The 284825-nt window shown below is 41.3% G+C and overlaps 19 protein-coding genes and 3 long non-coding RNA genes across 42 annotated transcripts in view; 7 read left to right on the top strand and 15 right to left on the bottom strand.

The window, feature by feature from the left end:
• mib2 (MIB E3 ubiquitin protein ligase 2) overlaps positions 1-19602 on the top strand; it is a 28095-nt gene extending 8493 nt beyond the window's left edge. For 3 of the 5 annotated variants that reach the window (XM_058084539.2, XM_058084540.2, XM_058084538.2), the window contains exons 2-19: positions 1061-1456; positions 2542-2713; positions 7664-7770; positions 8677-8871; positions 8966-9108; positions 9220-9327; positions 9432-9536; positions 9701-9863; positions 10329-10462; positions 11754-11902; positions 12550-12706; positions 13352-13506; positions 14868-14994; positions 15100-15366; positions 16561-16739; positions 16822-17015; positions 18452-18517; positions 18596-19602. In XM_058084539.2, the coding sequence (XP_057940522.1) occupies positions 1234-1456; positions 2542-2713; positions 7664-7770; positions 8677-8871; positions 8966-9108; positions 9220-9327; positions 9432-9536; positions 9701-9863; positions 10329-10462; positions 11754-11902; positions 12550-12706; positions 13352-13506; positions 14868-14994; positions 15100-15366; positions 16561-16739; positions 16822-17015; positions 18452-18517; positions 18596-18837 (2886 nt within the window). In that variant the 5' untranslated portion in view covers positions 1061-1233 and the 3' untranslated portion in view covers positions 18838-19602. Of the gene's footprint in view, positions 1-1060; positions 1457-2541; positions 2714-5969; positions 7204-7663; positions 7771-8676; positions 8872-8965; positions 9109-9219; positions 9328-9431; positions 9537-9700; positions 9864-10328; positions 10463-11753; positions 11903-12549; positions 12707-13351; positions 13507-14867; positions 14995-15099; positions 15367-16560; positions 16740-16821; positions 17016-18451; positions 18518-18595 lie in introns of those variants that run through there. The other 2 variants (XM_058084542.2, XM_058084543.2) reach the window with 2 other exon arrangements.
• Positions 19603-50852: 31250 nt separating this feature from the next.
• Positions 50853-60168, top strand: ttll10 (tubulin tyrosine ligase-like family, member 10). Its single transcript, XM_078798005.1, has 10 exons — positions 50853-51007; positions 51213-51331; positions 51420-51540; positions 53223-53308; positions 54780-54963; positions 57167-57338; positions 57440-57580; positions 59115-59231; positions 59293-59386; positions 59454-60168. Exons 1-10 carry the CDS (start codon positions 50853-50855, stop codon positions 59900-59902), a joined length of 1638 nt encoding a protein of 545 aa, XP_078654131.1. The 3' UTR covers positions 59903-60168.
• Positions 60169-60595: 427 nt separating this feature from the next.
• LOC131137373 (rho guanine nucleotide exchange factor 7) lies at positions 60596-67001 on the top strand. 2 transcript variants are annotated; one of them, XR_013630163.1, is made up of 12 exons: positions 60596-61082; positions 62150-62252; positions 62641-62787; positions 63532-63618; positions 63695-63782; positions 63965-64101; positions 64173-64319; positions 64414-64500; positions 65238-65313; positions 65396-65472; positions 66066-66192; positions 66531-67001. XR_013630163.1 is itself a non-coding variant. In XM_058085249.2 (11 exons), exons 1-11 carry the CDS (start codon positions 60985-60987, stop codon positions 66102-66104), a joined length of 1086 nt encoding a protein of 361 aa, XP_057941232.2. In that variant the 5' UTR covers positions 60597-60984; the 3' UTR covers positions 66105-67001. The 2 variants fall into 2 exon arrangements, 1 of the variants encoding a protein (XP_057941232.2); XM_058085249.2 differs by having other exon boundaries at positions 60597-61082; positions 66066-67001.
• Positions 66507-80836, bottom strand: arhgef19 (Rho guanine nucleotide exchange factor (GEF) 19). Of its 3 annotated transcripts, none has more exons than XM_058085245.2 (16): positions 80497-80836; positions 73206-73875; positions 72648-73124; positions 71812-71944; positions 71432-71517; positions 71097-71353; positions 70855-71015; positions 70607-70759; positions 69355-69484; positions 69173-69247; positions 69016-69105; positions 68783-68946; positions 68555-68713; positions 68396-68475; positions 68212-68316; positions 66507-67620 (listed from the first exon to the last, which is right to left on the bottom strand). In XM_058085245.2, exons 2-16 carry the CDS (start codon positions 73852-73854, stop codon positions 67463-67465), a joined length of 2877 nt encoding a protein of 958 aa, XP_057941228.2. In that variant the 5' UTR covers positions 73855-73875; positions 80497-80836; the 3' UTR covers positions 66507-67462. The 3 variants fall into 3 exon arrangements, with proteins under 3 accessions (XP_057941228.2, XP_057941227.2, XP_078654096.1); XM_058085244.2 differs by lacking the exon at positions 80497-80836 and adding an exon at positions 79902-80039; XM_078797970.1 differs by lacking the exon at positions 80497-80836 and having other exon boundaries at positions 73206-73901.
• Positions 80837-81703: 867 nt separating this feature from the next.
• plekhm2 (pleckstrin homology domain containing, family M (with RUN domain) member 2) lies at positions 81704-93281 on the bottom strand. Of its 4 annotated transcripts, none has more exons than XM_058085451.2 (20): positions 92789-93281; positions 91921-92027; positions 91723-91832; positions 91543-91642; positions 91255-91342; positions 90998-91172; positions 90540-90599; positions 88514-88790; positions 87660-88445; positions 87522-87591; positions 87251-87341; positions 86963-87027; positions 86600-86688; positions 86341-86473; positions 86070-86260; positions 85227-85292; positions 84991-85150; positions 84713-84892; positions 84417-84533; positions 81704-83887 (listed from the first exon to the last, which is right to left on the bottom strand). In XM_058085451.2, the coding sequence occupies exons 1-20, from the start codon at positions 92846-92848 to the stop codon at positions 83750-83752; spliced, it is 3063 nt and encodes a 1020-aa protein (XP_057941434.2). In that variant the 5' UTR covers positions 92849-93281; the 3' UTR covers positions 81704-83749. The 4 variants fall into 4 exon arrangements, with proteins under 4 accessions (XP_057941434.2, XP_057941435.2, XP_057941436.2 ...); XM_058085452.2 differs by having other exon boundaries at positions 88514-88787; XM_058085453.2 differs by lacking the exon at positions 90540-90599.
• A 252-nt stretch (positions 93282-93533) lies between these two features.
• ddost (dolichyl-diphosphooligosaccharide--protein glycosyltransferase subunit (non-catalytic)) lies at positions 93534-97588 on the bottom strand. The gene is made up of 11 exons (XM_058084706.2): positions 97334-97588; positions 96855-96965; positions 96690-96776; positions 96515-96618; positions 96344-96438; positions 96054-96147; positions 95783-95931; positions 94998-95145; positions 94803-94923; positions 94602-94708; positions 93534-94046 (listed from the first exon to the last, which is right to left on the bottom strand). Exons 1-11 carry the CDS (start codon positions 97551-97553, stop codon positions 93897-93899), a joined length of 1386 nt encoding a protein of 461 aa, XP_057940689.1. The 5' UTR covers positions 97554-97588; the 3' UTR covers positions 93534-93896.
• A 492-nt stretch (positions 97589-98080) lies between these two features.
• Positions 98081-105042, bottom strand: zbtb17 (zinc finger and BTB domain containing 17). 4 transcript variants are annotated; one of them, XM_058085047.2, is made up of 15 exons: positions 104834-105042; positions 103633-103871; positions 103376-103552; positions 102557-102850; positions 102373-102462; positions 101503-101726; positions 101238-101380; positions 100664-100964; positions 100473-100560; positions 100013-100129; positions 99808-99928; positions 99593-99723; positions 99258-99518; positions 98995-99084; positions 98081-98796 (listed from the first exon to the last, which is right to left on the bottom strand). In XM_058085047.2, exons 2-15 carry the CDS (start codon positions 103835-103837, stop codon positions 98396-98398), a joined length of 2643 nt encoding a protein of 880 aa, XP_057941030.2. In that variant the 5' UTR covers positions 103838-103871; positions 104834-105042; the 3' UTR covers positions 98081-98395. The 4 variants fall into 4 exon arrangements, with proteins under 4 accessions (XP_057941030.2, XP_057941026.2, XP_078654186.1 ...); XM_058085043.2 differs by having other exon boundaries at positions 101503-101729; positions 104834-105041; XM_078798060.1 differs by lacking the exon at positions 104834-105042 and adding an exon at positions 104761-104825 and having other exon boundaries at positions 101503-101729.
• A 1578-nt stretch (positions 105043-106620) lies between these two features.
• LOC144901963 (uncharacterized) lies at positions 106621-111718 on the bottom strand. The gene is made up of 4 exons (XR_013630167.1): positions 111205-111718; positions 109897-109995; positions 107848-108021; positions 106621-106813 (listed from the first exon to the last, which is right to left on the bottom strand). It is a non-coding gene; the product is annotated as an uncharacterized LOC144901963 (long non-coding RNA).
• Positions 106636-111781, top strand: fam131c (family with sequence similarity 131 member C). The gene is made up of 6 exons (XM_058085056.2): positions 106636-106830; positions 108129-108184; positions 108276-108360; positions 109829-110062; positions 110423-110512; positions 111231-111781. The coding sequence occupies exons 1-6, from the start codon at positions 106800-106802 to the stop codon at positions 111512-111514; spliced, it is 780 nt and encodes a 259-aa protein (XP_057941039.2). The 5' UTR covers positions 106636-106799; the 3' UTR covers positions 111515-111781.
• Positions 111782-112085: 304 nt separating this feature from the next.
• Positions 112086-126067, bottom strand: clcnk (chloride channel K). The gene is made up of 18 exons (XM_078797879.1): positions 125919-126067; positions 124946-125077; positions 124484-124612; positions 123885-124024; positions 123713-123790; positions 122794-122869; positions 122050-122175; positions 119713-119797; positions 119371-119472; positions 117905-117989; positions 117662-117820; positions 117116-117185; positions 116398-116508; positions 114765-114981; positions 114557-114690; positions 113770-113843; positions 113279-113359; positions 112086-112327 (listed from the first exon to the last, which is right to left on the bottom strand). The coding sequence occupies exons 1-18, from the start codon at positions 126064-126066 to the stop codon at positions 112139-112141; spliced, it is 2136 nt and encodes a 711-aa protein (XP_078654005.1). The 5' UTR covers position 126067; the 3' UTR covers positions 112086-112138.
• A 95-nt stretch (positions 126068-126162) lies between these two features.
• LOC144901985 (uncharacterized) lies at positions 126163-132170 on the bottom strand. The gene is made up of 5 exons (XR_013630192.1): positions 132015-132170; positions 130308-130432; positions 129989-130167; positions 129277-129417; positions 126163-126212 (listed from the first exon to the last, which is right to left on the bottom strand). It is a non-coding gene; the product is annotated as an uncharacterized LOC144901985 (long non-coding RNA).
• hspb7 (heat shock protein family, member 7 (cardiovascular)) lies at positions 129797-133573 on the top strand. Its single transcript, XM_058085060.2, has 3 exons — positions 129797-130121; positions 131977-132101; positions 133063-133573. The coding sequence occupies exons 1-3, from the start codon at positions 129962-129964 to the stop codon at positions 133240-133242; spliced, it is 465 nt and encodes a 154-aa protein (XP_057941043.1). The 5' UTR covers positions 129797-129961; the 3' UTR covers positions 133243-133573.
• A 7419-nt stretch (positions 133574-140992) lies between these two features.
• On the bottom strand, positions 140993-169710 carry epha2b (eph receptor A2 b). 2 transcript variants are annotated; one of them, XM_078798317.1, is made up of 17 exons: positions 169510-169710; positions 168669-168748; positions 166099-166747; positions 152151-152306; positions 151038-151397; positions 150840-150970; positions 149758-149929; positions 149574-149673; positions 148617-148672; positions 148425-148550; positions 147719-147904; positions 147574-147635; positions 146965-147174; positions 146198-146347; positions 145913-146133; positions 144557-144712; positions 140993-142495 (listed from the first exon to the last, which is right to left on the bottom strand). In XM_078798317.1, the coding sequence occupies exons 1-17, from the start codon at positions 169592-169594 to the stop codon at positions 142387-142389; spliced, it is 3009 nt and encodes a 1002-aa protein (XP_078654443.1). In that variant the 5' UTR covers positions 169595-169710; the 3' UTR covers positions 140993-142386. The 2 variants fall into 2 exon arrangements, with proteins under 2 accessions (XP_078654443.1, XP_057940519.2); XM_058084536.2 differs by having other exon boundaries at positions 145913-146106.
• An 18808-nt stretch (positions 169711-188518) lies between these two features.
• On the top strand, positions 188519-194839 carry LOC131136910 (uncharacterized). The gene is made up of 3 exons (XR_013630239.1): positions 188519-188652; positions 194392-194496; positions 194582-194839. It is a non-coding gene; the product is annotated as an uncharacterized LOC131136910 (long non-coding RNA).
• spen (spen family transcriptional repressor) lies at positions 194512-219845 on the bottom strand. Of its 2 annotated transcripts, XM_078798331.1 has the most exons (16): positions 219443-219845; positions 215827-216147; positions 212431-213036; positions 208487-208644; positions 208194-208394; positions 207721-207872; positions 207431-207556; positions 207200-207313; positions 207005-207118; positions 206828-206928; positions 201645-206605; positions 198925-201566; positions 198514-198840; positions 197284-197478; positions 197028-197186; positions 194512-196485 (listed from the first exon to the last, which is right to left on the bottom strand). In XM_078798331.1, exons 1-16 carry the CDS (start codon positions 219523-219525, stop codon positions 196354-196356), a joined length of 10392 nt encoding a protein of 3463 aa, XP_078654457.1. In that variant the 5' UTR covers positions 219526-219845; the 3' UTR covers positions 194512-196353. The 2 variants fall into 2 exon arrangements, with proteins under 2 accessions (XP_078654457.1, XP_057940233.2); XM_058084250.2 differs by having other exon boundaries at positions 198925-206605.
• A 2982-nt stretch (positions 219846-222827) lies between these two features.
• Positions 222828-225194, top strand: smim1 (small integral membrane protein 1). 2 transcript variants are annotated; one of them, XM_058085629.2, is made up of 3 exons: positions 222828-223503; positions 224650-224772; positions 224853-225194. In XM_058085629.2, exons 2-3 carry the CDS (start codon positions 224678-224680, stop codon positions 224974-224976), a joined length of 219 nt encoding a protein of 72 aa, XP_057941612.2. In that variant the 5' UTR covers positions 222828-223503; positions 224650-224677; the 3' UTR covers positions 224977-225194. The 2 variants fall into 2 exon arrangements, with proteins under 2 accessions (XP_057941612.2, XP_078654181.1); XM_078798055.1 differs by lacking the exon at positions 222828-223503 and adding an exon at positions 223515-224582.
• tmem82 (transmembrane protein 82) lies at positions 222830-223526 on the bottom strand. Its single transcript, XM_078798056.1, is given in 4 exon segments — positions 222830-223089; positions 223092-223177; positions 223236-223326; positions 223329-223526. Coding segments are annotated over 4 exon segments (456 nt in total). The 5' UTR covers positions 223459-223526; the 3' UTR covers positions 222830-222940.
• A 207-nt stretch (positions 225195-225401) lies between the features above and the next one.
• Positions 225402-229114, bottom strand: mad2l2 (mitotic arrest deficient 2 like 2). Its single transcript, XM_058085628.2, has 8 exons — positions 228837-229114; positions 228232-228350; positions 228069-228140; positions 227868-227968; positions 227289-227383; positions 226913-226986; positions 226431-226523; positions 225402-226110 (listed from the first exon to the last, which is right to left on the bottom strand). Exons 1-8 carry the CDS (start codon positions 228877-228879, stop codon positions 226066-226068), a joined length of 642 nt encoding a protein of 213 aa, XP_057941611.2. The 5' UTR covers positions 228880-229114; the 3' UTR covers positions 225402-226065.
• Positions 229115-239478: 10364 nt separating this feature from the next.
• LOC131137544 (uncharacterized) lies at positions 239479-241002 on the bottom strand. Its single transcript, XM_058085642.2, has 2 exons — positions 240394-241002; positions 239479-240160 (listed from the first exon to the last, which is right to left on the bottom strand). The coding sequence occupies exons 1-2, from the start codon at positions 240581-240583 to the stop codon at positions 239481-239483; spliced, it is 870 nt and encodes a 289-aa protein (XP_057941625.2). The 5' UTR covers positions 240584-241002; the 3' UTR covers positions 239479-239480.
• Positions 241003-241804: 802 nt separating this feature from the next.
• On the bottom strand, positions 241805-247731 carry LOC131137543 (solute carrier family 35 member E2A). 2 transcript variants are annotated; one of them, XM_058085640.2, is made up of 9 exons: positions 247448-247731; positions 246773-247173; positions 246519-246654; positions 245966-246093; positions 244595-244715; positions 244347-244400; positions 244183-244279; positions 243746-243891; positions 241805-242529 (listed from the first exon to the last, which is right to left on the bottom strand). In XM_058085640.2, exons 2-9 carry the CDS (start codon positions 247053-247055, stop codon positions 242298-242300), a joined length of 1197 nt encoding a protein of 398 aa, XP_057941623.2. In that variant the 5' UTR covers positions 247056-247173; positions 247448-247731; the 3' UTR covers positions 241805-242297. The 2 variants fall into 2 exon arrangements, with proteins under 2 accessions (XP_057941623.2, XP_057941624.2); XM_058085641.2 differs by having other exon boundaries at positions 244207-244279.
• A 1050-nt stretch (positions 247732-248781) lies between these two features.
• On the bottom strand, positions 248782-261130 carry nadka (NAD kinase a). 2 transcript variants are annotated; one of them, XM_058083672.2, is made up of 12 exons: positions 260968-261130; positions 259054-259215; positions 257577-257660; positions 253225-253354; positions 253048-253156; positions 252868-252953; positions 252684-252786; positions 252494-252612; positions 251104-251203; positions 250315-250472; positions 250023-250105; positions 248782-249811 (listed from the first exon to the last, which is right to left on the bottom strand). In XM_058083672.2, exons 2-12 carry the CDS (start codon positions 259203-259205, stop codon positions 249667-249669), a joined length of 1269 nt encoding a protein of 422 aa, XP_057939655.2. In that variant the 5' UTR covers positions 259206-259215; positions 260968-261130; the 3' UTR covers positions 248782-249666. The 2 variants fall into 2 exon arrangements, with proteins under 2 accessions (XP_057939655.2, XP_057939656.2); XM_058083673.2 differs by lacking the exons at positions 257577-257660; positions 259054-259215; positions 260968-261130 and adding an exon at positions 255467-256181.
• A 455-nt stretch (positions 261131-261585) lies between these two features.
• On the bottom strand, positions 261586-282018 carry gnb1a (guanine nucleotide binding protein (G protein), beta polypeptide 1a). Of its 3 annotated transcripts, none has more exons than XM_058083676.2 (11): positions 281647-282018; positions 271471-271577; positions 271262-271300; positions 271040-271146; positions 267302-267365; positions 266792-266954; positions 265160-265226; positions 264761-264962; positions 263841-264057; positions 263614-263729; positions 261586-263485 (listed from the first exon to the last, which is right to left on the bottom strand). In XM_058083676.2, exons 2-10 carry the CDS (start codon positions 271525-271527, stop codon positions 263623-263625), a joined length of 1023 nt encoding a protein of 340 aa, XP_057939659.1. In that variant the 5' UTR covers positions 271528-271577; positions 281647-282018; the 3' UTR covers positions 261586-263485; positions 263614-263622. The 3 variants fall into 3 exon arrangements, with proteins under 3 accessions (XP_057939659.1, XP_057939660.1, XP_057939658.1); XM_058083677.2 differs by lacking the exon at positions 281647-282018 and adding an exon at positions 272484-272543; XM_058083675.2 differs by lacking the exon at positions 281647-282018 and adding an exon at positions 271967-272131.
• Positions 282019-284825: the final 2807 nt, after the last annotated feature.

Below are 284825 nucleotides of genomic sequence, written 5' to 3'. Positions count from 1 at the left end.
TGTGTGGCTTATCTGCGTGTCAGTGCCAGTCCCAGCCTGTTTATCTTTTTATGTGCATGGCGGCTATTCTCCTTCTTCTGCACGTACACAGAACCCACAGTGGTGAAGCTTCACAGTAGGTGGCCTTTGTAAAGTGTGGGTGGGTGTGTGGTGGGTAAAAAATCTGTAAGTCCCTTGTCCAACAAAACTTCTTAAATGCTAAATGCTAAAAAACTAGGTTATTCTTCATCCTTGTGAGTCTACTTGATTGGTAATATGCTTGTAATATACACAGTGTGACAGTAGAATTAATGGAGATTTGATATTGTTGTAATGATCCATGTCTTTATCCATGCACAGCTTTTCTGCATACTGAAATGTTATATGACTCTTGCATATAATTACTGTGAATAAAATGACAGTAAGCTGTCGTTTTGGACAGAAAATGTATAAGTAGCCCCCAACCCCCAGTGGGACATGTAGACTAAAACGGGAGGGAACGTCAACTAATGCATGTAGGATATTGAATGGAAACTAAAATAAAAAATGTGTACTGAATGGGTGCTGCCTAAACTCAGCATGCTTTTATCCACTGATCGGCTCTACCTCGGCAAAGGTCAGAATGTCAGCCACTGTCCTCTTTTGCTCTGCCAGACTGACAGGTAGCAATCAAGCTTAGGCTACAGCTAAAGCTAAAGCTTAATGGAAGAAGGAGCCAAATAACGACCCGCTTATGAGCAATGAAAATGATCGTTTTTGCATCTCCCAGATGATGTATGACAAGGTATTTTTGATGTTTTTTTTTATCTAACCACTTCAGACTGTGATTAGCAAGATGTAGCAGTCATATCTGCCTCCTTTCTCTAGAAATGAACAATAACAAGCATACAGTGAATCATCCACCATCAAAGACCAAACCATAATCATTTGAATGAATGAAGGTCCCTCCTGGATGGTGCTTGTCAGTCTTGTAGTCAGACAACACACGACACTTGTTTTACTGTCACAAGTACTGCTGTGGAAACACATTGTAAATAGGTGTAGTTCTTTAAGGCTTGACCTGTGCATTTCTTTCTTCTAGTCACCCCTGATCTGCTCCCGGAAAGCCCCCCGGTGCCGTCCCTGTCTGCACTATCATCAACACGGGCCAGCGCCGCAACAGGCAAGGCCCAGAGGCGCACCAGCAGAAGCGACAGCGCTGCTAGGCCTCGGCCTTTGAGCGCGGCCTCCAGGCTGAGCCCCGGCAGTGGCAGCATGGAGGTGGGTATGCGTGTAGTGCGTGGTTTGGACTGGAAATGGGGAAACCAGGATGACGGCGAGGGCCATGTGGGGACTGTGGTGGAGATCGGGCGGCAGGGCAGCACCACCACGCCAGATAAGACGGTGGTGGTTCAGTGGGACAGTGGCACAAGGACCAACTACCGTACTGGATACCAGGGTGCCTACGACTTGCTGCTGTATGACAATGCGCAGATTGGTAAGCAATTCAAGCCGCTTTCATTTTGTAAAAGTAGCTCTCACAAGAAAAAACCTTGGTGATGCCTAATATAGCCAGTAGTGCATTTAAATATTTGCTATTATTATGTATATGATTGGTATCAGTGTCGGTCAATTTCACTCATGGATTATCAGGATCGGTATCGACAGCATAAAATCCTGATGGGAACATCCCTAATAAATATATATTTTTCGAAATAGTTGTATCCCAAGGCTTCACGGCGGTCAAGTGGTTAGTGCGCAGACCTCACAGCTAGGAGACCAGAGTTCAATTCCACCCTCGGCCATCTCTGTGTGGAGTTTGCATGTTCTCCCCGTGCATGCGTGGGTTTTCTCCGGGTACTCCGGTTTCCTCCCACATTCCAAAAACATGCTAGGTTAATTGGCGACCCCAATACTTGTGAATTGTTAATTGGTGACGCCAAATTGTCCATAGGTATGAATGTGAGTGTGAATGGTTGTTTGTCTATATGTGCCCTGTGATTGGCTGGCGACCAGTCCAGGGTGTACCCCGCCTCTCACCCGAAGACAGCTGGGATAGGCTCCAGCACCTCCCGCGACCCTCGTGAGGAAAAGCGGTAGAAAATGAATTAATGAGTTGTATCCCAATGACAGCATTGTAAGCTAGCTAAAATTAACTTGTTTTCTTGTGTTAAGGATTGTGAATGATGGGGAAAATTCATCAAAAGTGTGATTCATATTTTTTGCTGCATTTTTTATTCTATTGTATTATATATGTATTTTTTTTATGTTCTTTCTAACGGTGGTAATGGTAACATATGCTAGTGGGCGGTGGTCTTACATTTTTTTCTGTGACATACACAAGCTTACAATGCATGTTTTAGTACGCATGGTCCAGGAAAAGGTCATTGCTCTCAGAATGCTCCATTTTAAATGTTGCTCTCCTGCCCTTCAATTAATGAACTCGGAGAGGAGGAGGAGGGAAAACCATTGCAGAGCTCATGGTCGTTTTTTGTGCTTGCGTTTCAGTTCTTTCACATCTCATGACATATTCAATAGTTATGCATTGTTCACACTGTTTCATTTTTCATCCTTAACTAATAGGGGTGCGCCACTCCAACATCATATGCGACAGCTGCAAGAAGCACGGCATCATGGGAATGCGATGGAAGTGCAAGGTGTGCTTTGACTATGACCTGTGCACACAGTGTTATATGAACAACAAACATGACCTGAGCCACGCATTCGAGCGCTACGAGACGGCACACTCTCAGCCGTGAGTATTGCACACACCCACCAGGATTCTACACTCTCTGTTTGCTTGGTGTTATTGAGTTCTGACATCCTGGGGGTCAAAGGTTACGTGCTCCCACCAATGAGCTTTTATTAACTTTGTGATACATAAAGACGACTGTTTCTCTCCCATTATATAATTCTTATATTCATACGGTTGTGTGAAAAAGTGTTTGCTCCCTTCCGTCCCTTTGCACGCTTGTCACGCTCCAATCTGTCAGATCATCAAACAAATTAAAATACTAGTCAAAGACACCACAATTGAACACAAAGCAGCGTTTTTACTGTAAACGGGAAAAAAAATACAGACATACATTGAGTGTGTTTAGCCATCCACGGCTTTTACAACTCTCATCCAAATTCCCAATCTTCATTTTCTGTTGCTCTGGCACTGTTTAATCTAAGTATACAACATTGTAGCAACATTCATAGGTCAGAAAAGTTGAAAAAGCATAATACGTCCACTTTAAGCTTCGTCTCAATTTTGCCAGAAAGCATCTTGATGATCCCCAAGATGTTTGAGAGAATGCTCTGTGGTCTCATGAGACACAAGTTGAACTTTTTGTAAGGTGTGTCTCCCATCTGGAGTAAAAGTAATGCCGCATTTCAGAAAAAAACATCATACCAACAGTAAAATATGGTGGTGGTGGTAGTGTAATGGTCTGGAGCTGTTTTGCTCTGTTTGTAACTGCAAGCTGAAACTAACTTGGGTTCTGCAGCAGGACAATGAGTCCACCTGGCTGAAGAAAAACAAAATGAAGACTTTGGGGTGGTCTAGTCCTTACCTGAATTTCACCACACTACACACACTTTTGATAAGCCTTTGATCTGCCTTGCTGGAATTTGTGCATGTGATTAGATACACGACACGTCTTGTTTTGACTTTGACTTTGTCAATCGATGACAGCTTGTCACATGTGAAGTCTATTTATCTATGCTAGCGTGCGTAATCGCTCACGTTTCAATCTCAGTCCACTTCCTGGCATTTGTGTTTACATGCCTACCTTGCGGCATCTGGGTAGCTCATTGGTAAGTAGGTAGCCCTACGATAGTTTTCGCTCATTTACAGGACTACACTGAGGTTACACAATGCTTCATGTAGTCCTTTATTGGCATTTTCTACAGAGGAGACACCTTGTGTCCATTACAAAGGTAATGCTGTTATTTATTATTACACTTAATAAAAATAGAAATTGTCATGAAGCTTCAGCAAAACCTGCGTCACCACAGTTGATGATGAAAAGAACGTGCTGATGTTTCGTGTTTTGCTTCACCAAACCACACAAGGCCCGCTCTATATAAACACTTATTGACCTGAATTTCAAGTGTCCTGTGTATCCAAATTTACTGGCATGATTTCTCCCTTCAGAATGCAGTCTTCTGCATCAGTTCACCGTAACGCTCCAAACAGCTGTGGGCACTGTCTGAATGTCAGCTGGATGGCCCGTGTTCATGATGTTAATGAGGTGATATGTATGACCCGGATTTTCTCATAGTTTAGTGAGAATGGTCCAATTCCAAATTCACACTGTTTGTTTTCTGTGCTTGACATCTGGTAAACAGCATGACTCATGACTTAAGACTATGTAGCTGCAGATTGACTTCATTGTTTATTTTATGACTCTCTATTTATGTTGTGCTTCTAAAAATGTTTCAGTGATCAGCTAAAAGATTGTAACCAGTGCGCCGTCGTGCATCGTCTCCTCTCAAGTCTTGGGTGTCTTGAGACACCCCTAGTCGTCAGTCTATAGCTCCAATTGAAATATAGATTTACTATCCTCTAAAAATAAGTCACGACACAGCCTTATATCTAGCACTGCCGTGAGCCTCTTGGACATGGAACCACCACCAAGCCTTTATATCTATAAATCAAACAGATCAGCTCAATCGGTTATTTATGTCATTAACCCGGCTTCTTTTAGCCAAACAGTGGACCTGGAGTGTGTTCTTCTCCAAGGGCATCACATGAAAGTCACTTTATTTCTCATTAGATCGATGAAAGACGTTTTGCATAGTGTGATTCTTTTTTTCCCCCCAAATCAGATTGTCTTGTATTCCCCCTGCAGCAACTCGGAATGGTACAATCATGGGACCCCTTGGTATTTATGTGAATGGATCTCTTTGTGGTATCGGCATTCAATAATATGAGTACCCCAGACATGAAGAATAGTTTCATATAAAGGCACGTTTGATACTTTTATTGGCAGTTTAAGCATACTAGATCAATTTGTGGTTCCCAGAAAACCATGTAATATTTATTTGAGGCCCGAGGCATCATATAGTTTATCTGCGATTTGACAGAAACAAGACGTTTTTTTACTTTTCTTTTTGTTGTAATTAGCATACCTAATGGCTCACTGTGGCATTGCAATGTGTGTGTGTGTGTGTGCGCTTATGCATGCTGGCAGTGTTCACGGCAACATATGTGTGTGCCATATGTTTATGAGATGGTCGCTGTGCAGTCAGCTAATCGTCTCTCCAACACACAAACAAGGCGCACGCAGTTTCCGGGAACTTATTAGGTCATCTTGCCGGTTAATCCTTCGCTTGCATATCAAGCTGCCTTCAAACTGCTGCCCCGCCCACAGTCATGATTACAACACATCCAGCTGCAGTCCTGTTTGTGTGTCAAGACAATATTAGCTGAAGGTTGTTCCTAAGACCTCAGTGACTTATTTATTTTGCTTAAATTCCTGTTAGTGGAAAAACTGTAGCTAAGATGGACACTTATACTTCCCTCCATAAATGTGGAAAGATGTATTGTCCCACGTTCACCCAGGTCTTCCCAATCTCCTGACTGTGTTGTTTATTGTATATGTCAATTACCTTTTTCACATTATTATTGTTGAGTGTGTGTGCTCCTCTTTCGTTCTCGCTCCATCGAGTAAAGCTAACCCTTGGCTGCCTTGTTGACAAGGACATTTGTAGCTCTTCTGCTCTTATCCCGTCTGGTCACAGACGAGACATTTGCTCTTTCAGGATTAGAAATGTTGATCCCTGTAAAGAGCTGTTGTCTTTCTCAGAATGGCTGCTGCTAGATTATGTCCAAAATACTATGAAATAAACAAATGCCGGTCAGTCAAATCAGGCCAGTGGGAATGTATTGCGTTTTGATAGAATATGTACTATGCTGTAGCCCAATAATGATATACTGTACAGTTGATTCTTTGAAAAGCAATGTTATGTACTGTATGAATGAGGTCTGCAGCTATCGAATATAATATTATTATTTTTTTATTTTTATTTTTAATATTATATTTTTTGACTCAGTGCTTTCACACTGGGATGTCATTATTTCCGCACAGCGGCGACGTTGAATCCGCAGGGGACCGCTATTGTGGTATGTAAGCGCCGCGTCAAGACAGATACATGTCATAGTGTTCAACATTAGCCACATTTTGTTTTCCTTCTTGTTCATTGCCTTGTCGCTTTCTCTAGCCTCTTCAATCTTCCCGTGTTCTCAACCACCCACTTCCTTCTTCGTCCTGTGTGTGGGTGATGCATGCATGCTGGTGACGTAAGGGACACCTCAAAGTAGAAAAAATATAAATGATTTATTCATTAATTATTCAAATAACTATTGCAGCCCAGTTACTAATGATCAACCGGACATGTAGCCACGTTCTTACGCTGCTTTGCCACTGCAGAGTTCCGGCTCAGGTGAAGGTCAGGTGAATGAACCATCGTTATGCACAAGAGTCGTTCACGGGCGACAGCAACCCGTAGTGACCATCCTCGGGGGACACAGCCACCAGAGAATAGTACAGTCATCCATTGTTACTTGATTCCAGAATTTCCATGAAGTAGGAATAGATAGCGTGGACAGGCCGACCTGAACACATAGTTGAAACGATAAGGAAATAATCGAAACAGATCAAAATGGAGCAATTGAAACTGCATAATTTGAAGGTGTGGCAAGGACTGATTCCTGCTTTTGACAAAGGAAATGTGGCAATGTAAAGTGTAACTCGGGTCACGGTAAGGGAGTCCCAACCGGAATAAACAAATACATGTGACTTGTGATGCCTGACATAACCTTGCGCCCACTTAAGAGTGTAAGACGACGCCAACGCATCACTCCAAGCTGGCCTGCTCTCTTAAATCTCTGCTTTCAAGGATTAGCCTCCAAGCATCTGTTTTCAGGTGCACACAACTCTTTCCAACCTCAGTCGTACAAAGAGAGTTAGTGCTCATTTCCTCTGACAGAGGAGTGGACTGCCGTCTTCGGCAGTGGATTCCGATTCTACATCAAGACAAGAAATGATATTAGCATTTTTCTAGCACCGAGTGTTTGTGCAACACCCGAGTGAGATCGAGCAGCACAGACTCTCTACTTGGGACCACACTGGATTTCAAATAAGTCTGGCTGAAATGTTATCTGGCTGAAATGAAAGTCAGCATCTGATCTTGTCAAGAAAATATGGGAATAGGCAGTTCCTTTGCACCAAGATCTGATCAAATCTTTACCATAAGGTATGTTTGCTTTAGAGGTTCTGCATGTGTTTGGAGTATAGGGTGTGGATATTGTCGCCCGTAGCAACATGTTTTTTTTTACTCTCTCCATCTATTTCTTTGGTCCGTTTGATGTCCTGTTTTTCTAGCTGTCATTCTAGCTAACATAGATAACAGTACAATAGCCCCACAATACATATTTTCTATGATATTACAGTTTTTTAGTTTTAAGGGACCTGAGAAGGATGTGGACAGTTCATATTCTGTCAAATCTAATAGCTGAGGATGGGACTGCAAACGCAATGTGCAATGTGCTCGTAAACAGGCCTTTTATCATTTGCATTCCTATTTTACTGGATTGGCACTAAATGTTTAGGGAAATGGCTGCATGGCAATGGTTTTACCACCACTGTCAATTACTGTCAATCATATTATTATTAAAAGTTGTTTGCTCAGCTGTCTCTCCATGCTTTCATCACAGAGTAAGCTTGGCACCAAGGCAGAACCTTCCGCGCATCATCCTCAAAGGAATCTTCCAGGGGGTTAAGGTGGTTCGTGGACCTGACTGGGACTGGGGCAACCAAGACGGTGAGTGGTGTGTGTTTGTGTGTGATGGGTGGCAGTTTTCTCGGCTGCCCCTTCACTCCCACCAATGTATTGCACTGGGGGTAACACTGCCTCTTCAAAGCCTATCTTCATCCATAACCCATAATAACCTCTGCTCTCATGAACCTCATGGTAGTTGTCTGCATGTGTTCTAATTTTCTCATCTGTGTCTTTCTTTATTACGTCTTTGTGTCCATGCATGTCCACAGCTGTGTTTATTGTGGGACAAACCACAAAATATGCCCTTTCAGATACACGAAACAACCTTCTGTTGATGTTTGCTCATCAAAAATGACACCTATTGGGACCGTATACATTCATGTTTCCTGCTGCTGTTATCGCTGAGAATAGCAACCCTCTTCTCATTTCTGGGCCAGAGTGAATGAGTCAAAATGTCCTTTTGGTGTCTTTGAGATCAACACCCTGGGGTTATGTTAAGTCACTCATCTGGTTAAAATGCTGTATGTGCATACAGGATGCTGTGAGGATGCTCAGTAACCTCCAGCCCACCATGTGTAGCATTTCAGGTCACTGCTTTAATGTGGTGTGTTTGGGCACAGAGGCAGCCTGATGAGGAGGTGTTCCTAGAACCTAATATATGGAAGCGGTTACCATTCTGTGGCTAATCGTGATCATCGTCTTGACAATTTGTCTTTTTGTCACTTTTCTCACCCACGTGTCTGGAATGTCATTTCCTCATGGCTTATACTCTCCGCCTTCTATTTTCACCAGCATGTTTACTTCCACTATCATGTATTACAGTACTGACTTTTTCCTCCTTCCTTTCCAAATGTCTCATGTAACAGCATGACTTCTCTTGAAAGAGGGTTGATCCTCTTTATTTGTTTACCAACACCCTGATTATCTCTTGCAAATGTGTGTGTGTAGGCGGGGAGGGTAAGGTTGGGAAGGTAGTGGATATTCGTGGCTGGGATACAGAGTCCGGTCGCAGTGTGGCTAGTGTGACCTGGACGAACGGCACCACCAATGTCTACCGAATGGGGCATAAAGGCAAAGTTGACCTCAAGTATGTGTCAGACGGCCAGGGAGGCTTCTACTACAAAGACCACTTGCCAAAGCTTGGTAAGACCATTCCTGTATGAAGTATTAATTCCTATAAGTTATAATTGGAGAATTAGAAATAACAGACTTGTGTTTTCCCTGGCCAACCGTTTAGGAGAACATGCAGAGCTGCAGCGCCAGGAGAGTGCTGATGGCCACTCCTTCCAGCAGGGTGACAAGGTCAAATGTCTCTTGGAGGTGGACATTCTACGACAGATGCAGGATGGCCACGGGGGTTGGAATCCCAAAATGGCAGAGGTATTTTAGCATTGTAGTGTACAACCAATCCTGCGTTCTGTCTGATCACACCATGATGCCTTAATGCCATGCACCCAGGCCCAGGGCCTAACTGCCTATTTGTATTTGCAGTACATTTGCCGGATTGGGTCAGTTCATAGAATCACTGACCGGGGGGACGTCAGAGTCCAGTACAGCAATAACATCCGCTGGACTTTTCATCCTGGGGCCCTTACCAAGGTACTGAATTACAATTTCAAACCTAGGAAGGGTTTTTGTGTTGAATCAAGGGGTTTCTCCAAAAATATATACATTTAATTTGGTTGTTGTCTTTATTGTTTTAGGTGAACACGTTTGGAGTTGGCGAACTAGTGCGAGTGTTGGAGGACATAGATAGTGTCAAGCGGCTACAGGCCGGCCACGGCGAATGGACAGACAGCATGGCTCCTGTACGCGCTCCTGTTCATGCTACACCAGCATTCATTTTCACTCTAGTCAAATGACCTGGAATTACTTGATATTCCCTAAAAGACTGCGTGAGAACACCATCAACATGAGAGATCAGTGAGAATGAAGCTGGACTCATCGGCATTACCTGATATGTTTCCACCAGGTGCTTGGCCAGGTTGGCAAGGTGCTGAAAGTCTATGCAGATGGTGACCTACGTGTGGCGTTCGGCGGCCAGACATGGACGTTCAACCCAGCATGCCTTTCTGCACAGCCTGTGGAGATGGACGCTAACCTCATGACGACCGAGAACCCCAACGAATCTGGAAGTAAGGCCTCTGCCAGGACCAAGGGGCTTAACGCGAGCATTCCAGCTTATCTTCTCCCTCTGCTTTGTTCATTCATCCTCTCACCTGTTCTGTCCTTACTGTGCATGTGCTCATTAATTCATTCGGGGCATTTCTTTCTGTTTCCTTTCAGTTTGTGTACTTTGGGTTTATTTATTGAAATGCTTGTCTCCATTGAATGAAATGATCTTGCAAGTTAACATGACACTCGTGTTCTTTTTTTGTGCATTGTGCATGTTTTTGCCTCAATTGTGTCGTGTGTGTGTCAGCATGGTGGGGCATTTTGACTCATTCCCACACTTTGTCATTACAGATGCTAATAACCGCTCTTTCTTTGTGTGCTGCTGTTTAGGCCTCTGAGTGATACCATTTCCAAAGCATATTGTTAACGTGGCACTTTTAAACTAAATGAGTCCCCCTCCCCCACCCTCCTCTGTCACTGTGCAGGTACAGTCATTTCTGTGCTGGAGAAACTGCTGTCTCAGTCCACGGAGCAGGACAATCCCAGCCGGCTGGTCATTGAGGCAGCACACGGCAGTGCCAATAAAGTGCGAGAGTTGTTGCAGAAGTATCCTGACAAGGTGAGTGCAGCACTTTTCATTTTCTGCTGCAGTGCGAGAGATTTCAAGGAATGTTCCAAACTTCAGTTAACTGTTGCTTTTCCATGTCGTAAATGTGATATGTAATGCAAGCATGGGTTATTTCCTTGGAGGGATGACAGTGATAATTATCAGCCCGATGTTGGCATTTGAAGGTGAAATCGGAACAATATCGGTGTTGGTTTTTCACAACAATGCAAGCAGATGTTGAGTTTCAGTCAGTATCATGTGATTCTTGCCAACAAACTTCACCATTCCACCGTATGTCAAAGTCACCACCATGTTGGATGTGGCAAGGCTGCACTGTAAGTGGAATATCGACAAAAAAAGCGATCTTGGACATCACTCGTGTTTTGTAAATGTGGGGCACTGTGTCACATCTCACTCTGCCTACATTTTAAGGATAAAGGACATTTCAGGTCTCAATTCATGTGAAAACCATCTATGTCAAAGAGGAACTCTCCTTCGGACCACTCACACACACTTTAACCCATCATCTGCAGGAGGTTACAATGCCTCAGACTCTCCACTCGTCAGATTGAAATGTAGAAGTATTTCACATGATACATGACAATTCAGTCTCACTATAAGATGTTCATACTATATTACTATTATCAAATCTGGGCTATATGTGCAAAATCCTACTGCAGCATCCTGTGATGCTATAATTTGCGCTGAAGTATCAGAATCTTCGTGCTCGTCATCATGTGTTTTTTGCAGAAGCTCCACTCAAAGCAGACACCTAATCTTGTCCTGCTTTTAATAGTATAATTGTTTAGCCTAATAATTGATAAATGCATGCATTAATTTTGATTAATTTAATTTAAATTAATTTTCCAAACAAAGTTTTCAAAGTGTATGTAGTACAGCGAGCCACCCCTCAGAGAACATAATACAGTTGGGGCACCAAAAAACTGTTTTTCCTGCTCATCTCTCAATCTCAGTGTAGCTGCAAAAAATTTATTTTGCCTTTGACGTAGCTGAAGTTAGCATAGCAGTATATTACTTTTCTCAAGCTACTGGTGCCTCACACCACAAATACACAGTATGTATCAGCACTGGTGTGCTTCATCAAATGAGTAGGATGGGTTTACATTCTTCCTGCCAGCGATTATCACTCCACCTATTAGGATTACGTATCACGCACATGAGCAACGTGATTGCCATTCATACTCGGATTATTCCCAGCCGGCCTAAATTCAGTTCATTTGCGCTCATGTTCACTCGGCCTCCACTTGGAATGGATCTTCATCTGCGTTTATGTCCGTGGCAGGTGGATATCAAGAACCAGGGGAAGACTGCACTGCAGGTGGCTGCACATCAAGGTCACATGGAGGTGGTGAAGGCCCTGCTCCAGGCCAATGGCTCCATTGAAGTCAAGGACGAAGATGGAGACACGGCGTTGCACTACACAGCCTTTGGGTGAGGACACAGTTGTTGTTTATTGCCGGGGAAACAAACAGCAATCAATTCATGAGCTGAGATTGATCAAATAATCCACTCAGATGAGACAATATTAAATAAAGTGTAGTCGGCCATTTTCATCTATTTATTCCTCTTCTTCCTACTTCTTATTCCGCATCTTAACAATTCAAACAAATCTACATCCAAATGATCAGGGGGGACAACTGCACAAGTAAATACCAAATACATTTATTTTGGCATGCCCTACTGCTACACCCTTTGTGGCAAATTAGTACAAGTTTGATAGCACAGCCGTTGGATCCAGACCAAGAGATGGTTGGTTCAATTCCTGATTTGAGCTCAAGCTACCAATTGACTCTTACTTTCATTCTATGTTAGAGCGTATTTCCACAGCATTTCAGTCAAGCTTCAGCTTCCGTGTTCATTATAAATTTGGATTTTTGCATCTTTTCAAAGCGTTTCAGTTTCACTGCAGCTTCTCAGAATTCACACGCAATGTCTGCTGTTATTGCATATTCAAGTTAAAAACAATTTTGTTTTGTCTGACAGGATACCTTATTTTTAATACAGTCTCTACTAGGTTCTCATTAGTAGTGTCATAAAGATTGTGTTGATTACTTTCCTGTATCTCTTCCATGATCCAGTAATCAGGCAGAGATTGCGCTGTTGTTATTGAGCAAGGGAGCAAACGTTAATCTCTTGAACAACTCCATGTGCACGGCGCTCCACATCGCTGTCAACAAGGGCTTCACTGATGTCGTGCGGGTGCTCACCGAACATTCAGCCGATGTCAATCTCCAGGTAGGAGGACTTACTATTCCTTCATATTGATGTTGATTGTTCATATGCAATCCATTTTAATGAACCCCCGCTGTACCCCGTGAGGGCTCTGTCATGAATGTCACTAGCATGCTGTTTTTTTTGGAAGAATTTTGGCAATTACGGACATTAATGCTGTTTGACAGTTCCTCTTAAATCACTCATGACAGCAATTGAGTGTTTCTCGTGGGGCATTTTCATACTGTCTCTCTGTCAAGCTGTGTCAGAATTGACTAAAGGAGTCTCCTTCTGCTTGAGCAGTGTTGCTACTCAACTAAATACATGTAAATGGGGGGGGTGCAAGGGCCAAAGAATCAGAATCAGAGTAAGAATCTGGGTAAAGGTGTTTCTGGTGCTATGTTATCAGTACAGCTGTCCCAGTCCCAGAACATAATGGCACTGCCTGTTTGTCATACTCGGTGAACCAGAAACTAGTCTAATCACTGACAAAGATATGGTCACACAAGCACAAATAGCATGTGCCACCAGACTTTTATTACAAATACAAACATATTGGCACTGTCAGAGTGAGAATGTCTCGACTTGGTGACATGCATGGTTGCATTGCTAGGACAATACCCGCAACAATTTACCATTATCTAAACAAGTCCTTTCCCTCCATATCAGGATTCTTATGGAGACACACCGTTGCATGATGCCATTGCTAAAGATTTTCGCAATATCATTGAGATCTTGGTCATGGTGCCCAACATTGACTTCACTCAGCAGAACCACAGAGGATTCAACCTCTTGCACCATGCTGCGCTCAAAGGAAACAAACTGTGAGTAAAAATGTGGATATTATTATTAAACTAAAATTTATAGTATTGTAATACTGTGTGTATTTAGACCTGAATGACTTCTGTGACTTGATATTTTTCACAGTCCACCAAGCCTACTTAACCGTGATGAGGTTTGTGCTTCTGTGTGCTGCTTTTACGATCTCATTTGAACTTTCCTTCCAAATTATAGCAAAACCACAAAGTGGAAAATGGTCCCCGGTTCTTTTTAAAAGACCTGCCATGAAGACAAAAACAAGACCGAATTAGAAACCCCCGCATTCCCCATATACCGTATTCCCTTACTTAATGATGCCACTTCATTCAAGTTTTCCGGTTTGGACTTTGAAAGTGTGTCATATGTAAAATGATGGATACAATCTGGTGAAACTATATGGAAGCATAGACTCCTCTCCCACTGTCGTTAGATTGACTTTTTCGGCTAATTCATCTGCTGCCATCTGTCTCGGTCTCCATTTGTTATAAGTAGCAAAAAATAGCTAATGAAGTGGTGCAAGTTATGTTAACCACCTGTGGTTTTCTGTTTAAAACATCGCTTGGAATCTGATGCAGATATTTTGCAGGGCAAAAAGAGGTTACTGTGTAGTGTGTTCTCATTCAGCCACGGCTCGGACGTAACTTTAGCTCTCTTAATCCTGAAGGGAGCAATCCAGAATATCAGTACGGGTTAAGAAGAAGAAACGCACTCCAGTGTCATTGAAGGCAACAGAAAACTGTGACGCTGTTAGGGCATTGAGGGTCCTCCTGCTGCGCTCTGGAACAGGGGGCTTCTCCACAGAACAATGCAATGAAATAGTGAACAGCACATAGGCAAGGCAAACAAGCCAAATTGATTTAAACATGGCTACTCAAACTCAACACTGAAGCCCAATATTTTGCATTGTAGTAGCACAAAGGAGTCTTTTTATTTCCCATTGCTCTTGTAAGAAGAATTGTTTTGAGAACTGCAGTGTGTTTCTATTAATAGTTCAACTGCTGGTTTCTGTCCAGCTCATGTCATGTGCCTGGAACACGGGCTAATGTTAGCTTTTCATTTTGACAGCTTTATGCTAAGTTCATGCTTCACTATCCGAGGGAACTTTAGAGATGGTCATATGTCAGTTTTGGTCATTTAAAGGGAGTAACATCATCACTTTTGCTGAAGTCATTAGCACAGAGAAGGTGCAATATAGAATTTTTCACACATTTCAAAAGCAACCGTTTGAGGCACCTCTTCTCCAAAAAGTGGATCATCTCACATATGATGTTCATTACAGGCTGTAGGGACACAATACTCATTAAAAACAACATTGTGCATCTAAGGGCGTGTCTTGGCATCATGTGACTCTTGTATGTCATGACAGGGCCACAGAGAAGATTCTAGGCCGAGCACGACAGCTGGTGGATGTTAAGAAGGAGGACGGCTTCTCTGCCCTGCATCTGGCCTCCCTTAATAATCACCATGACGTAGCCGAGATCCTCATTAAAGAGGTGAGCTTCATTCTTGTATACCTACAAAGTAAACATCATTAAAACATTGTATACTTAACCATAAAGGTAAAAACTTTAATGAGGGTGGGCCTCATTTTCCTACAGGGTCGCTGCGACATCAACATCCGCAACAACCGCAACCAGACGGCGCTGCAGCTGGCTGTGACGCAGGGCCACACCAACTTGGTCCTGCTGCTGGTGGCCGAGGGTGCTGATGTAAACTTGGAGGACGAGGACGGCGACACCGCCATGCATGTGGCCCTGCTGCGACCACAGCTGGCCAACGTAATGCTGAGCCCCGCTGTGGGAAGCAGCAGTAGCAGCACAGAGGAGAGCAACGAGGGTTGTGCCTCCACATCACTTTACGGCAGGGTAAGTAGTGGGAGAGTGGAGGAAAGGGGCCATGTTGTGGACCTCTGTGGTAGGAGTAGTGGAATGAATTTTGCACTCAATCCAAGCCATGGAAAAACACAAGAATAGGTCTCCAATAATGGCTGCTGCTTGTTATTAGACGCTCATTTGGTCTATTGGTAATATATTCAAACATTATTTTTATCAGACCCCAGTTCTGCCTTCTGCCCAGCCTGCCTGTGTTCTTTGTTGTCCATTGGCAGTGTAGTGGTTCACATAGTAGATGTTCTTGCAGCTGGCCTGGGATCTGCTGATCAATCCCTGATGTTGTCTGCCTACCCTGAACAGGATAAGCGGTATTGAAAAGGGGCGGACTCTTAATGACAGGCCTAAAGGAATGATAAATGAGGTCTGGTGGTATGACTCCAGATTTTTGGTGTCATTAAAAGGATGAAAACAAGATTCACATCGGGCTGACCTTGGTAAAGTACTGAATCCAGTGAAGTGGTGATAGTAAACAAAAGCCAGGCATGGAATGTTGAGGTGTGACATGAGCAATAAATGAGTTACCGAGATGAAAGCAGTCGGTTTGTCTAACTGCGTAAACACGGCAAGATAAGGGGAGTTTGTCGTTAACAAAGGTGCTAAAACCATTCATATCCAACCTACAGTATATTACAAATAACGACCTCATAGCTTTAATAGTGGAACTACTCGTTTGATTGAGCTATTTTTGAGTAAAAACTGGAGCTTTGAAGATTGTCTGTGCAGCATAAAAAAAAATCACATTGTATCTCCTCAGGGGACGTCTTGATTCCAGAAATCACACTGGATGAATCCATGTGCTATTTTCTATCCTCAGAGGCACAGTGGTACTCTCTGTGGAGCTCAGTGTGATGTGACAATTTGACATTTTAAACAGAAGGCTGTTCTTCTCTGAGAATGTCATGTTGTTTACACAAGGGGTGTTACCGCTATTCATTGGAAGTGCTGTATTAAAAAAAAAAATCTACCTTTTAAAAGATGGATTGCAAACACCATAGCTCCACTCACCATCCTGAGCACCTGTCATAAACCAGACATCCACTTTTCTTGTCAAAATATGACTTATTGGAGTGGTTCATCTGACTACTTCAACATGCAATAATTACACTAAAATGTGAGATTTAAAAAATTTACTTTCCCTCCTTTCCCACACTCATTGTTCCCTCACAGCTCAGTGCTTCAGGTCTTCTCGGGAATACCGAGCTGAGCGTCGGAGCGGCCATTTCTTGTTTCCTAGCGCAAGAAGGGGCTGACATCAGCTATGCCAACCACAAAGGCAAGAGCCCCCTGGACCTGGTGGCAGACAGCGCCATTTCGCAGCTCATCAAGAGCTTCTCGGAGAAGCACAGGTCCTTCTTCTGGAAACGACTCACAATCAGTGCTCTCACTTCTAAGTCGTTGGTGTCATCATAGCTTGTTGTCATCTCCCAGATTGCAGCTCCTGCAGGCTATTACATGCGGCCAGGGCCCGAGCACAGCTAACCTGCGGCGCGTTCACACCACCCCCAATACCATGACCAATCTGGTTTTTCCTACTCCGCCGGGGCCCGGTGAATGCCTCATCTGTTCTGAGCTAGCGCTGCTCGTTCTCTTCTGCCCTTGCCAGCACAGTGTGGCATGTGAAGGTGAGTGTATGGTACTGTAGCCACACATACCGTATTTTCTGGACTATAAGTCGCTCCAGAGTATAAGTCACACAAGGCCAAAAATGCATCATTAGGTAGAAAAAAAACATACATAAGTCGCACTAGAGTATAAATAGCATTTTTTGCGAGTAGTTTATTTTACAAACTACTTGACCCAAACAGACATTACGTCCTCTTGAAAGGCAAGTTCTAACAATAACAAAAGAATAGAGAACAGGCGGAATAGGTGTAAGATATGCTAACACAATGGTTATTCAGATACACAAAAAATAAACATGAACAGAAAAGGTGTCCAGTGTTTATGTAACATAAACAGTTTTTTCATTTATAAGTCGCTCTGGAGTATAAGTCGCAGGAACAGCCAACCTATATAAAAAAAAAAAGTGCGACTTTCCGGAAAATACGGTAATTCCTGTGTGGAAAGGAATAAACATGCATAATCAACACATCATTCCTCTCGGCAGTTAATGATAAGCCGCTGTTGCTTTAAAAACATGAATTAAACCAGGGGTCTCAAACTCAATCTACCTGGGGGCCACCGGAGCTAGGTTCTGGGTGAAGCCGGGCCGCATCAGGTTTTCAAAAAAAAAACAAAAAACGCATTTATTAAAAACTGGAAAAAAAAAACTATAAAAAAACAATTAAAAAAACTATAAAAAACACTATCTTCAATGCTTTTGCTTCTGCTATACCCTACACTTTTTCAGTACTTTGGTTCCGGTTTTCCACACCAAAATATCTGATAAAACATTCCACTGTTCTCAAATATCTTAATTTTTATTTTTCTATACACAAAATAAGATAAAAAAATAATAAATAAACAAATTAAAAATAAAGACAATAAATCAGTCAATCAGTAATAAATAAGTAAAATAATAATAAAACAGCAAATACGAAAAACGTAAGAAACCACATACAGTTGGTAGAGAAATAATTTTTTTCAGATTCAAATGTACAGTATTAACAGTTAATTAACCTTTAATGACCACTAATGAAACGTAATCATTTTACCCAATTAGCAAGTTAGCATCGTACTCAGTTCCGTCAGGAAGCAGCGTCGTAACTTTAACAACATGTTTGATGAGATGCTTTATCTTGACGTGTATTTTCTGTTTTATTCCAAATCATTTCCTGCATTTATTTGTACCCAGCGTCATAAGCCTTTAGCTTCATTGCTAATCCAAAGCAAAACAGGGCAGGGTAACAGGGTAGGGTAACAGTATGGGCGGGGCAAAATCATGTTAATTGTGTCCGGTGTGCACACAGCTTTAAGCTGTCATTTCAACATTAAACTTTGGTATCAAGGTGGGGGCCTCAAACTAGCGTCTCACGGGCCGTGAGTTTGAGACCCCTGAATTAAACATTAGTGTGCGTGTGTACTTCATGTATCATTGACCTTCTTGTTGATTTAACAGAGTGTGCCCATCGAATGAAGAAATGCATTAAATGCCAAGTAACAATCACCAAGAAAATTCGACAAGGTAGGACAAAACTTGTGCAGCCATCAAAATGTACAAATCCCGTCTCCTTAACGCTATGCCGGTGTCTCCGTCCTCCAGACCAGACCGAGGTGGACTGCAGCCCCGGCACGGAGAACTCTGAGCAGCACAACCTGCTGGAGCAGCTGCAGTCGCGCTACCGGCAGATGGAGGAGCGCATCACCTGCCCCATCTGCATCGACAACCACATCAAGCTGGTCTTCCAGTGCGGACACGCCTCCTGCATCGACTGCAGTGCCGCGCTCAAGACCTGCCCCATTTGCCGGCAGACCATCCGCGAACGGATCCAGTTGTTTGTCTGAGCGTCCTGTAGGGTGCAGGGTGGCATCCAAAGAGCAAGTCGGGATACATGGGGAGGGCTATGAAATGATGGAATGACCCACTGGTGATCCTGTTCATCACCCCTCAGCCTCCCATGAGCTTATTCTTTGAGTCTGTCCACCCCTTTCAACGAGACAATCTGTTGCTGCTTTTACATGGATGTCTGTTGCCCATCATCCTCTTTTCTGGCTGGCTGGGCCTCTTCTGTTTACACGGCTGCACAGAATGAGCCACCCACCGCCCACAGCCTGTCGTGTGAATTTTGTCTGTTCTCATTTGGATATTGTAATGATCAGTATTAATCTCTGCAGAGGGCGCTTTAAGTATTTAGTCCCCGACCACTTGCTGCTCGTATGCGAGGGGGAAGTACACACTATACTGTATATGCATGAGAATATGCATATTGTAAAGCTGAGTGATTTGTCGTTTTTATTTCTTTGTGTTACAGGGTTTGTTTATGCGTGAAAGGTGTATTACTGTCTTTTTTCAGTCGCTTAGAGGGAAGAAAAAAAGCATCTACTGAAATACAGCCTATTTTCCTCTTACTCAGGGTATCAAATCTCTTAAAAAGCACTTGTTTGTGATGATATCCATAAAAAAGGTTCCGAGTCGCCATCCCACACAGCCGCTGCGCATCTTGGGGAAGGGAGACCATTGGAAAACGTTGTTCTCATTGGTGAATTCATGAATGTTTCTGTGTTTGCAGATGAGCTTCTGCAACAAAGAGAGCCCAAAAATTGGGGGGGGGGGGAGCACCTGTCCACACTGTTTGTGTATTTACCGCCCATCCCTACAGGGAACACCTACTGTGTCTACTTAGCAACATGTGTTTGTGTTTTGTTATTTATCCAACAAAAGTATTGTCATTTAGAAGGGCCTAAAGAGAAGTGGTTGGTGCGTTACGTTTGTCTACCTTCCTGCTGACCCTCTTTTGTTCTACTTAGGAGCTCTGGATTGTACTTCATCTTTCTTCTGTTTTCTTGAAGGGCTTCTGCATAAGAGTATAAAATTATCTTTATTTAATTTTTTGCTTTTAATATATGTTTTGTTTGGCTTCATTGAATCCCATATTATTGGGAGATGCGGTTGTTTAAATGTGTACATTTTGAATGTCGGGCTAGGGCTGATGATGCTGTCTCACTCTGCCTTTTTTGTTTTGTTTTTTTTTGAAGCGGAAGAAAAGTTGACACTGCGGGTGTTTACTTTCAACAAAGTACGTTTACGTCAGTGCCAAATTGCATGAGGAACGTGCATGGACGATGCACACATGGATTTATGTGGTAGAGCTGCGACATTGAGATTGGCTACGTTGAAAATTAGGAGTTACGTAATTGCAAACTTTCACACGCTGGTAGACAGTGGCGGTCCTGTATTATTTGGTTTAGGGGTTTTCAAAGTGTGGCACAGTCGGTCATTCCTCTGACAATATCATTTGTTCGGGAGCCGACCCCATTTTCCAAGACTTCCTCAGTATGTCCTGTTGCCTTTGCTGTAACTGAAGTTAGCAGTCCAGGGTGTACAGACATCTGGGATAGGCTCCAGCATACTCGCAACCGTACTGGGGATAAGCGGCATAGAAAATAGATGGATAACTGAAGCTAGCAGGTTGGAAAGATATTTTCATTTTTATTTTTCTCAAGCTGTCTCGTGACGCCTGCCACTTTGAAAACCCCTGGTTTTAGAGCTTTCCGAGTACATTTATCTTATCAATCAAGATGAATTATTGAATTATTGTTGGGTTTTGCAGGTGAGGGCAGTAATGTGGAGATGTGAAAAGAAATGGTGAACATATTATTTGTGTCTGTGTGTGTTTTGTTTATGAATTCTCCCAGTGAAGGAGATGGGGATGTATAAAAGTACTATTCAAGCAGCAATGTTATATTCTGTGTTTGTACAGTTCTGCTGTTGGCCTTACTGTCTCTTCCTCTGTTGTATGTTTGCTCACTTTTATTCTGTACAAAAATATTTTGCAATAAACATGGAACACTTTTCTAAGGACATAGCATCAAGGCATGGATTTGTCAGTTTTGGTCTGTATTGTATGTGCAAATGCTTATGTTCATGGCCTGAAGATGATCCACTCAGGTACTGGAGTCACCATAAACGGCCTTCTGCTAAATGCAATAATACCCTAATATTAGACTTGTATTATTTATTCTTTCACCAAGCTGAACCTGTTTCAATGTTTGCTTGCAACTCGTTTAGACAGGCTGTTGTCGGTACAACATCACTGTGCCGCCTGACACCTCTTAGGCCTTAATTGGCTTAAGGCTCGACGGATTTGACATATGACTCAGCATTTTTAGCAGTGAAGTCTCCAGGGGGCCAGGGCAGTTGACCAATCACAAAGCTGCACTGTGTTGTCCTTCATACAGTATACTGCATAATGCGTAGTGGAAATGGAAAGTTTTTGGTTATGTGCATATAGACAGAATAATGAAAAACTAAGTGTTGATCCATCATAAAAAAATATATACAAAACACAAGCAGCATAAAAAAGTGGAAATTTTTTTTTCATTGTAGAGTTTACAGGTAGGTTTATCCATCCATTTTCTGTTTCATATCCTTTTTAGGGTCACGGGGTTTTGTTGGAGCCTATCCCAGCTGACTTTGGGAGAGAGGCGGGGTACACCCTGGACTGGCAGGTAAGTTTGTCTTAACATTATTCACTCTGTCATTACCTAATTACTTAGTAAAGCCTGCCATCTAGCAATAAGGATAGATAGTGCAGCGTCATTCTGCATTTTTTAAATATAATTTTATACATTTTAGATATAGTAGAAATTTTAGAAATATATTGTGCTGCTCGAGGGTTTTGAGGCAGAGACAGGCTTTATACTTGAGGGAAGAAAAACAAAGGTTCACTCTTAACCGCATCACGGCCTGTCCGAAATCACCGTGGGTGATCGCTCAGTGTCGGTCAGTCATGGTGTGACAAAGAGAAAAAACAAAAACATCACACAGCGACCCAACAGATGAATAAAAACAGGCAAGACACTCTTACCGGTTGTGTAGAACAATAACTAACAACTATGTGACTTTAAACCAGCGACTGAATAGCTATTTACATGGACGGTACCGCAAAGCACGCTGGGAACCAGGAAGTGCTCCCAGCGACACCACAATATATATGGCTCTACTGCACTAGCGCTTTCCTCAACAGGTTGTTAAAAAAACAATGTTTTACACTTCCTACAGGGGGCGCCATTGCCTTGTCAATCTCTGAGACTCTTCTACCATCAAAATGCAGCGATGTTTCCTATTACCATATTCGACACTTTTGGACAACTTTGTGATATCAATTTACTCAAATAAAATGTTTCCCTGACTACAATCGGTACCACACAAAAAGCTTTACATATTGATTTTTGTTGTTATATTTTACGGGCTGTAAATGATAAGATGAGCAACAGCTGTGAATGGAATTAATATACGTACGTATGTTTAATGTCATTCATAAATGCTTTGATTAGTAATCTTCAGTGATCCAGACACCAGTGATCTTAACAGAATTACAAGGGTAAGAGTCTTCTTTTTTTAAATTTTAACAAAGCACACAGCCTCCAGAAAACAGTGCTAGCATTGGAATTGATTTCTATCAATCAATCTGCTTCTTGTTGACAGGCTAAACTTTAGCTTTAGCTGACTCTTCCAGTCTTGCTATCCAAAATATCTTTGAAAAAGCAACTTCATCTCATGTTTTGCCCGGTAAAAGTAACATGACCTGCTGCTTTTTTTGTTAATAGTTTATATTCATTTATCTTCCTCTTTCTTATCACTCAGGACTACTACAAAGAGTCACTATTATGTCAAACAAACGTCAGGCTGAGCTATAGATGATGTCTAAATGTAGTTAACAGAAGCATGTTTTCCTGCTTGTTTTGTATGAACCTTTCCCAGAAATGAAGTTTAGTGTCGACTCTGGTGTTTAATACCCCCCCAGCAAAAGAAGATGATGAAGCTTTGTGTACACTATCACTAAACATGTGTTTTTACAACAACAGGCGATGCTGTGGCAGCACGGTGGAGCATGTGGTTAGCACATCTGCCTCACAGCCAGGAATCCGGACTCGGGCCTTCCTCTGTGCACGGAAGGTAGGTGGAGACTCAAGATCAGCGAGAATAATTGTGTCACACTTGTGGTTGTATAAAGTTATGGTGTCTAACAAATGTTTCTGGAACATTCTATTATTGGTGACAATAGAAACTATCAGTCTAATCTAAAATCTAATGGTCTTGTTTTCCTCCCTGTTGTCTCCATCCTCCTAGGCAGCAGGTTGCTATGATGGGATTCCCACTGATGCAATATCAGCCAACCTTGACTCAACTCTCTGGGTGGGTACCGCATCTCAGCATGCACTTCTTTCTTGTTGCCCGTCTGTGTGCTTTAGTGAACCAGGGTCTTATTTTGACTCCCTGAAGGCAAACCCCACCCTACTTAACTCTCCAAAACCGCAAAATTACACCAAGCACACCATCCTGCTCTCATTGTAGTCAGCCTGCTGCTGTTGCTCAGGATTTGTTAAGAAGGTGATCATTAGGGTTCTTATAGGAGAATACAGCCCATACGGACAGGGACTGTGTGGAGCAGATGGGTCAACTATATGAGACGCCAGCTAATTAGAGCTTGATGACACCCTGATAACGAAGGGTTGTTATTAGCAAGAATCAAGTGAAGTCTTAGCAGTATTTATTTGGTTCTCACCATTTTGCCCATAAATACTATACTGAACTTTGAAAAACGCATCATTTTCACACCTGGTATGGCATGTTATGGTATGGTTTATTTGTTTGTCATTATATTTACACAATTCAACATGTCCCAAAACAAGGAACTTGTTTTATATTGCCCATTCATAGCTGCAAAGACAGCTTTAACAAAAATAGCTCACACATGCTTGTCAATAATGGTAATGGTAATGGTTTTATTTCATTTGAACATGCATCAGATTCCAATTGAGTGCATCACATAATCAGTTCACAGTTTCACATGTCCAAAAGGAGTAGGAAGAAGCAAAGCTTATTAAATCCTACCCCTCCATCTGGTACTTTTACAATCAGTAACTGTTACATTTGTTCACTTCCTGCTTTCCTAATATAGTTCAAGTTTCTTTTAAATTGTAATTTTATTTTATAATGATATTACCTCTGTATAATATTTGTCATTATCCTTATTTTTCTCTGGATGATGTCACAGGCGTCCCAAATTCCTGTCAATTTCATGGCCCTATGTTATAAAAAGTAATACACATTCGATCACTTTCCAAAAAAAAGGCCCTATGGTCACTCTAAATTTTAAAATAAGCAAGTGGGAGTTGTGCCAGACTTAACAAAAGTAACAAACAATAGGGATAAAAACCAAAACAGCAACAATTAATGGACAAATATGTTATTTATTTATTTTTTATTATTAACTCACACTAGAGTAGCACCATTTAGCAGCTAGCAGCTTCTGAAAGTAATGTGCAGTAGAAGGTGCCAACACAACTCCGAAGTCCTGTGTTGTATCACACTTTTGTCACATGATCCAAGAATATATGGGAAGCAATTAGTCATGATTAATCACAGCATCTTGTTTGATTTGAACCACAGAGCAGAGGACAATGCCAGTGACACCAGAGAGTCTGTTTGTCTCCTGCAGATGATATTTGCATAGTAAAATACAAGTGCGGTCTTTAGGACAAAGGAGTTTGGCCCTTCAACAGACATCCCCCGCCCCGCCTCTTTGGATGCTGCTTTAAAAAAAAAAAAACACGTATTATCAAATATTGTTGAGACTTCAGAATTACACTCAAATAGAGTTAATAAAACAGGATTCAGAAAGACCTTTTGTGTTCGAAGCATGTACACAAAGCCCCCAACGAGGTACTTTCATTTGCCTCCCATGCAAATAGCAACTGAAGATGCCGTACTTGAAGTGTGTGTATGTCTGTCTGCGGTCAACGTGAATGGAGCGAGGCCTCGTGCAGTCGACAGCTGTCTCTTCTGGAGACAAAAAGCCTTCAAACCGGTGACCTCCTTTCATGCATTCATTCGACGTCGCTTCCTCGCCTCACGATCAGTCCATTCAGCTCCCGGCCTGAGGCTGCTGCAAGTAGTAGTTGTACTTGTTTTGTTTTTTTTTAAATACTTTACAGCAGGGGTCTCAAACTTGCGGGCCAAATGCGGCCCGCGAGACACTAGTTTGAGGCCCCAAAGTTTAATGTTGAAATGACAGCTTAAAGCTGTGTGCACACCGGACACAATTAACATGATTTTGCCCCGCCCATACGGTTACCCTACCCTGTTACCCCGCCCTGTTTTGCTTTGGATTAGCAATGAAGCTAAAGGCTTATGACGCTGGGTACAAATAAATGCAGGAAATGATTTGGAATAAAACAGAAAATACACGTCAAGATAAAGCATCTCATCAAACATGTTGTTAAAGTTACGACGCTGCTCCCAGACGGAACTGAGTACGATGCTAACTTGCTAATTGGGTAAAATTATTACGTTTAATTAATGTTCATGTTAAAGGTTAAATAACTGTTAATACTGTACATTTGAATCTGAAAAAAATAATTTCTCTACCAACTGTATGTGGTCTCTTACTTTTTTCTTATTTGCGGTTTTATTATTATTTTACTTATTTATTACTGATTGATTGATTGATTGATCTTTATTCTTAATTTGTTTATTTATTTTTTTGTATTTTATTTTGTGTATAGAAAAATAAAAATTAAGATATTTGAGAACAGTGGAATGTTTTATCTGATATTTTGGTGTGGAAAACCGGAACCAAAGTACTTAAAAAGTGTAGGGTATAGCAGAAGCAAAAGCATTGAAGATAGTTTTTTTTATTGATTTTTTTTCAGTTTTTAATAAATGCGTTTTGGGTTTTTTTTTTTGAAAACCTGATGTGGCCCGGCTTCACCCAGAACCTAGCTCCGGTGGCCCCCAGGTAAATTGAGTTTGAGACCCCTGCTTTACAGCCTTCAAACTGTGAATGTTTTGGGTGCCTCAAGTGAGAGACAAAATATTTACCAGAGAATACATGACGTTTGTGTATTCCGAGCAGATGATGGTTGATAATCATCTTTTAGGTTTTTAATGTAATGACTGTGGTCTGTCTATCTCAGAAGAATCCGAGAATCATGTTTCTTTTGAACGCAGCTCATCTTAGCTGTAATTACATTCTCGGCACACACAAAACACACTTAAATAAGAGCGCCGTTTGCCCCATGTTTCCATAAACAAAACAAGAGTGTCATAAAAATATCTTCCATATGCAGTTGGAATTGCATGGTTGACTACATCTTCCTTCATCACAAGTAGCAATGTGTGCAATGTGGTATTATATTGTGACTGTATTTCATTATATGGCTTCGGGTTTGTAGCTTTTTGTATAAGACTTTTATATCGTCATATCATGATACATTCCAAAAATATAGTGACATATGCTAAGGTCCAAATCATCAAAATACTGCAACTACTCCATGTTAATGCATGATCATAGCATGTACATCAAACCATGCAACATTGTTTTTACAGGGCTTCATAGTCCAAATCCTATGAACCAGTTTTCTCATGTTATGAGGCACAGAAAAGGGAAAGAAATATGTGTTCATGTTTCACATAAAGATTGTGAATGATGGGCAAAATTCCCAAAAATGTGCACTTCCCCTTTTAAACACATCCTCTCCTCACTATACCTCCTTCACACCTAATGACCTCTTTTGAGGAAATAAAGTCCATACAGTAGATGAAGGCTATAAATAGTAAAGTCATAGTAAGAATGGGGAGTGTTGGTTGTATGATAACCCAGCCGGTCTGTTCTCTCAGTGTCCGACTGCCTCCCATTCACTGAGGATAATTAGAAAGATCCAAGACCTGTTCGTCTTTGTGTGAGTGTGTGTGTGTGCTGAGTGTGTGTTTAACATGTGTGTAAGGAGGCTGAGGCCCAACTGTACCAGGCAAAGGTTTCCACCAGTCTTCTTGCATAACTCTGTGAGTGATAACACTGATGCATTCCTCTCAACACACATCACAGTTGCCAACATCTTTGCCTTGTTTTTTTTTTTTTTTTTTTTTTTTATACCCCTGTAGCTTACATTTCAATAGTGTCTCACTGCTCTCTGTATACGCTGCAGGGACTACGTTGATATTATGCACATTGAAAGACGGCTTAACCGGATGCTTTTCTGTGTTCTGAGGAGAGATGTGGTTGATTTCATCAAGAGGTAGGTCAGCTGGGTTTAAAGCTGAGTTGGTTGCATTTTTATGGAGCATCTATGGAAACAAGCATGATGGTTTAGGTTGTAGTAGCAATGCAAATCATCGTGTTACTCAGCCTATGTATTATACTTAAATGCATGACACAAGTCGCACTTGGCTTACCAGGAAAAAAGAGATCATGCATTTGCTGAGCTTGAGCTGTTTTAACTGCAGCCTTCCTGCATGGCTAACTTCCAGGATGTTGATTCAGAGCCTCTTTAACGGCACTTCCTCAATGATCAAAGATTAGCCTCGGTAAACACACCACTATTTGCAATGCACTGCCCATAAACCATCATGGTCGGTCCCGGCTGGCGTGTACATTTGCACTCCCATGTAGCATTACCTGCTCCTTCAGCGCTTCCTTTTGCATCAGCCAAGTAACAGCTGGTCTCCATGGCTCCTGCTGTCCCATAGGCCCAGGTGTGGTTGTGTTGCATCTCAATGCGTTCACTCCATTGGCTGGCCAGAGTGAGCTTATGAGACAGCCGTCTGGAGACTGCAATGTTGACAGAAGTCGGACAAGTCCAGGAAGGTGTGCTTGGTTGTAAAGGTGGTTCAGAGAAGCTTGGAGAAGTTCCTTGTGTGTTAATGTGTAGCTTTCTCACAAGAGCCACCTTTGTAAAGCGGACAGTGTTTCGGGTTGTGGACTTTGATTTCTGCCTGATTCAAGCAAAAGAATAAAAACTGCTGATCATTGACTAGTATACTAACCCGTTTGATTCTCTCTGGAACAGAGATTTTTTTCAAAGCGTGACACAGTGAGCCTTCCCTCATTAAATATATTACAGTTGTAGCCTACATTACTTGCCTTGCCAAAGTAATTTTGGAGCATATTTTCCAATTCTGTGTCCACTCCAGCATTTGCTTACTTTCATAACCAATGTTATATAACCAACTTAGCTGACAGGAAGCAATACGTACAGCTGCATGTTCATATATTACGTGCGGAGTTCCCCAGGGTCAATACTGGGGCCAAAACTGTTCAACTTGTACATCAATGATATCTCCAAAGTTACGAAAGACTTAAAGCTGGTATTATTCGCGGATGATACCACTGCTTTTTGTTCTGGAGGGAGAACAGATGAAATCATTAGAAAGGTCAGAGAAGAAATGGTCATATAAAAAGATGGTTTGATGATAATAGATTGTTCTTGAACCTAAGTAAAACTAAAATAATGCTGTTTGGTAACAGCAGAAAGGACACGCACCAGCAAATACAAATAGACGGTGTGGACATTGAAAGGGTGAACGAAAACAAATTTCTGGGGATCACAATAGATGAAAATATGAGCTGGAAACCTCATATTACAAATATACAACATAAGGTGGCCAGAAATATTTCAATATTGAACAAAGCAAAATTTGTTCTCAATCAGAAATCACTCCACACTCTTTATTGCTCTCTGGTTCTACCATATCTTACTTATTGTGTGAAAATATGGGATAATAACTCCTTTTGGACATGTGGAACTGTGAACTGATTATGCACTCAATTGTAATCTGATGCATGTTCAAATGAAATAAAACCATTACCATTACCATTACCAATGTTAGGTAAGCAAGTGTGAAAAAGATCCGTTCATCCTTCGCATGTCCTTGTCCGAATCACAAGGAGACTTCCGAGGTATCCCTTGGCCAGCTGTGAGACAAATCCCTGCATTGTGTCCTATGGCTACACCAGGGCCTCCTTATGGCAGAGCATGCCTGGAGCGCCTCACCAAAAAGGTGTCCAAGAGGCATCTGGACCATGTCCCTGAGCCAACTCAACTGGCTCCATCGGTGTGAAGGAGCAGACTGAGATCCTGATTTTTCTCGAATAAAATCCTACAGAATCTTCCCTTAGAGACCCCGACAGGATGAAAAGTACAGAGAATGGCTGTATCAATCACTCCAATAAGGCTGAGTGTAATTTTAATTTAAGGTTATCATTTCCTTGAGAAACGGGTGGGAGCATGTTAAACATCTCCTTATCTCCATGCCCACCTTGCAGCATAGCTCAGACGTATATTTTCACCCTGATCATCATCATGATCATGGCTGCAGATGGGGGATTTATGTTGACTATAAATTTCACTTAATTGCAGTTTTCTTATATAGAACAGCAGTGAATTATTGCCATGAGACAGTAAAGGGAAGTATTGCTTGTCTGGAGAAAGAAGCAATATACTGTATACAGTCTTACTGTAGTCTGTACAGTAAATCTAGAAAAATTGTGCCAGTGGCGTCATTAGGCCTATTTAAAATTTTCATAAGCCCCCCTAAATTGAGATTTTCTTAATTATTTTATTTTATTTTTTTATTATATTTATTTATATTGTTTAAATACATTTTTTTATTTTTATAGATTTTTTTTACAAAAAAATCTCTGACAAATTTTATATAATAGGCAAAAGCAGGCTAATACTAGCCTACTACTACTAGTAGTAGTAGTAATAATCACAGGAAGAAGAATGATGATGATAATAACAATAATGGGGTAATTCATAATATAATAATGATTATTATATAATTGATGACTGTCCACTGGACATCCGAGAGTTAAAGAGAGTGTTTAATCAGTGAGTCTTAATGTCAATTTCTGGTACTTTGAATTCAAAAAGCTCCATACTTTATCTTAGCTCTTAGCACTGCTGAACTGGCGATGCTTCACCTTGGTAACTGGTCCCAGTGGTACACTTCCTGGCTGTGTCTTCATCTGAAAAAAACGCACCCCCAATTCCAGAGAGCATTCAACCACAAACACATCCTGTATCATTAGTGGGACCTGCTGTTACCCTGCAGCCCTGCCTGTTTTGCAGTATGGAATTGATGGTAACCTGTATTAATAGTAAATATTAAACTTGACTATAAGTGACAGACGCATGATATGAATGTGAGTCTTTTTGCAGATGTGTCGTTAAAATTTTTTTAAAGTTTAAAACTAGGGATGTCCAATATTGGCCTTTTTGCCGATAAATGATATGCCGATATTGTCCAACTCTCAATTTCCGATTCCAGTATCAACCAATAAAAAAACGATAAAATTGTTGTAAAGCAGTGTTTGGTAATGGTAATGGTTTTATTTCATTTGAACATGCATCAGATTCCAATTGAGTGCATCCCATAATCAGTTCACAGTTCCACATGTCCAAAAGGAGTAGGAAGAAGCAAAGCTTATTAAATCCTACCCCTCCATCTGGTACAATCAATTTTACAATACTTTTACAACTGTTACATTTGTTCACTTCCTGCTTTCCTAATATAGTTTGTGTTTTTTGTTTGTTTTTTTATATTTATTTATTTATTTATTGTCACATACTGAAGTACGAGGTGATATGACCATCCAATGACATAATGGGTACCATAGTAAGTGTCAATATAGTGATATATATAGCACATCATGACTGGTTCAAGACTCTTCATCCTTGTATTTAGCAAACATCAACTGCTTGTATTGTTTCTTGAATTGGCTCATCGTTGTGCATTGTTTGACTTCCTTACTCAATCCATTCCATAGTTTGATTCCAATACTGAAATGCTATGGCTTTTTAACGTAGTCCTAGCATAGAAGTGTTTCAAATGTACTTCTTCCCTGAGATCATATTTCTCCTCTCTTGTAGAGAAGTATTGGATGACATTTTTAGGGAATTGGTTATTTTTAGCCTTATGCATTATTTTAGCTGTTTGAAGATGAACTATATCAGCAAGTTGAAGTATTTGTGATTTTAGGATAAGGAGTTAGTATGTTCTCTGTAGGCAGAATTATGAATTATCCTTACTGACTTTTTTTGCAGTACATTTAGTGAGTGAAGATTGCTTTTATAGTTACTACTTCATAGTGTTTCTCAATTATTTTCTGTGCATACTGCAACGTATTGAGAGGGGTGTAATATTTTAGCACACTTATTTCAGCCATACATCCTTTTTAGCAAAAATGAGGATGTCACGCTTACATTAAAAACATGACAAAGGCTGTCATGGTGTATAAGAAAGGAACATTACATTATTAGTGACATGCTGACAAACAGAAACAGTCAGGAACATGAATAAACTTCATGTTAGGAACTTAAGAACATCATTGCCATTGGTGGTTAAAACTACTTCCAATTTTATGATTGGATGAATCCACGATGACTAAGTCATTGTTATGCGTACCTTCTTGTGCTTCAGTAAACACATTACGCTGTGAGCTAATTACATGCACCCAAAGGGAAGCCTTTTGGAGGAGCCAGCCTGGCAGGCAGGTGTGTTTGGAGATGGTACACCATCACCGCGCTTAACAATGCCTTCGGACTGAACACATACACACAAACCTTTTAAAAGCCTTACAACACTAAAAGTATGAGGTATAATACATTATAATAACAATAACATGTATAAACAGGCTAAATTGTCATGCTGTTTATATTTTGGCACAATGAATGATGACCTTTGGACACCATTTACACATATTTCCCTAACAAACAGCAGCAGTCTCGCCTGTGAATGAGTGAAACTTGAGACGGGCCGGCAGCTCTTTCAAGAGTGTGGGTTGCTGACGGTTTGTCTGAGTGACTGTAATAAGTCATGCGTTGTCTTTGTTCCCGTTTTAATGCTGAATTCTGAATTCATGTTGAATTTAACCGTGTAAAACAATTAAAGTTGACCTATTATACCTTTTCTGTTGTTAGAATGTAGTATTCTTGTGTTAAACGATAATGATTTCAGATAATGAGGTTCGGGGTGGCTCAAAACGCTCCGTTTCAAAAGACATAGTAAAACTGCCCCTTTGTGATGTCACAGAGGAGCGGACTTCCTTATATGGGCGTGGCTGCAAGCCAGATTAGCTCTCTGCCCTCCCCCAAGCGCTACTCCTCTGTTTACTTGCAAGCAATGGCTCATATTTGTTTACAATTCCTAAAGACGTGTCCTAACTGTGTTTATTTTGTGTAAGTCATGGAGCAAAAGCGCTTGTCGGTGTAGCATTATAGAGTGTGCATTCAGGGAGCAGATTTGCTAATAGCCATTTCCCACCACAATCAGTGGCTCTACCACCGGTAGTCCCGCAATAAATGTGTAAGGACCACATTACATAGCTACTTAGCATTTGAGAGATGTCTTGAGTCGTCTTTTTTTGTTGAAAAACTTTAAACTGGGCTGCACAGTGGTTGTGTGGTTAGCGCGCAGACCTCACAGCTAGGAGACCTGGGTTCAATTCCACCCTCGGCCATCTCTGTGTGGAGTTTGTATGTTCTCCCCGTGCATGCGTGGGTTTTCTCCGGGTACTCCGATTTCCCACATTCCAAAAACATGCTAGTTTAATTGGCCACTCCAAAGGTGGCCAATAGGTATTAATGTGAGTGTGAATGGTTGTTTGTCTATATGTGCCCTGCGATTGGCTGGCGACCAGTCCAGGGTGTACTCCGCCTCTCGCCCGAAGACAGCTGGGATAGGCTCCAGCGGTAGAAAATGATTTTTTGATGATGATGAATTTTTTTTAGTTTGGAACTAATATTTCCATGAAACTCTTTTGAAAAAAGGCTGTGGTTGAATGAGTGGGTTAATTTGAAAACTATGATTAATCTGATTAACATTTTAAATAGTTTGACAACCCTATTTCTAGTACAGCATAGATAGTACCTTGCCACAAAACCATCCTTTTGGAGTCAAACAGGTGTGCTGCTGAATAAGATGCAACAATAATTATGCTTCATCTGTTTTTCTATGGCAACTCCTTCACTCGTGATAGTAGCACAGGACCGCATCTCTCTCTCACACACACACACACACACAGCACAGAGTGTCCAAATCCTTAGGGGCCAATTAGACGATGGCTGGTGGCAGAAGGCATGTCAGGGCAGGGCCGAGGCTGCTAGACCGCTTTGTTACCTCCGCTCCCTTGGTGATTCTCTATCACTGGAATCAGACATGATGCTCACTGTTCAGAATAAAATGTCCAAACTGTGATATGACATACTATATATTCATATGGTCTTCTGTACATGAGTGTTTTTCCTCCTTGTTGACTGCGGTTGACTGATTGTCTGGAGACGAGCGTGCTCATCAGTGTAATGAAGGCCCTTTAAACATCACATCTGTGCAAAGTCCTCCATTTCCACTAAGCCTATGTAAATATCTGTAATTATCCTGCAGTCCTCTGAGGGCGACAGGTGGATAAAACAACAGAGAGCCCTCAGTGGGCAGATCCTGCATATTGAACAATATGGCAGCTCATTTGGGAAAGCCCAACTACTACTCGCCGCTGACTGTTCAGAGGTCATGGAAGGATCAATACACATTATTTAGGACAGCTGAATATATACTTGTATATGATGATCAGTACGCATCCAGCCTGCTCCAATCAAATACTTTTATTCCTTTTCAACACACTTAAATAAATAGTATTTTGATAAGTCAAAATATTTCAAGTAAATATGGCACTTTTTCTGTAAGTTGTATTGCATATTACAGTATTTAACGTACTATGTAGAAACGGTTTACCTGTGAAATGCATCAAGTGGCATCACAGTAAAAGAAGCCTAATGTGTTCATTACACAAGCTGTGACTGCCAATACCGCTATTGATCGCTATCGGTAATGAAGTGCTGGATGGTATCGGTATATCTGGTATCGGTAAAAAGCCAATGTTGAGCATTATTGGTTATTCTTAAGCAACTGCACATCAAAAATTGCTACTGTACGTCATTTGGTAATGGTAATGGTTTTATTTCATTTGAACATGCATCAGATTCCAATTGAGTGCATCCCATAATCAGTTCACAGTTCCACATGTCCAAAAGGAGTAGGAAGAAGCAAAGCTTATTAAATCCTACCCCTCCATCTGGTACTTTTACAATCAGTAACTGTTACATTTGTTCACTTCCTGCTTTATTCTATTCTATAATTTATTTTATTATAGCATTATACAATAAAATCATTTAAATTCATGAACTTTACTTTTACCGAGGTCGCAAATGAATCCAAGCAGAGGGACAGGATCTGCGTCTTTGTGTTGCATTTGAGTTTGTTGCTTCTGACCTGCTGAAGGACTGTCCTCGCATCCTGCCTTGCGTGACCGGCTGGTCAGATAGCCATCAGTATCCAAATAAGGTGAGGTCAGTCTCCTGTGCGACAACCCCCCCACCCCCAGACCTCATTTGCAATGCAAATGAGAAACCCAAACAAAGCAAAGCTTTTTGTGCAAAGCAGTACACTAAACTAAAAGACAAAAAACAAATTAGTTACTTATCATTCTGAAAACTTTTAATTAACATTACCAGTTGATTTAATGTTCACTAAATCAGCCTTTTGTTGACACTTGAACACAATACACAAAACTTTTCATTGTTTGGGGAATGATGTCGCTCATAAAACGTTAGCAGGCAGCATGAATGAGCTCAATTTGCACAGCATTGCGTCCGCCGCCATTGTCCATATGATTGATTAATATCTCCTGTAGTTTTGCGTCAGTGTTGGAGCTGTTTGTTTTACGGCATACAGGCAATCACCTGCTTCCACCCTCATAGTGCCGCTGCAACTTGGACCACACCCCTTGATGAAACAGGATACGGTTCTGGTATTGTGCTCATTGTTCAGAGAATAATCCTGACAATTACACCTCAAGACCGAAAGTGGCTGCCTGGCCCAGCATCCAACCAAACCTCGGTCGGGTTTTTGGATGAGTCCTCTGTTTGCCCCTGGGGGCCCGAGAGCCCCCTCCCCCACGACCTTTTGTTGGTGCTCCTCCACCTCTGGGTGCTCAAACTGACCTCAAAATGCGTGTCTCTCTTTCTCACGTTTTAGTCACCTGCACTTTGCTCACCTGTCGTTCCCACTGGGGTTATTGTTGGGACAAGAAAGGCGTGTGGACACAAAGGGAGACGGAGGCAAGGCATGAGTGCAAAGGGCAGGTATTTCAGGTTGTGGCGGACTTATGGAGCAGAGCTTATCCATGTGAAACCTCATAGAATATATGGCCCTCAGGATGCCTGTCAGTTGGGATGTCCATCTTTTGTGTGTGTTTGGGATAGAGCAGGTTGTTCCCACAGAAGCTTGAGCTGACATCATAAAAAAAAAAAAAACACAACAAGGTACCTGGGGGCCAGCAGGGGCGGAGGGTGGGGCGGTACTAGGTTAGCGAACCGGAGGGCGCAGTGGGGGGAGGTCTTGTCGCAGCTGCTATTGGCTGAAGACATTGCAAGGGACACACCTGTAAGCGCCTGGGGCCAAAGAGATTGGCTGGAACCTGAAAATTACACCTGTGGGGGCGGGGGGGGGCGGCGGGGGAGTTGGACTACATGTAAACCAAGCCCTTTACAAATTCTGCCTCTGTCTTCTTGAGGAGCTTAACAGTTTAACACCACTGAAGAGAACACTCGGAAAGAAAGGTCTTCGGCTTTCGGCGGCGGGAAAGACACCTGATACGCTTTTCTTCCGGGTTCGGTTCTTCCTCTCAGGTCTACCGGAAAAGGATTGGCATCTTCCTCCTTCCTAAGCGCCACGCCAGTGTCCTTCAGCACGAGCAGCAAAGACGAGGACTAGCCAAGGAGGCGTCAAGAGCCCCAACACAATGATGCCTCTTGTCTTGGGTTTCCATCTGGGTGACCGCACCTGGGAAAGGCTGGGTAAATCCACCAACGTCATATCTTCTTTGTCCTCTCTTGAGACGCTGAGCCTGCGGTCAGAACCTGTTGCTCGGCGACGCCGTCGTTCAAACTTTATGGACATTTGTTAGTCGGCTAAAATCATGCAACGTGTGGGAAAAAAAACGATCGCACAATTGTGTGCTGATATAGGACGCTTTGCGGTAGTTTCGAAGGGGAAGCGAAAATAATGCGTATCAAATTCCAGATTCGTTTGAGCGGAAAGAAAGATGAGGAAACAATAGAAGCCAACGATCATTCCTAAACTGGATAGACCAGTTGGGGCAGGCAAAGGCAAACTGCCAGACTTGTCAAAGGACACGAAGACAGACGCTGACTACTTCTTCTTAGAACTTACGACGCTCAACACGAGGAGACGTCCGGCCAAATTGACGGTATGAAACGGTTTTATCGATGACCTCAAAACAAAGGACATTCAGCCTTAGCATGCTAGGGGATCCGATGTTATTATATAACTCATTATGCAACTTTTACCCTGCAACCTGCTCAACTCCGACACAAGTTATCTTTTCAGGTCATCTTACTGACTTTCTTATCTGCTTTTAAAAGAAATCTTGGTCATAACAGCGGCTATTTTATACATTTTGTGTCAAGAAAAAGAAAGGAAGTGGCTGTCTGCTGGGGCTTAAAATGTCTGCTCATCCCTTTTTTTTGCCTGGAAGGTTTGAGTTGAAACAAAGTGTAGGGTTAGAATTCCCATTACTTGGCAGGTTATACAGTAGTTAGTGTCTACCATGTTATACTGAGGAATTGTGGGGTAGGAAATTGGAGGGAAAATGTCAATGTACAGTACACAGTACACAGTACACAGTACACAGTACACAGTACAACGGAGGCTGCGGAATGAGGTGGAGGATTGTGATTGGTAGATAAGGGAGAGAGACATTTCTTCTTTTCTTTTGTACACCTGAAAAGCTGCAGGTCACATCAGTTGGGCCAGGCAGGAAGTAAAGAGAACTTTAGGTTAAGGATGTTTTAGACTAGCTTAGCATTATTTGTAGTAGTTGTACTGTAGTCCTTAACGCAGGTTTAGGCTTTAAAGCTGCAGTTTTCATGGGCACCCCCACAAATACATGATGCTATATGCCATGCTAAAATTTGAATTAATTATTATTCAACTATAATTAAATAATGTAATTGAGCATCTTTAGAAAAACAAACAGTAGAATAGAGATTACAGGAGTATACAATTATGAAATATATGTTGTTTATCCAGAGTTAAGTTGAAAGTGAATATCGATAAAGTAGCAAATCTTCTATTTTGCATTTGGGATGCAAAGCACCATTTAAATAAGATGCTCATACGTGATTTCCGGGTTGTGTGGAGGCCCAGTAAGGTGGTGCCCGGATAAAGTCCACACTTAAGCAAAGTTTTGGGTTTCTCTCCCATTGTTTTCCCCACAAAGCCAGCAACTATTGATTAAGGGCTCGGCCAGTTTACCTATCAGGTTGTTCACTTCACAGTGGAGTCACATTCCAGCACAGGGGGCAGAGTTACCTGATCACGCCTCACTTCCAGCAGGCTAAAAGCGTGGGCAGACACCAGTGGTTAAGACTCCCACCCCCACCCCCCCAGCGGAGCTCTGTTTTATACAATCGGATGCACTTTTTTTTTTAATAACGGGCAGCAAGAAGAGGAAGTATCTGAGCAAATTGAGGACACGGTGAAGGGAAGTAAATGGATGAGGGCGGACTCTTTTGTTGGAAAGGTGTTCCACTTCCACAGGTACTGCTCTAAAACCGCTCTAAACTTTGGCTTCCACTCTTTCTTTCTTCCGTCTCCCTCTTTTTGTCGTCAGAGGGCCTGCGGCGGTGGTTTGTAACGCTGATGATTAACTAAATAAAGTCTGGGAGAGCAGGTCTTCTTGGCTTTCTCATTTCATGGAGCCTGACTGACTGACCGCGAGGAAGACGGGGGGGTGTTCTCAGGCGGCGGGCTGGAAATTCAACTTCTTTCTTCTCTTTCTTTTTCAGCCCCCCCAACCCGGCTTCCAATCATTGCCACTTTCTTTGGTTTGATTGCATTCTTTCCTTGGGGTACCTTTCATGACGGTAAGATTACAGGTTCAGTCTCCATTTTCCTTCTTTCCCTGACCTTCCGCCCCCCTCTCCCCCCCTTCTGCTTTACTTTTGCCTCAGGAAACCAGCCTTCTCTTATCAATCATATAAATAACACTTTTTCTGTACTGAAAAAAAATGCAAATAGTAAATAATTGTCGTAAAACTAATCTCAGTGGAAATCCCCATTGATTAGTCATCTAAATCTAATTTCGGCGCCGTGTTCTTTTTTTTTCACTGAGAGAGTAACGCCTTCTTCCAGAGCGTTTGGCACCGTGCACCTGTGAAGGACCCACGTCATTCACTAAAAGAGCGCCATTTCAGTGACCTTCTGCACACACGGTGCTGGCTCAGGTCGAGCCGAGCAACATTCCATCAGCCTTTCATCACTCCACAAACACAAAGACGACAGCCTTAGAGGTCCGCTAACGGAAAAATACCCCACCAAACGTAGTTCATCTTTAAATGTCAGATGACTTTAACCCAAAGTTGGCGTGTTTTTTTTTTTTAAAGAAATCCAATACACCTGAGCGGGCGATTGAGCAACAACAATGACCAGCTCATCAGAGGCTCACGTACTTTTAACTATGTGGCGCCTGAAGTTGGTAACTACCATGTATTGTGTGAAAAGGCAGCCCTTCCTCTCGTGGTTTGCCGTGCCGTAGCTTTAGACTAGTCAGAACAGGTTTGGGCAATCATTAACAACTTTTGTGGCCCAGTGTTCCGCGACAACCAGTTCATGTTAAAAAAAACCAAAACAACCACAACATAACATGTAGAGTTTGATGTACCGGCCCTTTAATGCAGTTTTTATTTAATGGAGCGTTACGGATCCAGGCTTTGTGAGTATACTTTGGGTGATCATCTCCATCTTACGAGGCAGCATTGGACTACATATCTTTTTCTAATACTGCCTGGTAATGATGATGATAGTCATCTATGAGCAACAGTGTTAGCGTCTGTAGTGTTTTAGCAGCCAACACCGAAAAGATGGCTCTCAGGATCCATCTTACCTGACAGTGCTGGATTCTACTACTGTTGTTCTAACACTGTCTGGTAACGATGTTTTCTGGGTGACCTGAGACCTGCGAGGGGTGGCACAAATGCATAAAAATGCACACCGACTCTACGTATCTCGAGTAAGGTTGTCGGTGAAGGTAGCATCAAAATGGAATGGCTTCTTTACATTGTAGGAAATGAGAACGGTCATGTTTACACGGCAACAAACGATCATTCTTATCCTGACATGGACAAACAATTGGAAACAATGTAATTCATATACTGTTAATGTTCTTTTCAATTGGCCTCCATTGGCATATATTGCTTTTTAACATAAAGCATATGTTGTTTCTGTTCATCCAAAACATGACAACACATATTTTTGTGATTTTTGGAGGGGGTTAAATACTTTTTATTGGACCAAATGTATGAGATATGTGAATATCACAGATTAAAAAAAAACAAAAAACCTATGTATAGTGCCACGTTCCAAAACCAATTAAAAAAAACATTTCCACATTTTTTCAGATTTTACTTTTTTTTTACTCCAAAAACATAAAACATTTTGTTGTTTATGGATACAAATGAAAAGGAAAGTCACAAAATATGGACTTAGGTGGTTTTTATAGGACATTATTTATGTGATACATGAATGAAGACAGAAAATAATAATAATAATAATAATATTAAAGCGCGTCCCCACTGAATTGCATAAACAACTATAATGTGCATGCTAGGCTAGTAGTTAACGATATCATAACCACATTTTTTATTTCATGCAAAACATAAACACATTTTTTGTAATTTATGGCGATAATAATACCGCATCACCATGTGCCGCCATAACTGTTGCGACGTGCCCAGACTGGATAAACACTTGAAGACTTTAAAGCAGTTTTCGGTAATAAGGAGTGTCATGTAAACGGCCCTGGTCCTGTTCTTTACCCCACCCATGTAAAGAATAGTCGTACGTTGACGGTTCCACCGGTCGTGCAAGGCGCCGGTCTTTGTGTGGCGTGGCAGTGATACGGTGCAACGACTGTAGCCTCAGCGGCGTGGTTACATCCTCAATGTGACACGTGAGCTGGTCTCTTGCTAAGTCCCCCTCAGGTCAGTTTAGGTGTAAAATATTGATATACTGTAACAATAAACATGTGAACGTGTCCTTATCTCCATTTGCAATGCATTTCATAGATGTGAAGCGAGCAGAAAGCCTGTGTTTGTGGAAGGAGGGAGAATTACCCCTCATACTAAACACTGAGCCGCACCTTTATTTACCCACGCGGCTCTATTAGCCAAGCCTCAAAAAACACGAAATGTCTCTTTTTGCCTTCAGTTCCTGTCTTTCTTTACGTGACGAACACAGACAGGAAGTTGAGGGGGTTTATTTGATTAACACGTGTTAGCACAGTTTTAATACATCTCATTATTCCAACTGGTTTCTTCTGCACTTCCTCTCCGTCTTCTCTGCACAGGTGAAAGGTCAGAGGTCCTACTTCCAGCCTGTTGATAGGCGTCTTACCAGACATGGTTAGATGTAATGATTGGAGTCTAATACTGTCTGGTAATGCCGTCCATTAAATGGCATTGCCTTCCGCTGTCTTACTTCCGCTCTCTTGCTCTCGTGCGTCCACTAGTGCACATTAGCATACCTGTAGTGGTGGCTCAGGAACTATGACCTTTGCACTGGAAGAAGTGATGCCTATTCTTCCATGTGACTTGAGCCAAAGTTTAACTCCGCTCCACTGGGAATGTCGTCGTTTTTATGCAGGTATGTTCACATGTTGTTGACATTGTGTAACATGAAAGAAACCATCCAATAAATAAAATGGGATTCACATGAAACGTGTCTTTTGTTTTTTTTCTTTTTACCCACCACTAAAGTCTCAGTCTGTTCCCATCTTGTTGCTCCTTTTTTTTTTGCTAACTCTTCCTCCAGTGAGAGCGGAATGCCGAGCCCCAGTAAAGGTGTAGATCAGGTTACCGCTGAACAGAGCTTCTTTTTAAAAGGGTGCAATCCCACCCCGTCCACAGCAGCTAAGCCCTCATTGTTGTGTCCCTCTGTGGGCTAGTCGGAGAAGGGGCACAAGGTGTGTTCTCACTGCTTTTTGCAGGCTGAAATCCAAACATTCTAGTGACAGGACGACAGGAAGTATGTTTGTTGAACACACACACACATATGCAGCAGCCAATAGCGTGGCTGCTGGCCTGATTAGGCTTCAGTTAGCTGGATATATCAGGGGTTTCAAACACGCGGCCTGCGGGCCAAATGTGGCCCGCAGTACACTAGTTTGAGGCCCCCGCCTTGATATGAAAGTTTAATGTTAGTGCGGCCCGCGCAAGTTTGATATGGATGCTGTATGGTATCATGTACCCAGAAAAAAATATTACGTTTGATTAATGTTCATGTTAAAGGTTAAATAACTGTTAATAGTTATCCTCCCTATCCGTGTGGAAGTGGTAAGTTTTTGGCTATTTAAGTTTAAAGGAAATAACTTGAAGGCTACCGTTTAGGTCGCTAGCTCTCTAATTTGCGAGTTAGCATGTGTCTCAAGACCCTGCAGTTGCGCAATATGTTGTAAATAAAAAGAGTATAAATGTGACTATAGTCGTGTTTTGTCATGTCTACAGGGCTCTAATAATGCTTTGTTCATTTTAATCTGAAAAAAATAATTTGTCTACCCACCAACTATATGTGGTTTCTTAAGTTTTTATTATTTGCCGTTTTATTATTATTATTATATTTATTTATTACTGATTGATTGATTTTCTTTATTCTTGATTTGTTTATTTATTTTTCATCTTATTTTGTGTAGAGAAATAAAAAGTAAGATATTTGAGAACAGTGGAATGTTTTATCAGAGGTTTTCTTGTAGAAAATCGGAACCAAAGCAAAGTTTATTCATTTTTCTGTTTTTAATAAATGCGTTTTTTTTTGGAAAACCTGATGCGCCCAGTCTCACCCAGACCCTAGATCCAGTGGCCCCCAATTAAATTGAGTTTGAGACCCCTGGGATATATGCTGCCTTGATTTATCATTTGCAACACAAACGTAGGCCTCAGGCACTGATCTTCTGGCATGTCTTCATCCATCCTTGAATCATTAGGCTTCCGTGGATGAATGAGGAGAAACCGTTTTTTGTATCACCATTTGCTGACCTTTAATTAAAATGTATTGAATTTTTTACATTGTATTTAAATGAAATAAAATAAGAATTACATATCATACTATACTCGCTCTGAGTGATAACATTACAATTTGTTTGTGTACATTTAATCTTGGGTCTTTGACAAGAAGTATTGTACTTGTAACCATGGCAACACATTTTTGGAGCGAGGAGTAAAGAAAGATGAGGAGTGAAGAGTTCTACTTCTTCACGTTGTCGCCTTCCATGAATGAAGAACATGGGACAAATAGTGTCCAGTAATGGTGCTGGAACTCGGTTTAACGCCACAATACAACATGGTAACAACAGAGGGATGGAGGCGTGGGTGCGTTGCGCTGCGCTGCACCGGTCACAAAAATTGCAAAGTGCGCTGTATCTCTTTCAATTCATTCTTATTTTCCAAACATGATTTTATATTTCCAAAATAATGAAGCGAACCTTGAATGTGTGACATCACATCGCTGGATGACATTCCAGACTGGAGGAGCCTGCAGAGGATTCCTGAGCTGGTCTGTGCACGCTTGCTCGGAGCAGACAGACCAGATTCCTGCTGTGGTCTACCGGCTGAGGATGGAGAGCGGAGTACACGGGTAAGACCCTTCATACATCATGTATACATGTACTGTACATATACTATATATGCAGGCTATCATCTTGTCATTTGTTGCACTCGGGAAAAATATTTTTGACTCATTCAATCCTAGCCGTTTTTCGAAAGACGACCCCCGTCAATAACGATTTGGACTGATCTTTCGACAGATATATAAACATCGAACCTACCAAAAAAAGTTTGTTTTCCTTTTACATTTTTTAGTAATCAGCAGGGCGGCATGGTTGTTGTGTGGTTAGCAGCTCGGAGACCAGGGTTCAATTCCACCCTCGGCCATCTCTGTGTGGAGTTTGCATGTTCTCCCCGTGCATGCGTGGGTTTTATCCGGGTACTCCGGTTTCCTCCCACATTCCAAAAACATGCTAGGTTAATTGGCGACTCCAAATTGTCCATAGGTATGAATGTGAGTGTGAATGGTTGTTTGTCTATATGTGCCCTGTGATTGGCTGGCCACCAGTCCAGGGTGTACCCTGCCTCTCGCCCGAAGACAGCTGGGATAGGCTCCAGCGGTAGAAAATGAATGAATGAACTTTAAACTGTCTTTTGACAAAAAGAACATACTGTAAGTAAGTTTCAGGAAAATATCAGCTCCTGACTAAAATAAAGAAAAAAACAGCAATTTGAGAAGATACTGTACATGAAATTATTTGCCTTATTGCCAGAGGTGACAAACACCAGTGAAGAAATTGCTGACAAGGGTGAGGTGGTCACACCATGGAAGTGTTCTTACATCAGAAAGATTGATATGTGATGTCTCGGAAGGCTGTCTTTCCATCCTAACATTTATCACCAGTGGGTGTGGGCCTGGGAATACAACCAATCCTGTGTCTATTGTACTCGTATAGAGAGAGCCTATTGAGACACGCCTCTCTTTAGTTGGTAACTTAACTCCATTCCCTCGACTATATAACACGTTGACAAGGTGGACCCCTGGAAATAATAGTAGGTTGTGTAGGGACACCATTGCTGCAGGCGGCGTCTTGTAATTGGCTAGTACTTCCTGATGCACTTGATATGACGTGGGAATGGGTCAACCTCCAAGGATACACACATTGACACCTTTTTTTCCCAAACAAAAGCTTCATCACTCACAATGAAGGTCTTGAATGAAGGTTCTATGAACTGCTGACACAGAGAACCTAGTCCATGCATTTGTCACGTCTTGCCTTGATTACCGTAATGCGCTGCTTTCTGGTCTTCCCGTGTCTAGTTCAGTCACTGAATGTCAGAACACCAAGAAAGTGACTTGGGGGGTGTTATTTTATTTCTAGAGGGCTCTAATAATGGTAACAATTCTATTTAGAATGTCATAAACAGGTTTTCTATGTTCTAACTACAAAAATATTCTGTTTATTAAATCATACTTCCAGGAAATTCACTTATCGTGGTCGAGATAAAAGAGGAATGCCTGTATAATTAGGGATCATGCATTTTTAAAAGCCAGATACGAGTATGAAACGAGTACATTTCACAATTTTCCGTATCAGTGTTTAAGGAAAATGCTCATTTTGTATTCACTCTTCATGCGCTGTGATTGGCCGGTCACACACAGCGACTGCAGGAAGCAGGAAGAAACAGATTATTATTTAATTTCCATCTATTACTGATAGTTTTTCACTTTTCAAAGGTGAATAGGCGGTAATATAAATTGATCCATGAAAAGTTCTTACATGACAATAATATGAGTATATAAATGAAAATATATTAAGTGTATACCTGTGAATGGGAAGTACATAGAATAAGATAATAGAATAAGGGAGTAAACAGTCATGAATAATACATGTTTCATGAAAATACAATATTGTGTAGGTTTACACAAGTGTTCTCTTGGCAGATGGTGCAGCACGAGAAGCAGAGGTTGTAAACCAAGCCCACTCTCTTTGTCCACCTGCCCTCCTCTTTAACACGGCCTATCTATCAAATGGCGGATCTTTATCAAGGTGTGGCTGCACACAAATCTCTGTTGAAACACCAACACGGGAGGCCGCACGGGTCCTAATGTCTGTTCTTGTGTTTGCTGATGAAGTCATCTCATCTGTTTTTAATTTTAATTTTAATTTTAATTTTAATTTTAATTTTAATTTTAATTTTAATTTTAATTTTAATTTTAATTTTAATTTTAATTTTAATTTTTATATTAATTTTTATTTTTATTTTTATTTTTATTTTTATTTTTATTTTTATTTTTATTTTTATTTTTATTTTTATTTTTATTTTTATTTTTATTTTTATTTTTATTTTTATTTTTATTCTAACGTGGCTGCAAACCGATACAGAAAGGTCATTGTTTTGGATTATTCTGGTGACAGGTAGCTTCTAACTGTAAGACAATTTATAACAAACAGAAGCTCTAATAAGTACCTCTGAATACCACAGTTGAATAAGTAAAGCAGTATAATCACCTTAGAACACACACACACACACACACACACACACACACACACACATCTACATGATGGACTCTCAGTGTTTACTTCACTTGTGTACTTGCCACTGCACTACATCAATATGTACATGTATATGCTGTACAACAATAGATGGAAGTTTTTGCATTATATTTTGCTTGCTTTGCTATCATATTTTTCATATTTTTGCTCTACTGTATTTGCTATTTGTACCTTATTTTATGTGATTATTTTATTTTACTATACTATTTTACATAGTACCATTCCCTTATTTTCTTGAACCCTGCATGCTCCCCGTGTTTCCCAAATCTGTAAGCTGCTGGATCTGTGAATTTCTCTTGGAGATAAATAAAGTGAATAAAAAAAAAGATGAATAAAGTGAATAAAGCATCCATCCATCCAATCAGAGTCCATACTGCCAGAGGTTTGGGGCATATTTGCTGAACTTTCAAGACCCACAGAATATTGAGTATTAGTACTACATAAACATTGACAAAACAGACAAAATTTGTTTGTTTCTAGCCTTTTTGAGTCTTTATAAATCTTCAGTAGAACATAGGGTGGTTTCAGTGAAAACACTTTTTGACCAAAAGTGACCAAAAAAAAGATTTTTTTGATGACATTTATATCTACATATTATGTTCATTGCCACGTTTGCATGAGTCACCAACTCCATACAGAATAAAGTCTCAAGGATCACTTACACACGTATACATAAAGCTGAATAATAAACAATAATGTACAGCTTTAAGACCAGCTTTAAGCCCCGCCCGTTTCGGTTAAGCCACGCCTACTTCCTGTTTATGCCCCGCCCACCCCGAGTATGGCTACACATACAACTCATTTAGATGGTCACCATGAAGACAAATTGAACAATGGAGTTTTAAAAACAAACCGAGCTGTACGGCGGCCTAGTGGTTAGCACAGTCAGTAGATCAAGGGTTTGTGTATGTTTCGTCTTCTCCAAAAATATGCATGCTAATTGGAGATTGTAAATCATCCCCAGGTGTGAATTGTTGAGTGTCTACACGTGGCCTTTGATTGGAATACAAACCCAGATGCTATCTTGAGGATCTTGAGGATCATGGCTGCTGAAGGTGGTCCAAGTGGCATTTGTTGCCAGGGCTCACATTACTGGGCTAACGACTGTTGCTGAGCCACAGTGTGTCAGACAGCCTGATTCACGTCTGTGGTTTTTGCTGGTTGCCTCGGAGGTTGAACGTTCATCATGGTGGAAGAAGCGTTGGTCACTGGGACAGGTAAATCCACTTTGATTCCAAATATGGCCGAGTAAAGTAGAATCATTAAGAGGAAGCTTTTCAAAACTTTATTGTTGTATGCATATAATGTGTTGTTATTGTATTTTGTAAAGTTCATCAGAAAGGCTAAAAAAAAAACTATATCATTAAAATGCATAGAATAAATCTATTAAGAAAGCAATGCATGCTCTTGTGTTGTAAAAAAAAATAAGTCTAGCATAAAATACAATATATAACATGAATGTATGAAGACTGCATTTACCGTATATACAATATGCAACTTGTACAATAATGTGATACATAGTAATATTTTATGGCTTCTAAGCAAATGTCATGAGTTGTGAGCACAAGTCACAAAAGACTATCAAATGCATCAAAGGAATTGAATTAGCATATGTTTTCATCATCATATGTTTGTTAGCAGGATGAGGCAAAAAGTACTCAACCTATTTCCACTAAAGAAGAACCTATGGCATTATACACGTACGTGTTTATTTTCTTCAAATTGGATTTCAGTTCTATATGACTTTAAATATATGTTGGGATTTACAAAAGAAGATGTATGACTCTGGATTTTTTTTTACGTTGAAAAACATGGTTATGATTTGTCCTATAGAATATATTCTGTACATATTTTCCTGTGTCAAATCATGGATGCCCCGCTTGTTCTTCAGGGTGATGTCATCTGAGAGCATGGTGAAGGCCTGCAATGAGGCCCAAAATGGTGTAAAAGACGTGGAGGAATCGTTATCTCCTACTCATGATGTCATACAAACATCAGAAGATGGACTGGTGAAGGTCCAGGAAATGCAGACTGGGTATGGCAAAAGGAGATTTACCAAGAGTCGAGGCAGATGCTTGGGTATGTACAGTATGTGTCACATCATGTACGTATGTATGAATGAATGCAGGTAGGTATGAAAGTATGTATTTATGCATGTATGTAAGCATTCATGCATGCATGTATGCATGTGCATGCTTTTGTACATGCATACATACATAACATATGCATTTTTTTACTAATCCCTTATGATTTTTGTCAAACTCAGCACCCTCAAACACCACCATTTTATGCTGTTTTTTGGGTGCTTCTGGGGCCCCTATTGAGTGTGTGTGAGGTTTCCATTGTGTTTTTGACCAGAAAAGTGCTTTAGAAGGAAGTTGAAAAAAAAAACGACATACTAAAGCTCTCAAACACTGCCATTTTATGCCGTTTTTCGGTGCTTCTGGGGCCCCTGTTGAGTGTGTATGAGGTTTCCTGCTTTTTGTGGACCAGAAAAGTGCATTAGAAGCAAGTAGAAAAAAACAACAAAAAAAATGACATACTAACCCTTTACGTTTTTTGTCAAAAATCACCACCCTCAAACTCTGGCTTTTTATGCTATTTTTGGATGCTTTTGGGGCCCCTGTTGAGTGTGTGTGTGAGGTTTCCCCTGTTTTTTTAACCAGAAAAGTGCATTAGAAGCAAGTTGGAAAAAAAACGGAAAAAAACGACATACTAACACCTTACGTTTTTGTCAAAAATTTACGCCCTAAAATTTTGGCATTTTATTCCATTTTTGGATGCTCCTGGGGCCCCTTTTGAGCATTTGAGAGGTTTTTCCACCAAAAAAGTGCGTTAGGACCAAGTTGAAAACAACTGAAAAAAACGACATACTAACCCCTTACGTTTTTTGTCAAAAATCACAACATTCAAACACTGGCATTTTTGGGTGCTTCTGGGGCCCCTTTTGAACGTATGTGAGGTTTCCCCTGGTTTTTCCACCAGAAAAGTGCGTTCGGAGCAAGTTTAAAAAAACGGAAAAAAAAGACATACGTTTTTTGTCAAAAATTGACGCCCTCAAATTTTGGCATTTTATGCCATGTTTGGATGCTCCTGGGGCCCCTGTTGTGTGTTTGAGGTTTCCTGTTTTTTTAACCAGAAAGTGCATTAGAAGCAACTTGAAAAAAATTGAAAAAAAAACGACTTACTAACCCCTTACGTTTTTTGTCAAAAATCACCAAATTCAAACTCTGGCATTTTATGCCATTTTTGGGCGCTTCTGGAGCCCCTCTTGACCGTGTGTGAGGTTTCCCCTGGTTTTTTGACCAGGAAAGTGCATTAGAAGCGAGTTGAGAAAAATGAAAAAAACGACATACTAACCCCTTATGTTTTTTGTCAAAAATGACCAAATTCAAAAACTGGCATTTTATGCCATTTTTGGGTGCTTCTGGGGCCCCTTTTGAATGTGTGTGAAGTTTTTCCACCAGAAAAGGGCGTTAGGAGCAAGTTGAAAAAAACTGAAAAAAACGACATAAACACAAATCACCAAATTCAAACACTGGCATTTTATGCCGTTTTTGGGCACTTCTTTTTTTAACCAGAAAAGTGCGTTAGAAGCAAGTTGAAAAAAACTGAAAACGACATACTAACACCTTACGTTTTTGTAAAAAAATTGACGCCCTAAAATTTTGGCATTTTATGTCATTTTTGGATGCTTCTGGGGCCCCTGTTGAGTGTGTGTGAGGTTTACCATGTTTTTTTTAACCTGAAAAGTGCATTAGAAGCAAGTTGGGGGGAGGGGGAGCCTTGCCTATAAGGAACAAAACCAAATCCTTTTTGTAGGACCATACTGAATTAAATAAATTGACTTTGCTTTCTTTGCATCATGTTGAATTGCATCATATTGCAAGAAATTGCACCATATCGTATCGCATTGATTTGAACTAAATGATTATCGTATCATATCACATGGTGAAGAGGGTGAATCGTATCAGCAGAAAATTCTATCGTTAAAGTATGGAATCGCTGCCAGTGCACCGAGATGTGTATTGACTCGTCCTCAGTGCTGAGATTAACACCCCAATATGGATGGATGTGTGGGTGTGTGTATACATGTACGTATGTGTGTATATATATATATATATATGTATGTGTGTGTGTATATACAGTGCATCCGGAAAGTATTCACAGCGCTTCACTTTTTCTACATTTTGTCATGTTACAGCCTCATTCCAAACTGAATTAAATTAATCTCTTACCTCAAAATTCTACACAAAATACTCCATTATGACAATGTGAAAAAAGGTTTTTTTGACTTTTTTTGAATTTATTAAAAATAGAAAACAAAAAAATCACATTTACATAAGTATTCACAGCCTTTGCCATGAAGCTCAAAATTGAGCTCAGGTGCATCTTTTTTCCACTGATCATCCTTGAGATCTTTCTACAGCTTAATTGGAGTCCACCTGCAGTAAATTCAGTTGATTGGACATGATTTGGAAATATAATAACTGTCTATATAAGGTCCCACAGTTGACTGTGCATGTCAGAGCACAAACACCAAGCATGAAGTCAAAAGAACTGTCTGTAGACCTGCGAGACAGGACTGTCTTGAGGCACAAATCTGGGGAAGGATACAGAACAATTTCTGCTGCTTTGAAGGTCCCAATGAGCACAGTGGCCTCCATTATTCGTAAATGGAAGACGTTTGGAACCACCAGGACTCTTCCTAGAGCTGGCCGGCCTTCTAAACTGAGCGATCGGGGAAGGTCAGGGAGTGTGACCAAGGCCCCGATGGTCACTCTGTCAGAGCTCCAGCGTTCCTCTGTGGAGAGAGGAGAGCCCTCCAGAAGGACAACCATCTCTGCAGCAATCCACCAATCAGGCCTGTATGGTAGAGTGGCCAGACGAAAGCCACTCCTTAGTAAAAGGAACATGGCAGCCCGTCTGGAATTTGCCAAAAAGCACCTGAATGACTCTCAGACCATGAGAAACAAAATTCTCTGGTCTGATGAGACAAAGATTGAACTCTTTGGTGTGAATGCCGGGCGCCATGTTTGGAGGAAACCAGGCACTGCTCATCACCAGGCCAATACCATCCCTACAGTGAAGCATGGTGGTGGCAGCATCATGTTGTGGGGATGTTTTTCAGCAGCAGGAACTGGCAGACTAGTCAGGATAGAAGGAAAATGAATGCAGCAATATATAGAGATATCATGGATGAAAACCTGCTCCAGAGCGCTCTTGACCTCAGTAGACTGGTCATGTACCTTGACCATATAGACAGTAGACATTAGCACACAGCCAAGATCTCAAAAGATTGGCTTCAGAACCACTCCGTGAATGTCCTGGAGTGGCCCAGCCAGAGTCCAGACTTGAATCCGATTGAACTTCTCTGGAGAGATCTGAAAATGGCTGTGCACAGACGTCTCCCATCCAACCTGATGGAGCTTGAGACTTATTGCAAAGAAGAATGGGCAAAACTGCCTAAAGATAGGTGTGCTAAACTTGTGGGATCATATTGAAAAAGACTTGAGGCTGTAATTGCTGCCAAAGGTGGATCAACAAAGTATTAAGCAAAGGCTGTGAATACTTATGTAAATGTGATTTTTTTGTTTTCTGTTTTTAATAAATTCAAAACATGTCAAAAAAACCTTTTTTCACATAATGGAGTCATAATGGAGTATTTTGTGTAGAATTTTGAGGTAAGAGATTAATTTAATTCAGTTCGGAATGAGGCTGTAACATGACAAAATGTAGAAAAAGTGAAGCGCTGTGAATACTTTCCGGATGCACTGTGTGTGTGTGTGTGTGTATATATATATATATATATATATATATATATATGCTTTTATGAAAATGTCAGGTGCTCGGCCGGTGGATGGAGTCCATAAGTCCATCCCCAGAAACCAACTGTTGTGGTCCTGCAGAGACCAGGAGAGGGAAAAGCATGAAGAGGAGATCCAAGGAGCTGGGCCTTTCTTCTTCATTGGAGGAGCCAATGGTGCTGAGATGTGAGTACAGTAGCTTGATCCACAACATGATCAAAAGTATTGGGTCACATCACCATCTCCCAATAAATTCCATCCAGTATAGCTTCATGAAAGCGCCCATACATCAAAATCCACCATTAGTCGCAGGTTCTTGTCCCCTGAATCCTTCATGTCTTCGATGGAGTGCTTCTTCTATGTGATGTGATGACATTCCTCTTCCCTCTAGAGTGAGCACCTACTGTGAAAAGAGAGGATGGAAGAGGATCTACAACAAGAACAGGGACGACTTCAAACTCAAGTGGTGTGAGACCAAATCGGCGTTCAACTACCTCAACTTCAGAGAAGGTAGTGAGAGAGGCTGAATTTAAGTCATTGTCGGTATCACCGTTCACTTTGTTTTGGATTTGGACTCTTCCACTCACGTTACTCACAGGTGAACAACTGGTGTACCAGATCCCCAACAACAAGGTGCTCACCACCAAGATCGGCCTGCTCAGCAGTCTTAGGGAGTACGAGCGAGTCAGCAGCAAAGTCAACCACGGCCAAGCTCACAGGTCAACCGTCTGCCTGCTTACGTTTTTAAAAAAAAAAAGATCAATGTTCAATCAATCAATCTTCTGCTTGGAAATGGCGTAGAAAATAACTGTAAGAAGTCATATAGAATTATTCATGAAATAGTGGGTGGCCCTGCCATTTTCAGTGGGTGGTGTTCTTTTGTTGTTGTTGTTGTTGACCCAGGCAGAGGGGGTGGTCTGCAGAAGAATGGTCCCATTATTATTATTATTATTATTATTAAACTTACTGAGCGTTGGGGTCAGAGCAACTGGACTTGCTTGATTTTTAACTCCTTTTTTCACTTCTCCTCCTAAATGCTCTGATTCAACTCCTCAGGTATAACATGTACTGAAAACCTTTACACACACTTTTTGTAAAAACTAGCTTCGATTCAACTATAAAATCGCTGAACTTGAGTAAAACTAAAATTTAAACTAAATTAAAAAAGCAAAATTTGTTCTCAATCAGAAATCACTCCACACTCTTTATTGCTCTCTGGTTCTACCATATCTTACTTATTGTGTGGAAATATGGGCTAATAACTATAAAAGCAATCTTCACTCGCTAAATGTACTACAAAAAAGGCCAGTAAGGATAATTCATAATGCCGCCTACAGAGAACATACTAACTCCTTATTTCTAAAATCACAAATACTTCAACTTGCTGATATAGTTCATCTTCAAACAGCTAAAATAATGCATAAGGCTAAAAATAACCAATTCCCTAAAAATGTCATCCAATACTTCTCTACAAGAGAGGAGAAATATGATCTCAGGGAAGAACTACATTTGAAACACTTCTATGCTAGGACTACGTTAAAAAGCCATAGCATTTCAGTATGTGGAATCAAACTATGGAATGGATTGAGTAAGGACCTCAAACAATGCACAACGATGAGCCAATTCAAGAAACAATACAAGCAGTTGATGTTTGCTAAATACAAGGATGAAGAGTCTTGAACCAGTCATGATGTGCTATATATATCACTATATTGACACTTACTATGGTACCCATTATGTCATTGGATGGTCATATCACCTTGTACTTCGGTACGAGGTGCAATATTAAAAAAAAAGAAAAAAAACCTTTAAACTGTATTATGGAAAGCAGGAAGTGAACAAATGTAACAGTTACTGATTGTAAAAGTACCAGATGGAGGGGTAGGATTTAATAAGCTTTGCTTCTTCCTACTCCTTTTGGACATGTGGAACTGTGAACTGATTATGTGATGCACTTAATTGTAATCTGATGCATGTTCAAATGAAATAAAACCATTACCATTACCAAAATAACACTATTTAGTAAGTACAAAAAAGATGCTTAAATACAAATTGATGGAGCACACACGTAATAGTTTAATGTAAAAAATATGAATATAGTCTATTGAAGGGCAAGTCACCCTATATATTGTACTGTATGTTGTATTGTACACCACATAACCAGACTTTTGAGTCTGGTTATGTGCACAAAAGTAAATAGTAAGTCATAGTCATAATCTACACGGCGACTTGTCGCTAGGCAGAGTTTGCACTCCACTTTCGCAGCCTCACTCCTTTCCCTCGGCTGTTTGAATGGTAGACTCGACATTTAGGAATAAACCATTTCCATTGTTATGTTTTACAGCTTTTATGAATTTCTCATTTTGTCTGAAATCTGCTATCACTGTGATGTGCTGTACAGGAGGCTGAAACTTGAGGACTTTATTCCTACAACCTTCCGTATGGATGTAAAAGAAGAGCGGGAGGCTTTTTTTGCCCAGCAGGAAGGTAAAAAAAACAAACAAAAACCTTAATACGCCATCACCCTTAGGCTCCTCGATCAAACAGTAATGACGGTGGAGAAGAGTGGAAAATAATGCACTTGACTGCCCATGTGGCCCTGATAAAATCACCAGGGGAACATGTTGTTGCCATAGCGATGTCAGCAGAGGGCAGGGCTGAGGCACAAACAAGGTGAAAGGCGAACATGTTAACAGGGGAGGTGGTTAGGACGTATGCCCATGTGACATCTTTCCCACAAAGATGTTATTCAGTGCCCAAGCACTCCTTTACACAAGCTGATATTGCCATGTAGGATTAGTACGAGTCCTGATTGGTGGTGGAAATGATCATCTGGTGTTCAACTGCTACAGTACATCTGACTTACTGGTAATATTATTATGGCAACACTCATGCATGTAAAACTACAATTGAAAATGTTTGCGTAAACTGCTGCTGATGTCACAGTTTTGGATGCCATTTTGTTCGGTAGCTAATGGGACGCTAACAAGAAAGGATGTTTTATGATAAATACATTAACAAGACAGTATTAATACAAGACGGGCATCATACTGTACACCAGGGGTCTCAAACACGCGGCCCGCGGGCCTCTAGTTTAGGCCCCCGCCTTGATATGAAAGTTTAATGCTAGTGCGGCCCGCGCAAGTTTGATATGGATGCTGTATGGTATCATGTACCCAGAAAAAAATATGTTTGATTAATGTTCATGTTAAAGGTTAAATAACTTAATAGTTATCCTCCCTATCCGTGTGGAAGTGGTAAGTTTTTGGCTTTTTAAGTTTTAAAGGAAATAACTTGGAGGCTACCGTTTAGGTCGCTAGCTCTCTAGTTTGTGAGTTAGCATGTGTCTCAAGACCCTGCAGTTGTGCAATATGTTGTAAATAAAAAGAGTATAAATGTGACTATAGTCGTGTTTTGTCATGTCTACAGGGCTCTAATAATGCTTTGTTCATTTTAATCTGAAAAAAATAATTTGTCTACCCACCAACTATATGTGGTTTCTTAAGTTTTTATTATTTGCTGTTTTTTTAATTATTATATTTATTTATTACTGATTGATTGATTTGTTTATTTATTTTTCATCTTATCTTGTGCAGAAAAATAAAAATTAAGATATTTGAGAACAGTGGAAATTTTTATCAGAGCTTTTATTGTGGAAATTTTTTTAATAAATGCGTTTTTTTGGGGGGAAAACCTAATGTGGCCCAGCCTCGCCCAGACCCTAGCTCCAGTGGCCCCCAGTAAGTTGAGTTTGAGACCCCTGCTGTACACTAACTGGAGAAGCCATGCAAACTGAGGGAAAAATTTGTGACGTCATTTTTTGTAATTTCCCCCAAAACACGCTAACTGTTGGGGATGCGAACCGTTCCAATTTATATCAACTTTAGGGCATATGTTATACTGTTTTAGAATCCCATCCTTGTAAATATATGTGTAATTTTGCGTATGTGCTGGTTAGGTGTGAGCAACAACTCCGGTCATATGTGGATCTGCAAGCCTACTGGCCTAAACCAGGGCAGAGGGATCTTTCTGCTGAAGAGCCTGGAGGACATTGCTGCATTGAAAGCGAAGCTGCAGTACATTGAAGACCAACACACATTGAAGACGCTTCCATGCCGACCTCACGCTCACGTTGTCCAGCAGTTGAGTACCCATGCTGAGCTCCTAAATCATATTATATATATATATATATATATACCGTATTTTCCGGACTATAAGGCGCACTTTTTTTCATAGTTTGGCTGTTCTGCAACTTATACTCCAGAGCCACTTTCTTTCTTTTCTTTTCCTTTAATTTTCTACCGCTTTTCCTCACGAGGGTCACAGGTGATGCTGGAGCTTATCCCAGCTGTCTTCCGGCGAGAGGCGGGGTACACCCTGGACTGGTGGCCAGCCAATCACAGGGCACATATAGACAAACAACCATTCACACTCACATTCATACCTATGGACAATTTGGAGTGGCCAATTAGCATGTTTTTGAAATGTGGGAGGAAACCGGAGTACCCAGGGAAAACCCACGCATGCACGGGGAGAACATGCAAACTCCACACAGAGATGGCCGAGGGTGGAATTGAACCCTGGTCTCCTAGCTGTAAGGTCCAGAGCCACTTATAAATGAAAATATATATACAATATTTTCTGGACTATAAGTCGCTCCAGAGTATAAGTCACACAAGGCCAAAAATGCATAATTAGGTTGGAAAAAAACATACATAAGTAGCACTGGAGTATAAGTCGCATTTTTTGCGGGTAATTTATTTCACAAACTACTTGACCAAAACAGAGATTACGTCATCTTGGAAGCCAAGTTCTAACAATACTAAAATAATAACAGGCTGAATAGGTGTAAGATATGCTAACACAATGGTTATTCAGATACACAAAAATAAACATGAACAAAAAAGGTGTCCAGTGTTTATGTAACATAAACACTTTTTTCATTTATAAGTCGCTCTGGAGTATAAGTTGCAGGAACAGCCAACTTATGAAAAAAAGTTATATAGTCCGGAAAGTATAGTATATATTATAGTATATGTAATATATTAATATATGATAGTATATGTAATTTGACAGACACCACAAGAGGGCACTCTAGACTGCACCGATATCTCCTACTCTTTAACAAGTGAATATTTAAACAGTAGATGTTGGCTTACAAAGACGAAAAAAAAATTATAAAATAAAAATTAATAAAATAGAGTTAAAAAAAATATATATATTATGAAAGCAGGAAGTGAACAAATGCAACAGTTACTGATTGTAAAAGTACCAGATGGAGGGGTAGGATTTAATAAGCTTTGCTTCTTCCTACTTCTTTTGGACATGTGGAACTGTGAACTGATTATGGGATGCACTCAACTGGAATCTGATGCATGTTCAAATGAAAGAAATAATGAAATTACCATTACCAACTAAGAATGATAGAACACAAATGCCCCCCCAATAGAATGGTCATATTCTGCAGACTACAAACTCCAAGTAGTGAAATTTGCTGCTGAAAACAGGAATCGAGCAGCAGAGAGAAAGTTTGGAGTAAGTGAGAAACTTGTTAGGTACTAGGGTAAAGTGGAGGCTACTCTGACTGCCATAAAGGACACCAAACAGTTGGTGTACTTAAAACAGTTTATGTTACATAAACACCGGACACCGTTTCTGTTCATGTTTATTTTTTAGAACTTGCCTTCCAAGATGACGTAATGTCTGTTTTGGTCAAGTAGTTTGGAAAATAAATTACCTGCAAAAAAATGCGACTTATACTCCAGTGCGACTTATGTATGTTTTTTTCTACCTAATTATGCATTTTTGGCTTTGTGTGACTTATAGTCCAGAAAATACGGTATATTGTCTTGATTTGTGATGAGGCATTGTGGTTTGGACCCCAGATGCTGAGACGGGCAACTTGAGGAGTAGTCTGTTAAGAACAAAGAGTGCAAAAGTTGTTTTCCCAAAAATAATAATAATAAGGCGGTGGTGAAAAACAGAACTGAAAATCTCACCACGGTGACGAGGTCAGGAACTAAAGCTGGCTGGACGGTGAGGAAGTGCTGGGCTAACCTATAACCTATAGCCGGAGACGGATTGCAGAAGGCTTAGAGTAATACAAGCATGGAGTGACGAGCAGGCATCTGAGGCTCGGAACCAGCAGGTCCATCTTTCATGGAAAGATGAGTAACCAACCTCAGGTGTGCCCAGTCTTCCCACCTCCAGCCCGTTCCAGGACATCTGCAAAAAAAAAGGCGAAAACAACCATGCCAGTTGAAGGCAGGGACTCAAACAAAACACAGAGACGGCAACTAAAATGTGCCGCTAGTAAACAAAATGTCGGCGTCTTTTACTGTGCAGTTACATCCAGAGGCCGCTGCTCTTAAAAGGGAAGAAGTTTGATGTGCGTTCCTACCTGATGATCGCCTGCACGTCAAATTACATGGTCTTCTTTCACCATGGATACGTGAGACTCACCTGTGACCTCTACGACCCCAGCTCCAATAACCTCTCAACACACTTGACCAATCAGGTACGCCCTAACAAAGTGTGGTCACCAAAGCATGGTTAGCATCTGTTGCCGACTCCTGGACCAAATGATGTGTTTCTGGTCTCCATGCTGTTCTCCTGCAGTACATGCAAAAGAAGAACCCGAGGTACAGCCAAGTGAAGGAGGACACAGTGTGGTCCATGGAGAGCTTCAACGTGTACGTCAACGACAGGTTTCAGGCTGCCAAGGGTCTACCAAGGGACTGGGTGCTGGGTGCTTTTACCGTGAGTGCTGCTGCTGTCGTATCTCACAGGGGCCAATTAGTAAAATAGTGATTGCTGCTTAATTGACACAGTGAGCCCATTTCTGTCTGAGGACAACCTCTACACCCGATCCCAAATACTCCAACCACAGTACTAATATTTAAATGAATATTACATAGAACCTACAAAATAGGGTTAGACTAATGAAATAAGGAAACCTCATATTACAAATATGCAACATAAGGTGGCCAGAATTATTTCAATATTGAACAAAGCAAAATTTGCTGTCAATCAGAAATCACTCCACACTCTTTATTGCTCTCTGGTTCTACCATATCTTACTTATTGTGTGGAAATATAATAACAATAATAATAATACATTTTATTTGTATGGCGCTTTTCAAAATACTCAGACATTTTACAGAAAAATGGAGTTGAATAAAAACAAGTAAACAGAGTAAAAGATACGTTAAAATATAACATTCATTCGTTTATACACAGTTAAAACATGAGTAAAAGCGGGCGGGGCACAGCAGTCAGGTATAAAAAGTTAGACAATAAAAACAGATTCAAACAGGTGGATTTTTAGTTGTTTTTTGAAACTGAGAATGTCAGGACAAGCACGGAGTGAATGGGGCAAAGAGTTCCAAAGAGTGGGGGCAAATATGGGGTAATTATAAAACCAATCTTCACTCGCTAAATGTATTGTAAAAAAGGTCAGTAAGGATAATTCATAATGCCGCCTACAGAGAACATACTAACTCCTTATTTCTAAAATCACAAATACTTCAACTTGCTGATATAGTTCATCTTCAAACAGCTAAAATAATGCATAAGGCTAAAAATAACCAATTACCCAAAAATGTCATCCAATACTTCTCTACAAGAGAGGAGAAATATGATCTCAGGGAAGAAGTACATTTGAAACACTTATATGCTAGGACTACGTTAAAAAGCCATAGCATTTCAGTATGTGGAATCAAACTATGGAATGGATTGAGTAAGGACCTCAAACAATGCACAACGATGAGCCAATTCAAGAAACAATACAAGCAGTTGATGTTTGCTAAATACAAGGATGAAGAGTCTTGAACCAGTCATGATGTGCTATATATATCACTATATTGACACTTACTATGGTACCCATTATGTCATTGGATGGTCATATCACCTTGTACTTCGGTACAGGACAAAAAATAAAATTAAAAAAATTCAAAAAATATAATTCAAAAAATAAAAAAAATTCAAAATTAAATTAAAAAATAAATACGTTAAAAAATAAAAAAACTTAAGCTATATAATAGATATTTATATATTGAAAAAAAACTTACATTTGTTCACTTCCTGCTTTCTTAATATAATTTAACAGTTACTGATTGTAAAAGTACCAGATGGAGGGGTAGGATTTAATAAGCTCTGCTTCTTCCTACTCCTTTTGGACATGTGGAACTGTGAACTGATTGTGATGCATTCAATTGTAATCTGATGCATGTTCAAATGAAATAAAACCATTACCATTACCATAAGTGATGGCTTCCTTCCTTCCTGTCTTTAGAGGCGCATGCAGCAGATCATGAGACACTGCTTCTTTGCTGTCAAATCCAAGCTGGACCGCAGACTAGGATTGTTTGACCTGATTGGCTGCGACTTCATGGTGGATGAGGACTTCAAGGTGGGCGACGTATTCGTGCATGTGGCTATTTGACAACTAAGCATGCGTGCTCTTTAACAAGGTGTGGCTCCTGGAGATGAACTGTAATCCTGCTCTCCATGTCAACTGTGAGGTGCTGAGGGCCGTCATACCCCCCACTGTGGTAGAGACACTAGGTACGTTCGTTCAAAGCGCCGCTCACGTTTCCCACATTTTGAGATTTCTGTCGTTGTCCCTTTTCAGATGTTACTCTGGAAATCTTCCACAAGTGTCGTCTGAGGCAGCGTATCCTTCCTTTAGCCAGTCTGAGGGACTTTGTGCTCTTGTACGATGGACATGATGGCTCACATTCAGCAGTAGCTTACAGGAAAAGCCACGCAGACGGTAGAAGCGATCGCAAAGTCACTAAAAAGAGCCAACCACAGAGCTCTGTGGGCGGAGCTTCAGATGGCAACACAGTTCCAAACAAAAACAGTTCTCCAGGGGAGCATAAACCGAATACATGCCCTTTGCAGCATCCATCAAAGCATGTAGATGTAATGAAGCAAACACTTACCCAAGAAGCGGCACATCCTGGTCATGTCACCGACTTACCAGGAACGAGTACTCAAGACCGCCGAGATTGTGAGGATGATACAGAGAGTCATTCCAAAGAGCAGAAAGAGAGAGATACACAAACCAATGTTTCATGATGATCTTAAATACCCGCTGTTATTGTGAGTGTACTGGTTTCTAGTACACTAATTACTACGTTTTCCTTCAGTTAGATGTTGACTATATTTGCTATCACATGAATTATTAACACTCATTTGTGTTGTAAAGGCTTGTCCAGTGTATGGAGAATGTATTTAACCATGCCAGAGAAGGTCACATGGTGTCTTTTTCTTCCGATTTGATGAACTAACTTTATTCAATCCCCATTAAATAGATAACTCTCAATTTATCTTTATATTTACTATATTTACTATTTAAGTCCAAGCAGACAGAACAACAACAACAACAAGGCAGCAGTATTCATTGAGTGTGTTTGGGAAATCAACAAAACAGGGCCTGCACGGCGGGCGAGTGGTTAGCACGCAGACCTCACAGATAGGAGAGGGTTCAATTCCACCGTGGGCCATGTCTGTGTGGAGTTTGCATGTTCTCCTTGTGCATGCGTGGGTTTTCTCCTCCCACATTCCAAAAACTTAATTAAGTTAATTGGAGACTCCAAATTGTCCATAGGTATGAATGTGAGTGTGAATGGTTGTTTGTCTATATGTGCCCTATGATTGGCTGGCCACCAATCCAGGGTGTACTTCGCCTCTCACCCGAAGACGGCTTGGATAGGCTCCAGAACCCCCCGCGAACCTCGTGAGGAAAAGCGGTAGAAAAAGAATGAATGAACAAAACAACAACGCATGCCGCCATATTTCCAAAGTCGCTGTGGGACTGCTTCAAGACAGGCGCTGGTTTCAGCTACTTTTGTTCAAAACCGAGTTGAGCGGCAGCTGACAGGAAGGAAGGCACAACCACACTGCATCACCGTTTTTTAACTTCAATTCCTCTTCTGACACCTTTTGCTCTGCCAGGCTGGTTGGAAACTAAAAAAAAAAGGGGGAACTCGAGATTAGTGAAGCTACCCCTCCTCCTCTTCTCCTATTCCCAATATCCTCTTTTGGGGTCTTTTGTGTGTGTGTGTGTTTGATGTGTCTGGTTCGAGTGTGGCAAACACACAGTGGGGATGAGAGTTTGAGAGCAGGAGGACCGGATCGGATAAGAGAGGACCCTGTCCATGATGGGATGCTGCAGTATGACCCAGAGGCACACTGGAGTGGATGAGGTGGGCCCTGATGAGATTGAGCTACTGGGACTTTCTAGGGACTCCTCAGGGTAAGACGGACACACTTGAACACACCGCTGAAAAAGACAAGCGCATCATTTGCTTGATAAATGTACACTTTAATGCTGTGGGGGCCGTCATTGGTGTCATGTTGCCGTCATTGGTGTCATGTTGCCGTCATTGGTGTCATGTTGCCGTCATTGTAAAGCATCTTGCAGCCGCCTCCATCGTTTTGTTGTGTTTACTTGACATGAACTTGGAAGCCCAGTGAAGCAGCACTGACGTGATTAGGAGATTACGACAATACAATGGCAGACCTCCTAAAACCTGGGAGATTAACACAGGCTAACCAGCAACAGCCAGCACGTCTAGCTAAGCGGTTATGGGTTTAATTGGAAGCGCTGATGAAGCATGAAGCTCGTCTTAAGTTATTTCTATTATGTTACAAGACATTCATTGCACACATTGATGTACATTTGCCCTACATCATTCTAATAAATTATAATAAAAGTATACAAATAATTAATAGTTCCAATTATACTATGGTATAAAATACTAATATTAGCTCAGATTGTTTATTATTTCAACTGGAGGTGTCTTTAGAATAGATTAGATTCCGAGAAGCCTGTTTCAACTATCAGTCGTATGAAAATGTGGACAGGATTGTACCATTCTGACTACACGGGGGGGGCTACACTCTACACTTTGTTATAAGTAGTATAAGTATTTTTGATACAAATTCAGCTTTTGTGTCAAAAAAAAAGACCTATACTTGGGCAAGATGGCGGGACGTACACACCGCGATCTCCCCTTTTGAAGTCATGATTTATTTATAATATATAATAAATGTATCTGCCAACATCGTATGGCGTTGAATGGGGCCACAGTTGATGTCAGTTACTCACAAAGACGACGGGGGGCCCAACAGGTGCTTCAGTGTCTCGTCTGACAGTAATCTTATTATGTCTGATGGTTGCTGGGCTGCAGGGGGGGGGGCAGATTATTTTGATGTTTTTTGCATCGAAGTCACGAGAAACCTTTTTGTTCAGCATCACCTACCAGGATTTGTACGTGGTCAAATGGGGGTGTCCAACTGTTTTGTGTGTGGTGTTTTTAGGCTGGGGAGTTTGGGAGAGACCAGACTTCCACTGGCGGTGGGGGGCAGCAGAGACGACAAGCAGCCATTATGCTACACGTCACTACGATACCTGGAGAAACAGGTCACTGATGCTGTGTGTGTGTGTGTGTGTGTGTGTGGTCGGGGGGGGTATTTCCAAAAGACCATGCACAGTTCATAAATACATACAGTACTAACACACACGCAGTAGTGCTCAGTCTGCATTATGATTCAAACTTTCCAGGAAGTTCAGAGGATGGGGAAAAAATAAACAAATAGGGAACTCATTGAACTACTTGAAAATGTTACTTGGGTAATAATAATGATGCAATATTATAATGTAATGTTTTATTCTAATGTATCGGTGGCCGAGTAGTTGGAATGTTTTCTCTTATTTGGAATAATGATTATGTTTCTTGTTACGTCAGTTCATCCAAAAAAAACTTCATTTTCAGCAGGGATATTGTGTGATACGGTACTTGTGCCAGCAGGGGGTGCTGTGGGGCAAAAGCAGAGAGGAGCTGCACCTGAGAATCTACTCTCAGAAGCCAGTCAGAGGCTGGGAGGGTCAACCTGCTCACATGTATGGAGAGATCATTCACTCCTCTGTCGTGTGTCTGCACAGCAAGTACCCTCAGGTTAAATGACGCTACATCACTTAGTACATACTACAAGGCACACTACATCACCTAGTGCGCACTACAAGGCACACTACATCACCTAGTGCACACTACATCACCTAGTGCACACTACAAGGCACACGACGTCACCTAGTGCGCACTACAAGGCACACGACGTCACCTAGTGCGCACTACAAGGCACACGACGTCACCTAGTGCGCACTACAAGGCACACGACGTCACCTAGTGCGTACTACAAGGCACACGACGTCACCTAGTGCGCACTACATCACCTAGTGCGCACTACAAGGCACACGACGTCACCTAGTGCGCACTACAAGGCACACGACGTCACCTAGTGCGCACTACAAGGCACACGACGTCACCTAGTGCGCACTACAAGGCACACGACGTCACCTAGTGCGCACTACAAGGCACACGACGTCACCTAGTGCGCACTACAAGGCACACGACGTCACCTAGTGCGCACTACAAGGCACACGACGTCACCTAGTGCGCACTACAAGGCACACGACGTCACCTAGTGCGCACTACAAGGCACACGACGTCACCTAGTGCGCACTACAAGGCACACGACGTCACCTAGTGCGCACTACAAGGCACACGACGTCACCTAGTGCGCACTACAAGGCACACGACGTCACCTAGTGCGCACTACACCACTTAGCGCGCACTACAAGGCACACTAAACCTGGTGCACACAACAAAGCACATTGTTAACACCTGCATTTCTCCTCACAGGAGAAGTGTGAACATTTCCTGGTTTTATTCTCCTTCCACCTGCTCATCCTCTCCTTGGACCACGCTAAGCAAGACTTCATTTATGAGGTGGTAAAGTGATGTTTGGAATGCTTGACCTGTGTGTGAGGGAGGGTCTGATTTAAATTTTTTTGGCGTGCTCCAGGGACTACTTCCTCTTTCCGGACTCTCCTTCCGCGTCATCCCCATGGAGTGTGACGTCTCACAGTCACCTCACATGTTTGAGATTAGCAGTAAGTCTACAAAATGATCTTTAGGGTATATTTATTAGGGCATCATAGATGTGCCAAAAATGATTGGCATTTAAATACTAATTAATTGATCCACTCCACCAATCAGCTCCACCCCACTGAAGCATCCATCAAATTGCCCCTCAGGGATGAATAAAGGGTTTGATGTTCCTTGTTCTATCCAGGCCGGATGATGGAGCCTAAGGTCTTCATAAGTTCCACTGGTGCAGAGCTGCAGACATGGATGCGGCACCTAGAAGACCGGACATACAAGTCCAAGACGCAGCCCATGAGTCCTTCCCGCTGTGCTCTCTCCTATCTAGTAATGAATATTCACGTGCTCGTCAATGCATATGACAAAGAAGCTGTTAATGAACACATTGTTCTCTGCAGTTACCTTGTGATGAGCACTGGAAAAGAGAGGAGCTGAAGAAGTACTTGATGCACGCTCCAATATGGGAGTGGGAGGGTTGCCCTATACAGCATATGGGACCACCAGCCTACTTGTCAGTTGTCCATATCATCAATACGCACAGACAGGTCAGAGATGGCATCTTCCAGCAGGATGATGGATGCATGCGTCGGGTATTTTAGGACAAAATATGACTGATTGTGGTGGTTTTTGTTGTCACAGGGTCTCCAAGAAAGACTGATGGTTCTCTTCCCTCAAGATGTTCTGCTGCTGTCAGTAGACAACAAGCTGCTCAATATCACATATCAGGTCAGAACCATCAGTCTTTTTTTTTTAATAGACTTTTTATCGGTATGTGTACATGTCATATCATGGAGGAAATGTGCTTGCATACAGGAAGCAAAATATTTTTTTCAATTATGTATTCAAAATTATTTACATTTTATGTGCAATTTACTGTTTATGTTGTACATTGTTGTTCATATTTCATTCATTTTCTACCGCTTTTCCTCACGAGGGTCGCGGGGGTGCTGGAGCTTATCCCAGCTGTCTTTGGGCGAGAGGTGGGGTACACCCTGGACTGGTCGTCAGCCAATCACGGGGCACATATAGACAAACAACCATTCACACTCACATTCATACCTATGGACAATTTGGAGTCGCCAATTAACCTAGCATGTTTTTGGAATGTGGGAGGAAACCGGAGTACCCAGAGAAAACCCACGCATGCACGGGGAGAACATGCAAACTCCACACAGAGATGGCCGAGGGTGGAATTGAACCCTGGTCTCCTAGCTGTGAGGTCTGCACGTTGTTCATACTTGATGTCATCTATTTATTCTAGCCGTTTCCCACCACGATTAGTAGCCACGTTCGGTTACCGATGCTGTAGAAAACCTAAACCTAGAAATCCAGCTGAATAGGTGCAGATTCTGGAAGGACAATAACGTTTTGTGTGCTGCTGCTCTATAGGAGCCCACAACTATATGTATGAGTATAGTTGTGTATGAGTATAATAATGCTTTAATGCAATGGTACATTCATAGGGCAGGCTACCGCGTCAAGGCATCGAAGCCACAGAGAAATCAGCCCAGCCTGGAAGACTCGAGTTTGAGCTGCGAGGTATGCAAAGCATTCAATATACTATATATACAAAGTTTATATGTAAACTATTACAGTATTCAATAGTACTGTTGTGTTGTAGGAGCGCTGGTGGAGCCGCTGCAGGTATCTTGTACCTGCATGGAGGATCATCACAACTGGATCTTTCACTTACAACAGGTATGACTGTTATCTGTTTGTACAAACACTCCAATTGTATTTATATCTAGTACAGAGTACTGATTCAAACTACAAAGGAGGGGCACTTTGGGCGTGTGACCAATCACAGCGGAGTGGGCATGCCTGTGGGTGGAATAAATTGACACTGTGTTGGCACAGGAAGCACAAATCAAATGAAATACAGCTGTAATAGGAGCAGATTCTGCTAAATCTAAAGTTTCCTGTGCGGGGTTATTGTGTGTAGCTGCTCTATCGGAGACCACAACTCAATAAAAAGGGTTGGAAAATGAACATAAGAAGTCCAATAGACAACAGAATGATGCCCCCACTGTAGTGTCTCTCTTGGGGTTTTCCACCTCCCTCGCTGCTCTGACAGTCAACATGCACTGACTTGTTAGAGAGCAACATCCCGGTCTTCCTTTTAATATTTCAAAAAATCTACCTTATGTATAGTTTCTAGTTCTTGTGTTCACAAATTATAAATGAGTATAATTACATTTTATTTCACCCTTTTCTGACACTGTATTTTTGAAGATGTCAAATGTAAAGTTTGCATGGAAAATGTCAAATCGTCTTGTGTGTTTGTGCTCTAGCGAGACAAGAGCAAAGGAGTGGCAAGGAGACCATCATAACAAAAGAAGAAGCACACCCCAATGGATGCAGCTGAGTATGCGGAATAGTGTTTGGACTTAGCTGAAGGGAGGTGTGCATTATGTACAGGTACGATGAGTATGCATAAACATGGAGTGGACATCTTCTCCAACCAACTTTGTCGCATTCTTTAAATCTTTTTGTGACTTTAACACAACAAACTGCTTACAGACAAGATCGAGTGAATATAATCTAGTTTATTTAATGGTTGAAATGTTTAGTACTGTGTAGACTTCCAACCTGTTGTCTGATTAATGCAAACAAAATGTACTGCAGGGGTGTCAAACGTGGCATGGGGGGTAGTTTGGGTGTTTTAGTGCATATTTTGTATATTTTTGGGGAAATAAAATTATTTCAAAATTGATGAGATGCCCCCCACATCCTTAAATTTTTCTGTATGTGGACAGATACTGTACAAGATTTCATTTTGCATTGGGGCTGAGTGGAGCAGTGACCAACCAGAGCCAGCAGATGGCCCTCCACCTACAGGTCGTGAGTGATAATCTAGTACTTGATGCTTTTTTTAATGAAATACAACATGTGACTTTGGCAAGTCCAAATATTATAACTCTTAAACATATATTTATTATATTTTCTATGTATTTAGATGTAGTGGTCTGCTCTCCAAACATGCCACAGTTAGGAATGCTCCGATCAGGGTTGTTTGCTGCCCATTCCAATAGCATCATACATGACACCGATCACATGGATAAAGTTTACATTAACATTTGGATGGATTTGCTTTTACAAATGCAAATACATGGGAAATGAACTGATCACAAAATATTTAGTAGCTCAAGATAACAAAATTAACAGAATAAAATAGGACTAATAAATATGTTTTTAAATATAAATTTGTCCTGCTCAACTTAAAACAGCGTCCAGCTTGCTTTCATCACTATTAGTGCTGTCAACTATTTGGTTTCTTTACGACTGCCAATATTTAAATTGTCAACGATACTCAAAGGTTAGTACGTACAACATGAATGTGACATTCACTTGTGGATTCCCTTCAAAAAGCAAAATGTCATTTGGACTACAAAAACCAGAAGCTAGATAGATCTCACTCACTAGCTGGCACACATGCCGCCAACACACCCATCGGTTTAGGTGATTGGCTTTGAAAGGTGTCTATCGGCTTAGGATATTATGGGATTTTTACGGAAATCGGACGATATTGATCAGTGGCCAATCGATCGGAGCATCCCTAGTTACAATACATAAATGTTACATCAAGGCATCGAACCAGCAATCTTCCTGAGTCACGTCGACTAGTTTTTCAAAATATATATTTGCGTTTGTGTCAAATTAGGATTGTGAGACCACTCCCAGTGTCTCTTCACTCATCCTCGCCTTGCAGTTTCTGTGTGACACATTTAATGCGGATGTTTTCCCGGAGGTTGCGGAGGCGTGCGCTGCGGCTGGTGATTTCCTCAATGTAGGATTTGGGGAACCAGCCCCGTTCCCCATCAGACAACCTGATGCCTTCCACCCAGCCTGGAAAGAACCACAGCAACGATCCTTAGACATTTTAAAAATATTTCATTTTATTATTACCACCCGTCATACAATTTGGCTACTGTTAATATTAGGACGTAAAAACTCTAAATCTTAACTCGGGGATGGATTGGCCATCGGAACTAAACATTTTAATGTCAGAGGTTTTATTTACGTTAATATTTGAATCTGTGTGTTTGGTTTGGAAAACAGAGGCGCCACTGTAATGGTTCACAACACTTGCTTAACGGTTTATGAAGTTTACATAAGAACATGAACGTCTGCTATTTTCACACTTTGTAATCATTTCTACCTATAATGGTATAATCTTGAAGTGGGGAACTGCACTTTTTTGAGAATTTTGCCCATCATTCACAATCAGAACACATTTCTTTTCCTGCCTCTGTGTATTCTCGCACGAGAAAACGAGTTATGAGCTAGCTAACAACGGACGTCCTGGGGAAATACCTATTTTGATGCTATAGCCCTCTTATTGGATTGGTCATCGTTAACATAAACTTACCTTCTGTTTTAACAAGGCTTTGTGTATTTATGTACGGACTGTATTTCCATATGTGAGAGTTTACTTACCGTCACTTGTGATGGTCTTGGCATGAAGAATGTCAGCCTTCTCCAGCGTCAACTCATCATGTTCCTGGGCCTGGTAGCTTCTAATGCACTGCACCTGGGATATGTCTGGGAGGGCAACATGGAGGCATAAATGAGAGATACACAGAACGAGTGTTAATGGTGGTTTTTCCAGCTGTGTACGGACCATCATTCTCACTGGCGTTCTCTATGTCCTCCAGTGGATCTGATGGAAACATGGCAGTGATCCATCGCTGCTTCCCGCTCCTTGGTGCACACATAAGTACCAACATTAAAGCTAAAGAAGCACCTCGTTCATGTATGACAGCAACGAGTGAAGACGCACTCTGTGAGCGATTTGAGCAGGATCTGATGTTTGAGCTGCTGTCCTTCATACAGCTGGAGGTGGAAGATGAAACCCGAGATGCCCTGCAGCTTGTGACTCAGATCCTTCACTTTCAGCTCCCCTATCTTGGCATGCACGAACACCAGGAACTTCCAAGTGCTGCAAGACAACAAATAACACTCATTTGTGCCCAAATACCACAGGAGGCGCACATGAATGCTGACTCACTCTTTCCTCCTGGACAGCAGCAGGCAGTCATTGAACAGGTGTAGATACACTGGCTTGGTGGGCAGCTTGAGCTTGGATCCAGAAATACTCATCGTCTGAGTGTCCACCTCCAGGAGCTCACCGTGCTTCACCAGCCAGCGAGACTGGGAGATAAGAGGAAAGATCTAGAAAGAAAGGAACTAATGTGAGTAAACTACAAACAAGATACTGTAGAGCTGATGAAGTGGTATCACCTTGCCCTCAAAGTCAATCTTCTTATTGAGGTGGATGAGTTCTTCCATTCTCTTCATGGATTGCACACTGCAGTTGCACTCTTTAATCATCTAAGATAAGACAGTCACTCTAGTTATTGCTGCTTATTATTTTTCTTATTAGATTGACAGGAAATACCCTTTTCAACTCATTGAAAGCCTTTGTTGCCGTGTCTTCATCTCGAGAACCCGGTTTCGTCCTCTTTAAGATGTTCTGCAAGGTAAAGGAGAGAGAAGGTGTTTGGCCGGCGCTGTGATGACATTCGCACGGTTGAAGTTGCATTTCATGTTTGCACTTGAAACTCAATTACTGTCATGTACCTCCACCAGCATTTTAAGCCGCGTGATCCTCTGGAATGGCAGGATTAGGAAGGAGGTCAGAGGTAGTCTTTGGCACACGGCGTCCTCCTCCAAACGAGCCAAGATGAAAGGGAAACGGGGGCTCTCCTGCCTGAAAGCAGCAGATTTTAAAAAGGCAAACAATTGTTACAAATGTGATTAAAAACCATTGTACGGCTTGGATGTGGTTCATCTTGCAGCATGTTAGGTCATGCAAGCGTCAGGCAACACCTGAACACCCTTAGCAGCAACATACTGTACATACTTTACATTGTAGACCTAAAGACATATTATAGGCATTTTCTCTGCTCTGTAAAGTTTGACTGTGTGTTACGGTAGTCACGTTAAAGATATGAAACTTATTCCACAAAATGACAAACATTTTAGTATTCCAGCTGTTTTTAAACACGTATTTCTAGCAGAAGGCTCTCACAACAAGATCCATGAATTTGTATCTGCTGTCGCTGTGAGTATGTGTGAAAATGGCGACTTCGCGTGATGGTACTGATGCACTGTCGGTAATTTTTCCCGGTATTATTGTCATTTATTCAGTGGTACTTGGCATACGAGGGTCCCAACTAACTTTTTTTTAGATGCGGGCCGTCTCTTGGGTGTTTTTTTTTTTTTTTGCTTTGAACTGCCAGCTAAAATTTGGGTTGCTAAGAGCTAGCACCGCTAGCATTAGCTAGCATTAGCAGCGCCCTAGCTAGTCATCACCACATCAGTAAAACAAATAGCCATCAAATTCATCTTATTGATTATGTGTTTGGTAAAACATCAAATAAATCTGCCCCAACATTTGTTTTTCAAATAGGTTGTGTACCAAACAAATATGCACATTAACACTCAATAATGTCATCAAACTTACCTTTATGCATTCCCACATATTATCAGTATCTGGGACCAAATATGAGGTGAAAGAAAAAGGGGATACAGTACACTAGTCTATCCGTACAGCATGGGACATAGTTAGAAGGTGCATTCAAGGACCGTCAAACAAGTGGGACAAAACACTGCTCGCATTAAATATGCAAAAGCTGTGGGATTCCTAACTGTATATTATTTTTTATATAAATAATAGCCCATATTTGCAAAATGGATATCCCCTTACATAAAATTTGATGTAGTTATAGTTGTATATCAAATCATTTACCACAAAGAAACATAGTGGCTGTTAACTAATGGGTTAGAACAGCTTATTAAAGATGTGTCATGTGTTTCTGATACTACTCACAGTAGACGCTGATATGTCTGTTCTTGGTAAGCCTGGTTGGTTACATAAGGCAAGTAGACCCTGCGTAGAGCCGGACAGTGATCCAGTACAATGTCACACACGTCAAAACGCAGGATGTCTTCCTCCAACCTGTACTCCAAGTCCTGAAGGAACCTAGAAAAATCATCAAGCGTGATGGATTCACCCTGAGAGGAAGAAGTGGCGAGGGTGGGTGTGTTCAAAGACAGACAAGCGGTTTATTACTTTACCTCTCACTGACATCTTTGACCTCGGGCAGCTTGGAGAAGAGCCATTGCTTGTCCTGAGCTCCGAGACAATCCGAGAGCTCCTGTGAGAGCATGAAGTGATCTACCACAATTGTCAAGCTGCGGATGTATGAGGCCTCAGATGTGACCAGCTCAAACTTGGCCTGGGTGGAGGAGGAACACCACATGAGATATGAAAGCCTGCTTGTGTGGTGAAGACATCCAGTCAGCGACGTTGAAACCACCTCCTGTAACTTCCTTTCCTCGTTGCTGAAGTTGTCCAGCTGACCACTCGTGCGGACATCCGGGATGTCCTGCCACAGGGCGAACACGGAACCTCGCGAGGAACGAAAGGAACTGGACGGAGACAAGTTTGATGGAGACGGTGTTCCGTTGGAACCCTCGTCCCTTAAACGCTCGTCTTCTGCGCCTGGTTCGTTGCCCTGTTGCCTCTGGATCTCTCTGTTGATGGCGACATCGCTGTATTCTTGGTACAGCATGGCTGCAGGAAAAATGGAAACCTGGTTCAATTGCCACTTTAAATACATCAGGTACACAAGTGCTGGAAAAAGTAACTTACAACTTGGTAAGAACCTTGATAAGCGATTGGAAGACCCAATGGTAGTTGGTGTGCACGAGTCCTCTTCTACTGACTTCTTTCGCATTCTGTCGAGATTATTCTTCAGTCAATATTAAATCATTTTGGACAGTGAAGCGATACATAATATCAATATTTAAATTAAGGGTGCTCCGATTGATGGGCCACCGATGGGTATTGGCCGTTATCAGTGAAAAAGGAAGTTGAAACAGGCGTTGATATTGTATCTCCCCTCCGAGCACAGAAAAGGGAGTTGGCTGCATTTACTCTTCAGAAGCCACTCATGAATTATCGGTATCGGCAACATAAAATCTTTATCGGAACATCCCTGATTTAAATATGTCCTTTATGTCCATATTCACCCCAGTTTGGTGCTCCACCAATGTGTAGATAATGCACCGTCGCTGCTGGCCAGTGGTGGTGCGGGTCCTACAGGACTGTGGGGGGCACTATCACTGGAGCCCGAGCTGCAGCTCTTTGAGTTGGACTTGGAATCTAAGACACATTTAAACAGCAGTGCAAATGTCGTAAAATGTGTTGGAAATCGTTTTTTTATCGTCCCATGGCACGTTCTAAAAATACTAAAGGATCAACAAAAATGTATAATGTAAGACGAAAAAGGTTAAATCAATTCATACGTGGGATTACTAGATGGACTTTATGTTGTTATATGTTGATGATCTTGATTAATCATGTCTTGAAGCAACTGAAGCAAAAGGGCCTGTACTACTTGGCTGCAACCAGCAGAGGCGCTGTTGCTCCAGTCTCAACTAGTTTGGTGTCTTAAGAAGTCATGGACAGTTGCAAACAGATTTTTGTTTCATATTATTCTTTAGTGGCTACACGGCGGTCGAGTGGTTAGTGTGCAGACCTCACAGCTAGGAGACCCGAGTTCAATTCCACCCTCGGCCATCTCTGTGTGGAGTTTGCATGTTCTCCCCGTGCATTCCAAAAACATGCTAGGTTAATTGGCGACTCCAAATTGTCCATAGGTATGAATGTGAGTGTGAATGGTTGTTTGTCTATATGTGCCCTGTGATTGGCTGGCCACCAGTCCAGGGTGTATCCCGCCCCTTGCCCAAAGACAGCTGGGATAGGTTCCAGCACCCCCCTCGTGAGGATAAGCGGTAGAAAATGAATGAATGAATTATTCTTTAGTCATGTGACCTTGTCTATTATTTGTCATTTTTTAACTCACTGTCGAGGGTCCAACTGCTAGAACTCTGTCGGTCCCTGGAGGCGACACGGGCCGAGAGTGACTTTCCCAGCTTCAAGGTAAAGGAGTTCTTCCTTTGGGACAGCTGGAGTCTGGAGATCAACTCTGAGGCAGAAAAGCGACGTCGCTCATGGTCTCCCCTGCGTGGTGGAAAACTGCCCCCGGTTGCAATGGATGCATCCAGACTGTCTTTGGCCACCCCGTGCACTGAGTCCTCTAACATCTGCAGCGGTTCTGCAGGTAGATCTAAGATGTCATCCTGAGTAACGTCCTGCAGGTCTGGACCTGGAGCATCGGAAAATGAAGTATTTGTGTTGGCCTCTTGTGAGGACTGTCCACTGATGTCTTCCTCCAGGAAAGAAGTAAAAGGTCCGGGGAAGATGAAGTCTGCATCCAGGATGGGGCTGCTGAGGGATTCATCACTGAGGCTGTCTGAAGAATAAACCTGCATCTTACGGCCTGCAGACATCAAAATGACTTACTGTACACACATAATGAAAAAAATGATCTGTCAAAGAATTATAGCATGAGCACACTCACGGATGGACTTCTCTTTGAGTGAACCCTGAGATGTTCTCCTGTGGAGCTGATAGGAATCCGGGTTATGAAAGTCTGGATCCTCAGTTGGAGATGGGGAGCATGGTGTCTGAAAGTCCCAGGAATCTCTGTCTGTGTAGAGGGAGGAGAGTGGAAAAGGCAGAGGGAGACTAAGAGATGTTTGGAGAGAATGGTACACTGATGTGACACTTTGTGGACCTTCAGTCTGCTCGTGTAAAGACGTCCTCAGACCACTTTGGCTTTCTATGTCAGCCAGAATTGAAGGCAACAGTGTTACATCCTCATTGATTGTTCCGTGGCAGCTTTGTGGCAAGTCAATCAGTTCACTTTGTGAGCATCTCAAGCTGTATTGTCCGTCTAGAACGTCTGTCCTTGGAGAGCTGCGTACGTTTAGTTCAGGGGTCTCTGGTTGCTGACGGTCGATGAAGGTCAAAGTCTCCTGCTGACACACAGCAACATGCTTGTGGTGACACGAGCGGAGGAGCGGTTCGTCGTCTTTTGCCTCGGAGATCACAACCGCAGACTTGCCCGGGTCGGGCATCCACATGCCGGGACCTTCTCCTCTGCAGTGCAAAGCGTGGTGATGCGGCTGAAAATCAGGAAAAGGTTCAAGTCCATAGCCGGGAAGCATGGCTGCTCAACCCCTCTGGAGCTGAGAGAACAGAGGACAGATGTCAGCATTATCCTTGAATGTAAATGGATGGAAAGATTTAGAATTTGTGTGTAAGCCTATGTGAATAGACAGACACATGTCCTTGTATGTGAATGGAGCAACATTCCAACATTCCAATTACATTGGAAGAGGACGTGAACAAGATTCATATCTACTGTATTTTTGGATCATGTGGAACATCATCATTGCATTATTATTATTTATTCATTCATTCATTTTCCACTGCTTTTTCCTCACGAGGGTCGCGGGGGTGCTGGAGCCTATCCCAGCTGCCTTCGGGCGAGAGGCGGGGTACACCCTGAACTGGTGGCCAGCCAATCACAGGGCACATATAGACAAACAACCATTCACACTCACATTCTTACTGATGTTTTTTTAAAATTATATGTGCAATTTACTGTTTACGCTGTACATTGTTGTTCATATTTGATGTCATCTATTCTCCACATTATTATTATTATTATTATTATTATTATGCGGAAGCCAGGCAAAGACATTTCGTTGGCAATTTCACTGCTGTGTTATTGTGCAATGACAGTAAAGGAAGTCTATCTATCTATCTATATGAATGGAGAGGCAGATTTCTACATTGTCCTCATATTTGAATGGATAGACAAAATTTACACTGGATGTGTGAGCGAACAAAAGACATGTCTACATTATGTGTGAATGGACAATTGTTTTTTTATGTTTGTGAATGGAGAAGCAGATTTTAACATTGTACTAGCACACTCTATGCCAGGGGTCGGCAACCTTTACTATGAAAAGAGCCATTTTACCCAATGCCCACTGAAGAAAAATAGCCTGGAGCCGCAAAACATATAGTATGTTTAAAACAACATTGGAGGGAATTTGGGGGTATCAAAGTAGTTCAGATAAGAAAAGACGAGTTGGAGTACTCTTGCTAGTTTTGGAGATAAACTTACATAAATGTATGTGTAAACTACTGTAAACGTAAAAACAAGTTCCCATGCCGCTGTTTTTAAATTATCTCAAATTTATTTTTTAGATTTGTAGGTAAGTATTACTTGTTTTCCTTCATGTACTGAACTGGATAGCAGTCAGAACTCACTCAGGATGCATTCATGGTCTCAGACAAAGTTGGATTTTTTAAAACTCATTACAAAAGACGTGCATTTTCCCCACTCGGGTGTTAAAAATATTCAAGCATCGCAAAGGGAGCCACAATAAAGAGGCTGAAGAGCCACATGCGGCTCTGGAGCCGCAGGTTGCTGACCCCTGCTCTATGCACAATGAGGTACAAATGACGCTTGACAGTATAACTATATAATATTAACCCACACTTCCTCTTCCTGTCTTGTCAATGCAAGCCACACCTGTTCTGGCAAATGTACAAGTCACCGGTTGGATTTTATCTCTCCCCTTACAACACGCACCGTAGCACAATGGTTACCTGTTCCCAGACAAAGGTTGTCTTTATGTGTGTGTGTGTGTGTGTGTGTGTGTGTGTGTGTGTTGTTAGAGGCTTTGCTGTACTGGAGACAGGACAACTGAGAGACTGTGGGAACTGCATACACTGATCCACTCTTACAGTGCCGTCACTAAGGTGCAAAATACGCATACTGCATAATGATACACTAGGATGCATATGATCAGCCACAAACACTGCAACAATAAGCAAATATTCAACTGGTATAATATTAGGATTTTTAAGAGTAATACACACACATACAAACTACAAACGATTCCACCTACACACCCTTCTTAATTATCAAATTACACCATTAGAAATCCAATTCCAGAGACCTTAATCTGCTGTGTCCTAGCAGGCTGTTATTAAAAGGGTCTTACTGTATAATAAGACTCTGCTGAATTAGGTTTCTTGCCCTGTAATTTTGGCTGCTGTAAGGGACTGATGCAGTCTGCATGCATCATGGTCACGTATGTGCATAAATCCACGACTGACTGGTTCACAGCCTGTTGCCTTTTTTCATGGCAAAATGAAAGGCTGGTTTGTCAGGAGAGGAATGAGGGTGTTAAAAGAGATGGATTTACCTTGTACAGACAATTCTCAGTTGACTTACTGCATGTAATGCTGTGATTGTGTTTCATCTGCTTAATAAGTAAACACACTTGCCGTAATTACAGTAGCCAGGAACAACCTTGTTAGATTTATTTCATCATTTTTTTAACAGTGTCATATTATAACACATATGTGTCAACTATGCCGGAACTAGTAATTAGTTTATTAAGTAGTTTACTATTCATGTGACATTTAGGAATTGTAGATGTAGTACAGCAAAGTAGTTTAACTTTAGGTAGAGCCATGGAGAAACAACATGACTATTGTTCCTCATTTGTCCTTTAATGGAACACATTCTCATGCCACCCCCCTACCCACAGCGAGCCAGTTGGTGGGTCAGGGTGTGTGACAGACCGACCGGAGTGTCCTCACAGTATGGTGAGAGTAGTTGTGTGTGTGTGTGAGATGGCACTTAAAGATGCTCACATCAGCACACTAATTGGCAAGCAGTAGACTCCAGAGCCCAAGCATTGTCTGCACACAGCAGACATGACGTCATTCAGCCACACATGTGGAAAAGCAGTCCTTAAACGCACAGATATGCTAAGTTCATTCTTTTGTATTGTGTGGAACAAAATATTTTTTATGTAACTTTCACTAAATGTCAATTGTCAGTTCATATATTATTAAACATAATTGGTTTTCACAATATTTTTTTATTCCAAATTCAATGGTATGATTATTGTTTTTAGCAGAAAATGATGTGGTTCATCGTCACACCCACTTAAGTAACCAAAAATGGCTCCTGTGATTTTAAACCTGATAAGGTCACATAAGTTGACACTTATTTGGCACAGCATTAAAAAGGCAAACAAATGTCCACCATGGTATTTCAATCTGCTCCGATCTAAAAAAGCAAAACTTGAGTTGCAATCTCGCTAAATATACAAGATGTCAAGTTAATGCATTTTTTGTCAGATTAGAGTACAAACATGGATGAGTGATCTCAGGTCAGGAGGGGTTGTAAGCCCCTTCTTGCCCTCGCGAGACAGATGAGGACCCCAGAGGCTACAAGAGGAGGCGGGCAGGAGGCTGGTTTACCTTAATATTTACACATGGCGTTGCTCTTACTATTACAGCCTCGGGAAAAGTACCTACACCACCAAAGCATGTCAGCTGACACACCTGAATCTGTCTCCTTGCAGCAGACAAACAAATCTCTCATTTAGGATAGCCTGAAAGAATGGTCACCATCTCACAGGTAAACGGCAAAGAAGTTTGGACCTTTGACCTGCATCAGTCTACCCCGCCTACAAATCTGTCTCTTCTTCCACCACAAGAGGAGTATTCATGTGTCGCTCTGTACACACACAGGCGATTTTTTTCATCACATTTTAATCTCGCAAGATCTCTGGTAAAGACACTCCCTTACAAAAGAAGCAACCTTTTATAATGCATATCACTGATTCATTGATTAATTATTTACTTAACATGTGTTAAATAGCTAACTAGGATAAAACTGAAGGAATGTAATGCAGCCACACAGTCATTTTACTGTGGACACAAGTTAGAGTGTGTCCTGGCGGGCCCACGATATTACAAACTGCTACAACGTGTGATAATGGAGTCGTCACGGCAACAACAGACAGCCATTGAATCATCATCAAGATGCTGAAGCTACGCATTTAAGAAAGATACCGTAGCTTTAATACTACAGGCTCTAATTTCATGAGTTGCGCAATGTAGCACAGGGTGGTGGAGCGTAGCGCAGTGGTAATTTGGTAGACTGGGCTGTGCTGAGATGGGCATGGCGGCGCACCAGTGGAGGTGTCCACATTTTCAGCTTGGCGCAGTGACAAATCCATGACAAAAGTGCGCGCCAAAGGTGCGCTGAAAGCTTGTCAAATCCGGCCTGGTCTAGTCTTGGCGCAGGCGAAGCGCACCCTGCGCAGTGGTAAATTGTCTGACAGGCACACAGTGCACACACGTCACCAAAACCTCACAGGCAGGTGTCAGGCACATTTTAGTGGAAAAAAGAATGACAGCAAACACTAATGTAACCGTCTGAACCACAGTATAACCATTTTTCACTTTTCTGCTCCACTTGTGAGCGCTAAGAGTGTGGGCTAACCCTGTTTATTATCTGAACAGGTAGAAACACGTACACAGGTAGGTGTGGCTCAGATGGTACAGTGGTCGTCTCACAACCTGAAGGTTGTGGGATGGACCTCCGTCCTGCTGTCATCATGACGAAGTATCCTTGGGCAAGATCCCTAGTTACTCCTGATGATGCCTCACCACTATACATGATTGACTTAAAAAAAAGGGGGGGGGGGGGTAAGCACTTAAAGTGACCATTTAGTGAAAAAGTGACCAAGTATGGCGGCCCAGAATCCACAGTCATGTCAGGTCAAATTAAACACACCTGCTCAGACAAAACATTTGATGCAAAGAAACATTTAATTTCGCATGACTGCAAATGTCAGACAGGTGTGTGCAGTCAGTGGCGTGATGCTCACCACCTCGGGCCTCAAAATTTGCACGGCTGCTTTAACCGGCTGAAATGTGCCAAATATTCTCAGCGGCACAGATTCAGTCAAAAAATAAACATCAAAATGTGGACTGCTGTCTTAAATGACTTCACTTATCACACCCACTTTGCAGTGATTGGCCATGCTCCCAAACTACTTCCTGACTATTGAGTACAACACGTTCTAATGTAGTGGGTATAGGAGTTGATAATAAATGAATAAAGTCTTTGGAGAGCTAATTAAAAAGTGTTTAGGAACTAATGGCTCATATACTTGACAAACGTGTACAGCAGGGGTCTCAAACATGCGGCCCATGGGCCAAATGTGGCCCGCAGGACACTAGTTTGAGGCCCCCGCCTTGATATGAAAGTTTAATGTTAGTGTGGCCCGCGCCACATATGGATGCTGTATGGTATCATGTACCCAGAAAAAATTATTACGTTTGATTAATGTTCATGTTAAAGGTTAAATAACTTATCCTCCCTATCCGTGTGGAAGTGGTAAGTTTTTGGCTATTTAAGTTTAAAGGAAATAACTTGAAGGCTACCGTTTAGGTCGCTAGCTCTCTAGTTTGCGAGTTAGCAAACTCAAGACCCTGCAGTTGTGCAATATGTTGTAAATTGTAAATAAAAAAAAGTATAAATGTGACTATAGTCGTGTTTTGTCCTGTCTACAGGGCTCTTTGTTAATTTTAATCTGAACAAAAATAATTTGTCTACCCACCAACTATATGTGGTTTCTTAAGTTTTTATTATTTGCAGTTTTATTATCATTATTATTATATTTATTTATTACTGATTGATTGATTTTCTTTATTCTTGATTTGTTTATTTTTCATCTTATTTTGTGCAGAAAAATAAAAATTACGATATTTGAGAACAGTGGAATGTTTTATCAGAGCTTTTATTGTAGAAAATCGGAACCAAAGCATTGAAAAAGTTTTTTCTGTTTTTAATAAATGCGTTTTTTTTTTTTTTGAAAACCTGATACGGCCCAGCCTTGCCCAGACCCTAGCTCCAGTGGCCCCCAGGTAAATTGTCGGCTACACTATAGTATATCAGATAATCCATCCGCAACCCTCCACTGACAACAATATTTGCTATTTCAACCAGACCGTCGACACACATATATGCATGAACACACACGCACGTGTTTGACATGACAGCTCATTTAGTCATCAGCATTGTAGACAGTCACCTCAGTCTACCCTCTCTAGGCCAGACTTTAAAAGGAGCTGATGATGAGTCACAATGTTATTTCATTCTACCAAAAAAAAACAACAAAACAATTAGGCTGCCTGTGATGAAAGTGTGTCAACAAACAAACACAACTGCAACACACCCATGCACACATTTCCACATCAAGTCCTTACTTTACAAGCTGATATGTCTCCCCCTGAAGCTGGGTCCTGTGTTAAATATTAGAGCAGCGCTCAGTCATGTACAGTTTTTAACAAGCGCCCATGCAGCATACCCCAGACGTGTGCTTACCTGCCCTACTGGGAACCAACTCATTGGTTTACACTGTAACCATCACGTTGGTGTAGCCATTCTACATAGCCACTGCAAAAATTGACAAGCAACAACTTCTTCCTCCCGTGGAATACATTACTAAAGGGAAGCAAAAGGGCCCCTGGGAAGCCCCACCTGATGTTTAGCCACAATTAGTGCCAGGTGAAGTCACTCTAAACCACTTTAGTGCAAATGCTAAAACCAATCCAATGTAGGACAATATAGAGTATTAGTATGCTAAGACAACAAATTTCTGTAAAAGATAGTAAAGTCATTAATAATATATTAATTTTATTTATACCAATATGCCAAGGGCCAATGAAAAATGAGCTGCGGACAAAAAATGCCCCCCAGGCCGCACTTCGTACACCACTGAGCTCAACACTTGTGTTTTCTGATTATATTCTATGAAAGAGACTGAATATAACTTTAGCAGGTCATCATAGCATTGCTAAAACAACAAATCCAACAAATTCCTGCATCTTCTATCTTTCAGGATAGAGTGATTTCAATGCTTTTGTGTGTCTAATTCATGACATTTGTGTAGCATATTAACAAATGTTGTGTTCAATACCTCATAGGTGTGAGCAGCCTAGTGTGTCTGCTGGATGGAGACCACCAGCACCACCACCAGCATTGGCAGCAGCAGCAGTGTGAAAGTCCACGCCTGCAAAGGCTCGGGCTGAGGAGCCGTATTATCCATTGCCACTTGGTGTTTCTTCCTCACAGCTTCTGTCCTCCTTCTCCTTCTCCTCCCTGCTTGTTATTCTTCTCTTTCTTTCAACTTCCACTCCTCCTTTGGGAAACAACACAGAAAAGAAGTTCAAAAACAGCCAGCAACATATGCACATCTGACTGTCTAAGGTTCCGTCCTTCTCACTCCTTTCCCCTTCTTCCCTCCCTCTCTCTCTCTCTTACTTTCTGCTACTGTTGTCCTTTCATTTTCTCCCCCTCCCACCCTCTAACTCTAATGGTGAAAGTGTCTCACTGCAGCAACTGCATGAGTGACACACACATTTTATCGACATGGTGCATACTGTGTTTTATCTCACAGTCATCGCACAAAGTGACAACACGCATTTTATGACAGGACAGTTGTACTAAAATAACATATGGTGATCGTACCCCACTCTTTATAATACTTCTTAACACTATAACCTACACAGTAAGCTTTCTAGTTCTTCCAGAATCTGCACCTATTCAGCTGTATTTCTTTGGATTTTGTGATTCCCGCGAAAATGGTTTGTTTTAATGTATTCCACCCACGGCCCGCCTCGAGGCATGCCCACTCTGCTGTGGTTGCTCACACTGCGAGTGCATACAAAAACCCACCAATTGTGGTGAAAAAGGGTATTAGCAACTCCAGACATCGGTGACCTTCTAATTTGCACCCCACTCCCTGAATGCACACTCTATCATGCTACACAGACAGTCACTTACTTACACAAAATAAACACAGGTATGACACTTATGTGTAAATGGTTACTCACAGCTTGCTCTTCTGACTCTTGTGAAGTTGGAAAGCCATTAGATTTCAGCAACAGTTTGGGGATAGTCCATCTTCGACCAATGCGCCTTGCTAAAACCGTGAAAAGCTACGACAAAGCTGGCGGGTAGGGGTGGGTGTTTGGTTCAAAATATTTTTGTATCCCTCTTCCTGCTTTTGCGTATTGTAGCTCTACTTAAAACTCCTCTAAGGTCCAAATGTGCAAAGTGCATATTCTAGCAATTTTTCAACAGGTCTGTACGTCATACTTGCATTACAGACAACAATACTTGAATGCACTTATATACTATAGTTTATTGTGGCCACACAGTCAGGAAATCGGGAAGACCTGGGTTCGATTCTCTGCTTGGAATCTCTGTGTGGAGTTTGCATGTTCTCCCCGTGTGTGCGTGGGTTTTCTCCGGGTACTCCGGTTTCCTCCCACATTCCAAAAACATGCTAGGTTAATTGGCGACTCCAAATTGTCCATAGGTATGAATGTGAGTGTGAATGGTTGTTTGTCTATATGTGCCCTGTGATTGGCTAGTGACCAGTCCATGGTGTACCCCGCCTCTCTCCCGAAGTCAGCTGGGATAGGCTCCAGCATACCCATTTGATCAATGTTTCTCATTTCGGTGCCCACTATGTTCTTTGTTCTGCTGGGCCTGATGATTTACAATGAAATACACACAATTGTTGTCCAACCCCTCCTCGCTTTATTCTGTTATGCCTTTTCTTTCACAAGGTTATTTTTCCCCTCAATCATTAGCACAACAAACAATATAAAAAAAAACCTCTGATTGAGAGTGTAAGTTCTATGCTATATTTACAACCAAATAAAACAAAATACACATAAGTATGTTTTTAAAGATGCATTTTTGGATCATGGAAAGGATGTCAAAAATCATTGGCCAGCAATGTGTCGCATACAACACTGACTTATCTACGTACATGACATCTTAGCAAATTACACACCATAAACATGGACTAAAACTTTCAAAGTAAGCCCAACCTACATCTGTACATCCCATACAAGATGATTGATGATTATTATGTTTACTTTTACTTATATCTTTAGAGTCGGTCACAATCTAAAAAAAAAAAGTATCATAGATATTTTTTCTATCATATACATGATAGAAAATAAATCTGAGTCCAATTAATGACATTTAATTAAAGCCAACTGACTATAATTTTAATACAGTATTTTACATTCTTCCTCCTTGCATTGTCTTTATACACAAAATACCCCCATATATTTCACTGCACATACGATGAATATGGACATTAAAATAACGCAACTAAAATGAGCAGCCATTTAAAAAAAGGAAAAAAGTGCTCAATATTGGATGTAAAGTACTGTTTTCACCTGAGATTAGTATTCTTCATAAAAGGGCATCAGAGGTTATCAAGTGGTACTTGGAAAAATTTAAAGCACTTGACAAGAGAGCATGTGTGTCAATAAGTGAAATATATATGAATCGGGTTTGATTTATGCCTGTTGAGAATGAATTGTTTTTCTGATGACCTCAAAGACATGAATTGTGCAGCGTAAGGCATCGACTAAAAAGGAAAGAAGAAACAGTGTTTCATTTCAATGTGACTGGTGGCAAAGGCTATCGCACAAAGGCAACATTGTCACAGCAAAAGAAGCTTAATGTCTACATTGAGCCTCACGGTGACAGCAGCAGTAAGGCCACATGCACACACGCCATACTGTATGATGTAGCGGCCGCTACGGTACACATACAAGAGCACGTCATTCGTACCGCTGCAAAACTATGTGCAAGGCTGCATGGAAGCGTTTACAAGTGAGAGCAAAAGGCGAACATGCTGATATCAGGGTGGTAAAAGGCAGGTTGCGTGAGGAGGAAACATGTAACAAGTGAGTGCAAATGGGCAGCATACAGAGTTGTATCTGCAGCAATTTGTGACGATGCATGGGCAATATTGGTCAACATGAGTATAATATGCTCAGGAAGACTGGAATTGTCTTGAGCGCTTAGGTATCACTTTTTTGTGCAGCAAGCACTAGTAACAGTATCATCTACAATAATGTGGTGTGCCACTCTCCAAAACTGGAGTTTACGTTTGTACGGGGAAAAAAAAAAATCACAAAAGGTAACTGTTGCCTCCATTCACTAGAAAACAGCAGCCAAGCTTCTTTGATGGGACATTTGTGCTGCTACAGACCAACATTCCGGCAGTGAAAGTGAGCAACAGCCCTGTGTCCTCTGATCGTAGTGTTTCAGTGTTAATGCTGTCATTAGCATATCCTGAGCACATATCAGGGTGAGATTACTGACAATAGTGTGCATATGTGTGCGCATGTGTGTACGTGTCAGCACCAAGGATCACGCTGCGCCCGGCCTCGAGCCAAACTGTCTGCCCGCTGCCACGCGCTCTTCATTAAAGCAAGGGCTTCACTGCAGCGCTTCTGTACCGATGGCTCGGACACCTCTTTTTGGGGGAGGGCCACCTGTTGTTGGAGACATGAAGGAACAATTAATTGGACAAAGCTGGAGGGTGTCACAACGGCAGATGTGATGTTATTTTCATTCCAATAGAATTCTCCCATAGACATGTAATTAGGTTGGTGCAACACATAAGTACAAAAGTCTGGGCACATAATCTTAATTAGTAGCATCAGAACGTGTGATTAACTGCTGTATCCCAATTAGGCCGGGCTCTAGTGACAATATGATGACAATGATGACAATGGTAATTTCATGTCTACCAGGCTCTAATAATGCTAACCGAATTAAGAAGGTAATAAACAGGTTTTCTACACTCCAACTATGACAAAATTCCCTTCATGAATCATCACAGAAATTCTGGAACCAATTGCATGCCTTTTCTGCTCTCTACTGGCCAGAGGACAGATACAGTCATGACATCCAATTGTTGCGCTCAAAATGCAGTCAGCACACATGTAATATAGATATACTCAAGATTTTATCATCATTACACAAATGGTTTATAACCATAACCAAAGTCTCTCCCACTACCTGGAATATGCTTCTCCAAGCGCTGTCCAAGACCTGCAGAAGCCGATTTCGCTCTTCACATCCACTGAAGTACAAGACCCACGGTGGAAGGAAGTGATCACGGTCTATGGCAAACTCCTGTTGGTAAAACACAAAGAGTGTCATAGAGGTAAATGCAGGAATCATCTGCAAGTCCTAAATGAACTCAGTATACAGTTAATGGAGTTAATACAGGTAACATGTTGGAAGCATTTTCTATCGAAAGCATTGCATACACCTTCATAGATGTCAATGTTTGAACATCAAAAGCCACCTACAATGACGCAGTACTCCATGTTGGCCTCAATGCTGACGGCTGTGATGTCACAGATATTAGCACTGCCCAGCGAGCGGAAGAAGCTGGTCTGACAGTCTTGATGGCAAGTCAGCAGTTTGTTATCCGTTACAACCAAGCAACATGGGATACATGGGGTTGGAGCCACACCTTGAGGAATGACCTTCAGGGGAGAAGATTACAGTTAGATCCATGTATGGTGCTTTGTAATTGATGTGTCGACCACCATGTTGAATGATGTAAACTATGTTTGATCCTTACTCCTTTAGAGACAGACTGGCAGAGCAGTTGCATCCAGTCAGCCATGTCCTGTTCGTTGTTGGCACTGAGTTCCAGAGGGGGGCGCTCTGTCAGGATGACTTGAAATGCATGGGGACGCTCTGTGCTGTGTGAGCGACGGCAGCCTCCACAGTATTCTCCACTGATGTATTGTTAGAGGACATGACAGTAGCTTGTCAAGTAGTTCATGTAGATTACAAATAGTGCACAAAACTCACCCCATAGTAACAGAGAGCAGAGGCGTCACATCAGTTCTTTCTGAATAGAGATACAGTATGCCATTGCTACAAGAAGGGGAAAAAGCCACAGTAGTTTAAATGTGCAATGTGAACCACTGGAATACCTAGAAAAGCATACTCAGATGTTCATGCTCAGAGCAACCAGCTTAGTTACAGTGGTGTGAAAATGTGTGATTTCATTTTTTTTCACATTTGCATATTTAAGATCAAACATATTTATATATTCGTCAATGAAGCACAACTGAAACCTAGATGCTGTTTTTAAATGAAAAAATGCATTACTATATTAAAAGGGAGGAAAAAAACAAAGAAACCTATAAGGCCCTGTGTGAATATATCCTGTAAAAACATAACTGCAGTTTATCAGACCTGCGTTCAACTAATCTAACCACACCAAGGCCCGATTGTCAAAAATCACTTCCACAGGATCAAGTAGATCAAAAGATCTTCAAATGTTAAGACACTATGCCACCATCTAAAGAAAATGATAAAGAAAGTAATTGAGATTAACCAGTGTGGAAAAGGTTATATAGTCAAAGTTCTGACCTGAATCCTATTAAGTTGCTGTGGCATGACCTTAAAAAGGCTTAAAAAGCGCTTGAAAACCCTCTGCAAAGGGGCCATTCTACACAGGGCCATGTTGGTTTGGATTTTTTCTCCTTTAATACTAAAAGGTTTTGTTGGTCAGTTGTGTTGCATTGACCAATATTTTGATTTATTTGATGATCTGAAACATCAGTGTGACAAACATGCAAAAAAAAAATTAAAAATCAGGAAGGGGGGAGACATTTTTAACAGCACTGTACATATATGAGCCCCTACCTGAGGACAAGGTAGCAGCTTTTCCACAGCTCCTTGCCCAGGTATGTGGATCCTGCCCTGTACTGCACCATCCCTTCCTTCGTGCTGGACGGTAATTTAAAGTTTGGTGTGTCCCCTTGGGGGGACAAGATCACATCCATAGGATCCTCCCAGTGGACCAGTGAATATAAATGTATGGAAACCTCAGAAACCTGGAGGTACAGAGAAACACTCGATAACAACTACTTTAAAAAAACTAAAATAGAGGCCAATAATGAAAGCATGTCTATACCTCACAATGAGATTCTTGGGAGACAAACTTGGTGAGAGCAAGTTTTTCCATGGTGGCATCAGTCAGGATGGAGGGAAATGGGGGCTCTCGACAACCATTCACCATGGCAGACTTTAGAACTGACAAGAACCATCTGGGTGCAAAGAGGTAAGAATTGCGGTGAGTAGGAGATAACCACACATGACGTATGCTGCATTATAACAGACATTTGGAGGATAATGAGGGGATGATTGACAGACATTTGCAGGAAAACACTCACATAGTTAGAGAGGCATCAGCTGTGTCCAACAGGAACTTCCTTCTTCGATTAGTGCAAACGATGGTCACTGTCTGTTGGTCAAGCCCCACCTGCAACAATGAGTGAGATGTCATTGTGGTATTACCTCATTGTTGATTTTGAAATGTAGAGGTGTCTTTAATAGCCTGTAAAGTTTACAAAACTGTGTGTACAGTATAAGTAACTTGTCATGCATGAACATTTCACTTAACGGTTTTAATTCTGAAATTAACCAGCTGCTGTGACTGTGGTTGCACAAAAGTTAGAAAATTGCAACTTAATTTGGTCAGCTAGTTTTACTGGGACAGTCAGGCTAAGAAACGGAAATGTAAACAAAGATCTTACTGAAAGGTAGTCAAGTTCATTGTATGAAACGGCATCTTCCACAGTGTACGGCTTCTCTGCAGCACCTGTGGAGAAGTTTAATCCCAGAAAATTGTGTAACCCTTCTGAGGCAAAGACACAACAGCACATGCATAATGTTTGTTTTGGAACTAGAAGTTCAGTGGTCACACATTTGGTATTACTCAGAGCTTTGGGAGCTTTATTGGGGGTAATTACACAGAAGATGCCTGTAAGTTTATAAGTACTGGCAGCCATGGGTAAAACAAATGTATGGTGACTACGACTGACCTTTCCTAAGCAGGTAGATGTAACAGTCAGTCAGCAACATGTAAAGAGGCTGCAGGTCTCCCTCCATATGGCCTGTACTCATCCTCACCATCTAAAAAAAAAAAAACAATATTAATGGCAGACACAATAGCTGTTGAAAATACAATGGCAATGCATTACATAATAATTACAGTGCTGGCAATAAAAACACCCAGCAATACAAAAAGTCAGAATGACATACTAAGTTTGCAAAACATCCATTAACACGTATCAAAATGGACAAGGTCATTACCCTGAAGAGCTGCTCTTCATTCTCTCTGAATACATGGATCATGAGGAGTAGTAAGTGGTTGTTGTCCACCCTAAAAAACACAAACAGTAAATACATGAACGCCACTCACAATCAGAAAAGAAAACCTGATCCCCTTACTTAAACTCCGCCGGATGATGAATTTCTGAGGGACTAAGCTTCTCCTCTTCAACTTCTGCATCATCACAAGTCACTTTGCCATTTTCTGCACTATCATCATCCCCCTTTTTCATGTTGGATTCCTGTCCTGTTGGTGTCGTTGCCTCTCTTTGATCTTCATAGCCACCTGATAGAGTCTGTGACTGGCTTTGCTCTGTAGCGTCATGGTAGCCACCACCTGTGGGAGCAGAGTCTGCACTGCTGGGGGTAAGGCAGAATAAGTCTTGAGTTGCTGAAGAGAACTGCAGGTTTGGGCTTGGGGCCACAGTGAGATGGAACTGCTCTCCCGATACTGGGTCAGGAGGCTCCCCCCCGGAATCTTCTCGAAAGGGCTGCTGTGCAGGAGGCTCTGATCCCCGATCACCTCCGTGTTTCTCCTCATACTTCGGGTGATCCCAGACCTCGTCTCCATCCAGAGCACCATTAAGTCTGTCCATGACATCCCGCAGGGGTTGGCCAACTGAATCCATGGAGGTGTCTGTCACCTCGGGAAGCCTTAGCAGGGCCTCCACCCCACCGTCATCAAGTTCCTCCCCCGCCACCTCTTTTCCGGCTTTGCCCCTCCCTGTTTCTGTCTCACAGTCAAGGTGGATTATGGTGCCATTCAAAGTATCTACATCCTTTGAGCTCTGGACGGCATTGTCAATTTCTATGTGCTCATATGATAAAGAGTTGTGGATGCTGCTGGCGAGATCTGTAGCGCTCTTCCCACGTCGTTTCTTGCCTGGTTTCCTTCTTGTTGCCATTCTGCAAACCAAGAGGGATTTAACTAGAAGTGGATACAAGTCAACATTAACAAACGGAGTGTACTGTACCGAATGACTTCCAGTTCGTTGTTGGTGCTTTCTGTATCGTCTCCTGCAGTGTTGATGTAACGGCTTGGGACGTGAACTGGTGTCACATCAGCTGAGGTGTTGGCATCTGAGTCCTCATTGAAGGGATTATATCTGGAAGTGGGGCTGTGTGGCGATAGACGAGAGCCAACCTTCACCTTGACATTGCCGGCGTTTGGGACCACTGTGTCGCTGATGACAGTTAAGGGATCGGAGCCACTGGACCTTGGGCAGCTGGCCTGGTCGGTGAGGTCACCTTCTTTCATTGAATATGACACCAAGAAACTGAATTAGGACCCGAAAAAGGCTTACATACAGTAGATCCCTGCTATTCACGAGGTTCAGACCATCCTATTTTTGACACTAATCAACCATGGGCTCTGTCTATGGTGCTACTGGACATAACTAATTTGTTGGAGGAAGTGCTGTCTATTGAATTAGCTTGACATTTACATACTCACACAAAACAAATCAACAGGAGGTCATCAAATAAACTGCCTCATTCACGGTGCAACCAAAAATGGCAACCACATGTGAAAACACACAATATACAGTAACTGCACCACAGATACTACGCAAAACAATACTATTTAATACTACTTAAAAACTTGCAAAGCATGCTGGATACATTCCGGACATGTTTTTCCATATAAGAAATACTTTGATAAAAAATCTGAATTCGCACAGTTCCCGATGCTGAATCGTGAATATGCAGGGATCCACTGTATTTGCTTTTATAGCTGTAGAAATACAAAAGACATTTGGCTGTAGGACAGAAACAAAGTAAAGTTCAGTCGTTTTTGTGGGGAGAGATGTTTCTATTTCACCATTCTCCACATGACAGAAACTTTGTGTCTTTCCACATCACTGTTGCACACAAATATACAGTTAGGTATTGCATTATTGTTGAAGTCCATCGACAGAAAAAACATACAAGACAATAGAGGAAGGCGTTAAGTAGTAAAACAAGAAGCAGTACCAAAGGCCACGTTCAAGCATCAATGCTGTAGTTTGAGCACAGGCTTATGTCATTTAAGGTAAAATTTCAACCAAAAATCCAAATTGAGCATCATACCCTGCAGTGTGAATGTATCCATAGTGTATGACAGGTCGAGTTATTATCCCTCTGGAATAACATTTGTTGAATATAAACCAGCAACAAATCAAATGCAGTAAGGCAGTGCAGCAATAAATAAAATAGTAATTTAAAGTGATATTGATAGTGATTATTATACAAAGGTGTTAAAAAATAAATAGAAGATGTGAAAGCTATTGTTGATAATTGCCTCTGCTCATTCTTCAGTGTCTTGCACCGTCTAGGCCAGTGTCACATACCACACATGAAAAAGATTGACAGGACAAAGACAGACTGGAGTACAAGAGACATTCGCATTTGTCTCACTGTACTAAACAAAAAATGACAAGCATTAGGATGGAGAATCATGCCAAACAAACAGCCCACGCTGAAACCCGACACCTTAATGTGGTGGATAATAATTAAAATAAATACTCTATTTATTCTAATTATTCTAATTCACTCTATTAGTGCCGTATTCATTCTTTTTCTCTGCCACGTCATTATTAGGGTAGCGGGGGTATGCTTGAGCCGAACTCAGCTGACTTTGGGTGGCACTGTCCACTCTGGACTGGTCTGGTCGCCAGTCAATCACAGGGCACATATAGACAAACAATCATTCACACTCACATTCATACCTATGGACAATTTGGAGTTGCCGATTAACCTACAATGCATGTACATTGAGGTACGTGCACACGGAGAGAACATGCAAACTCCATACAAAGATGTCCAAAGGTTCGAACCCAGATCTTCGAAGTTGCTAACCACTGGGCTACCATGGCGCCCTATTAATGCTGTCGTTATTTTTTAATTTAAAATTGTTTCTGATGTAAACAGTACATTTAAAGGGGACCCATTACGTTCCAAACATATATCAAGCACAAACAAAAGCAGGACCATGCCAAAGCTGAGCGTTAACTAATGTCCCACCTTCCCAGTCTGCACTTGGCATTGCCTGCAACACGGGGAAGATGTCACCAAAATCATAATCTAAAAAAAGGAGGAATAACATAAAACATTAGAAAGAGGTGTTGTGAAGTCATCAGAGAGGAGGTTGAGACAGTGATATCAGATAAATTACACATAAAGTATGGTATACAACAAAAGAAAATCAATGGGAAAATGGAGAAACTAAAACACATTGAGAACACTAAACAGTGATGAAGCCACTTGGCTCAGCAGTTGCAATGATCGAGCACTGCATTATCCGAGCCATGCTATTAAACTGATACAGTACACTTTTGTAAGCAGCTGCTTTTTTTACTCAATTTAATTACTCAAAACGTTGTGTAAAGTGGTCATTTCAAGACCCAGAATTGTACAGACGTGAAACTCACACTTGACCGCCAACGGTGTTACAAATAAAGTTAGGGGACAGGGCAGCTCACCTTCACTCGAGGGGGCGATGGCACTGTCATCCCACTCCAGGTTGGTGGAGGTCAGGGAAGTGAAGGAATGCAGGGATAAACTGTCTGAACTGGGCAGCCTTTCCTCAAAGTCCAACAGGTTGTGTGGCTTATAGTAGTCTGGCATGTAAGGGGTCACGTCCAAATATGGCACATCCTGGAGAAGCAGTAGCATCAGTTGAGGTTAGAGATGTGGTGCTATGTGTAAAACTGATGTCAATAATAAAACTGATGCTGACCAGCTCCAGGTCAAATCGAATGAACTCCAGTCCGGCCACCAGCGTGAGGAAGAGTGTCAGGTGGTCGTGACTGCACACTAATGCATTCCTGTGCACAAAAGAAATTGTTGACAGGGTTTCCACTACATGTGATTGATCAGAAGAGGGGCTCGACTGCATTACGATTTTTTACCAGGTCTGTATTACTGTTATAGCATCAAACAAAATATAGTTTTCCTAATATGGGATATTTTAATGTACTGTATCTAATGAACCCATGTCATGCCATGAAATCACTGGAGGACTTACTTGAAGTAATACTTCTGCAGCAGTCCCTGGTTCTCTTGGAAAAGCCGCAGGTAGCTCTCTAAAGAGCTCTCACTCAATGCCAGGTATAACCATGCCCGACCTAGCATCAATGTCAATAAATAAGGCTTACGTTAATTGAATTGTGATTGATCGTTTACGTTCCAAACAAGGAAGACTCACTTCGTCCGAGGTTTGTCGCTATGTGTTGAAGCTCGTCTATCTGGTGCACGGCCTCTCTCCTGGTGAAGTGAAGGACTAGAACCCAGTAGCCTGAGGAAATATCTTGAAGCCTGTCTCACACATACAAAAAAAAGTCATGTGATTTGTAACACATTTTCAAAGGCCATAAAATTAATGTAAATATGCCAACTGTCTTACCCATACAACAGCGCATGATCAAGGTGTTCGCAGAGCCTCTGTAGAACACGGTCATGATTTCGGATGGCTGGAGCCTCATCTTCACACGCTGCAAAGTAACTCTGCAACTGTAGAAAGATATACATTATGCATGTTTACGGAGGACATGTTTAAAACCACAGAGATTCTAAATTGACTTACTTTTTATATGGAGTATTATGTCTGGGAAAATCACATATAGCTTAGAAAGTCCTCATGACAATTTGGTAAATAAAAATAAAAACAATTTCAAACTTGCTAAGATACATTCAGTTATATTTAAATTTGTAGTTGCTACAATGAGAGAGTAACCAAAGCCTGAAGGGAGCAGGAAACACCATAAAATATGCTCCAGAAAAATCAGTCAATGGTTGTTTTATGTGACTGGATGATGGAACATACACTTACACTTAATGGCCAATAAAACTTAACAGTTGGTGGAGCTGTTCCATTGTGAAGGTGTATCTAATGTATCCTAGTTTAGGAACAACACCAAGCATGAAGGCACAGGATAATGTTGTCAACATGAGGATTCCACAACAGAAACATAAACATGGTGCATACATTCGGCAGGTTTGGTTTACAACATGTGCCACAGAGAGACAATATTGAGGCTTTATATCAAAAAACATTGTTGCAATATATGAGAACAGCAGCATAATATCATCTAAGAGGGGTTTCTAATTAGCATGAGTGAGCGTTAACCTTAGCAAAATGGATGTGAATGGGCTAAAGCCCTTTTCCAGACGACACCACACTGAGTGGTGTGTTTGTTGCCCTTCTTTGTCGTTTTCTAAGCCACCAAAACGAATTTAAAAAAGTGACAATGTAATAACAAAGTAAGCGATACCTTCTTGACGGAAAGAGAGATGTTTTCCAAAATGCGGTCCTTGACTTCGAGTTGATCCATCACTGTTGTTGACACTCAAGACTTGTCAGCTGACCCGAGCTGGCGCTTGCAGTGCTAGTTTGGCTAAAGCTAAGGCCTAGCACACATTCGCAACATTAACACCTACAATGTACAAAAGGGACACTGACGTTGTTTGACAAAAGATTAAATCCCCTATCGCACACCCATTCAGTAGCACTGATAGCGCTAATACGATATTGACAGCGTTAGCCACTTAGTGTTAAGATAGCTCGGGTCCAATGATTATTTGCCGTAACGATTTTTTATTTGTTTAACAAGACCGCCGTTTATGAAATTTCAAGTAACTTATTTACATTTAATTTCTATATATATTCCGCATTAAAAGCATTTTTAGTCACAGGTTGCTAACTCCTGCCAACTTTTACTGCGTTACGGCTGTCAGGTCAAATGTACGTCACAGGAAACTACGTCACTCTACGCGACATGGCCTTCAAAATGTTTTGTTGAAATCACAAACTGCTTATTTAGACGTGTAATAGTCCATTTTTAAAAAATCTTGACAAATAATCATAAAAAATAATAAATCGAACAAATCATAACTTGCCCACAAAGGGCATATCATATTATCAGGCATCACTATTTTGGTACTATTGTTTGAGACAGAAACACTTCATGCCTCACATTCAAATGTGTAAAAAAACGTCTTGGTCAGATGTGTCACGTGACAGATGGAATGTCAACTTTATTGTCCAAAACAATTACAGGCAATTTAGCAGTTGGCATAGTTTTGTTCAGTGCATGTGGCTACCACCATGATGGTGAAATGCGGGTCAACCGATACGGGTGGGTGATATTCTTGCTCACGTCACATCATTTTATAAAATGGCTTACCAATCAAGTACGAAACATGGATAGAATTGTTTTCAAATAAAAGTGAAAAGAAAAACAGCACATTATTTTAGTGTCAAGACCCACTTGAGTGCCACGATACCAACCCCACAAAAGAAATTGCAATGCCCCCCCCAATTCAATTTGAAGTTGCTTTCAAAAGTTACATGGTATTTAATTTTTCTGTACCCCCTCAGATTTAGTCAGACTTCTCCTTCTCTTTCATGTGCAGGAAGACAATGCTGAAGACAAAGAGTCCTGACATCATGGAGAAGACGCTGGCATAGTACGGGAACGCTGAGGGGATGAAGCGCTCATACTGGGTGTGCTGCAGGGGACGCACTGACACCTATGGTAAACAAAACAACCGTAGTTAAGAGTTTGGGATGCTGTACAGCCTGCAAAAACCGCAGTAAAAGACGGGCAGGATACAATCAAATCAGGCATGCAGTGTTGAGTCAAGACTCGAGTACAGTTGGAATTTATTCAAGTTGTTGGAATTTTGCGTTAGTCACACCCACAGACTTTGACGGGTGGCTGCGACAAATAAAATTCATGAAGCTGTACACACACACGTCTGAAATGTTTAATTATTTCAATATTTAATTAAGTGATTACATTCATACAATTAAACACTGAAATAATTATATATAGTTTCACATTAAATCAACTGGTATTTAAATTATTTAATGACATTTAATTATTTCAAGATTTATATGGCACATTTAATTAATTGATATTTAAAAGATGTATCCATTTAATAACACATTTCAAGATTTTTTTCATTTTGTACTCCATAACACGCATACTCACATGTCTGACCTCTGCTATGATAAATTAACCAGAGCTATCAAGCTTAGTTGATCCATTCAGTACAACGTTACGATATTGACTGTTGACTAACCTGGGTGGAGGAGTAGAGGTGTGTATATCCCAGTCGGTTGTAGTCCACCTTGAACTGGAAGACTCCATACACGTCTGGCAGCTTAAACTGGACACTATATTTCCCACCTTGCAGCGATTCAAAACAAACAAGTGTATTCAATTTCAAATCTTAACAAAGACGTGTGTCAAATCTAGGCAGTAGTGCACTAAATAACAATACCGTTTTTCTTGAGATAAGTCCTGACGAAGGGGTCAATCCTCACAAATTCCAGCTGAATGTCATCACCATCAAAAGGAACCCAACGGCCCTCAGAGAGCATCTCAATGACAATTTTGTACTCCTGCATGGACAGTATAGTTCTCATCAACTCAGTTCAAATGTATTCAGGGCTTTACAGCTAGTCCATTTACTCACCACAAGATCGGTGATGGTGTAAGCTGCAGGTGGGATAGTCTCACCCACGGGATGATGGGTAACAGCACCCACCCTGAGGACACCAGCCTCTTTGAACACCCAGCGGGAGAGAGCCTCAGCCAGCTCCATGTTGCCAGTCTGCTCGTGTCTACAAGAGACAAAACACACTCAGTTGGACTCAGTACTTGACTTTTACAGTTTGAGGCTGCCCAGTGTGATTATGTTCATATATTGTGTGACAAGTGGCAGTTACATGCTCAGAAAGACACAAGCAAGTGTATCACATGGTGTATGTTTTCATGTGTGGGCTTTCACTGCACTGATTAAAGGCAGATTTAGTCATCTTCGAAAAAAATATATAATGGAGATACAATATATTTCTTAAAGAATCCCCACCACAACAATGTGCGAATATAATGTTCAGACATTAGCATTCAGGGTGTATTACTTTTGCTAAGTACAATGGATTACAGTACCATACTTGGGCTGCAACTATATTATGATTACCATATCAACATGAGGCTAACACCTACAGTTAGTGATTGGGTCCGCAACCTCACCGTTTTCCCAAGTCAGAGCTGATGTGTGTGAATATGTTGTTGGCAAAAATAATACTTTATTTTTTAAAAATAGGCTGAAATGAGAGGATATTTACATATTAAAATTTTTTAAAAAAGATTAATCGATGACCAAAATAGTTGATGAATTGAGTAATCAATTAACTATTGCAGCTGTACACTGTGATAACACACACAAAAAAAGAAATAAGGTGAGCCAGAACTGACCTTTCAGATCCAGGTGTGGCTTTCTGCACTGCAGAGTTGAAAAAGGCGTCACTAAAGAAGTCCAGGGAGCCGCTAAAAACCACTCTGGCGTTGTTCCTGGCCTGAATGCCGGCAATCAGCAGAGTATTTTTGCCAACAGCATGGGGGTACTAAAAAAGAAAAATAAAACATCCATCATTTATTCAGTGCCGTATAGCGACTCCATGAAGAAAATCAGTCTGGACAGCCCTTCAGCATGAACGCTATTATACTGCACAGTCAGTGTACTTACCTGAGAAATAGGTCTGTCAGGAAAAAAGGAGTAGGCTGTAGACGAGCCAGTAAGGATGTCCAGGACCAGAGGGTTGTCAGGATCAGCCACCATGCTGGAAGCCCAATCAATGATATTAGATATGTGGTCCCTCGCTCCATCGCGGTTCAAACATTGCTTCCTCATCTATCACTTTTTCCAAAATGAATAAATGCTTGCTATTTTGCAGTTGACTATAGCTTATTAGTCTAAAAAACATCCATATTTAAGCAACTGTTAAAAATTGCTAAAAATTCCCCATTGCTACTTACGCAACGCCTTTAAACAAAACTGGTTTATTGGTGGGTTTGCCAACAATGGTGGGAGCTTTCAGCATGTTCTCTGGGTCAGCAACAATCAGGGTGTGCTGTAGATAAAAATGACAACTTGTCAGTCAATAATGATGTCAACGGACAGTATGACTAGAGTGAGGCAGACTTTACCTCTCCAGGATCCGACACATCATAGTTGTGATGGTCGATGACGGCGGTCTTTTCCTCATCAAACTCAATGCCACACTCACTGCCCAACTCCCTCAGAGGGTCACCTAAGAAGTATTGTAATTCATTTACGGTGTTTTAAATCATATCAAAGCATGACTAAATGAAGTGAACTGACCAATTTCAGAACTGGCAGCAACCAAGACATTTCCTCCGCCATCGATGAAGGATGTAATGGTCTCCACATTTATATTGCCTCCAAAGTCTGTAAATCACCACAAATAGTTGCTTGTTGTTTCAACATAAAAATAGGTTTATTTAGAATGAAAACTGTTAAATGTACCCTCAACTGATGGTGAGAAGATGATCAGATGGTTGTACGGGAACTGGCCATATTTGATGAGCGACAGTGAGGGGTCATCAGCTGTTTTGAATGTAAGGTCAAAGCCGCGATCTGAAAGAGAAATGGAGATTAATGACCACATAAAATATCTTAGGATCTTAAAAAAAGTACAGCGTGATGTGATTGTAATTGCTAACAGACTGAATTTTAAACAAACGAACTATAGACAGCGGTGTTGTTCCAGGCTACATGACGTTTTGACGGCTACTTTATGTAGCAGCAGTTAATGGCAGTACAGTACATGACAAATAGCTGGACAGAGCGTAACAAAGCTAGGCTAATGTTAGCATCCTTTCCGCCCAGCATAAAGCCAATATCAAAGCTATATATTCCTACTAAGACGTTGTCGTGTACTTGCCATACAATTAAGGAAAACAAAACATACTTAAGACATATTACATATTACATGCTTACTATACCTGCGAGACTACGGAAGAAGATTGAATGGGTGTCTCTGATGTTTAGGTTATCCAGTAAGACCAGAGTTTTACCGTCGGCCAAGGCACAATGCAACAAGGAGGCTAATGAAAGAAAGAAAACAATACTACTGTCCAAACGTTTGTAACTCTTTTGAATTAACGTCCTGGACCGTGTTTTGGCCCGGTGTGTCTGCATGACTGCAATCGAGGCGGCCATCATGCTGTGGAAGTAGACGTCAGCCTTTCTACACCGTTTACCTTTGACCCCGTAAAGCAACCAATCAGAAGCAGGAACACGTCGCCTTTAAGTTCAGGACCACCAATGGGATGAATGCCTCGTTGTGGCCCACCTCTGGCCTGTCATATATTTACCATTTCTGTCCGTATCCTCTTTTCCCCATATAAAATCCAGCTTTATCTCATCTAATATTTATAATACATTATATACTAACACTTTTTCTCAACTTGCTGTCAGTTTTCTCTAAAACTTGTGAAAAAGAACAACATCCGGATCAGCAGCCCCACTATGCGTCGACCCGTATTGGCTGTTGTGACTTTGTGATTGGCAGGCGCCATTTTCGTTTCTTTAGTTTTTTGTTCTGCAATACATTCACACCTATGGGCAATTTAAGGTGTCAAACAACTTAACATACGTATTTTGGGGATGTGGGAGGAAGCGGAAGTAAACATGCTAACCGCGAGGATACCATGTTCTCCTCCACAAGAAACATGTCTGAAACATACAAGCAGTGACTACTGTTTATTCGAGAGATATAAGGATTACGTTGTAACAAACAAGTTAAGACTTTCGGGCACAAAATAAATAATAAAAAAAAGAATAGACATACAATGCGTAACAAATCATGTTAATTTAGGAAAATACGACACAAAATATATAATTTTTTTTAAAGAAAAATGTACATACGTGAGATGAATGCCATGGGGAGAATGATACAGCTTTAGTTGGGTCTAAACGTAAAGATGCTGTAATAATGTACAATTTAGGCTGTATCATTTGTATTGCATCCACTGGAGTATAGTCCAAGTAACTTTTAAACATGACTACACTTGAACTGCACACACAATCAGCTCTGTCTCAGTTTCAGCTTTTTCACCTGCCTGGATATCACCTGCCATTTCCATTTCTCCATCTTCCCCTTTCTTCGTATGAATCACTCCTCTTTCTTCTTGTGGCTTGTCCACAATCCCCTCTTCCGCATCTCCCTCTTGGCCACGAAAGATGAGCCCCTCTTCCTGGATGACATGTTCGGTGGTGGGGGTCCATGCCGTGGCGGTCTCACCCTCAGCAGTGGTGACTGTGGTGTACTGGTAGAAGTCGGAGTCTGCTTGAAACATGACCAAGGCTTGTGCTGTGTGGATGCGTACATGCTGAGCTAGCGAACTGGCATCCAGGAATTTATCACCACATGAATCACAGGCATAAAGTATCTGGGTGTTGGGGTCTGGAAACAGAGGTAGTGTGGAAAATGACAAATGGTTTAACACACACACACATGCTATATACATGTATATATAAAATTATTTTTATTTGTTTGTTTTTGTAGGAAAATACCGTCTATGAATGACTTTCAAGAACCTTTGACATATGCATGGTGATTTATTCTCTAAAATTGCATGTACAGCGAGCTTTGTAAACTTACCTGCTTCTTGCACTTTCTCTACAGCTTTGGTAATTTCTGCTTTCAAAGCTTCCGTTTCATCAGCACACACTGATGCATCCACTGGTACCACTGTAAAATTTCAGCATGACATGGTTAGATATGACATTTGCACCCACAGTCCAAAAATATGTACAGTACTGTATGTTAGGTTCATTGATGACCCTAAAACCCCTAAATGGTTGTCTCAATGTGTTAGCACTGTGATTGTCAAGTAATAGATCCCAACCCTAAAATACTCTGACCTGTTAGCTGAGCTACAGCGCTGCCTGACAGGGTTCCCGCCGCCAGTGTGACAATGTCCTCGCTAACAGTTACTATGTTGATCTCGCTGTCAGACGTAGATGCCTCAGCACAGCCTTCGGCTCCCTCGCCTGTGCTGCTGCCAGCTACAGCCAGCATCTTCATGCCAGCTTTGCCGTGGTGCACGGTCTTGACGTGAGAGCGCAGATTGTCCACGCGGTTAAACCCCCTGCCGCATTTATCACACAGGAATGGTTTCTCGCCTAAAGATGAAGATATATGGAGAAAAACAGCAAATTCAAAAAATATATATTCACACATTTGCCATACTTCTTACCGGTGTGAATGATGATGTGCTTTGAAAGGTCTCCCACATTAACAAAGGCCTTGTTACACATTTGACACTGATGAGGGCGGACATTGTCATGGTGGCGAATGTGATTAGCCAATTGACTGGACTGTACAAATCTGCCAACAGAGAAACAAAAGATGTTATTAGTTATGTTATTAGTTTGCCATAAGATGTTTCAGACACTTTCTTGTCAGGCTGACCTTTTACCACAACGATCACACACAAAGGGTTTCTCTCCAGTGTGCTGGCGGACGTGTGCAATGAGGGAGCTGGCCTGCGTGAAGGCTTTGCCACAGGTGGGACAGACACAAGGTTTCTCCCCTGAAAGACAGGCAGTGTTGCACAGGTGGAGAAATACAGCATGTCATACTAAATGTGACGGGGTTCTTAATGTCATCAACTTACCTGTGTGGATGCGTTCATGTCGTTGCAGAGCCCCTGGGTCACTGAAAGCTCTTTGGCAGTGCACGCAGATGTATGGTTTTTCCCCGCTGTGGACCCGTAAGTGTCGCTTCAGATTTCCTGATGGAAAACACCAACACACATAAAGGTTTGCCTAATTGTTTTAAAACAAAAATATGTGTTGCTGCAATAATCGTCCTGTCATACTCAGATTCAGCAGATGGCGCTGTGGAGTAAAAAGCCTGCTATTTGCTACAACGTTGAGTTGGGAGTCAGCTCATGTTGATCAATAAACTTCTCTCCTTGTATTGTGTGTGTGTGTGTGTGTGTGCGTGTATATTCTTATCATAGTTTAAAGTATGCCATGTTTTTTGCTATTGGGCTTTGTGGAACAATTCTGCCTAGCAACAGGTGGTTGCGCACATTGGTGTCATAGTCAGAACAATGTAAAAACACAACTTACCTGAGGTGGTAAATTGTTTGCCACATTCTCTGCACTTCAGAGGCCCATCTGCGATATGGATTTTTAAGTGAGCCTTCAGATTTCCAATCTAGCAGACCCCACAACAAAACAGGTTAGGGCATCCAATATTAAAAGGATGATCTTACAATAAAATTCTACATGCTATCTACTACCATAACTGACACCATTACCTGATTGAAACGTTTGTCGCAGTGTGGACACTTGTTGGCCTTGTTGGCGTCGTGTGTCTCCAGGTGTCGCATCTTGGCAGTGGGGTCGGAGAAAGCCTTCTCACAGTAGTCGCAATGGTATGGCTTCAAACCGCTGTGCACCAGCCGGTGGCGCTTCAGGTTCCCTGACGTGGTGAAGAGCTTTCCGCACACCTCACAGCTGTACTGTGCCTCTCCGGTGTGCCGCTTGCGGTGCAGGTTGAGCAGGCTGATCTGCCGGTAGCTCTTTCCGCACGTCAAGCAGCTGTATGGCTTGAGTGGGCTGTGGAGGTGGGGGGAGGAACGATGCCACATTAGTTACCCTTGATGAACCGCACCTCCCTTATGCAGGCAAGCTTGTGTTGCCATCTATTTAGACAATGGCTGTGTCATTATCAGTGGATTGTAAACGTATACCATTATACAAGCTATACAATGACTACTTTTAAGCGCATCCGCATTTACTTTCTACAGTATTGTCCCCTACATACTAAAATAAAAATGGTTACTGAAATGCTTGGGGTACATTTAGTATACTGTACAAAATGTAGCTGACCTGTGTGTTTTCTCATGAGCTTTACAAGCCGCTGGGTCAGAAAAAGCCTTGTTGCAGTCTCGACACGTGAAGGGCTTCTCGCCCGTGTGAATACGCATATGTCTTTTGAAATTCCCAGTATGTGTGAATTTCTTGCCACAGTCCTAGAAAAACAAAACATATTGTATTTTTATTGAATTACCTAAAATGAATGTATCAGAAGAGACAAAAAGTGAACATTGCAGTGCTGAATTAAAATAAGCCTTGCATTCTGCACACTTCTTACCTCACATTTGTGTGTCATTGAGCTGTAAGGCTTGGATTCGGATCGGTTGGTGAAACCCGTGGGGTGAACCGGTCTCTCCATCGGATGAGTGGTTTCTTCTTCAGGTGCCATGTCTTCCTCATCTGCCTCATCCTCACATTCATTCTCATGGTCTGGTCTGGTCTGCTCTGTTGAGTCGGTCATCTGCTGGACTTTGTTTTTTGTTCCTTCATCATCTGTGTCGTCTTCTTTCAGCCCATCAATAGAAAAACAACATACCATAAATGCAAGGGGTTTAAGCCGTTCCTTTGTTGTCAAACTTTGATACACTGGTGCAGCTTATATTTAAAAACTACATTTCCCATGATGCTTGGTGCATTCTGGGGACCACTGCCACTGCTGGGACTATTGCTAGGCGAACAAGGAGAGCACACCGAAAGAGAAAGAAACAGACATGTGTGATGAAGAAATTATGACACTGTTCAATTCTGACACGGAAGAGGAAGACTTCAGTGGTTCTAGATCCCAAGAGAACGGCAATCGACAACTTTTATGGTATGGTATTGTTATCCAAATTGTCTTGAAGATGTATAAAGTACATATCTACTGCATCTATGTTTATCTAGTTATGTCACACACTATTTGGCACAGTTTAACTGTCTGGAAGGCACTGCTTGGGGGGTAAAAAGCATTTGTTTTATTAAAAGTTTTTAAAAATGCTTTCTGTCCAGCTTATATATGAACAAATCTGTATTTCCCTCTAAATTTAGTGGGTGCACTGCAATTCACAATATATTGACAACTTAAATCAAATAACTAAAACATTAAAGATTATAACAAAATGGACATGGTGACACTCCATTTGGCACTCAAACAACATCAATTGCTTACCAGGTGGGAAGTTTCTTTGGGGAGGTTTTCGAATCCGTCTACCACGAGAGCTTGTAAAAATGGGGGTGGTGACTGATTTGATAGGTTTATCTGGAAATCAATAGTCAAAAACTGAAATATGACGACGTAGAAATGCACTTTCCTTTTGCCAATACACACTTGCGTTCTCTCATCATGTACTTACGGGGTGTGTAGTCTTTATCAGCAGCGTCGGCCTGCATTGAGGGTGCATCCTGTGCAGCGCCATCCTCCTCCTCCTTTACAAGCATCCTCCTTTGAGCAGCAGTGGTGGTGGTTTTGGCAGGCTTTGTCGTTTGAACGCCGATGTCTTCATTTTCTTCAGTAAGGTCCTGATGTTCTGTGCTCTTGTTACTGTCTTCTCTGGGTGTTCTGGAGGGACTAAGCTCTGCTTGTAACGCCACTTCTGCCAAGTCACAGTCATGCTTCTCTTCTGACTGTTTATCATCTGTTTTTTCTCCTGTAGAAGTAGAGAATAGGTCCCCTATTATGCATAATTGTCTGCTTAGTGATGTTATAAGAGTATTATGTGTCTCTTAAAACTGTTTGAGCATCAAAAGTGAGAAAGGTTCTGGTGTTTTCATGACATCATGAAGGAAAAACCTCTTTCATCATAGATATGATACTGCCCCTGAACCACAAAAGCCAAAGAAATACAGCTGAATAAGTGCAGATTCTGGAAGAACTGGAAAGCTTTATGTGCTGGTTATCGTGTATAGCTGCTCTCCACAACTTAATGCAATGGCCCGAAAAATGAACATAATAGGTCCCCTTTAAAGCTACGGACACACAAAACGCAGTGTCCCCAATTGGGCTTACTAAATGCGCTTTTACTAAAAATTTCTAAATTCCAGCATCAAGGACACATTTTGTACAACGCACTACCACTACACCTCTGCAAACTATTTAAACTGGTGAAAAATAGCACAAAATAAGTGTGTTTTTTTTCCAATATCCCTGCAAACATACACAAAACTGGACTCACCGACAATATCCAATGTGATAAGAGATGGGGCTGGATTTGCCACTGACTGGTACACAGAACAAGCGTTTATAATCTCTTGCATTTGCAGGAAGTTAGCAACCGCCATCACATCCTCTAAATTACCAGGGTTCAAACTCAGCTTGGCTGTGTACATGAATTCCAGGACTTGTCCCAAACCTGCAGTGATAGACAGCATACCAAAAAGTTATGCTAGATATGTATTTAACAAAATAGTTCCAAATCTAGTTATAGTCCACCTGCAGCATTACTGATGTCCAGATGCACTACGTCCTTTTGGTCCAAGAAGAGGGTGCGGAAGTACACGCTGCAGGCCGCCAGCACAGATTTGTGGGCCTTGAAGTCAACTCCATCCACAACAAAGGTGCAGTCACACAGCAGGCCCTGCTTGCGCTGGTGGTTCAGCTGCTCCAGAACCTTCCCACTATGCCAAGGGAACTCCATTGCCCTTCAAGGCTTTTTGACTTCGGCTGTAACTCTGAGGATGGATGAGTGTTTAAAAAAAGGCAGTTGATTAATAATACACCCATTACACACCACACCTCTTCTTTTGGGCCATAGGTGAGCTGGAGTCTACCCCAGGTGAATTTTGGAGCAAGGACGTGGGGTCCACCCTAAATTGGGTGTCAGACACAAATAACACTTCACACTAATGGACAACTTACAGTGTCCAAAATGTTTTGGGGATGTTTCAACCAAATACATAGACATTTGGCTTTCTTGATAAAGGTTAAGTTCTTCCAGTTAGACTTGAAAACTTGAAAGACAGCTATCACTTTGTTACAGGCCATTTATTCTGATAGAGAAGATTCAAGTTGTTTTTACACACCGAGCAAATACCGTAAATATTATTTTAGGCATAATAAAACATGCTGAGTAACCTTTGAATAGTTTGTTGTCTTTGAGTAAATACAATATTTTATAATATAGCAGGTTTCTATCCATACAGAGGAAGCACAATTCGAATGTCCTGGTTTTCGGTAATAAAAATATAATCACTTTAGCGTTGTCATAATGATATAAAGTAAAATATAGCTTATTTAAAAAGACATCGGTTAATAAGCGATTAAACTATAAATATTATTTAGTTTAAGTATTTTGGCAAATGACACAAAACATTAATCCAGTTATCAAACACACCAGTATTACATACAGTGATTAAAGTATAGCCGAATCAAGCTTGAGTCCACAATGTTATCGAACTGCAAATGACATTTTTTGTGGTTAAATTGTAAACTTAGCACATTTTGAGCTTGACAGTACACTAAATCGATTGCAATGCCTATATCCTGGTTGCCTTGCTATCAGGGATTAATTTAGCATGCCTAGCAAGTATGTTGTTTGGAGACAAGATGGTGGACACCGACCTCATCGCCTCTTGTTTTCTAAGCTAGCTCGACCTAAACTCCACGAAGGCTGTTCCATTTTAGGTTCACATACCCACGGAATGTCGTATATATGGTCGCTTCTTCAATGCGATGTGAAATGGCTGGTCTTGGTCGTGTTTTGGAGCGCTTGTCTCGGTTAGACAGAAAATCCCCGATCGAGTTTTTCGGCGATCGATCATGTGATGTTGACTCTCACCGCCATCTTCCTCTCGCTGATCGATTGCAAGGGACGGGTCAGATGTGTTTCTGTGAGCATGCGCGGTGTGAACCACCTGTGGTTCCTACGTTAGACCGCGTGGTGGTGCTCAAACTCTGCTTTGATAAAACGCAGGGCTATTCAACCACTTCTTTGTCGTTTAAGAGCGGGTGCAGACTGGCTGGGTCTGAATCCGGGGTCTGCATCCTAAAAGCTCCTCCAAATGTGTCCTCCTTCTCCATAAGGCCCTTTGTGGCCCATCATGGATGAGCTCCACTGCCATGTCACTAAACTTTTTCAAAGAAAATACTCTAGGTTATGTCAACACAAAAGACCTCCACCATAAACTTTGTAAAGAACACAGTATTAATATACTAAAGATAATCATGATCATGATGGAGGTGCAGGACAGCCGCATGTATGTGGTACCACTATGAAACATCACTGATGGCCTCCAAACTTTCTCCTCCTTTGGCTTCCTGCACCTCATCATTTCAACTGCACTCCAGCTTGATATAGTGCAGGATGCTACTTTGCTGTATTACATCACATCATATATGGCATTAAATAATACATACATTAAAACTCGTGTTGTTGCTGAGTGTTGTACAAATGAACGAAGTAGCCAAAAAGTAATAACCAAATAAAGGAGCTATTAAAATCAGTTACTTTCCGCCCTTATCCAGTAGTCTCCTAACCTTGATATGGAGGCTGAAAAGGCATACAACGCTTTGTCTTGCAGCACAGACTTTATTGTGCATGTGACAACCAACAGTGGGCCGAGAGCATGGCCTTGCCACAGGTTGCCAGACAAGAGAGAGGAGAGCGAGAGCCCTCTGCTAAATCCAGAGGACTACAGCACACAACTCCCACAATGCAATTCCCTATTAAAGAGCCACCTGCCTTAACACTACTACCACTCTGGATGGCAGTTAACCCTTTAGCAACATCCCACCACAACACAAAATAATAGTAAATTGTCCCAAAGGACATAAGTAAAACACTCCCCTCTAGTGGTCAGATTCCCGAATCGCATAAGGCACCTTGTAATAAACGCCGTTGGCAACACATAAAACATGTAGGGTACAAATGTTAAAGGTACTTGCAAACATATGCATACCAAAACATCAGGGATTCGCAAACTATTTTACTATTTTAATCTCTGTAGCCGACTCCTGTCTTTTTGCAATTCTCCAGTCTTTATTTATAATTAATTAATATTAATTTAATATTGTAACATACTTTACATTAAATTAATGTTAGAAACATGTTACAAAAATTTGCAATTTTAGCAAGTTTGCATCCTGGGAGGAGGCAAATATTGTAATATATAATTTAGGACTTGAGATAAGTAAGTAAATGAAAGGTACGTAAATCAATTAAAGTAAAAGCCTATAAAACAGGGTTAGGGTAAAAAACAAACACACACTTTGTTGCTATTGATGTGACAATGATTTTCTTTTCATAGACTGGAAAATAAAAGATTGGGTTGTGTGGCGCACTCACCCCCCCACCCCCCAAGCTTCCCACCACTCCATGTGTGAGCAGAAGGGGGGCAATCGAGATGCAGAGGGGAGGGGATTTGTTGGAGACGTCACCAAACGTGCATTCATACTTTTCCCTCATTTTCTGCCCTTTCTCTCTCTCTCCTGTGTGTCTCCCAGAGTATGCATCAACCCACAGCTCGTGTTTTTTTCACTCCCCCCAATTCATTTCACAGCGTTTGGTCACCTCTCTGCTGACATACTTCATCTCCTGCCTGTCTCTGTGATCCAGCTCCGCGACTATGGGGACCAGATAACCGCCAGGCATTCCAGAGATCATGGGGGGCTGCCTCTGCAAAGATCACAAAGGTCAGTGGCAAGGTGCATGCGTGTCCGTCTATATGTGTGGATGGGCTCTCATTTCGTGGCGCAGTGCAAGGCAAGGTGGCGCAGGGTGGCGGAGCCCAAGCAGTGGTAATTTGGTCCAGTGCACCACTGTATGTAGCCAATTTGGTAATTTGGTAGACTGGACTGTGCCAAGATGGGCGTGGCGGTGCACCAAGGGAGGTGTGCAGGTGCGCCGTGCAATGCGCCCGTTCTACCAAATTAGAGTCCAATGTGTCTGTAAAAGTTTGACTGCTGCTTATCCTTATCATGTATTTGCAACACTAACATTGCTGATATCTCCAATGCACAGCTGAATCATCTGCACCCCCAAATCCATTCTGACTTGATTCTATCATGGGGGGAGTGGGACGCAATCATCCTTAAAATTTCTCCTATTATTCCCCACAGTCTTTGAGACTTAAAGGGCTCATCTTATTTGTATTGACGCTGCTTGAGAAGGCGGTGTTTACTCAACATTCTCCCTCAAGAGCCTCATTCTATTATGAATGAGAGCTGATTCTTTGAGATTTCTTTGGCCTTGCTGCCACACAACATTTAACCTGTAATGCACTCTGAAAGGATTTATATATGTGGGCGAATAACAGATACAACAGATGTGCGTAAAACAGAGAAAAAAGATAGTAGGGTGGGATTTAACCCCACAGGGACCTGACTTGCTAATAGCATTCAATGTGAGTAGAATTACTGTAAATAGTTTGAACAAGTGATTAGTATTCACATTTTTTGCAGAGCTTGGTTTTGCAGCATATTCTCAAATAGAGCATGAGACTAGAGAGGTACAATGAAATAATACAACAATAAAAATGCAACAGGTAATGATAGCTAGATTTAGTCTATGTGAATATGAATTTAATGTGCATATACGACATGGGGTGTATTTGTGGCTGTTTTAAGTAAATACTAGTTGCTGTCGTGTTGCCATAGCAGCAGCCAACTGTCTTGATGCCATTTCTCATGGGAAACCCTGTGTCCACTGACCTTTTAAACGTCAACTTGTCATTCATCTGCGACTCATCCCCATCAGTTCCAAATTAAGTTGACAGCGAGGACCACAGCCAAGATATGCATGCCAAGAGGCTCCAGTTTAATGGGTGTTTGAGGATTCAACGCGCGTCGTCTCATCTAAAGTGGGCCTCGCTTTGACCCCTGGCCCTGAAAATAAATAGAAAGAAAGTGGTTGTTATGAAGGTCCTGAGCTCACACTCAAGCAGCATCGGAAAAACAAATCAAACACCAGTGCTTGTGTATGATTTCCCCAGAGTTCCACTATCCCATGACAGTGCTACACGAAGGTCACCCTGCAGACTCCACCAAGGTCAGTAAAAGAAGTCATCCTTTTTCATTTTAATTTGAGCCTGTTGGGTCACCAGGTTGAAAACACTTCACTGTGGCATCCCCTTGTGCAGGATGGCCAAGCTTCATCAAATGGCACAGCTGCAGATAAAAGCGGGGACTATGGAATTGGCGAGCTGGCCACCTCCTCTCTGTTAGGTGAGACTGCATGCATGCTCACACACACAAAACAAGTTGTGGGAATTATATTGGTAGCCATGGGATTGTCTTCCTTCTTTCCCTCATACACAAACTGCATAATTAGAGACAAGTCTAATGTAATCTAATCCCTGGTGCTTCTTATGTCCATTTCTTCTTGCCTCTTTTCTGTGGGAGGTTCATAAAACTTGTGACCTTTCCACAGTGAAAATATCACTAATGAAGGCCAAGCAGATTGTGCACGGCCTATCGAATAATACACAGAACAAGGGTGATGATAGCAGCTATGCCATTAAGTTAGGCGATGACATTAAACAATCCAAATGAGAGGGTGTCAGATAAAGTATATTTGTCCTTCTTAAATCACAACAATCACTTCTACTGTAATATTTGTTTTATTACAAGGCCCCCATTACGCAAAATTTAGTTTTTAATGATGTAACAGGAATGTGTCCCTGTAACCTGTTTATCAGCACCAAATGTAAATCTACCATATGGTACCCATTATGTCATTGTACGGTCATATCACCTTGTACTTCGGTAAGTGACCAAAAATAAATAAATAAATCTAAAACAAAGACAATAAAGTTACAAAAAAAAGCTAGGATTTCATAAGCTTTGCTTCTTCCTACTCCTTTTGGACATGTGGAACTGTGAACTGATTATTTGATGCACTCAATTGAAATCTGATGCATGTTCAAATGAAATAAAACCATTACCATTACCATTATTTATCTACCTATTTGTCTTTAAATTTATCAATCCTCACCGGTCCTCCATTTTTGTCAAGTTGTCATGACGCCATGAAGGATAGACCTCCTTCCTCATGGACATAATTCCACCTCTGACCTGACCCTAGCTATAGATGAGGCGCCCCACGTAGTACGTATGCCAACCACTTCACAGAGAACAGCTTCTCCTGCTGTACATCCATCTTGCAGTGGATGTGGGTGGGCTGCACGAGCCTCCTACGATGCCCACACATGTACGCCCCCTGGGCAGTGGAACATACCACAACCTTTCATGAAGCGCACCTAAGGCGAGTAACTCTGATTACCCTACTTCCTCTGCATGCCGGCCATGGCCAACACATTTCCCAAAATTGCAGAGCCTGTGTGTGTGGTAATGCGTATGTCGGGATGTAACTCCCGCTTTAAGTTAAGACGTCTCGTTTATACATTTTGGGCTTCTTTCAGGGCTCATTTCCAAATGTCCAAACCTCGATATCTTCATTTATAGATCAGAAAAGTGGAAAAAGCATAATAGGTCCCCTTAAAATCACATTTAGATGAAAAGGTTGTGTCAACCACATGCACATCTTCCCACTCCTGCTTTCCAGCACTCATCTTTCAAGAATTTCCTTCAAATTGACTCCTATTTCCTTCCTCTGCCCGGCTGCCCTTTATTTAATCCATTTTATCAAGATGCATCCCTCTATTTCCTCGTCCACCCTGCTGTTTCTATTTAGGTCTGGTGGCCACGATAAAGGATCACATCACCAAGCCGACAGCCATGGCCCAAGGAAGAGTTGCTCACCTGATCGAGTGGAAAGGCTGGGGAGGAGGAGGTTGGGTAGGAGGAAGAGGTGGCGGCGAGGCTGGAGGAGGCGGAAGCTGGGGGGTGGTGGGTGCCGAGCTGCAGAAAGATGAACAATTTTACTCCCAAATGACGGATGAGATCAAGGAGGCTCGCTTTGCCGCTGGTGAGTCACAGGAGGAATTTAATTAATACAAAAAAAAAACCATTGGACATCAGGCTTCAGTCATCATACGATCGTAATGTTATTACATTTGTTCCTTGGTGTGAGTGTTGTCACCTACGCACACGCACGAGTGTGCAACTACTCATCGTTAGCATTGGTAGCCCCTCGTTTCCCACATAAGGAAAGTTGCTGAGCATTTAAGAAAGTCATAAATCAGTGATGAAGGGGCGGGGGTTGTTCAATCAATAGCTCTTTGTGGGACAATGACGTTCATGTTTTTTCTTTTTCGTTCTCCCTCTTGAGGGATTATCAGTACATTTGGTGAAAAATAAGAGCTGTGTTTGTGTGCCTTCTTTGCAGGAGTGGCAGAGCAGTTTGCCTTGGCTGAGGCTGCTATGAACGTGTGGTCCATGAATGACAGCTTAGAGCAACCTTCCACGAGCTTGCAAGGTTTGTCATCATTTGACAAACAGCAAACAAAATGTTTCTTTTGTTTGTAATGGAACAATGGTTGATTGGTTTCAAAGTTCTGCAATTCTCAAGCAGTATTTTAAAAAATGTTACTGATTATTTTTAGAGGTAATAATCCTGTGATTATTACAAGTGGGTTCAGGGAATGTCTGGGGGACCTGAGAGATGACCTGCTGGCTCACCATATCTGTTCTACATTTTCTAAATATGCTTTGGCTTATCTTCCCCACCATACTCAGCAGGTATAGCATGTAGCGTGCCTTAACTGTCATACAAGTCTAAAAATAACTTAACTGTAACATGTATAATATATACAAGCAACTTTGTCTTTTTCAAAGCCGCTTAAAATCAAAGTAAAAGCATACACGCACGAGCAGATGCACGCCATTTATCTCATTTACTCCCCTCTAATACAGTCGTTTTATTAATTATATGCACATGTTTTTATGTACACCATAATAGAGTACATGTTTGTAATGATCAGTGCTAAGAAATGTGTAAATAAAAGAGCAAAGAGAAAAGAAAGAAACATTTGCATGAAAGATAATCAAGTTTGCAAAGAAGACGGCTTTGGATTTAGGTTTACCAACAGCACAGAAAGTTATTTTTTCCAAAAACTGGTTTTGAAAAAGATGGTTTGTGTCATCTCATATTCGGGTCAATACATTTACCTGGCTCTTTCACTGTCTCTTCTCAGCAGCACAAAACCACTTTTTGTCTCACTTACTGCTGGATGGTGGATGCATGGGCATTCCACAACACCTGTACAGCCTCCATGCCCGGACACACGGCAACAGCCAGCTAACAGATCAGATGGCCCCCACACAACCTCCACCACCAATGGCATCCATTAGTCCAACGTTCATCAGACAGAAGGAGAGGATTTCTACCAGAGAGAACAAATGCACCGTCACTGCAGAGGCCGCCGTGCGACACATCGACAGCAGCTCCTTGTCTGAGGATGATGTTTTTTATAATTAAAGCGGCTTAGCGGTCCAAATATGTGGATTTGGGTTCAGCACCAGCATTGACTGAAAAACCTTCAGAAGAACTCTTTAAATGGCCTTCAGATAAAAGACTTTGAAGAATACGTGTGAATGTATACAGTAGATACGTACAATCAGAAGTGTTACTGTATGATGCTGGTCGTTTTCATTCACTAATCCTTCACCCTGAATCAATGAATAATTGTTAATTGTTAATCTGAGAGTGAAGAGAAAAAGGCTTTGAAATAAAAGCGCTGTTTGAGCAGCTCGTATTTCAAAACGTATGTACCGTCTTGGACAGACATGGTGTTGGTGAAAAGCTCAACAGAAGGCCGTGTGATGATATGCATCATGGAAGTAAAACCTGCACAGTGCACTTCTGAGATGAAGGATGGTCAAATCTCTTCAAAGAGGCCCGGAAGTCGTTCTCCATGGCTTCTTCAAACTCCTCCCATGTCCGAGCTGCCTCGGAAATCCCGCTAGGACTGGGATTGCTACTGACCATTATTAGGAAATATTTTCATGCTAGGGTCGTCAGAAACAGATAACTTTATTAGAGATCAACAAAGTGTTTATTTCTTCCGCTAAATTTCTTTAGCCAAGTCTTCTAATAGTCTCTTCATCTGGAGGAGAAAAGAGAAAAAGACTTTTGACATTCCTCCTCATCCATGAAGACAAATAATGATGATTCCATCTGGATGGGTGTGTGTGTACAAGTTACCCCTGGCCATGTGATAACTCCAAGTAGTCTTCCACCGTCGGTGACAAACACAGACTGAGCTCTGACAAGGCTAAGGATGGTGTACGCCTGCAAGACACATTGTTGTGGACTGACTAAATGGAAAACTCTTCTTTCCTCTACAATACAATACTCTACGCTTTAAGGTTAAATGTTACTGATGCACTGATCGACCTCTAATTTGTATACAATTAATTTAAAGTGAAATAATCTGTTCAAACTTGCCACCAAAAAGCATTATTAACTGGAGGGGTAATATTTTAAAGGGGACCTATTGTGCAAATTTTTCGGCTCCTTGTATTGAGTTGTGGACTCGTATAGAGCAGCTACACATAATAACCAGCATGGAAAGTGTTGTAGTTCTTCCAGAACCTGCACCTATTTGGCAGCATTTCTTTGGATGTGGTGTTCCCTTTCGAGGCATTGCTAGCTAGTAAACACTGGGGGAGGGCAGAGACTTTGCATATAAGGAAGTCCACCTCTGTGACATCACAAAGGGGCAGTTTTACCACACCTTTTCAAAGGTTTGAGCCATCCCAAACTTCTTTCAGGGCTCACTTCCAAATGTGAAAACGTCATGATCTGAAATTTTGGCATGGTTTAACACGAGAATACAACATTGTAACTACATTTACTATAAACTATAATAGGAAAGCAGGAAGTGAACAAATGTAACAGTTACCGATTGTAAGTACCAGATGGAGGGGTAGGATTCCATAAGCTTTGCTTCTTCCTACTCCTTTTGGACATGTGGAACTCTGAACTGATTATGGGCTGCACTCAATTGTAATCCAATACATGTTCAAATTAAATAAAACCATTACCATTTATAAGTCAGAAAAGTGGAAAAAGCATATTAGGTCTCCTTTAAGGACCATTTTAAAATTCTTAACTTTTATACAAGCAGTAAACTTTAATAAATGAATAAATTCTTAATTGTCAAAGTGTAAAAATAAGTTGTAAAAGAGAACATGTTGGTCTTTAGTGTTGAGTCATTAAAATGGACTAGACTGTTCCTACTTCTTGGATGGTGTTGTGAGGCGACAACAAGGCTGGAGCAGAGTGAATACTGCAGACGTCTTCTAGATGTTGGTCCACACTCTGAATGAGGAAAAGCATATGTTATTTTCTGGCAAAAATCAGTTTTGACATGAAAATAAACACAGTGTGTGAATATCAACATAACCGCATTTATGAGAAGGAAATGGTGTCATCATTCTTATGCACTTGACAGCAGCACCATCGTTAAACAAATTCAATCTGATCTATTAAGCACTGCTTAATTTCCTTCGTTCTTTCATAGCGGCAGGTACGAATGAACAGAAAGACAAAGCAAGCAAACAAAACCGGGTAAAGGAGGAATAACTACCATTATAATAATATAAAAAGGAAACTAAGGCAGAAAAAGAGTAACTAAACAAACTGTCAAGCAGGGTACCAAATTGTGACAGGAGGTAGTTCTTTGTTCTTTTTGCTGTCCAATATTGACAATTGGTGAGTGCACTTTTTACCTTGGTAGTTCGGCAGTGACGTAGGAACATCAAAAGCTCTGATCGCACAACAAAGCCCAGCAAAATTGGTGACTCTTGAAAAAAAAGGAGGAGAGGAGACCAAATCAATGTTCTTTCTCTGTCAGGGTGAAGAGTTAGTGCCGCTCCACAGAGAGCTATATACGTGTGATTGCTCCTGAAAGACTCAATCGGCCCACCATTTCTTCTTTAATACAGTCGTCCCTCACAATATTGCATTTAAAGATTATTTCTGCACTAGTTAGCATTTTTTCCCCCAAAAAATTTGATTGGTGTTGCAGGGTTGACTATGGCATATTATTGAAGGGCACGTTATACTGTATGTAGTATTCTTGTCGTTACAGACTGGCTCAGAGCGGAGCCGACATGCGATGGCTGATATCGAATGGAAAAGGGTGTGGAAGTGGTAGTTTTTTGGCTTCTCTGTCCCTTTTCCCACTTTAACCCTAAACACTTTAGAATAAGTCAATTGGAGAGGATAACTAGTTAGGTCAGTGGCTTGTTATGCCAGCAGCAGCCATCTGTGTTTCTGCAGTGATACCACAGCCTGTATAATGTAATGTAAACAAATAATGTATTTAGAAAGTCATAAACAGGTTTCTTTTATTATTGAATCCTACTACGTTGATTTATTGCGGTCGAGTCTAGATAAATGACGGCTGACTGTAGTCTGCTGCTTATTGGTGCACTTTCAGGCCGTTCTTTTGATTTTCATTATCTGGAGTCCTTTTACTATATTGCACACATGACAGAGATTCCCTCAACCCACCATGTGATTCCACCACAGGGATCTGTCTCTCAGTGCTGGTGTTGACAACATGTTGGACTTCCTGTGAGTTTGCTGCTCTCTGAAGCTGCACGGTGTTGACCCCCAAAAGGTGTCCAACATGCATAGATGGAAGCCTGTAGAAGACGTAAAGCAGCCGTGATTACAAGTTTAAAAAAAAAGGACATGCATAAACCTGTAAAACCTGTACTTGGGGTGTGCCAGCATGAGAGAGGGCAGGTGTGGCAGCCTCTTGCTGATGGAGACAGCGTCATAGAAAGATGGGCGGCTCCCAGAGCGAGCAACAGCATTGGCTAAGACTGTGGCGAGGAGGGAGGGGACAACATGGCCGAACTGACCAGTTAACTCTACAGCCAAGAGAGCTGGTGATATGGTGTGTGTTACAGCCCCAGAGAACGCTGCTGCTCCTACACACAACACAGATCACTGTAGAGTTAGACTAGTGCCTTTTGTAGTAATATTCTACTTTGAACAAATACAGTAAAGTCTCGTTATATCGATATCGGTTATAACGAATTACTACTTATTACGATACTATTTTCATTTCCTGGCAAATTTCTAGTCTTTTATGATATAATTAATTCCGTTAGTACGATACCCGGTTATTATGATAATCCGGTTACTACGATGCGCTTTTCATCTCCCGCCAGCCAATTTGGTCTGTTTATATCGATACAAAAGCAGCTTAAATCAATCTTTGCTTAAGGATTTCAATACCAAAAAAGAACACGGCGAATGGCTGCTTCCAGTCAACTTTATTTTTCACACTTCCACCACCAGAGCGCAGCACACACACCGATTCCCGCACTTCCTGGTTCACAGGTCATGCTCAACCCGCCCCACATAGCTGGCCAAACACATGCCTGCAACAGAAGAACCAACTGACATAGCATACACACCTATTCCAAAGAAGACACAAGCGTACAAATACATGTATTTAATTGTGTTGTATTCAGATTCGGCGCAGGATCGGATATATAGATAGTCCGGTTATATCGGTATTTTTTCCGACTCCCGAGAATATCGATATAACGAGACTTTACTGTATCGGACATCCCTAAAAATGCGATATCCATTGATATTGGCATAAAACATTTTCCCGATCATAAAAGCTGATATTAAAAAATGCTGTATACAACACGTCTATCGGTATCTGCTGATGTCCATATCCGAAATTAAGCGTTGGACAATATCGGCATATTGGTTTTCAGCAAAAAAGCCAATATCGGACATCCCCAATAATTATAATATATATACATATCATAACCAATTTGAAAGAATATTTCAATTATGTCTGCTTATCAGCTGCTGTTAAATGAAAAAAAAAAAGAAATTCTGATTTTACAGAAAAGAGTGGCTTAAAGGAGAGGAGAAAGTGAGAGGCAGGGCTAGATGTCAAAATGAGTACCAGGTCTTTGGTATATATATGCTGTATTCATGTCATTTTGATATCTTGTGTCCTTGCTTTATTAATTGAAGAATCCAATGTGACATCTTATCTTATTTCATTAATTATACTGTAACTCTGACACAAGATATCAAAATAACATGAATTCTATTAAGATACACCTTTTGCTGCCACCTGGACACATCATCAGTGATGTTAAAAAAGTAAAAAACAAAACATGCATATGTACTCAAATTTGACAATTTTTTGGCTTGAATTAAGCATTTTCAAGTATAAAATAGCTAAATGAATGAATTTACAGCTATAACAAATGAAGGCGATGCATTCAAATCGTATATTGAACAAGAGACAATATGGGTGGAACAGAAAGTACTTGGGGAGTACAGGACTGAAACTATTTAATCAGCTGTTTTACCTGCAAGTGCATAGCCTCCAGGGTTTATGGAAGACCAATTATGGCCTGATGTTATTGTGGTGGTGGACATGTAAACAAGTCCTTCGGCAAGCAAACGACCAATGGCTGCCCCTGAAAAAAACAATCATTAGTGTTTAGTACTTTCTATTACTGTCTGTTGCTCAAGAGCATTTAGCCCAATTAACATAAATCATGAATGATTCATTCTTCAAGCTCACTATTGAAATAAAATGTTGTATTAACCTAGCAGACACAGCAATATTAATCAATAGAATTGCTTTCGTTTTCTCATAGACAGAATTCACAGGATTTGATGTTCAATTTAAAAGAAAGTACAGCCAGCAGGAACAGGAAATCCGACAGGAACTCAAAACACTGACGACCAATGTACCCCCCGGGCATCCTGTAATTATATATGATGCTGTAAATTTACAGCCAGAGTTCAAGTGATGTTCTTTTTCTGTGGCTGGAAATGACAAAAGAAAGTGGCAAGAGACCGAAGCCGGTCCGAACACCCGCCATCTGTAATTTACTGTACAAACACAGAAATTAAATGACATTGGTTTTACCATTGTCTTTCATTTGGAAGATATTTACATGGTTATATTACACATTAAAGAAAATCTGAAATATCCTCAAGCAAGTGAATAATCATACTACTACGACTACTACTAATGATAATAAATTATAAATAAATCAACATCAGGGCCCAACTCACCATAGATAAAAAGTGGCATGAAGTATCCGGCTGGCAGTGGCAGAGTACAGGCAAGCACCATCATCCACAGCTGAGAAGATACACACACACAGATCTGTGTCTCTAATCTGTCTTTTCTGTGTCTCTAATCTGTCTTTCTTCACCCGTACCAGCTAGCATCGCATGTGTGAGAAAATTCTGTGTGTTTTCAATGCTTTTGCAGTGCGACCGGATAGATAATGGGGATATTGTATTATAAATTAGAAATTTGGGTCACAATTTGTTCCTTACTATTATTGTTATTTCATATTTATGAATGTGCATGGAGTTGTTTTCCATAATTACACACAATAATATGAATGTACACCTTTTCCTTTAATCCTGTAATTGTTTGTCAGTTTTGAAATGTCACATATCAGACGACTGCCTCAAATGTTAAGTAGTCTTTGGCTGGCTGGCTGGCTGACAGTGCTATGAAAATGTCATCCTCTGCATGTTATTAGTGCTCATTGTGTCTCTTGAGAGCAGGTTCATTCAGCTCCTAATAGGCATGCGTATTGTTTCTACCTTCATGAGTAGAAAGACAGCCAGAGACAGGTAGACGGGACACCCAGATGAGCCCCACTCCAACAAAGCCTCTGGATCCAGTTGAACAGATGCATTGTGGGATTGAGACATCCACTGTCTGCCATCTATTAATGAGGTGAGCAGCTGCTTCATGGTGAGCTGTGAAAAGGATGCTGACATCAATGCAATGTTCTGTCACTCTTACAAATAGATACATTTGCTGTAGTTTGATGGAAGCCCCACCTTGGAAGCCATGTATTGACCCACAGAGTGAGGAAATGTCAGGGATGCCAGAAAGAAAGTCACTAAAGCTGAGTACAGACCTTTCCTGTGGAGAGATTCACATGTGCATGAATCATTGCTTCCATTTGGTTTACACTGAGCTCATGTGGGAATGGGTACATTACATGACACTGACATGTGTCCTTTTGTATTCCATTTAGGAGGAAACATATTACAAACACCTCCCAGTAGGATGTAGTGCAAGTCTACGTCCATGGTGCATAACAATCACTGATTTGTTAAGAATTCTGCTATATTGTATGGAATTGAATGGTTGCAACTTGAGGCACCTGATGCAAAATGGCATGCACTACTAGGTGCAACCAGCAGAGGCGCTGTTGGTTCAGATTGTGGTCTAAATCAAACTGGTTTGGCTGCAGGACCCGCTATCCACTATATACTTTTCAATGACAGGCGGCGACACTGTTTCTTCTCCGCTGATGGGATGTCAACAGGTGGAAGATGCACCATCTTGGCTGGGGATAGCTTGTCCCATTACGGAGTTTTTTTGTAAGGACCGGGCCACATCTCCCACAACCCATAAGATTGTGCCATAGATGTTTGCCCGGGTCGCCGCTCCCGTCCTTGCAGCTTCATAATATTTCTTAACCTGAACAACATTAGTATTTTTTTTTTTTTATAAAAAAAGGTGGTACTTTGACCTAGAGTAGGGGTGGGCAAACTACGGCCCGGGGGCCACATCCGGCCCGCCAAGTGTTTGAATACGGCCCGCCCAATCTTTCCAAAGTATTTCATTTACTTTAACTCAACATACAACCTGGCATCATGGCCTGAGCCAACCTTTTGATGGTTTTATCAATTTCGTTTTTTGACATGGTCTGTTGTTTACAAAGTGCTCCTGAAAATAGGGACACAAGCACATAATAATAATAATTATTATTATTATTAGATTATTATTAGATTATTATTAGATTATTATTAGATTATTATTAGATTATTATTAGATTATTATTAGATTATTATAATTATTATTAGAACTATTATGATTATTATAATTATTATATGAATACAAATTATTATATTAATTATATAATATTGTTATATTTGCATATTTTACATAATAATAATATAATAATTATTATTTTAATTTTATTGTAATTGTTATAGTATTTTATTATTTTTAAAATATTTAAATATAAATATCAAATAATAAATAATAATAGCAGATTGCATGACAATTTTACAGATACAATAATACCAGGTGGACTGTTACGTGTAAAATATATAGTCTGCCATCCCCCCCCCCCCGTAAATTTTGTCATATCAATGCGGCCCGCGAGTCAAAAAGTTTGCCCACCCCTGACCTAGAGGGAACCTCCAACCATCCATTTTCTATGCCGCTTTTCCTCACTATGAGCCCAAAGATAGGTGGAGCCTGTCCCAGCTATAAAAACAGTTATTCTTACTCTCTTTTCAGTATCTTCAAAAACCCAGTGTTTTTTGTGGTGAACTGCAGCATGCAGCGATGCAGGAACAGGTACAAGCAGCCCACAGCTCCGCACAGCAGCCTGCTTCCATGACCCACACACACACACACACACACACACACACACGTACGTACAAGACAGCATGTGGGTTTTTTTTTTCAAAATTGAGCAGCTACAGAAGGAAGTCATTACAAGTCATAATGATGCAAATTGGAAGTGCAGCACAACAGCTTATCATTCCCACATTACCTGATCTGAATATGAATATCACCAACAAACTGGAGAATGTAATTTCATATATGAAATGAAAAGTGTACTCACCCCAGGAGACTAAACAGCAGAATCTCCAGTGGGAGGAAAGGTACCGCAGAAGGGAAATGTATTTTAAACAACACTTGAAGAGTCTCTATAGGGATGAAACATGGTCAATGCATTACTCATATTAAGGTGTCCAATGCATATTCATATTACATTCGATGCATCTCCTCTATAAATACTATTTATTTCTATATTTTGTAAAATTGATCGAATGGCTATACCGACTTATATGCATTGAGGTAGAACAGCATTAGATAAATAGAAACTTCCTTTAAATGTCCTTACTGAAATACTGAGTATATAAGTATATTTGGCCTGGCTATGTTAAAAAGTAGTAGAGTAGTGGAATTTCTAATTTAGAATAAAACATCTACAGTGCATCCGGAAAGTATTCACAGCGCTTCACTTTTTCTACATTTTGTCATGTTACAGCCTCATTCCAAACTGAATTAAATTAATCTCTTACCTCAAAATTCTACACAAAATACTCCATTATGACAATGTGAAAAAAGGTTTTTTTGACATGTTTTGAATTTATTAAAAATAGAAAACGAAAAAATCACATTTACATAAGTATTCACAGCCTTTGCCATGAAGCTCAAAATTGAGCTCAGGTGCATCTTTTTTCCACTGGTCATCCTTGAGATCTTTCTACAGCTTAATTGGAGTCCACCTGCAGTAAATTCAGTTGATTGGACATGATTTGGAAATATAATAACTGTCTATATAAGGTCCCACAGTTGACTGTGCATGTCAGAGCACAAACACCAAGCATGAAGTCAAAAGAACGGTCTGTAGACCTGCGAGACAGGATTGTCTTGAGGCACAAATCTGGGGAAGGATACAGAAAAATTTCTGCTGCTTTGAAGGTCCCAATGAGCACAGTGGCCTCCATTATTCGTAAATGGAAGACGTTTGGAACCACCAGGACTCTTCCTAGAGCTGGCCGGCCTTCTAAACTGAGCGATTGGGGAAGGTCAGGCAGTGTGACCAAGGCCCCGATGGTCACTCTGTCAGAGCTCCAGCGTTCCTCTGTGGAGAGAGGAGAGCCTTCCAGAAGGACAACCATCTCTGCAGCAATCCACCAATCAGGCCTGTATGGTAGAGTGGCCAGATGAAAGCCACTCCTTAGTAAAAGGAACATGGCAGCCCGTCTGGAATTTGCCAAAAAGCACCTGAATGACTCTCAGACCATGAGAAACAAAATTCTCTGGTCTGATGAGACAAAGATTGAACTCTTTGGTGTGAATGCCAGGCGCCATGTTTGGAGGAAACCAGGCACTGCTCATCACCAGGCCAATACCATCCCTACAGTGAAGCATGGTGGTGGCAGCATCATGCTGTGGGGATGTTTTTCAGCAGCAGGAACTGGCAGACTAGTCAGGATAGAAGGAAAATGAATGCAGCAATATATAGAGATATCCTGGATGAAAACCTGCTCCAGAGCGCTCTTGACCTCAGTAGACTGGTCATGTACCTTGACCATATAGACAGTAGACATTAGCATACAGCCAAGATCTCAAAAGATTGGCTTCAGAACCACTCCGTGAATGTCCTGGAGTGGCCCAGCCAGAGTCCAGACTTGAATCCGATCGAACTTCTCTGGAGAGATCTGAAAATGGCTGTGCACAGACGTCTCCCATCCAACCTGATGGAGCTTGAGACTTATTGCAAAGAAGAATGGGCAAAACTGCCTAAAGATAGGTGTGCTAAACTTGTGGGATCATATTCAAAAAGACTTGAGGCTGTAATTGCTGCCAAAGGTGGATCAACAAAGTATTAAGCAAAGGCTGTGAATACTTATGTAAATGTGATTTTTTTGTTTTCTATTTTTAATAAATTCAAAACATGTCAAAAAAAAACTTTTTTCACATTGTCATAATGGAGTATTTTGTGTAGAATGTTGAGGTAAGAGATTAATTTAATTCAGTTTGGAATGAGGCTGTAACATGACAAAATGTAGAAAAAGTGAAGCGCTGTGAATACTTTCCGGATGCACTGTATATAGCTGTGAGTGTGGGTTTGAAAATCTGTGTGGATTTTCCCCATTTTTGCACATGCAATGGGATGTAAATATCTCTTTACCCTGTTCAGGGGTTGCAGGCTAGAGCCTATCCCAGCTGACCTTAGAAGAGAGGCTAGGCTGGTCATAAGTCAGTCACAACGATTACCAATAACATTCACAGTTGCAGACACAAAGGCAACTCCATCCCACACTCCCTTCAAGAAAGTCAATATTGTGAATCACTACACTTAAGTCGACATTTTTGTTAGCATGTACTTTAAATATGGTACATCAATGTACCATCAGAAGCCCTTGAGATGTCCTTTTCCATTTACCTTCATCTCCACTCCAAACAGAGAACAAGCGAAAAGTCAATGCCCCGCAGGCCGCTGAGAAAAAACATGGCAAGTAGTTCACCGTGGAGAAGTGAAAGGCCATCACCTCCAAGCTAAATAGCACACCTTACAGGGGTAGACAATGAAGAGGCGGGGTTAAACATAGCATGTGAATGTAAATGTGTGAAAACCAAATTATGATGCTGTTAATATTGACAACAGAGGAGAGAGAGAATGTGATGGAGCAGCACAGGTGTGACCATAACTGCCATAACTCATGCATAAATCCATACAACCGGGTTCACCTATGTATGCAGACATGTACATTTTGTACATACAGTTTAGTATAGTATAAGTTTAGTATATTTTAGGGATGTTACAATGATCCATTAATCAGCCGATACCGATTATATAGGTGAAGTGTAAATGTTGAAATGTACTACTGGCTATATTAAGGGTCACCGAGGACACTGTTGTTCGGGATGCTGCAGTGGGGGCGGATCTGAAAGGCTGAGGGGATTGGCCAATATCAATCTGTGGTCGGTCAATCGATCGGAGTACCCTTTATATACCCTTTAGTATATTTATCTGACATATTTTCAAAATTTCTTTAACTTATTACTGGCCTGTTTTATGTTGCACCACAACAATGGCAATGAAAACTATTCTGATTCTGATTTGGGAAGAGTAAAATAGAGTGTGAAGAAAGACACAAGTTATTTACAAAATAATTTGCATTCTTACCACTTACGGGTGCTCCGAAGCAGCTGGTGACGCCGACAGCAGCGGCTACCACCAACATGTCTCCATTTGCTTTCTTCTGCGCAAAAAAAACTGTAACCAACACGAGGCAATGGCTTGCATTATGGCATCATTGTCATAACTCTTACTAGTTGCACTAGAGCAAAATCCATATATAATGATGCTAAAAATGTGAGGCACCTGTGCACTTGACAAATATATAATCATGAGCTACTATTGTACAGAATTTTCAATTTGGCCCACACAACGACTAAACGGATTAAGTTTTTGTAATTATGGTTTGGAGTTTGGAGTTAGGTCAAATATGCTTTAAAAAGAGTTATTTACTACATTACGTTTTATTAATTATTTGTTTACTTAAATGGACACTACGTGTAAAAAGTTATTTTTATGACCACTTTGGGGCAGTATTGCAGGTCGTGGAAACAGTGTCTTCATGTACAAGAGCTGATCAAAATATATTTTTTAAAAAATGTGAGAATATGTATTCTGCATTATAATACATTAGATTTTGGAAAGATCCTGAGCATTACAGAACAAAAAAGTGGTAGACCCCAAAAATTACACCTGCTCGGAGTCGACGGATCCCACGGAAAGACTTGCATGCCCAAACCAATTTTTGAAGTGATTAAAAAGAATGGTGGAGTTACTCATGACTGAGAATTTTTTGCCCTGGTTTTTAGAGAATGTTGTTGAATTTCCTGAGCAATGGTCATAAACTTCTGATCAGCTAATAAACAGCCTATTTCAGTGGTATTGTTTCTACTCCTTTTGGACATGTGGAATTGATTTATGTCATGTTCAAATTAAATGAAACCATTACCATGACCATCCTTATCTGGCATTTAGAGAGCTTTCCCATCAATACTTGAACCCACTTGGATCACGGTATCTAATGTACCTCTTTTGTAGCTTGTACAAGAGAGCACAGGTTACTGAGGTAGTTTCCCATCATGGTGGAAAGATGCACAAAGGGACCCTGGAAGGAAAGAAAAACCAATACACCAGTCATTTCAGAACTAAGTGAACTGCAGATTTGATATTGACAGCAGATGTATGAAGGAGCCTCTCACCACTTTACCCAGGAAAACAGTGCTACCAGCTGCCAGTGTACAAATAAGGCCCAGGAACTTGGTGAACATGTTGGTGAGGGACAAGTAATTTGGCATTTGAATGCCAGCCAGCATGGTCCTCACCTCTGGTATCCCAGAACCTGAGGAGACACGAGAGTTAAAGCTACTTATAAAAGTGTAAAAACTGGACTCATGAGGAATGTATAATGTGGAGGCAAATAGAGTCACGTTTATTACACTTTATAGGGTGACAGCTATCCCTCAAAATTATATTTGCCAAAATAACAGCATGTGTCGTATGCAAGTCATTACCGTCCTTGTCTGTCTGCTGTGGGCAGATAGTGTGTAATTGCTTTTCAGAGCTTTGTGCACTCAATTGAAATGCTTGACAATGAAAATGATGAGATGAGCCACAACAATAAATATATTCATTTTCTATCCCATTCGGTATCACAGCAGGGGCTGAAGTCAACCCCAGCAAAATAGGACTTGATCCCACACAAGCTGTATGAAACACTCAACTACCAATGACTAGGGTTACTAGGGTTACCGGATAGATAATAGCTACCACACTTGCATGTGTCTTGTGTCAGACAGACCTGTAGAGAAGGGGCAGATATTGTGACAGAGTGAAGATGATAGAGCACAGAGGCATGCAGGGTAAAGTGTCCAGCAGAAGAACTGTAGCAGATTGTTGTCCTCCAGTTTGGTATAAAGCCACTGATGAACTGAAAGTAAACAAACACAGAAACATTATGCTACTAGTGGTTAAGAGTAATGTGATGTAGATTTTTCTTTCAAAATCTACATTTCCACGACAGTCGATGGGTGTCGCAATTACTCTCGCTAGTTTGTTATTTGTGGATGTAACCCCCAATAACAGCAGGTATCTACCCAGCCAAACTCCAACCCAAAATAGCGTTGATGACTAGTATGCATTAGCAGTGATGCTCATGTTGCTTAAAAATAACCCAGTACTAAAACAATATAGTACTTATTTTTGGTGCCAAGTACCACAAACCTTTGATATGATACAGTGCATTGAGCTTTTGTTTGCGTACCTATTAGCAGCTTTGTTACACTCAGGTCCATAACGAAGCTGATAATGGCAGTTAACAAGCCCAGAGCAGCATAGCCATACCACTCCATCCCACACACTCTCTCCAGGCAACATCTGAGTTTCAACAGACAACCTGCAGAAACATTACCACTTTACACAGCCTTATACTTCATTTATTATTCATTTATTTACTTCATAGTCTGTCAAATAGGAGAGAATCTGAGTCAATGTATACACAGTCACGGACTGGAAGGTGACTTACCCCACCATAGAAACATTTCAGGACGATCCGACTAAGTGGAAAAGACGTATGAAAGCTATCATTGTCAACAAGGAGGGGGCAAGACTGGTGGCAAGGTGGCCATGTGGTCCTGTCTGATACCCCAAACCCCCATAACAAATGTAAGGACAATCGGCCATGTAGAAGGTAGTTCCAAAGGTATACATTTCCACCAGTTAGTTATGTGCAATATTAAGGTCTCTAAATACAATATACTAAGTTCTATGTGAAGTATTTCCATAATGCCTCATATTAACTCACTAGCAAGATCTCAGTGTATAGACTGGTCATATATCTCATCTCGTTTCATATTATCTACATACTGTATTGTATATAACTCTGGGAAAAATTGTTGATTTTGTTAATACTTGGGTTGTTTATATTGTTATTTTTCTATATTGTGTATTTTGTACTGCTTAACTGATTCTGTACTCTTGCTGCTGTGCAATGCAAATTTCCCCACTGAGGGACGAATAAAGCCATATCTTATCTTATCTTGGTGCCATTGGAGTCAATATTTTCATATAGTCATGATTAGACCCCAATCCTGAATGTTGCCCTTTACCTTAATGATCATCTATTTAGTCAACACTTCAGTCCTTAATATGACCTGTGGTTCCAAATTGAATAGCTCATATTGTACTGACAGAGTCAGCATTGATCAAAATAAAATAGTTTCTCGCTACTGTCTGACCTTTGGCAAATCGTCGACAGTGTCGATTTGGTTTCCATGGATCAGCAGGGAGACGCGTCATATTATGGAACGTCTCTGATTGATTTCCTCTTTGTTTGTGGGTGCTGCTGTCAGTTTCTCTCCCCGAAGTCTCATCCAGGAGCTTCATTTTACCCCGAAACAGTTCTGTAATTGTGGCATGCAAGCAAGTACTGGCTCACTTAAAATGGTGAAAAAAATTATAGCAGAGGCCGGCAGACCTACTTACTTACCTACCGACTGTGTGCAGGTGTTGTTTGAGAGCACAGGTGACCTCTGTGGAAATATTAGCATAAAAGTGATTGAGTAGTCACACTTGGAAGAACAGTAAAGATTAACTCTTTGGAGGCATGTTGCTAAATGACATTCACATGATAATCTACTGATAAAAACAAGACACAAATAATCTGATATTAAATATTTCAAATACAACAGGAATACAGAGCTGAACAAAATCTTAAGACCACTTGACACATAGCTAGAATTTACATTTTGCACATTTGGGTCTTAATGAGTTTTTAAGTAGAGCTACAATATGCAAACGCAAGTTTGGGATGGAGGCTGCACGGCGGTCGAGTGGTTAGCGCGCAGACCTCACAGCTAGGAGACCCGAGTTCTATCCCATCCTCGGCCATCTCTGTGTGGAGTTTGCATGTTCTCCCCGTGCATGCGTGGGTTTTCTCCGGGTACTCCGGTTTCCTCCCACATTCCAAAACATGCTAGGTTAATTGGCTACTCCAAATTGTCCATAGGTATGAATGTGAGTGTGAATGGTTGTTTGTCTATATGTGCCCTGTGATTGGCTGGCGACCAGTCCAGGGTGTACCCCGCCTCTGGCCCGAAGACAGCTGGGATAGGCTCCAGCACCCCACAACCCTTGTGAGGATAAGCGGTAGAAAATGAATGAATGAATGAATGAAGTTTGGGATGGCTCAAAACACGGGTGGGCCATGGGTGGAATAAATTAAAACACCGTTTTGGCAGGAAGCACAAATTCAAGGAAATACAGCTGAAATAGGTGTGGATTCTGCAAATTATAAAAGGTTTTCTGTGCAGGTTATTGTGTGTAGCTGCTCTATAGGAGACCACAACTCGATACGGGTTAAAAATGAGCATAATAGATCCCTTTAACTGTTGTCCAGGCTTCAGCGAAAGCTGTATGAATACAATACTTTAGTATATAATTCGTGTGAGAATGTGCATTAAGAAATACAATACTTTTGTATATAATTCGTGTGAGAATGTGCATTAAGAATTGCGAGTCTTGTATCTCCTTTCAAAACGTCATGCTTTTGTGTATGAAGTACTATGATAATAGTTGAGTTAAGCCACAAAGCTTATCCAGTAACTTTAACCTTCAAGTCTGACTTTGATATATAATGTGGCGTTAGACCTTACAAGGGTCTGACTCTGAGTCAAAGTCACAGATTTATGGGTTTCATGACCCCGTAACACACAAACGCAACTGCCTTCGGACTTCTCGTTAATATGGTTACTTTTTTATTTTCCACAATTCCATCTGCTCTTCGCGCGTTCAATTAGCACCTGTGCTATTTTAGCGATTTGAGATATGCAAGCTGTGAGCATCAGTCACACTTCTACACATACTGTACATAGAAAGGGGCAGACATAGTTAAACTTGTTTCCATGGCAACGGTCCCCCAATACACCAGGAAGCCCACAAAGGCAACTGGATTTTTTTTTAAATTGCTGACTGGCGGGCAGGACCAGGTCCATACGTACAACACCTGGGGAATCACTGAAGGTGAAGCTAGCAAACACGCTACCAAACACGAGAAATGCCTCATCCTAGGTGGCTGAGGTCGGAGTGCAGTTATAATATTTATTATTATAAATTAGTACATTGATTTTCCAAACCTTTCAACAGTTTAAATACAAAGTATGTGTGTTTCGTCAAAAACATCAATCTGCTTACAATGAGTAAAATGCTAGGTATATTTATACAAAATGTCTGTAAACATGTTAAGGATTTGTTTGGATGAAGTAACAATGTTATATTGTAGCATCTTCAGCTATTTTAATACTTTTTGCTGTATGGCAGTGACAAGAAATGAACAGATTTATGCACAAATGGATGTTTTTCCAGGAATAATGAGACTTTTTACAGGCAATGTGAAGGTCAATGCAGCTCATGAATAAAGTGATGCAATTTTCAGAACTTCATGACTCACTATAAAATATATTAACATGTGATGTGAGATGTCCTTCCAACCTTCCACCATTTATGGTGATAGGATCTATTTGTCTGTCTGCAACATTATGTAACACATAGCAACTGAAACTCACAACCTGTGTGTGTGTGGAGGGTTGAGATTGGGCAGTTAGGAATGTACACAAACAAATACACGGCGGGGGATTCAATGTCACTGGTGAGACAGAACGGATTACTGGATCAGAATGACTCTTATGTAAAATCCTCCCACACCTTTCATTCTTCTAGCTCATGCAGACTGTTATTAGCATTCAATGAATGAATGTTGTATTTTAATTTACTGTTTTTACTCAACTTTATTTCTTTCACTGTAAAGCGTCTTTGAGTACTCTGAAAAGCGCTATACAAATAAAATGTTTTATTATTTATTATAGGGTTTGTCTATATGTGCCCTGTGATTGGCTGGTGACCAGTCCAGGGTGTATCCAGCATCTCGCCTGAAGACAGCTGGGATGGGCTCCAGCACACCCGCGACCCTCGTGAGGATAAGCGGTAGAAAATGAATGAATATATTATATGGTTCTGCTTCTATCAACAAACATAAACCTCAGATGTCTGCAGGTGGCAACCAGCCACCTCTCCATACACTACACAAGTGATACCATGACTAAATGACGACATGTGATGACTGGGATCGTGGCCTGTGGTTGATGGCAGTTTATTGGGTCCAGACCAGACTGTGGTAAGTGAATTTCTACAAAGGAGCTTTAATATTAATCAATTTAATATTTTTGTTGTTAGACCATAGAAAGCATGTTTATGACATTCTAAATTGATTTTTTCCGCCATCATTAGAGACATGTAGACATGTAATAACCGCCCCATTTCACACTTATTCTCATTGGCATTAAAGCGACACACACAGAAATCACTGTGCTCTAAAAGTGTAAATTTCAGCATCAAGGCGAGATATTGGGCAATACACTTCTAATACAAAGATATAATGTATCTAAAATGTACCGAAAATTAGACATATAATGAATTAGTAGACAATAATTCTAATTGTATATAATATAATAATATCTATATAGCTATAGATAGATAGATATAGATATAATATAATATCTTCCAAGCAGATACAGTATTAATAGACACAAAGCATGTCACCATTAGTTCCTGGACTCCCGCTGACAGCTTTGTTTTCCAGAACATTCTTTCCATCTTTGTTTGGCTCACAACTTAACCTCAGAGCTAAGTGGTGTGCTTACAGTTTCCATTTCCAGTTGACAGTCCTCATCTTATCTTGCTCTGTGGGAGAAAATAAGTACTTTGAGACAATCTGGCACTTAATGAACTAGACCATTTGTCCTTTACTGTAAAAACATGCATGTTTTTGGAATGTGGGAGGAAACCAGAGTACCCGGAGAACATGCAAGCAGAGAATCAAACCCAGTTCTTCCCAATCTCTGACTGTGTCTAGTCTCTATGCACACACACATTCTCTGGTTGGAAAACGTCTGGCCACTGAGCTTTCCCTTGTGATAAAAATAGACCATTATCAGCCTCTCCCAATGAGTTGGCACACACGTGCACACCTCCCATCCACGCAAAGGGCCAACGCTGCTTATAAGGTACATGGGGGGAGTGGCTGCTAAAAGCAGAGTATATAAGAAGACCTAAGGTGTGGGTTATTGACCTCATCTAACAAAAATAAGCAATGACTGAATAGATTTAAAAAAGTGCGTGGGTGTGCTTATATTTAAAGCTACTGAAATCTCATATTCACTGAAGGAAGAAGTCCCTTTGCCTTGTCGTCCCTTCACTCTGCTTCACCCAGCAACACCAGCTATCCATGAGTGTGACCAACTCTTCTGCCTACCGATCGGAGCGGAGTTTCCATCAGATGTCATCCTCTTCCTCCAATAATCCATACATGGAGAAGAGTCACGGGCTGTTTGCGGAGGACTTTGGCCCCTTCATGAGGCCTGGGGCAGACACCTTGGGTTTTTCCAGTAAGTGGAGTCCTACATGAACCATTGGTAGTACGCGATAGAGGCTCTGCAAAACAACTATAGATTCTTACGGTGTGGTTAACTTTAGAATGTATTTGTTCATTGGAACAATCCATGTGCATGTTTTACAAATACAGGAAATACTGATGTTCCAGAAAGAATGGCCATTTGTGTGTAGTCATTTACCTAGCAGACTCCATGCACCCAGCATGGGATACATTCCAAGTCAATGTTCCAGTAAACTGATTGATGACCAATCCCGGATGCATGCAGTGTTCACCCAAAGTCATGTGGGATAGGCTCCAGGTCACCTGTGGCCCAAAACAGATCAGAGGTAATGAATGAAGCATCCCTTTTACACTGTCCTTAAAAACTTCCTAGCAGTGGTGTGCGTTCAGGGGCCACTGAGGCCTTCTCTGTTAGCTTAAACACCATCAGAAGCACTGACCAATATTATTTTTTCTTACCAAGGCAGCTTGACTTTATTTTCTGTGTTTGTAGCAAGTTTGTGCTTTCAAAGGAAAATATAATTTCTATCGTACATAATTTTGCAATAAGACTTTTGTCTAAGCACAATCTGACCTTTCTGCCTCAATTAAAATATAAAACCCAATGAATAATACAAGACCTTATATTGCTATTATAAGCACAATCTGGAGGCTTTTGCCTTTCATATAAGCCATTTCTAAATCCAAATGAGCTACTAAAAGTTATTATTTAGCGTTCCTACAGCTTGGATAAGTGACAAGACTTGTCAGGCAATATAAGGATTAATATTTGTATGCTATGTTTATAGCGGGTGGACACAGAAACATGAATGTGTGACATATGCCCTTTAAATGGACTCAAGAATGCGTGTGCTCCATGTGTCAGGGACACAGCACAATCGTTTTGGGAAGCATGACAGGTATCCCAATGATAAGAGCTGCACAGTAGTTGTCAGGGTGCGCTACAATAGACGTGCCCACAAGGGCTGGAGAATGCTGTCCAACCTTCCGTCAGTGTGACTTCACACACAGAGTATCTGGATGACGCTTGCATATGGCATGAACAGATGGTTGCCCAGCTACTGGTGTACACACACACACATGATGTAAGATGGTGAACCTGCACATGTTACATCCAATGTGATGTTGTTGGCATTTGTGTATGAGCTCAGTGTTTCCACATACTGTATAGTTGTGCAGTGAGGTCACATTCACAGCTGTCACTGTCCACACCTCTACCACTGTTGACAAATGGCCAATATGTGACATAAAACTTGTGTTCAATTTCAAGTTTGTTCATACAAACCTTTGTAATGAATGTCACAATGTGAGCTACGCATAGCCTCAATTGTTCAAATCAAATGTACCCATTGTGATGAAGCTCTGATCTTGTGGAGACAAGATATTAACGTTAACAGTTTTGTTCAAAGCAACTTAGACTAGCCTAAAATTCGTCACAATCTAACATCACACATCTGTCTAGTGCGTGTTGATTTTCATTTGTAGTCATTTTGTGCACCCTGTCCTGATTGACGTCTCCACCAAATTTCATGACAACCCATAGCCTTGGCCGTGTATCACCACAGAAGCTCCAACAACAGTGTCTGTCAGTGACAGACAGACCTTTCCCTTCAAATCATTTACACTTTTTTTCCACTGGGAACAATAGCTAGTTTCAACTACCGGTGGTGTCTTTTAGCAAGGAGCATTCATTCATCTATTAAGCCAAGCTGGAGCCTATCCCATCTTGATTATCCATCACTCACAGCACTGCTACAGTCCACCTTGTGTCCAGAAGACATACTGATGAAGATTCTAACCCAAATACTCTGTTTTCTTACAAACGTTCTCCTATTGACTGTTACCAGGTGGAAGTGGGAAGATCAAAACACTCGGTGATTCGTACCAGTTCACAGTGGACGTCCAAGACTTTTGCCCTGAAGATGTCATTGTCACCACATCCAACAACCAAATTGAAGTTCGCGCAGAAAAGGTGAGTGTTCTGTTTAGGGGTGCAACAATTCCTGGAATGATTCAAATCCCTTCAAAAAAAAAAAAAAAAAAAAAAGAGTCAAGGATTATTTTCTGCCTTGAGGAATCACTTACGTCAATAACGCGCTTACATCACCCAAGCTGACAACAAAGAAGGAAGTGGAGATTTGAAGGCGCGGAAGAATGTGCCAAGGCAACGAAGGATATGGAAAACAAAGTGTAAAAAAAAAAAGATGGAAAACGTGGCTGAATGGCAAGTTGAACACCATGCGGTGTATCCGTTGTAACGCGGCACTTGCATACCACAGCAGCACGAGTTGCTGTGCTCCCAAATGGAACAGAAGAGCCGTGATAAGGAAAACCTAACTTGCACAATGCACTATGTGCACGTTAGGTTTTCCTAAGAAATAAAAATGGTTGATTTACTAAAAAAAACACAAACCAATTGGTCGTTCACTATTAAGTGAAAAGTCTTATTTTTTCTGTTGTGTATTAATAATTGGTCTTTAACCAAGCAAAAATATTTTATCTGGTTCCTCGATTAATCTAAGGAATATTCAGTAGGATATTCCATAGCTGCAGCCATCATTCTGTTATTCGATTAGGAACATCCTGTAGACACACCCAGCAGTATAGTTTGTTCAACTATTCTATTCTAAGATGGGTTGTTTTATATTCGCGATCTGGAGATTACGCATGCAAACCAGCAGGTGACGCCAAACAACTTCTTCCCAATCAAGTCAAGAGTTTTTCTTCCAGTCACTCACGCACACGCGCACCCACCAGTGCCCTGTGGCTGTGACACTGAGACTTGCTGGATAAAGTGCGTCAAATAGGAGAAAAAAAGACGAGTTGCCTTATATTCAGGGTCATCTTATATTTGGGTTAATCAGTTAGGGGGGCTTTATTGTGACATGCAGAATATATCTGACATCCTGAATGTTCTTTACATTCATTGACAGTTGGCCCAGGATGGTTCGGTGATGAATACATTTACCCATAAGTGTCAGCTACCCGAGGATGTGGACCCGACCACGGTGACATCATCACTGGGCGCCGAGGGGACGTTAACAGTCCGGGCGCGGCGACACCCGGCCAAACATGAGCACACACAAACCTTCCGCACTGAAATTAAGATTTAAACTCACATAAACTTTACTAAATATTTGTGTGCGTGTTTATTTTAGATGCCAATCTCTCTACTTGCCGTGCACATATTTTAACACTCCAATGCTGTGCTGTGCATGATGACACTCTCACATCTTCGCTCATTGATATTCTGAGGTGGTTCCCTTCGCAGCCATAGATGAAAGACGACACCACGAGGGCTTGTACTGTACATGTATATGTACAAGAAACACAGTCACACACTACATGCAATCACACGCGATTGTAATTATGTATGCACTTGAAATTAATGGTTTTGCCTTTGTCTTATTATTATATTATCATGTATGAATAAACATCTTATGCCTCCAAGTTTGTCATTTAATGCCTTATGGTTTAAATACATACATCTTAAGTTAGGTTTTGGAATACAGCATGCAGGGGAGCTGGTATTTGATTAGCTAGAAGTATACCATACTGTATATGATACACATTATTATACTTAAAAAAATAAAGGGAACACTAAATTAACACATCCCAGATCTGAATGAATGAAATTATTAAAGGGGACCTATTATGCACTGCGGTGTCCGATAGAGCAGCTACACACAATAACCTGCACAGAAAACTTTAGATTTTCCAGAATCTGCACCTATTCTAGCTGTATTTCCTTTGATTTGTGATTTGGGCTTTAACCTAATGTGTCAAAACAGTACCACTGTTTAGTTTCCCAGTTTAAACCTTAGTTCAACTGATGTTTGTGCAGGTCTGTGTCTTTGCTTGGGTGTAGTGAGGCCTACGAATAAAATGGCCGCTTCACTAAAGAAGGGCACAAAATAAAAAGCACATGCACAATAAGTCAATTGGGGTACTTATGAATCCTTATGAGTGGCTAGGGAAACCTTTACATCCAATAGCAAGGGAAGGCAGAGTCACTCAGCGGGCCGGCCCAGAAACATAGCCAAAACACAGCAGTGCAGGGCAGCATCCATCCGGAAAGCCTCATCGCCCTTTAAGCACATAAACTCAATTTAGTTACAATGAAATACTACATCATGTGGAGTTAGCATAGGCTTTAGCTATATACACATCACAATGTTAATCGTGATACAAGGCCTACTCACATTTGTGATGCTAGGCTACTAGAGATTTCTAACTAGCATTACATTTTCATACTTCTACAGCTACAACAAGTAGTCACAGCATGTATTCACCTTTTGCAGTTCCCAAGAAGTTAATATCAGGACCACGAGTAGTCGACCATAGATGATACACTGATGTGTTACTACTTAACGATGCCTTGTTGAGCACTCTCACGAAGATAAAGTCCGTCACCTTCCCGCTACTCTCCGTCTAATTTGCACCTAATCCCGCCCCCAACACTCTGGATTGGCTGCTACATTTCTAGAGACCCAATGACAATACAAGACGCTACTAGCAATTTAGATTGACAAAATACCTGTTGCACATCAACCACACTTTCAACATACGTATAGATAACATATATTGCAAACAACCGGAAAAGGTTATTTATTCAACCATTACACTATAAATAGCTTAACTTATTAAACTGTACATGTGATATTTGTATCTTTTAAGCCATTTAAATATTATGAACGCTGTTTACACCTTAAATAACTGCGTTTATGTACTGTATGCTGAGTAAATTTATACAGGGCTACACCATTATGCTTGACAAATCAGATGTGATTTGTTGTGGATAGTTTATTGTAAATATTTAAAACAGCATTTAACGCAATTTTAAGCTTTACAAATCGACAATGTCGTGACTAATGAGACTGAGTGAAGGTGTTTGGACGCAGACTGACCTCTTGTGGTAGAAAAACTAAATTGCAGCTTTATTGCCAACTACTGTATTTATGTGCATTATTTGGTTGACAGCAATCTAAAATGCACTGTACAAAGTCAATAAAAGCACGTTTCACATTATTTGCTGTTGAAGTCAAGCTACAATAATCAAGGGACTCCATATTTTTATTTTCATCAATAAGCTTTGCTTTGCTTGGCTCATTGAACATGAGAAGGAATAATATTGGAGCGAGCGGTTAGTCAAACTGGAAAACCCTAGTCACACTAGAGGCAGAATGAGTTGGAATGCCATTGGAATGAAAATTTCTGGTTTATTCCCGGATATTGGAAGTGCCAACATGGCGCAACTCTGTTTAACACCTGCAAAACATAACCACAACAATAAACATACAATTAAAATTGTACAAATAAGATCTTGTGAGACTGTAACATTGCAAAATACACAATGTGTTGATTCTTCTGTTCACTTTTTATAGTTTGCCATTTCCTGACATTCCATGGCCTGGCAATAAAGATTACACTATTAATATGTGACTAAATACAAATGAGTGGACCTTTGTTTTGGACCTGAGTGTGAACATGATCTCATCTCCAAACTGAACGTTCCTTTGTCCATATTTGACATCATTTAAAAGACAACCTGCAACAGCAGCTCCTTGTTCCTTGCTGGCCATCCTTTCTGTTTTCTTTGCCGAGTGGAGAAAGGCATACGTCCGCCAAGGACAACAGGGGGAAATGGTGGGAAAAGCCCCAAAGAAATAGAGCTGGGACAGTTTGCAGTCCAACGTGACCAGGGAAAAGCGTGAGGGACTTTCTGTGGCTGGCCTGCACATGTGGAAGGTGACTAGAAGCTTGTTTGGCTTGTATCTTTGAGGACTCCCACAGCAGCAGACACAATGACACCATAATATTAGGCTAAGGTTCACATGACAGATGCGGTATATACAGTATATGTTGGGGAAAAATAACACTGTCTGCACATTGACCATGCTTTCCCTCCCTCTGCTGCCTCTGCTGATCTAGGCCGCCCATTTGCTGAGGCACCAAAATAGCTTGGTGGGTAACATATTTTGATGAAACCAGGCTTCATGGTTGCTGCTGCCCACACGGAGGATGTGAGAACAGGAAGGACTTTTGCTGGCTAATGGTTCTGGTCACTTAGCCCCAAAACAAAATTGGCGAGATCTCAAGTCTGAAGGCCACACCAACAGGATGTGCCTGAATTCAAAGATGGGCTTAAGTAATTCACTCCCTGCTTTGAGTTTTTAGTGGGCCGCCACAGCCGCCATGATAGTGGCAAAGGGAGGCCTCAGGCTCTAACTAAAACCTCCCCTACATGTGCGCCCTAATTGATTTAATGACCATAATTATCTGCAGGGATGCATGTTGTGCAAGGCACAATTAATGACCTCCACAACCTATGCAGACAGGCGGAAATTAAGAAAGGGGGGCACTGAGACAAACAGTGTTGTAGAAAGGAGGCGCACATCCTGCTGGGTGAACAGAACATGACAAAGCACTCCTTGTCTCTTTGCTTGTTTACGGAAACATTTATTTTCCTGTGTAATATTCATTTTCGGTTCTTGGCACTTGGCACACAGATGTGCACAGGATGTACCACCCACCAAGTTATGAGGTGAACCCACCCAATGCAACCGACTTGGGTTGCATTTTTCACGTGAGCTTTGTGGGGGTCTCCATCGTTTTTGTTCAGTTCACATTATACAGTATTTCATTAAAGTGAATACAGCCATCACATTTTGGCAACCCTTCTTATTATGGTATATATACTATACTATACTATACTATACTAAACTATACTTTATCACATACTTCAGTATTAATTGGCCCTGTATCCTAGAAACCGCCCATGAATGATACGGGAAAAGGCCGAAATGATACTGTGTCAAAGCCCAGGGCAGTGATACTGATAAAATATGGAGTTTAACCATGTTCAGTATCAACCCCCGTAGCTGTCCACTCAGAGCGCGCTGCTCTGGTATCGTGCCCGTGAAACAACCAATCAGAGAACAGCTCATGAGTGCTTAGTGCCTAGTGCTTCTCCAGTCACCAAAAAACCCAAACTTGATTAATGGAACTTTAATTGTCAGACATTGATAAGATAAGACTGTTGATAAAATATTATTGTTGAAATATTTTTGCAATTATTGTGTTTACACTGTTTAGATATAATACATGTAATAAACTGAACATTTTCTGGAAACAAAATGGTCTTTTGATTAAATAGTACGTGATAATAAGCTCATGATTAAATAGTATGTGATAATAAGATCATCACATGGTTTGTCTGGTATCAGGTCTGATACTGACACTTGGGGGTATGATACCTGGCCTGATACCAGACAAACCATGTGTAATTGGTGACTCCAAATTGTCCATAGGTATGAATGTGAGTGTGAATGGTTGTCTGTCTATATGTGCCCTGTGATTGGCTGTACCCCGCCTCTGGCCCGAAGACAGCTGGGATAGGCTCCAGCACCCCCCGCGACCCTTGTGAGGATAAGCGGTAGAAAATGAATGAATGAATGTATTGTGGTGCCCCAATCGATCGGCCGATATCACTGAAAACGGACGCTTTTGAAAACGGTCCATACTTGCTTTAAAAGGGCCCCCCTCCACATTCTTCATTTCAATCAAGAATGATTTTGCCTTCATAACGCCACATGACATCACTTTAATATAGTTTAAAACCAGCGACTTAGTTTAAAATTGGATTTGACTTGTAAAGAAGCTTTGGAGATGTGTGTCTAATCTCGGTTTGAGTGCATAAAACGTTGAAGTTGTCCCTCTGCAGAGCTTAGACGGGACTTAGGCAGCGAATTGTGTGCTGAAAAACCCCATCAGAAATGCGAGAGAGAGAAAAAAGAGAAGTGGAAAGACACATGAAGACCAATATAGCCAGAAATTGGAGGATGTGTTTACTGGTCAGAAACCCAATGCTAAAGTTAGTCGGGACGTAAATTCCACAGTGCTGCTGGCTTTTTTCCCCCACAATGTGTGCATGACAGGAGGACAAAAAACAAAACACCGCCTGTCTGTTCATGTATGAACAGTGATAACTTCCTTCTTCTAAATTTACCTAAAACATCTTAAGAAGCCACAAGGAGGAAGAGTGAAAGCTGCGGTTCTCCCTCAGGCGGAGGCGGGGTCTGTGTCCTGGACGCCAAGCCTTCCATACAATGGCCCAACATGCAAATGTGGCCTACTGTAAACCTTTAGCATGGTTCAACCCTCCACCCACAAAGGCCTTCGTCGTCTCCTGGGCTCCCCATGCACCCCTGTTATTTACCGTCCTTAATGACAAGATACAAACTTCCACACATTCAGCCGAGACAGAGCGAGGATAATCTCGTTACAGCTGACGACAGGAACATAAACCAAAACCCCTCCAGCGATGCTCAGTTTTGGACACACTCACAAGTGGATTTGCATAAAACCAAAGAGTACAATCAGCAGCTGAACACCCTAACTCTGCCTCCCTTTTTCCATCTTGCATTGGGGGGGAAAAAGAAAAAAAAATGCACCACGCGGCGAAACGCTATGAGAGAATGGATGGATGGATGGGTAGCGATGGAAAATGGCTTTCTCAGTTTAGAACTGTCGCACAAAGCCGCAACTATTTTTGAGGCGTTCTATCGGTCAGAGGGGGGGCCAGAACACACAGCCAGCTGGAAGTCAAGGACAAAGACTCGCCAGAGACTTAGTGACAAATCCCGATTCCCAGGCTTCCTTTGAAAGTGGCTTCTTTCTTACGGAGTCTCTGTTGACCCACACATTAATTCCATAGTTCAACATTGACATTCCTCATTCAAGTAGGATGCTCTTATGTGGCGAATGCATTATCGTTTGCATTCATCAAGGTAAGATGACCATTTGGCCATCGGGCTAAGGTAAAAAACTGAATCCAAGTGTCCCGGCTTATGTAAGGTCCAAATTAGGCAATTCAAATGGTTTACTGCTTCTCAGAAAAAAAGAGTTTTGGGTGGCAAAAAACACATCTTGAAAAATGGGCAATGTTACCCATCAACATATCATAAATGACATCTCTTTGTTGACGTGCTGTTTGAATGATTGGCAATGGTAATGGTTTTATTTCATTTGAACATGCATCAGATTCCAATTGAATGCATCACATAATCAGTTCACCAAAAGGAGTAGGAAGAAGCAAAGCTTATTAAATCCTACCCCTCCATCTGGTACTTTTACAATCAGTAACTGTTACATTTGTTCACTTCCTGCTTTCCATAATACAGTTTAAGTTTTTTTTTATTAATTTATTTATTTTAATAATGCCCCTCGTACCGAAGTACAAGGTGATATGACCATCCAATGACATAATGGGTACCATAGTAAGTGTCAATATAGTGATATATGTAGCACATCATGACTGGTTCAAGACTCTTCATCCTTGTATTTAGCAAACATCAACTGCTTGTATTGTTTCTTGAATTGGCTCATCGTTGTGCATTGTTTGACTTCCTTACTCAATCCATTCCATAGTTTGATTCCACATACTGAAATGCTATGGCTTTTTAACGTAGTCCTAGCATATAAGTGTTTCAAATGTACTTCTTCCCTGAGATCATATTTCTCTTCTCTTGTAGAGAAGTATTGGATGACATTTTTAGGGAATTGGTTGTTGTTAGCCTTTGCATTATTTTTAGCTGTTTGATTCAACACCGTCATTTTGATTATTCCCACCACAGCGTCTGGGAGGGTGTTCCAGATTCTGATGGCAGAATGAAGGAAGGTTCTGTCCAGTGTAGATGTCTTAGCATGAGGTATGGCCGCAACAAGATCAGCCATGGACGAGCTGACACCAGTTATTCTGCAAGGTGTGACTCGACATGCCAGCAAGCGTCTCGCACCCACGCCTCCATCCCTTCCCACCGGCGCAACTCTTAACCAATCAAATGAACGCCGCTCATTGACTTTAAATGCGCAGGACTGGAGGCCACCATGCGCATCATGCACCACGTTTGCCACATCGTGGGACATTACATCTGTTCCTGACAGTTCCATTAAACACAGCAGCAGGCTAATCCAGGTATTTTGCTCGTTTTCCACCAGTATTCCTGCTCTACATCTCCAAATAGGAGAAAATTTGACTTTATATTCTCGGTATCTCTTCCTCATCCTTCTTGAGAAAAACATAAAAAAATATATCATACAGCCAGATTTTAACAACAAACTTTATATTAATTCTTGTTTTCAGTTATTAAAATACATGTTGGCTCATTTGCATACCAACAGTGATTGGATGGTGTTTTGTTTTGGACGTTGGTGGCCGGCAGGAGACTGTCTTGGTGGATAGGCTGAAACCAGCCTGTGTGGACGTTGACCTGCACCTGATGTTGGCGCGGCGCCCGCATCGGGACAGGCCCCCACTCTGGGGCAGTGCGTCTTCACCGATGTTGGCGCGCCGCCCGCATCGGAGCAGGCCCCCACTCTGGGGCAGTGCGGCTTCCGTGATGTTGGCGCGCCGCCCGCTTCGAGGCGGGTCCCCACTCTGGGGCAGTGCGCCTTCCCCAATGTTGGCATGGCACCCACATCAGGGCAGGCCCCTTTCCCGATGTTGGCGCGCCACCCACATCGGGGCAGGCCCCCACTCTGGGGCAGTGCGCCTTCCCTGATGTTGGCACGGTGCCCGCATTGGGTCAGGCCCCTTCCCCAATGTTGGCACGGCACCCACATTGGCGCAGGCCCCCGCTCTGGGGCAGTGCGCCTTCCCCGATGTTGGCACGGCGCCCGTATCGGGGCAGGCCCCTCTCCCAGTGTGCCTTCCCCTGTACCGAGCACACCGTGCGGCCCCACCTCTTTTGCCACTACGATCCCCCGGCCCATATACATAACAAATCACATGTAATCATTAGACAAAGCAAATAAACTAAATATAAATGATGCATTATTGTACATCAATGAAGATAACCAAAATGCAGTTTAAGACTTTATTGCTCCACATACAGTATGTAATGAAAGCAAAAATATTCCGCAAAAAAGGGACACATTATAGCTTTTTTCTATGTAGGATGGCAGAGCTACCTTCAATCATAATAATCCCAGCTCAGTGTTTATCAGGATGAATAAATAAAAAAGTAACAAATAAATAGACTATTAAATACAGTTTTTTAAAAAATAGGAGGCAAAAATGAAGGTTTTTGCTTTTTAAAAAGGATTTGGGTTTGTTTTTTTTTTGGTTTGAATTGCTTTGGATAGAACAGACGTGGAAAATTTACGAATCTGCTGACTAATACTCATATAAAATGGAATTCCAATGACAATACAAAAAAAATATCCCTTTTCCAAAGCTAGAGCTCCAAAAGAATCATAGAAACACTTGAAACAAAATGCAGTAAAATTCAAGTAAAGGAAGTTGAACATCAGTAACACAACAATTTGCAGTCATCAATGAAGAGCACCAGAGAAGCAAACAGGCACTTGGAAGAATGTCTTTGAACATCAGGAAAACGTGGCACTTCATTCTCAAAGCATATCTTTGCATCAATGATGCTCAAATCAAGAACATGACCATTTGTGTGTGTGTTGTTCCCCAAAACAGACCCGACACTGACATTGCAACCCAAACTATTATTTAGTATGAAATCATCTCCTCATTACATCGCTTCCATCTTCATTACCGGCAAGCTAAAAACAGCATCGGATAGCGTGTCTTTACATTTGCGCCACTCCTGTTTGGCACAATAAGACATTTTTCTATTCCTTATGTCCAAAACCACAACATTTTCAAAGGAAGTGCTACATTAGAAATTCTTTAATTCCAGTGGTTTTGGTAAACTCCCAAATATATACAAAAGTACCTAATATGTAAAAGTATAAGCCTGACAGAATCATAGCTTAGTTTCTGTTTGCCCAGCTCCAGCTCCTTTCAAGCTCCCCTTGTGACCTCACGTGTCCTCAGCGGTGGAACAGGAAGTACTCGGCTGGATCTCTCTCCTCCTACGCCGCCACACCTTCTGTGTATGCTCAATACTGTGTGCACGTTTGCAAAAAGCCATTCCCACAAGTGATTTTTTAAATTCTCTTTGAATGAGGAATGCAAAGTCTAGAAAGGCCTGGAAAATGAATTGCATCTATGCAGAAAAAGAAAAATCTACTTTGTTAATGTTGATGTCCGGTCTGCTGCAAATTAAAAAAAAACTGTACAGAAAGTTCCGTTTTTGTTCCTTTCAGTCGACACCAATGAGATGTCACAGCTCTTCAGGTCGCGTCCATCACAGCCTCCCGTGCAGCATCGCTCCAGCTCAGTCAAGAGTCCAAAAGGGGCTTTCTGCTTCAGTGCTTGATATGAAGTCCATGAAAGATGCCCATCACACTGCAAACACACTCAGGGTGCTGGTCTGGTCCTTCAGACCCAAAATGCTGTAGGCGATTCTTTTCAAATGGCCAGGGAGCCTGACTCCAATGTTCTTGATGTCCCTGTTGGAAGGAGACATGACAGAAGTGCCGAGTGGTTAGCATGTATAGGCCACACAGTCAGGTTCAAATACACATTCCAAAAACATGCATGTTGGGCTAAATGGTTGTTTGTCTATATGTGCCCTGTCAGCTGGGATAGGCTCCAGCAATGATTGTCATTATTAATAACTGACAGGAGGACTGCATTCCTTTTGATAACATATGTGTTTTATGCTTGTGCATGAAGAGGGCTTTGGATTATTTCCAACAGTTCTACATATTTGATGGCAAGAGGAACTACGTTATAATAATATAATGGTAATGGTTTTTTATTTACTTTGAACATGCATCAGATTACAATTGAGTGCATCCCATAATCAGTTCACAGTTCCACGTGTCCAAAAGGAGTAGGAGAAGCAAAGCTTATTAAATCCTACCCCTCCATCTGGTACTTTTACAATCAGTAACTGTTACATTTGTCCACTTCCTGCTTTCCTAATATAGTTTTTATTTTTATTTTTATTTTTATTTTTATTTTTATTTTTATTTTTATTTTTATTTTTATTTTTATTTTTATTTTTATTTTTATTTTTATTTTTATGAGGGGTAGGCCTCTAGCTATGAAGTGCTTCAGTGTGTTTCACGCTTTAGTATTTGTGTTTGGTATTGTGTTGTTCCACTAACAAGTACAAACTGTAACTGTAACTGTTACATTTGTTCACTTCCTGCCTTTCTAATATAATTGAAGTTTTTTTATGTAATTTTTTTAATTTTTACTTTTTTAATATTTTAAAAATAATTTATATACAACATATAATAATACTACTAATAATTAATACTACTCCTACTAATAATAATACTAATTATTATTATAATTATATATATTATAATATAATATTATAATTAAATATAATCTTTTCTGTAATTATTATTATTATTGATAAAGCTATTGTGGTTATTTATTTGATCCTTGATTTGTGAACAGGATGGAGGTCTCCTCCAAGAAGCCGGATTTGCACTCTGGCCCCATTCCAACACAATTCAAGCTCCTGTGCCTTGAAATAATCACCGATTCATCCCAGGCCACTAAACACCCGCTTCCTCTCCGTTCATGACCAACTTGATGACAACAGAAGGTGGGGCGAGGTTCGCATTAAAGAACAACATGTTGCAACTTTGCAGCACGGCAGCCATCATTATAGCTTTAATTATTTAACAAGGATTCCCCCCATGTGACCATGAATCACTCGGCTGCTAGTAAATAGCTGCTGGTTTCTTCAAGAGTGCTACCAGATGGCGACGACGTGGGGCCACAAAATCACACCATTGATATGACAAACACATCAAAAGGGTTTGTCATCTGTTTCACAATCCGGCACATCTCCCAAATCACAGCCAGCTAAGATATGTTGGGCATTCAGGCGGGGGAAGACGGCTCCTGTGGGTTCCTTTGGGCTGCTTGTGCGGTTGGAAAAAGCTCTGGCCCTCATTATTGTCCCAAACAAGCAGATATTATGTGCTTGACTAAGCCTTTTCTGTAAATGTTTAGGCAATTTCATTCCTTTTAAGAGCTCCTACACATATGAGAAGATAAGACCCTGTGATACGTTCAAGCATGCATGCAGGACTTCAATTTCCTCCTGCTTCAAAGAATGCTCTCTCTCGCTCGACTTTTACAGAAACCACAAGTGCCAAAAGTGACTTTTTGAGGGTTTGCAAAAGCGCCACTCGGGGCAAAGTGTGTGTGGGTAGAAAGAAGGGATGAGAGAAGGAAGAAGAGCTGCTGTGACCTCAATCGGCCGTCATCATTCTATTGCTGCAAAGACAGAAAGCCACATCTTTCTTCTTCCTTCTCTTACTTTTCTCATCACAAACGTTCAACAAGTTATGACTGAAGCTTGGAGATCATAATGATGCCAACCATTCAGCAGCCGGGTCAAAAGAAAATAAAGAAACTACCAGGAGAACGTCAAGAACAGATGTCCCGCTGGGAGTAAAAACCCTCTTCAGCAATGTGTTGACTTGAAGAATAATAATAATCAAATGAAATCTGCAGCATCAGCAACACCGAGTCCCACTTACTCATTCTTCATCTGCAGGACCTGGTCCATGCTGACGATGCCGGCGCAGCTGAAGTTCTCGCTGTACTGGCTCATCTTTATGGACTCCAGCCACTCCGACACAGACCTGAAGGGGGACCCGTCTGAGCCGCTGACACTGGGCAGACGGATGGCTACGCTGCAGGAAGAGAAGAAGAAACACCCCAAATGATTGTAATGGACAGGCTCGGCCACAACAAAGGCAAGACGACTGACGGCTTTAATTACAGCGCAGGAAGCCGGTTTGTGATAAAAACCAGTTGGAGCAGTCAGGGGAAAAGAGACGATTAAGACATGACAATGGCGGCCCTTTTGTGCCTTTCCACTCTTGCCTGCTTTGCTGCTCTCACAAAAGAAGACATGCCCTCTTGCACACGCTCACACCAAAAAAGATTGAAGAGCGCTGGTGTTGTTTTACAAAGACTGAAGTCACTTTTTTTGGTGAGTTCAGGGCAAGAGCCGCGTCCTTTTCTAGCGCCAATGCTCAACTCGTGTTTAGTAGGAGTGTCACAAGATCTCGCGAGATTAAAACACAAATTTGAATTAGTCACACAAGAAATGAACACAAACTTGATAATGTTGTGTGTCTGTTTTCATCAAGAGAGGCGAAATATGATCTCAGGGAAGAACTAAATTTAAAAATGACCATGTTAAATATTACATTATGTGAAATCAGAGTGAAATCGCTTGTTGCTACAATAAGACAAAAAAGGTCAGTAAGGATAATTCATAATGCCGCCTACAGAGAACATACTAACTCCTTATTTCTAAAATCACAAATACTTCAACTTGCTGATATAGTTCATCTTCAAACAGCTAAAATAATGCATAAGGCTAAAAATAACCAATTCCCTAAAAATGTCATCCAATACTTCTCTACAAGAGAGGAGAAATATGATCTCAGGGAAGAACTACATTTGAAACACTTATATGCTAGGACTACGTAAAAAAAAAAATAAAAATAAAAATAAAAATAAAAATAAAAATAAAAATAAAAATAAAAATAAAAATAAAAATAAAAATAAAAATAAAAATAAAAATAAAAATAAAAATATACTAGGAAAGCAGGAAGTGAACAAATGTAACAGTTACTGTTTGTAAAAGTACCAGATGGAGGGGTAGGATTTAATAAGCTTTGCTTCTTCCTACTCCTTTTGGACATGTGGAACTGTGAACTGATTATGTGATGCATTCAATTGTAATCTGATGCATGTTCAACTGAAATAAAACCATTACCATTACCATTTATAATACACATTACTATGCAAAATGTTTTTTCATACAGCACTTTTCTAGATGTTTATTCTCAGCTCTAGCATGAATAATCAAATCAAGTTACCGTGGGTCAAAGTCCGCGATGGCTTTCAGGGAGTCTGGACTGCGCAGTAGTTTGTCCAGCAGGCTGACAATGTCCCCGAAACGGGGTCGTTTGGAGCGGTCCTGTAGCCAGCACTGAAGCATGAGCTGGTAAACAGCCGAGGGACAGTCCATGGGTGCTGGAAGTCTGAAAGCCTCGTTGATGGCCTTCATTACCTGAAAGCAATTTAGAATGGAGCTTTGCTGATGATGGTTGTAAAAAAAATGAGCCAGCAACCTAAAACCGCGCGCTTCAACTGAATCTCACCTCGTGATTACTCATGTCCCAGTAAGGCCGTTCACCAAAAGCCATGACCTCCCAAATGACGATGCCAAAACTCCACACGTCGCTGGCTGAGGTGAACTTCCTGTATGCAATTGCTTCTGGAGCAGTCCAACGGATGGGGATCTTTCCTCCCTGTTGAACAAAAATGATGTCAGGGCTCCCAAGTTCTTCCCCAAATTGTTTCCACACAGTTGAAAGCATGCCCTTAACCAAAGTATCTTGGTTAGATAAATAATTAAAGGGGACCTATTATGCTTATTTTTCGACCCTTTGTATTGAGTTGCGGTCTCCTATAGAGCAGCTACACACAATAACTTGAGAATCTGCACCTATTCCAGCTGTATTTCCTTGGATTTGTGCTACCTGCTAAAACGGTCTGATTTAATTTATTCCGCTCTCGCCCCGTCTCTGGGCATGCCCACTCTTGTGATTGGTCACAAGGCCAAAGTGCTTCCTAACTATGAACCATATAAGGAAGGCCGCCCCTCTGTGACATCACAAAGGGGCAGTTTTCCCACGTCTTTTGAAACAGAGCTTTTTGAGCCATCCCAAACTTCTTTCAGGGCTCACTTCCAAATGCGGAAAACTCATTATCTGAATTTTTGGGTCATTTAACATGAGAATACAACATTGTAACTACATTTATAGGTCAGACGAGATGAAAAAGCATAATGGGTTCCCTTTAAGATTACATGGAGAGTAAGGGGTGAAGCCTAACTGAATTGATTAAGTAACACACATCTACTCACACTTGTGGTGTACGTCCCCTCAGGATCGTCCTCCAGCACTCTCGACAAGCCAAAGTCGGACACTTTACACTCCAGATTGGTGTTCACCAGGATGTTACGAGCGGCCAAGTCACGGTGGACGTAGCTCATATCAGAGAGGTACTTCATGCCTGCAGCAATGCCACGCAGCATGCCCACCAACTGGAAGGAGGAAATCTCACCATCGCGATCCTGATAGCAAGAAAATGCACAACTTTAAAACGTTGTTCAGTCACATCCTAACTGTAGTACTGTATCTGTCTCAAGTTCAGTATTTAGCCTTTTTGACCCCTGAGAACAACTGGGAAGCTTTCTAGATCTTCCAGAATCTGCACCCATTCCAGCTCTGTTGTTAGAGGACTTAATAATAAACAAACGAAACCTTTGGAGAACTACTTGAAGAGAGTGGTTCTCCAAAGAAGCCAGACCCGAGGGCGCTGCCTCCACATCGTGTGCTTGAGCAGGAGCACTCATTGGCGGACACACTTTGTCAGAGGCACCGACCTTGCGGGTGTGACTGTCCTCGTGCATGAGCAAGTGTATCGTGAATCTACCTGGAATGTAATGTAGAATAAATGTAAATGGACTTACCCTGAGGTACCTGTCCAGTGCTCCATTCTCCATGTATTCTGTCACAATCATGGCGTGTTTGACTGCACACAAACGTATAAAAATATCACAACTGAGTGTCTCAAAAGAGCTAGGAAAAAATAACGTGTATATAAGATGTCCTTACATTTGGTGACCACTCCCTCCAGGTGAATGATGTTCTGATGGGAGAACTGTCCCATGATGGAGGCCTCGCTAAGGAAGTCCTGCCTCTGTTTCTCGGAGTAGCCTGGCTTTAGTGTCTTGATCGCCACCGCTACCTCCTTCCTGCCGGGCACCTTCAGAATCCCACGGTACACCTCACCAAACTCTCCTGAAAGACAGCCATTGGACACTTTAGAAAAGAGGTGTCTTAAGTAGTATTGGATTCCAGCCTGTGGGGGTCAGGGGGGTAAAGTAAGTGAGTATGGCTGTTTCGTTGGGGGCTCCCCTGAAGAGGTTTGTTCAAGTGGAAGATGGCCTGTGGTGTGGGAGTATGGGAATCAGCTGTCACATGAGAAATAGTAGGGAGGGGGGGTCTGGAAGTGGGAGCTGAGGTGGCGGGGGTGTATGTTGGGACACAAAAACAATGAGTTCAAAGGGTAAAAGGAGGTTCCACTTGAATAAACATCTCATGTTTTGATGATTTGGGAAGTGCTGATGTATCGGTTGCAACATAACAAAATGTCTCCACTTGTTGTGCAAGGACTCCAGCCAGGTTGATGTTAATCTCAATAAGATAAGCCGCTGTCAATCAACAGAGTAAGCTGCGGAAAATGTGCAATCTAAACAGCCCAATCGGGGATAGAAGCATCTCTCAGCATGCTCCGAAAAAATGGAGGCCCATCACTCACCGGCTCCAATGACTTTCTGTTTGGTTACGTGGTTAGGGTGGATCTCGGTGGCAAACTTAAGAATGGCTGTGCTGGGGTCCTCGTATGTGTGCGGGTCCACGTAGGTCTTCAGGGGCTTCAGTTGCTCTAAAAAAAGAGAAAATTGTTAAACTCTCAATTGCTAATCATGAATAAGAAGAATATTTTGTTTACCTGGGCTGGAGAAGTACGTGTCCTCTGGTCCTTGCCTGGTGTGAGAGTTTCTTTTCCTGAATTAAAAGAAAATTACATTGTAATCTTTTACGCACTCTAATTTGAATGCACTCTATGAACAAATGATGTGTGCAATGATGCTTGTATCACATTTGTACTTGTTAGCGGAACAACACAATACCAAACACAAATACTAAAGCGTGAAACACACTGAAGCACTTCGTAGCTCGAGGCCTACCCCTCTTGTCTCCAACAATGTGCCACTCTGTACCAATTTCCTTTGAAAGGACTCACTTAAAAAAAAAAATAAATAATAATAATAATAAATAAAAAAATAATAAAATAAAAATAAAAATAAAAATAAAAATAAAAATAAAAATAAAAATAAAAATAAAAATAAAAATAAAAATAAAAATAAAAATAAAAATAAAAATAAAAATAAAAATAAAAATAAAAATAAAAATAAAAATAAAAATAAAAATAACTTAAATTATAGTAGGAAAGCAGGAAGTGAACAAATGTAACAGTTACTGATTGTAAAATATATTGACACTTACTATGGTACCCATTATGTCATTGTATGGTCATATCACCTTGTACTTCAGTACGAGGTACATTATTTAAAAAAAAAAAATTGTAAGATTTGTTTCTTCCTACTACTTTTGAACATGTGTAACTGTGAACTGATTATGTGATGCACTCAATGGTAATCTGATGCATGTTTAAATGAAATAAAACCATTACCAATACCATTCCCTAGAATATAAGAAAATGAACAAAGGCTAGACACAGTGCACACAAATCACATCACATTGAGATCAAGATAAATGAAAGAGAAAGTTATTAAAAGGAAGAGGCGAGCCAAACGGAACATAAGAAGCAATGTGGAGGTCCAGCAGAAAAAGAGAGGAAGAATTAGAGAGGAAGCCAGGACAGGAGGGGGGTGTGCTTACTGACCGTCTGCGGAGAAAAAGGACCAGAACCAGTACGAACAACAAAGCTGCCCCTAAGACTGGCACGCCGAAAACCAGCGCAGGATTGGTCTGAGTCAGAGGTTCTGGAAAATTAAAGAAGCATTTTTAAAGCTGAACCACTCTGAAATGTTGAAGTGACCTCATCGGTTCTCCTCTCCTCTGTGTACCTGCAGACGACGTATGAAACTCTTCCTCCACACTGGAGCCTCCGGGGGCGCCGTCACTGCTGAGGGCCTGGACCCGAAATAGGTAGGCGGTGCCAGGGGCCAGATCATTGATCTCCACTGAGCTCTTCTCCAGGATCAGCACGGTGTAGGTAGTCACATCCAAGTTGTCATCCTAGCAAGGAGACATCAATGGAAGCTTGCTCATTTCAATATTTGTGGTTATTACGTTATTTTTGATCCCAAGTTAATTGAATGCTTACAAAAGTCCAATTTCTCCACAATGTGTTGAAAATCTGTATTTGTAGCATAAAGTATAAATTCATATATACGCTAAATCTTAATATAAAAGTAAAAAGTATTTTGTGGCGCAGCCCACACAGTGGTAATTTGGTCCAGCGCACCTCTATGCGCTGCTAATTTGGTTGACAGGACTGCGGCCAGATGGGCGTGGCGGCGCACCAGGGGAGGTGTCCACATTTTTAGCTTGGCACTGTGACAATTTTATGCCAAAACAGCTCGCCAAAGGTGCGCTAAAAGCTCGCCAGCTACAACCTGGTCTAGTCTTAGCGCAGGCAAAGCGCAGCCTGCGCAGTGCAAGATGCCTGGATTAGCCTGCTGCTGTGTTTAATGTAACTGTGAGGAACAGATGACGTGTCCCATAAAGTGGCGTATGTGGTGCGCCTCTGATGCGCATTTAAAGGCAATGAGAGGTGTTCATTTGATTGGTTGGGATTACACTGAGCTCTTCTCACCCCTTCACGCCTTCTCTCCTCCCTCTTTATCATTTGTGCCGGTGGGAGGAGCCCTTAGTGTTGAAAATATTTTACAATTTCCATGATAACATGAAATATCAGGAATTCATGGGAAGATTATTCAATAAAGCTTTTATTTATTAAAAGGCACTTTAGTTAAAAATGTGGGGAAATGTCTTAACATTTTATATAAATTTACTCAACATATTGATTAGGCTTATCGATTGTATCCATCAAAATTAGTGCCATTAACTTTTCATGTCAACAATTCATGTCAATTATGAGCAGATGTATTGTAGCACCGCTATTCTAACATGAGAATAAAAGTACCTTTTTGCGATAGGTAAGCTCGTAGCGGACTGGCCGGGGTTGAAAGCGTGGTCGGCGTGACACGTCCCAAGAAATGGACAGCCTGGTGGCGGTTTTCTCAACAAGTCGCATGGAGGTAATCTTTGGAGGATCTAAGGATACAGAGTGAATATTTAGAGGAATGAAACATGGAGTACACTGGGACTAGAGATGCTCTACCCGTGTAGTGGAGAGACGTCGTCAGCACACTAGACGATGGTGGCCTGTTCATTCGTGGCGATGCCTGACTAGCGAACATGGACACGCCGCTGTGAGCCTCCACCATGAAGGTGTAGTTCAGGTGAGCGTCCAGCTCGCTCACCGAAACCTTAGTGTCCGTCAGGCCTGAACTCGATGGCTCGTAATGGATTTTGTCGCCACATGGCTGACACACAGAACCATCGCAGCGCTGGCATTCCACGCTGTAGGTGATGTCCGTGCGGCCGCCTGTGTCCTCTGGGGGCCTCCAGGAGAGAAGGATTCTTCCAGCGGATAGTAGAGTGGTGGTTGCTGACAGGTCTCTGGGAGCAGAGGGGAGGCCTGATGGGTGAAGATATGGAAAATGTTAAATTAGAACTTGGAAGAAAGGAAACAAAACACAGAAGACGACATTGTATGAAAGCTATTTTCTTCTGGAGGGTGTCTGACGTTGAGTTCTGTAGGCCAGTGGTTTTCAAATTGTGGCACAGTGAGAGGACACATTACAGCCCCCCCCCCCCCCCCCCCCCCCCCCCACGAAAAACTGGTTTTCTGGCACATATTTGTACTGCGGTCATCATAGTCACTAATTCAGTTAAACCAATTAACTAAAAAACAATTAATTTTAATTTCACAGCTTAACAGCTTCACGTTTCTTAAGCTGCTGTGCCTACCCTGAAGTCCTCGGGCACCTCACACTTTGAAAACCTGTCATGTAAGGTATGGAGGAGTTTGGTTGTTGAGACACACCTCTTAAATCATTCATGAATCAATCAAACATTGGACTTGAGCCCAGAATATTTTTAATCTTCGCAATTGTATGCGTCCAACTTGATGGAAATATTTGATGGAAAGCACTTTTCTGTTCCTAGAAGCATGCCTGGATGAGTTTGGTGTGGAAAAACCCTGAAAGACCTGACCTTTAACCTTTAACACCTATCGGATCAGCTAAAACAGAGGCGGTCTCAGGTTCAAATCAATGACCCCCGACCTCCCTAATCCCACATCTTTAATTTAACTTACTCTTTATTTTTTCTGGAAAAAGTTTGGAAAACCCTGTTCTCGTAAATTTTAGAGATGAAGGCGTGTCATCACCTGAGCAGGGTCCGGTGTGGGGGTCACTGGGGGCGCGGTAGAAGCCGTCCTTACACGGACAGAACAAAGCCCCCGAGCCCAGCCCCTGGGTGTTGGCAGGACACGGTTGACACTTATCACCGGATGCTTCCGCTTTGAAGAAGCCAGGCTGGCATTCTGTAGAAGAAAAAAAAACATTTCCATGAGCAGATGAATGAGGATACGTGTGACTTGAGGCAAACGTCAACCCAGCCAGTTCCTCCACATCACTGAATCCTCTTTAAAGAGATTGCTTGTGCCTTGAACTTTTTACCTTGTATGTGTGAGCCAGCAAGGTTGAGTGGACATGTTATTAAGCGAAGGCCGAAAGGTCACATTTCGACGAGTGACAGCGATACGAGAGGGAAAACAGAGGCTCTGCACAGTGTTGACACAAGTCATTAAAACTCCTATCCATCGCTGCAACACTGCTCACATGAAGCCAACCCTGAGAAGAAAAAAATGCAGACTCCCCGACAAGCCGACGCTGTGTCTCTTTGCTTTTTTCACACACCAAAACACTCCTGCTGCTGCTGCTGCTGCTGTCGTCGCTCTCATAACAAACACAACCAGTCGTCCCACATTCCGTAGCACTAATGCAGCCTTCAATGTTTTAAAGGAGAATTAAAGACAAACAGAAGGCACAGCTACAGTTTGACAATTAAAGAGTGCCAAGAAAGTTGTATTCATGCTTCAAGAAAAATACAATGTGAATCAAAGTCCCATGCAACTTGGTCATCATGCAAAGTGGCTTTAAATTTGAGAATAAAAGCACAATGATGAAAATTATCATGTTAAATATTAAATACTGGCGACCAGTCCAGGGTGTACCCCGCCTCTCGCCCTAAGACAGCTGGGATAGGCTCCAGCACCCCCGCGACCCTCGTGAGGAAAAGCGGTAGAAAATGAATGAATGAATGAATATTAAATTATGTGAAATCAGAGTGAAATCGCTTGTTGCTCATACAACAATAAGACAAAAAAGGTCAGTAAGGATAATTCATAATGCCGCCTACAGAGAACATACTAACTCCTTATTTCTAAAATCACAAATACTTCAACTTGCTGATATAGCTCATCTTCAAACAGCTAAAATAATGCATAAGGCTAAAAATAACCAATTCCATAAAAATGTCATCCAATACTTCTCTACAAGAGAGGAGAAATATGATCTCAGGGAAGAAGTACATTTGAAACACTTATATGCTAGGACTACGTTAAAAAGCCATAGCATTTCAGTATGTGGAATCAAACTATGGAATGGATTGAGTAACTCAAACAATGCACAACGATGAGCCAATTCAAGAAACAATACAAGCAGTTGATGTTTGCTAAATACAAGGATGAAGAGTCTTGAACCAGTCATGATGTGCTATATATATCACTATATTGACACTTACTATGGTACCCATTATGTCATTGGATGGTCATATCACCTTGTACTTCGGCACGAGGTACATTATTTAAAAAAAACAAAAAAACCTTAAACTGTATTATGGAAAGCAGGAAGTGAACAAATGTAACAGTTACTGATTGTAAAAGTACCAGATGGAGGGGTAGGATTTAATAAGCTTTGCTTCTTCCTACTCCTTTTGGACATGTGGAACTGTGAACTGATTATGGGATGCACTTAATTGGAATCTGATGCATGTTCAAATGAAATACAACCATTACCATTACCAAGTCCCCCTGAAATGAATATGCAGACGTAAGGCATAGCCGTCCTGAGTGGACCAAAAAGTGAAGCTCAATAATAATTTAATTAAATAATAATTAAATTATTAATGTTGCCATGCAAGATACACATTCCCACCCGGAATTACTTGGAACCAATGAATTATGTTGATTATTTCAAGTCAAATGTCTGAAGGGGTAAGTGACTGTAAAGTGAGGGAACCACTGCTATATGAGATGTATATATATATTTATATACGTATGTGTGTGTACATACAGTACATACCAAAAATCCCAATATAACTTTCAAGTAAAGTGGCTGCGAACGAAGGCCACTCACCATTCTAGCACATTTTCCCCTTCTTGCACCACATGCACGCTTTTGAAACTCTATCGCCGAGATAATGTGACACTTGATTTCACACGTCCAGCTGGGTGGACAGACATGCAGGTAGCGCCACCCCGCTGTGCCTCACCATGCTGAAATATGAACTTAATACAGTGTGAAATTTCTCAGGGAGTGCGCCGTAAAAGAGAGTGAAAAGAGTGTGCTGCTGCTGCTGCACATGGCCTCACACACCGTGGCACATTCACACAAACGCATATGTTCACGTATGCATACGAGTACGCAAAGCTCAGTCGTGGACACATGCTGGGAATCTAACTTCAGAGGGTGGATTATGTCTGCTGCCTGTCACCTGTTCAAGTCAATTCTGCTGTATTTATACATGCATGCATTGAACACACTCTCCTTCCTGTGCCACTCGCTGCATTTAAATAGCTCCTGACAGATGGTATAGGACTGTACTGCATGAACAACGTGAAGGTCCGAGCAAAATTGAGCCGATGCTACGCAGCAAATATGGCATGGACTGCTTTTTCAGTGTGCTTCAGTGGAGTGAAATTCATATGGAAGCCACAAATGATCAGACACAGCCGTGCTCCATTTAAGAGGGATTTACTCGATTGACCGTGGGCTGCTCTTTGACTTGACGGATAGCGGAGGAGCCCGCTGTGAAGTGCTGTGTACATTAACTTAAGTGCAGCGCAACAAAGGCAAAAAGAAAAGTCGTTTGCATGAAAAAGAACATGCAGGAGCTCACGTGTCACTCAAACCTCCCATCAAGACATGAAACCCCCCCACCACCTCCTTCCTCAGCCAGCTGTTTCATTACAGGAGCCATCACTACTTATTAACAACAGAGGTGGAATGGCGACGGGGCAGAAGGTTCAGGAGACCCGATCCTGCTCAGGACTGAGGAGAAAGGAGCAGACCCAACTTTGAGAAGGGTAAGCAGCTGCTGCCCCGAACCCGCATTCATCGCCCTACCTCTCCTCACTCGTAATCCCCAAATTCCTTACTGCCCCACTGCAAAGAAGAGGGGTCTCCCAGCTAACCCATTAACATTGCTATTGACCGCTGAGCAGCCGGGAAAGAAAATGCCACGCCATTCAAGTGGGAAGAGAAAACACACACACAGATGGGAGTAGCCCGAGTGGCACAGAAGCACTGACTGCAAGGCGTCGTGGCAACGATGGCCTTACCGCTACTCCACATGGAGGATCAAGCTGCATGTACCAATTGGTATTTGGATACCAAAAAACCCAGCAAACAGACTTTGTGACTTTTAGAAGAAAAAAGAAAGCATTGTGTGTGGATTGGCATCATACAGTAATTTAACACGGGTTCAATCCCACCCTCGGCCATCTCTGTGTGGAGTTTGCATGTTCTCCCCGTGCATGCGTGGGTTTTCTCCGGGTACTCCGGTTTCCTCCCACATTCCAAAAACATGCTAGGTTAATTGGCGACTCCAAATTGTCCATAGGTATGAATGTGAGTGTGAATGGTTGTTTGTCTATATGTGCCCTGTGATTGGCTGGCCTCTAGTCCAGGGTGTCTCTCGTTTGAAGACAGCTGGGATAGGCTCCAGCACCCCCGCAACCCTTGTGAGGATAAGTGGTACAAAATGAATGAATGAATGAATTCTAGAAGTGTGTACACACAAACTTGATTTAACTAAGTACAAATAATGTAGCACCGTAACACGCGTTGCTTCCTTGTCATGTTGGAACTCATGTTTCTCTCTATGAACCGCAACTCCCCAGTGCTGCTGGCACTCATGCAGCCCCAGACCTATATGGAATCAATACACAATTATCTTGTTAATAACTTGTTTGGCTGGTTATTTAGACAATAATGGCTATGTGTTGAATCATTTATATAAGTATATTATATAAGTTATACAAGTATGTACGTTTTTCAGTGTAATTGCTTATTATTACATGAGGGATATACCATAATTTCCAGTGTATAAGCTACTCTTTGTTGAACTTTGAACCTAATACAGCATTGGAGCTAAATTATGACTATGTTCTAATTGATAGACTGACTTATGATAATATAATAATACATTTTATTTGTATAGCGCTTTTCAAAATACTCAAAGACACTTTACAGAAAAATGGAGTTGAATAAAAGCAAGTAAAAAGAGTAAACGATACGTTAAAATACAGCATTCATTCATATACACAGTTAAAACATGAGTAAAAGCGTCAGGTACAGCAGTCAGGTATAAAAAGTTAGACATTAAAAACAGATATATTTGCATTATGGTAGCTGAATAAAGTCTGCTGTTCTGATTAACTGACTCCTCCTCTTTTTTGGTCCATAGTAGATTTTGGGTACAACAAGAGGATTCTTCGACAACATTTCAAGGAAACGTCCTGATTTGGCAGTGAAGGCGCATTGTTCAGGGACACGGCAGGAAACAGGAAGTATGAGGCTGACGCAGAGCTTCCTTCCTAAAGCGCTCATTTCATGAAAGCTCGGTCAACACCGCCAGCTTGACCAAGAGAAGAAGCAGCAGCACTGAGCCAAGTTTGGCGATGGATGAAGCAACAAAGGCCTAAAAAGCCCAAAGGAGGCCTCCTGATACCAACATTTCCCTGCATGCATGAACTTAGGGCAGCTATTTTCCTCGACTTACTTCTACAAAGTGAAGTACTGTTTGTCATTTGAGAGGCCCCGCCATCCTCGAGTGGCTGTGTTTGTTTATTGAGGCTGAGTGCATGGGGGCCTGCTGCATTCTGGGAGCCCCCCTGGACCAGCTAGAACCACAATGCCCCCCCTCCAGGTGTGTCTGCTGACGTTAAAATGGATGGGATGGTGACAGTGATGAATGTATAGTGGAATAAATGGATGAATGGGTAACATGGAGGCTTGACAAGAGAAATTGCCCCCAGGACCCCCGGGCATAAGTGGTAGAAGAGGAGGGGCCCAATGAAATTTGACAGTGGGCTTTTTAAAGGCAGAAAGGTCATGTCTGCCCGAGGGCAGTCGTGAGTTAAACCGTGCATGGCTTACTGGGACTTGGTGGCCAAGTAAAACAAACATGTTCGCAGTGAGGAGGAAGGAGGTGGAGGAGGTGGAGGGGGGAGAAGGAGTGGAAGCGGCAGCCGGTCACTTGTGGCAAGAGAGGTTAAATCCAGAAGTATGGCCAAGGAACACAAAAACATGTTGAATGGATGACTACAAATAAATGCCATGCGTAGATCATTATCCAAACTCCTCCAAGATATCTTGCGGCACATTTTGGCTTTATGTCTCCAGGCCCTCCTCTCTCCCTTGCAGCCTCCACCATTCCTGAGGTACTTCAATCCATAATTGCAATATGTCATGTTGGTGTGTTTGTATCCAGCCTGACAACATGTCATTAGCATTTCGGGCCAGTCGGTCTGCGGTGGAACAATGAGGTTCTCTGTTGGGGGAAGTTACTTGAGTCAGGGGGCACTGGGGAGGGGGGTGGTGTGTGTGTAAAGGTGTAGGTAAGGGAGCGTAATGGAAGTGTGCAGGGATGGGGGTTGGTCATTAGCCAAAAGGATTAGCAGACCGACGGAACAGCTGTAAGGGCATTACATCTGTTTTACAATCGCACTCGGGCTTTCATCTGCCGCTGTTAACAAACACAATAAATTCTCTGATCCCCTTTCTCCTCTTGGCCTCTCTGACCACTGCGGGCAACAGGGGAGGGATGCACCGCATGCAAACTGAAGCAGCAGGTCTTCTAATGGGAGCGATGACACAGAGTGGAAAAACCACTGAAATCTCTCATAGTATTGAGTAAGGACCTCAAACAATGCACAACGATGAGCCAATTCAAGAAACAATACAAGCAGTTGATGTTTGCTAAATACAAGGATGAAGAGTCTTGAACCAGTCATGATGTGCTATATATATCACTATATTGACACTTACTATGGTACCCATTATGTCATTGGATGGTCATATCACCTCGTACTTCGGTACGAGGTACATTATTAAAAAAAAAAATAAACAAAAAAAACAACAACCTTAAACTGTATTATGGAAAGCAGGAAGTGAACAAATGTAAGTTACTTGTGGAACTGTGAACTGATTATGTGATGCACTCAATTGGAATCTGATGCATGTTCAAATGAAATTAAACCATTACCATTGCAAATGCATTTTTATAAATAACTTTCAATGTTGTAATTTTTTTAAATTCACTAAATACAATATACTTTTCTACATTAATGTAAAAAATATATATATATCGACCCTTTGTATTGAGTTGGTCCTATAGAGCAGCTACACACAATAACCCGCATAGAAAACTTTTTTAGATTTTCCAGAATCTGCACCTATTCCAGCTATATTTCCTTGGATATTTCCTTGCTTACTTCCAAAACGGTCTGTTTTAATTTGTTCCACTCATGACCCGCCTCCGGGCATGCCCACTCGAAATGCTTCCTAACTATTTAGGTGAATTTAACTTAAACTATATTAGGAAAGCAGGAAGTGAACAAATGTAACAGTTACTGATTGTAAAAGTACCAGATGGAGGGGTAGGATTTAATAAGCTTTGCTTCTTCCTACTCCTTTTGGACATGTGGAACTGTGAACTGATTATGTGATGCACTCAATTGGAATCTGATGCATGTTCAAATGAAATAAAACCATTACCATTACCAGTATTGGAAAAGAAAAACATTTGAGGAGACAGCCTGGTGGCAAAAACAGCACTACCTCTACTTTACCATGCACTTCCTGGTAGAAATGCACCAATAAACGAAAAGACGTGTCAGGCAGAGCACCAAATGGAAAGTGGCTGAGCGTGGCCACAATAGAAAGCCCTGAGCCAAACGGGTCGGGGAGTCATCCAGGGATTAGGTGGCCTCCGGTTTCCGCTGGTCCTGTGAGCAGCGAAGGCTGGGTGGGTGTTGGGATGAGGAGATGAATGACAAGCCGGGGACCAAAGTGCTGACCTCACCTCACACACCAGCAGAATAACACAATGCTCTTCACATTGCAATGACACCCCCCCCCCCTCTTCCATAAACGTGCATCCATACACAGAACATTCAGGCTCAGGAATGTTACATCGAGGAAACATGGCCCAACTTCCTTTCCAGCAGCAACACACACAGAAACAATAACAGTTTATGAAGGTCCTTATCTGACTAACATCCACAAATTATTTTAAACCATACAAATCTCAATTCACACCAAACGATGTGCAACTCTTGTGCACAAAACCTTCACGGGTGCATAAAGTCAAACAGGGGCTAAGTTTAGCTAGCAACTGTTGTCCCATGTTTGCTTTTTCTTTGGCTTTTGTGGGTTTTTTTGTGACATTTCCTGCAATAAGATAAGATTGCCATTACAGTTGGTCCAGGGTTTAAGTACTGGGCTGATGGATACCCCCTTCCGCCATCATGAGGGGGTCATGGATTCTGTGCGCTGTTACAAATAGTTTTGAGAAGAGAAGGTATGTTTATTTTTCCATATTAGCCCGAGACAATATTTTAAGAAGCTAGAAAGGCCTGCAAGACGACCACGAGGATAAAAGTGACGACTTGTTCAGATTATGGCTGTGTTCGAAACCACATACTTACCTACTACTTATACTAACATTTCGAATGTGTAGTGCGTCTACACTGGCGGTATGCAATTTTTGAGTATGCGGGAAGTTCGCCAGAAATGTTGAGTGAGTATCATCAGCTTACTACTCACACTCAAATTACCCAGGATGCAATGCGACATGACGTCACCGCGGAAAAAAAAAAACGTTGGCTGAACACTGAGCACCAGAATGGACCAAACGGCGATGTCAAGCAGGATATATTGCGAGTTGGTTCGCTTCTTATTTTCAAAGTAAAAGCAGTGATTTATCACTACGTTTTTTTTTTGTATGAGAAAAGTAATGAGGTGTTTTATTCATTCATTAATTCATTTTCTACCACTTATCCTCACAAGGTCGCGGAGGGTGCTGGAGCCTATCCCAGCTGTCTTCGGGTGAGAGGCCGGGTACACCCTGGACTGGTGGCCAGCCAATCACAGGGCACATATAGACAAACAACCATTCACACTCACATTCATACCTATGGACAATTTGGAGTCGCCAATTAGCCTAGCATGTTTTTGGAATGTGGGAGGAAACCGGAGTACCCGGATAAAGCCCACGTACGCACAGAGAGAACATGCAAACTCCACACAGAGATGGCCGAGGGTGGAATTGAGGGGGTGTTTTATTTAAGTGCATTGCTCACTTTGGCTAGCTAAAATTTTGCAGAATTAATCAAATTCAAAATTGCCACGATTGGTATTTGGAAAAATAAAATGGTACACTCGGGATCTAAATGGCCACTTTCTCGCCTGATTAAAAAAAATCTCCATAAAGTGATGTAGTTAAAGAGTTTAGAGCTAAAGTTAAATCCGCTTCAGCCTGTCGATTTTGGCTGGGGTAGGAACACAATGCATTGTGGGTTATCATGTAGTACAGTGTAGTGTAAACGCTTTGCATACTGTCTGATGGATTGCGTATGCAGTATGGAGTGTGGATAGTATGGGCATGGGAGTATGTAGTAGTTAGTATGCGGTTTCCAACACAGCCCATGACTTCATACACAAAAGTGAATATGCCTCCTTCTTTCCTGCAGGGGTTGACTTTTTTGTGACAGTATTTAGACTTGAAGCAAAAAAAACTAATGAAAGGAATCAATTCATTCTTGCATTTCCTGTTGGTTTGAGAGTAATAACTGTCTTATAACTCATGGTGAAACATGACGGTGCAAGGTACCACTTGAAAGCAATCATCCTCCTCCCATTATCTAAAAGTGACTCCCTCGCCCGGCGGGCAGATGCTACCTTGGCACCACATCTGAAGATTCTGAAAATTCCTTTATGGTAAGAAAAAAAAAAAAAAAAAAAAAGAGTCCCTATCCAACATATGAATCAAAAACTCACTCTAGCAATTAAGAGAGATGTGAAATCCACAGGCGGTGGTGTAAATCAGAGGCAGGGCAGAGCTGCCATGTTTAGGCTGACATTGCGTCAGACTTGAGTCTTGTAAGTTTAAGGGGGATTACAAAACCAGTGTAGAAAGAACCGGCCATGAATCACCGGCTTTTATCAAGTGTGTAAGGCAGCCTTCCTTGATAACATTCCTGTAACCGCACCCATTTAGAGCAGAAAAAAAAAGTTTGTATTTCATTCTTACAAAACGTTGATCTCTCCTCATCTCTTCTCAGAGTCAACTTTTCTTGTGTGTGTGTGGCCCTTCTTTATCTTCTTTTCAGAATATGAAGCAGGCAAATAAATAATGAGCAGTAGGCCACAAATTGCCCCAGGACTGGACTTTGGACATCCGTTGGTCTAAATGGTTTCATCTGGGCCGTGTGACAGGGCATGTTTAAACCCCGCTGGTGTCATATTTGGGACTCCTGCAACCCGGCCAAAAATAATAATTCCACTGAAGACAACACAACATGCTTATATCTGTTTAGTGCTCCTCAAGCGACATCTTTGCACTGGAAAATAAGTATGGGAATCTTTTGATGAATCTAGGGCAAAATAAGGAAAATGGAAGCGGTAAGGCTTCACAAAAAAAGGCCGTGGGCGGGGGTGGAAAGCAGACAAAAGAAGTAGTTACTTAAGTTAAAAAGAAAGCACCAACACACCCAGGCCAATTACTGCATGTTCACATTATTCACCACACAACTTGGACTTAGTGACCGACCGTTACATCATGCGAGGACGAGCGCAAGGAGCAAATTAGGAGAGACAGAAAATAGTTTACAGGAACTCTCTGGTGAGAAGAATAATCACTTTACTGGAACTCGGTGGACAGTCGTTACACACGAGGCGCCATCTTGTCCAAATTGTGCTTTCCTCAAATAAACGCCTTGTGGGAAAGCCGTGGCGTGGGATTAGGTCTGATGAGGCTGATGGAGCGAGGACCTGGACAGCTAAACATAATCCTAAAGTCCTAAAGCCAAGGCTGCCTGTGCTCCATTATGCAGCACTTACAAACGATAAGCGCTTCTATTGTAGCAGGGAGGATTATGGGTAAGGAAGGGTGTGATAGGAAATGAAGAAAAAGGGAGCTGAGCCACATGGGGAAACCCACAGCAAATACATTGACTAGCTTCCTAACTACAGTACGACAAAGTCAATTACTAAACTAAAAGTATCAAGATTATTTATCTAGTACCACTTCAATTCTAATGCACCTTGTGAGGTATGCTAAAAATCTCAAGAAAAAGCAACACACTTAAAGCGGCCCTATTACGCTCCTTTTCGGGGATTTGTATTGAGTTGTGGACTCCTCTAGAGCAGCTTCACACAATAACCCACACAGAAAGCTCTCTAGATCTTCCAGATTCTGCACCTCTTTCTGCAGTGTTTCATGGACTTCCTATTTCCGATCCGACTCCTGCCCTCCTCTAGTTACACCCACTTTGCTGGGATTGGTCACACTCCCGAGGACTTACTGATATGTAGGTCCACGTTGACAAGCAATCCCATCCAAAATTTCATTCAGGGTTGACTTCTAAATGCGCAAACCTCATTAACTGATGCTTTGGCATGGTTTAACACAAGAATACAACACTGTAACAATATTTGTGGAAGTGGAAAAAAATGTGGCCCGCAGGACACTAGTTTGAGGCCCCCGCCTTGATATGAAAGTTTAATGTTAGTGCGGCCCGCGCAAGTTTGATATGGATGCTGTATGGTATCATGTACCCAGAAAAAATTATTACGTTATGTTCATGTTAAAGGTTAAATAACTGTTAATAGTTATCCTCCCTACCCGTGTGGAAGTGGTAAGTTTTTGGCTTTTTAAGTTTAAAGGAAATAACTTGGAGGCTACCGTTTAGGTCGCTAGCTCTCTAGTTTGCGAGTTAGCATGTGTCTCAAGACCCTGCAGTTGTGCAATATGTTATAAATGTGACTATAGTCGTGTTTTGTCATGTCTACAGGGCTCTAATAATGCTTTGTTAATTTTAATCTGAAAAAAATAATTTGTCTACCCACCAACTATATGTGGTTTCTTAAGTTTTTATTATTGTTTGACGTTTTATTATTATTATTATTATTATTATTATTATTATTATTATTATTATTATTATTATTATTATTATTATTATTATTATATTTATTTATTACTGATTGATAGATTTTCTTTATTCTTGATTTGTTTATTTATTTTTCATCTTATTTTGTGTAGAACAATAAAAAGTAAGATATTTGAGAACAGTGGAATGTTTTATCAGAGCTTTTATTGTAGAAAATCGGAACCAAAGCAAAGTTTATTCATTTTTCTGTTTTTAATAAATGCGTTTTTTTTTTTTTTGGAAAACCTGATGCGGCCCAGCCTCGCCCAGACCCTAGCTCCAGTGGCCCCCAAGTAAATTGAGTTTGAGACCCCTGCTTTAAACCTTTGATGCTCACTGAAGTGATGTATAATACGTACAATTTAATATTCTGAATGTTGTTCCTGCAAAATTGAGTGGGTCTTGTGTGGGCTACCAAGGGTAAATATTGGCTCAAACTATTTAGTTAACACACGCTTCATCAAGCCTTCATCAATCTGGTGAATACGGCGCTAACAGTAATAATAATAATAATATAATAATAATAATAATAATCCCACATCCTGGGAGTGATAGAATGTCTGATTTATCTTTTACTCGACACTCATGTTGTCCAACAGCCAAAATAAGCCGCTTTAAACGGAGTGTGTTTTCATTAAAAACACAGACATTATACAGTAGATATGATTTAGAGCCACTTCATAAACCCTGCTCCATTCGCAAGGACACTTTTGGCCAAAAATGAAGGATTTGGGATCTTCAAGTTGAATGTTTTCCTCCCATTCATGTGGTCCATGACCTCTCATTTGACTTTTTCGATTTGCTTTGTTTAGTCATTTCTGTGCGAGGTCTTGACCCCACCCCACCCCCGCCACCATTAACACTCCTTGGAAGGAGGCTCTTCCTCAGCAAACCTACACAGGAGGTGGGAGTAGAGGTGGAGGTGGTCTCCATCGACCGTAGCCGGGGAAAGACAGCGCTTCATTGTTTTCCTACCTTTACATTCCAGTCCGCCCCTCTTTCCCTCTTCTTTAAAAAAGACATTTTTCCTCTCATTCCTTCCTCCCTCATCATCCCACCTGACAACATCCCACAGCTCCAAACAGTAAACTTCAGCTCTTGCCATCGGGTGTGCAAATCTGTTACAGGCACGCATGATTTACAACACTAATCCTGTGGGCCTTTAACTGTGGAAAAGCCAGCGTGTGTGTGTTTGCGTGTGTGTGCATGTGTGTGAGACGGGAGTCATAAGGTGGCTTGTCATGATTCCCATCTGAGCAGGCTTGTCTGTGCATGTAACTCAGGCCTTCTCCATTAATGAAAGCCAAAGCCGCTCGGCAGGAACTGCAAAAACCAAGCTGCATCAAAAGCATCAGTCGAAACCAAACAGCAACGATGGAGTATCATGTATTAACTCGATAATGACGCATCTACTCTAGCAATGAGTGACCAGCAGTACTCAACTGACCAGGTAACCCGGTACCTCCTAGTACCTGGTAGTACCTTGTTTTCCCTGTGAAAGGACATCAGTTGTAATTAGAGTAAGTACCTGATAACACACTATATGCTGATAACACTCCCATGTGGACGTTCTTGTAGTACCTCCTACTAGCTGGTAGTACCCTAGAAAGTGCATAAAAGTGGGAACAAAGACAGCTTCCTCCCTCCTTTCTTATTTCACGCCAGCCTTAAAGATGCTAATCGATGCCAATTGAGTACACTGGACTCACGCCCTCTTGTAACACTTTCATTCCTCACTTGTTTGCATGAAAATAAAAGCTTCCTCGTACATTTGAAAATGTAACGGCAAGGGCAAACAAGCAGGACTACAGAGCAAACCAATGACCTGACGAGACGTCGGTCAGAGCTTTTTAGCGGTTGAATGAGTGATCGACTATAATGCAGGAATTTAGAGAAAGTCTGAATGTGTGAAATGGGATTTGCCATCTTTAGTCTAAATTAGTAGCAGTCTGGATCAGATCCAAGCAAATCTTTGGTTGAGTTACCACCATAAATGATGGAGATATGCTGATGATGTCATCATGGTAGGGAATTGAACTTCGACTGATTCAACAAGCTGTAATTTGCAATAATGTATGACATTAAAATTAAAACGTTTGAGTGGCACGGCGATCGAGTGGTTAGCGCGCAGACCTCACAGCTAGGAGACCAGGGTTCAATTCCACCCTCGGAGTTTGCATGTGTGGGTTTTTTCCGGGTACTCCGGTTTCCTCCCACATTCCAAAAACATGCTAGGTTAATTGGCGACTCCAAATCGTCCATAGGTATGAATGTGAGTGTGAATGGTTGTTTGTCTATATGTGCCCTGTGATTGGCTGGCCACCAGTCCAGGGTGCACCCCGCCTCTCGCCCGAAGACAGCTGGGATAGGCTCCAGCACCCCCGCGACACTCGTGAGGAAAAAGCGGTAGAAAACGAATGAATGAATGAATAAAACGTTTGATAGGAATACTATAAAACTTTAAAACTTTCATGTTAAAACCTGAATAGAAGTTGTAACAATTATATGAGCACCATTGAGAAAAAATGCACACCGACAGCAAAAATTATAGCGGTTGATAAAAATGGCATCCCCATTTAAGAGAATATGCTTAGACATGTCGATCTAGACCTAAGCATTCCTTCCATTGCGGAGGAGGCACGTTAGCCAGGGGGAGAATTCCACTGGGCAATGATAATAACGCCCACGACAAACATATGCAGTATAGCAACCGAAAAACAGCAACTCAATGGCAAACGATCAGTGCAAATATATACGTTCACATGGGAACTGTGGAGGGTAAAAAGCCAGGAAAGGTGAAAAGCCTCAAGGTAGAAATGGCAAAAATGCAACCTCTTACCTTGACAAGTGTCTTTGACTTCTTCATAGCCCTCTTTGCACTGGCACTGTCCAACTGGCACCACCCACTCTCCATCCAAGGTGCAGTAAATACGAGGCAGCTCCTCACTCACGGCATTATCCACGCATACCCCGCTCACTTCCCTCAGAGCCTGGTTCTCTCCGCCAGCCACCGTTTCCCGGAAGGACGCGAGGCTCATCACTGTGGCCGGGCAGGTTTTGTAGTAAACTCTCACCGAGAGCAAAGCGACACATGCACCGATGTCTTGGAAAGCCAAGTAGAAGCCTTTCCGCGAGAGGTTCTCCACCACTCGAGTCTCGGTGTTGATGCACAGCTCGTTCTTGCTGGTGATCTCATCGGGAGCGATAGTGGCCACTTTCTTGAACTGACCCTTACGGAAGGTGGTGCCCACGTCGATGTCCGACTCTGACGTGAAGAGGTTGAAGGTTTCCTTGCAGGTCACCGAGGCGCCGTCAAAGGAGTTGCAGTCACGTACGATGAACTGGAGCTCCACGAAGACTCGCGAGGCTGACGGTCGCCGTTGGATGAAGGTGGTGCGTAGCCAGTTGTCTTGCTCACGTTCACCGACATTGCAGACAGAATAGGTGTAGAACTGAGAGCCGTTCAGGGTCCTTTGGACGACCTCCCACTAAAACACAGCGACACCAGGCAACAAGATTAGAGGATCTAAAACCAAGCCTTGAGGAATCCCTCAGTTTCTTTAGTCAGCTTGTTGAGATTTAAACGATTTAATGCACCAATTTTACTTCAATTGCTTCAAAAAAGTTAAGCAAACAAACATTTATTTTGGAGTCAACTAATTAGCATCATATAGGGTACTTTGGTATATGTCAGAACCTGCATTTACAATTTACAAGAAAATGAGTTAATTTCAGCTAGCTTACAATACTGTCATTGGGATAACTCATTTTATCATTACACTCATTTTAATGTGGATTGTGAATGATGGGCAAAATTCCAAAAAAAAGTGCAGTTTCCCTTTAATTTCTTTCATATTTTTCAAGATGGAAAACTGGAGAGCATATACATACGTATACATATACAGCCATCAATTTCCATCAACACTAATCCAGTGTAGGGTCATGGAGTTAACCATTACAGCTTAACTTTCACATCAAGCATGGGGAACCGCTCGCATGTCCGACATTATTTTCCAGCTCATTTTCCAGCACGCCATCAGTGCTTATATACTGTGTGCTAAAAGTGACCACAAATGCGTCTAAAAAAAAAAAAAAAGCACATGTTTGAACATACACTACCACTCGAAAGTTTGGGCTCACTTGCAAATGTCTTTGTTTTCAAAAGAAAAACACATTTTCATGCATTTCACAAACATTTTTTTCCATTTCACAAACAATTAAAATGAATCAGATGATTTTCAAAGAAGGATGTACATTTTTGCATAGAGGCCTACTATCAACAACTGTCAGTCCTCTGCATCAATCTCCTGGTATGGCTGCTAATCCAAGTTCATCATTTTATAAGGCTAATAGATTATTAGAAAAGCCATCTAAAAATCTAAACTAAAACTAAAATCTCTTACCATGCTGTTAACTACTCCCTTCAGAAAGCAGCACAAACTGGGTCTAACAAGGACAGAAAAACGCTGCAAATATCAGACAAATATCTGAGAGTGTGTAGTTGAAGACAAAGACGCCTCACAGGTCGTCACCTGGCAGCTGCACTAAATAGTAGCCGTCAAACACCAGTGTCAGTATCAACAGTGAAGCGGCGACTTCAGGATGCTGGACTTCATGGCAGGACTGCCAAGAAAAAGCCATATCTCCGACTGGCCAAAAAAAAATTTCCAAAACTTTTGAGCGGTAGTGTAGCTCTCAAGGTATAACATCCCTGACGAGGCTTAGGGTGGCTAACAATAACAATCACAAGTAAGTAACATAGGTATGCTGTGAAAGTGAAAACTAAAGTGGCATCTATCGGAAGGAAACCTCACTTTGAGGAGTCGGGCGATCACACATTTGAGTCGCCATCACTTTCAACGAGCCGGTTCTGACTCAGCTACTTTGAAATCACAACATGGACATAAACAAACACCTTCTTTCTCTTTAATCCGTTGTTAAGAATAGACATTTTCAAAAGAGTTTCTGTGACCATTAAAATGCCCCCCATCAGCACCCGCTACAGACCTTAAAGTTAATTGCTCGCTAACCTACAATTCTGGAGCCGCAGCCTTGAAACCACAAGAAGCCACAAGCATTCCCAGTTCAGGGCAAGCAGCTATACTGTCTGCCTGCGCTTTGGTGTAGCCCAGACATGCTCAGCAGGCAACTCCCGCCGGGAAGTTCAATTCCACTGCTCAAGCGACCATCAGGCTGACCATGAAGTGCAACATTTGACAGAAAGCTGATGTCTGCGCACACAGCCAAGGCCTTTAACAAGCCTGCCACACACAAGTCAAATGGTCAAATATTTCACACAACTCCTGTGCAAATTCCCCACATGCAGTTTTTTTCCCAAGGCAAATTCCGAGTGTAAACGTGCACAGGCGCTGGGTGTGGAATGAAAAGAGCACAGAGCAAGATACTCACCCCTGGCTTGTCTCCTTGGTCTAAAGGCCAAGTCAGCCAGCCCAGCTCACCTCCTGTGGCCTTCATGTCCAGAAGAACCTCTGTGGAGACACAAGAACATTTCTTAGTCCAAGAACGCCATCTCCTCTAATTAATAATAATAAGAAGAAATTACATGCACATTCTGCAAAAAAATTTTAACATTTTAACAATTAACACTTTATTGCAAGGTGTTTAGAATATGACATTTTCATTGATGCCAACATTGTTGCCGCACTGGATCCCATTATAAGCATATATTTTATGCAATCCTGACATATTACGTTTTTCCCTATAAAAAAAAAATCAAGATTCACCGAACAATAACTTTTTTTTCTCTATGTTAGATCTGAAGTTGTAGAACACATTAAACATTTCCATGTGATCAAAATGTAAAACAAATGTTCCAGTTTTATTATATTTTTATGAGAAGAGCCGTTTTGGGACCTGAGGATGAAACGCCTAAATTTGCTTGAGGATTAAAATCTGTTTTAAAACTTACTCATGAATAATGCCTATATATATTGTATATCTGTATGTCGTTCTTTACTTATTTATTCAGTTCTTGCTATGTTTTGCTTCTTATAAAACTTTTCTTTGTGAAATTGAATTATAAAAACCAGTGTTGTGTTGCAGCTGTTTGTGTTAAGTTATGTTTCAAAAATAAAATACAACAGTTGAAGTGTTTTCATCCAAGAAAGTATAGTCAATCAAAGAGTGCGTTCTGGTTGTCACATTTCCTGAGAGAGTATCTCGCCATGACATGTGTGTTCTACCGCTACAGTAAAAGTTTTCAAAGTGTTCTTAAAAGACAGACACTCACCTTCTTTTGTTTGTAGCGTAATCAGGATGCCGTTAATGAGTACATAAGAAAATAATAAAGGCCGGACTCCTGTGAAGAAATCCATTTGGCCAACTTTCTGGGCTTTTTTTCTGTGCTTCCTTCCTCTCTCTGAGCTCCTGGCTGACTGGAGGAGTACTCCTCACTTTGCTGCTCATTCACAAAGCACCACCCGCCTGCATGCTGGAATGCGTGTGCGTGAGGGGGCGGGGGTGTGTGGGAGGAGGAGGAGGAGGAGGAGGAAGACTCCTCCTGAGAAAGAAATCTTTGTTGCTGCATTCAGGAACAGTTGGCATTATCACCTGAACACCATGAAGTTGCTCTCATGTCATTTAAGTAGCCAAGTTTTAGTAAAAAAAACAAAACTAAATAACTATATATATATATATATATATATATATATATATATATATATATATATATATATATATATATATATATATATATATATATATATATATATATATATATATATATATATATATATATACATATATATATATATATAGATAGATATGAATGTGAGTGTGAATGGTTGTTTGTCTATATGTGCCCTGTGATTGGCTGGCGATCAGTCCAGGGTGTACCCCGCCTCTCGCCCGAAGACAGCTGGGATAGGCTCCAGCACCCCCCGCCACCCTCGTGAGGAAAAAGCGGTAGAAAATGAATGAATGAATGAATATATATATATATATATATATATACTACCACTCAAAAGTTTGGGATCACTTGCAAATTTCTTTGTTTTCCAATGAAACACATTTCACATTTCACACACATTTCATGCATTTCACAAACATTTTTTTTCCATTTTCCATTTCACAAACATTTTTATCCATTTCACAAACAATTAAAATGAATCAGATGATTTTCAAAGAAGGATGTACATTTTTGCATAAAGGCCTACTATCAACAACTGTCAGTCCTCTGCATCAATCTCCTGGTATGGCTGCTAATCCAAGTTCATCATTTTATAAGGCTAATAGAAAATTAGAAAAGCCATCTAAAAATCTAAACTAAAACAAAAATGTCTTACCATGCTGTTAACTACTCCCTTCAGAGAGCAGCACAAACTGGGTCTAACAAGGACAGAAAAATGCTGCGCAACTGTGCAAGAAGACAAATATCTGAGAGTGTGTAGTTTAAGACAAAGACGCCTCACAGGTCGTCACCTGGCAGCTGCACTAAATAGTAGCCGTCAAACACCAATGTCAGTATCAACAGTGAAGCGGCGACTTCAGGATGCTGGACTTCATAGCAGGACTGCCAAGAAAAAGCCATATCTCAGACTGGCCAAAAAAATTCCCAAGTGATCCCAAACTTTTGAGCTTTTTCCACTTTTCTGACCTATAAATGTAGTTAGATGTTGTATTCCCGTGTTAAACCGTGCCAAAGTTTCAGATAGTGAGGTTTGGGCATTTGGAAGTGAGTCCTGAAAGAAGTTTGGGATGGCTCAAAATGCTCGGTTTCAGAAGGCGTGGTTAAAGTGCCTCTTTGTGATGTCACAGAGGGGCGGACTTCCTAATATAGTAACCTCTACCCTCCTCTGTTTATTTGCTAGCAAAGCCACATTTGTTTACAATTCTTAACGACACCACCGTCAGGCTGGAGTTCCTGATTCCCTCCCAACAAAAGAAATAGATTTTAATCTGTCACCAGCACTGGACTGTTTTGTGAACGTGGGCCAGAATGCAGCTGGACTAGCCGTCACTTTTCCAACGTTACTTGGTCGTGTGGACTGAGCAAGCAGGAAGTAACAATTTAACAGTGTCGTAACTGTGTTTATTTTGTGCGAGTCATGGAGAAAAAAAACGCTTTGGTGGCCACATTTGTTTACTGACGCTGTAGAAAACCGCTATACGATAAAATGCTAAAATGCTAAAATGCTAAAATACTAAAATGCCAAAGCTACTTCCCATTGAGGTGACATCTTGAAGTACCCTCTTTTCTTGAGAAACTTACGGACTGTCCAGTCAACCACCTTGACAGTGGTTGACTTCTTTTTCCGCCTGACAGTCGGGAATACTAGAAATTACTTAATAATAATATTGTCAGTTGAGTTAATAAAGCTTTTCTGGTGACAGCAGCTTGACCCCGGACCATATAAATTATGATTTCATTATTCCCAGTGAGAAAAAGTGTCCAATTGTGTTTAACCTTATGAACATTCATTGCATTCCTAACAGATAAGCTAATAATAATGTATCCTTGCTGATATAAAAGTGAAGGAGACAATGAAAAATTCCCAAAATTCCTACTGTGTGACATATCATGTACAGGCACAAGTGAACCTAACAACAAAGCAACAAAAAAAGTGAGATCCAAATGCTAAGAATATTTGATGAAATCGTGTAATGAGTGTAAACAGTGACCATCATCAGTGATGCTGGTGAGCTGATACTATCAGCATCATGCTTTGTTGGTCAAAGAAGAAAGCGTTTCAAACTTTGTTTGGGGTCAAAACACTCATCTTTTAAAAGAGGCTTTATCAGATGTGAGGGTTGAGTCAGGCTGTGACCAATGAAAGTGAACATTTGGTTCACTCGGTCAGTTCAGAGAGGAACCAGACTCTTTTTCTCTGCAAACATATGCAAATAAATACATCTAACATTCTAATACCACTATCTAATATTATTACAACATGCTAACTGCATTTTTAGGTCAGAAAAGTGGAAAAAAGCATCAAAGGTCCTCTTTATTAATAAAAATAAAATAATAATTGAAGGATAAACAACTTCAGAGTAATTTACTCTTAGAATTATGTGTTTTAAAGCCGCCGAATATTTATCTCCATGTCTTCATGCTTAAGTCTTCTGCAAATTCTCTGCAAGTTCTATTCAATATGGACATTATTTAATATTCACACATTGCAGACAGGATTTAACAGTTTTATCCGCCATGTGCTTTTCTACTGTATTCAGCTTAAACCCCCTCTTAAATTTCAAAGAAAAGCTGGAATGGACAATAGTTACACTGCGGCCTTCCTGTCTATGTGGCAGCCTGCATGCAGGGCAACACAATCATTTGCATCATTATTTGCCACCATGCAGAATTATTTGCCACCATGAAAGGATCTGGTGGAGGGAAGAAGCTGCTCTTACTTGCTTTGTGGCGTCCGTCTCCACATACAGAGGCGTAATCAAACTGACAAGCGCAGAGAAATGGATTCATATAAGCATAATGGCCGCTCTCAATAGCGGCCTCCAATTCAACAGCTGGCGCAGTAATGGCTTGTCATAACTTATGGGAAATATCCCAAAAATGCCAAAAGTGTAGACAGATAGTGGGCGCTTAATCTAGCCTTTCAGTCCCAGGAGGGAATGCATGAGTGGGGGCAACTGGTGCATTGGTGTTCATTGTAAAGGTTTTATTATCAGACTTCACTTTACGGGACAGAATGTTGAGCAACAAGTGTGAGGATGATAAGAGAGTCTTTGAATGCAACACTCTACCTGCTTGCTAACGCTTCATCTTCTACTGGTGTGTTTACTTTGCAGCAGCAGCCTGGCTGCCATCATTACAATACAGTGTGGCATGGATTGGACACGCCCCCCGCCCCCGACACACACACACACACACACACAAACGGTAGTTCACACACCTGTGATGCTGACACCGCGGGAAAGGAGGTGAACCCCCTTAGGCCGAGGCTATGTTTTATATACCCCGTTACCCCGCCAAAATACCCCCTCCTTCTTCCTGCTGTTGTGCCCTCGCAAGGCTCCAGTTTCACAAAGCCCCCGCACCCCAAACCACAGATGAATGCATGGGTCTCTTATAAACCTTCCACCCACACCTCATGCCCCCACACACAGAGGACACGGGTCGGCCTATGTTCTGGGCTAACCCTACAAATCAGGCAAGGGACCATATTTGGTAACACACTTAGAGTACATACAAGTCCTACTATGAAGGCTGTAGACCTCCATAGCTAACATGAACAGTGATAGTTGCAATGAAAGGCCAAAAAAAATAATGTAATAAAATGCAAAAATGATGAAATGATGAAATGAGCTGGTCGTTAACGGATATATGATAACACAAGAACCCCTAAAATTTACTATGTGACAAAAAATATACATAAATACATTCTCATGAAAATAATACAGCAAAAATAATGGTAAGAAACGACCTTGTGTACTGAACAAACTATATCCACGTGTAACCCGTTTATAATTTCACAAACTGTATTAATTTGTTTCATACTTTGCACTTTACTTTGTTCTTATGCAGTATGAATGTTTGTGCCAGATACAAAATGTGCAGCTTTCCAAACTGTTATTATTATTTCCTATGGTAAAAGACTTTTTCAGGTTCCATTATAACAAAAAATAAAAGTCCACTGCAAAAACTGAAAGCTAAGAAGTAAAAAAAATCTTGTTCAAACATAAGTTGAAATTATAAACTGATTACACGTGGATATAGTTTTTTCAGTACACGAGGTCGTTTCTTACCATTATTTTCATTATCATTATTATCATCATTATTATTTTCATGAGGAAATGTATTAATGTACTATATTTTTTGTCACATTGTAAACTTTAGGGGTTCTTGTGTTTATTAATCATTGCTAGGATTTCAGTTTCCAAGTAAAAATTGGAAATTTAATGTAACATTTTTTAAAAAAACTCAATTTCCATGCAGGTACAAGAGGAGAGTTGTCAAGAAAACAGGTATACAGTGTCTTGCTCAAGGGCACCTTAAGAGTGGCGCTCAAAAGCTACTTGGCATCTCTTCAACTGCCAGTCCCTATTTCCATATTTACGCGTGCTTTTCTCGTCTTTTTGGTCATGACAGGATGAGGAAATACGAGAAGTAAGGGAGGGGGGGGTCTTACAATGAGTCTTTGATATCCTTTTCTGCATTTGAATGAAATGATAAGACGTGCCCGGGTGGGGTGGGGTGTGATGGGGGAGGGGGGTCCCCACCTGGTACGCCTGTTGAATATTTATTGTTCTTTTAGTGCGCCACTAAGCGGTAAGGCAGGATGTAAAGTGAGAACTAAAGTGCAATGAAGTGGGGTGCATGGTGGAGTGCTTGGGGGGGTTCAGTTTGGGGACTATGTGTGTGCGTATGTCTGGGCGGGGGGGTGGAAGCACAGGTGTAAGGCAACTGCAGCAGGACTGGTCAAACAGCACGGCTATTGTTTATATGCTCACACACACACACACACGCACGCACGCGTGGGATCATCTGTTAGTGTGATTAGCAATATCTTCACTTACACCCCCCCACCCTAGACAAACATTGGAAGAAAACCTGGCATGAGAATATACGTAGTGCCATAAAATGTCATATTAGCCACCATGTGATTAGTAGGTGGCATTAAGTAGCAGGTTAGCAATACATTACTCATGGAAGATATGCTCAGCAGAAAGCATTCATGCATCAGGAAGGCTAGAGCCTACTCCATCTGACCGTTCACTTTAACGCACCTGGGGCACATTAACCATCACGTACGCCAACTCACAACCTGGACATGTCAGTCAAAGCACAACTGTTTAATTCAGGGGTCTCAAACTCAATTTACCTGGGGGCCACTGGAGCTAGGGTCTGGGCAAGGCAAAAAAAAACAAAAAAACGCATTTATTAAAAACAGAAAAATATACAAACTTTTTCAGTGCTTTGGTTCCGATTTTCTACAATAAAAGCTCTGATAAAACATTCCACTGTTCTCAAATATCTTAATTTTTATTTTTCTACACAAAATAAGATGAAAAATAAATAAACAAATCAAGAATAAAGAAAATCAATCAGTAATAAATAAATATAATAATAATAAAACGTCAAACAATAATAAAAACTTAAGAAACCACATATAGTTGGTGGGTAGACAAATTATTATTTTCAGATTAAAATGAACAAAGCATTATTAGAGCCCTGTAGACATGACAAAACACGACTATAGTCACATTTATACTCTTTTTATTTACAACATATTGCACAACTGCAGGGTCTTGAGACACATGCTAACTCGCAAACTAGAGAGCTAGCGACCTAAACGGTAGCCTTCAAGTTATTTCCTTTAAACTTAAATAGCCCAAAAACTTACCACTTCCACACAGATAGGGAGGATAACTATTAACAGTTATTTAACCTTTAACATGAACATTAATCAAACGTAATAATTTTTTCTGGGTACATGATACCATACAGCATCCATATCAAACTTGCGCGGGCCGCAATAACATTAATCTTTCATATCAAGGCGGGGGCCTCAAACTAGTGTCCTGCGGTCCACATTTGGCCCACAGGCCATGTGTTTGAGACCCCTGGTTTAATTGGTGTACAGTACCAGAAAGCCTGCATGTTATTGTTAATTGTCAGTGGGCATTGATCTGACGTGAAACCCATTTTATATCATCTTTCACCCGTGTAGTGTATTCTGCGAATATCCGTTAGAAATACATTATCCATAACTCATCCCTAAGTATTAGTTTATGAGTTATGAGCACGCAACTGTGTGTGTGGTAGTGAGTGAGCGAATGGCGTAATGTCGGCCTGCTGTGTGTTGAGGTAAGAGGGCTGGAAGCCTTGTGTTGAGTTGTAATATAAACCATTTCTACGTGGTTGCCGTCAGTGCGTGGTCATTTGTATTTGGAGTTAAAAAGCCCTAAAGGCAAACACACACTCGGAGATGAATGTTTCAGGCTCACACTGTGACTGCTTTCATTGTTTTCTTTTCTGTACAAGGTATGTGTATTTGGTCAGTTTAATTTTAGAACAGACATAAATACTGCGGTTTGTGAACGTTTTAAGTAAGTGTATTTTAATGTTGTGTCCTCTCTTTTGCAAACAGAACAGGCCTCAAGTAAATGGCTCGGAAAACAATTTTACAAAGCCAATGTTCTTCCCTGCACTGTTAAAAAAAAAAAAAATCCAAGTTGACTCAACTTGAAAAAAATTATAACCTTGCCGTCTTAAAATTTTAATTAAATCTAACAAATTATTTCAGGTAATTTCAACTCACAACTAAGTTTCTCCAACTTAAAAGACCACGTTCACGTGAATTGTTGATTATTGCTTTGTTTTGGGAACTTTCTTCATTAGGTCAAATAAATATTTTTGTTTTATCAACAATAGAACTCAAGTAATCTCAACTCACTTTGGTTTGGTTAAAAAATAATTATTTCAAGTAAATTCAACTCACAATTAAATTGAAATGAATTGAAATAATTTGTTAACCAGATTTGAAAATAAGTTGAGATTACTTGATTTACATTGTTGATCCAAAAAAAATACTATTTGATCTAAAAAAAAAAATGAAGTTCCCACAGCAAAGCAATAAGTCACAGGAACGTGGTCTTTTAAGTTGGAGAAACTTAGTTGAAATTTTTCTAATTTGCTAGATTCCATCAACATTTTAAGGCAGCGAGGTTACAATTTTTTTTAAAGTTGAGTTAACTTGGATTTTTTTGACAGAATGTATCAGCTAGTCATACTATAGTCTGGATGTAGCGGTCCACTTCTGGCTGTGAAAACCTGGATGAATCTCTCTTGACCCTGACTTAGAGGTCCCCACTCTCTATGGGGGAGACCGTATCCCTTTAAACGGGGTAGTCGGGACCAGAATGTCAGTTTCTGCACCACCTTTGTGGATCTGACGGGTTGGTTTTGGCTTATGTATTAAATCAGCTATAAAATACACAAAAAAATATAAATTACCATCAAATTTGCTTTTCATCTCTTAGTTACCTTCTTAGCTTCCTCATCCATAAAAATGTTGGTTTTATTACTTTTGGTGTGGGCATGTAGGCCTTTTTTTCGTCACTATACTCCTAGATTTCAATTTCCAAAAATGGTAAAATGAACCACAAAAGAATCATATTAATAAATTAAAGGTTATTTTGTTACCTGGCTATTACTGAGGGATATAGAACATATCTCTTAAATCAATTAGTTTTATTTATTTTCTCATTTTAGTATTAATCACTAAAGAAACATCTTTATGTGGCCCGCATGACATTAGTTTGAGGCCCCCGCCTTGATATGAAAGATTAATGTTATTGCGGCCCACGCAAGTTTGATATGGATGCTGTATGGTATCATGTACCCAGAAAAAATTATTACATTTGATTAATGTTCATGTTAAAGGTTAAATAACTGTTAATAGTTATCCTCCCTATCCGTGTGGAAGTGGTAAGTTTTTGGCTATTTAAGTTTAAAGGAAATAACTTGAAGGCTACCGTTTAGGTCGCTAGCTCTCTAGTTTGCGAGTTAGCATGTGTCTCAAGACCCTGCAGTTGCGCAATATGTTGTAAATAAAAAAAGTATAAATGTGACTATAGTCGTGTTTTGTCATGTCTACAGGGCTCTAATAATGCTTTGTTCATTTTAATCTGAAAAAAATAATTTGTCTACCCACCAACTATATGTGGTTTCTTAAGTTTATTATTTGCCGTTTTATTATAATTATTATATTTATTTATTTATTACTGATTGATTGATTTTCTTTATTCTTGATTTGTTTATTTATTTTTCATCTTATTTTGTGTAGAAAAATAAAAAGTAAGATATTTGAGAACAGTGGAATGTTTTATCAGAGCTTTTCTTGTAGAAAATCGGAACCAAAGCAAAGTTTATTTATTTTTCTGTTTTTAATAAATGTGTTTTTTGTTTTTTTTTGGAAAACCTGATGCGGCCCAGTCGTGCCCAAACCCTAGCTCCAGTGGCCCCCAAGTAAATTGAGTTTGAGACCCCTGATCTATGGTGTTATATATATATTAATGTCAAGAAAAGGTAGAAAAAGTTAGTTTTCAGCAACAGAACTTTAGTATAAACTGAAATCAAAAATGCAGAACAAGCGATGACATAAACTATAGATTAATGGATCTATGCTGAATAACGTCAGCGTCTGAGGTAAAATATATTTGATCATTCAGCTACACTGCTCCAAAATACATATTTCATACTGAAAATTAATATCTGAGTAATATCTGAATATTTTCAAGTTGTCACTGTGTTCACACTGCAGCAAACTTCTCCAATCCTCGATTTAATTGACATTCTTCCACTTAAAAGATGCGAATGAGAGCATCCTTTCCTGACACTTGACAAATATCCTCCAAACCACACAAGTCATTGGATGCCTGTTTTTATTTAAGGATGGTTAACCGAGGGTCTCTGTTAGCTATTTCAGAGGCACATTGAGGAAAAACAAGTACATGTGTTTTGAGTCGGTGGCAGAAGAAATATTTCCACTATATTTACAGCAGAATTCTCTTGTCAGTCATATTTTCCTTTCATTTAAAGACGAGCACTAATGTTGATTCAGGAAAATGACTTGCAAATGGCATCCTTGTCTGTATAATGTGTGTATAATGGAAACTACAAAGTTTGTTTGGATTTCAAAAGAATGACAAATATTTGAAACGTTACCTGTCCTGGAAGAGCAATGATAAAAACACTAAACATAGTTCATTACCATAAACCATAAAGTTTAATTTTAGAACAGACATAAATACTGCGGTTTGTGAACGTTTTAAGTAAGTGTATTTTAATGTTGTGTCCTCTCTTTTGCAAACAGAACAGGCCTCAAGTAAATGGCTCGGAAAACAATTTTACAAATTCCCTACACTGTAAAAAAAAAAATAAAAAAATCCAAGTTGATTCATCTTAAACAAAATTGTAACCTTGCCACCTTAAAATTTTAATTAAATCTAACAAAACAATTTCAGGTAATTTCAACTCACAACTAAGTTTCTCCAACTTAAAAGACCAAGTTCACGTGAATTGTTGATTATTGCTTTGTTTTGGGAACTTTCTTCATTAGGTCAAATAAATATTTTTGTTGTATCAACAATAGAACTCAAGTAATCTCAACTCACTTTTGATTTAGTTAAAAACGAATTATTTCAAGTAAATTCAACTCACAATTAAATTGAAATGAATTGAAATAATTTGTTACCATTACCATAAACACTCCCATTACTGCCACTAATCAATCCTATTGCCACTATCAATCCTTTATCTAACGTGTTCATGTTCTGAGAAGATGCCACTCTTTGTGTGCGTTTTTGGAGATACAGGTCAAAAAGGAGTGGCAGATGTTCCCATTTGCTCACCCAAGTAGAATGACCTCCTCCTCAAGGCGCATCCATGTTCTCCTCCTATCGTATCAAGTAGCGACCGCTTGAAAAAGACACAGTGGACGTTGAAGGAAGTGCTTGTGAAGGAGCCGAAGGAGGTGGCGCTGGGAATGAAGTGGACATGGAAGAGGAGGAGATGCTGCTAAGTCTCCTTTAGAGGGCCACCTGTTGATTCAGTTCCGCATGACCTCACTGTGGGAGAGATGGGAGCAGATTAGATGAGACAGGAGGAGGAAATGGAAAGGTATGTTTGGATAAAGAGTGTGTGTGTCTGTGGAAACATGAGCTTTATCCCCACCTGACAACATGGGATTTAGGACTATCAGGTTGAATGGGCTCCTTAAAATGTAGGTTATATAATATAATCCAATTGAATGAAATCACAGGTTCTGTGACAGTATGTATGTCGGTAGCATTGCTAGGGATGTTGTGCATTGTTTATTAATGCATAACTTACGGTTTCCAATTTTATTTATACACCTTTTCTACAAAAATCACCCGATATGGGATATATCATTGTCATGCCCACATTGAAGACATGATCCACAACCATTGCTCTGATTTTATTTGCTGTGGCCCTCGCTGACTTGGTACCTGGCCTTGTCCGCTACCTCTGCCCCCTCTCTGACAAGGCCCACGGCCATCTGTATGAAGGGGTCTTTGTCCTCTACAAAATATTTCTCCCTCACTTCCACATCAAAATTCTCTGTTTTTGACCTCTCATCTGACCTTCCTGCTCCATTCCTTCCCTTTTCTGTGTGTTCTACCAAGAGAAAAAAAAATTAGTATGAGCTAGCTAACAATGTACGTCATGGGAGGTAACTATTTTGACGCTAAAGCCCTAACAAAGAAAGCCATGTATACATGGACCCAAATATTCCAATTGTATTCAGTTTATTTGCTCAAACATAAAGAATGTAACCTTTGTATACACCTCATTCCGAAAGAAAAGTGCCAATCCGAGTGAATATATAATCGGATTCACGGGGGTGGAATATTCCTTTCCCCAATCCGATTGAGGTATCTTGTACCCGCTCAATCGGAAAGTTGTCAGACTGCGTTCTTCTTCGTGGTGTTTTTCTTCTTCTGTTGTTTATTGGCGGTTGGCAAGCAGCTTTCGTGTGCATTACCGCCATCTGTGGAACAGAATCTAAATCCTTCTATACGCCATTCACAAGTCCAGTTTTATTAAAAAAGAAAATATATATCTATATAAAACATGTGCAGAGCTTAATTATAAACTATTAAAGATTGAATTTGATCTTTTCCTGTTTAAATTTTTCCCGGGTGCGTTCTTTCAGCAAATGCTCAGATATGACGTAACACGCAGCTCCAGACGTTCTTCAGTTTTAAAAATGGAGGCGAGCAATCGGCACTGGACTGCTGCGGAAAGTTTGTTTTTGATCCAAACTAAATTTCAAGACTGGACAAACGAAAAACTGTCAATACGGAGTTATTCCAACAAGTGAAAGAAAAACTCGGGGAAGTCGGTATCACGTGATGTTGATGTTTACGTTTTACTGCGTATGTCCCATTGACTATTCTGGTTGATTATAGCGGCGCATGTAGACAAGAGATTGTTATATTCCTTTCCATGTATACCATTGTTTTCGGAAAGGTCATTCGGAAAGAGAAAAACTCCTCATGTAAACGTGGCTAAGGTCCCATTTCCATAACTGACTTGCATATCAACCAAGCTACAAGTCTTGTGCTGGAAGATACAGCCATCCCAATTAGAGTAGACATTGTACTAAGTGTTGTCACTGTATCTATGTTGCTGTTGTTGTCAAAAGTAGCTTAAGCTACTGGTCTAGTATGTGAAATTAATGTGCCAAAAAAGCAGTTTCGGTAATGTTTTAAGTTTTCAAAATACGGCAAAATACTGTCAGTATGTTATCACCAATGTACTTGTTAATGCAGGATCATAACATGTATATCAAACAATACAACATTGTTTGAGGGTTTTTTAGCTGGCTTTATCATCCAAATAGGTACCTCCAAATGACATGCATTGTTAGCTAGCTCATACTAAGTTGCTTTCTCTTGTTAAAATGCACAAAAAAATTGAAATAAAAATATGTTTCACATAAAGATTATGGATGATGGGCAAAATTCTTCCCAAAAGTGCAGTTTTCCTTGAAGTGCATTTCCTGCTTTGGACTCTCAATTCTTGCCACAGTTGTTGTAGAACATGACACGGTGTCATGCACATAAAACACATAAACCCACCGGTTCCTTACAGCCTCACTGAACTGAGGTTCTGTGCGCTAGAAATGAAAATAACCAGTATGTGTGACTTTAGAGGCGTATTTTCCCTAAAAAATTGCCCTGTGTTCCCTCTCTATTTCTTTTCATATTATTTACACATCCAAAACAGATGCTTGACACATCTCAACCCAAAAAAGGATAACCACACACAAGAGCGAAATGTTGGCTGCTTGTACTCACAATGTCATTCCTTGCATGGTTGGGCATGTTACTCTTAGTACATGATTGTATGCAAAAACGTGGAAACATTGTATTCATACTTTAATAGAGAAAAAAAAGTACAGGCCACACGTACAAGCAGCATCCATGCGGACTTTCCCCACAAAATAACTGGAAAGATTAAGCACAACAACAATGTGTCGGGAGTGAAAACACATGTTTTCCCAAAGGCAGTCAAGATACTATAATGGGGAGGCGGTTTGGGGGTTGAGGTTGGGAAAGTGCATCTAAATGATGCTAGTTTAGATAACTCAACAAACACTTATTGTAGGAATTTTATAGCAGAATGTACCAAGTGGCACGATCTATAAAATCACTTTTAATACAAGCAAATCATTGTTACGCTCATATTCCATGAGGACAATAACATTGTAGTCACTCGAGTAAGAGCAGCATTACATTTAGATCATTTTACTCAAATAAAAGTAAAAAAGTAGAGACAAGAGTGGAGTACAGAACGATGCATGCTTTGGTGGTTGATAGCAAGGTTTAGATGACTAAAACTTCATTTCTGCAGGTTAGGGTTAGAGGTTAGATGTTAGAGGTTATGGTTAGAAGGTTTGGGTCAAAGGTTAGGGTTAGAGTTTAGGGCAGAGGTTAGGGTTAGATAATAGGGTTAGGGTCATAGGTTAGGGTTAGATGTTAGGGTTTGGGTCAGAGGTTAGGCTTAGATGTTAGGGTTTGGGTCAGAGGTTAGGGTCAGAGTTTAGGGTTTGGGTCAGAGTTTAAGGTCAGCGTTTTGGGTTTGGGTCAGAGTTTAGGATTTGGGTCAGAGGTTAGGGTCAGAGTTTAGGGTTTGGGTCAGAGGTTAAGGTCAGAGTTTAGGGTTTAGGGTTTGGGTCAGAGGTTAGGGTCAGAGTTTAGGGTTTGGGTCAGAGGTTAGGCTTAGATGTTAGGGTTTGGGCCAGCGGTTAGGGTCAGATGTTAGGATTTGGGCCAGAGGTTAGGGTCAGAGTTTAGGGTTTGGGCCAGAGGTTAGGGTCAGAGTTTAGGGTTTGGGTCAGAGGTTAGGGTCAGAGTTTAGGGTTTGGGTCAGAGGTTAGGCTTAGATGTTAGGGTTTGGGTCAGAGGTTCAGGTCAGAGTTTAGGGTTTGGGTCAGAGGTTAGGCTTAGATGTTAGGGTTTGGGCCAGCGGTTAGGGTCAGATGTTAGGATTTGGGCCAGAGGTTAGGGTCAGAGTTTAGGGTTTGGGTCAGAGGTTAGGCTTAGATGTTAGGGTTTGGGCCAGCGGTTAGGGTCAGAGCTTAGGGTTTGGGTCAGAGGTTAGGGTCAGAGTTTAGGGTTTGGGTCAGAGGTTAGGGTCAGAGTTTAGGGTTTGGGTCAGAGGTTAGGGTCACAGTTTAGGGTTTGGGTCAGAGGTTAGGGTCAGAGTTTAGGGTTTGGGTCAGAGGTTAGGCTTAGATGTTAGGGTTTGGGTCAGAGGTTCAGGTCAGAGTTTAGGGTTTGGGTCAGAGGTTAGGGTCAGAGTTTAGGGTTTGGGTCAGAGGTTAGGCTCAGAATTTAGGGTTTGGGTCAGAGGTTAAGGTCAGAGTTTAGGGTTTGAGTCAGAGGTTAAGGTCAGAGTTTAGGATTTGGGTGAGAGGTTAGGGTCAGAGTTTAGGGTTTGGGGTAGAAGTTAGGGTCAAAGTTTAGGGTTAAAGGTTTGGGTTTGGGTCAGGGGTTAGGGTTAAAGGTTTGCGTCAGAGGTTAGGGTGTGCGAGACGCGAGCCAAGATAAAATATGTAAATTTGGATGAAATTTTATTTTGATGAAAATATGGAATTACATTAACAAACTTCAGTGCATTAATTCGTTAATTCAGTGCAAGCATATTGAATTGTCTATGATGAGTGAATTTTAAAAAGATGAAAATCTATATAAAGGTTTATAATCTCTTTCGTGTTTTGCAACTGCAGGCCATTTTTCTTTACTGGAAGCAAGGATTCAAACGCCTCTTTTGTTGCTAAAGGTTGCCAACCCTGTCCCAGGACAAGTTCTTGCTTGTTAGAGTCTTTCAAGAAATAAATACCTCAGCGAGTCGCTTTTTCTGCACCTGTACAGCAGAAAAGGGCACCACCTTGCTAGCATGTCTGGTAGGAATCTCTGGGAATATAATCTTTGTAATTACTGGTAATATGTGGAGTATTAACACAACACCAGCCCACGCATGTTCCTTAATGGAATTCGTCATATCAGCTTCATTCACACAGCGGGGGTGGATGTAAACATGTCTGATTAGCTGAATGACCTAGTTCGTGTACGACACCCTGCTTAACCTGCCAACACGTAGAATACAATATATATTCAAAGTGAAAGTAAATGTCTGCCACAATTATGATTATCAGGCGACCTAAGCGGTATGGTCGCTGACTGAATATGCAACAGTGACATCCACAAGCGGTGAGCATATAAAGTGAAAGATGAGAGCTGCAGCCATGTTAGGAGTCATTGTTGAGATTTGAACACTGTAGGGTTGACGACTGGTTGTGGTTATGGCGTTACTTCCCCCCAGGATGGCTGACATGGACGGTGACATCAATCAAGGCAAAAACGTTTGACAGCTTAACTTGACTTTCAATTTCAAGGGAGACGTTTGCGACAGAATGCAATGGTTTTTGTGCAGCCGGCATCTGCTTGCCATTAGCGGCTCTGCACCTTTAACTAGCTCTGTACCGACTTAAGCTTTTGGCCGCTTCACTGACCCTACATCAGGAATAATTAAGTCTGCTCAACCTGAAAGCTAAATGTACAGCAATGTATGTGTTTAACCGCGACTGGGTCTTTGTTTTTTTGTATGGCACGTGGTAGAGCGACATGTTTGGTGGTTCATAAAGGTTTACGGTGCATGACTATAAAGCAAGCCTATAAATAGTACAGTACAAAATGAAAAGTGTGATGGTAACCACAGATGAGGATGTTTAATTCCAGTAATTCCAATAAAAACACCCGTAGGTGACAATATGGCTCTGCAAATATCTTCCTCTGCCTGTGTCAAAGAGGCAGAAGGTTTAATACACTTCATATAGAGTTTTTATGATGGTAACAGTCTGAGCCTGGGATGGATTACTTCACTTTAAATGATTTCCTATGGGAAAATCTGTTTTGAAATAAGAACAACTTGGCAGAAAAATGGAATGTCCTCAACTTTGGAGGTTCCACAGTAAGCCACTTGGCAGCAGAGTTCGTCACTAGATATAAATCTCTGTGAGACTATACTATTTTATTTGCTTAAACCTCCCACTTTCTACGAATATTTAGTGGTGATTTAGTTGGAAACATTTTCTTTGTTGCCAGAGCAGAAATGCAAAGCAAACACAATGGAGAGGAGCAGAAGATGATGATGATGATGAATCCCAATTCTACTTGCCGTCCTGTTAAAAAAAAATAATCATTTCCTTGATTCCACTTTAGGATTTTCCAACCCCCCAAAATTCCAACCTATCATTTCCTGTGTGGGAGCACTGGGCGCTGAGCAGGCAAGGCATAGGACAGCACTACTGCTGCTGAATGAGTCAGGCTTCTACAGACTGTTTTCAAACATATATCAACCTCATGCGACCTGAATCCACCCAAAGGCAGCATTCCAAGTCTCACCCATTCACCCTGGCTAACATATTGGCTTGTGGAGGCGGAGAAGCGGCCAAATCTAAAATAGATGGCCGGGAAGAAAAGTAGTAAACACAGAAACTTGTCTTTTCGTTCACCCTGAGAAATCAAACGCACTTCAAATGAGCTTCCTGGTGCCATATCATGACGACAAGCTTTCCCGTACAGTCCCGTACATTTAATGCTCAGAAATGCAATTTATGGAGCAAACACTGATGCAACACACTATTGCGACTGGCTGAAAGTCACAATTAGGTGTTAGAGTAGCGTTTAGCTCTAGGGAAAGTATTGTAAAAAAAAAAAAAAAAAAAAGTTCTCCTCCCAGTCCATGTGGAAGTGGTAGGTTTTTGACTCCTTAAAACAGAGCCGTCTCCATCGCTTCCCCCACCCTCTGGAACTCTTTGCCCCATCCACTCCGTGCTTGCCCTGAGTTTAAAACAACAACTAAAAACCCACCTCTTTAAATCTGTTTTTAATGTTAACTTTTTATACTTTACTGCTGTGGCCCGCCTCGCTTTTACTCATATTTTAACTGTGTATTAACGAATGAATGTTGTATTTTGGTGTGTCTTCTACTCTGTTTACTTGCTTTTATTCAACTCCATTCTTCTGTAAAATGTCTTTGAGTATTTTGAAAAGCGCTATACAAATAAAATGTATTATTATTCTTCTTATTATTAAGCATTTGAACGAGTGAGGCAGCAGTCCATATGGTAAGCATAAAGTATATGTAAGTTACAGAGAACAGAGGCCATCTTCCCATTTGGTATCACACCGCAACCAGGCCACAAGGTAGCTGCTGTGTTTGTGGTTACAAGTATGTACCGTATTTTCCGGACTATAAGTCACACTTTTTTCATAGGTTGGCTGTTCCTGCGACTTATACTCCAGAGCGACTTATACATGAAAAACTGTTTATGTTACATAAACACTGGACACCTTTTTTGTGTAGCTGAATAACCATTGTGTTAGCATATCTTACACCTATTTATGTCAAGTTCCGGCTTGTGAGTTTTGCGGTTCGACCCCAGGATGCAGAGATAAGGACCCAAATGCAGGTAAAAATATATTTATTTTCGCTATGCAGTAGAACAATGCACTAGCATGGCAAACTCAAACATGGCAATGAAGCGACAAACAAAGGAACGTGCACCTGAACTAAATAGGAATCACAAATGGAAAACATGGGGGGGAAGAAAATGGAAATCAACGGAAAACAGAACAGAGTAACAAAGGAAGTGAATACAAAATAAGGGCATGAACTAGGAAGGGAAAACTAGAGGCAAAAAAGGAACTAAATGAGCTGTCACGAGGGGGTGAAGCCCGATTATGACAATTTAGCCTGTTCTCTATTCTATTATTATTTGAACTTGCCTTCCAAGAAGACGTAATGTCTGTTTTGGTCAAGTAGTTAAAATAAATTACCTGCAAAAAAAGCAACTTATACTCCAGTGTGACTTATGTATGTTTTTTCTACCTAATTATGCATTTTTGGTCTTGTGCGACTTACTTGTACTCCGGAGCGACTTATAGTCCAGAAAATACGGTAGTTGCAGTACAAGCGGTAAAAAGCATTCAAACATTCAATGTTGCATTCAGTGTTGTGCTCGTTGGACTTGTTTCATTCCTAGCCTGTAGAAGCGATCCCATTTGCCATGAACACATATTGTAACATATTATTATATTGTATTATTCAAAGGGTTACATGAAGTGGAAATCATAAAGCTGGTATCTTCCTCACAGAGAGCGACTCGCTGATAACACCGTGTGTATTTTTCTACACGACCTTTGCTTGAGTTCCTACAACCGAACTTCTGAATCTTATCTGTCACATTCAATGGTTGCTGATAACACTTAACATTACACCCTTTATACTTTTCAGATATACTTTACAATGGCCATTGAAATACATGACTTTGTAAACTTGTTGATAACGACCTGAATTCTATCAAGTATGGGATCGGACATCACTACTTCCTAAAGCAATGCAAGCTACAGTATAAAGACCAGTGGCTGTTCACAAAAGGGCCTGATTAAAATAAGATGACTCAAATTAGCTCTAATTGAATAAACGGACATTGAAAAATGTATAATACCTCAGAAATCAGTCATTTTTAATAAATGAGCAAACAATATCCACAGAGACCACACATACACAGCAAACGTCCTGGAACAAATCACATTTCCTGTATCGCAGTTCCCCCTCAAGTCATGTTTGCCTGATCATCTTCAAGTATTCAGCTGGAACCACAAATGAGCCTTTGTTGATTCAGACTCACATATGGGGGCGAAAAGAAGAAGAAGAAAAAAATACGCTGATTTTGTTCTCAAGAGAGGAAATAAATCAAAGTGTTGAAGTGAGGTTCGCCATCAAACCTCTTTGCTGCTATCCGTTTTTGTCTTTATGCCAGAACACAACGCAGAGGAGAGGAAGGCGGGTTACACTCGCTATATCCCAAAATAAAAACTTGTGACAAACAAAAACTAGAAATGTATGATTTCACAGGACCACAATGTATACCGTAACATGACAACAACATGCAATATGCTCAACAAAGCAACTTCCAAACCAGTCCATAAATCCAAGAAGGCACCATAACAAATACCAAATACCATAACAAGCATAACAAGAAACACTTGTTATTGAGATCCAGAGCCAGTAGTGATACCTGACATGAGGACATGAGGATGTCTTGGATATACTAACAGTTTAGCCTCCTAAGCAGAGCCCATGTTTTTTTGTGAAATAGCACCCCCTGTGGTTGTATTAAGCATTGTTCATTATTGCACATCCCGGGCTTTTCTCTTCTTTGACGACATCAAAGCCACTAGCTAATAGTCACTGCCTACAGTATGGAGCTCTCTTTAATGTTCTCAGTGAACGTTTCCAACTCTTGCTCTTCATGTTCGGTTTCTAATTCTGCAACCCACTCTTTCCTTGTCTCTACAGCTAAAAGCAACGCCTGTAAGTACAGTTTGTGTTTGTTATTATTAAGCAGTCCTGTGTAATGTTAGCTAGGGTAGTGCTAGTAGGCTAAGCTACCTTTTTTCATTGTATTTTTGTCCGTGTAGTTTTTTTTTTTTTTTTTTTATCACTGTTGCTAACTAAATGTACATGTAACCAAAATATGTACTGTTCTCATTCAAGTTCTGTATTTTGTTTTGTTTCACAAAATCCTATAAAGGCTAAAGAGGAAAAACCTACTTCTGTTTAATTGGTTGGCTAGCAAGAAGGCATGTAAGAAACCAATGATTGATTTACCTTCTTTTTATACTTTTATGTAACTATGACTCGTACACTGTAGTGAGATTCAACTTTACAAAAGCAGTAACTTTCTTAAAATACTGAAATATGTGTATATGCCTACAGACAGACTGATACTGTAGCTGGCCAGCTGGATCAATAGATACTTGACAGTCACAGTCAGACAGTGCAGGTTGGAAAGCAGAAATACCTGGCAACCCACACAACGCCACTGCTGCTTTATTCATCCATGAGGGAAGATTATCTTTTAACCCATTTAAACCCCCCAAACACATTCAATATTATGTACTGTTCCACTGTATTTGTTGTTCCTATGTACGGAGCACGGAATGTTGTGACCTGAAAGCCAGAAAAGACACAAACAGGAAAACAAGCACTTATCAATGTCTAAAACCCAACTTCAACATTTCAAACATTCTTTTCTATGCCAAAAGTGGCTGTTTGAGGTAAACGATTCAAGTTCAGGCAAAATAACGAGGAGATTAGTTTCAGGACAAGGACGTGACTCCTCCACAGCTTTGCTCCATCGCTCAGTAGTGTGTAACTCTAGCAGTGCAACAAATCATGGAGGAGGAGGGCCTTGCAGAAAAGTATCATAAGAGGTCTTTCATGATCTGCCCTCTCTGTGCCGCGTCCCAGTCTGATCTGCTTCTTCTCAGGCTGCAGAAAGGGCATCAATTAAAATTCCGAGCTGTGGCCTGTGAGGGCACTAAATCACGTAACCTTCAAATCTCACAGTCACACTCCTCTCTTCTTACCGTAGATGTCCCAGGAGAGAATACAGCAATAAGGAGACGGTGACCTTTGACCTTTTGCCATGGGTGCTCAGTCAGCAGTGAAGGCTTTAATATTTGTCTTTGCTAGCACAGTCACAGTGTGTTTTAACCCTTGTGGCATTTTTGTTGAACATATGCCGCAATCCAATTTTTTGTCCAGACATTGGCAGACCCTTGGAGGTGTGATAACTAAGTCATTTATGAATACTTTTTTACTTTCGACCACTCAAAATTTTCAGTGGCATCAGACCTATCCATACATATATAGTTTTTTTTTAAATTTTTGATACTCTCTATGTACAATAAAAGCAATAATGTGCTTTCAGCGGAAAAACAAGTATGTGCATATCTGTATAAAAATAAATTTAAATTGGAATGTTTGATATGAATAATTAGGGCCTGAGGAAGCACGGCGGTCGAGCAGACCTCACAGCTAGGAGACCAGGGTTCAATTCCACCCTCGGCCATCTCTGTGTGGAGTTTGCATGTTCTCCCCGTGCATGCGTGGGTTTTCCCTGGGTACTCCGGTTTCCTCCCACATTCCAAAAACATGCTAGGTTAATTGGCGACTCCAAATTGTATATAGGTATGAATGTGAGTGTGAATGGTTGTTTGTCTATATGTGCCCTGTGATTGGCTGGCCACCAGTCGAGGGTGTACTCCGCCTCTCGTCCGAAGACAGCTGGGATAGGCTCCAGCACCCCCTTGTGAGGAAAAGCAATAGAAAATGAATGAATGAATGAATGAATTAGGGCCTTGAATATGTTAAGAAAACACAACAACGCAACACATTTTTTTGGCAGTAGCAATTTTCTGTTGATGACCCCTGAAACGTGATTTTTTTTGTCCAGACTCTTGGAAGTGTGATAACTAAGTTATTTTATGAATACTTTTTTACTTTCGACCACTCAAAATTTTCAGTGGCATCAGACCTATCCATACATATATAGTTTTTATTTATTCATTTTTGACACCCTCCATGCATAATAAAAGCAATAATGTGCTATGAGAGAAAAAAACAATGTTTTAACTATACATAAAAAACATTTAATTGGAATGTTTGATATGAATAATTAGGGCCTTGAATATGTTAAGAAAACATAGCAACATGCATATTTTGGCAATAGCAATTTTCTGTTGATGACCCCTGAAACGTGATTTTTTTTTGTCCAGACATTGGCAGACCCTTGGAAGTGTGATAACCAAGTCATTTATGAATACACAACTCTAAATGTACTATAGCTACATATAGTCACAACAAAGAATTGATAATTAATTAACAGAATTTATAAACAACCAACAAATAATGAACAACATGAATGGAAACATGAACAATAAACAACTTTTTTTTCTTTCTAACATTTCATGCAAATCGGCCTCATGCTTTCGGCATACTGATATGCCGCATTTAGAGCAGACATTGGACGCTCTTTGTGGGCTGTCACAAAGTCCACACTGCTTTCTCTTCGGTGAAGGTCCAGGTGTGGCCTCTGCAGCCTGCAAGCCTTGGGTTTTGAGTGACCTTCTGCGCAACACTTCTGGCTCAATAAGTGCCATACCAAGTTCTTCAAGGAAAAGTCTCCGCTCGTACAGCTTTCCTGCGTTCCAATCCGGGTTGATTTCAGTGAAGAGCATGAAAGCATCATAGCACGACACGTCCACCGTGTGATAAAACAGGCACATTGGCCATCTCTGTGCCCGCAAGGCGGATAGAGTAGGTGCCACACGCCTGCAAAAATACACACATAAAGTCAGATGACATATTTGATGAAAAGACAGTTTGATATAAAGCACTAACAAAGATAAAACATGTGCTTACCTGGTCCAGGTGGTCTACAGCTCCTTTGCACTTCTTGTAGTCAAGAATCATTTGAGGTTTTTTCTTGCCGCTGTCCTCAACTTGCGGTTCCCTGTGCTTTGTGCGAAGCACAAGGACGTTCTTGCCTTTTTTTGGGGTAATAAGAGACCAAACTCTTGTCTTTGGTGAACACAAAGAGGCTTGAGAGAAGTGCTCTGTCTTGATGCTTGAGAAGCTGCAGAGGAATTTCGGCCTTGTTTTTCCTTAGTGTTCCAACCAAGGACAGTTTTTTTAGTTCATCAGCCAGGGTGAATGATGTAAAAAAATTGTCAGTTATGAGGGTGTGACCCTCAAGAGAATCACACAACCCTAACACTACCTGCATGGCCAGGTTTTTCTCCCGCCGTCCACCAGGTGGCTTGCCTGTGTAGGCATCAAGTTTCCAGGCATATGCGGTGTTGACATCACATAATGCCCAGATTTTAAGGCCATATTTGGCCGGCTTTGAGGGCATGTACTGCCGGAAGTAGCAGCTGCCCCTGAATGAAATGAGCTGCTCATCAATACAGACCTCCCTGCTAAGCTTGAACAAGCGGGGCAGAAGAAGTTCCATGTCCTCCACAGTTCCAGAATAGGTGACATCTTCGTTTCATGATGTCGCTGTGGCCTCCTTAGCTTGTCATCAAATCGCAACTATATCTATCATCAAATCTATATTTTTATATATATCCTATATATTTATATGCACAAATCTGGTATGCCCCATTGCCTCTGCAAAAAATGTGCGACTTGTTTTCTTGTTCCACAGACTGCTTGTTGACTCATGTCTTGATTTATATAATCCAGACAGGATCAAAAGCCCTAAATAGGTCCTCATCTCTTGCGTGGTCATCGCCTTCCACCCAGTCATCGTACGGTTTCCTTGCAAATTTGTGATCTCAACAATAAGATTGATTATGTTGTCAGTAAAAAACAAATTGAAAGCCGACTCAGGACTGCTGATCCTGGCTGTGGCGTAGCGTGTTGGACCCGGCAATGGAATGGCCGGGGGGGATGGAATGTCTGGCAACATCGTGAGTAGCTGACCACATTATTCTGCCATTTTTTGATGTCCAATTATTCGACACATCAACTACCTCCTCCTTCTCCTCCTCCTCGTCGTCATCATCATCCGTACTTTCGCGCTCCTCCAACTCATCTTCCGACTCATCGGACCGAAAGTCAGAGATAAAGTCCACTCCATCCGATGCCTCGGATGGAGTGGAAAAATCGTCTTAGGCTGTGAAGCATCGCTTCATCGTTATCGTTGTAGCTGTTTTACAAACGAGAGCTGTATTGGGAAATGCTGAGCAAAGTTTTCTAAAGTTGCTCAAAACAACGCTATCCAATGTGATACTCCGGACCAATAGATTTTAATTAGTATGGGAGGCCGGTTAGGTCAAAACACATCAAACATCCGAACACACACTTCCAATGTACGCAAACACACACTGATTTTTGGCACATATGCCCCAAAACGGGGCAAAACACATCAAAATCTGTACACACAGACACAATTCGCACATGCCAATAGACCAATAGATTTGAATTAGCAACATCAAACAACAATCGCAGCATTCCCCCCAAACAGATCAGCCATTTGAAGTTGACGCACCTGCAGATTCTGCACACATAAACGCGCGTAGTCAAATACGCAAAGACGCAAAACTCATTAGTTTAGTCTGTGTCGCCACCTAGTGGATTATAGGTGTAAACATTTTCAACACACAATTTTCACTTTCTACTGTTTTGCGACTCACCACTGAATGGACTGAAGCGGAAATCACAGTGAATGCATGATAACACATGAGGTTTACGGTGCATCAACAAATATAAATTATAATGGGAATCTATCTGCCAAAACTCGGATTTTAATTGCGTTCCATTGTCTTATTATATAGCTCAGAGCTGCAACACTTTACAAATGTCAGCATGGTGCCATTTTCTATTTTTTCAAAATGGACACAAAACTCCACAACCACGACCTGGTGTCAGAAGTCCTGTGAATTAACGGGAAGTGAAGAGTAACTCTGAAAACCGTTGCAGATGTTCCAAAAGAAAAGAAAAATATGTGCATAAAATAAGTGGAAAATGTGGAAATGGTGTTGCCAAATGCACTAATGTCCGCACTATCTTTCACTAATGTGAAAATAAGCTCAGGTTCAGCGTGAGGACTGGTCAGTATTCTACTTGAATTTGGTTTTGGTTTAAGGTCATACTGTGTGTGTGCACGTAAAAGGTATAAGATGTAAAAAGTGACCATACCTTCCAGCCACATAGGCAGAATAATCCTCAAAGGCAGGGGTGTCAAACTCCTGCCATGGAGGGTCGAGACAGGTTTTCTGTGTAGGCTATCACCAAAGCAGGTGATTTGAATGATCAACAGCACCTTCATTTTGAAGGAAGGATCTCATCAATCAAATCACCTGCTGGAGAGAAAAACTGCAGTGCTTCTTCGACCCTCCATTGACATGTGTGCTTTAAGGTTTTGGTGAATCAACGGTGGTATACCCATTGATTCGAAAAAGTGTGTATTTGTGTTAGAGAGGACTACAAGTCTCATGTGAATGACGTCACAGAAGCGGCAGGGAGACAGAATCAGACAGAAACTTCCGGGTAGTTGTAGAAAACGGATGGATGGGTACTATATTACGATATCTGAAGTACTGCACAACACCTTTGACAATGAAATATGTAATTCATAAGGCAAAATGTTTCCTGGAGGCCCACTTCAGGCTTTTAGGTATATATATATTTTGACACCGTAGCAAATAAACTCAACATTTTATGGTAAAAGACAAATAATGCTTCTGCATTATGATTCAGGGCGACACTGACCTCTTCCGGCCGTTGAAGCGACTGCAGTCACTTGCACTTGTGTGGACGCTGCCATTCATATTGGGCCTCTAGTGCATCACCTGCTTTGTTGAGGTAAGTGACAGAAACCAAGAGAGATAGAGTAATGGACCATTTAATGATCTTCAGAGGAAAGTTTAACAACAAAATTATTTTACAGTTAAAAATGTCCTCATGGAGGAGCAGCAAAAAGTACACCCAAATTATGATTGATCAAAAAAGACTTCCATATCAGTTTCTTAAAAAAAGGTAAGTGCCTTCAAATAATGATCGTATTCTGTCTGCAGTCATCAAAAACCTGTGCCATAAAACAAAACAAACATGTTCATGAATATTCATTCATTCATTTTCTACCTCTTATCCTCGCGAGGGTCGCGGGGGTGCTGGGGCCTATCCCAGCTCTCTTCGGGCGAGAGGCGGGGTACACCCTGGACTGGTCGCAGCCAATCACAGGGCACATACAGATAAACAACCATTAACACTCACATTCTGTTCATGAATATATACATTTATATCACTTTAATGCCTGAAACAACTAAAGCTACGTTTGTTTGGACAGATATAATGACAACATAAGTAGCTCATAAAAATTTAATTCAAGAGATGATACTTGGCAACTTCCAAAACCTTTTACATGAATAACTATAACATTGTATTGGCAAATAATGTTTACTCTTATGAGCTATTTTTGTTATCGTTAGATTTGTCCAAACAACTCTACCTTTAGTTGTACCAGGCATTAAAAAGGGGGAAACTGAAGTCTTCTTATAATGTTAGAATTAACATTATCCAGTTATCCCGTTGCTTTCACGCTGCTTTGTTTTGTTGCACAAAAGAAAAAATGACCCTGACGGACAGACTAATAAAATGAGCACACATTAAGGACCGACATATTTACAACCTGTACAGCGACACAGTAAACACATCCAATAGCGGCATGAAGTCAAGTTCAAATCACATTCGTTGTCTTTTAGGACTTACTCTTTAAAGAGCTCAAAAAAAGCGCATCTGCAATGAAGCTTGACTTTTAGGACACAGGCCTCACGTTTAGAAGGGGTGATATTCACACAGCAGGGAGCAGCAGGAGACCAAAGGAAAAAAAAAACAGCAGCAAAAACAGAAAGGTAAAAGCAAAATCTCCTACATTCCTTTCCTCAAAAAAGCAATCAAATGTGTCCGTCGTTGGACACGATACAAAGTCACATATTAAAATAGTTTATGTAGAGCACAAACATTTTGGCACATAATTCAAAATATATTTGTCAGTACATCGACTCCCTCCTCTTTTTCGAAAGAAAAATGTATCATTGAGGATCTGGCTCCTTGTAATATAATACATTGGTCTCTAAACATTGCATCAGTCTTTAAATATGTCCTCATATTTACACTTGCACAATGACCCACTTAAAACAATAAGATGCTGCAAACTAATACGAATCTGGAGTCCCCTTGATGAGGTTCTGATTGTAAACTGTACAACATTAAAGAGCCCCCTCCCACACATACAAGCTGCAGGGAACGCAACCAAACAGCTGAAATGAGTCACCATCTTCCTTTACACGATAACACGGCACTCAAATCTGTACACACTTCACAGTTTTTCTTTTACATAGTGCAATGACTCCTCTGATCTCTGTTTAAAAAACAAAAAAACCCGAAAGAGGCAAAAAATCCAAAAGCTTTATACAACACCTTAAAATTGACATATTCGACCAGAAATGGTCTTAAAAATCCTTTTCGGTCCTGTACATGGACTTCAACGCCACTCAGTGAATTAAGGACTTGGTGAAGTGATCCAACACAAAAAAAGATTAAATGCTTAATTGAGATTTTTCAAAAAGTCATAAAAAATATGAGGCAATTCCAGTTTACAAAAGTGGAAAAGTCCAAAACGGCTGGTGTTGTTGAGAACAAAAGCAAAAAGGGAGGTAATCAAACGGAGGCGATGACGATCATGAGGTGAGGTGAAATACTGGAGATGCTGTCGAGAAGGTCCGGAGCCAGGCGGGACAGGTGGCTCTCGGAGAAGTCGCAAGGTGGGAAGATCTGCACCACATATGCTGGCTGGAGATAGAAACAGGAAAATATCAACAAGGCAGAAAGAAAATGTCACTGGGATACAGTCGAGAACACAACTCATTTTGTATTTTTTTCCCAAATTCACACATAAAAAATAAAACACAAATACAATTTAAGCCGTTAAGAGCAGCAGCTTGTGAATGTAGTATTCTACATTGGTCACTAGGTGTCAGTAATTGTTCGGTGAAACCACCACCAGGCTTTTATTGCTGGTTTAAATGATCGTCCAACAGGCACAATAATAACTTCATTACTTACTGTTTTTTTATGTTTTTTTAATTATTTATTTACATGTTACTGACTATTTGGGTGTTATTTCATGTCTTGATTACTCTAATAATATTTTAAAATAACATATTTAGATCGTAAATCGTTCTCTATGCCATAACTACCACAATATTCAATTTATGCAGCAGAGAAGGACTCCTGCTTTGCAGAAATTCCCTTATCTCAGTTGAGTCTGCAAGGCAACCAGGGTCACAGAACAGACAGGAGATTCCACAGTGGATGTTTGTGTCAGTACAGACCTGGTTGGATCCAGGGTTGGGCACATTGATGATTCCAGCTGCCTGTTTGGCTTGCAGATAAGTGATGAAGCCACTTTTCAAGGCCTGTGTTTGACCGAGGACATCATCTTGGTCCCGTCCACACGGCAGAGCCAGCAGCAAGCAGTAGTCATTGTCTACCTGCCATCAAGGTTTCATCAATACAGTTAAACAACTAATGTTAATCTTTAACATGATGTTCCATCATTCTGATATCTAAGACCCTAAAAGTACTTACGGTCATTCGACGCGTCACACTGTCCAGTTGAGAAGCTTCTAGCCTCATCCTCTGAACAATGCGAAGGAGAGGACCTCCCTCTGGGGGCGGCAGGGAGCGCTGAGCTAGTAAAGAGTTGCCAGAGACAAAGTGCAACTGGACGGCAGCCTGGTCGTTCTTCAGTGCCAAGAGACCCTGCCACATGATGGGATACTTCTGTATAAACAGCATAAAAACCCATTTTAGTTTTTGTTAACACTTTGGTTACTCTTAATAATCATAAAAAATTAGATTTGATATTGTGCTTTTCAGGGGCTGCACGGCGGTCGAGTGGTTAGCGCGCAGACCTCACAGCTAGGAGACCCAAGTTCAATTCCACCCTCAACCATCTCTGTGTGGAGTTTGCATGTTCTCCCCGTGCATGCGTGGGTTTTCTCCAGGTACTTCGGTTTCCTCCCACATTCTAAAAATATGCTAGGTTAATTGGTGACTCCAAATTGTCCATAGGTATGAATGTGAGTGTGAATGGTTGTTTGTCTATATGTGCCCTGTGATTGGCTGGCCACCAGTCCAGGGTGTCGCCCGAAGACAGCTGGGATAGGCTCCAGCACCTCCGCGAAATGAATGATAGTGCTTTTTAAGGTACCCAAAGCTCTTCACAGTGAAATTAACCAAATTTTCATTCACCCCTCAGTCACACACTGGTGGTGGTATTGTACATCTGTAGTCACAGCTGCCCTGGGCGAGACTGACTGAAACGTGGTTCCCGATTCGTGTCTATGGCCTCTCCGGCCATAACCAAACTCATTCACATTCATACAACAGTGTGGGTAACAGCGGAGGCAAGGTGGGAGACGTGTCTTTCCCAATTCCCAAGGACACAGCAACAATGCTTGGGTGGAGGGAGCAAGGATGGAAAAGTCGTTCTAATTTGGTTGACAAATTATTTTCATCATAGCTTTCGTTAACTAATCAAAACAAATGCACAATGACAAAAATTCGGATGTAATGAAGTGAAAAACAAGACAAAAATGTTGACAAATGAAATATCTTGTAGACTATTCCAACAAGTTAGGGATATATCCAATCACAGCAAAAGCATGTCCATGACCATGGTTACATCTGAATGGAATGCTAGCGAGGATGATACCACCCAAACCAACAACTCATTTTGCACCAAAAAGAGAAAAAATAGTTTTAGTCCCAAAATGGATTATGGCTAATTATGGTTCCATTATATGTCATTCCTACCGTCAAAAGCTGCACCATGTCAACGGAGTGGTGCCCTGAATGTTCCGTCTTGGCATCAGGCCGTGGCTGCAGTGAGCTTGATGTGGGTACTACAGGCAGAGGTGTTGTCAGGAAACACGGGGGGCCTTTCTGTGGCGATAAATCTGGCTTGTGATTCATTGGAGACTGGTACGAGGGTGAGGCTCCCTCCCGTGGTATCCGGGACATGTGCAGGATGTCAGAAGAGGTAGAATGGCGGAGGTGAGGACTGTCTGGCTTGAGGTCACTTACTCCCACAAGCGACTGGGGTATTTTACACCTGTGACCCAGTTCCGGTTCTAGAGGAATCTGATATTTAGCAAAGAGGTCAGAATGAGGGTTAAGGATTTGGTAAATTATGCTAATTGTGTACGGTCTTGAATAAAAGCATACCTGTGAAGATGTGCTGCCTTGGTTCACCAGGCCGTGTCCTGATGAAGGATGTCCAGTTAATTGTGTCGGGAAACCCCGTGGTTCGCGATACATTGAAAATGAGGCAGCATTTCCCAGATGCACCAACTGGATCCCATGGGCGTGAGGAGACACCATGACAGGACTAGATGAGTGGACCTGTCTTATTCTACTTTCATTGTTAGGTGAATGGATCAGCTGTCCTTCTAGTGATTGGTGGGATTCTTTTCTTGAAACTTCACTGCTCTTCCTCACGATGGGACACTGAGAAGGCCCGGACATGTTGCTGGACAAGGTTGTCCCAGGATCTGAAGTGTGTCTTGTTTCAACGCTGACCTGCTCTCCCAGTTGCTGATGTGTGAGGATGTGCTGGTGCATGTCTCTATACTGGTCCATACACAAGCTTGGGTGGCGTTGTCTGCGATCACTCTGAAGGATCATGCCATCTGATTTGAGCTGTGGCACGGAATGTCTGCTAAGTGCTTGGTTAAACGGTCTGGAGTCCTCGTCAGTTCCACCGCCGCTTGACAATGACCCTTGGGAAGTTGAATGAGACTGCCTGATGACAACAGACTGAGTGATGCCTGAGTGTTGCAGAGAGGTCAGAGAATTACTTCGCCTTCCATAGTTTATAGCAGGCATGGGCGCCCCACTCAGGCTGGTTTCGTGTGGAACGGATTGGGTGACACTTTGAGGTTGCATTATGACAGAAGACTGTTCTGAGTGCGGGTGGTGCACAGTGGCACTGTAAGCAGGTACGGACATGACGTGGCCCATGACGACTGAGGTTCCTGGCGAAGTGCTCGGAGTACAGGCTTTGCCAAAAGTTGAGGGGGGGTGAACAGTTTGTGGGGACTGAGGATCTTGTTTTAGGTGTAGAGCTGAGCAATCAATTGGAGGGCCGCTGCTGGAGCTAATACGCGATGCAGATAGCGAGGGATGATGAGAACTCTTGACAGGGTTAAGGTTAGCCTGTGGGACAGATTTGCCTATATCTAACTTTTTTGGTAGCGCCTCTGTTCCCGCTCTTTTTCCATGTTGTTGTTGTATCACAGCTTGGTTGTACACTAAGACTGGAGGAGAAGAAACTGGCTGCGGAAACATTTTAACGACACTGCCCGGCGATGCTGTATGATATAAAACGTCAGGCTTGTCACATCCTCGACTGCTCTGCTTGGTGTTAGAAAAGACAGGTTGAGAGTTGTAAGACTGATTGCTCAAAAGAACCCCGGTACGCCCATAAGCGGATGAACTTAGGGGCGATTTTATGTTGAGTGACTGGGGCGACGCTACGATGGGGTCTTGTTTGGTGTGAGATTTAGGCACGGAATGCTGAAACTCCATGTCTCCCGCACTGGCTTGAGGAATTTGACTTATTTTGGCTCTCATTCTGTGGGGTCCTTCTGTCTTCTGTCCTGAATAACTCAGTACAACAACACCTTCGGATGTATTTACTCTAAGGCCAGGGAGTGATCGGGTGGTCTCCACAACAGAGCGTCCTCTAGTTGCATCTTCAACCATATCTAGACCATGGTATCGACTATTCTCATTCAAGTTTACTTTGAATTTTTGTTTTGGCAAAGACTGACACATGCTTCGACTACTAAGGGAAATCCGTGGAGTTTCGTCTGTATCGTAAGGTATTGGAATACGACTTATTACTGAGGTCGCAGGGGAAATGACAGTATTTTGGGTGTTCTCACCACAATTCTTATGGGATTCTGTCTGTGGAGGTTTGTGATGTATAGACTGAGGGTGGAAAGACAATCTCTCCTCCACATGTTTTTGACCCACAGCAACAGAGGGATTTTCATTTTCTGACATCTGTAAAGTCTCTGACAGAGTAGATGTCACCATCGTGTTGGGTATAGAATTACTGTTTGATGCAGACACATATTTAGGTTCCATTAGGATTTTTCTTAAGGTACTGGAACTGGAATCAATATCCGAAGCCTTAGTATCAGGAGGCATTGGGGGATTGATTGAAGAGGGTCCAAGCGAAGTTGATGCTGGCAGAGAAGAAGCTACCACTGTTACATTGCATGGTGGGGCGACAAAGATTCTACTTTCTTCAGTTTGAGGCCAGCTTGGTGAAAGTGGAATTTTGGCAGGTCGTATTAAAGGCACACCTGATGGGGACAATGGTTGAATTCGGGCAGGTGCAGGGGTAAGACTCGAGGAAGATGGTTCTGCTGCTTGCAGATGCTTTTTGCAATTGGAGATGGCGCTTGAATCTGAATGAAAGGCTGATTCTTTAGGAACTGGCTGTTCAACTTCAGGTTGTTCTGCCTCTTTGGGTGTGCCTAATGTTAAAGCGCTTGTAACGTCACGTCGACATGTAGCAACGGCTGTGACCACAGATCCTGCTACCGTCGTCCCAGTTGTAATAACTGCTGCCTTGGAATTTATGATTTCGGGGTCCTCTGGGATTGACTCGGGTAGTTTCAGAGAGGGCTCAGGATGCATCACCACTTCAGAAGATTCATCTTTTTTGTTTACTGCACATTTACGAATTCTTGACTTTTTCTGGGTTTTGGCCCTGACCTTTCCAATTTTCTTGGGTGTATCTGGGAGTGGGGGATCCTCAGTAGTCTTAGATTTTGCTGTTAGACCCTTTGGACCACCTGTTGAAAGACCATCATCTGAGTCAGCAGCATGAATATTATTGCGAACCATGTGTGTTCCGGGTTCCGCCATCTCACCGGAGGAGGCAGACAGCAGTGAATCGGGTGGGGGAATTAAAGCTGTGAAAGACGGAGGAGCTGTGAAGCCATCTGCATCTGTGCTCGCTTCTTCGGCTGTGATGGAATCGATAGCAGCTGCAAGTTCCGTTTCACTTGAAGGGTTGGTTCGCTTTTCCTCTTCCTCACCTTGCGGCTCCGACACTGCAGGAGGCAATGCGGGGGGTTGTGCCGAAGCTGTCTCCTTATATGGTCGAGGTGGTTGCTCTACTGTAAGTTTAGCAATATTTTCAACCGCCTGCTCTAGTTCCATTTGATGTGCTAGGAGATCAGCAGGTGGAAGCACAGGTTCAGAGAGAGTGTCTTCTTCACTGTTTTGCACGTTAAGCTCCTTTGGCTGTTTTGGAAAGCAAATTATGTTTGATTCTTCTTTCTCTGCTAATGTCTTGGTTTTCTTGATGCTGGCTTCAAACGACTCAGAGTCATCATTCTCAGAGCAAAGCAAACCTTTCACATCATCAACGCTGACACGGATTTCAAGATTTCTTAAGGTGTGAGACTTATCTTCAATGACCTGCTTGGCATTTCGTTTCAACCTTTGTGTTTTCATTTTGACGCTCTTGTCAGGGTGTTTCTTGTCTGTTACACTCGTGTTGTCAACATCACCATCAGTGGGTGCAGCAGATGTGGGGGCAGAGTCTTTTTCTTTTAGGTGAATTTGCAAATTTGTGTCTGGTAACTTTCCAAGTAGATTGCAGTCTTTAGATTTCAGCTCTGATTCATCGATGCTTGTCATATCAGTTAGTTCAACAAGAACAGTCGCGCCGCCACACTGTTTGTCCAATCTACTGACTTTTTTACTAACCAGAGCTGATGAAGTTTGCTGCGTTTTCTGCGTCCTGGGAGAACGCCATCCCTCGGTTGATTTTACAACCTCCAGCGCAGTTGAGTTTTCACCAGCCTCAGCGTTATCCTCCTTTGTTTTCTGCTGATCCACCTTTACTAGCAATGTATTGTCGACTTTTGGTTTGACACCTTTTTTAGGCGGGCGTCCTCTTCTGGGATTGGTACTTGGAATTTGAGTATCTTGCTGTATTGGTTCCTTGTCAGTACTACGTTTGCGCATTGTTCGTGATGGCTCAACTGCCTCTTTGGCAGGCTGTTCTCCCTCATGTACAGTGGCGTAGACTGACCTCACGTTCCTTCGACGTGTTCTGCCATGAACCAAAGTAGACTCAAGGTTTTGTTCAGAATCTGATGCATTCATTGGGGATTTTGATGTGGTTTTATGTTCCACCGCTCCTTTCGGTGCTTCCGCTCTGGAAGATGAGCCCCTTTTCAGTTTCTCTCTATCAATACGTTCACTCTTTCGTGTTGCAGGTTTATCTTTTGGGGGAGGCTTTGTTGTGCGTAACATAGACAGTGGTTTTGCCTTCTTGTTCTTCGGCTGTCTTCGGTTTGGTACTGGTTTTTCAACCTCCAGCTCTGGCATACAAACTTCACTGTCTGGTTCTGTTACCTTTGAGTTCTCACAATGGTGTGCTTCCTGAGTTTCTGTTTTAAATTCGGTTTTGTCATCACATTCGTCTTTCATCTTTGTACACTCTAAGCGGGTATCTGAGGGACCTGTATTCACCCGTTCTAAAGTACTCACAGAACTCCCAGGGGTTGGAGGCTTAACCTCAACACGATGATTCTGTTCCATTGACAAACTGTCACCGAGTTCTACTTTAGGTTCAATTAACTCTATCTTTGTTTGTACTTCATTTTCTTGCTCTGAAAGTAAAAGCGGAGGGGTTATAGTTAGTTTAGGAGTGAGAGGTTTCAAGATTTCCAGAACAGGAGGAGATAGAGCGATCTCCAGAACCGGCTCGCCACTGTCTTCTTGTTGACTTGACACAAGTTCATCAATTGATGGTGAGAGAACTTCTTTCTTTTCAGGTGGCGACATGTCTTTAAGGCAGGGAAGAGATGGGGAAACAGATATGAGAGTCAAATGTGGACTGAGTGATTTTTCGTCCATCTTCGATGGCATATTAGTGGTCTTATCATCAGAGAGCACATCATCACAACAAGGCATATAACTGTGTTTAAGCTCCACTCCAACTGAATCATTCTCAGGTTCAAGTGGACAGTAGTCCTTGTCCCTTTGCTGTTGAAGCTCCAAAAACCGACTGCGAAACAGGACTATGGGCTCACGTGGAACATCACCATTTTCAGATTCCGTCTGTACACGAGGAGCCCCTGGATTTGGAACATTCCTATCACTTCCAGTTTCGCAATGTTGCTCTTTACGCTCAAGGTGCTGTAAACGGCGAGAATCCTGTTCAAAGATGGAGCTATGAAGGAAGCGGGAGGCAAACAATTCCTGACGTTCTTGATCCTGAGGCTTAAATTCCTCTTTTTTGTCATGCAGGTTTTCATCACAACTTGCACGGCTCTTCTTCTTCTTCATATACCAAGAAGGGATCGGACGGGGTGCTAACTCTACCTTGTTTTTATCCGAGCAGCTGTGCGTGGTTGGGAAGCAAGATGGAAGAAAGGACCAGTTGTCTTCTCGGGAAGAGTACAGCGTCTTCGCTCTTTCGAGGAGTGCTTTTGTATCAGGGGTTATTGTTTTATCTAATGCAAAGGAGTAAAATTTATTCTTTTCCAATGAACCAGAAAGTTTCAACTCAGTCACCCTCTCATCACGTTCCCTGAGAATATACGACAAGGAATGACCGGACTTCGTAGATATGGGTTTTCTTTCTCCATCATCATCTGAATCAGACTGGACTTCTCCTGGTTCTAAATCCTGTCCGATGCATTTGCCGAGAGGTTGTTGTTTTGGAAGTTCACTTGTCATTTCCATTTTTTGAGAATCCGATGAAATCTTTCCTACCCAATGGTGCATCGCGTTGTCATTGCAGCCGAGAAATGAGGTCTTCAGCTTTGCTTGCTCTGTTTCAGATGTCTGAAAAAGTCTACTTTTCAGGCCCAAACTATTTTTTAAAGACTCTGAGTTTGAAAAATCGTCTTTTGTCAGAGGTGACTTTCTTTCTTTCTTTGTGGCTGATGTAGAAATCTGTGTGGTTTGATCGTCCCTGTTTGCTGGGATGGCGACTGCTGTGGATGTTCGACGCTGCAGCATATTCTCATCTAATGTTTGGGAAGCTCCAAAGTTTGGCTCTTTTTTTGAAGTAACTATTTCGAAGTCAAAAGTCTCATTTCTTTTTCTTTTATACGAGGTGAGGTCATCATTGTTGATGTCCTGGTTTTGTTTTCCAATATCATGTGTGACATAATCCTTTCCAAAGTCTTGAGTTTCATTACTTGGTGAAGCGTCATCCTTGTCACGCTTGTCCGGATCACAGAGCTTGGTTTGCAACCATCGACTCTGTTCACTTTGTTTTGTCAAAGTATACATCTGACCAATGCGTACAAACTGTTCCTCATCTTCCGAGTCTCTGCCATTCCTTCCACTTTGTTCCTTTTCAGGCAAAATCTCGCTGTCCTCAACAAAATCAAGGCCGCCATAACTTGATGTTTTTGTGAGACTGGAGCTATTTTCACTTTTTGAACCCAATAATTCCATCTTTAGGTAGGGGGAGTGTAATTGTCCTGAAAGTTCATCAGGCAGTGCTGCTTGCTGGGACTGCGGCTGAAGGGAACCACTTAAAGAGTTATCACAGTCTTGTCCCTCACTGGGACTGTTAATTGAAAATATTTGCACAGATTTCTCCTTATTATGCTCCTTTTTGTGCATCTTTTTTATGAAAACATTCTTATCAAAGTCTGGGTCCTTATTATTCCAAGGCTTATGAAGTACCGCTCTACCAAGGTCCTCCTCACCAATTCTCTTCTGGCGATCATTTTTGCCAGAGTCTTCAAAACGCCTCTTTCTTGCAGCTAAACGATCAAAATCCAAGGAAATGCCACTGTCAAAACCAATTTCCAATTTTCCATGTTTTTTGGACTTGATTGTCATATCCATATCGATGTGTTCCACCAAACACTGCATGTTTTTATCCCTGACAACCTTGCCATGTTTGGCGATGTCCCCTTTTGTAGACTCTGTGCGGAAGTGAGGACTTCTTTGTTCAGCCGAAGGTGATGCCAGTCTAGGACTGTCACTCCCAACCCTCAATATTTGTTTTTCATGACCAGTCAGTTTTCCTTCTTTTTCTTTCACACGAGTTAGCTGCACCACGCATGGCAGAAGATCTAACTTGGCTTTACTCGAGGCATCTTTCTGAATTTTACTACTTTTACTTTGAAGGGAAGACTCAGGGTTTATGTGTCGATCAAATTCAGGCTCCGTATCACAAGTTTGGATGATTTGTTGAGTAACTTTGAGCTTTTTAAGTCGCTGTCTTTCACTTTTATCCTTATCCCCGCGATCTTTACGTCCAGTCCGCTTTTCTTTTTCCACTAAATTTACCATTTCAACTTCAAGCACACGATCCTTTTCAAATTTGTCAGTTTTATTGTATCGTTCTGTGCGTGCCTTTTCAGGTTTTTCAAATCTGGGTGGGGAAACTGAACTACAGCTCCCGCTTCTTTCAGATGATCTGCAACACATCTGGCGATCCAAGTCGCTTGGTATCCTTTCGGAGAGGGAAGGGGATGCTGTGGGGCTTGCGGGGCGACGAGAGGCAACAAGAGTTGGGCTTTGGCTCCGTTCAGTAGTTCTTCTCCCATGGTCACGACCACGATCGGTCTCAAAGCGTTCCCTCTCCCTCTCACGTTCTCGCTGCAAATAAGTGTATTTACGAATATCTTGCTCATATGGATCGGTTCTGTATTCTCGATATTCCCTTGCGTCTTCATAGTATTGCGGATCGTAGTAATCTCCTTGATAAGGATCCCATTCGGTGTAGAACTCGCGACTTCTGGTTGTGTATTTACGACGAGGATCTTCAGCGTAAGTCCCCGGTGTGCGTACACTTTCATAATATTGTCTTTCCGCTTGAAACTCATATTGAGAGCGTCGATCATCCCTGCCAAGTCACGTCAAAAATAATCCACATTAGAAATAATGATTGCCATCTACGGTTGGGTGATCATTTTCATATACGGGTATATTTATATCGTCATATTGTGATATATTCCAAAATATATTGTGATATACTGTATGCTGAGATCAATATCGCCCACATTAACACTACTCCGTGTTACTCCGTGTTACTCCGTAAAGAGTGTAGACAGTTGATTAAACAAACCTTCTTTCAGAAAGAATGTCATAAAAATCTCGAATATCCTGGCCAGATGCTTGCATTGAACGATAGAAAGCCATCTGACTCTCCTGATTGGCAAAGTCCACCTAAAATCAAAAATAGAGTCAGGGTTAATTGCTTTTAAGGTCACTCAGACACATTAGACCTTTAGGCCAGGCTTGCCTTTATTTTGGTGCCCCCTATCTTCCATCCCTTAGTGTCTTTTACGGCAGCTTGTGCATATTCGATGTTGTTATACAAGATAAGGGCCATCGCTTTCATTCGGTCAAACACAACCTGCAAAAGAAGATAAACTCGTGCCTCAGAGCAAAGTACAGCAACAACAATGCAAATACAGTAAAATAAAGCTTGACTCACCTTGACAACATGCCCATAGCGGCAGAAATGACGGGTAAGAAACTGCTCCGTTGTGTTTGATGCTAATCCATCAAGCCAGACACAAGTTGTAGGCATGCTCTTTCCAAATCCCAACTGGAAAACAACAATTCCATGTCAAAGCCGGACCAGAAAATAGGCTGACACAGTATTGGTAGCCTAAGCCTGTTGAGATTTGGTGTCAAGACACATTTTTGATGCAATAATTCTCACCTTAAGTCTGTTGTTTCCAAGGTACTCTCCATCCATCTTCTTTATGGCTTTGCAGACACTTGCAATGTCACAATATTGTAGAAAGGCATATTGTGGGGCTCCATTCACTTTCTTAATGTCGATATCCTTCATGACCATTGGAAAATGGAAACATATAATCATTAAGCAATATCCTGTCAACTTTGGTAGCAATTAGGTGTCCTAATTTTGACTGTAATAACTTTCGATGACAATGGCAATCCCTACGGCTTGTGTCTGAAATTCTAATGAATTTGTGAATGTAAACTTACCACAATTTCTCCAAAGCGCTGAAAGATGTTGAGCAGATCATGGTATGTGGTGGTCTTCTCCAGATTCCCAATAAATAATGTCCGTGTAGCCTTTGGATGAAACTCGTCTATCCTTTCGTCTAAGGGCCGGAACTCATTCTCACTTTCCGTCTCTAAAAAAAAAAAACATTGTATATGTATGTATTTCATCAGTAATCTCAAAAGTATGTGTATCACTGCGCCGGGAAAAGACGTTTCGGTAGTGTTTCAAAATCATCAAAATATGGCTAAAACCGTGTTAGAAGTTTGTTTTTAGAGGGCTTCATAGTCAAAATAGGTGTATCCCAATGACAGCAGTGTAAGCTAGCTCATATGTATTAGTTTTCTCATGTTATAATGCACAGAAAAGGGAAAGAAATATGTGTTCATGATTGACATAAGGATTATGAATGAAGTGTAGTCACAGAAGCAAATAGTTCAATATGAGAACATACCTGGACCGTTCCAGGCAGTGACATCAATTTGCATTCCAAAAAAAAGCTTCCCCTTTGATGCTCCAAGAGCTTTTTCTTGGTCTTCTTGCTGGCGGAAAAAAACAAGCCCGTAGCGAGCCTCTGAAGCTCCATGAATTTGTACCGATGTGACCTTTCCATGTTTTTTAAACTCATGAAACAAACCGTCCTTTAGACTTGTATCTGTTGTGGAAGAGAACATGTACATTTAAGCAAGCACGCATTGGGGGGGGGATCCAATAAATACATTTAAATGTATATGTGCTGACAGTCACCTGTAGAACGCGCAGGAAGATTTTGGACCTTGATGCCGAAACTTTTACGCGGTTCGTCCTTGTCAAGGGATGATAAAGGAAGTGCTGAAGGCGCCGGAACAGCAGCTGACTGTACTGAGCGTGCTGGAGACTCATCACTTGAGCTACTGCTGGAATCACTAGAGCAAAAAAGACATGGATACCCTCACTTTATGATGCCGATCTACTACCATACAAAAAATAATAAATGCCATGATGAATTATGGCATGGACACAGCTCAGCTTCCCTAGGTTATCCCAGTTAATTGGTTCCAGACCAGTGTAAAACATCTTACCTGTATAAAATTTTGAGCATTTTGTGTGGTTTCTTGCCACATATGAAGCATAACGCCACACAATGAAGACAAAGGCATCCATCCGTGCAGAATTAAAAATGTAGATGTTTCTTTTTGGGAACATATATTCATAGTCAGTTCACCATCACGTCACATCTCAACCAAAGCAGGCAGCCAACACCTGCTTCCCCATCATTCCTCGTGCCAGGATGCATTGCATGCTAAATATTGACTTCTTGATATTGATTGGTATATCGATATTCAACCTAAATATATTGGGATATGACTTTTGGTCATGCTCATGTGTGTTGCAGTAAATGTGTTTTGGATGTGTGGAGGACAGGAAGTGATGTCAGGGGTTTAGTGTTGAGTTTTTGCTTGGTATGGGTTACGGCTGCAACAGTAGCCCATTATTTGGAATCTTGGGGTACGATACGATACGTGATAATGTTTCATAATTTTTCAAAAGGTCATAAAATAAAATTAGTTTGATTTCTTAGTTTCCATTTTTGTGGAGGAAAACCCATTATTATGATTATTATGGTTATTATGATTATTATGATTATTACTACCATGGGCTTTTTGGTGGCTGAAAAAAGCCCATAATTGACCAATATATTCATGTAAAAAAAGCAGTGATATATAGATGATATATACTGTACATAAAGATAAATTCTTTTAATACCAATATACAATTCAAAGCAAAGAAGCAGAAGACAACCAAATTAAAATTAGGAAGTTTAATTAGTAAGACGGGCAACATAAGGGCATGCCTCTGGCATTTTTAGATGTTGCCACAAATTAGTGGTGCTGGAGCCCTGGCTAACTACTGCACACTTTACTCTTCCCTTCTGCCTGTCAAATGAAAATATATCCATTTTGCTCTTGAGCACATTTTGGTACAATAGTTGAGTATTTCACACGGATACAGATTATGATGAAATGTACTCATTTCGTACTCGTATATGACAAAAATGCATTATGTTTAGCAGCAGTAATGTTACATGGATGAGACATCCACCTCATTACATTACCCTCCTCTTGCACTCCTCCCAATCTGTGTGGAAGTGGTGAGTTGGCTTTGTACTTTGTCCTTCTTTAAGTGGGGAACCTTTAAATTTCCACAAAATACATTTGTGGCTAATTGGTAAGCTTGCTGGCTTGCTAGCTATTAGCCACCTGGAGTCCCTGTAGCATAATAGCTGTGCAATCCGGTGTAAACACTGAATAATAAGTGACTATTGGGGTGTTAGTTTAGATCTACAGAGCTCTAATAATCTCAGAAAAATAAAGTTTTTGAGGTTTTCTGTGTGCTAACTACAAAAGTATTCAATTTACTAACATTGAATCCTACGTTGTGGATATTAATTTATCATGGTCAGGTCTGGAATCAATTAATCGCTATAAATGAACGACGACTGTATAGTACTTCACCTTTATACTGAAACTTAATGGTAATAAAGCACACAAAGATGAAAACAGTTGGTTTTGCCAAAATATCCATGCTGTACTTTATTGTCTAGCATCTGAAGCACAGTAAGAAAATTGTCCTTTGGTTGGCATTCTTATTCATTAGGCTGCATCTGTCTCCCAACGTGACAAGGTGGATGCAAAAGCATGGCTGCCTCATTTTCATAAAACCATTCCCATGCCCACCTCTGTCTTCTGGGCTCTCGGTTAATAACCCCCCCAAATCACACACACGCCACACACCCGACCGCATCCACCACTGCCCCTCCCCTTCACTTTTCTCTGTGCTCAGACACTCCCGGAAGTGCTACTGATGGAGGCTGGCCTGTGGGAGTGGGCAGGCAGCCAGCACTGGCTAGAAATTTCCAGTTTCAACTGGATCTCACGGAGGGGAGGGGGGCATTCGCAGAGATAAGCAGTGAGGAAAATATATAACAGCCATCTCCTGATAATACCCCAATAGCTATACCAAATCTGACCACAGGTGTCACTCTGACTTGTTCAAAATGTCCAAAAGGTGCCTCTCAACACAATAAAAGGAAACAATTGAGGTGTATGTAGGAGGGGGAGGTGATTTCATGCGTGGAGCTAATCTTGTTTCATGAATGCACGCCTTCGTTGTCGCTCTGTATTGGCTAAATTCGAGTCAAATTCCAAATTACATTAAAACGCATGACTATGTTGACATAGAACCAAAAATGGCAAAAGTAGGTTCATTCATTCATTCATTTTCTATCGCTTTTTCTATTGCTGGGGTGCTGGAGCCTATCCCAGCTGTCTTTGGGCGAGAGGCGGGGTACACCCTGGACTGGTGGCCAGCTAATCACAGGGCACATATAGACAAACAACCATTCACACTCACATTCATACCTATGGACAATTTGGAGTCGCCAATTAACCTAGCATGTTTTTAGAATGTGGGAGGAAACCGGAGTACCTGGAGAAAACCCACGCATGCACGGGGAGAACATGCAAACTCCACACAGAGATGGCCGAGGGTGGAATTGAACCCTGGTCTCCTAGCTGTGAGGTCTGCACGCTAACCACTTGACCGCCGTGCCGCAAGAGTAAAAATATATTTTTTGTATACCTTTGTAGCAGAAACATAACAATGAAAGCTCCAGGTTGCTTAATGTTAAGTGACTATAAGTCGATGAGTTCATAGACAATATTTATGATTGGACAATCTGAGCTGAACTGGGCGATACATCAATATGTTTTAAATATCAAAATATCAAAACCAACCATATTGTTGATATCGATATAGATTGGATTTGCGATGTATCTCCCTCATGCCAGCGTGCCGGAGGGAGGAGGGGCAGAGCAGAAGCCCGGAGGCTCAGTTGAAGCTAACAGACTACTTCCAATCCAGAGCATAAAAGAATAAATTTCACCACCTTAAACCTTGGCCCAAACTCCAATATGAGGAATACATGCGATGTATCAGGACTACAGCACACGTCCATATACATAAGAAAGCCCGGCACTCTGTGACATCACAGAGAACTCTCTGAAACCGAGCCATCCCAAACTTCAAACTTCAAACCTCATTATCTTTGGCTTTGTTTAACACAAGAATACAACATTATAACTACATTTATGGTCAAGTGGTTTGCGCGCAGACCTCACAGCTAAGAGACCAGGGTTCAATTCCACCCTTGGGCATCTCTGTGTGGAGTTTGCATGTTCTCCCCGTGCATGCGTGGGTTTTTTCCGGGTACTCCCACATTCCAAAAACATGCTAGGTTAATTGCCGACTCCAAATTGTCCATAGGTATGAATGTGAGTGTGAATGGTTGTTTGTCTATATGTGCCCTGTGATTGGCTGGTGACCAGTCCAGGGTGTACCCCGCCTCTCGCCCCAAGACAGCTGGGATAGGCTCCAGCACCACCGCGACCCTCGTGAGGAAAAAGCGGTACAAAATGAATGAATGAATGAACTACATTTATTGGTCAGAAAGGTAGAAAAAGCACAACAAGTTCTCTTTAAATAAATCAGAGGCGCACAAGCATCCCGGAAGGTATTGTTATCAACTTCAACCTCAGAGATTTAACTATGAATATTATTATTATAATCTCCACTATGAAAAATTCCACTGAATTAAAAGCAATCCCACTCTGATTTGGCACCAAAGTAAAGAACAGTAGAGCATCACTCACCTGCCACTGGTGCTGCTGCTGGTGCTGCTGACCGAGTCGGAACTGGAGGATCGGCTGCGAGAACCTGACCTGCTGTGGGAGCACGGAGGTCTGCTCGTCTGACATGCCAGTCTCTGAGGAGAAGGGTTGCGTGAATGCGTCGAATGTGGAGACCGGCTGCGACTGTGTCGATACGAGCGCTCGCCTCGCCGCCCCCTGTCCTCTCTGTAAAGGTCCCTGTGAACCACACTGGCCAAAGTAAAGGCTTCCCTGGATCGGGACTCATAACGAGGCTCCGGTGTCTCAAAGCGACACGGACTCCTGCTGTGGGAGCGGTAGAAGCTGACCCCACTGGATGTAGATCCACCATTTCCTCCCGTGGCAGACACCGTCGCTCCCGTTGTTCCGGTGTTGCTAGCAATAGAATTAACAATCCCCCCGACTCCAGAGGACAGTGTTGTACCGCTTCCCATGGAGGTACCAGACCCATTCCCAGATGAGCTGAGAGTCCTCTCTCTCGTGTAATAGTCTGTGTCATAGTGCCGTTGGCGTTCAAAACTGCTTCCTACACGCTCATGGTGACCATAAGCGCTGTGATCATATGCCCGCTCCCGACTTTCAGCAGTCCTATCAAAAAAAATTATACAAAACATAATGTCATCACAATGGTCTTCTCCGTGTGCAGATCTAAGAACTATTACAAAAACATGTCGGTTTCAAGGTCACCGCCATCCAGCAGTTTTGTTTGCTGTATTACACAATCACTGAATGATAAAGTCTGGGTGAGGCTGGGCTGCGTGAAGTATTGGGGGTAGGGCTGCGAATCTTGGGGTACCTCAGAGTATGATACGCGATAATGTTTCATAATTTTTCAAAATTTCATTTTTTATATATATGTTTTATTTCTTAGTTTCCATTTTTGTGGAGGAAAGTTCTAATAAATAACAATGTTATTTAAAATATATAAAAAATATATATATAAAACCAAGTAGTGGTGTGAAAAAACATATTTATCTCAAACTATCACAATATCAAATCCTCCGACGAATTATCAATACGCTGTCATCTGTTATAATTATTTATTATTATTCAAATATACCCGTGATAAACTTCTAGCTCCATCCCTTCCTAGTGAGCCGAAACAACACTTTACATTCGGAGGAGCTTTTTGCAGAACAGCAAAAGATTGTCTGCCCAGAAACCACAGAAGAAGAAAGAAGCTGGCTTTTATAGCGTGGATGAGACAACCCTGACTTGAAAACAGTGTCGACCAAAAAGGCAGCCACTAATATCAACCCTGTTTTTGTAACCATGCTCAAGGAGGAAACCGCCCAGTAAGAGAAAGTTTGTGTTATTCAATCAAGAGACTTGTGTTTATTCTACGGCTGAAATGATTATTCGGATAATTGCAATACCAACAATAATGCACCCAGCGGTTGCTGGTGTGGCTGATGGATAAAACAACGACATAATTGCCACTACTTATTGTGTGTAGCTGCTCTACAGGAGTCCACAACTCAATAAAAAGGTGCGAAAATTAGTATAAAATACAGTATTTGCCCTCAGAGGCTTCACTACAGCCTACTTGTTTGAAAATAAAATGTTTAATAGATGGAATTTGAAGATATTTAGGCCACTAACTAATTTGTTAGCTCCAGCATATCACGGCTTTGAAAGCAGGAAAACAAAGGCAGTCTTTGCGGCCGTGCAGTGTCACCATTAGCATTTGGACTCCTGAACAATAACCACAGCAACATCATAACATAAAGAGAGGTAGGAGTAGGAACTGGTGGTCAGGTAAGGAAAGTTGAAGAGAAAGGAAAACAACACAAGGTAAAAAGGAAGAGATGTGCAAATAGACATAATAACGTGTACCAGCTAGTACAGTTAGTGGGGGAAATCAAAGAGTTAGGAGCTGCAATCTAGGGGGGTTAGAGAGGACAGCTAAAATACACAGGGCAGGATATACCAACCTTTTGAGAGTGGTAACTTGACCTATAATTCCAAATACAATACAGGGAGATAGAACTTTGTGAGCAAAAAAAAAAAAAAAACGGGCAAAATGCTGTGTGGAGGAGGGTGGTAAAAAATGCCACAACGTTTGTATTAAAAAATGTAATCCTTGTCTTCTGTGCAGGAGATTTTAGATGAGGTGGATTGTCTTTTTAAACTAAAATTCAGGTATGGTGGATGCTGGGAATAGTTAAATTAAGTCCACATATCCATCCAAGAAACATAAGATCCATGGGTCCGTTTTCAAGGAAGTGTAGCACTATTTATTGTCACTGGGTTCTAGACTCGTCTCTTTGTCAGGAAACTTCCACAAATGAGACGTTCCTTATTGCATATGCAGTCGTATTTGCTGAAAAAGTGTCAATCAATGGTAATCCATCTTCTTGCATCGAGTAGAAAATATGCGGCGGAGTTTCTGTCCATGTTTTCAGTCGGTTCAAATATAACCAAAGTCCATGAGAAGTCCAGTTCACCAAGAAAGCACTTATGATTCTGTTGTTGTATCCAAGATTTATAGTTCCACACAATGGAAAAAGTTGGAGGTATTCCACAGGCATGAGGTCGGTTATCTCCACTCAGCACTTTTTTTTGTATGATCCAAACAATGTCCTTATCAGTCATTGATAAAAAGTCTTGAAAAGGCAGGGAAAAAAAAAAAACGATCTTGCTCACATGTTTTTTGTAGTCACTGAGAGGTCTCCCAGCTCTCAAATTGCAATGCCCTGATTTCAGACACAATCCCAAATCAAATTAATTAAAAAAAAAGATACCAACAAAGTAACCCAAACCTTTGGCAGGATAGAATATCCTTGTTTCTTGACAGCGTTAATCCAAAAGTGGGGATCGAACTCCCAAGTAGGTTATCCACATGATTCCAGTGTGCATAACTGCAAAATTACTGATCCAAATAATGATGTCTTGTATTTATAATATGTGCTTGTTTGTTTCAATGTATGGGGAAAAAAGGGGGGTGATATAATCCACCAGGTCAGCCACGTAACTCCAGATTAGGGGAGGAATCCCAGGGATGTTGGCTGGACCACTCTCTTTAGCTGTCACCCTGTATTCTAGTAATCTTCAACAATCCTGGGAATTTTTTTTTTCAATGTCCAATCTTTTCCCCATGTAATTTCCATAAATTATAAATCCAGCGGACAGAGTTGCTTCTACTGAGAAATATCTCCCCATCAGCAATTTACTCTATTGGTGGTTGGCTGTACTAAGTAGAATAACTCAATGTCTACCTTTAAGTATGCTTCCAGGATCCCTATAAGATTTCATACTTTTTTTCTCCTCTTTAACCCCCACACAAGTACATGAACATGGTGGAAAGATGCTCGGAGGTGAGGTGTTTGACTACAAAGCACGGTTCCCACTGCCTTCAGAGAAACTTTGTCCACTTACCCTTCTAGTCTCCGTTCATAGCGTCCATCTCTGCTGTGGAGCGACGTGGGCGTGCCATACACTCCCCCCCCTGCCGCCCGTGTGAACCCTGATACATCACGTCCACGAGAACCTAAGGAAAGACTATCCTCCAGCCCTCTGGCAGCACTAGGAATGGTGCCCGGTTCGTTATAATCAGTGCGCAGGTCTCTGTCTCCCATCTTGTTGATGGCATTGTGAGCTTTCTGAGCACTTTTAATGTCCACAAAATCCACAAAGGCTGCGACTCCGCCCTCTGAACCCCGTTTAGGCAGGACTTTGACACTCTCTACACGTCCATATCTGCAAAGAAAAAAAACAGGATCCATGGTTTTAATCCATTTTAATATAGAGAAAATAGTCTTTTCAAACTTGCTAAGATAACTTCAGTTATCTAAACAGAGTCTGGGGTGAGCAGGAAAAAAACAAAACAAAATATGCTCCAGAAAATCTGTTTTTTAATGGGAGGCTCAATGGCCCACCAAAATTATTTATAAACATTTACACTACCGCTCAAAAGTTTGGGATCACTAGGGAATTTTTTTCGCCAGTCTCAGATATGGCTTTTTCTTGGCAGTCCTGCTATGGAGTCCAGCATCCTGAAGTCGCCGCTTCACTGTTGATACTGACACTGGTGTTTGACGGCTACTATTTAGTGCAGCTGCCAGGTGACGACCTGTGAGGCGTCTTTGTCTTAAACTACACACTCTCAGATATTTGTCTTCTTGCACAGTTGTGCAGCGTTTTTCTGTCCTTGTTAGACCCAGTTTGTGCTGCTCTCTGAAGGGAGTAGTTAACAGCATGGTAAGAGATTTTAGTTTTTTGGGGGATTTTTAGATGGCTTTTCTAATAATCTATTAGCCTTATAAAATGATGAACTTGGATTAGCAGCCATACCAGGAGATTGATGCAGAGGACTGACAGTTGTTGATAGTAGGCCTCTATGCAAAAATGTACATCCTTCTTTGAAAATCATCTAATTCATTTTAATTGTTTGTGAAATGGATGAAAATGTTTGTGAAATGGAAAAATGTGTTTGTAAAATGCATGAAAATTTGTTTTTCTTTGGAAAAGTGATCCCAAACTTTTGAGCGGTAGTGTATATGTTAGTTCTGCGTGCCACAGCATTTATCAGTGGTCATTTAGTATATAAATGAATAGGATCTCTATGAAAACATCACAATTAACATCACGTTAATTCGTTTGCATGAATGACTCATCAGCCCTCTTCATTTTTTACTTTTAGCTTTTCAAAACAATGCAGTTTGACACAAACATGGTTAAAAACTGTATTACAATGCCTTAAGCCTCTTTCACACAGAAATACCACCTGAAGATGAAGCATATATCAACCTTTTTGTTTGAAAATTGTTGCAACCGTTTGAGCTTTGCGCAACAATACACTACGTATATCCCAATCAGGTTATTGGATGTGTGACAACATCAGCACCCGGTCTTGGTGTCTAGGAACACGCTTATGCACTCCTGAACAAACTTTAAGACCAGTTGAAAAATTGCAAGCATTTGCATTTTGCATTGTTGGATCTTAAGGTAGTTCTAAGTAGAGCTTTAGCAGCATAGATACAGTGACAACACGTACAATATCCGCTCTCCTTGGAATGACTGTGTTTTCCACCACAGGAAGTGTGTGCTCCAATCCACTAGCAACAAACAAGCACTTCTATAGAGCAGCTAGACACAATAACCCGCACAGAAAACTTTCTAGATCTTCCAGAATCTGCACTTATTCCACTTATTATCAGAGCCTTCATTCATTTTCTACCGCTTTTCCTCACAAGGGTCACGGGGGTGCTGGAGCCTATCCCAGCTGTCTTCGGGTGAGAGAGGCGGGGTACACCCTGGACTGGTGGCCAGCCAATCACAGGGCACATATAGACAAACAACCATTCACACTCACATTCATACCTATGGACAATTTGGAGTCTCCAATTAACCTAGCATGTTTTTTGGAATGTGGGAGGAAACCGGAGTACTTGGAGAAAACCCACTCATGCATGCTCCACACAGAGATGGCTGAGGGTGGAATTGAACCCTGGTCCCCTAGCTGTGAGATCTGTGCGCTAACCACTCAACCGCTGTGCAGCCTGCATCAGAGCAGACAGCCATTATGAATCTCCTCTGCTATTTCCAGGATTATCTTGAAGTGACTAAAATGCCACTTACACTGACGTGCTCTACCTTGTGTGCAACCGGTCCATTTGAAATAGGAAAAGCTATTTTCATCATGTCCATGTCAACAACATTTGAACATGTTCCAAAGAGCACAGTGACCTGTACGGGATAATAATGAGCCATTTGGTTACGGTGTCCTTGTAAAGTGTTTTCATTGGTGAAAGACACTCATTTATCTGGCAACTCTGCTGCATTACAAAGCCTACCATCACCTTTGTAGCCCACCCCTCCTATGTCAATACGTTTATGGCATGTAAGCCCCCAATTCTGCACACAGCCTTCGACGCCATTTTACAAATGCTTCTCTCACTTGCTTACTCATTCTGCCTTCCCCCATCACATCATACACTGGGCAGCCGTGCACCTGCATTCATGCTCGCTGCCTCCGCGCCCCCCCACCCCCCCCTTGATGGAACCTCTGCAGCCATAGAGGATTCAGATTCTTCCACCTCTGCCACTGCAACAACGAGCACATCATGGTGTAAATACATAATAACCCTGCGTGAAGACACAGTGGAGCCAATGTGCTTCATACGCCATGCAGGATTTTATTCCTTATTGATACTGTGCGTGTTGTGCAATGGCGGCAGACGTATTACGGTTTTATTATGCGTGCATGATTTATGCTGATCATTTAGCAGCGGGGCTGATACGGCAAGGAAACGGTACGCTGTGGTTGTGATGATTTGAGCAGTCTGGTGTTTGGGCACATACGGCACATAAGGACGGGGAGGCGGGCTATTATTTTTCCTTGACAGCCTTGAATGAAAGCCTTGCAGACAAAATACGCCTCGACACAACACAACACAACACAACACAACAGTCTATCAATTGCAATTAAGAAAGAAAAAACACACAAAAATAACAGTTTTGTGTTGATTAGGACATAAAGTGTCCAGGAGTTGCAACGAGTCCTGCTGCAGTGCAATCACATCCAGCTTGAAGGGAAAAAAAACAAACATTGCGACTGCGCGATGCCTTCCACAGTTCACTAACCTATGTTGTGTGTCTAATAAATCCTGCAATACAACAGCAGCTACACAAATCAGTAAAAGAATATAATAATCGTGCAGGCCGCCACCTTGTTTACAATGCATTCTTTAAATTAAATGCAAAGTTGCAACGAGAAAGTTTATTTTTTGCACCCTGATCAGGTGGACAGGTAGGCTGGCCATTGGAAGTGAAGCTTCCCATGCAGCATGTTAAGTTTGGACAAGTAGCTGAGCAGAAACAACGATGGCGAAGGTGATGGGAAGCTGCAGATACGCAGATGCAAACCACCTGCTTTTCCTAAAATGTGACACAACAGTATATGAGAGAAAGAGCGAGAGAGAGAGGGAGACGTGGGGGGAGATGCCGGTCTTGCAAAAAAACACAAAAAACAGTCAATCGCCTTTCTACTCACCGCTTGAAGTGCTCAATGATTTTCTCCTCTCGCACATTTTCGGGTAAATTTCCCACCCATAAATGTCTGGTTTCCCGAACCATACTGCGCACTCCTTTTCCGCGATCATACAGATCACTTCTGCTCTGTCAGTTTATTCCAATGCAAAAAAAAAGAGTAAAAATGTCGCTGTATCCCAATGTGGCTCATTAGGTTCCCTCTGCCTTGCACACGCTGTTTGATACTCTTCAATGTTTTAAAGCGCGACCTTGCACCTCGTGAACGCGCTTCGGTCCGTTCACGTGACGAGGCGCGTCCCTGACACCATGCGACCTTTGAGCGTGCGAGAGAGAGAAAGCGTGGAGCTTTCCTAAAAAGATGCAGCAACTTTGGTTTGTAACGACGGGGGGCACAACGCGCAGGCGTGGCTTTGTTAGCGTGCGTGTGCGTGTGTGAGAACTAGTTTTTTTTTTCCCCAACTCTTCCTTCCGACCGATGAGATCACACGCTAGTGCGCATGCGTGAGAAAAGCCCTGCTGCTTTGACATCCGAGACCACATTTGACGGATACAGGAGGATCCCATCCTTGCCCTGCCTACAGCAAAGTGATGTGCTCATACAGTACAGCTTTCATATTCCACTGTATTATGCTATTTCACCTGTATACATACAAATATGCCAATAATGATGAGTACTTCATCATTATGTAACAAATCAGGGTCAGTCAAAGCCATCCAATGTTATGAGGCTTGATTTAACCTCTTAAATTCGAAAATGACATATCCACGAGAAGTTAAGGCTAACATAGAAAATGGTATTCATTCATTTGAAACAAAGTTATGAACAGACAAACAAAACGCTACATACAGCCCATGTACGACCACTACCTCGGATTGGTCTTCCATAACCATGGAAACAACAGAACTAAACTGTTTAGGTTGAAAACGGTTATAGAAATAATTCTAAAAGCCTGTCCGACCTCACCATTATATACAGTATTTTATGATCGCTCCTTTGTCTGCCCTTCTCCGTTTTCTGTCTAACTTAACTTGAGTTTCACTTTAACCTGGTCTAAGCTTTTAGAGCTAATAAGTAACAAGCAATGAAGCCTGTGAGCATAGTACAAAGGTAGCACATCGATATTGATAAGCACTGTTAGGGAATAAATAAATACACAGTTACAATCACAACAGTCACAATGTGACCCAGTTTAATACTCTATGCTAAAGACTGTAAAAAAAGGTCCGAACTCATTAATTGGCATCATACTTTCAGATGTCTTTGATCTGACATCATATGCAATGGGACAATTAATACAAAAATGCATTAAATAAATAAATATATTCAATAGTGGTTGCTGTGATTGCTTATTGCATTGAAATGTGCCCGACACTCTGGAAAATCTGCCTGTGAGGTTTTGGTGATGTGTGTGCGCCTCTCAGCCAATTCACCACTGCGCAGGGTGCGCTTCGCCTGCACCAAGAACGCCGCTGGCAATCTTTCATTGCAACGTGCTATGCCAGCTAACTGGGTCGAGGTGGACTAGTCGTCAACCAATCGCAGGGACATTCATTTTCTTCATAAATTTTAACTTTGAATTTTGACAAATAAGACAATTATTTGTTTAATATGTTCTTTTAAACCACTAAATGTCACAATGCGGGAGTGAGCCAACAAGACCGTTTGGGTTAGTTTTCCTTTGGTGACTTAGTTTCTCTTTCCATGCCCTTATTTTGCAATCACTTCCTGTGTTTCATTCTGTTTGTTCCTGCCTTTACTTCGTTAGAGGCGCACCTGCATATCATTTTCTGTTGGGTATTTACTTCAGGTGCGCTTCTCCACTGTCATTTGTCATTTATTTGTTCAAACGCTGGTATCCTGCCGATGCATAGCGACAGTTGACAACGGTGTTGTTAGTGAATGACTAACCTTTTCCATTCATTTGCCCAATGTTACATTTGTTTATATATACACATATATATGCACAACTATAATAATTATTCAGTTGGCACAATACTGCACATTGCAAAGGACAAAAAAAGTTTGAAATGATGTGGCATATTAAAAAAACCTTTTCATATAACTACTTCATAAGACGTAAACATATGGTTGACGTTCAGCTGCAGTGTTACTATTTTAAGATTTAGTATCAAGGCAGGACAGAGGACTCTTCTGTCGTAACAAGGCCATTTGCGCAGGTGCAAAGCCAGCCAATCAGATGAGGGAAAGAGAACAATGTAGAAGGCTGAAAGGGAGACGAACAAGAGGTAACAGACATTTTAGGTGCAATGCTCACTGGCTTTGGGACGCGGGTGGAATGTCCTCGTCCCATCGCGCTGCCGAATCCTTTCTGTGGTGGAACTGTATCCAATGATGAAATCCACTAAACCCGTGGGAGTACAATTTCAAATATTGGTGGACAAAACTAAAGTGGATTATCACGGAAGCGACCTTCACCGTTAATTCCACACGGGATTGCGGGGTTGATACTGTATGTATTTAAACCTCTCCCATGGAATAAGGTGTAAACGTTAAAGACATAATGGCGACGCCGAAACGTGGATGTAATCTAATGTGGATGGTTGTCACGATAATGGACTGAATGTAATGTCTCGTCAACGTGAACAAAGCCCTACCCATGTGTTCAATGAAATCCTAAAATGTAATGAATTAATGGCGAAGCAAGGCAGCCTTTCGCCATCTTGTGTTATTTCCATACCTTGCTAAGGCTTCGTCAGCCATTTTACCTTTTCTGACTATCAGACACCGGCTTTTTTTTTTTTACCTTTTCAATGATACGTTTGAAGTAATGCCATTCTTCAGGAGATACGCTGTTGATTTATATTAATCACGTTACAAGGGAAAGAAAAAAACGGGCAGGGTTGCCATTTTGCTGTGATGCCAGGTGGTGATTTAATGACTGTCATTGGCAGGTGTTTACCTACATGTTTTCAAAATGGCTGCCATGGAAATTCCTAGTATGCTGAGCTTCTGCGTTATGAAATATAACAATTTAATCACAGCCTTGAATGTCCTTTTTGTAGTTACACTATACTCATCTTTTTTTCTTGCTGAAAGGAAATGAATGACTTAAACTGCATTTGTCATCTCAGCAAATATTGAGGTAAATGAAAAACACCTGAGAGCTCACAGCTAAGACTCATTGTACCTCACACATCCTCTATTAAAACTTCTTACACACAATGTTTTAATAAGAATATTTGACAGCTGCAGGTATCTCCAACAAGCATCTAACCCTCTAAGCGATTGCTGTAGTGAAACTTAGCAATTGATAGCAACAGTACCCGGGAAGACATGGTTATTAAAGTGGAGGCCTGCCAAAATGGAGCTGGTCATGTGGGTCTTTATATATGAGAATCAGGCTCAATGAAAGGAAGGGCTACTCTTGTGCACTTGGTTTTAATTGGTGCTGATTTTGGGAATGTTTCAATCCTCTTCTACCTGCACACATAAGAACATGACAAACTGAAGGTCTGGATCATGATTTCACAGAGACCATTATAAATGTGTATTAGTGTGAATATTTGTACTTTTCCCCCGTATGGTTCTTTTGGAAACTAGTACATCACTGACTTGCAAGAAGGTGGAATCCAGAAGATCGGTTGTGGGGATGAGGCAATTGACCTCGCTAAGGAAATACACCAAATGTGGAGCACGTCAACCCAGTGTCCAACAGTCAGCATCAGGACCATCAAACCACCAAGACGTACCACTACTGCATTCAGGACCGCCTTACTAGGTTGCAGACTGCTGCTCCTCTGATTAATGAAAATGTGGCATTATTGGTAGGAACACACCTGAATGTCACACCACCAGCAGAGTGTAGCAGATAGTCACAGACGTCCAAAACCTCAGTGCGTCAGTTGCAGACAGGAAGTGCTGTTCAGAGATATGGCCACTATAACAAAAACAGCAAAGGTAATAAACAGTATCCTACACAGAATGGGCAGCAGCAGGCCTGGGCCACTCATGCAAATGCCGCAGTATTGCTGCGAGCAGCAGTCTGCATTAAGCATAGCCAACTCTGCGGCGACCCCATGTGGAGAAAGTGGAGACTGCAGGTAAGGGCACACCCAAGGAAACCGGCTTGGATCAAAAGATGCTGGAACAGTGATACTGACTTCTGGAGGACACAAAATATACACACAGTTGACCTATTAACTTAAAGTGGATACCTCATACCTCACTATAAAGCAGTGAATTCATTTTCGAATATTAATCTGTTTATCCTATTTGAATGAACGGAGCCAACATTTTACAGGGTCTTAAAAAACAAATATTTTCTGTTTGTCCTATAGTCTAATGTCTAAAGCCTTAAGAAATAACAGCGAGACATGTCCTTTAACTTCATAATACACTTAATTCAAAATAATTTATGTTATTGTAATTTATATTTAGTGTTTAGTGATTATTCCAGATAGTGCAGTGTAGCTGACTTTTTAAGTAATGAACTTTGCCCATCCCGAGGCTTGTTCCAAAGGTCATCACTCACAGATAGTGGCAGTTATTGCACACAACATAAAAAGTGCAAGTGAGCATTGTCAACTGCAGGGCTGTCCTGTTGAAAATGAGGGATGCCCGCTGCAACAATTGGACTTGACCAGCCACCGTTTGACGACCACTGAATAGAAAAGCACCCCAGGTCATGATGGACTCCCCCTCCACTGTACCGGGTAGAAAACATCTAAGGTGGATCTCTTTGTCATGCCAGTAACGTTGGAATAGATCCGGACCGTCGAGGTTACATTGTTTTCTCATCACAGAATAAAACTTTTGGCCACCTTTCAATGTCCCTTGTTTGAAGTCTACACAGGCATTTTGTGACTCAGGCATCTCGCCCTGAAGCCCCCTGCGTAAATTTCCCTTCCTGTCCTATTCCAATGTTGCCTCATGTCACCTGACTTATATAATACACCCGTGGTTATAAACAACGTTTAAAAGAGGAATTCAACAGCTCATAGTTCTCCCTCCATGCATTGTGCAGCCAAAGTCTACTTTTTATCTCATGAAAGCGATCTATACAAAAGAAAAGAATAAAGATTTATGGCAGGCTGAACCCAGTGACTATATGAACTATGGACAAGGACTCACGACTCTCAGACGTTAAGCGGCGCTGAAGTAAGTTGTCAGCTTGTACAAGGTGAGCATAGGGAATCGTGATCGTGTTCTTAAATAAGGATCATGTTGCTAAATCTCCTGTGTTTCAGTCAAGAGTAATTCCGGAAGACTTCCAACATGGACGCCAACAGTGCAGGCAGTGTGCAATATGATCGCTGGAATGAGGACAACATCAACATGAACGTAGAGGCCTCGCAGACCACCACTATGAGGTGAGACCAAGTCAAGTGTGTTACAATAGTTGTTACAATTCCTGAGTTTTTAAAACGACTCGCCTTTGTGTTGCGTTTAGGCTCTACAATAGAATGTGCACAGGCAACACGGGCATTGCAGTGAAGACAGCTGGAGCCGTGGCTATACTGGTGTCCATTTATTTCATCGGATACGTGACAGGCTACTACGTTCACAGATGCTGATACGGTATCCTGACTTATGTTCCAGTAACAAGAGACCAAAAAGTATGTGTTTTTGTAATTGCTTTCTGAGATTGCATTATTGAGTTTATGTACTTTTGTATTATGTCACTGAAGTCCTTTCTGGTGTTGAGCATCAACTGAGACTATTCTGCTTTTTACTTGATTGTTCTATAAATTGCATTGATGATGAAGGATATTTGTACTTCACTGTGTTTTCCACCAAAGGTTTAGAAATGGCTTTATAACATTTTCCAGACTGAAAGATCTCAGTTAATCTCGGTTATATTTTAAGGGGGGGGGCACTCGCCCCTTTTTCTCCCTTTAATAATAATAATAAGTTTCACTTTGAAACCGCACTTTGTGTTCACTTGTGTTGTTGTAGACTAATATTTACATTTATTTGTTGGTCTAAAGTGTGAACATGCATACATATATGACGAAATCACAAAGTTGCTAAATCTTGGTTAATATGCAGGTCACTACATGCAAGTGGAGCTTTGTTGGCGGTTTTGGTAGGGTTTTTTTCTCTATAGCACTTTATTGTCAAATCAGGTGAATCCCAATTAACTGCCAGCCTGAGGTGGTGATCCAGAACGCAGAAAAAAAGGGAAGTCATTTGTGTTCTTGATTACAAAAGACACATTTTTCCTTTAAGCAGTGCAAAAGCAATGCAAAGGGACACTGTTCTGGCACATTGCATTCAATTTAATGGTAATTATGTTTCAATAGTAAAAATGTCCATGACATCATTAAAACAAGACATACACTATATATTAGGGGTGTTCCGATTCGGGATGAGCAAGTACACCATTATCTGTACCTGTTCAGCCATCTAAATCATCTGTATTCGTATTCACATAAATCAGAAGTGGACATGGTTTGTCTGGAAATGGGCGGGGCTTAAAGTTGGGTTCACTAATATCAGCCAATACCAATCTGTGGCCGATCGATCGGAGCACCCCTTATATATATATATAAATATATACACACATACACACACATACTCCCAAGTAATACTTGTGGATATTATCCACAGATCTCATTCCAGCCATCTCTAACCATCTACTTCACCTCATATGTCACTCAGAATTAATGTACCGTCTTCTGGGCTCGCTCCTCCACATAGAGTTGCATCTGTTCAAAACAAAAAGTAATATTAAGAGAGTTGAGACGCTGTAAATAGAAGACACTTGAATTGGCTGTAACACATGGAAGAGACTGAAAGAAAACACTACTATATATATAAGATAAATGTATGTCCTAATTAACGGTTTTATTTGACAATGCTGCAGAAAAAAACAAATAAAACATCATATAGGTGCCACTGTGAACAAATATCCACAAGATCCGACTAAAATGTCACAAATGTGTTTTTGTATCTCGACAGGCGGTACATATTCCTGCATCAAATGTAAAGTGAATTCAAGTGTTCATTGAGGATATGTTCACTTTACCTTAACTATGTCAGAGGTCATCGTCTTTAATGGGATGAGTCTTGACTCTTGCATGTGGATCTCTTGCTCGTCAGCAACTATCCATGGAAAGTCCTAGAAACAAAATAGGACAAAATAAAAAATGTGTCATAGCATACACATCCACGTTGCTTTATTAATGTTTGCTTCGTTCATTGTAGTCTAAACCTTAGTCTTTTGGAAAAGAAAACAAAATTACAGTATCAATCGGACACTGTGAACAGCCAGCGGTAACAAAACGTTTTGGCATGATTACTATTGTGATGATAAATGATAAATGAACGACGTCAACAAGCCAACTCCAGTGTTTATTTACTAGGCCGAGATGAGAGCTGTCCCTATGCTAACATCACTTGGGCAACGCTAACTATGCGGAATGGCGATCCAAAAAATGTCCCGCCCTTTAATTGAAATGTAAGTTTCAGTGAGTAGAAAAATCATGTCTGTGACACATTAAAGCTCACCTTGATGACTTGAACCTTCTCCATGTTGCGTGTTGCAGCATTTCTTGTCTGAACTAACACTGTGAATGAACAATCTGCGATTTGGAAAAAAAATAACATTATTACAACCTTTGTTATGCTCAAAACAAAAAATTAAATTCTTCTGTATTCTACCCTTCACAAAAGATTTGGACATTCATTTTGTAGGCTACTTTACGATGACTTTACTCGGTTGGCAGTAAAGCATTCACATAAAGAGAATTTGAAATACTGATCTCAGTGGGCCAAATGTCCAGGCAGATTCATAAAGAAAAAGGAACGTGTAATGTGTATGCATCAGTGCATAGAGAGGGTTAGTGTTGTATATTAGTAATCTTACGTACATGAATAGCCTTACCTGTGGGGTTATTTTGTAATACAGCATCACAGACACTGATCTTGAGAATAAATGCCCTCAGCAGCTGCTCCACGTGAGACAGTAATGTGTCCGAGCTGAAACAAAACAGAAAAAACATGCTAACTCACCACATGTGCCACTAGCGTTCTTTTTAAATAAAATAGGATTCTCAAATTCTCAAACTCAAATTAAATTTTCCTTTGCTAATTATTACACCCACTTTTCTGCCATTCTCATGGCCATGGTGACTCAAGACCCACCTATTTAATTTGGCTTTTAACTCATGCTCTTAGTATACTCTTTTTTAACCTTTGAACTTGACTTTTATCTAATGGTTATTTTATACCCTATACCTTTTGTTTTGGCATTTAACCAAATGTCTTTATATTTTTACACATGCTTATTTTAGTTTTTATTAATGTTCTTATATATTTTACTTTTTATGTCATTATTTCTATATAAAAAAAAACTATACTCAGCGACAGTGTACCGATCATCCATCATAAGGCTGTATTGTGATTGATCAGTATATCAATATTTTGACACACTCCTATCACTGAAAGTAAAATATGGGACAACCTGATGGACAGCAGTGGTGGTTGACATATCTCAAACACAAATCTTTCGACTGGATGATGCTCCTTGTCCATGATGACGACAACCACCTTCTCTGCATCATTCTGACAGGAAAATATTAGATGGAAAGTTTCTTATGGAAGGCTTAAGGTGGGGAAAAAAACAAGCGTCTGCATCATTCAAGCCATCAGCACCGCATTTTACCTTCTCAATGAGTGGTTTAACACAGTGAAGTGTATCTTGGATGTACTGGTTCAACTCCGGGTGACACGACATCTACAAAGCAAACAGTGATTTGAGTTGAGGTACAAACAGAAACTGGACAGGCTTACTTACTTACATACTTAAAACATGCATTCGTCTGTACCTGCACTGGGACATTGTATTTCTTTCTCTTCTGAAAAATTCCAGAGGGATAAACTTCACGGACATATAGGATGAGATGAATGGCAACTTCCAGGAATTCACACAAGATGTCAGCAACCACTGGATGAAAGAGTGGTTTAGCTTTGTTAAAAGATGCATTCATAAAAGGAGGTCGTCATAATCCAGTAAAGATGATTCCGCCTTCATCTCCTTCTTCTCCATGTCCCCCCTGGGCTCGTAGGTTACGTAAATGGTGGCGGCATCTCTAAATTTGCGAAACAGCAGTAATTTCATAATCGATTTTAAGATGAAAACCTAGCCTAATACGTATGAATGTGAGTGTGAATGGTTGTTTGTCTATATGTGTCTTGTGATTGGCTGGCGACCCTGCCTCTCGCCCGATGTCAGCTGGGATAGGCTCCAGCATACCCCCGCTAACCTAATGATGATAAGCGGCATAGAAAATACATCCCGCGTTTTCATTGCTAAAATACGGGTTTTCTAGCATTGCTCGTATTAGTCTTATTACCAACATTGATATCACCACGACTAAAATAAGTACATAAATAAAAATAGTTAAGTATTCCAACCCGTTTTGAGCCATACCTTGTCCAAAGTTGAGGTCCTGCCTTGTTAAAGTTGTCATCATGTATTTTTCAACGATGATAATGTGAAGAAAAAGCTAGTGTTCCACTTCAGTTACCTCACTTCCACTTATTGTCGAACGCTAGGCCAAATGACAGCTTTTAAACAGACACACAGCAAATAAAAAAGTATAGCTACATAAATATAAAGACATAAAAATATATCTGGTGGCCCTGAAACGGGTTTTGCGTGGTGCTATTCTTTGACCAAATATGGGCGCATACTAATGACGTGACTACCCCATGTGTCCACTTGTGATGACGTTGTTAGTAGTTCCCTTTTGTCATTCGATTGTTTTTATTTTATTTTCAAGCAATATCCCCCGCACCCTTTCTTTATTTACTTTTTCTTATTTATGTTGATATTGTTCTGTAGAATTGCACTTTCCCCCTGTAACTCTGCTTATATTGTTTTGTGCAAGTTTGTAATAAAATATATTTAAAAAAAAGTTTTTGTCAGTAGCTCGTGTCAATAGTGTCAACGCCCACTTCTGGTTTATGGCCCGCCCACTCCGAGTACAGGTACATACGTATATAGTAGTGTACTCTCTCATCACTAGTTACTACCTTGACTTTACCAAAAAGATATCTAGTATCTTGTGGAACTGAAGTCATGCTGAATATCATTTTGGATTTGCCCATCATTTAATTATTTATGGACGGTTTGCTTACAATTGGTCATTTTATATAATCCAACCACTTCCTTAATTATACAATGTACAAGACACTGACACAGCGACATGTGTTTTAATTCTTTCTGTCTAGAAATGCATTTTTCCCCTCAGTGGGACATTGTCATAGTAACAAGAAACAAAAATGCAAAAATATATGCAGTCACATTAAAATATTAAAGCACCACACCATTGTTAATAGCCCCAAAAGTTAAAATAATTTTTGATTAAAAAAAAGAATTTATCAGAAGTCACAATACAAAGGGCACAGTGCAATGTTCAGGTGCAAAGAAAAGAGACTTTATGTAGTCTAAGTAATCACAGTCCTGGTGGAGGTAGGTATGTGAAAAGAACATTTGAAGGTATTTGATAGTAATTACCTCCTGTATAGTTCACTGATACAATGAGGTTAAATAAATATGTGGTTGCAACCACATACCCGATCTTTTTTGAATTTCAGTCTGTTAGCATCTATACCGTTCCTCAGCCTTCCCGATCCGAGCCAACCCTGAGAGATACACTTGGTGTTGAGCATTCCATTTATGCAGACAGACACCACGATAGAAGACTTGAGAGTAACTCCAACCGGCTGGAGACAAGCGGTGGTGGAACACTGGTTCGGACATTCAGCATGATCTCCCTTTAGTTAAGGGATTTTCATCCATGGCACCACTCCACATCGTTGTACACTGGACCCCAGGCTGATAACCTGAAGTCTGCCGACTCGGTAGTACTTGTGGCCTCATCTTACAAGTGGGTCCAGTTTTGGTCTTTGACAGCCAGATGAATTATTCAACACTAGGTCCCTGATAATGAACCCCATGCTTCATATTTTAATTCCTTATGTCTGCATTTAATTAAAGCGGCATTATGCCCACAGTTTGGACATTGCACTGTAGAAGACTCCAGAGAGTCTTGCGCTACTTTGATAGTCTTTTTCATCTCGGACAAGTTGGCTTTCCTGCTGCCACCGAAATCCAGTAAACTTTTGTCCGCCTCTCCCTTAAATCTCAGTGGCGTGAGTTCTCGATCAACAATCATGCCTCCCCTCGGCCTGTAAGGAGCGCGTACTTCATGTAAGTCGGATTTTTTCATAGTCTGATACCGACTTGGTTCTAATTTCTTTTCTGGAGGTTTGGGTTTGTGATGCAAGATTTTTGTCTTTGGTTTTTGTGACACTCTGTGCATGATAGGTGGAAGCATTCGTTGCTTATGGGTCTGTAGGCCTTTGTGTTCCTCCTTTGACAGTTCACTACGGACTGACCTCGGTTTTGCACTTTTCTGAGGAATCGGTGGAAGTAGCCTTTCTTGTTTCTGGGGAACAGGCGGTAAATTGGTCTGTATCCCTTTCGATTTCACTTTCATTAATCCGCCAGAGGCATTTGCTGGTTTTTGAGCGGTTTTGACGGGTATAGGTGGGAGCACCTGCTTCGGCTTTGACTGGAGCGTTTTCTTTTTCTCCACATTCAGTCCATCTTTCTTTGGAGAAGCATCTTTTTGAGAGAGAGGTGGGAGTCTTAGCTGTTTTGGGGGATCCTTGCTTGGTTTGGATTTCATTTCCGCAGAATCCGGTTTGCATGGAGCAGGAGGGAGAAGCGAATCTATAGAGCACTGAATTAATTTTGTCTCATTTTGTTTTGGCGGTTCCGGTGGTATTTCTTCAGGTGGCGGTGTCAATGGCAATAATTCATCTATATCATCTATATCTGGCATGGAAGTTGATGTGGCGACATCTTTGTACGGTGGTTCATCCGGTTCCTTCATCTCGGGTTCCATGAAGTCTGGTGACAGTGATGGTTCTGATGTGTCCTCTGTGGGCATTGTGCTAGAGGAATCATTTAGATCTTGGGATGGTGATGTCACCGGTTCGGGTATGTCATGTTGTCCCGTTTCTAGTTCGTCTATGTTCTCGGTGTCAGCTAGAGCGGCATCTTCTGCCCCGGTCATATCTACGGGTTCTGGTTCAGAGTCTTCTATATCAGTCTCAACGAGATCGTTGTCGAGCGATGGCTCCGAGTCGGACACCGCGATCTCTCCATGTGGTGACAGCACTGGTATGTTCTCTAGGTGTTCTGCGTTCAATGAACCGCTCTCTTGTGATTCAACCGAGTCTTCTCGATCTGACGCATGCATGGACGGGTCTTCTGTGTCAGACACAGGCGGCTCTTCTTGTGGCTCTGGTATAAATATGTCCTCCAATATTGGCTCTGGTTCGGGTAAGTCCTCGTGCACAGGGCTTTCTTTGGGTGGTGATGGCACTGGTTCAGGTGTTTCCTCTCTATGTGATGAACGGGTATCTTCATCAGGTACCTGGACCTCCTGATGTAAATGTAACACAGGTATTGACGTGTCCTCGGTATTGCTTACACTGACTGATAGCATGGATGAGCTTGACAGAGTACTCATAGGACAGTCCTCTACTGTAGTTTCTGACTGATCAATCTTTATCATGAAGTCATATTCCACACAGGTATATGGTGATGGTCCTGGTATTTCTTCTGTATCATTCATGGTGACTGATAAAGTGAATGAACTTGACACAGTGTACGACGGGGACTCCACTACTGCCACTGTTTCATCTGTCTCTGGCCTGGTGTTGATCTTTATCGAGACATCATATTCCAAAGAAGTTGTGGGAACATCAGATACGGCAACTGCATCCGACGCAACGATTTCACCATGCGGTGGTGGCACCGGTTCAGGTATGTGCTCCATATTTGGTACTGGTCTGGATGTATTATCTGTGTTCGGTACTCGTTCGGATACACCAACTGCAGCGGGTAAAGGTACCTCTTCATGTGATGGTCTAGATATGTCCACAGTCTCAGACATGTGGATCTGTCCATGTGAATGTGGCAACGATGCTGGTCCTGATAATTCATCTGTTTTGCTCACAACAAGTGACACAGTAGACGAACTTGACACAGCGGACATTGGAGAGTCCTCTATTGTTGTTTCGTAGGTTTCTTGTGTTTTGTTTACCTTTATAAGGATGTCAGACTCTACATAGGTACTCGGAGAGCTTATGTCCACAACCGCGACTGGGCCGGCTCCATTTTCTTTATTAGATATTGTGATGTTGTTTTGCGGTTGTGGAACTAGTCTCGAGATGTCATCTCTATTTGGAACTGGAGCAGATATAGCTTCTTTATCAAATGAAGGGATATGGTCTACTCTAGAGATGCTGTCTGTATCAGATCGACGGATCTGTTCTTCTGATTGCAGCCCTTCTGTTTTGCTAACAGTGACTGATACCGTGGACGAACTCGGTATGTTAGACAAAGTGGTTTCCTCTCCTTCAGTTTCTTGGTTTTCCTTCCTTGTGTTGATCTGAATGATGATGTCAGATTCCATACAAGTCATTGGAGTGGATATGTCTTCTGCAACATGCACAGGGACCGGTACATTATCTGTACTTTTTGGCGGTTGATATATATCTTTTGTATCGGGTGAAAAAATCCCTTCATTTTGGGACAGCATCAGTCCACACTTTCCATCTATATCAGATTCATGGATCTCTTCATGTGACTGCACTCCGGATATTTCTTTTGTTTTGCTGACAGTGACTGATAATGTGGATGAACTCGATACAGGAAGTGATGGAGGGTCATCTCCAAATGTTTCTTGGGATTCTTGTCTTTTGTTGATTTTGATTAAAATGTCAGACCCTACATAGGGAACGGGCCTGGGCGAGGAAACGTCTTCTGGAATTGGCATTGATCTTGATAGGCCCTTTTCCAACACGTCGTCTGTATCGGAGTATACAAGTGGTGGTGGCTCTGGTCTGTATATCTCCTGTGTGTCAGATACATGGATCTCTTGCTTTGATTGCATCATTGACCCCGTTCCTGATATTTCTTCTGTTTTGCTGACAATAACTGATAGAGTTGACGTACTTGAAGATGGAGAATCATCCCATTGTGTTTGTTTTGTTTCTTGTCTTTTGTTGATCTTAATCGATAAGTCATACTCCAACAGCTTGCTTGGCATCGCATCACATGTGTCTTCTGTAATTGGTCCTGATCTGGATATTTCCTTGATCTGGATTAGTTTCTGATCTGGTTCCGACACATAGACATCTTGACACGGTTGTGACAGAAGGTCAGACCTGCTCCTTGCACTTGGCTCAGGTTCAGATATGATCTCGGTATCTGATACATGTGATTGCGGCAAAGACACTGGTGTGTTTATGTCCTCTATGTCAGACACATGGAGATCTCTAAGCGACGGTGGCGGTGAAACGGGGGCAGACATGTCGTCTATATCAGATACATGTATCTCTTCATGTGAAGGAGGCAAAGACACCGGAGCTAATATGTTATCCGTGTCAAATACATAGGTCTCTTCCTGCGATGGTGGCATCGAAGGTGGTCCTGCTATGTCCTCTGCTACGTGGGGTGACTCTGATACGCCGAGTATAGGACTTTCATCTTCTACAACTTCTGCGTCTTCTGTAATCGGCACTTCTACAGTCTTCTCTGTATGTTGTGGTAATTCACATATGTCGTCTTTGTGTAGTTGTGGTACTGATTCTAATACGTTTGATGTAATTGGCTTTGGTTCAGACGGGTCAGCAGGTTCAAATAAACAAAGGTCTTCCCGTGGTAACATCAACGGCCTGGTTATGATTTCTCCATGGGATTGCAGAACTGATCCTGATATTTCCCCCGTTATGTTCACAGTCAGTGACAGAGCTGATGCGCTTGATACAGCAGATATCGGAGAGTCATCTCCTGGTGTTGGTCTTTTGTTTATTCTAATGGATAAGTCAAATTCTACTGTACTTGGCTGCAGAGTTGATACATCTTCCGCAATTGCCACTCGGGACATGTCTCTATTTGAAGGTGGTCCAGTGACAGGTTCTGTATTGGATAGACTGAGCTCTTCACATGGTCTTGGCGTTGATAAGGAGACATCTGATTCAAATGTCCCTTCCGAATAAGATACGTGGATTTCTCTGTGTGAAAGTGGTCTCGGTGTGTCCTCTGCATCGGAGACATGGCTCTGTTCCTGGGAATGTGGCAGTGACTCCGGTCCATATATGTCCTCTGTGTCGGATACACGGATCTCATCATATGATTTTGTCAATGATGGAGGTCTGGTGATGGTTTCTGTTTCAGATACTCGGATCTCCTCATGTGTCGATGAAGCTGGTTCTGGGATGTCCTTTGTTTCAAACGCATGGATCTCCTCATGCGACTCCGTCAATGAGGTCAGTCCAAGGATATCCTCTGTTTCCGATACATTGATCTCCTCGTGGGACTGTGTCAATGAAACCGGATCATGGATATTCAATGTTTCCGATATATTGATCTCGTCGTGGGATTGTGTCAATGAAGCTGGTTCATGCATATTCTCCGTTTCCGATACATTGATCTCCTCGTGGGATTGCGTCAATGAAGCCAGTTCGTGGATAATCTCCGCTTCAGATACATGGACCTCTTCATGTGAATGTGGCAAAGTCCCCAGTCCAGATGTGTCCTCTGTATCAGACCCATGAATCTCTTCATGTGAATATGACAAGGTCATTGGCGACAATTCCTTTCCCGTTGCGGCTTGACTTTCTGGACTTTCTGGATCATTTTCTACAACTGATAATGGCGTACTTGTGTTTTCGATACTTGGTACTAATGCGGACATGTTTTGCACCGTATCACATGTTTCCTCACCATCAAATACAGCGATCTCTCCATGTGGTTGTTGTACTAGCGGCCTTATTTCGTCGGTATTTATGGGTACTGTTCTCACCGCTGATTTATCTTCTGTGAAAGGTGAAGGAAGATCTTCCCGTGGTGATTGCATTGATCTAGATAAGCTTCTTGCATCGGATACGTGGACCTCTTCATGTGATTGCGTCAATGAAGCTGGTCTTGATATTTCTCCGGTTACATTCACAATGACTGATAGAGTAGATGAACTGGAGATACTGGACAAAGAAGAATCAGATCTGGCTGTTTCTTGGTTTTCTTGTTTTGTGTTGATCTTGATGATGATGTCGGACCCTCTACGGGAAACCGAGGATTTGTTTTCCGTATTTGGGCCTGATCCAGATATGTCTGTACTTGATTCTAGTTTTGATATGTCTTCTGTATCAGATGAAGGAGTCTCTGCAAATGGTGACACTGATCCAGATATCTCCTGTGATTGGTACAAGGAACGTGGACCTGCCATTTCCCTCACTGTGCTGAGCGTGACTGATACGTTAGATGATCTCGATAGAGTGGATACTGGCGATTCACTGCCTGCTGTTTCTGGTCTTTCCTGGATATTGGTTAAGTCTGCGCAGGTAGTTGGTTCTGGAGTGGACATGTACTTTGTACTTGTACTGCTGTGTACGGTTTCAGGATTGTGAGATATAGAAATCCCTTCACGCATTGATCCTGGTTGGTCTTCTGTATTAAATACACTGACCTCTGGCAAAGGCACTGGTCCACACATGTTTTCTGTGCCAGATACTGTGATGGTTGTCAATGTTCGTGGTGATGCTGCTGATGCAGATATTACTTTGGTATTGCTCTCAATGACTGATACAGTGGTAGAGGTAGATGGACGGATAGTGGATGTGGAGGAAGTCTTTTCGTGGGGATCTTGCCTTTTGTTGATTTGTCTCAGGAAGTCATACTCTGCAAAACACAAAGAAACAATAATATTAGAATAGCATACATAATGGGTTTTAGCATCCCCTATCCCATAGAATGTCATTATTTTGTTAACTTTATTATTGGCATTACAAATGCTTTCTACCATCCATCCATCCGAAAGGAAGCCAGGATGTACCTATTATGCTAATTATTCGGCTGTGGACTCCTATAGAGCAGCTGCACACAATAACCCAAACAGAACTTTAAAAAATTTCCTTGGATTTTCCTTGGAAAACTGGCTGGAGACCCCTGACTTACCGTGTGGAAACACAAAAACGTAGATCCGCGTTTCACTTCCTTATGTGCAAACCTCATTATCAGCAACTTTGGCATCGTTTAACATGAGAATACAACATTCTAACAACATTTATAGGTCAGCAAAAGCAAAAAAAAAGAAAGAAAAAGCATAATAGGTCCCCTTTAAAACTTTAACGAAGCATTGTGAGATAGCTTGAACAATCAATAAATAATATGTATTATTTGGACTTTAGTGCAACAGTAAATTCAATCACAGGGCACATATAGACAAACAACCATTCACACTCACATTCATACAATGGACAATTTCATTCATTCATTTTCTACCGCTTTTCCTCACGAGGGTCACGGGGGTGCTGGAGCCTATCCCAGCTGTCTTCGGGTGAGAGGTGGGGTACACCCTGGACTGGTGGCCAGCCAATCACAGGGCACATATAGACAAACAACCATTCACACTCACATTCATTCCTATGGATAATTTGGAGTCGCCAATTAACCTAGCATGTTTTTGGAATGTGGGAGGAAACCGGAGTACCCGGAGAAAACCCACGCATGCACGGGGAGAACATGCAAACTCCACACAGAGATGGCCGAGGATCAGATCAGGAAAAAAAAATTCCAGATCACTTACTCACATACACAGTACACATGTAGCTGAATAATAATGAACATAGCAACTTCTTATTAAGCCATGTCAGAAAAAAAAATGAAAGTGTTGATACTAAAAAAGTAACAACAGTAACACAGTACACATATAGCTGAATAATAAGAACTAAATAGTGATCAATCAATGAACTTCTGATCAATGTCAATTCCAGACTTATAGGAAAACTGCACTTTTTTACATTTTGCCCATCATTGAACACATATTGATTTCCCTTTTGTGTGCGTTCTAGTGAGAGAGAACTAGTATGAGCTAGCTAACAATGCACGTCATGGGAGGTACCTATTTTGACGCTAAAGCCCTCACAAAAAAAAAAAACACCAACAGTGTTCCATTTCTATAAGTGACTTGTATATGAACCAATTTACAGCGATATTATTATTGTAGCGGCTAACGCGAAAAACTCTGGCGGAGACCGGTTAGCCGCTAGTCTCAGCGTCACTCACAGACGGAACAGAATTCAATTTCGCTACGAAGACCCAACAAGACCCAACTCGTGCGGTCAGTATTTTTTTTTTTTACCTCAGGACTGGAACACAAGTCTTGTGCTGGAAGACACAGCCATCCCAATGAGAGCGGACATTGTAAGTGTCTTCAATTTTTCTATGCTGCTGTTGTTGACGGAAGTAGCATACGCTTCTGGGCCAAATAAAAGCGCCTAGGAAAGAAGTTTCGGTAATGTTTGAAATCATCAAAATACAGCAAGATATTGTAAGTATTACATGTTATCATCAATGTAATAATTTAACAACAATAAATCGTTGTTAGAGGTTTTTGTAGGGGGTTTTGTTGTCAAAATAGTTATCTCCGAATGACGTGCATTGTTAGCTAGCTTATACTAACTTGTTTTCTTTAGTTAGAATGCACAGAAAAGAGAAAGAAATGAGTTCATGATTCATCGAAAGATAGTGAATGATTGTGAAAAAATTCCAAATAAAGTGCAATTTTCCTTGAAAATGTACGCCCCAGCCATTTCCGGTTAAACCACGACCACACAGATCGGATACAGATCATTTAGATAGGTGAACAGGTAGATTGGAGTAAATATTGCCGCATATGAAGTGCATGGGAATAGCTGATACTATGTTGTAAAATTTTCATTCATCCATTCATTCATTCAGCAGAGCATGAAAATATATTGAATGCATTTGACTTGTTTCTGAATCTGTCTCTAAAATGTATCTTTAAAAAAACAACAAAAATTACTGTACTGAGGACCACTGACTGAAATTCAGTGATTTTTACTTAGGGAAATGCGATGACTTGAATAATCCAGAAAATCAATTCCTGATTTAATTCAATTCTTATCTCTTCTGTGTTGCCTTGGTTGTTTTATTTAACGATGGAGTGATTTGGGTTATTTTTTAATAACTTTAATAAATATATTTATTTTTTAGGTTTTTTTTCCCATGAAGGGCCTCACCTGCCACCACATGACCGGTTAGTACCAAATACATCACGTTTGACTTACCCCATTGCTCTTGATAACGAAAGGCAACTTCATTGTTGGTCAAATCCGCTCCCCCAAATTGTGTCATTTGAGTTAAATGTGTTTCTAAACATCTTGGGATGTCATCAGGCTGGGACAGTATTGTCGTCCTGGATGTACACTCAATCAGACTTTTAACGCCATATGATAACGGATTCCTGGAATCCATTTTTAGAAAATAATAATGGTTGCTTCCTTTAGAAAACCCTGTGTGTGTCGGTTGGTTGAAGTTTGCAGAGCATGATCACTCTGAAGCTCCTGTTGTAAAGACACACAAAGACTGTGTCAGGCATCAACAAGTGCTTTTAAATGCATTTCTCAATAAGGCATTATGTCATTGTGTGACATCAGCCAGATATGAGGTTATGTGGCATCACAGGGCTGTATGTTGTCATTGTCGTACTTAACTACCATGTCTATTCACATTACCACCAGGTGGGACAGCTAAAGCAATCCTGGTGGTGCAGATGGGATGGCGATAGCTGCATCACCCATGTAAATAGTGGATGATTCTAGCAGTGCTGCAGTCTGCCAATGAATGAAATAAATACAAACGTCAACAGAGAGCGGTGCGCTGCACGTTTACACCAGTGTAAATTTGACAAGGCAAGTTTGCTGACTGATGTTTTAGTATTATATTGTGAAACTTGTGTGACACAGTATTGCTATTTTAATCAGGAATAGGGGTGTTTTATTCCCATTGAAGCCTTTAAATCGACTGGAAAAATTATTTGTATACACTTCATCGTATTCTAGTTCTGTGATTTGCATTTGTGCAGTTGTAGATGAAATTTAGACCTTTAGAGTTTGTTCTCACTTCTTTATTTGATGAAAAATAAGCCACCTCAAGGTGATTTCATTTAACCAAAATACTTCAACAGAATTACACTTTAGGACTCAGTGGCACGAGTTCAGGATCGAAAATCATTCCCCCCTTGGGTCTATACGGGACCCGTATCTCAGATCCAGGCCCTACCTCGGGTTTTTTAACACCCCGGTATCTATGGACTGTTGGCACTGTGCTGGTTTGGACTGTCTCCAATTTGATCTCCAGATCCGACTGATCTTTGGATTTATGATACAAGCAGTCTTCCAGTGAGCAGGTGAAATTGTCACTCATTGTTTTGGACTTTTTCCCCTTCAACTTCTTGTGTAGAGAGATTTTCTGGGAGTTGGGTGAGAGTTGGGAGTATTTGATGGTATGCACCCCTTTCTTCTCCTCTTTGGTATATTCGCACACTACCCGTGTTTGTGTCCCCTGCAAAGAAGTTTTGTATGGAAGCTGAGCCACGACGGAGGCTGCTGACTTTTTAGCCGGTTTTGTGTCCTTTTGGCTGGGGACCCTGACCGTAACCGCCTGTTGGGTCTTTTTCCGTTGTGATGATCCGTATATGTCCACAGAAGCAGATAAGGGGATCTCTTCATACGGCAGTGACAGCGGTATTGATAGTTTGTCGTTGCCCAACAACGTTAATGACTTGGAAACGGACACAGACGTGGACAACCTCACTGCTGCTTCTCCAATTTGTCGTCGTTTGCTGAGGCGTATCAAGAAGTCGTTCTCTATAAAGGACAATAAACAGTCAACATACGAAGCATGTGGATGTATAGGTCATTATAGTGTGGATTTGCCTGGGAATATTGGAATGGAATTGAACATTTTGATCTATTTTGCGCAACATGCAACAAAATTATTGGGTGTTGTCAATGTTCAAACCCAATGCAATCATGATATAATATATATATATATATATATATATATATAATGAATTACATACTGGACGATCCAGACTTACCCCACTGCTCTTGATACCCAAAGGCGATTTCTTTAAGATCTGTCAACTCAGGTCCTCCATATTGTGTCATTTGGGCGAAATGCGCCTCTAAGAATGCAGGGATGTCACCAGGCTGTGACAGCAGCACCGCTCGGGAAATACACTCAAGCTGGCTCCTAGCGCCGTATGGTAACAGATTCTCGGAATCCATTTTGAATTATGACAATGTTTCTGTCAGACAAGTGACAATTTGTAGAAGCTGCTTATTCTGGGGAAAAAATGGTTTCAGAGGCGCAAGGACTCTGCTAAGTATCAACAGTGGCTTTCAGACGTATCGGTCGTGGATGAAAGGGATTGTGTCATGAGAGCTAATGAAGCATCTTATGTGACATCACTTAGCAATCGGAGGTTGAGTGACATCGTAGAGCTGTGTGATGTATGTGCTAGCTCTCTAGCTTGGCAGATCGCTACGTCTCGAGTACCTGCGGGATAAAAGTAGGAAAAAAATAATAATAGGAGTGTAAAGGTGACTATAGGGGTGTTACTTCATGTATCCGGAGCTCTAATGTTAAAAAATGAATTCATATGAATGAGGTCATAAACATTCATTCATTCGCATATCCTCACGAGGGTCGCTGGAGCCTATCCCAGCTGTCTTCGGGTGAGAAACGGGGTACACCCTGGACTGGTCGCCAGCCAATCACAGGGCACATATAGACAAACAACCATTCACACTCACATTCATACCTATGGACAATTTGGAGTCGACGTCATAAACAGGTTTTACAAAAAGATACCATTTATTAACATTGAATCCTATAGCATGGAAATTAATTTATCATAGCCGGGACCGGAACCTTCCATAAATTGGTGGCGGGGGTATGTTGGAGCCTATCCCAGCGGGAAAATTTTTCTTTGCATGTTCCACAACATTGAATGAATAAACACGTTCAACATTGTTCACTTGGAGCTATTTACCTACTGAACATACACACGGGACATTTTGAATATTTGCCTTAAGGAAGCATTAAAAAAAAGTCAAATTGAGAGTAGGAAAATGAAACACCCACAGGGAGGGTTTTAAAATGGCAAAGTCGTGTGCCAAACACAAGTCAAATATCCTGCTTGTTGAGGAAAGTGCCAAAAAAAAACACAAGGAGCAAACATTTCCCGAGCACTAGCCTGAAGGAATGCTTGTCATGATTACAGAGAAATAATTTTTTTTTTTTTTAGATTGGTCGTCAGGGTGCCTTTTGCTTCAACGTGTGACATTCAAGTGTTTATGAAGGGAATGAAAACCTTTTTGAGTTAAATGGACTTAATATGGACAAAAGTCCCTGCATCTGTAGTGGCCAAGTGTCTCAGTACTTTTGCCCATTTGCTATATTTTCATGCGTAAGACACTCTATTTTGTGCATTTTTTGTGTGTGTGTGTGGGGGGGGGGGGGTTACAACACTACAGTCACTTATTCAAACTCTTGTTTCACCTCTTTAAGGTGCCTCAGCTTCAAACCCAGCATGCTCTGGGGAAAGGTCGATTGAGGATTAGCATTCCCAGAATGCAAAAATCTGCCTGCCATGTGTTTCAGACAAGCCTTCCAAATGTGTCCAAGTGGTCTAGATCTAGTCCTTGCCGCGTCTGCTGGGCATGCATACCTATAGGACTATGGCTGCCGTACATCCAGTAGCTGCTGTCCCACACAAGATATTAGCTAGCACACTGAAGTTGGAAGATTTCAAGTCACGTAGCTAAAAAGATGGACACCCTGAGCTTCCCCATTTTTTTTAGTGGCTTGAGTGTTGCAAAGGAATGTCCCACAGGAGGTGGAATCATACCTGAAAAGTTGATCAAGTAAATATTATCAGTTGGTCCTCCATTACTGGAATATATGCATCATCCTAAGCCTCCATTCCATTTAAAGTCATCAGTCAACCTGAGGGCCTTGTTGGAGATCCTGGTCCTGCGCTCGTTGTTTGTAGTTCTGCTGAGCAGCCATGGCCTGGAAGCGCTCCCTCTGGGCCTGCCTGGCTTTGTTGTACAAGAAGACTCCGACGAACACGAGGACGGTGCCCGTGGCACTGAGCATCGTGATCTGATTGCTGAACACGATGACGCTCAGCCAGACGGACATGGCGTGCTTGACCGTGCTAGCAACACTGAGGGAGAGATGACACAAGTATCAACATAGTATCAACAAGTATCATCATATATTCTCACGATATGGACAATAGCACAAAGCAATTCATTCCAGGTGGGGTTTTCTGCATGTACAAACATATTTAATGACATTTAATGACGATGGCCATTGGACTACATGTGTGTTAATGATCAGTTCATTGGTTCTTTTTTAAGCAGTGGGGGAAATCTCTCTGAATGTTCTCAACTCCTGTTTCGATGCCAGTGTTGTATTGAACTGAGTAATGCTGCCCCAATAGTCACATTGGTTGCTTTAGACCAGGGGTGGGTAAACTACGGCCCGGGGGCCTTATCTGGCCCACCTGTTCTTTCCAAAGTATTTAATTTAAACTCAACATACAACCTGGCATCATGGCTTGAGCCAACCTTTTGATGGCTGGAGTAGCTGTTTTATCAATTTCGTTATTTGATGTGGTCTGTTGTTTACAAAATGCTCCTGAAAAAAGTTAAATTAAATTAAATGTGTTTAAATTAAATGTATTATGAATTTAATTGTTATTATTAATATTATTACTAATAATAATAGAAAAATAATAATAAAAAATAAAACAATAATAAATAACAAAAATAATAACAATAGACTGAATAAAATTTAATTCAAATAAATTAAAATTAAATTTATTGTAATTATTATTATTTTGTTTTATTCATAATAATAATAATACATTTAATTTATAACACATTTAATTTAAACATATAATTCTATTTAAACAAAATGTATTGTTAGTTATTATTATTAATAATAATAATAAATTGAATGAAATTTAATTTAAATAAATTTAATTTTTATTATTATTATTTTATTGATAATATTAATAATAATAATAATAATAATAATAATAATAACAACAATACATTTATTTATAACACACTTTACATCAAATAAATGATCTCAAAGTGCACATATAGCAGATTGCATGACACTTACCGTTACATGTAAAATACTATGTAGTCTGCCCCCCCTGTCAATTTTGTTAAATCAATGCGACCCGTGAGTCAAAAAGTTCCCCACCCCTGCTTTAGACAGTAAACAACAGCGCCTCTGCTGGTAGCAACCAAGTAGTGCACTCCATTCCACACTAATTCTTAACCATCAATCTACTGAGTCCATCTGGACTTCACCGATGCCAAAAATAATCTCTCGCCAGCCTCAGTGGATACAAGTGTGTACGCTACCTGAAAGTAACCGGGGAAATGCGTCCCATGAGAGCATAGGCTGTGACGCTCTGCAGGTGGAACAGGCCACCATTGAAGAGCAGCAGCAAGATGATATCCCGACTGAAGGTGAAGCTCTGTCCACTCTTCTCAGTCATTGGCGTTTCCTGAAAAACAGACAATATTCACACTGGGGACAGGGAGGTTCAAGTATGTAGTGATGGAGGCCTCACGGCTGGACGACCACCGCACTGTAATTCCTTTACGGGTTTAAAGCACGAAAGGGGCTGCCAGTGTGGCCATTTTGAATGTTTTGGTAAATATTACACGTAACTCCAGTGAAACCTTGGTTAGCGTCGTTAATTTGTTCCAGAAGGTCTGACTGACAATTTCAAATGCATATAAATACATATAATGATGAATGAAAGGGATAAACGGACATCTAGGTTCACTTTTACCTTCACTGAAGACCAAGAACCTACCAAGAGGAAAATCCAGGCTGGGATGAGCATGATGATTGCTGCTGCACTTGTGTAAAATTGTAATTCCGGAGGGCTGCAACAGGGAAATGAAAATCAGAAAAGTGGAATTCTACCGTACATACTGTGGCTTTTGTTTTTACCTGAACTTGTACGTGTCACCACTCAGTAGTTTCTTGGAGAATACGTTCTGTAAACTAATCGGGGGGAGAGAAGGTTAAGTTTCACAGTGCCGTGGCTAGCTAGGTGGGGGTTGCTAATGCTAATGGTTACATTATATTTCAGCATACATGAAGTTACAATGGAATACATAACAATACAATTCACACTTCACATGTCTAAAAGGAGTAGGAAGAAGCAAAGCTTATTAACCTCCCCCCCCTCTTCGTACCAGTCCATAATGTTGGTGGAGAGCGCGGCGGAGAATCCGAGCATGTTGAAGCTCAGCTCTGTGGCCGTGCAGAGCGCCAGGCCCGCCATGACGGGAAACAAGGAGAGGTTCACCCACAGGCCTGTAGGGGGAGCACCGAAATAAGAGGCTAGCTAGTTTGGCACGCAATTAGCAGTTCACAGACTATCTGATCATATTGTTTACAGCTGCAGTACTGCTGTCAATCTGGTATTGACCACATCTTATCCACGTAGATATTTCCAAAGTGACTTAACACAAGTGAATAGCTGATGTATTTAACTCATTTGATCCCAGACATTTTTTAAAAGCCGTCCCTCTCGGCGCCAACCATTTTTTTTGATGATTTTAGCCACATATACATGGACCCAAATATTCCAATTGCATTCGTTTAATTTGCTTAAATGGAAAGAATGTAACCTTTGTATACACCTCAAGTGCCAATCTGAATCGGATTGAATCGGATTCACAGGGGTGGAATATTCCTTTCCCCAATCCGATTGAGGTATCTTGTAGCCGCTCAAACGGAAAGTTGTCAGGGTGCGTTCTTCTTCGTGGTGTTTTTCTTCTGTTGTCTATTGGCGGTTGGCAAGCAGCTTTCATGCGCATTACCACCATCTGTCTAAACACTTCTATACTTTATTCACAAGTCCAGTTTTATTAAAAAAGAAAATATATATCTATATAAAACATGTCCTGAGTTTAATTATAAAATATTAGCAAGATTGAATTTGTTAAATTTATCCCGGGTGCGTTCTTTCAGCGCATGCAAGATATGACGTAACACGCAGCTCGAGACGTTCTTCAGTTTTACAAATGGAGGCGAGCAATCGGCACTGGACTGCTGCGGAAAGTTTGTTTTTGATCCAAACTAATTTCAAGACTGGATGAACGGAAAACTGGAAATACGGAGTTATTCCAACATGTGAAAGAAAAACTAAGGGGAAGTCGGTATCACGTGATGCTGATGTTTACGTTTTACTGCGTATGCCCCATTGACTATTCTGTTTTAATTATAGCGCATGTAGACAAGAGATTGGAATATTCCTTTCCATGTATACCATTGTTTTCGGAAAGGTCATTTGGAAAGATTCCATTCGGAAAAAGAAAAACTCATGTAAACGTGGCTAATGCTTCTCAAACATTTTCTGTCATGCCCCCCCCCAAGGGACAGAAAAGATACAGGCCGAGGTCTTATAAAATGCATTTCTGCCACTTCCTGGTCATTTTTCGGCTCAAAACTGCATCAAACATGCTCTCTTCTTTGTAGAGTTGCATCATCACCTCTTAAACGTAAAAGACGTACAAATACGTCTTTGGTAGCGAATGAGTTAATATGACTTATTTTGATACCTGTGTACTCCCCAAGAATCAGCCTGGACATGATGACAGTGAAGATGGGTGCGGAGCTCTTCACAGTCTCTGCAAATGACACCGCCACGTTTTTCAGGCTGACCAAGCCCAAAACCACTGTGGTGAACCTGGCAAACCAGTACAAAGTTTGTCAGAACCAGATTAAAACAAGTAACTTAACCACTGAGCAAGTAACAAAGTATTGGAAAGGAAACTCATCATTCACAATCCTTATGTGAAACATGAGTACATATTTCTTTCCCTTTATAACACCAGAAAAAGTTCATATGAGCTAGTTAACAATGCACGTTATGGGACACACCTATTTGAATGGTTTTTCATTTGGTATACATGCTGTGATCAGGCAAGAGTACATTGATGATGACATGTAACAGTATCTCGAGTGATAGGTGTTTATTTGAGGGTGCAGCTAGACACACAGATGTCAGTCAACTATTGAATGGGATCCTTTACAGATCCGTACTGTTGGCAGCAGAACTAGCAAGGTTAAGTCTATCCTGGATGTGCTGCACGGCTGTAAGAAGCACCTTACCTCATCAGTCCAACAAAGAGCATGATCATGATGAAGTTGGGGGGGAAGTCGTTCCTGGACTTGTGTTGGTACAGGCAGCAGGGCATGAACATCTTGAGAAAGCCAATGATGGTGGTGGAGAGCATCTGAACAGCACCTAGGATGGACAAGGGGAAAAGACAGGAACGTCTATCTGGGTTTACTTAAGACTTTTGCCTGTATAGTTAATAAATTGGTTATGATGGCATGTGTCTGACCATATGCTTGTTTCCTACCCAGCATGCTCGGCTGCCCCTCCAGCAGCGACAGGATATACTTGTTGAGGAAGAGGGTGCAGAAGCTGAAGAAGTACCAGAGGCACAGGTAGGCAAGGGAACGCCGTTTCCAGACTCCGGGGCCTGCCTGGATCACAGTGGTCTCTGTGACCGTGATCTTCAGCACCTGATCACTTGGTAGACTCTCACTGCGGGCCAACACCACTCGCTCCTGAGGGATGTGAAACGGTACCAGGAAGCGCCACAGTGAGTGCCTGCTGGCAGGCATTGCCCCTGCTGCCATGGACCCCTCTAAGGATGAAGGGCCTGACAGAAAATAAGCAAAGGGGGCTCTGCAGCAATGCCTGTATGACTAAGTCATCTTCTGATGTTCTTGAGACATCCTGTTATTGATGCTGCACCTGCAATGCAACAAAAAGTAAACAAGAGAATGTCAACGCACCTCGTGTGAGTAACGCTGTAGCTTTAAGTATTCCAAACGATTCCACTTTTGGTCTGCAAATAACAGACTACTCATTAAACTACTGTTTAATGTTCATCAGCCGCTATTCATGGCAACACGTCTGCTAGTCCAACCATTATAAACATCGAACCCAGATCATTCAGGAAATTAAACACATTAGCAATCGATAATGCACAAAAGGCTTAATATTAAAAGAGACAACAGAAGCTTACCACGAACTGTGTGTTCGAAAGTGTGTTCACCCTTCGACAGAGGGTCGAACACAAGCAGGAAGTAGAACGTTGACTTTAGCTAGCGGCTGTCGAGGCAACGTGGGCTGAAATTATGTGGATTGTGAAGATTCGAGGACAGTCGAGTCTTCATTTTAGTGTCCACAGTATGAGAGGGAGTCGTTTAACGCAAAATCCAAAGCAGACTAACATTGTCTAATCTGACGCTTATCTGCGAGGACTGACTTTTGGACGTGGCGGCTAATAGCGTCAAGTTTGTCTTTGTGGCAAAAATGGCACGCCTTCAAAATAAAACATAATTGTCAACATTTGGGGATTTTTTTGTTGAATTCCGTCATAATCTTTAAATATACCTTATGTTTCATGTTATTAAACGTAAAAATTGAGACATGAAGTGAAATACCATCCAAATAATTATCATTTAACAGACTTGAATGATGCCATTTTGTGTTTTATTTGTTAAGTAAAATGTATGGGTTCCGGGAAGAACAATTGAATTATTAAGATAACTGGCTCGGCTTCTGCTCACGAGGCATTCAATGCCTCTGGTAATTTTCAAAAGCGACGAAAATTGAGATTCGTGTTCAAGCTGGCAGCAAACTGGTGCTTTCTATCATAGTTGGGTTTGTTTCAATCAAAATTGATATTAGTTGTAAATGGCCAAAATAACATGGTGTATTGGATCCAACGTCCGTCAGCCCATTATTGGTCGTATAGGGCACCAACGGATGATTTGTTTGTGAAAGAGCGTCACATCTGACTGAACACACATCTTTGCAGGGAGCAAGTAACAAGGAGTCAGGGGTCAAAGGTCACTACAGCACACAAAGACCTGATCATGGAGTCACATTTTCACGGTTTAGTAAACAAAAATTGTCTCCTGCTGCAGTCACTGGTGAATATATTGTCCATTAAGGTGGCACAGTGGTCTGTTGTTCTACTTGGTTTGGTCCTTTTGGGAAATCAACTCCAGCTATACATTGTCTATGAAGTCATACCAGTTTTTAGAGCTTCTCATGGCATCATATATGATGTTTAAGCCCTTTTCCATTTCCACGTTGGCATAATCTGTAGTATTTGTTCCAGATCGGTCTTGCCCAAAGTCAGCATACCCCTGCGACTCTAATAGAAAATGCAAGGATTTAAGATTTTTCACATCACTGCAATCTTTATGTTGAAGGTTACTTAAATATGGTGGAAAATATATAAAAAAAACATGTGCTGTTTCTGAATATTTTTCCAGAATATTCTGTGCCTTGTTTGCGTGTTTTGGAAGGAAACATTCAGATCCAAATAAAAAGGCTGAAGCATTCAAATGAGATGAAACAATATTGTATTTTACAGTACTTTTTTGTGATGTCCTTCTGAGCTGCGATTGACAACATGGTTAATAAAGTACCAAACAAGATTTATTTTCCCCAATGATGCAATGTAAACAGGTGAATTTTAAAAGAGTCTTTACAAAATACATCTTATTAAAGTGTCACGTATGTACAATATATACTCTGACTTTTAAGAGCTCGGTTGGTCCTCTTGCTCATCTTCTATTTCATTTCAAAATGCAACGGAATGTTGCCATGGCGACAAGATATGTCTGATTAGGCCACACACGTACGTGCGCACGCACTCACACACACACATCTATTGCTATGGCTTGAGAGGAATTTTCTATAAAATATAAACAGATTGTATTCATCATAAAAATACAGCTGAGTGTAACTATTTATGTGTATGATTGCTGAAGTAGAAAAATAAGCATGACGTAAACGTTGATGTGTTATTTCCATACATTCATGATACCAGTGTTACAATAATAATAATAATAATAATAATGATTATGTAAGGCACAGTTTGCAATGCTGGTTCACTTTCTCCAAACAAATCATAGAATGTAGCAAGATTTGGTGACATGAATGTATAGTTGACCAGGTAGTTTACACTCTGAGGGTAAAAAGCGCTACAACACTCATTCAAAGTAGTGTTATAACGATATGAATGTGTGAGCACAAGAGTATCCCCAAAAACGTCCGCCAAATTGATTGTGCGTAAGCGACTAACCCCCAAACAAAGTGTGCCAAACTCTTTTAAAAAAATCAGCTGTTTTTAGTAAAAAAAGGTGCTGGTTTTGTTGTAGGAAATGACTGTAAGTGCTAAGAAACAGAACAGCACAGAACAAACAAAGTGTCAACCCCCCCGAAGGCTCAGAAGTCGTCCTCCGAGCTGAAGATGTTCTGCTTCTTCCTGACGTTCCAGTGCAAACACTGGGCCAGGCTCTCAAACCAGTCGTTGACCGGGTTGCGGAAGCATATGCATGGAACGGGGAAGCAGGAAGTGGTGATGGTAATACTGCAAAGAGAAGAGAGTCATGTGACTTCCTGATTGAAGCAACACTGGGCGTTTGTTTCATGATGTTTTGTTTGCAGAACCTTTTCAATGAGTTACATAGAAGATGAAGAGCCTCCATTAGGATTATCCTTTTTGACCCCCACCATGACCCAGGAAGTATTTATTGCTGTCTGTGCGCTAAGTGGGTGGGGACATCAATATGTAGACCAACCTGTCTCCATGACAGATCTCCTGGCGGCGTCTCCCATCAAACGACACCCAGGCTGTGTTTCTGGCATCGCATGACAGCATTATCTGAGGAATAATTTAACACATATACATATTTTACATTCAATACAATGAAGTAGCCAAATTCCACACTAAAAAAAATCAAATTGTATCTAATTTGCAAGAAGCAAAATACAGTCAAGTGTTAATCTTGCAACATAACATTACTAAACTACTTGACCCTAACTGTGAAGCTACTTTCTCCGCTCTGCATGTGTGTGTGTGTGTGTGTGTACCTTCAGCTCCACTCCAGCAGGCACCACGATGGGTCTGAAGGACAGTGAGTGTGGGCAGATTGGAGTGATCATGATCGCTGGTACATTGGGGTGTATCATGGAGGCTCCTGCAGCCACTGCATATGCTGTGCTGCCTGTAGGTGTGGACACGATCACACCTGTGGACACAACACACACACACAGCAAACACAGACAGCCAAACTTGGGTTTAGATCATTAATTAATTCCAGAAGGTCTGATGAACCGTTTTTTTTTTATAGCTTTACAAATGTAGCTTGACATCAGTTACTGAGGATTTTTGACTGAAAGACACAATGTGGCAACAAGTTCAAGGACCACCTTGCTGTGTTTAGCACGAGTTGTTGCTTGAATGCAATAGTGTTTCCTACTTCAATACTGTAGAACCCTCCAATAATGTATAAGAAAATCATTTTTATTACATTCACATGCGCCACGGCCAGTTGTGACACATTCTAGCGTGTCTAGATTATGTGTTGCAGTTCTGCCATGTTGTGCAATACTGGTGCCTCAAGTCAAGCCAGTCATCAGTGAAGAGACACACCTTTTTCTCGCGGACTTTCCCCAACATGTTCCTGCTAAGCCTTAAAGGGGACCTTACTATGATTGTTTTCCGACCTTCAGTAAGAGTTTGGTGGATTTTTTCACAAAAATAATGCCATTGACAGATAAAAATATTTTTCTCTTGCTGAGCTTGCCTTGTAAACAGACAGTGGATCGCGTCTACAGCCACGCCCATAAGGAAGCCCCCGCCACGACAATACAACTCACCGTCTCCCTGCACTGTAGTGATGAGGTGTCCGTCCAGGAAGAGGTCGACGTTGGACAGGTACGAGGATGGCCCTCTGTCCACCACCACTTCGTTCAGCACCTGAAACACAATTGTCACAATCATTAATGTGCAACTTCCTGTTGACAGTTTTTGATACCATCACCATCCATGCTGTTTTTCCACTACATAGTACCGGCTCTGCTCAGTTTTTACACTTCAAAACAGTACAGCCACAAACTGTAAAAACCAAGCTGCACTGAACGCATCAGTAACAAAAACAACTTCTCAGTAAAGAACATTCCAAAAACTTGTTTGCTCAGTTACAAATAATAACGGGCTAAGGCGTTTAATACGGTATTATTTTTACTCGGCATTCAACAAAATGTCCGTGAATAATTATAGGACACAGTGGTTCACATAGGACTGCTATGTATTTGTGGTGGTGGTGATGTAATGACGTCATCACACAATTTGCATGCAATTGTAATGGCCGCGGCTGCACGGTGCACGCGGCTGCAAGTGGTTAGCGCGCAGACCTCACAGTAGACCCAAGTTCAATCCCACCCTCAGCCATCTTTGTGTGGAGTTTGCATGTTCTCCCCGTGTAAGCGTGCGTTTTCTCCGAGTACTCCGGTTTCCTCCCACATTCCAAAAACATGCTAGGTTAATTAGTGACTCCAAATTGTCCATAGGTATGATTGTGAGTGTGAATGGTTGTTTGTCTATATGTGCCCTGTGATTGGCTGGCCACCAGTCCAGGGTGTACCCCGCCTCTCGGCTGAAGACAGCTGGGATAGGCTCCAGCAACCCCGCGATCCTCGTGAGGAAAAAGCGGTAGAAAATGAATGAATGATTGATACCTTTTAAAATTCCAAATGACTGTGAGTAGAAAAGCCCATTTGGGAACATTCACAAACGATAACCTAAAAATAGCCTAAAAATACTATAATATTGTATTATAATATACGTAGTTGTTGGTTTTGCCGATGAAGAAGCATCAGCAGGTAAAGCTGTGGCAGCAGAAATGGGGTTTTACATTTCATTTTATTTTTAATTATGCAGCTTAGTGGTGCTTTGGGAGGGCATTGAACATTTCTATCTGTCCAATCTGGTCACATCAAATTGTAATCTGTTGTGCGTGTGTGTGATTATTACATATTCATCACTTGAATGAGATTGCATGTCCTTTTAGTGATTGAGATGCTGTATATGATTTCCATGCAAAGCAACCTTCCTCAGCTCAAAGGCCACAGCTGAGTCATGATGATGTCATCCAGGGTTAGCCCACATGAAGTAGCTATCTCATTCTCCAACTACGAGGTGGCCCTTTATTGTTCTGTGTCTATGTTTGGACAACCTAACGTGCTCTGTGTGCACGTGAGGTGTTACCTGATAGTATGCAGTTTTGTGGCCACTGTCTACGTCCCCGTTGGTCAGAAAGACTCCCTTCTCCCGCTCTCGGTGCACTCGGACTTTCAAGCGACTACGCAGCACTATGGCAGCATTACCTATACATTAAAGAAACAATTAATGCCTGTCGTTCAAGACTTTATATAACGCTGTAGAAACATAACAATACCTTCAATAATTTGGGTGACTTGAGACTGATAGGTGTCAAATTTAAATGGTGTCAAGAAGCCCAGTGAGCCCAAATGGAAGGCCATCACTGGGGGGACACTCTCCTGCACAGCATAGTAGCGCTGCCTTACACAACAGTACTTGTAGATGGATTAAGCTGCACAATGTGTAGTCATGGTTCATACCTGGAAGAGTGAGGAAGCGTACAGCAAAGTTCCATCTCCACCAAGACAGATGATGAAGTCCACACGATTGGAGATGTCATCCAGATCTGTTGGGAGGCAAAACATTTAGCATGTTAAACCAGAGTCTACTATACGTGATGAACGACTGCCTGTATGGATTTATTAACCGTATCATCATACCTTCTCTGAAAGTGCAGAATTTCTTTGTAATGGTCCCAAAGTTTTCATCATCGGAAATAGCCGGGTCCTCCAGAACCTTCTTTTCCACATAAACAATCATCTTTTTGACCTAAGAGAGAATGGGAAATGACATCACCGACCGATCAAAAATAGTTCAGCATCCACTTTCCGTCATACCTCCGTGAGGAATATGCAGAGCTCCTTGAAAGGCAGAAGCAGGCTGGCATCTCGGATCTTCTTGATGACGAGGACGCTCTTGGGGGCCGTGTTCCACGTCAGTCTCTGTGTGGCGGGGTCCTGAATGTGCCTGTGGACAGGCAAACAACAGTTTTCACCGTCGGGGGAGTGAAACGCACATCTTGTGAGCCTCTTAAGCGGCTGAAGCGTATGCAGGAAGCAGCGTGTGGGTGCTATCCAATTATAGAGGCTATGGCTGAAAGCCTGCTGCCCGTGGACACCCTTGTGGTGTCCGCCGGGGTGTAGCACAGTCTGAAACATTTTATTCCCTGCATGTTTTGTCAACTATCCGCTCAATTTATTTGATTGTAGAACTTACACAGACAAACCTCAAGCTCAAACACAGTCTGCGTTTTTATTTATTTATTCACTTACTTACCTTAAGGCTATTTCAGCCACTGAGAGCTGAACTTCAGCAGCCCACTGTGGCATTTGGACTGGTCACATGTGGAGCTCTGTGGGTTTATGCTTATCAGTTATGTCTCAAGACTTTTATTCCCTTTCATAAACAAGACTCTGATTGCAGAAGTACTGTCAATTTGGGGATCAATGACGTACATAAAAAGAAAGGAAGATTATGACATCGGTGGGAAAATAGTGACAGTATAGTACAAACTCTGACAGGAAGGATGGCACCGTACATGAGGTAAAATCACTTGTAGTGGTGCTGCAAACTACAAATTCTGTGCAGTTTAATGCAGTCCAAGTTCAAAGACAACAAAAGTCAAGTGGTAACCACATTAATCTTAATTTTATCATTTAAATTTTTTATTTTTTAATGTTATTTTTTAAGTTTTTAAATTTAAATACTACTTAATTGATTGTCATACTATTCATGACAATTAAGAAAATAATGCATTAATTAAAATAAATTTAAATTTTAGTTTTGGTCTTAATGGCTTACATGTTATATCACCCAATGGATGGGGACCCAGTGATGGCCCTTTACAGGCAAGTCAAGTGAATGGGAAATCACTTGATCTGGCTTGAATGCCGCCCTGGGGGGGATTGACTCTTGGTTTGATCCACATCACGTGGTGGACGTTTGATCACAGTTGCAGTTTTTAATGAGATACTTATTAAATTATTATCTAATATTTTATCAGAGAAGTATACAAATAACTGTAAACATAAGCCTCTGTCTTCATCCATTGTTTGTACAGTCAAACCTTTCAGTATTTATGTGAATGTTGGTCCCGTTTCCTTTTAAAAACTATGTGCCATGATCATTGTGTTGTATCGAAACAATAGGGTGATGTGCAGGGTTGCAATACATATGATATTCGTAGGCGCTAGTTTGATGCAATTTAAGGCAAAATGAGGTTCGGACCTTCACTGTGAAAAAAATATCTACATAAATGGAACTTCTGGTTTATACTGTATTTGTATTTTAGTACATTTTACCATTTTTATGCTTGAAAATGATGAATTTGGGGAAAAAAAGATTTGCTTACATACCGCGGCAGAGTGAACGAACAATTTTCGAACTATGGTTTAGCGAGGGACAACTGTACTAAAATCTGAGATGCATTATTTAAAATAAAATAAGCTAAATAATCTGCCAGAAGAAGAAAAGTAAAATGGTGTCGGATCCAGGCAAAATATTTTCATCTTCTGTAAGAAAATTGGTCTCATATAGTCACATCATAGTGTATAGAAAAGTTGTTGCTGCATGCAGGAGGTCAGAAATGTCAAATATGGGGAAAATTCATAATCAAGAAAAGTTTAAATATTAGTCAGTTTAGTATAGAGTCAGAAGATACTAAAGAAAGTGGGTTAAAAAATAATCAGGAAACTCCACAACACTATTTTCAATCTATAAGACAAACAATCCACAGAATGGATACTATTCATGACAATCAATTAAGCAAATAATGCATTCATTAAAATGAAAGTGGCAACAGAGAACCTTCAGTACACCTGTGAGTCAATAACGTCATATTCTGTTGTTAAATAAGCCTTAAAAACACAACATAATGTTGCATATTTCTGATGACGCAAAAGCTGTGCACACACTCATGCTGAAGCTGGAGTTTTAGGAAATCTCAATTTTTAATAAGCTACTAATGCATAGATAAATCAGTGTTTCTTTAAATATCCGTATTGGTGATAAATATTCCATGCAGTAAACAAGTCCCATCAGCTTTGACAAAGTGACAAAGAAAATGAAAAGCCCTCTCACCATTTCCACATTTTATTCTCCTTGTTGTTGCCTGCCAGGTCCTGCAATAACACCTTCATGGCTGTACACATGTGACTGGAATGGATTCTGCCGATGCTGCTTCAGCTGGAGAACCCTCCAAGAACCATCCTAGCCCCAAAGGCATCCTTGAATACGAGACACGAGTCGCCGAGCCTGTTCCGGTGGTCTAGTAGATACCTGGGCTAAGCCTGTGTACGCTGTGGTGGGGGGGCCTCAGCTAACAACCTTACTATCTATACGCACGGCTTCTATATTTGTCCCAGTGAGGACTTAAGACTAAAGCCTGCCGGTGCATTCTGCTACTGAATCAAACCTCTCGCTGGTTTTAAGACTCCGCTGGGCCCTGCCCACACTCTGCTGGGCTTTTAAGCACGCCCATTTCAGGGAAGGCCTTTCTTTCTTTTATTTATTTTTTTATTTCAGGTGTGTTTCACAGTTAGCGAAGCTCCTTTGCTTTGCCCAGAAGCAAGTGCTCTACCTCTTGACAGGCTGCATACAAACAGGAAATACGAGAGGGAAGAAAGGAGTTCAAAGTGTGTGAGTGAGTTTCAAAACAAATGACCGAGAAGCAAGGGCTTCGACTTTATGTTGAAAATGAAATCATGTCAAAACGTTTCTCAAACTCGTGTTTGTCAAGAAAATGGTTACGCAAGGGGAAGTGAATACTGTTAAAAGGGTGAATGATGTGTATCTTTGGATCGTAACAACCTTACATAAAGTGGAACTACCAGCAGTTTCGTTTAAAAGGATACATTGTACAAATGCCAAACATTTCTGGTATAAAATGCAGAAACTGACAGTTGGGAAAGGGTTGATCTCTACTCTGAAATCAAACAAAATGTGTGGCAAGCCGGTCAGGGGAAACCCAGTAGAGACAATGAGTCTCATGTATTGTTATTGCTGTTGAAAGACGCTGAATTATCTTTTTGTGTTCTTTGGTTATGCAGCAGCCTTTAAAAAAAACAAGGCTCTTAAGAGCAGACAAGAGGCGTTACTAAATATTTGTAGGGGCACAAACTTGTATCTACATGATCTTCTGATGGGCTCCTTGTATGAGAACGAAGAATGTTTTATAAATAGTCGCTGGGACTGTGTAACGTAGTACAATCAGCATCCAAGTCATGTATGTGTGTTTGTGTTTGCATTCACAATGAGCGTGAACGCAGAATTGGCTCAAGGCAAGATGTCACCTGTTTGTGTTTGCCGGAGAACTCCATAATGTATGCGTGAGACATTTTTATGAAGTCGGACAGAAGATACCAATTTAACTGTCAGACCTGTATTTGATTTGTGCAACAAACAGTTGAAATGACACTGCCGCTGTGGCTCTTGGCATGCTCTCGCTAATGAAGCGCAATGAGTACATCTAAGGATAAAATATAGTCAGATCATTATCTTCACTTCAGGGTGTGTGCATGCCATCGCAGTTTCACAACCACACCTCGTCCATAGAGTCAATGAGGGCTTCAAAAGAACAAAGCCTTTTGGGCCACACTGGCACGACAGTGTGGAAAAAGGCAAAACAACCCCTGCAGTCTTGAATTAAACATGATAGTGCAGTCCCAGGTGGATAAAACTAACCCTGCCTTGTGCAAATTCAAAGCAAAAACTCATTTTGAGTCTGCTGGCTGGCATTTTCATCATGAAACATGAGATACACAAAGTACACCTGAACTGTCTAATCACGCCGCCCAATACAACAGCTGTAGAACAAATATGCCCTTATAAGGAATAATAAAGCTCAGTTTTCATTGACACCGCAAGATAGGGATTCACGTGACCATATGTTCATAATAGCTGTTGTCGTTTGCAGTGGTTTAGAACTGCACTGCAGTTTCTCTCTTTTTGCATACCTTTTTTTAACTACAGGAAACAGATGTTCAATGTATAATATGTTAATGACAACAATTCCTTGGATCGCTTTTAGACGTGGTCACTGTAGTATCGCACCTGAGAACTGAATTTTGTATATGATTTCAGACAGACAGCAAGGAGGATTCCACAGTGTAGCTTTTTTTATTCTGAACCTCAGAAAGCAAGTCATGGTCTCTCCAACCTTTAAAGCAACAGTAACCTCTGGTGTACTTACATTACAGCGTGTGGGTTCTGTAGCATGCATGCCTTTGGGCCAAATGTAGTCACAGGGCTTGGTCCGTGTAATGACTGGGTCCTCCTGAAGGGAAACAAAAGAGCGTTATTGGCTTTTTTAGGGTCCCCAACAATCCTAATCTTTTAATGGACGTGAAAAAAAAGAAGACACAAGAAAATATAAAAAATATTAGTGCTCCAATAAGCACATTAAAATAAACGTAATACTTTTTTTTGGACAGAAAGGTTAAAATATTCAAGTTTTCATACATCCATATATTCTAGATCCATTACTGCGTACTCCAATGTCACAAATAAGCGTCTTTGAAGAAAAGTGGGACTGTGTTTTCAACATGGAATACAATGTTTTTCATGCATCTTTGTATCCTTTCACACAAAATTGCAGTGTTAGGATAACCTGTTGAGGGCAAAGGTTAACAAACCCTTAATGTTTCACTTCCCCCTCAGAGAAAAACCCCCATCAACTTGCTAAAGCATACCCACAAGGCTTTGGAAACCTTGACAGGGAACAAACATTTGAGCCTTTTTTCAACCCATGTATTTCTTTGAAGACACTCATGACTGATGAATGGTGACACAGGGTTTCATGCAATGTGCGGCATGATGCAACATAGATCCTTTCACAAGGCAACTCTGGAAGTGTTTTTTGTAACCATCACAGTGCAGCTCAAGCATATGATTTTATATTCTGTCCAAATAGGGCATTTAACACTTGGACACACCCAGGTGCAACACTCTAACCCATGCTGATCAAATCACATGGTTAATCACTTGTTCTGAATTCCAAACAACTTTATTGTAAACAGAGCCAACAAAAAGTCAAGCACACAAAAGGCTGACTTTATAGCTTCACTAACCTGTCTAACAAGGGGGAAACACCTAACCCAAATAAAGCAAACTCCACAGAGAGATGCCAGGTCTTGTTTGTGACAAAAAAACAACAACAAAAAGAAGCAACAAAAGGAGCTCATTTGTTGTGCTTTTCATGTTTTACTTACATTTTGTCACCTATGTTATTCCTCTTTCATTTTCTACTGCTTCTACTGGGTTGTGGGGGTGCTGGAGCCTATCCCAGCTGTCTTTGGGCGACACCCTGGAATGGTGGCCAGCCAATCACAGGGCACATATAGACAAACAACCATTCACACTCACATTCATACATATGGACAATTTGGAGTCGCCAATGAACCTAGCATGTTTTTGGAATGTGGGAGGAAACCGGAGTACTGACTGCCGTGCAGCCGCGCCCATTACAATTACATGCAAATTCTGTAATGATGTCATTATATCACCACCGCCACAAATACATAGCAGTCCAATGGGAACCACTGTGTCCTATAATTAATCACAGACATTTTGTTGAATGCCGAGTAAAAATAAACCCCAACCGTATTATTTGCAACTGAGCAAACAACATTTTTAACTGATTTAGAAGTAAAAGCCTCGTAGTACACTACCTGTATTCAGACGAGGTGCTGGCCGAGGAAGTGCTCAGGCTGCGGGCCTTCCTGCTGCGTCGAGCCAGGCGGGTTCCAGCAATGTTCCCAGTGTCGTGGGCAGGCCAGCAGTAAGGGGTATTAGTCACTCGCACCTCTTCTGCACCGTCCATCTCAAGTTATCTGCCAGGGCACATCCATTATTCAGGGGGGGTTACACCTACTTGTCAACAGCTATCTGTCTTGATTACACATGGGGTTGATTTGGCACGGAAGATCATTTACAAACCAAACTCAGGATAAAAAAAAACATGCAATGCAGCATTCAAGTGACCTACCTGGCCTTTATGTCATATAACCATAATGGACTTTGAAAACATTTTAAATTAGGGTTGGGCGATCTGGACCTTAACATATGTCACAATATTTTTGGAATGTAAACAATATAAAATATAAGTCCAGCATTTAAAAAATTTTAATTGTAATGACCCTTAAGGGTATTATGTGCTATGTGTTGTATTTGCGCATGTGTTGCTATGGAGAGATATGTTCCGGGTTTGGGAAGGAAAAGGGGTGACGGACAGGAAGTGAGAGTTATAGGCGTGGGTTACGGCCGCAACAGTAGCACTTGTTAGGAATCATTGTTCTTGGACCTTAATTTAAAAAACGGCAGTTGTTCCGCCCATCTGGTCTGGTGTTTGGCGGAGCGTAGAGTGTTACAATATGTTATAAATGTACAAAATATATTTTGTGTTGTACAAATGAACAAAGTAGCCAAAAAGTAATAACTAAATAAAGGAGCTATTAATATTACTACTATTTAATAGCTGTGAGCTGGAGATAAATGTGCAGAAACGTAAAAAACGAACCTCCTATAATTGAAATTTAGTTTGTTCGTCTTTACTTGAGTTATGTTCCTACTTAACTCGCGATTGAAGGCAGATGTCATTCAGGAAGGACGTCAGGGTAAACATGAGAACACGTGACACAACCAGGAAGTGTTCAGACTGTCTGAATTCACAAGGCAGGAGGAGGAGCCTCCGAACGCTTGGCCTTCGCAGACCCCGGAGTCAGGCACAGCCAGTAGTGTTTATAGTGACAACGGTACGTTCCGCCGAGTAAATACCTCCTCACACGAATATTCCTTCTCCTCACGACGACATGATTTAATTCATCTTATGTAGCAACTCCGCTTGTTTAGGTTTATCATTCAGACCGGTGTAAGTCATTTTCATTGGTCGACTCTACACCGGTATCGCTCAAAGCTGCGTCTAACCTCGGCAGTAATAGCCCCGCTTGTGCAGGTCAACAATCCTACTATGTTAAAAGACAGAAATGATAGACTTTGGTACAGATTTGGACTTTTTAAGAACACTTACATTTAATCGGCCGATGAACACCCTGACTGAGTTTATATAAAATTTTTAATAAATTGTTCCTATTTCTTATTTTTGTTTTTGGTTACTCTGCTACTTATAATCTCGTTACGATTACCCGATTACAGTACATGTGAACACAAATCATCATTTAGCAGTGAAAATTACGGACAGTGCACAAAAATAAATGTTCGAATAAGTGATCTAGTGTCACAATCTAATTTGATCATGCCAGTTGTGTGCTAGCTAAATTAGTAATTAAATTGACAGCTACTCACTGTTCTACTTAATAATTATGTAACTAGCTGTAGCTGGCTTTGTAAAACACCTATCTTCGCTGATTAGCGGATTATCCGCCATGATGATAGCGTTTCATAATACGGTATAATAACTACATTAAAATACCTCCCCCGACTTGACCGACGAGCAACAAGTTGAATGGTGACGGACACAGCTGCTACATCTACGCTGAGCTAGCAAAGCTAACGTGAAGCTGGTTCGCATTGTAAATGCATGACAGTATACGGCACAAAAACGTAAAAGCATTCATTCAAGTTACCTTTCTCCACCCGCTGTTACGAAGGACGACGCGAACTGCGAGAGGAGGATTGGTAGACTTAAACCCTCGCCATTAGTCAATGGGCTATCAGCAGTTCACCATCTTACAACAACCATCACTTCCGAGTAGGGCCTGACAAATCAAGAGTCCGTTTGTTAATGACGTCATGGTGGGACTACCTGACCATCCCCACTCCCCCCAATTATTGTGTAAACGTTACCATGAATACAAATATATTTTATCCTCAACACATTCATAAAGGTATGCATAAGGTTTCTACTGTCATATTGTGGGTGGTAAATGTAGTGTATTAAGCTTTTTAGTCCGTCCAACAGACAGAAGAGCTGGAGTCTGCATTCATATTTAACACAAAGCAGCAAAAAATAGAAAAAAAAATCAAAATTCCCATTCTATTTTAAGACTCACCGTTTATGTGCAACACCTTTGTTCTGATGTCCCGTTAAATGAGTGGACACAAGCCAGTCAGGTTTTCAGTGGATAAGAAATTGTTTATTTGACTTTTCGATAATTACAAGGAAAAACAAACTAGTATGCATTCTGGCCTCAGCTCTATTCTACCTCTACAGCTCTACAAATGATCACACTCGACACGCTACGTCATCTCAAACTGCGTTTTATTACATCTTAAATAACAGTACATTTTAATATAGTTTCTATCTTGCATCCAGCTTTCGGTTGTACACTGACTGACTTTAAAATTAAATACAAAAAAATGAAAAGGGAATGAGGGTGGGGATGCAGAGCTCTACAGTTATTTGATGGAGAAAGAGAAAAGGAAATTTTAATTAACATTTTTTTGCCAACTCCAGGCCTAACGCACAATCACAGCACATTTTTTTTGTACAGAATGTTGTAGAGGGAAAACAAAATGGAAAGTCACTAATGCTAGTAAGGAAGAGCGTCTTGTTTACAAGGAGAAGGTAACAGAAAAGTCTGCCATCCAGATGCTGCAAGATTTTTTTCATTTTTTTTTATTAAAGGACAGAAAAAAACCTGTTATAAAATTTTTCATTTAACTTGATTTTCGTTTGCTACAGAAGGAATTAAAGTTAGGCCCATTGGTATATTTAGGTGACTGGACATATCTAGGTGTGTGCAATTTACATTTCGGTGACTTATTGTGAAACCCCTCCAAAGTATGGGCCGAGTAACTTGCTTCTCATGTGCATAGTTTTGACATTTTACTTGAACCATGTATGCACGGAGTAGCAAAAAAAAAAGAAAAAAAAACGGGAGGAGAAGTAAAATAAATACCAGCGTATTGATATATTAAACAGGTTATTTTCTTAAAGAAAACATCAAAGGAGTTAATCCCGTATGCACCTTTAAAGCAATTCTACAGCATGCGATTCTAAGAGATAACCCACCCATGGCAGACAACCAAAATCTTTATTTTTTTTAATTTTTTAAACTTTTTTAAACTAAAATGTTTCAATATCATTATTTTCAAACACTGATTTATACAACATGTCATTCACAGAGTAGTAACTGCATTTCCAAGCACGGAATGGGCACCTCTGTTAAAGAAAGTTCTGGAACACAGTCTAAAGTGGAGCGACTCCCCTAACCGGCCCGCCACATCCGCCTGTTCCCAACAACAACAATAGAAACCAGGGACAATAAAATTACAGGAAGAAAAAATAAAATAAAAAGGGGCAGGGTGGATTATGATCCAATAGGTTAATATTCATTTAATTAGTCCAGACTGGTGCCAGACAAAAAGGTGTAAGAGTGGTTACATTTTTTTTTCTTTTTTGTGGTTTTTGCATTTTAAAAACAAGCATTCATTATCACAGCATGTGCTTGGTTAGTTAACTTCTTTCTCCTATATATGCAAAGTTAAAATTTTTGTGCAAACAAAGATTTGTGGACTACACTGGAACAAAATAAAAGTATCATGGGACTAAATATACAGCAGGGCCAGAAGTGGCTGAGGACTCCGTGTTGAAGCAAAATTCTCTCGCTTTGTTCTCCAGTGGGATAAAGCTGGATTCACAGGGACATTCTGTAGGTTTTATTTTCATTTTCAATTTGAGATATTCTTTAGAACATGAAATGATGAGCAAGTAAAACAAAGCTTTGATCCTCGGTTTTAACATTAACAGACGATCTACGGATCTACTATGACAGAGAGGAGGTGGAAGAAGAAAAACAAAAGCAAAAAAAAAAAAAAAATGCAGAGAAGCTATTAAGAGTTAGATCGCTGTCATGTCAATCTTCACTCAGACCCGTGGTCATGGGAGGAATGCACAATTTCCATCTGTCCATTGAGAGATGACCAAATTCTTTGAGCTTTTATCTCTATTGCAGCGGAATGAGTGACAGACATTTGTGCTCTTTTATGATGAGGAGGAGGAGAGAGGGAGAGAGAGATTTTTGCCCTAAATAGATTTTTGGGTGTTTTGAGTCAGTATCGTGTTTTGAAAAGATTGGATATGCAATACAACATCGTGATGTAGGAATGGTCTTCCACACAACTTTGGAGTCCAGATGCCATCTGCAAACAAGAAAAAGAGTTGATAGAATTACTCATCAATCCTGTTGATGAGATAAAAATATAGTCAACATGAAACCCGATACTTACATCGTCAAGACATAATGCTATGATTCATAATCTTGCCCTACCTTCAGACTCTAGTTCCAGATCTTGAGGAAGCTATCCCAGGACCCTGTTGCCACTGCCATGCCATCATCAGTCACACCCAAGCAGCTCACCCGGTTGTCATGACCAGCTAGGACGCCTGTGGACACAGCGAAGCAAACTCAACGTCAAGTACATATGGTATGAAAGTATGAAATATGCTAGGGATGTCTACTTATTTAGCACTGCTGCCACAAAGAACTATGTTTACCTGCGCGGTCGGCCTTCAAAGTGTCCCACACATTGCAGTTGAAATCATCATAGCCGGCCAGCAGTAGGCGGCCGCTCTTGGAGAATGCCACAGAGGTGATGCCACAGATAATGTTGTCATGCGAGTACACCATCAACTCCTGGTCAGCACGCAGGTCAAACAGCCGGCATGTGGCATCATCTGAGCCCGTGGCAAAGGCATTACCATTGGGGAAGAACTGGAAGTAGGGTCAAAATTTGAATATTTTAAACATATTTTTTGCATTTCGAAAAGAAATGAAGTCAAATGTAAAGGGTTGATTTGCATACGGTATGTAATAGCTACTTTGTTTCAAAGCAGACAGAGATGTCCAGATCGGATATCACATCAATATCAGCCCAAACAAAAAAACAAAACCGTTTTATATGTGCCTACATGTAAAACCTTGTATACTGTAAACATTCTATCCTGTTCATCCACCCTCCCACAGGAACTACTAAAATCATTAACATTGTCTTCTTCTGCACCACAATTGATCAGCCTCATAATTCCTTTGTCACACATTTTTGTCAGTCTCTATCGCTCCTTTCCGTTGTCGCTCGTGGTGTTAATTTTGTTGAGGCAAATGAGCCATTTAACTTGAGCTTGAGCTATCCTTTTTAATCACACAGTAGCCCAATGAGCATAAGTTCAATACCATAGCACAGAATCACTTAATAAATCATTAAAAATGGTCATATTAAAACGATGGTTTGATAAAAATAGATTATCCTTGTCCTACAAAAATGATCAGTGAGGATCATCCATAATGACGTGTTTAGAAAACATACAAACTCCTATTTTCTAAAATGACAACTATTAAAACTCACTTTCAACATGCTGAAAAAGACAAGTATTGACTTGTAAATGATACAACATGTATGAGGAGTTGGTAGCCTTACGCAAATGGCATTGATGTCCGACTCATGGCCAGTGAAAGTCTGCCGGCACATTCCTTCTCTGATGTCCCAGAGCTTGGCCGAGGCATCACAGGCCCCAGACACAAACAGCCTGGTGTCAGGTGCCAGAGACAGACTCATGACATCACCAGTGTGGCCAGCGAATGTAGTTGTCTGCTGTCCAGTCTCAATGTCCCAAAGAGCACTGAAAAGAAGCACAGTGAAATTTAAGCTATTGTATATGAAACACAGAAGGAAATTATGGTTTATTATCTATTTGATTTGTAATGGCATATTGTGCTAGTCCAGTAAGAAACACGGTGACCGATAACTTTGTTATATTCGAGGCAGCAGACAGTGATGGTTGCGGTGGACTGCGGTGGGTGTAATGCAACAACTCACCAGGTGGTGTCACCAGAGCTGGTGACAATCTGGTTGTCATCCAGGAAGCGACAGCAGGACAGGTAGCCTGTAAGGATTCAAAAAACATTTGATAACTTATAGTCTCTCAGAAAGCTTCCCAGATAAACAAAAAAAAGGTGCCACTTCCTTTCTGTCAACAGACATCTGAGGGGAGAGGAAGGGGTTATCCCACACTCACCACATAGGCACCGTTTACAACTGGCTCAAAATTACATTTTGAAACCAAAAAATATATAAACACCAATAGCTAGCATATGTTACTAGGGATGTCTTGAGCTGGTAACGATATTGGGCTGAAATCAGGAAGAAAAAAAAACATGGCACACACGCGCCTGCCTGTACTGTGCATGCAGAGAAGCAAAACTATAGTAAATATTGGAGTTTCTTGTAAGCGGTAATGCTTGCAGCACATTCAAAAGTTAGCGACCTCTAGGCAGCCATGGAACCAATGCAAACAGTCCCTTTATTGTACATAATATTAGACGCAGAATTGGCTAATTAGTAAACAGAAATATTTCACTTGACAACTTCTTAAGTCTATTCTTCTACAAGCAAGTACAATGTGTGCACCCCTCCCTACGGTGAAGGAACTAAAATGCTGACACACTTCCTCTGTCATGTGACACTGATCAGATGAATAATTCTTCCCTTCAAGCTCAAAACTTTCATTAGGTGGAGGGAGGATATAGATCCCACAAGTTTTGCTTTCACACAGACACACGTGACTGGCATTCCTCTGATGTAAAAAATAAAGAGCAAATACAGTACATTGGTCAGTGCGTGGGAAAGCAAAGGAAAAAAAAGTACCAATTGTGGAAGTGTAGCACAAAAGCACATTTTCTTTTCTTTAGATTTTTATTGTCCCCTCAGATGTTTCAATGAAACCACTTGAATGCAGTTATTTCCATTCAAAGGTGCCGTCTTTCATGGTTAGGTAGTGCAATGGGGGTGCCAATGTCCGGATTTTGCACCCTCTTCATGCTCAACAGAAACTGCTAATTGTTAATTAGCAGTTTTGTTAATAGCTTCTCTGCTGTCACACTATGGGCATGTGCCTGTGAAAGAGCCGCGAGTGAGAAACAGCCATTAATGCCACCTCAACATCCATTCAGTTTAACTTTCGCTTTATGTTTTTTTTTTTTTTAATGTGTTGAATCTGTTCTCTGAAACGACTAATGGTAATAATTAGGGCTGTTAATTGATTCAAATATTTGCACATTCCTAGTATAGTGTAGGGGTGTCTCGCAAGAACAAGGAAGCCAGAAGCCACACTGATTGTGAACTATGGCATCGGCACTAGGAAGGATACGGCATGTAACGTGGAAGCAGCAGTGTGCAATGCATTAATCGAGTCACACACTGAGTGCTTAACACACACTATAGACCGTGCTATCCAACCAAGCATCAGCGAGCAACATGTGGCTGCCTTTCCCTCCGCCCGAGTTAAGTCGCTGCAGTAGTTTTACATGTACAAGCAAAAGCTGTATTAATTCTACACCTGATCAAAATTATTTAAGCTTTGTCAGATCAAAATACGTTGCTGTTGTCTCTTGACCCCAAGTATCATGGTAAGAAGAGGAATAAAGCTAATCAATGCTATGTGAGGCCTACCTGTGTGTCCAGCCAACTCACGGCTAACACGCACATTTCCCTCACGGGTCTTCAGGTTGTAAATGGAGCAGATGTTGTCCAAGCCCCCACAGGCAACATAGTTTCCAGAAGGGGCATAGGCGCATGTCATCACCCAAGAGGAGCGCAGAGGAATAGCATGGACCTGAGGAGAGACAATTACAAAAAAAAAGAAAAACCCAATGAGTGATCAGATAATTGTCAGATAATTTAAAAAATAATAATAATAAAAGATTTGAACTGCCAGTGCACAAACACCAGGTTGCCACTTGAATAAAAGCTCGAATAAGAGGATATTAACATATTTAAATTAAAAATGATGAATCCATTACCAAAATAGTTGTGGCTTAACTGGGTAATTGATTAACCGTCAAATAACTGTTGATTGACTATAGCTGCAATATTAAGTTCACAATAACTACATATAATATGCACACAAAATCTACACCAAAATATTTGTCATGGAATTTTTTTTTCCATTTGTGATCGTACCTTGTTGGTGGTGTAGCTATCCCAAATAATGAGCTTGCCATCCTGGGAAGCACTGACCAAAAGCCTGAAAAAAATAAAAATAGGTTGGCTTAGACCATGCAGCTTTCATACAACCAGTTCGCAAAACACAAATGCGCCATTTTAAAAATAAATATAACTTAAAAGTTGGTGGTGATATTGTATTGGGAAGCCTGGACTTCCTAACTGAGACTGGGACTGCTGCCCCCGCATCACAGACCCAGGTAAGTGGAGGAAAATTAAAGGGAATGGAATCATTTGCGTCTAGTCATTTTAAATTGTAACTTTAACAAATGAAGCATTGTTGAAATACAAACACACATTACTGTTAAATAGTTTCAATTATTCCAAAAGAGGTACTGATTCAATGAGCCTAGAAATCGAGAGCTAATAATGGACCTGAAACCAATATCATCAGCAGCTTTGTACCACCTAAAAATGTTGCCAAAAAGAGTCTGAGGCAGATTTAGAGAGGCTAATCCATGCCTTTGTCTCCAGCAGGCTAGACTACTGCAAGGGCCTTCTCACCAGGCTCTCTAAACCAGCTGTAAATCAGCTGCAGTGCATCCAGAATGCTGCTGCTCCAGTCCTGACTAGAACCAAGAAATACAATGACCATATTAGTCCAGCACTCAGGTGTCTGCGCTGGCTTCCTGTCGCTCGGAGAATAAACGTTAAAAAAAAAAAACCTCTGCTTGTGCACAAGCCTTTTCATGGTCTTGTGCCAAAGTACATCTCTGACATGTTAGAGCCACATAAACCATCTCAAGCTCTCAGAAGCACAGAGCAGGGTCTCCTGCAGGTGCCCAAAGTCAGGACTAAACACAGTGAGGCTGCGTTTCAGTTTTATGTCGCCAAAATCTGCAACGGCCTTCCAGAAGATGTGTGTGTTAAAACCTATGATGAAATTCAACTTCAACTGCGTATATGACAACTCAAACTATTTCATTTGAATCTTAATTTTTCATTGTTTTGCGTTATGGAATGATTTGAGAATATTTAATGTTTTTATGTAGCGATTTTACCCTTATTATCTGTACAGCACTTTCAATTACATTTTATATGAATTGTGCTCTATAAATAAACTCCACTTTCCCATGCAACAAATGCCAAAAATGCTAGCAATGTTAACATACCAACTATTGGCACTTTGCCCAAATAGCATAACAGACAACAAATGTTCAGGAGACCGCTATCACATCATTCTATGGGTAGGCAAGAATATACAATCCATACGTAAACACTTCCTGTTAGCCTTCTTTACTCACAGACTGTTCTTAGCAAATGATACACGCATACAAACAGTTGGAAAGAATCAAGGTGGAGTCGGACAGAACGGTCTTGTGACTTAGCAGAAGCAAAAAGCAAACTTTCCAGTTGAATCAGTTTACTGTTGGAGTTGATTACAACTATTTCTCACTTTCACTTTGGCAAAGACAGGCACACTCTTGACTGACACAAGCTGGAACCTGTTAAACGCCAAGACATAATTACACACTCAACCAACCAGGAAGGAGTACACGCCCCATGTGTGGGCGTGACTTTAGCTTGATTTCCTAATTTCATCTCATTCCTCTGAAACAGGTCATCTCTTGAGCTGACAGACGTCTTCTGCATTTCATAGACTTGGTTGGAAATATTTGTTTGATTTTCTGCAGGTTAAATGTCCTATTGAAATGTAAACTAAGCCAACTGGTAAATATGGGGGTGGATACAGCCAGTGGGCAGGGAGGAATGGATTCCATGAAATGACAGCAAATTACGGAATTATATGACAGGGGCGCGGGGGACTGAGTACTGAAGGTACAGACACTGTAGGGTGCCTTGACTTTTGCAAATGCCAAAATTATGTTTCCTTTTCTTCATAGATATTCATAGGTAAAATAACATGCATTTTAAAGCAAATGGTTTATTACATATTGGAAAGCTCAGGGGTGGTTTGTGATTGGCTGGTAACCACCAGGGTGCACCCTGCCTCTCGCCCAAAGTCAGCTGGGATACACTCCAGCATACCCCTGCGATCTTAGTGAGGACAAGTGGCATACAAAATGGACGGATGAATGGAAAGCTAGGGAGTGACTGAGTTTCTACTTTGCCACCAGGGTGAATCCAACTACTAACTACAGCGACAGTCCCAATGCACAAAAGAGCAGGCAAGGCAGTAATCAAAGCAGTAGGGCCCACAGGGAGCCTGCAAATCTTAACTACCGAAGAAGTGCCAGTCCCAATGTAAATGACACAATCTGCATAATTTTTTCTAGAGCACACATTGGTCATAAGTTGACATAACCACATAAACTAGCCATTTGGGTATGGCTTGCTATACTATTATTCCCGGACATCTAGCAGGCTAGGAACGGAAGAACCGTGAAAAGTGGGGATCCAATGCAATCTGTACTAAATGTAATGCTGACGCAAATACTATATTAAACACAACGTAAAAATAGGCTGGCGACCAGTCCAGGGTGTACCTAGTGTGTCGCCCAAATGAGGATAGAAAATGAACGATGGAAATACAACTAATGGAAATACAAGAACACACAGTATTTGAAGAGTTAATAACATGCAACAAATCCGCAAAGCTGACATGAGTGTTGGTTAAACAACAGATGCTAAAATACTAAGATCTATAACATACTTTAGATTTTAGGATAAAACCCCTTATTGTGTTGACAGGTGATTACATCCATTTGTGTTCATGGGACAAAAAGAGCAGACCTGGCCTAGATGCTGAGTCAAAACATATGACGTTTTTTCTGGGTTCCTCTGGAAGTAATTGAGTAGGAGGTGAAACTATGGGTGCACTTACTCCAATTTTATGTCCAATTACTCATCGCCGGTATATAAAAAGCCTTGCGAGCCATGCATGCAAGGTTACATTAGAGTACATCTTATATTTACAGTTCCACAATAATTCTACATGTCTGAGTAGAAAAAAGCAGATCCGAGTGAAGATATACTCATCTACCCTAAGTCACACACGCAACCACACGAGCATGCTAAAGAAAGCTAACCCCGCGTGCTTCCATTCAATCTCAAAGGTGCCGCCAACCTTCGCCAGTGTTTATCGCCACTTCAACCTGTTTAGTTTGGTCGGAGGCGGTTTAGTGATGATAGTGAGAACAGTCCGCCGAGTAATTACTTCCCCATACGAAGGTTCCTCATGATGACGGCATTTCAATTTCATTCAACTGATGCATCAAGTCCGCAGCAGCACGCAACTCTGCTTGTTAACGTTTGTATAATTTCTACCGTTACAAGTCATTTTCTTATCATTGCAAGACTTTTTGGGTAGTATGCTGCTCATACTGCTTTTACGATCCAAAATATTCAAAAGCTGGCTCCAACTTGAGTATTTTCCCTATCAGACCAAAAACAGGAGAGACAACAAACACTGTAGAATGTTGTCTTTTTGTCTAATGAATGTCCAATAAGGGTTCAACAAAAATGTTGTATGACCATAGTCAACTTGTTATAACACTGGGTTTATGTTAATGTAATTGATCACTTTGGGCAGATGTTCTAATAGAAGACCTGCTTGTTATGCAAGCTAAGGCTACTCCGTGATGTCAGGACTTTGATGCATGCCCTGAGGAGAAACACCCAGTACAAAGACACCAAAGCATGCTTTTATATCCATTTCCTGCATTCAGGCAAAGGGGCTGGTCGATGGCATTAAATATTTAGTTAATGGACTGACTGGAGCTGAAAAGAGATTACCTTGAATCAGTGCCCCAGTGCATGGCATAGATTTTAGCCAGATGACCCCTCAGTGTCCGACGAGTGCGCATCTGAATTCGGCCAACAGGGTCAATGTTAGCTGTAATCTAAATGGGATGCAAAAGGAGAGAAATGTTACTCTAGGGGTCAACAATTAAAAAATAGCATATGTACACATTGTAAATGTATGTGAAAAGGTACACATGTAGTAACAGTGATTACCTGGGACAGGGTAGCATCAGCACACGCTTTCCTGGCATCCTGAAACATAACAAGCCAGGCACATTTGACACAAGGAGTATGACTACTTAAGTAATTGTATTCGTATTTGAAGATCTGTAACAAGTTTCAATTCAAAGTGTGCAAAACACTTCAAACCAAAAACATTTGGAAAACAAAGGAAAAATACAGGAGGACAGGGGTGGACTTACTCTGATCTGGTTCTTGAGTTGCTCAGCCTCCTGGCGTAGCTGATCCAGTTCACTCATTTTCCTCTGCTAATGGTGTGCTTTGCTCCGCCACCTAGACTCTTTCTGATCTGGAAGAGATAAAATAGTAGAAATTAGGTCAAAAAATAAACTCCAAGGAGCGACTCATCAGCATTATGTAGTGTAGTTACATTTAGTCACACAATATGACCTAAAACATTGTTTCTACAATTGCAACTGCATCACATCCCGTCGACTGGGCCTAAAGATGCCACAACAGCCAAATATTTTCTAGACAAAATGTCCTCTTTCTTTACATAAGCTTAGAATTGCCCTGACAGCCTCTTTACTTTCAACATCGAAATCACCAAACCACTGAAAACATTATTTTATCAGTGGTTACCAACATTACTAACCCTAACCCCCAGACGAAAAGAAATAATTGAAAGGCGGGTGAGGGAGAGAGAAGAAGAGAATCAAAAAATCGATGACACATTACCCGACAAAAACTGGCAAAACCAAGCAAGTTCCAGGTAATTAAAAAGCAGATGGGCCAGATTTGTTTGGAGTACTATGGTTGCACGGTTGATAGGGAGGCAGCTGACAAAACTGTCCCTGCTCTGGCGTCTAGACTCAACCATCCTCCTATGTTACTCCCATAATCCTGGGACACCGTTGATTCAGCTCCTCCTGCCAAATCCGGTTAAGACAAAACCTGCTGATGATCCTAAAAGCAGTGGCTATCCAGCTGACCCCAATCCTTGGGTTGAGGCTCTTAACACTTTCATTTTCCATACATAAAGACAAATCGTATTGACAAGTGCAATAAACACAGGTAACAGTGATTAACTATGGCAACTGCAGCTGATGCAAGACTAACAATTAGTGTACAGTACTTTTGCTCATCAAGTTGTATCAATATATAAGTAGTATCAATCATGTCAGCAATTCATTTTTGATGCAGCCTTGGCCATTCAAAATAAAGCAACAGTAGTGGTAATAAAAACCATCTTTACCTGCTTGTTTTTCTGCGATACCCGTGCTTATTCTAAGGTTACATTAAAATCTAACAAAACATGTTATCCTTTGGGCAACCCACAACCAAGGAGCAAGCTGCCAGCTGATTGGTCAATGCAACTAAATGGGTCTACATCAAAGCACGGTCCATCTAAACTGAAATCGTTTTCATCTTTATTTCATAAGCAAACTCTTATGTTGTCAGTAATCTACCTGTTTATGCAAGCGTTACAGACAATGGCTATATTATTTATTTTTCAAGTCTTAGGAGAGTGTTTTTTGAGACGTTTGTTCAGTTGACAGATTAGCTTAAGATGTGAACATTCATCAGCCTTCACTTACTGTTTGCAAATACCATGAAGTTATTGGCGGTGGAAATTTCAAGGACAACACATCTACAGTCATTACTGTTTCTTCAGTTTATCCATTTTAATGTGTCAGTGCCACTTACTGACAGTCAAAAACATACGTATGGCTATTTTCGTGTGTATATGGTAGTTATCACAACATAATATCACTGCATGTTATTGTTGTTCTTTGAGGTCATATTTGCATGTGACTGAATCTGGTTCCTGGAACGCTTGTCTGGTAGTGACTTCACAACCAAGATGGTGACTTGCCGTGTGGCATGTCAGAATTGTGTCGCTGCACAAATCATAACTTCGTTTCACTCCTGCTTCATAGTTGTTTATCTACGACAGCAATACAAGTATTTCTCCTTACCACAAGATCAATATCCAGTACATGTGAATACATCTCGCTGTCACAGCCCACAATACGCCTCTTAAAGGGGACCTTCTTTTTTCCACTTCTCTGACCTATAAAAGCAGTTAAAATGTTGTATTCTTGTGTTATACGATGCCAAATTTCAGATAATAAGGTTTGCACATTTGGAAAGAAGCCCTGAAAGAAGTTTGGGATGGCTCAAAATGCTCGGTTTCAGAAGGCGTGGTAGAACTGCCCCTTTGTGATGTCACAGAGGAGCAGACTTCCTTATATGGGCTTGGCTGTAAGATAGATAAGCTCTCAGCCCTCCACCAAGCTCTCCTCTGTTTGCATTGCTAGCAATGGCTTTTAAGGAAAAGCCACATTTGTTTACAATTCCTAAAGATTACAAATCCAAAGAAATCTAGCTTAATAGGTGCAGATTCTGGAAGAACCAGAAAGCTTTCTGTGCTGGTTGTGTGTAGCTGCTGTATAGGAGTACACAACTACAAAGGGTATGAGTATAATAGGTCCCCTCTAAGGCCAAATTGCATACCATGACATGAGAGCAGGTACATCATAGATTCCTTATTTTTGTATAAAAGAAGCTGACATGAACACTAATGGGATTTTATCTAATGTCATTAGTATTTATCCGAAATCAGAGCAGATCGTTCATGGTAGTCCATCAAATCTAAATGTAGATTCAGAAAAAGCCCCCTTTGAATTATTTAAAGATAATGCTTTTCTTGCGGAGGGCTCAAAAGAACATCATTTATTCAGATCGTGTCTTCTGGTCCAAGAAATGGGACCCGGGAACTCACAAGAAATGGTATAGTGAGACTTTGTGATTTCATGGGGAACTGCATTTTGGGGGGAATTTGGCCCATCATTCATCTAACCCCAACCCTGTGATAATGCAAGAAGAAGTACATACATTGATGATAACATGCAATACAGTAACTTGCCATATTACAGAAACTTCTTACCTCGGCGCACTGATATCACATTGAGCATATAGCTTACGCTACGTCCCTCTAACAGCAGCGTAGTTATAGCGACAACACTTTCCCATACTAGAATGAGCAGAAAGGGGAAAGAAATGTGTTTGTGTTTCACATCAGGATTTAGAATTATGGGCAAAATTCCACCCAAAAAAGTGCAGTTCCCCTTTAAGCTGCTGGTGTGAGTGGACATGTGTGTGAAATCTTCAATTGGTTGGTGTGGCTGGCAGTCCATTTTGGGGTCCACAAGAGGCTACTCCGTGATGACATAAGGAGCAGGCAATGAAATGCTCTGATGCAAAAGAGGATCGAGTGCAGAGATCCAAGCTGGAGGGCAGGGTCAGATTAAACTAATGCAAGTGAACAAGCAGAGGACAAATGGGCTGGAAGAACAAATTAACCATTTGGTAACAATTAGCACAATATGGTCTACACGGACATGTCTGCCATTTTGCCACAAATGCGCTCAATGCACTGCTGCTACCAATGCAATACAATACAAACAACAAATGAGCCAACATTTTGCCCAACATTACAATAATATAGGTGTGTAATGGTAAATGTATTTGGAATCACATTTTTCAGAACGGAACCGTTGGTCCAGTATGGGCGTATCACACGTCTTATGTTCTCTCTAATCTAAGGGTCTCAAACTCAATTTCACTGGGAGTCACTGGAAGTAGAGCCTGGGCCGAATCAAGTATTAGAAGTAGGGCTGGGAATGTCAGGGTACCTCAAAATAATCCTCGACAACAATAATGCCTTCATCACCGTATTCCCGAATTGACTTTTTTATTACACAGTATGAGTATGACCAACAATGCTTGACTTTTGCAACAAACTCTGAGTCAGGTCCCTCATTCAATTAAAGATGGGAAAAGAATACCTTGCAAATTACTTATAGGGTATGACTAATCATTTAACATGGTTTTTGATCAATTTGTGGTGTGATTTGGAATACTTTTAAACTGGTCTCTTCCTACTGTCTGGAGACTTGGTGTTGCATTTCAATACAGGGTGTCTCTTCCTGTAAATCCCTCAATCAGGACACCATTATTTAATCAGGCTGTCTCCAGAGATCGACTCCTCAATAATTACCAGTAGGGGGTCCTGAAAACATCTGTTGACACTAAAGTGTTACCTTTTGATGCCATGTATTTATTTGGTAACAAAGTGGCTAACTTTGTCAGCCTCCGGACACATTGCTACTACATTTTCAACAAACTGTAATACCTGTGCTTGTGAAGTAGTCACCCATGCAATTCCAACTGCATATGGAAGATATTTTTATGTTTACACAGACGTGGGGCAAACGGCTCTCTTATTTTGAAGGACGGTCAAGGAGTCAAGGAAGTGTGTTCTGTGTGTGTGGAGAATGTGCATTTATGGCAAGCTATGTCAAATATAAACGTGCTATTTTTTTTCCCCACTCAGAACTTCCACGTCGGCACCAGGCAATATAAAACTTTCCTTACATTAAAGCCATAAAATACACAGTGGTGAAAATCTACTCATTGAGTGTACACACAACCACACAAACTAACCCTGCTAGCTTCCACTAAGGCTCTGATGTCTCGGTTGTGAGTAAACACAACGTTTCTTCACATCCGCAAACATTCACCTTCTCTTCTCCATTGTCAATTAAATTGCCGGCATGAAAACTCACACTGCAACATGCTGTGAACACACCACCGTAATAGATGACGTGATGGCTGGCTGCACTTTACTTGGTCTGTGCTGGTGTAAACAGTTTGCTTGCCCAACACAATTACTATAGCACCATCCAGTGCTCGTAATTAGAGCACAGTTAATTTTATTGAAAATGCAGCTTATTTTATACTTTATAAAATCATCTCGCCAGCCGGATTAAACCCATCTGCGGGCCTGATCCGGCCCATGGGCCATATGTTTAACACCCCTGATTGCATTCCGACCCGTGAAAATAGTCGGGATCATGTCAACAGTAAGATTCCTGATGCATACAGAGCTTCACCCCGCCCCCACTTCAGACACTGACCACATCTTTCTGCTTATGTACCCAGCATACAGACAAAGACTGGAACAAACAATCCCGGCCATAAAACCAATCCAGCTCTGGGTGGATCTGCAGGACTGGTTTTCTGTGACCGACTGGGATGTTTTTAAAGCTGCGGCCACTCTGGAGGGCTCTTCTATCAACGTACACAACTATGGTGAGTATGTGAATGGGTACATCAGCACTTGTGTTTACAACATCGTGTTCCATACTGTACATATCAGGAAATGAGGATGAGTACAAAGCTGACAAGTACGGGCTGATGAAAGCCATTGCAGCGGCAAAGAGACCGTACAGAGAGAGGCTGGATGGCTTCTATTCCACTGCTGACTCTGGCCAGATGTGTTGCAAGCCTCTCCACATCACAGACAACCAGCACCATCAGCGCTACAGTCAGACTTACAAACGACCTCAGTGCTTTCTACAGGTTACAAATAACAGACACACACACACAACTGGACCACCAGACCCCCTCATCAGGTCAAGTACACAAAGTCCTGAAGAGAATCAACCACCACAAGGCAAAGGACCCGGCAACATCCCTAGTCATGCTCTCAAGACGATGTGCCAACGAGATGGTGAACCTCTTCACCTCCATCTTCAACCTATTTCCCTCTTGCACCACCTGGAAAACAAAGACTCCTACTTCAGGATGCTCTTTGTGGAGCACAGCTCCGCCTTCAATGCGGTCATCCCCAGTCATCATCACGGATCTTCCACACCATTCGGGAGAAGATGATGCAACTCATAATGTGCTGTTGCAGTCAGACAAACAGATACACCTCACGGTGTTCAACTTGCTGCACATTTCCTGCAATTTTTACATTTTGTTTTCCTTCTCTTTCATTGCTTTGGTGCTGTATCTCCCACTTGCAAACCTCAGGTTCTTTCTTCGTCGTTTGCGTGGGTGAAGTAAGTGCATCGGTGATGCAAGCGATTCCTCAAGGCAGAAAAATCATTGACCGTTTTTTGCAGTCGAGGTACTCAAATTATTAGAGTAATTGTTGCATGTCTAGCCTTGATATCCAACCACTTTTTAAAGTTCTGCTACGGTGTTCTGTTCCACTGACCCGACGTCGCTGCCAGCGGATGCTACTTGCTGCCAATGGCTCATCTTTCTCTTGTTGTGCCACGGCTGTGTCCTCCATAGATGTTTTTACGGGCTTCCAGCTCTCCGACTAAAATTTCCACCTTAGTTTTGGTGACAATCGTCTTTGACTTCCAGCAGGCATGATTCAGAAGAACAGAGCAAAATGTAACCATGGGTCATTAAATATGGACACTACATTCATGAGCCATTTTGCAGTGACCATTTATGGTGAACTGAAGGCGTGGAGATATTTCTGGCGCACGCAGACTTCTAGTCAGACTTCTACGCAGTTTTATAGATAAGGCCCCAGTACTGTGTTATACATACTCCTTTGTTACCCTGGGATTTTGCTCTAGTTTGCTATGAAGTAAAGTGGGTTACATGGCCTCAGGCTTTTTATTTCCAGGCTTGTCATTCTTCTTGACTCCCATTAAGATATCGCTCTCTCTCTCTCTCTCTCTCTCCCCCCAAAGAGGTAGAGTATTCTACATTTTAGGGTTGATGGTAACTTTTTATTGTCTTATTGGACTGGAAATTAATTGAGGTAGACAGTGTTTGATGGTGGTTGTCAACAACTGAGACTGGAAAGAGATGAGCCTTTTACAAAATGTCCAGGAGCTATGTCCTTCTGTCTTTTAATGTTTTACCGGTTTCCTTGTTGCAGCATTCTTCGTGACCTGTTTACATTTCAGCTATATTTGACATGCATGACTTCCCCAAAGCACTTAGACGGGCCCTTACCAGCCAACAAGGAGAAGAGACACATGTGCACAGTGTTGAAACCTTTTGTCAAACTGAATGCCATTAGAGGTGGGCAGCCAAACCTCTTGGTCAATACCAGTGCTTGGCAGCCTTTAGCATCAAAAGAGTCATTTTTCCTCCTCTTCCAGTAAAAAAGAAAAAAGTTGAGCTATAAAACATTACACAGCTTATAAACTTGTAAAAGTTGTAATCTCTTTTAAACAACTAAACGCAACAAATAAAAGTGCAGCAAGCATGAGTAGCATTTCTACTAAATAATTAAAATTACTTTTTTCAATGAAAACTAAATGTAGCCAACTTGAACATAAAAAAAGCTAATCAGAGTTCACATATCTGCATGAGTGATGTGTTCTGAATTATTTCTTGTTTTATTTTTTTTATTTGAAGAATAGATACTCTGATATTTGTAGAACGCTTCATGTCTCGTCCGTCTGTGAACGTGATAACACAGACTGTGATATATTATATTTCACAGACAGTATTTTGAAAGACAAAAGTTTGACGTGTGGAAATGTGTTTGACTATTGCTAAGTGAGCCAGCTATCCGAGTGCCTCTTGTCGCCGTGGCTTCACACACGACTTACATGAAGTCAGCGGCCAACCTAAACCGCTGGGATACAGTGTTTTGACTGTTGCTAAATTAGCAAGCGTCCCAAGTGCTTCTTGTAGCTGTGGCTTCACACACAACTTGAGCGAAGTCAGCGGCTTCAAATACGGTCAAATACGTTTGATGGCAATTGGCGGCAGGCTTCCTTATGGGCATGGCTTTAAGCGAGATATGCTCTCTGCCCTCTCGAGCACTGCTTCCCGAGCCCTTCCCCAAGCTCTGCTTCTCAGTTTACGAAACAAGCTCAGGCAGAAATTGTTGTAGTTGGTGATTCCCAGAAAAAGAATATTTTATCTGTCAACAGCATTTCACGAGGGACTGTTTTTGTGAACATGAACGTGAGCTATCCGCCAAATTCTTGCTGAAGCCAGAAGGAAAGTTAATGTTGGACACGCTGTGCATCCACAGGGGTGGAGAGAACCACAGTGCTCACTGTCTGGAACACTGTAGTTCCACCAAAAAACGTGTAACCACCACATTTCCACTACCAATGTTGTGCCAGGATTGTCTGCAGTTAGTTAAAGCGACGGCCTGACGTCCAGCTTCTGAGCGTCACGCCACCAGCATGCCTCTGACAAAGTTTGTCTGACAATGAGTGCTCCTCATCGGGAAAGCTTACTGCTGTTCTGTGTCGTGTGTAGCTTATCTATGAGTCTACAACTCAATACAAAGCTCCAATTATTTTGAAGTCCTCAAACTTTTATTTTAAACGTCAACACTGTTCCATTTACATACCTGACTTACATATTAACCAAGCTACAGCAATAATATTATTGTAGCAGCTAACATCAAAAAGTTTCAATGGTGTTTTAAATCAAAATACGGCAAGATACTGCAACTATTACATGTTATCACTGTACTTGTTAATGCTTGATCAGAGGGTGTATATCAAATCCCTCTTAGAGGGATTCATATTTGAAATAGGTGTATCCCAATGACATGCTGAAATACACCTGTTTCCTTGTGTTCTAATGCACCGAAAAGGGAAATAAATATATGTTCATGTTTCTTTGTACATCTTCAAAATTCAGATTTAGATTGAGAAAATAAAGTTGATTGCTTTTCATATTGTGTACTCATTAGTATGCCATATATCATCATTAAATGAATGAAAAATCTCAAAATAATGTTGATAATATTTAGTTGCAACAATTTGTAGAATTATCCTCCAGCAAAAATTGTTATCATGACAGGCCTTGAGTGATAAATGGATTTACAGTGCTCACTGATATTCATACTCGACAGTCTAAGCCCCCCCACCATGTTGTCCTACATCTGACTGCATTCCCATGACCAGTTCTAACATACTAAGCTTAACAAACATATATACAAACACCGTCCGATTGTATTGTTTTAAAGCCATGTAATGAACGCTAGCAGGCCCTTAGCCTTAAATCCATCCGATGCTCGGCAGCTGTCTCTTGTAAGTGTGAGAAAAGGCGCTGAGAAAGGCTGTGAACGCCATCTTGTTGAGTTCAGCTGCTCGGGCCCTCGATATAGGAACCCATTCATTGGAGGCGTTGCAGGAAAGGGGGCACACCGACAGAATCTATTCGATCAACTTCATAAAACTGCCAATTTGAATACAAAAATCGGTGAAATAAGGATAAATTCGGTTACATCCAGCCCCGATTTCTTCGGTTTGACAGGGCCGGACTGGAAGTTGCTCCCGCTGCACCTTGTTGCCTCCTAGCTCCGGGAAGGCGCTCATCGCGGCTTCCAGCGGCAACACTTACTGATTTGTCGACATTGTAACCCACATAATCTCGCTGACTCCAACTCCGATAGTACATTATAGTCGTTTTAAAACGCTTTTGGTTATACTGGGTAAAAAGACGATAGCGCCGGCCTGACAGGGGCATAGCTGGCTAAAGAGCTCGTCCTGCAACAGACGATCGAGATAACAGGATTTCAGAAGGCCAATTACAACAATTTTCTCTACGGTAAAACACAGAAAACGATACCTTCCGAACCTCTGTGTCATTGAACTCATGTGATTTCATATAAGTTTATGGCGTCCCGACAGGCGAATTAGGATAGCTAGCGATTTCCCCCTTCTGTGGAAGTCTGATCGAATCTACCGTATTCAAGACTCAGTTAAAGATTCGGTTATGCGTTGGTTTACTGAATAAATTTGACTAAAATACTACAGCTGGGCAAATAATCTGTGCGGTGCAAATAGTTCAGATTTAAGCAAACTGACCCTCAAAAGACGTCACTAAAATGTGCTACATGGAACCACATCGGGGCCCAGTTTTTTCCACGATAAACCGACACAAAATTATATGAGCCAGGCCAGACTTTCTGGCCTGCTAACTTGCATGGACTCCATACGGGAAAGCCGAGTGGTGGTGGAGGCTCTCCTTGGCGAAGAAGTCATTTTTAAACCTCGCTTCGCTGTCAACTGCATGATGCTATAACAGGAAGGGAACTCAATTCAATCGTTTTAGAAAGGTTTTCGCCGATAGCTGCACTTCCAAAAAATAAAGTTTAGAAGTTTATTAAGGGTAAATCGTAGCATACGAGCCGGGTACTAGCTTTGGGTGTAGCAAAGACGTGGGTAATGTGGGCCAGATTATCTATCTGTTGGCACCTAGCAAATAGGGTGGATTTGCACTGTCAAGAATCCCCAGGATTAGCCATTATAACAACAGTCTTGTTCGTTAAACCTGGATACAAGAGGACATACTTGTTAACCTGCAGTCACAGATTAAATGCTAATTAACAGCTGCACAGTTACCACTTGATGGTGATATTTGATATTAAATATGGATAAATGTTCAGATAATGGTCACCAGTCCGGTCAAAGTGTGCTAGTTTATAGTGAGCCCCACACCCACTCAAACTACCCGTTAAACTAGCGGCAGGCTAACTACAACTAACTAACAGAGAACCCACTCAACGTTCTTGCTCCAGCCCACCACAACATATCTAACGTTTCAAATATTCAAATCCTTACCTTCTTGCAGATGTTATCCGTGCTATAAATCACATTAGCTGGCAAAAACAACAAAAACAAGCTGGTCTCTCCTCTCTCGGATGTAGCTAGCGAGGAGCGGCACTCCCCGAATCCGGTTTTTGACCCACCGAAGGAGGAGGGGGAGACACCGGTACAGTCGAGCAGATACGAGGCTGTATTTCACCCCCCAAAAAAGTTATTTCTGAGTCTCCCTCCGAAGCCGCCACAAATTCCACTTTCAGGGCGAAATGAAAACAACCCCCCCTCGTCCAACTTCGTCGACCTCGTCCCTCCTTTTCTTCCTGCCTTCAGAATCTCAGCGGTTTCTTCCTGCGGCCATCAAACAGCATAGATGGGCGCGGTAACCCTGCACTCAGCGCTGGGAAACCCCACGCTCAGGCAGCGTCATAACGTACTGCCAAGGGTCGGCGACCACTTCAAGAAATCAGGAAAAACTGCTATCTTTGACATAGAGCTACATTTGCATTTATCCACTAAAATACAACTTTTAAAATCAAATTTGCCCCAGTATGTACAAATACAAAACCTAACAGTGATACATTTTATATCTGCAGTTTCCCATGATGGTCATTTGTGAAGTTGTGGACAATTTAGAGTCTCTAATTAACATACTATTTCGATTAAAAAATGCTTTTACTGATGTTTCATTAATCAAGTGACATGTACCAATAGAGATAGCATAACACTGTATAGATTTGACAGCATAGGGACACTCATAAATACATTTTAGCATAACTTCAGAGCATATAAAAATATTAAGAGTATTTCAACATAACACTTCAGTGAGTGTTTCACTGAAGTAGAAGTGTTAGTTAGTTTAAGTGAGTCAAAGGTCATGCAAAAATATCATAAGCTCATATATCAGCAAAGACAAGCATGCAGGGCAGCCTTGGGAGTATGTACTGTTTGTACTGTTTGTACTGTGCGAGGCATCACATCAGCAGAGATGCCAGTTTATCACCTTGCTTGCATCACACAACCTTCGTTAAGAAATGATGAAGAGAGGTATCTTTGGAGACACGGGCACCAACAATAATTCAACGCTCAACGCTAAAGTGGCCTTGTTAGGGTAAGGAAAAAGAGGCACAATTACAATGGCCCAAAGTGTTTCATACATATCAATGTATAGCATCTGAGAATAGGCCAGTTGTATGGACATGACCACAACAACCGCTACATCCAGTACTCTTGATTTGCAAGGCAAAACAGATGGTGTACGACACATGGAACTAGCTAACCGGTAGGAAAGATGTCTTCAAATGTCCTTAATGATGGTATTAGAATCAATCATTCGATCAGTCATTTGATGCAACGCCCCTGTGCTCGAATTGAAGTTGAGAAACCATCAGGGATTAACTTCCTGTAGCATGTTTGTCGGTAGGAGCGGCACTTTGGCATACAGACACTGCCATCATTATGGCTTGTGGTGCTCACAGGAGGGGTTAATAATGCTCACCGGGTTAAAACGTAACACAGAGACACGGAACACTTGGTTGTCTTTTGGGAAAACTGTGTGTGTGCCGTCTATTGAGTGATGACTACACAAGATGGCCTTCAAGCCCATTATCTTAAAATGCATGTATCTGAATATGATGTACTTGTAGTAGAAAGTTGAAATAACAGAAAAGTAGAATGATGTGTTGTTCATTTGAATGTATGCCAATTAAGTTTGTAGTGCATTCACTGATGAACACCAACCAACCAAGTGTGTGTGTGTGTGTGTTTGCTCATCATCAAGAAAGTCTCTCTCGGTGTGAGTTTCCACTGGGACTCATCTGGCCCTAGGTTTAATGCTGCTGAGATTAGGTTGCCCTGGATACACTCCCAGTCTGCATGCATGTGTTATGAACCTGCTTAAAGCTAAAGGCTTCAGGGAATTTCCCAGAGGAAGACGTTATTGCCTGAATTGAAGCTTTCTAGCCAAGATACGACCATGATATGTTGATTTTGTATGATGGAGAAAAATGGCTTAAAAGTGGTGACATTGTTTCAATTGTATAATTATTAAAATATTTTTATCTTAATATCAGCCATCCATTTTCTGTACCGCTTATCCTCACAAGGGTCGCAGGCATGCTGGAGCCTATCCCAGCTGTCTTCGGGCAAGAGGCGGGGTACACCCCGGACTGGTCGCCAGCCAATCACAGGGCACATATAGACAAACAGTCAAAATAGACATAATAAAATAAATATGCAAATGAAAAACAGTATTCAGCAAGGTGTTAAAGGAAAACTGCATTTTTGAGGGTGATTTTGCCCATCATCCACAATCCTAATGTGAGACATGAACACAAGTCTTTCTCTTTTCTGTGCGTTTTAAAGATATAAAAACAGCTAAAAATAGGCAATATAATTTTAAATTAAAAACAAACAAACATTCATTTTCTACCGCTTATCCTCACAAGGGTCACGGAGGGTGCTGGAGCCTATCCCAGCTGTCTTCGGTTGAGAGGCGGGGTACACCCCGGACTGGTCGCCAGCCAATCACAGGGCACATATAGACAAACAACCATTCACACTCACATTCATACCTATGGGCAATTTGGAGTCGCCAATTAACCTAGCATGTTTTTGGAACGTGGGAGGAAACCGGAGTACCCGGAGAAAACCGACGTATGTACTAGGTCCGATCTGCACACCACCAGTCAAAGACGGTAAGTAGCACGATCTCTCCGCATTAGCGCCAGAGAGATCAGAAGAGAAATCAGATTAGAAAAAGTAGCAAAATAACAACGCAAATACGGTGTAATATGATGTCATACACGCATGGTAAAAAACAGTGAACAGCATTATGCCAGGCTAAGCTCATAATGACCTTGCTTTTTATAGGCAGGTTGGGGTGCATTAATCTGCTTTGGTATAATCTCCTACAATCTCTTTATAAATGCTTACAGCATGTATCTGTGAGGAGAGAAGAGAGAGGTCTTTAGACACTACTGACATCTGCTGTTCACATGCTAAGATTATTTAGCCAATATTTAGCAATGGGATACTGTGCAAAGCATGTAGAACATGTAATAGTTGTAGTATCTTGTCGTATTTTGATGATTTAAGACACTACAGAAACTTATTTTCGAGGCGCATTCATGCACATACTTATGCTGGTCCTGTCGACAACAGCATCAGCGACAACACATACGATGTCTACTTTCAGTGGG

This window comes from Doryrhamphus excisus, linkage group LG17 (genome assembly GCF_037039965.1).
Source record: "Doryrhamphus excisus strain RoL-2023G ecotype Guam linkage group LG17, RoL_Dexc_Guam_v1.1, whole genome shotgun sequence".
Lineage (NCBI taxonomy): Eukaryota > Metazoa > Chordata > Actinopteri > Syngnathiformes > Syngnathidae > Doryrhamphus > Doryrhamphus excisus.
Note: the sequence above shows the minus strand (reverse complement) of the source record. Positions and strands in the feature narration are given on the sequence as shown.

Bases quoted from the DNA above. Each gene is read 5' to 3' on its own strand.
- ttll10 (XM_078798005.1), top strand. From the start codon at position 50,853: ATGTCAGGTGCTCGGCCGGTGGATGGAGTCCATAAGTCCATCCCCAGA. The intron at 54,964-57,166 runs GTTGAGTACCCA...TTTACTGTGCAG, and splicing joins CACGCTCACGTTGTCCAGCA to TTACATCCAGAGGCCGCTGC. The intron at 59,232-59,292 runs GTGGGCGACGTA...CTCTTTAACAAG, and splicing joins TGGTGGATGAGGACTTCAAG to GTGTGGCTCCTGGAGATGAA.
- plekhm2 (XM_058085451.2), bottom strand. From the start codon at position 92,848: ATGGATCAACTCGAAGTCAAGGACCGCATTTTGGAAAACATCTCTCTT. The intron at 91,833-91,920 runs GTAAGACAGTTG...TGTGTGAGACAG, and splicing joins GATCATGCGCTGTTGTATGG to GCTTCAAGATATTTCCTCAG. The intron at 84,893-84,990 runs GTAAGGATCAAA...TCTCCCCTGAAG, and splicing joins GCCAGTCTGTCTCTAAAGGA to GTCATTCCTCAAGGTGTGGC.
- zbtb17 (XM_058085043.2), bottom strand. From the start codon at position 103,837: ATGGAGTTCCCTTGGCATAGTGGGAAGGTTCTGGAGCAGCTGAACCAC. The intron at 102,851-103,375 runs GTGAGTCCAGTT...CTACTTCTACAG, and splicing joins TATCACATTGGATATTGTCG to GAGAAAAAACAGATGATAAA. The intron at 100,130-100,472 runs GTAAGTTGTGTT...GTTTTCCATCAG, and splicing joins CAAACAATTTACCACCTCAG to GAAATCTGAAGCGACACTTA.
- spen (XM_058084250.2), bottom strand. From the start codon at position 219,525: ATGGTTCGGGAAACCAGACATTTATGGGTGGGAAATTTACCCGAAAAT. The intron at 216,148-219,442 runs GTGAGTAGAAAG...TTTTCTTTGCAG, and splicing joins ATCATTGAGCACTTCAAGCG to ATATGGACGTGTAGAGAGTG. The intron at 197,479-198,513 runs GTAGGAATGACA...CTGTTTATACAG, and splicing joins ACATGGTGCAGCTTTTGACG to AAGTATCCCATCATGTGGCA.
- fam131c (XM_058085056.2), top strand. From the start codon at position 106,800: ATGGGGGGCTGCCTCTGCAAAGATCACAAAG. The intron at 106,831-108,128 runs GTCAGTGGCAAG...TGATTTCCCCAG, and splicing joins CCTCTGCAAAGATCACAAAG to AGTTCCACTATCCCATGACA. The intron at 108,361-109,828 runs GTGAGACTGCAT...GTTTCTATTTAG, and splicing joins GGCCACCTCCTCTCTGTTAG to GTCTGGTGGCCACGATAAAG.
- hspb7 (XM_058085060.2), top strand. From the start codon at position 129,962: ATGAGTGTGACCAACTCTTCTGCCTACCGATCGGAGCGGAGTTTCCAT. The intron at 130,122-131,976 runs GTAAGTGGAGTC...GACTGTTACCAG, and splicing joins AGACACCTTGGGTTTTTCCA to GTGGAAGTGGGAAGATCAAA. The intron at 132,102-133,062 runs GTGAGTGTTCTG...ATTCATTGACAG, and splicing joins TTGAAGTTCGCGCAGAAAAG to TTGGCCCAGGATGGTTCGGT.
- epha2b (XM_078798317.1), bottom strand. From the start codon at position 169,594: ATGGATTTCTTCACAGGAGTCCGGCCTTTATTATTTTCTTATGTACTC. The intron at 149,930-150,839 runs GTACTTTTATTC...TCTCCTTGCTAG, and splicing joins AGCTTACCTATCGCAAAAAG to GATGACAACTTGGATGTGAC. The intron at 144,713-145,912 runs GTAACTTGATTT...CTCTTCCTGCAG, and splicing joins ATCGCGGACTTTGACCCACG to CGTAGCCATCCGTCTGCCCA.
- LOC131137543 (XM_058085640.2), bottom strand. From the start codon at position 247,055: ATGGCAGCAGGGGCAATGCCTGCCAGCAGGCACTCACTGTGGCGCTTC. The intron at 246,655-246,772 runs GTAGGAAACAAG...TGTCCATCCTAG, and splicing joins GGGGCAGCCGAGCATGCTGG to GTGCTGTTCAGATGCTCTCC. The intron at 246,094-246,518 runs GTAAGGTGCTTC...CTGGTTTGCCAG, and splicing joins CTCTTTGTTGGACTGATGAG to GTTCACCACAGTGGTTTTGG.
- clcnk (XM_078797879.1), bottom strand. From the start codon at position 126,066: ATGAAGCTCCTGGATGAGACTTCGGGGAGAGAAACTGACAGCAGCACC. The intron at 122,176-122,793 runs GTAAGAATGCAA...TACCCCTGTAAG, and splicing joins CTTCGGAGCACCCGTAAGTG to GTGTGCTATTTAGCTTGGAG. The intron at 119,798-122,049 runs GTAAATGGAAAA...TCATCCCTATAG, and splicing joins TGTTTGGAGTGGAGATGAAG to AGACTCTTCAAGTGTTGTTT.
- ddost (XM_058084706.2), bottom strand. From the start codon at position 97,553: ATGATGGCCGCCTCGATTGCAGTCATGCAGACACACCGGGCCAAAACA. The intron at 96,619-96,689 runs GTCAGTTCACTT...AATACTTCTTAG, and splicing joins TGCTGCCAGTTCTGAAATTG to GTGACCCTCTGAGGGAGTTG. The intron at 96,439-96,514 runs GTAAAGTCTGCC...TTTTATCTACAG, and splicing joins ATGTGTCGGATCCTGGAGAG to CACACCCTGATTGTTGCTGA.
- gnb1a (XM_058083676.2), bottom strand. From the start codon at position 271,527: ATGAGTGAACTGGATCAGCTACGCCAGGAGGCTGAGCAACTCAAGAAC. The intron at 271,301-271,470 runs GTAAGTCCACCC...GTTATGTTTCAG, and splicing joins AACTCAAGAACCAGATCAGA to GATGCCAGGAAAGCGTGTGC. The intron at 267,366-271,039 runs GTAATCTCTTTT...TATTTTTTTCAG, and splicing joins CACTGGGGCACTGATTCAAG to GCTTTTGGTCAGTGCTTCCC.
- nadka (XM_058083672.2), bottom strand. From the start codon at position 259,205: ATGGACGGTGCAGAAGAGGTGCGAGTGACTAATACCCCTTACTGCTGG. The intron at 251,204-252,493 runs GTAACACCTCAC...ATTGTGTTTCAG, and splicing joins ACAAAACTGCATACTATCAG to GTGCTGAACGAAGTGGTGGT. The intron at 250,473-251,103 runs GTGAGTTGTATT...TTGTGTCCACAG, and splicing joins CACTACAGTGCAGGGAGACG to GTGTGATCGTGTCCACACCT.
- mad2l2 (XM_058085628.2), bottom strand. From the start codon at position 228,879: ATGATGACAACTTTAACAAGGCAGGACCTCAACTTTGGACAAG. The intron at 227,384-227,867 runs GTTGTCCCATAT...GTTTTGTTTCAG, and splicing joins CCACCACTGCTGTCCATCAG to CTCGGACACATTACTGTCTC. The intron at 226,524-226,912 runs GTGAGCTTTAAT...TTTTGTTTCTAG, and splicing joins AGAAGGTTCAAGTCATCAAG to GACTTTCCATGGATAGTTGC.
- smim1 (XM_058085629.2), top strand. From the start codon at position 224,678: ATGGACGCCAACAGTGCAGGCAGTGTGCAATATGATCGCTGGAATGAG. The intron at 224,773-224,852 runs GTGAGACCAAGT...TGTTGCGTTTAG, and splicing joins TCGCAGACCACCACTATGAG to GCTCTACAATAGAATGTGCA.
- LOC131137544 (XM_058085642.2), bottom strand. From the start codon at position 240,583: ATGGATTCCGAGAATCTGTTACCATACGGCGCTAGGAGCCAGCTTGAG. The intron at 240,161-240,393 runs GTAAGTCTGGAT...TGTCCTTTATAG, and splicing joins TGGGTATCAAGAGCAGTGGG to AGAACGACTTCTTGATACGC.
- LOC131137373 (XM_058085249.2), top strand. From the start codon at position 60,985: ATGATGGGATGCTGCAGTATGACCCAGAGGCACACTGGAGTGGATGAG. The intron at 61,083-62,149 runs GTAAGACGGACA...TGGTGTTTTTAG, and splicing joins CTTTCTAGGGACTCCTCAGG to GCTGGGGAGTTTGGGAGAGA. The intron at 63,619-63,694 runs GTGGTAAAGTGA...GGCGTGCTCCAG, and splicing joins AGCAAGACTTCATTTATGAG to GGACTACTTCCTCTTTCCGG.
- arhgef19 (XM_058085245.2), bottom strand. From the start codon at position 73,854: ATGCTTCCCGGCTATGGACTTGAACCTTTTCCTGATTTTCAGCCGCAT. The intron at 71,945-72,647 runs GTGAGTTAAAAA...AATGTGTCTTAG, and splicing joins TAGCAGTTGGACCCTCGACA to ATTCCAAGTCCAACTCAAAG. The intron at 70,760-70,854 runs GTAAAGTAATAA...TGATTTTTCTAG, and splicing joins GTCAAAGATGTCAGTGAGAG to GTTCCTTCAGGACTTGGAGT.